The sequence below is a fragment of the Sebastes fasciatus genome, chromosome 5, assembly GCF_043250625.1.
Source record: "Sebastes fasciatus isolate fSebFas1 chromosome 5, fSebFas1.pri, whole genome shotgun sequence".
NCBI classification, from domain to species: domain Eukaryota; kingdom Metazoa; phylum Chordata; class Actinopteri; order Perciformes; family Sebastidae; genus Sebastes; species Sebastes fasciatus.
The window spans coordinates 6,954,683-7,161,471 of NC_133799.1; the positions used below are offsets into that span (position 1 = coordinate 6,954,683).

The 206,789-nt window shown below is 39.4% G+C and overlaps 9 protein-coding genes and 2 long non-coding RNA genes across 21 annotated transcripts; 3 read left to right on the forward strand and 8 right to left on the reverse strand.

Annotated features, from left to right (window-relative positions):
• Nucleotides 1–2,290: 2,290 nt before the first annotated feature.
• LOC141768583 (uncharacterized) lies at nucleotides 2,291–3,607 on the reverse strand. Its single transcript, XR_012594100.1, has 3 exons — nucleotides 3,505–3,607; nucleotides 3,228–3,256; nucleotides 2,291–2,505 (listed from the first exon to the last, which is right to left on the reverse strand). It is a non-coding gene; the product is annotated as an uncharacterized LOC141768583 (long non-coding RNA).
• Nucleotides 3,608–4,076: 469 nt separating this feature from the next.
• Nucleotides 4,077–23,502, reverse strand: LOC141767463 (uncharacterized). 2 transcript variants are annotated; one of them, XM_074634780.1, is made up of 12 exons: nucleotides 23,419–23,502; nucleotides 20,568–20,585; nucleotides 20,170–20,424; nucleotides 19,839–20,072; nucleotides 19,630–19,743; nucleotides 18,931–19,065; nucleotides 18,646–18,804; nucleotides 18,047–18,116; nucleotides 5,669–5,745; nucleotides 4,655–4,866; nucleotides 4,489–4,552; nucleotides 4,077–4,220 (listed from the first exon to the last, which is right to left on the reverse strand). In XM_074634780.1, the coding sequence occupies exons 1-12, from the start codon at nucleotides 23,480–23,482 to the stop codon at nucleotides 4,108–4,110; spliced, it is 1,515 nt and encodes a 504-aa protein (XP_074490881.1). In that variant the 5' UTR covers nucleotides 23,483–23,502; the 3' UTR covers nucleotides 4,077–4,107. The 2 variants fall into 2 exon arrangements, with proteins under 2 accessions (XP_074490881.1, XP_074490882.1); XM_074634781.1 differs by having other exon boundaries at nucleotides 18,934–19,065; nucleotides 23,419–23,501.
• LOC141767466 (uncharacterized) lies at nucleotides 16,353–17,279 on the reverse strand. The gene is made up of 3 exons (XR_012593854.1): nucleotides 17,062–17,279; nucleotides 16,631–16,953; nucleotides 16,353–16,382 (listed from the first exon to the last, which is right to left on the reverse strand). It is a non-coding gene; the product is annotated as an uncharacterized LOC141767466 (long non-coding RNA).
• A 4,753-nt stretch (nucleotides 23,503–28,255) lies between the features above and the next one.
• LOC141767464 (receptor-type tyrosine-protein phosphatase C-like) lies at nucleotides 28,256–32,039 on the reverse strand. Its single transcript, XM_074634782.1, has 8 exons — nucleotides 31,832–32,039; nucleotides 31,498–31,734; nucleotides 31,285–31,401; nucleotides 30,329–30,463; nucleotides 30,051–30,203; nucleotides 29,368–29,517; nucleotides 28,463–28,671; nucleotides 28,256–28,354 (listed from the first exon to the last, which is right to left on the reverse strand). The coding sequence occupies exons 1-8, from the start codon at nucleotides 32,022–32,024 to the stop codon at nucleotides 28,280–28,282; spliced, it is 1,269 nt and encodes a 422-aa protein (XP_074490883.1). The 5' UTR covers nucleotides 32,025–32,039; the 3' UTR covers nucleotides 28,256–28,279.
• A 30,844-nt stretch (nucleotides 32,040–62,883) lies between these two features.
• On the forward strand, nucleotides 62,884–90,929 carry ptprc (protein tyrosine phosphatase receptor type C). Of its 8 annotated transcripts, XM_074634799.1 has the most exons (31): nucleotides 62,894–63,034; nucleotides 63,120–63,229; nucleotides 67,118–67,135; nucleotides 70,435–70,578; nucleotides 70,784–70,801; nucleotides 70,945–71,193; nucleotides 71,290–71,526; nucleotides 71,619–71,732; nucleotides 72,553–72,687; nucleotides 72,814–72,969; nucleotides 73,499–73,648; nucleotides 75,286–75,497; nucleotides 75,604–75,667; nucleotides 75,936–76,044; nucleotides 76,621–76,658; nucleotides 76,976–77,085; nucleotides 78,166–78,256; nucleotides 78,373–78,449; nucleotides 78,626–78,662; nucleotides 79,374–79,471; nucleotides 79,823–79,948; nucleotides 80,161–80,318; nucleotides 81,124–81,259; nucleotides 82,372–82,521; nucleotides 83,943–84,033; nucleotides 84,154–84,290; nucleotides 84,538–84,663; nucleotides 84,763–84,885; nucleotides 86,142–86,302; nucleotides 87,214–87,349; nucleotides 88,389–90,929. In XM_074634799.1, exons 2-31 carry the CDS (start codon nucleotides 63,166–63,168, stop codon nucleotides 88,698–88,700), a joined length of 3,777 nt encoding a protein of 1,258 aa, XP_074490900.1. In that variant the 5' UTR covers nucleotides 62,894–63,034; nucleotides 63,120–63,165; the 3' UTR covers nucleotides 88,701–90,929. The 8 variants fall into 8 exon arrangements, with proteins under 8 accessions (XP_074490902.1, XP_074490897.1, XP_074490899.1 ...); XM_074634801.1 differs by lacking the exon at nucleotides 70,435–70,578 and having other exon boundaries at nucleotides 62,884–63,229; XM_074634797.1 differs by lacking the exons at nucleotides 67,118–67,135; nucleotides 70,784–70,801 and having other exon boundaries at nucleotides 63,120–63,233; nucleotides 70,420–70,578.
• Nucleotides 90,930–92,761: 1,832 nt separating this feature from the next.
• Nucleotides 92,762–102,540, reverse strand: abhd8b (abhydrolase domain containing 8b). The gene is made up of 5 exons (XM_074634803.1): nucleotides 102,401–102,540; nucleotides 96,490–97,290; nucleotides 95,301–95,471; nucleotides 94,486–94,702; nucleotides 92,762–93,193 (listed from the first exon to the last, which is right to left on the reverse strand). Exons 2-5 carry the CDS (start codon nucleotides 97,278–97,280, stop codon nucleotides 92,909–92,911), a joined length of 1,464 nt encoding a protein of 487 aa, XP_074490904.1. The 5' UTR covers nucleotides 97,281–97,290; nucleotides 102,401–102,540; the 3' UTR covers nucleotides 92,762–92,908.
• A 5,175-nt stretch (nucleotides 102,541–107,715) lies between these two features.
• LOC141767468 (DET1- and DDB1-associated protein 1) lies at nucleotides 107,716–114,731 on the forward strand. Its single transcript, XM_074634787.1, has 5 exons — nucleotides 107,716–108,079; nucleotides 110,393–110,473; nucleotides 111,686–111,737; nucleotides 111,966–112,027; nucleotides 112,223–114,731. Exons 1-5 carry the CDS (start codon nucleotides 108,071–108,073, stop codon nucleotides 112,325–112,327), a joined length of 309 nt encoding a protein of 102 aa, XP_074490888.1. The 5' UTR covers nucleotides 107,716–108,070; the 3' UTR covers nucleotides 112,328–114,731.
• Nucleotides 114,732–115,230: 499 nt separating this feature from the next.
• Nucleotides 115,231–162,703, reverse strand: ano8b (anoctamin 8b). Of its 2 annotated transcripts, none has more exons than XM_074634788.1 (19): nucleotides 162,278–162,703; nucleotides 138,812–138,922; nucleotides 137,590–137,722; nucleotides 133,039–133,177; nucleotides 132,759–132,855; nucleotides 131,168–131,284; nucleotides 130,174–130,301; nucleotides 129,927–130,088; nucleotides 129,673–129,825; nucleotides 129,282–129,408; nucleotides 129,017–129,072; nucleotides 128,842–128,916; nucleotides 124,869–125,116; nucleotides 124,273–124,432; nucleotides 123,147–123,545; nucleotides 121,449–121,640; nucleotides 121,030–121,161; nucleotides 119,852–119,962; nucleotides 115,231–119,418 (listed from the first exon to the last, which is right to left on the reverse strand). In XM_074634788.1, the coding sequence occupies exons 1-19, from the start codon at nucleotides 162,435–162,437 to the stop codon at nucleotides 118,666–118,668; spliced, it is 3,453 nt and encodes a 1,150-aa protein (XP_074490889.1). In that variant the 5' UTR covers nucleotides 162,438–162,703; the 3' UTR covers nucleotides 115,231–118,665. The 2 variants fall into 2 exon arrangements, with proteins under 2 accessions (XP_074490889.1, XP_074490890.1); XM_074634789.1 differs by lacking the exon at nucleotides 162,278–162,703 and adding an exon at nucleotides 146,441–146,993.
• Nucleotides 162,704–167,717: 5,014 nt separating this feature from the next.
• Nucleotides 167,718–184,731, forward strand: gtpbp3 (GTP binding protein 3, mitochondrial). Of its 2 annotated transcripts, XM_074634790.1 has the most exons (11): nucleotides 167,718–168,036; nucleotides 168,999–169,270; nucleotides 171,298–171,384; nucleotides 172,191–172,273; nucleotides 173,056–173,175; nucleotides 176,335–176,407; nucleotides 177,364–177,507; nucleotides 179,472–179,637; nucleotides 181,425–181,555; nucleotides 181,994–182,180; nucleotides 183,840–184,731. In XM_074634790.1, the coding sequence occupies exons 1-11, from the start codon at nucleotides 167,975–167,977 to the stop codon at nucleotides 184,069–184,071; spliced, it is 1,557 nt and encodes a 518-aa protein (XP_074490891.1). In that variant the 5' UTR covers nucleotides 167,718–167,974; the 3' UTR covers nucleotides 184,072–184,731. The 2 variants fall into 2 exon arrangements, with proteins under 2 accessions (XP_074490891.1, XP_074490893.1); XM_074634792.1 differs by lacking the exon at nucleotides 171,298–171,384 and having other exon boundaries at nucleotides 167,826–168,036; nucleotides 183,840–184,215.
• Nucleotides 184,732–188,192: 3,461 nt separating this feature from the next.
• plvapb (plasmalemma vesicle associated protein b) lies at nucleotides 188,193–196,442 on the reverse strand. Its single transcript, XM_074634793.1, has 9 exons — nucleotides 195,985–196,442; nucleotides 195,309–195,485; nucleotides 194,185–194,278; nucleotides 193,235–193,436; nucleotides 192,924–193,143; nucleotides 190,365–190,514; nucleotides 190,016–190,144; nucleotides 189,507–189,575; nucleotides 188,193–188,454 (listed from the first exon to the last, which is right to left on the reverse strand). The coding sequence occupies exons 1-9, from the start codon at nucleotides 196,186–196,188 to the stop codon at nucleotides 188,446–188,448; spliced, it is 1,254 nt and encodes a 417-aa protein (XP_074490894.1). The 5' UTR covers nucleotides 196,189–196,442; the 3' UTR covers nucleotides 188,193–188,445.
• Nucleotides 196,443–198,728: 2,286 nt separating this feature from the next.
• Nucleotides 198,729–205,205, reverse strand: babam1 (BRISC and BRCA1 A complex member 1). Its single transcript, XM_074634794.1, has 9 exons — nucleotides 205,050–205,205; nucleotides 202,267–202,730; nucleotides 202,123–202,181; nucleotides 201,916–202,036; nucleotides 201,735–201,813; nucleotides 201,594–201,618; nucleotides 200,996–201,125; nucleotides 200,758–200,844; nucleotides 198,729–199,782 (listed from the first exon to the last, which is right to left on the reverse strand). The coding sequence occupies exons 2-9, from the start codon at nucleotides 202,714–202,716 to the stop codon at nucleotides 199,582–199,584; spliced, it is 1,152 nt and encodes a 383-aa protein (XP_074490895.1). The 5' UTR covers nucleotides 202,717–202,730; nucleotides 205,050–205,205; the 3' UTR covers nucleotides 198,729–199,581.
• Between the last annotated feature and the right edge of the window lie 1,584 nt (nucleotides 205,206–206,789).

A 206,789-nucleotide genomic window follows, 5' to 3' on the forward strand; every position in this document is an offset into this window, starting at 1 on the left:
CAAGCTGTATAGCCAACGCTGTATGTACTGTATAGCTGTGTCGCTAACGCTAGCCATCATTAGCTACCTACATTGTTGCGGTGAAAGCTCGAAAATGTACATTAAAGGTGCTAAATTTGATATCCGGACCATTAACGTAGCAGCAAACAGCTATTTGCTATGTAAAGATATAGAGGAGTAATGTCTACCTGAGCAGAGAATGAAGTCGCTCTTCCTCTGTGTGTGTTGTAATCTGAGCTTCTCTGGGCTTTTTTGCAGGCCAGCCGTTCAGCTGGAGCATTTTAGTATTTAAAGCACCTTTTAGATGTTGAGTTTTGATGCTATACAGAACTCCCTGAATAAATTGGTAGTATTTAACCGCAAAATACGGATGCTTTTGTATTGGCTTGACATTTACCTTGATGCCCTTTCACAACGCCAAAGCACCATAGTCAGTTATAAAAACGCCCCAGAAAAGATATAACATGTATTGAACCAAATGCATATATCTTGCTTTTATTGTCACCTTGTTAGTTAAGAACGTGCAATATGAGGTGCAAAGTCAAGTTTTTTTTTTAAAGTTTTTTTTTTAAATATCCTCACTAGGAGGTTTATAAGTCACTTTAAGGATAATGACAATGTCTTGGTAGTGAGCGTTTTTGTCTTTATGTAACATGCTGACCGTGCTCTCCTGCGTCTTTTACATCAGCTCAGTTTACTTTTCCACAGGCCCTCTGGTTTTCCAGAAAGTCAAATATTGCAAATAATATTTATTGTTTTGGTAGTTTGGTTGTTTTCTGAACATTTCATGTCAAATTAAAGACCCTCATCACAAACACCTTGTATGCTAACTAAATGCAATAAAGCTTTCAAATTTCTTTTGGACATTAGAGTGAGTGCTTGGAGTTCTTCGCAGGTTTCAATGACTTTCATATCTCATCATAATAAAAAAGTACACGCTGGTAACGTTTATGCAATGCCAAACGTTACCAATGCCGGTCAGTATGATTCAGTTCAATTTTCACACCTGCAGTTCTGGACCAGTTAGGTCATTTGAATGGAAGTATTAAACTTCGTGGTACTTTTCACCAACATCAATGGGAAAAGGGGGATATGTTTCATGTTACCTGAATTTACAGCAAGAGTTGGGACATTTCACTTTGATGGACAACTGGCAAAAAATGCCAGCTTAATGGTAAGTATATTCATATAACTAACATTTTTTTTCTGTAACACAGTGTTGAACAACATTATCCAGACTGACGACAAACGCTGGACGTTTTGTCTGGGTTCCATTAGTTGCATCCTGCAGTGACTTTTTATTGGTCTATAAGTCCATGTGATATTCAGTATTTTCCAGTGATAGGCCATCTGAACATACTGTAAATACCTAGTGAATATGATGTTGTGATATTCCCAGACTTGTTGGAACTTGCGGATGACCTGAATGCCCCATTTAACCACTACGCACAATGGATTATGGGATATTTGTGGCTACATGGGATAGTCATCTCTCATCTGTATGTGAAGGAAAACTCAGACGATATAATTTTAACTATAAACTTGGTTGTCATTTGAATAACTTCCATATTTACTGTTTATTGGTGGAAGTGTTGATTCTGAAAAGATTGATGTTTTACAGTTACAAGCTCTGATACTATGTTCCATTATAATATTTTTATTATGAGGGGTAATAAAAGGTCATACAAATATTTAAGGTAATACCTCAAAAACACACATATGAAAAACAGCAGTTGTAAAAAAACAAAAAAACACCACCTATAACATTCATTGCCTGCAATTCAACAATTCCATCTGACTACATCTGCAGGACTTAACTGTTGCTGTTACTTTCCTTTTCTTTAGGTGGTGTAGTTTGGCATGTGTACGACTGGTCAGAAAAAAATATATAAGTGGACTATATGATCTCAACAGAACAATAAAACACAGGTCATGATAATATAAAAGCCATGCTACACAAGGATATTTTAAAATACTGCCAGTTTAACATTATACTGTTTGGTAAATTGTTCATAGCTTTACAGGCATAGCGCTGAATGCTTGGTTTGCTTTTGACTTGAACATATAGAAAAAGCTATTTGTAAGATAATCAAAGACACATTTAGGGTTGGGATCTAAAACTTTATGTAATATTATTTCATCAGTCTTAAATTATAAATTGTTTTTAACCTTAAATTTTGTCGTGTAATCTCATCTCGTTGAGATTCATATTTAACTGAGAAAAACATTCCACTTCTTAGAAAGAGCACATCTAAAAAAACTAAAAGAATGTACCAGTTAACCAGTTAAAAAAAGACGTTGGAGCTCTGTCACGCAAGGCATTATCAGTTGATCTTATCTTCTCCTAAACAGACCATTGCCAATGTAAGCAGATTAAAGAGCCTGCTATATACAGAACAAAATAAAAAGAGTAATGATGATTTGGTTGGCAGCTCCATCAGGTCTTTCTTCATCATCGGCGTGTGTCTTAATGATGGCCTTCAGATCGAGGTACATTGACATAAACTAGCAGCAAAAATAACAAAAAGTGCAAGTTATTTTTTGGTACTCCTCAAACTACAGTGCATTTTGTCCAAGTTTAAAACTACAAGTTGTTTTGATTAAAGTAGTTATGCAGAAATACCATTTTGCACCGAAAGTGATTACTGTTTGTTACGTATGGTGCCTTCAAATGAAACTTGTGTACTCGTGTTTACAACATGGGAAGTACACGTATGTACACGTACAAGTATGCTTGGCGTTCAAGTGGTTTAGTCGTGAGGACACCGCTGCCAAGCAACGGCAATATTAACGTTACTGTCGGCGTCCAGAAGCCACAGAGGCTAACAATTTAGCAAGCTAGCAAGTAGGTAACATAATGCAGTAAATGCAGAGGCATAATGACAGAGGAAAAGGATGAGGCAGTTGGGAATATCAACATTTTCCTCATTCCAAATTATGAAGAAAAACAATATACGACTAAAATTACAATATATTAACTTATTATGCACTGAAAAATTAATTTCCATGACCGCCGGCATTTCTGACGAGATCAACGAACACGTCACAACTCTTGAACTCTGAGCTTTCAGGAATTTTCCACTGAGGTCCATGAGGTCGTGAATATGGCATGAGGAGGGTGTTCATATGGACTCATCTCGTAAACACGGTGAACACGACCCCATCTGAAGGCACCAATACTCAAAGACTATTGTAGTAAAAAAGAAAGAAAGCTAAAGTCTACTCACTGGCTGTTGGTTCAAGCATCATCACGTCACTGTAGAGATAAAAAAGTGAAGATTGGCTTTATGGAACAACATTTATAGATTAAAACATAATATACTTTTCAATGGGCTATTAAAAAGCTACTGAAGACATACAGTAAACTATGAACATTTGCTATTAACCTGATTGAATTGAGTTCCACTGCAACAACTGTTCCTGTTCTGTAAATTAAACTAAACTACAACAACTGTTCAGAGACAATGTGACAGTCAAACTGGTGAGATGTAAAATTATCTTTACTTTCTGGACTTCCTGCGCCTCAGAACGTAGATCTTGTAGACCGCCACACCCAAGGCCACAGATATGATGATGATGATGAAAGCGACCAGACAACCAATGAGAGCTTTCAGAACAGAAATAACAGCACTCTTCATGTACTGTAACTGATAGATAGATAGATAGATAGATAGATAGATAGATAGATAGATAGATAGATAGATAGATACTAGATAGATAGATGTACTTTATTGATTCCAAAACATGGAAATTATTGTGTTACAGCAGCAGGTTATCCAAGCAATACACAGGAACAGTAAGTACAATGTGCATGTCAACACAAAATAAATATATCCATAGAGTACAAAATATAAAGGATATTGGAATACACTATAAATATACCCGATTACTACAACAATTATAAATTATAAACATAGAATAACCCACTATATACAGTACATCAGCAAGTGTGCAATAACATACTGTATACATTGGCAAAGTGTGCTAGTTACAAGGTTGAGGTAGTAAATGTGCAAAATTCAACATGTGCAAGATTATGTATATGTGTATTTGTGTAAAACAAAACAATCACACAAATGTAACAGTCAAACTGATGCAGCATGATCCTTACTTGGAGTTCCTGCGCTTCAGAATGTAAATCTTGTAGATGACCAGAAGCAGAGCCACCGACGTGAGGATGATGAGGAAGACCAGAAGCCCAATGACAGCTTTGTCATTATCTGGAAAAATGATGGGGAAATTACATCAAAGTGGTGGCAATTTATGTTAAAGATACAATGTATAGAAATGGATGTGTGTAATGTATGTCGGATCAAAATGTGTCAAATTATTTAAAAATGTAAAATGATGGTTATAACAGAAGAATATCAAAGTGGTGGCATTTATGTTTAAGAATGAAAGGGATCGTGTAATGTCAGTCAAAGCAAAGTGTGTCAAATTATTTAAGTGAACAATGTGAAAAAATTTGTGTCACTAATTAAATCATACAGGAAGTGGTCACGCCGTCTTTTTTCTTGGGTTTGCTCTCATGTTCTCCGTTGTAAGCAGTCACCTGGAAACAAAAAAACTCAATCAGGAATTATAGCATTTGAAAAAAATATGAGGAATAAAGTTATAATAATCTAGTGAAACCAAAAACTGGGATTATACAAACCTCCAGATTGTATTCCGTTAAATAGCTCAGATCTTTGAAGTCAAAGTCGCATGTTTTGTTTTTAAGCTCCTTGGTGACACCAGCATTGTGAAGACGTGCAATGAATCTTAGAGTCACCTTAGGTCCATTAAAACTACCTTTATAAACACATTTGACTCTAATCACATTATGGTCTACAACAATCACTGTCAGGTCATGTATATCTTCTGGTGCTGTAAGAGAGAGAAGAAAAACAACATATTTTCCTTTAGATACACACTTTATGATTACTCACAGTTAAAGTGATACTTTAGCTTGCTATAACAGCCGTTTTAACACTGATTAGCATCATTAGTGTGTTGCTGTATTGGTTGTGAAGAGTGATAAAAAGACAAATTCCATTTGTCCCACACAGCTGTAATGTTATTGTTAAATTGTGTGAGGGGTCTGTAGGTTGGACTTCACTGTATAACATTTTATAAATAAAGCTATAAATTAGAAACTGTAGGTGTTAAAGAAGGAATCAAGTGAAGTAAATGGAATAACATTACGTACAAATTTTATTCCATTTCAAAGTTGTTGTCTTTTTCAAATCATTACTTAAAGTCAGGTCAGATCTGACTGAAGCTGGTAGATTTCTAGTAACAGAGATTAACACAGAGATTAACCACTTTACCTCAATTACCTCATTTATATTATGATAATGAAGAGAACATATTGCATTGAGAATTATAATTACTATAATTAGCTTAAATAATAATTCAATAATTACTTATAGTAAATCTTGTGTTGAAATTCAAATACTCATTTAGTAACTATATTAATTATATAAGACCTTTTAGAGTCAGTGCGTCACAAGTTTTTTCACATACTGAAACAGTTTGAACGCTGTATGATCTTGAGACGGTGTTTCAGAAAGACATTTACTGCCACACAGTTGACAGTTGACTTATATGTGATACAAAATACAAAAAAAGTGTTTTTCACATATTGTTGAATAAGTGTTGACTGTAATCTTCTCTAAAAGACACTTACTTCCAGCCTTAGTTCTCTGTTTAACTTCAGTTGGTTGATGAACGTTCATGTCGTTGTATTTGGGCTGGACTTTACAGGTGTAGTCGGTGAACGGTTTCAGTCCAGCAATATCACAAAATTTTCCTTCTGATCCCACTTTCTTAGCTGGAACTGCGACATAGTTTCATTAGTTAAGTTGTGTTTAACTGAATAACAACAAAGACAGAATAAAGGCAATATACAACAGCAGATTGTTTTGTTTCTCAAATTACCCATAAAGTGACAAGAACATGGATATCAGTCAATCAATATCATCCATGTGTCATTGGTAGATCACCCGCTCTGCTCCTGCAAGCTAAAGCTCTACTATACATCTGTGCTATTAGACAAACAGGCTGGGAAATGTAATACGTGCCAATTGAAGCTAATATGTATTTTTTGTATCTTTTCAATGTTATTTTTGTATCATATTTTCATGTCAGTTTTGTGAATCTTCTTCACCAAACTGTGACTTGTTATATCATCTCCGGTTATTTACACCGACCATCATGCTAAAGTGTTAGCATGGAGCACTGATTCAAATGTCAGCAGTATATTTCACTATTTAGGTCAACTGACCAATAAAATGATCTCCAAAGACTTCCAGTAGTGCATTCCTGTAAATGAATAAAATAATAGAGTTAACTAAACACTTGTACTTACCAATGTGACTCTGATGGGAGGAAGAGCCACAATTGCAGTCATAAGAAAACTTCTCAAGATCAAGAAGACCTGGACAGTTCTGACTGATCGTTCTCCAACTCAACTCGATGGACTTATCGGTGGCACTTTGCTTTGTGTAGATTATTGTAATATCTGTTGGACACATCAGACATCTGTAACACTGAACTGATACCTGGAGCCGTTCTTTTTCTTCATACTTATCTCATGATACAAGCTTGTTGCTCTCATTGCACTGAGGTAAAGTGAATATTAACGTACCACAGTCGATCTTGAATTTGACAGCATTTGTGTTTTTTATGGCGACGTTGTCGTCCTTGATCTGACCAGTACAGCTGTAGTCTGTGAAGGGCTCCAGCTCAGTCAGGTTCTTGGGGTTACTGGGTTTACCGTCCTCTGAGGAGACACAAGGATGACGGCATTTATTCAACAACTGGTATTTTTACCTTGGTGCCAATGAGCACTTATCTTTTGGGTTTAGATTAGATTACAGAATATTCTATTCAGAGCAATACCTCGACTTCCTCTTACACCAAATGGATATTCATTTAAAGGTACAGTGTGTAGGATTTGGCGTCATCTAGTTGTGTGGTTGCAGATTGCAACCTACTGAGTACTCCTCCGCTCACCCCTCCCTTTGTAAGAGTGTGGTAACGTGAGCCGCCGAGTGTAAAACGTGGTAACGCCGTTCACCTCGCTCCTCACCATAATAACAATACTTTAGGAGCAACGGAAGTCAGACGGCGGCTGGCGGTACCACGGTTTTGCACTCTGCGGCTCACGTTACCACAGATTCACAAGCGTGTTGGAGAACTACAGTGGCCTTAAGGTAACATCAAAACCTGAAAGTCTCTCTCTAGAGCCAGTGTTTGGTTTGTCCGTTCTGTGCTACTGTAGAAACATGGCGGAGCAACATGGCCGACTCTGTGAAGAGGACCCGCTCCCTATGTAGATATGAAGGACTCATTTTAAGCTAATGAAAACACAACAACTCTTAGTTTCAGGTGATTATACACTAATGAAAACATAATTATGAATATTATATTTCTGCTATAAATCCCCCAAAATGTTACACACTGGTCCTTTAAGTAAAACTGATTTTCATTGTCATTTCTGTTAGTCTTGCTACAGTGTCTCCACCTATTTCCATGTAAATCCATTAATAATGTTGGTGACAGAAAGTCTTTCCACTTACCCTGACAGGTGTAGTCGACGGTGAGATCTGTGCAGTATGGAGGTAATTCTGTGTCTATTTTGTTAACAGGAAGTTTAGTTGGAGCTTTCTGAGTTATTTCACTCGCATTTAAGAAATCTGTGGAAAAAAGAAAACAGCACACTCATTAAACATGATGAAATACGGTCTACACCACATGTAATTCAAAGTACACGAGGACTCTACTGTACCTACCAACAGTGATGCTTTTGGTGTCGTTAAAGGAAGCCGTACAGTTTGAATGGAAGGTTGTAGTTAAATCGGTGCAAATGTCATCGAAACCAGGTTTGATACAGAACGTTTTATTATCAGTTTTGCACGGCTCAGCTGGAACATTATTTGATGCTGATAGTGAAGAGCTGATGTTCCAGTCACTCTGGTAACAAACATATCCAGTCATGCAGCTGACATCTTTAATGTCATCTTTACCTGAAACACACAAGTGGAATGAAATGCACAAATCTGTCTGTCTGTCTCATTTCTTAAATTAAAATGAAATTCAACAGTATGAATTATTTTTACTCACTCATTCCAGATGTCATGGTTTCATTTTCAGGGTTACAGGGTGTTGCTTTGCCAGCATCAATGAATGCCACAGAATGCTCATATTCAGTACAGGGCTTCAGGTGTTCGATTACGTGGCGGCTTTGATTGAAGTTATAGATGGATTTTGCTTGGCCTTCTTCATTAAGGGTAATGGTGTAGTCGCCAGTGGTAAAGTTCATCGTCATGTCAATCTGGAAGCCGAACGTGATGGGTGTGATGGTGTAAGAACCTGCACACAAAATCAACAGAGTTATAATGATGACATGTTTTAATCTCACGGTTTGTTCATGTAGCTGCTGAAAACCAATATAATTCATAGTTTGTTAAGGTGAGTGAAAGTATTGTATCTTGTAAGATAATACTGATACTCACACTGTGGAGGGGCTGGAGAACGCATTCAAATGAAATCAGAAAAGGAAACAACAAAGTATTATGATTATATAACTTTGAAATAACTCTTGCAAGTGAAGCAAGTGTATTAACCCATTTCTAAGCAGTGCTAGTGACTGTTGTCTATACTCGTATGAATAACACAGTCCTCTATAAGAACAAATGGAGAGCTTGTAAAGGAGAAAAATTCCAACCTTCGGTGGTAGGAGTCACTGAGGTGATGGGCGTGGTGATAGGAGGTGGAGTCTGGTTGTCAGTGGTGCTTGTCTGAGAGTCTATTGGCTTGCTGGCTGTAGGTAAAGGTGAGGGTGAGGTGCTTGCAGGAGGAGCAAGGGTGGCTGTAAGATGGAGAGCTGGAGGTCACCTTCAAGTAAAAATACTGTACTGCCAATAGTCTTACCTGATATAATGTACATACCAGCAGTATCTGGGGCTGGAGAAGGCGTTCAAATGAAATCAGAAAAGGAAACAACAAAATATTAAAGGGACTGTTTGTAACTTTTTAAGCGTATAAATGTACCGGGTCGGGACACATGCGCGCTCGCGTGGGCCCGGAGCCTCAGCTCCGCTGCCTGCTCGCCTCCACTCACACAGGGCGCGGGCGTTCTCGCGTACTCGCTCCACCTCTGGACGTGAACGCGCGTAACTACACACTGCAGAAGAGTTAGTTTAGCTCTGAGAATATCTAGTAAATGTACAGTGGACGTTTGAGCAGAAATAAATGCTGCAGCTCCTCCAGATCAACAGAGGTTTCCCGTGTCTTGTAAAGTGACGGGGCTCTGCAGCAAGTTGTCGTCTCTTTACCGACCGGGTGGCGGTGTCTCCCCTGTTCTCTCCGGCTGCGGGTGGAGAGAGCAGGGGAGACAAGCTGCGGAGCCCCGCTGCCTCAGCCTCCGCTGAGGCAGGAAAAGCCAACACAATATCAGCAGTGATTCATGGAGAGACCTTCGTCTGGTCAGCTAACATTACTGCCAAGCAGCTGAAATATAGAGTGATATTGTGGTTTTAGCTGACGTGTGTCGCCTCACTGTTTTGAGCGATGCTCGTTCATGTCTATTTAGAGCGAGCACAAGCATGAGCTCGACGCTGACTTTCGTTGATTTCACGGCCACAGGTGTCGCTGTTAACGAGCATTTTTGAAAGTTACAAATAGTCCCTTTTATATCTGATTATAAAACTTTGAAATAACTCTCCACACCAGCAGGCAGCGGTAGTCTGTATTTGTCATTCAAAAAGGTTGTTGTTGCGGTGTTTTTCCTCTGGACTTTACTCGTTGGCTTTCATTCTGTTGTTGATGCTTGTTTCTCTTCTCGTGCACTGATTAGCTGAACCGCCAATCAAAATGATTTTTCTCATCGACGACACAGACGCCGATTCAACATGCTGAATCAGCCGAAAAACCTCCAACAAGGGCAGATTAGAGCCGACGGTGCGGGACACACCGAAAAAACTAGGCCGACTGACGCTCACCAACGGACAAAAACTGCACCAACAGCTTGGTGTGTCAGGGCCTTAAAGCTCGGGTTGGTAATGTTCTTCAAAAACATTGTTTTGGTTATTTTTATTCAAATTCTCATTACATCCTGACAGCAATCAATAAATCAAATGTTCTGACAAAAAAAAAAAAACCTACCTACATGCACTCTGCCTTGGCGACTTTCTCGCTGGATTCAGGGTCTTATGGAGCTCGTGCTGCTACTTTCATTGGAAAAGGGTTGGCAACACTGGGCTGGGTTTTTCGGTTGGACAATTTTTAAAATCTAGAGTACTCTTGCTAGTTTGTCAAGTTTACCAACTCTAGCTTTAACAAGAAACGAAGAGGTGCTAAAAAACATAGTAGCACTGGACAAGAGCAAATTTCTATTCAGAGAAGGAACGGCGGTATTCAGCCGGATGTGCTCAGCTGGACTCTTCAGCTAGAATAGAGGAAATGGAATCAGGTATATTTTTCAACTTCTTGTAACCCTTTCGTTAGCACTGCTAGTGTTAGTAACTAACTGTTGTCTATACTTGTATGAATAACAGTCTTATGCATCACAGAAATGTCAGTGAAATTAGTTTTGTTACTGTGGAAGAGTTTTTGCAATTAAATCCAGTATATCAGTGTAATATGTAATCTTTGAATACAATCCTCTGTTTTACTGATTTACGCACACTCTGTAGATACTCATTGTACGAAATTACAAATATTTGGAGTACAACTCTGTCTCTCTTGTTAATGGAACCTGTTGTGTTCAGTCATCAACTGGAAATGTACAGCCGCCTACAACACGCCCTGTCTTTGAGTTTCCTGCAGTACTAAACCATGGTTCATTTTATATGTATACAGGAAACTGTGGTTAGTGGTGAAACTCGTCTCAGAGCTAATGATGTGACCACAGAGCAAATTAATCAGAAAAATTATGTTGATTATCATTATTGCTGATTTATCTTCTGTTTGGTGGATTGTGGAAATGTTTTCTTGAATGTGCGGACAATGGTGTCTGAGAAGTTTGAGCAGAATGCTGAAAGATGTAATATTTCAAATTACACAATTGGCAAGAAAATACAATTAATTTTTTTGAGGTTTGAAAAGAAAACATGTTCATGAGTCCATTTCTAAAGCACCTTATAAGCCCAGATGATGCCTGTAGCCTGTTCTTCAGCTGTTAGACTCTACACCGTCTACTGAGCTACAAGTGATGTAGCTGTTGACTACTCCATCCTATATATTAACAAATTATTAATATCGGAAATAGGAAGTTCTTTACATACAAGGTGCTACGTGTAGTATTTTGTGTTTCTCAAGATAAGACATAAATCCCATGAAGATTTCTGTTACAAAGAAGGTGCTGCTATTCTCTAACCTCTTCTTCATTCATGTAAAAGTAAATGTTTGTTTTAAAGAAAACTGTATTATATAATTGCTAATGGGAAATAATAACGGCAAATAATTAATTTAAGGTTACAGGAAAGATGTGTTTTTTATTTTGAAGACAATATCTTCCTCATTGGGCCTCATGCAGCAACATTCTCTTAAATGTCTCATATTTTATCTTAATTTTCTATTAAGGGAAAAAAATAAGAGCAATTTTGTTCTTATATCACTTCCTGCATGAGGCCCAATGTTTCATAGATTTTATTGGCGAGGAGTGGTGTGCTGTTTTGAGACTGTTGGATCTCAACAGAGCAATGTTGAACTGAAAACTATACTAATCTAAAGTAATGTTATTACATTTTCAATATTCAAAAACACAAAGTGTAAAGAGCATGAAAAATGTTTGTCATAAACAATCACCTGCACAAACCATACGCTACAACAACAAAGACATTCATTTGATCGGAACCTTCTTAGCTTTATATTGTTAAAAATATATTTTTTTACATTTTGAAGACGTAAGGATGACAGATACAAAGACATGACTTCACGAAACACCTTTTTGTTTCCACAGTGCCATTACATGTATATAGAAAAAAAGAAACAAATAAAAAGACATTGAAGATGGATACTTACATTTGGCCATAACGATGATCCCGGCCCAGAGAAGCAGGACCTTGAGACCACCGAGACCTGCCATATCCAAGAGTTAGGGTGTGTACTGCCACACACCAGTATAGTCAGCATACAGGGTAATAAAGAAAGAGTTTCACATGACAAAAGGAAGTGGTAAACTTGCCACGTTATCTGATTTTCAAGATACGTACGTTTCGGCACAGTGTTCTGACTAGTTCCCCTCAACCCTCACCATTGGTTTGCCTATGATTATTCTTCAATAATAAAACATTAACAACCTTTTAGGCCTACAAGAATACCAAACGCTTCTATTCATTAACTATCTGTTGACCATTCCTCTGCAGTTTTCATTTTATTTGAAATAATAAATTTGGTCAGGTTGCCATGCCGATGATCTCAGCCCAGAGCAGCACAGAGACCAGCCGTAATAAAGAAGTTGTATTTCCTCTTTCTAGTAATTAGTCATTGTGCTAAAGTAATGTAATTCTCACATCTGATTGAAGTTTGAAAAGGAGCATGGCGGTTGAAAACATCGACACCTGTTCTGTCTGGCTCTATAGTGACATTTTAGACACTTGCTCAGTGCTCTGCTCATTTAAAACTTCAGTGCACTTTTCAAAATATCCAATGCAGGAAAGAGGAGAGCTACAGGTTTGGTGATCTTTCCAAACATTTTGATGCCTCCAGGAAGTGTGCCTCTTGTACTCGGGCGTAATCACAATACACTTTGAGGGGTACAATACTAATATTCAGAAAATATCAAATTATCCCTCCAATATTGATTTCAACTATTTGTATGCTCTTATAATGTGCATGAAATTTGGCACCAATCAACATTAATTTCCAGCTCAATGGTGATAAGCAGGGGTGGTTAAGGTTCTTGTCGGATGTGGGTAATAGTGTGATGATCATCACATGCTATTGGACAATGTGACAATATGACATGACCAACCACCAGCAGTTCATTATCAAAATCTATGTGTAAGTTAAAGTAGTTTTCCAAAACCGAGGGGACTATAAATAATATCATGTCAAATAGCATTACTTGAAAAAAAACACAATCGTGTTTACAGAACTTCAAATGCATTTTGACACTTGAGGTTGTGCCGTAGCCCTGAAATGGCAAGCTGTATAGCCAACGCTGTATGTACTGTATAGCTGTGTCGCTAACGCTAGCCATCATTAGCTACCTACATTGTTGCGGTGAAAGCTCGAAAATGTACATTAAAGGTGCTAAATTTGATATCCGGACCATTAACGTAGCAGCAAACAGCTATTTGCTATGTAAAGATATAGAGGAGTAATGTCTACCTGAGCAGAGAATGAAGTCGCTCTTCCTCTGTGTGTGTTGTAATCTGAGCTTCTCTGGGCTTTTTTGCAGGCCAGCCGTTCAGCTGGAGCATTTTAGTATTTAAAGCACCTTTTAGATGTTGAGTTTTGATGCTATACAGAACTCCCTGAATAAATTGGTAGTATTTAACCGCAAAATACGGATGCTTTTGTATTGGCTTGACATTTACCTTGATGCCCTTTCACAACGCCAAAGCACCATAGTCAGTTATAAAAACGCCCCAGAAAAGATATAACATGTATTGAACCAAATGCATATATCTTGCTTTTATTGTCACCTTGTTAGTTAAGAACGTGCAATATGAGGTGCAAAGTCAAGTTTTTTTTTTAAATTTTTTTTTTTAAATATCCTCACTAGGAGGTTTATAAGTCACTTTAAGGATAATGACAATGTCTTGGTAGTGAGCGTTTTTGTCTTTATGTAACATGCTGACCGTGCTCTCCTGCGTCTTTTACGTCGGCTCAGTTTACTTTTCCACAGGCCCTCTGGTTTTCCAGAAAGTCAAATATTGCAAATAATATTTATTGTTTTGGTAGTTTGGTTGTTTTCTGAACATTTCATGTCAAATTAAAGACCCTCATCACAAACACCTTGTATGCTAACTAAATGCAATAAAGCTTTCAAATTTCTTTTGGACATTAGAGTGAGTGCTTGGAGTTCTTCGCAGGTTTCAATGACTTTCATATCTCATCATAATAAAAAAGTACACGCTGGTAACGTTTATGCAATGCCAAACGTTACCAATGCCGGTCAGTATGATTCAGTTCAATTTTCACACCTGCAGTTCTGGACCAGTTAGGTCATTTGAATGGAAGTATTAAACTTCGTGGTACTTTTCACCAACATCAATGGGAAAAGGGGGATATGTTTCATGTTACCTGAATTTACAGCAAGAGTTGGGACATTTCACTTTGATGGACAACTGGCAAAAAATGCCAGCTTAATGGTAAGTATATTCATATAACTAACATTTTTTTTCTGTAACACAGTGTTGAACAACATTATCCAGACTGACGACAAACGCTGGACGTTTTGTCTGGGTTCCATTAGTTGCATCCTGCAGTGACTTTTTATTGGTCTATAAGTCCATGTGATATTCAGTATTTTCCAGTGATAGGCCATCTGAACATACTGTAAATACCTAGTGAATATGATGTTGTGATATTCCCAGACTTGTTGGAACTTGCGGATGACCTGAATGCCCCATTTAACCACTACGCACAATGGATTATGGGATATTTGTGGCTACATGGGATAGTCATCTCTCATCTGTATGTGAAGGAAAACTCAGACGATATAATTTTAACTATAAACTTGGTTGTCATTTGAATAACTTCCATATTTACTGTTTATTGGTGGAAGTGTTGATTCTGAAAAGATTGATGTTTTACAGTTACAAGCTCTGATACTATGTTCCATTATAATATTTTTATTATGAGGGGTAATAAAAGGTCATACAAATATTTAAGGTAATACCTCAAAAACACACATATGAAAAACAGCAGTTGTAAAAAAACAAAAAAACACCACCTATAACATTCATTGCCTGCAATTCAACAATTCCATCTGACTACATCTGCAGGACTTAACTGTTGCTGTTACTTTCCTTTTCTTTAGGTGGTGTAGTTTGGCATGTGTACGACTGGTCAGAAAAAAATATATAAGTGGACTATATGATCTCAACAGAACAATAAAACACAGGTCATGATAATATAAAAGCCATGCTACACAAGGATATTTTAAAATACTGCCAGTTTAACATTATACTGTTTGGTAAATTGTTCATAGCTTTAAAGGCATAGCGCTGAATGCTTGGTTTGCTTTTGACTTGAACATATAGAAAAAGCTATTTGTAAGATGATCAAAGACACATTTAGGGTTGGGATCTAAAACTTTATGTAATATTATTTCATCAGTCTTAAATTATAAATTGTTTTTAACCTTAAATTTTGTCGTGTAATCTCATCTCGTTGAGATTCATATTTAACTGAGAAAAACATTCCACTTCTTAGAAAGAGCACATCTAAAAAAACTAAAAGAATGTACCAGTTAACCAGTTAAAAAAAGACGTTGGAGCTCTGTCACGCAAGGCATTATCAGTTGATCTTATCTTCTCCTAAACAGACCATTGCCAATGTAAGCAGATTAAAGAGCCTGCTATATACAGAACAAAATAAAGAGTAATGATGATTTGGTTGGCAGCTCCATCAGGTCTTTCTTCATCATCGGCGTGTGTCTTAATGATGGCCTTCAGATTGAGATACATTAGCATAAACTAGCAGCAAAACAAAAATAATAAAAAGAGCAAGTTATTTTTTGGTACTCCTCAAACTACAGTGCATTTTGTCCAAGTTTAAAACTACAAGTTGTTTTGATTAAAGTAGTTATGCAGAAATACTGTTTTGCACCGAAAGTGATTACTGTTTGTTACGTATGGTGCCTTCAGATGAAACTTGTGTACTCGTGTTTACAACATGGGAAGTACACGTATGTACACGTACAAGTATGCTTGATGTTCAAGTGGATAAGTCGTGAGGACACCGCTGCCAAGCAACGGCAATATTAACGTTACTGTCGGCGTCCAGAAGCCACAGAGGCTAACAATTTAGCAAGCTAAAAAGTAAGTAACATAATGCAGTAAATGCAAAGGCATAATGACAGAGGAAAAGGATGAGGCAGTTGGGAATATCAACATTTTCCTCATTCCAAATTATGAAGAAAAACAATATACGACTAAAATTACAATATATTAACTTATTATGCACTGAAAAATGAATTTCCATGACCGCCGGCATTTCTGACAACGTCAACAAACACGTCACAACTCTTGAACTCTGAGCTTTCAGGAATTTTCCACTTACAAGGTCATGAATATGGCATGAGGAGGGTGTTCATATGGACTCATCTCGTAAACACGACCCCATCTGAAGGCACCAATACTCAAAGACTATTGTAGTAAAAAAAAAAAGAAAAGAAAGCTAAAGTCTACTCACTGGTTGTTGTTTCAAGCATCATCACGTCACTGCAGAGATAAAAAAGTGAAGATTGGCTTTATGGAACAACATCTATAGATTATAACATAATATACTTTTCAATGGGCTATTAAAAAGCTACTGAAGACATACAGTAAACTATGAACATTTGCTATTAACCTGATTGAATTGAGTTCCACTGCATCATCTGTTCCTGTTCTGTAAATTAAACTAAACTACAACAACTGTTCAGAGACAATGTGACAGTCAAACTGGTGAGATGTAAAATGATCTTTACTTTCTGGACTTCCTGCGCCTCAGAACGTAGATCTTGTAGACCGCCACACCCAAGGCCACAGATAAGATGATGAAATTGACCAGACAACCAATGAGAGATTTGTCATTGTCTGTAAAATGATGGTTATAACAGAAGAATATCAAAGTGGTGGCATTTATGTTTAAGAATGAATAGAAATGGATCGTGTACTGTCAGTCAAAGCAAAATGTGTCAAATTATTTAAGTGAACAATGAGAAAATTGTACTAATTAAAACATACAGGAAGTGGTCATATGGTCATTTTTCTTGGGATTGCTCTCATGTCTTCCGTTGTAAGCAGTCACCTGGAAACACAAAAAAAACTCTCAATCAGGAATTATAGTATTTGAAAAAAAATATGAGGAATAAAGTTATAATAATCTAGTGAAACCAAAAACTGGGATTATACAAACCTCCACATTGTATTCCGTTAAATAGCTCAGATCTTTGAATTCAAAGTCGCATGTTGTGTTTCTAAGCTCCTTGGGGACACCAGCATTGTGAAGACGTGCAATGAATATCCTCTCAGGTCCATTAAAATTTCTACCTTTATAATCACATTTGACTCTTATCACATTGTGGTCTACAACAATCACTGTCAGGTCATGTATATCTTCTGGTCCTGTAAGAGAGAGAGAAAAAAACAAACATATTTTCCTTTAGATACACACTTTATGATTACTCACAGTTAAAGTAATACTTTAGCTTGCTATAACAGCCGTTTTAACACTGATTAGCATCATTAGTGTGTTGCTGTATTGGTTGTCAGGAGCGATAACAAGACAAAATGTGCAAAGCAAAGAAAAATGATTATTATAAACTCAAAGTTAGAAAAAAAAATATTAAAAAAAATAGTAATTCCATTTGTCCCACACAGCTGTAATGTTATTGTTAAATTGTGTGAGGGGTGTATATTGGTATTGGTACTGTAGGGAATGATAGGCTGCCTCATTATCAGCATTTAACGTCATTTGTTAAAAAAGACAGACAGGATAAAGAGTCTGATAATTACATAATTTATATTATGATAATGAAGAGAACATATTGCATTGATAAATTATAATTACTATAATTAGCTTAAATAATAATTCAATAAATATTTATATTAAATCTTGTGTTGAAATTCAAATACTCATTTAGTAACTATATTTCCTATATAAGACCTTTTAGAGTCGGTGCGTCACAAGTTTTTTCACATACTGAAACAGTTTGAACGCTGTATGATCTTGACTTATATTCAACAATATGTGAAAAACACTTTTTTTGTATTTTTACATCACATAAGTGTTGACTGTAATCTTCTCTCAAATACACTTACTTCCAGCCTTAGTTTTCTGTTTATCTGTAATGGTTGGTTGATGAACGTCACTGTCGTTGTATTTGGGTTGGACTTTACAGGTGTAGTCGGTGAACGGTTTCAGTCCAGCAATCTGACATGTTCCTCCTGATCGCTCTTTGTTAGCTGGAATTGTGACATAGTTTCATTAGTTAAGTTGTGTTTAACTGAATAACAACAAAGACAGAATAAAGGCAATATACAACAGCAGGTTGTTTTGTTTCTCAAGTTACCCATTAAGTGACAAGAACATGGATATCAGTCAATCAATATCATCCGTGTGTCATTGGTAGATCACCAGCTCTGCTCCTGCAAGCTAAAGCTCTACTATACATTCTGTGCTGTTAGACAAACAGGCTGGGAAATGTAATACGTGCCAATTGAAGCTAATATGTATTTTTTGTATCTTTTCAATGTTATTTCTGTATCATATTTCATGTCAGTTTTGTGAATCTTCTTCACCAAACTGTGACTTGTTATATCATCTCCGGTTATTTACACCGACCATCATGCTAAAGTGTTAGCATGGAGCACTGATTAAAATGTCAACAGTATATTTCACTATTTAGGTCAACTGACCAGTCAAATGATCTCCAAAGACTTCCAGTAGTGCATTCCTGTAAATGAATAAAATAATAGTTATCTAAACACTTTTACTTACCAATGGGACTCTGATGGGAGGAAGAGAGACAACTGCAGTCATAAGAAAACTTCTCAAGATCAGGAAGACCTGGACAGTTCTGACTGATCGTTATCCAACTCAACTCGATGGACTTATCGGTATTGGTGGCACTTTGCTTTGTGTAGATTATTGTAATATCTGTTGGACACATCAGACATCTGTAACACTGAACTGATACCTGGAGCCGTTCTTTTTCTTCATACTTATCTCATGATACAAGCTTGTTGCTCTCATTGCACTGAGGTAAAGTGAATATTAACGTACCACAGTCGATCCTGAACTTGACAGCATTTGTGTTTTTTTTGGTGACGTTGTTTTCCTTGATCTGACCAGTACAGCTGTAGTCTGTGAAGGGCTCCAGCTCAGACAGTTTCTTGGTGTTACTGGGTTTACCATCCTCTGAGGAGACACAAGGATGACAGCATTTATTCAACAGCTGGTATTTTTACCTTGGTGCCAATGAGCACTTATCTTTTGGGTTTAGATTAGATTACAGAATATTCTATTCAGAGCTGATTCACAGAGCGCATAAAGCAATACCTCGACTTCCTCTTACACCAAATGGAAATTCATTTAAAGGTACAGTGTGTAGGATTTGGCGGCATCTAGTTGTGTGGTTGCAGATTGCAACCTACTGAGTGCTCCTCCGCTCACCCCTCCCTTTGTAAGAGTGGTAACGTTAACCGCCGAGTGTAAAACGTGGTAACGCCGTTCGCCTCGCTCCTCACCATAATAACACTACTTTAGGAGCAACGGAAGTCAGACGGCGGCTGGCGGTACCACGGTTTTGCACTCTAATTATGAATATTATATTTCTGCTATAAATCCCCCAAAATGTTACACACTGGTCCTTTAAGTAAAACTGATTTTCATTGTCATTTCTGTTAGTCTTGCTACAGTGTCTCCACCTATTTCCATGTAAATCCATTAATAATGTTGGTGACAGAAAGTCTTTCCACTTACCCTGACAGGTGTAGTCGACGGTGAGATCTGTGCAGTTTGGAGGTAATTCTGTGTCTATTTGTGCAGGAAGTTCAGTTGGAGCTATCTGAGTTATTTCACTCGCATTTAAGAAATCTGTGGAAAAAAGAAAACAGCACACTCATAAACATGATGAAATACGGTCTACACCACATGTAATTCAAAGTGCACGAGGACTCAACTGTACCTACCAACAGTGATGCTTTTGGTGACGTCAAAGGAAGCCGTACAGTCGGAACGGAAGGTTGTAGTTAAATCGGTGCAAATGTCATCGAAACCAGGTTTGATACAGAACATTTTATTATCAGTTTTGCACGGCTCAGCTGGAACATTATTTGATGCTGATAGTGAAGAGCTGATGTTCCAGTCACTCTGGTAACAAACATATCCAGGCATGCAGCTGACATCTTTAATGTCATCTTTACCTGAAACACACAAGTGGAATGAAATGCACAAATCTGTCTGTCTGTCTCATTTCTTAAATTAAAATGAAATTCAACAGTATGAATTATTTTTACTCACTCATTCCAGATGTCATGGTTTCATTTTCAGTGCCGTTACAGGGTGTTGCTTTGCCAGCGCCATCAATGAATAACACAGAATGCTCATATTCAGTACAGGGCTTCAGGTGTTCGATTACGTGGCGGCTTTGATTGAAGTTATAGATGGATTTTGCTTGGCCTTCTTCATTAAGGGTTATGGTGTAGTCGCCAGTGGTAGAGTTCATTATCATGTCAATCAGGAAGCCGAACTTGATGGGTGTGACATTGTAAGAACCTGCACACAAAATCAACAGAGTTATAATGATGACATGTTTTAATCTCACGGTTTGTTCATGTAGCTGTTGAAAACCAATATAATTCATAGTTTGTTAAGGTGAGTGAAAGTATTGTATCTTGTAAAATAATACTGATACTCACACTGTGGAGGTGGAGGGGCTGGAGAACGCATTCAAATGAAATCAGAAAAAGAAACAACAAAATATTATGATTATACAACTTCAACAAGTTTCCCGTGTCTTGTAAAGTGACGGGGCTCCTCAGCGAGTTGTCGTCTCTTTACCGACCGGGTGTCGGTGTCTCCCCTGTTCTCTCCTGCTGCGGGCGGAGAAAGCAGGGTAGACAAGCTGCGGAGCCCCGCTGCCTCAGCCTTGGCTGAGGCAGGAAAAGCCAACACAATATCAGCATTGATTCATGGAGAGACCTTCGTCTGGTCAGCTAACATTACTGCCAAGCAGCTGAAATATAGAGTGATATTGTGGTTTTAGCTGACGTGTGTCCCCTCACCGTTTTGAGCGATGCTCGTTCATGTCTATTTAGAGCGAGCAAGCGCGAGCTCGACGCTGACTTTCGTTGATTTCACGGCCACAGGTGTCGCTGTTAACGAGCATTTTTGAAAGTTACAAATAGTCCCTTTTATATCTGATTATAAAACTTTGAAATAACTCTCCACACCAGCAGGCAGCGGTAGTCTGTATTTGTCATTCAAAAAGGTTGTTGTTGCTGTGTTTTTCCTCTTGACTTTACTCGTTGGCTTTCTTTCTGTTGTTGATGTCTGTTTCTCTTCTCTTGCACTGATTAGCTGAACCGCCAATCAGAATGATTTCTCTCACCGACGACACCGACGCCGATTCAACATGCTGAATCAGCCGAAAAACCTCCAACAAGGGCAGATTAGAGCCGACGGTGCGGGACACACCGAAAAAACTAGGCCGACGGACGTTCACCAACGGACGAAAACTGTCCGACGGCCGACCTTCAGCTTGGTGTGTTAAAGCTCGGGTTGGTGATGTTCTTCAAAAACATTTTTTTGGTTATTTTTATTCAAATTCTCATTACATCCTGACAGCAATCAATAAATCAAATGCTCTGACAAAAGAAACCCCTCCAAAAAACCAACCTACCTGTCTACCTACATGCACTCTGCCTTGGCGACTTTCTCGCTGGATTCAGGGTCTTATGGAGCTCGTGCTGCTACTTTCATTGGAAAAGGGTTGGCAACACTGGGCTGGGTTTTTCGGTTGGACAATTTTTAAAATCTAGAGTACTCTTGCTAGTTTGTCAAGTTTACCAACCCTAGCTTTAACAAGAAACGAAGAGGTGCTAAAAACCATAGTAGCACTGGACAAGAGCAAATTTCTATTCAGAGAAGGAACGGCGGTATTCAGCCGGATGTGCTCAGCTGGACTCTTCAGCTAGAATAGAGGAAATGGAATCAGGTATATTTTTCAACTTCTTGTAACCCTTTTGTTAGCACTGCTAGTGTTAGTAACTAACTGTTGTCTATACTTGTATGAATAACAGTCTTATGCATCACAGAAATGTCAGTGAAATTAGTTTTGTTACTGTGGAAGAGTTTTTGCAATTAAATCCAGTATATCAGTGTAATATGTAATCTTTGAATACAATCCTCTGTTTTACTGATTTACGCACACTCTGTAGATACTCATTGTACGAAATTACAAATATTTGGAGTACAACTCTGTCTCTCTTGTTAATGGAACCTGTTGTGTTCAGTCATCAACTGGAAATGTACAGCCACCTACCACACGCCCTGTCTTTGAGTTTCCTGCAGTACTAAACCATGGTTCATTTTATATGTATACAGGAAACTGTGGTTAGTGGTGAAACTCGTCTCAGAGCTAATGATGTGACCACAGAGCAAATTAATCAGAAAAATGATGTTGATTATCATTATTGCTGATTTATCTTCTGTTTGGTGGATTGTGGAAATGTTTTCTTGAATGTGCGGACAATGGTGTCTGAGAAGTTTGAGCAGAATGCTGAAAGATGTAATATTTCAAATTACACAATTGGCAAGAAAATACAATTAATTTTTTTGAGGTTTGAAAAGAAAACATGTTCATGAGTCCATTTCTAAAGCACCTTATAAGTACAGATGATGCCTGTAGCCTGTTCTTCAGCTGTTAGACTCTACACCGTCTACTGAGCTACAAGTGATGTAGCTGTTGACTACTCCATCCTATATATTAACAAATTATTAATATCGGAAATAGGAAGTTCTTTACATACAAGGTGCTACGTGTAGTATTTTGTGTTTCTCAAGATAAGACATAAATCCCATGAAGATTTCTGTTACAAAGAAGGTGCTGCTATTCTCTAACCTCTTCTTCATTCATGTAAAAGTAAATGTTTGTTTTAAAGAAAACTGTATTATATAATTGCTAATGGGAAATAATAACGGCAAATAATTAATTTAAGGTTACAGGAAAGATGTGTTTTTTATTTTGAAGACAATATCTTCCTCATTGGGCCTCATGCAGCAACATTCTCTTAAATGTCTCATATTTTATCTTAATTTTCTATTAAGGGAAAAAAATAAGAGCAATTTTGTTCTTATATCACTTCCTGCATGAGGCCCAATGTTTCATAGATTTTATTGGCGAGGAGTGGTGTGCTGTTTTGAGACTGTTGGATCTCAACAGAGCAATGTTGAACTGAAAACTATACTAATCTAAAGTAATGTTATTACATTTTCAATATTCAAAAACACAAAGTGTAAAGAGCATGAAAAATGTTTGTCATAAACAATCACCTGCACAAACCATACGCTACAACAACAAAGACATTCATTTGATCGGAACCTTCTTAGCTTTATATTGTTAAAAATATATATTTTTACATTTTGAAGACGTAAGGATGACAGATACAAAGACATGACTTCACGAAACACCTTTTTGTTTCCACAGTGCCATTACATGTATATAGAAAAAAAGAAACAAATAAAAAGACATTGAAGATGGATACTTACATTTGGCCATAACGATGATCCCAGCCCAGAGAAGCAGGACCTTGAGACCACCGAGACCTGCCATATCCAAGAGTTAGGGTGTGTACTGCCACACACCAGTATAGTCAGCATACAGGGTAATAAAGAAAGAGTTTCACATGACAAAAGGAAGTGGTAAACTTGCCACGTTATCTGATTTTCAAGATACGTACGTTTCGGCACAGTGTTCTGACTAGTTCCCCTCAACCCTCACCATTGGTTTGCCTATGATTATTCTTCAATAATAAAACATTAACAACCTTTTAGGCCTACAAGAATACCAAAAACTTCTATTCATTAACTATCTGTTGACCATTCCTCTGCAGTTTTCATTTTATTTGAAATAATAAATTTGGTCAGGTTGCCATGCCGATGATCTCAGCCCAGAGCAGCACAGAGACCAGCCGTAATAAAGAAGTTGTATTTCCTCTTTCTAGTAATTAGTCATTGTGCTAAAGTAATGTAATTCTCACATCTGATTGAAGTTTGAAAAGGAGCATGGCGGTTGAAAACATCGACACCTGTTCTGTCTGGCTCTATAGTGACATTTTAGACACTTGCTCAGTGCTCTGCTCATTTAAAACTTCAGTGCACTTTTCAAAATATCCAATGCAGGAAAGAGGAGAGCTACAGGTTTGGTGATCTTTCCAAACATTTTGATGCCTCCAGGAAGTGTGCCTCTTGTACTCGGGCGTAATCACAATACACTTTGAGGGGTACAATACTAATATTCAGAAAATATCAAATTATCCCTCCAATATTGATTTCAACTATTTGTATGCTCTTATAATGTGCATGAAATTTGGCACCAATCAACATTAATTTCCAGCTCAATGGTGATAAGCAGGGGTGGTTAAGGTTCTTGTCGGATGTGGGTAATAGTGTGATGATCATCACATGCTATTGGACAATGTGACAATATGACATGACCAACCACCAGCAGTTCATTATCAAAATCTATGTGTAAGTTAAAGTAGTTTTCCAAAACCGAGGGGACTATAAATAATATCATGTCAAATAGCATTACTTGAAAAAAAACACAATCGTGTTTACAGAACTTCAAATGCATTTTGACACTTGAGGTTGTGCCGTAGCCCTGAAATGGCAAGCTGTATAGCCAACGCTGTATGTACTGTATAGCTGTGTCGCTAACGCTAGCCATCATTAGCTACCTACATTGTTGCGGTGAAAGCTCGAAAATGTACATTAAAGGTGCTAAATTTGATATCCGGACCATTAAAGTAGCAGCAAACAACTATTTGCTATGTAAAGATATAGAGGAGTAATGTCTACCTGAGCAGAGAATGAAGTCGCTCTTCCTCTGTGTGTGTTGTAATCTGAGCTTCTCTGGGCTTTTTTGCAGGCCAGCCGTTCAGCTGGAGCATTTTAGTATTTAAAGCACCTTTTAGATGTTGAGTTTTGATGCTATACAGAACTCCCTGAATAAATTGGTAGTATTTAACCGCAAAATACGGATGCTTTTGTATTGGCTTGACATTTACCTTGATGCCCTTTCACAACGCCAAAGCACCATAGTCAGTTATAAAAACGCCCCAGAAAAGATATAACATGTATTGAACCAAATGCATATATCTTGCTTTTATTGTCACCTTGTTAGTTAAGAACGTGCAATATGAGGTGCAAAGTCAAGTTTTTTTTTTAAATTTTTTTTTTTAAATATCCTCACTAGGAGGTTTATAAGTCACTTTAAGGATAATGACAATGTCTTGGTAGTGAGCGTTTTTGTCTTTATGTAACATGCTGACCGTGCTCTCCTGCGTCTTTTACGTCGGCTCAGTTTACTTTTCCACAGGCCCTCTGGTTTTCCAGAAAGTCAAATATTGCAAATAATATTTATTGTTTTGGTAGTTTGGTTGTTTTCTGAACATTTCATGTCAAATTAAAGACCCTCATCACAAACACCTTGTATGCTAACTAAATGCAATAAAGCTTTCAAATTTCTTTTGGACATTAGAGTGAGTGCTTGGAGTTCTTCGCAGGTTTCAATGACTTTCATATCTCATCATAATAAAAAAGTACACGCTGGTAACGTTTATGCAATGCCAAACGTTACCAATGCCGGTCAGTATGATTCAGTTCAATTTTCACACCTGCAGTTCTGGACCAGTTAGGTCATTTGAATGGAAGTATTAAACTTCGTGGTACTTTTCACCAACATCAATGGGAAAAGGGGGATATGTTTCATGTTACCTGAATTTACAGCAAGAGTTGGGACATTTCACTTTGATGGACAACTGGCAAAAAATGCCAGCTTAATGGTAAGTATATTCATATAACATTTTTTTTCTGTAACACAGTGTTGAACAACATTATCCAGACTGATGACAAACGCTGGACGTTTTGTCTGGGTTCCATTAGTTGCATCCTGCAGTGACTTTTTATTGGTCTATAAGTCCATGTGATATTCAGTATTTTCCAGTGATAGGCCATCTGAACATACTGTAAATACCTAGTGAATATGATGTTGTGATATTCCCAGACTTGTTGGAACTTGCGGATGACCTGAATGCCCCATTTAACCACTACGCACAATGGATTATGGGATATTTGTGGCTACATGGGATAGTCATCTCTCATCTGTATGTGAAGGAAAACTCAGACGATATAATTTTAACTATAAACTTGGTTGTCATTTGAATAACTTCCATATTTACTGTTTATTGGTGGAAGTGTTGATTCTGAAAAGATTGATGTTTTACAGTTACAAGCTCTGATACTATGTTCCATTATAATATTTTTATTATGAGGGGTAATAAAAGGTCATACAAATATTTAAGGTAATACCTCAAAAACACACATATGAAAAACAGCAGTTGTAAAAAAACAAAAAAACACCACCTATAACATTCATTGCCTGCAATTCAACAATTCCATCTGACTACATCTGCAGGACTTAACTGTTGCTGTTACTTTCCTTTTCTTTAGGTGGTGTAGTTTGGCATGTGTACGACTGGTCAGAAAAAAATATATAAGTGGACTATATGATCTCAACAGAACAATAAAACACAGGTCATGATTATATAAAAGCCATGCTACACAAGGATATTTTAAAATACTGCCAGTTTAACATTATACTGTTTGGTAAATTGTTCATAGCTTTAAAGGCATAGCGCTGAATGCTTGGTTTGCTTTTGACTTGAACATATAGAAAAAGCTATTTGTAAGATAATCAAAGACACATTTAGGGTTGGGATCTAAAACTTTATGTAATATTATTTCATCAGTCTTAAATTATAAATTGTTTTTAACCTTAAATTTTGTCGTGTAATCTCATCTCGTTGAGATTAAAATTTAACTGAGAAAAACATTCCACTTCTTAGAAAGAGCACATCTAAAAAAACTAAAAGAATGTACCAGTTAACCAGTTAAAAAAAGGACATTGGAGCTCTGTCACACAAGGCATTATCAGTTGATCTTATCTTCTCCTAAACAGACCATTGCCAATGTAAGCAGATTAAAGAGCCTGCTATATACAGAACAAAATAAAGAGTAATGATGATTTGGTTGGCAGCTCCATCAGGTCTTTCTTCATCATCGGCGTGTGTCTTAATGATGGCCTTCAGATTGAGATACATTGGCATAAACTAGCAGCAAAAATAACAAAAAGTGCAAGTTATTTTTTGGTACTCCTCAAACTACAGTGCATTTTGTCCAAGTTTAAAACTACAAGTTGTTTTGATTAAAGTAGTTATGCAGAAATACTGTTTTGCACCGAAAGTGATTACTGTTTGTTACGTATGGTGCCTTCAGATGAAACTTGTGTACTCGTGTTTACAACATGGGAAGTACACGTATGTACACGTACAAGTATGCTTGATGTTCAAGTGGATAAGTCGTGAGGACACCGCTGCCAAGCAACGGCAATATTAACGTTACTGTCGGCGTCCAGAAGCCACAGAGGCTAACAATTTAGCAAGCTAAAAAGTAAGTAACATAATGCAGTAAATGCAAAGGCATAATGACAGAGGAAAAGGATGAGGCAGTTGGGAATATCAACATTTTCCTCATTCCAAATTATGAAGAAAAACAATATACGACTAAAATTACAATATATTAACTTATTATGCACTGAAAAATGAATTTCCATGACCGCCGGCATTTCTGACAACGTCAACAAACACGTCACAACTCTTGAACTCTGAGCTTTCAGGAATTTTCCACTTACAAGGTCATGAATATGGCATGAGGAGGGTGTTCATATGGACTCATCTCGTAAACACGACCCCATCTGAAGGCACCAATACTCAAAGACTATTGTAGTAAAAAAAAAAAGAAAAGAAAGCTAAAGTCTACTCACTGGTTGTTGTTTCAAGCATCATCATGTCACTGCAGAGATAAAAAAGTGAAGATTGGCTTTATGGAACAACATCTATAGATTATAACATAATATACTTTTCAATGGGCTATTAAAAAGCTACTGAAGACATACAGTAAACTATGAACATTTGCTATTAACCTGATTGAATTGAGTTCCACTGCATCATCTGTTCCTGTTCTGTAAATTAAACTAAACTACAACAACTGTTCAGAGACAATGTGACAGTCAAACTGGTGAGATGTAAAATGATCTTTACTTTCTGGACTTCCTGCGCCTCAGAACGTAGATCTTGTAGACCGCCACACCCAAGGCCACAGATAAGATGATGAAATTGACCAGACAACCAATGAGAGATTTGTCATTGTCTGTAAAATGATGGTTATAACAGAAGAATATCAAAGTGGTGGCATTTATGTTTAAGAATGAATAGAAATGGATCGTGTACTGTCAGTCAAAGCAAAATGTGTCAAATTATTTAAGTGAACAATGAGAAAATTGTACTAATTAAAACATACAGGAAGTGGTCATATGGTCATTTTTCTTGGGATTGCTCTCATGTCTTCCGTTGTAAGCAGTCACCTGGAAACACAAAAAAAACTCTCAATCAGGAATTATAGTATTTGAAAAAAAATATGAGGAATAAAGTTATAATAATCTAGTGAAACCAAAAAGTGGGATTATACAAACCTCCACATTGTATTCCGTTAAATAGCTCAGATCTTTGAATTCAAAGTCGCATGTTGTGTTTCTAAGCTCCTTGGGGACACCAGCATTGTGAAGACGTGCAATGAATATCCTCTCAGGTCCATTAAAATTTCTACCTTTATAATCACATTTGACTCTTATCACATTGTGGTCTACAACAATCACTGTCAGGTCATGTATATCTTCTGGTCCTGTAAGAGAGAGAGAAAAAAACAAACATATTTTCCTTTAGATACACACTTTATGATTACTCACAGTTAAAGTAATACTTTAGCTTGCTATAACAGCCGTTTTAACACTGATTAGCATCATTAGTGTGTTGCTGTATTGGTTGTCAGGAGCGATAACAAGACAAAATGTGCAAAGCAAAGAAAAATGATTATTATAAACTCAAAGTTAGAAAAAAAAATATTAAAAAAAATAGTAATTCCATTTGTCCCACACAGCTGTAATGTTATTGTTAAATTGTGTGAGGGGTGTATATTGGTATTGGTACTGTAGGGAATGATAGGCTGCGTCATTATCAGCATTTAACGTCATTTGTTAAAAAAGACAGACACGATAAAGAGTCTGATAAATTACATAATTTATATTATGATAATGAAGAGAACATATTGCATTAAGAATTATAATTACTATAATTAGCTTAAATAATAATTCAATAAATAATTATAGTAAATCTTGTGTTGAAATTCAAATACTCATTTAGTAACTATATTTTTGATATAAGACCTTTTAGAGTCGGTGCGTCACAAGTTTTTTCACATACTGAAACAGTTTGAACGCTGTATGATCTTGACTTATATTCAACAATATGTGAAAAACACTTTTTTTGTATTTTTATATCACATAAGTGTTGACTGTAATCTTCTCTAAAAGACACGTACTTCCAGTCAAAGTTTTCTGTTTAACTTCAGTTGGTTGATGAACCTTCTTGTTGTCATATTTGGGCTGGACTTTACAGGTGTAGTCGGTGAACGGTTTCAGTCCAGCAATCTTACAAAATGTTCCTCCTGATTCCTCTTTGTTAGCTGGAACTGCGACATAGTTTCATTAGTTAAGTTGTGTTTAACTGAATAACAACAAAGACAGAATAAAGGCAATATACAACAGTAGATTGTTTTGTTTCTCAAATTACCCATAAAGTGACAAGAACATGGATATCAGTCAATCAATATCATCCATGTGTCATTGGTAGATCACCCGCTCTGCTCCTGCAAGCTAAAGCTCTACTATACATTCTGTGCTGTTAGACAAACAGGCTGGGAAATGTAATACGTGCCAATTGAAGCTAATATGTATTTTTTGTATCTTTTCAATGTTATTTCTGTATCATATTTTCATGTCAGTTTTGTGAATCTTCTTCACCAAACTGTGACTTGTTATATCATCTCCGGTTATTTACACCGACCATCATGCTAAAGTGTTAGCATGGAGCACTGATTCAAATGTCAACAGTATATTTCACTATTTAGGTCAACTGACCAGTAAAATGATCTCCAAAGACTTCCAGTAGTGCATTCCTGTAAAATGAATAAAATAATAGAGTTAACTAAACACTTTTACTTACCAATGGGATTCTGATGGGAGGAAGAGCGACAACTGCAGTCATAAGAAAACTTCTCAAATCCAAGAAGACCTGGACAGTTCTGACTGATCATGTCCCATCTCCACTGGATGTAGGTATTGGAGAAAGCTCGACTTGTTTCGATTATTGTAATATCTGTTGGACACATCAGACATCTGTAACACTGAACTGATACCTGGAGCCGTTCTTTTCTCCATACTTATCTCAGGATACAAGCTTGTTGCTCTCATTGCACTGAGGTAAAGTGAATATTAACGTACCACAGTCGATCCTGAACTTGACAGCATTTGTGGTTTTTTTGGTGATGTTGTTTTCCTTGATCTGACCAGTACAGCTGTAGTCTGTGAAGGGCTCCAGCTCAGTCAGGTTCTTGGTGTTACTGGGTTTACCGTCCTCTGAGGAGACACAAGGATGACAACATTTATTCAACAGCTGGTATTTTTACCTTGGTGCCAATGAGCACTTATCTTTTGGGTTTAGATTAGATTACAGAATATTCTATTCAGAGCTGATTCACACAGCGCATAAAGCAATACCTCGACTTCCTCTTACACCAAATGGAAATTCATTTAACGGTACAGTGTGTAGGATTTGGCGGCATCTAGTGGTGTGGTTGCAGATTGCAACCTACTGAGTGCTCCTCCGCTCACCCCTCCCTTTGTAAGAGTGTGGTAACGTGAGCCGCCGAGTGTAAAACGTGGTAACACCGTTCGCCTCGCTCCTCACCATAATAACACTACTTTAGGAGCAACGGAAGTCAGACGGCGGCTGGCGGTACCACGGTTTTGCACTCTGCGGCTCACATTACCACAGATTCACAAGCGTGTTGGAGAACTACAGTGGCCTTAAGGTAACATCAAAACCTGAAAGTCTCTCTCTAGAGCCAGTGTTTGGTTTGTCCGTTCTGTGCTACTGTAGAAACATGGCGGAGCAACATGGCCGACTCTGTGAAGAGGATCCGCTCCCTATGTAGATATGAAGGGATCATTTTAAGCTAATGAAAACACAACAACTCTTAGTTTCAGGTGATTACACACTAATGAAAACATAATTATGAATATTATATTTCTGCTATAAATCCCCCAAAATGTTACACACTGGTCCTTTAAGTAAAACTGATTTTCATTGTCATTTCTGTTAGTCTTGCTACAGTGTCTCCACCTATTTCCATGTAAATCCATTAATAATGTTGGTGACAGAAAGTCTTTCCACTTACCCTGACAGGTGTAGTCGACGGTGAGATCTGTGCAGTTTGGAGGTAATTCTGTTTCTATTTTTTTTACAGGAAGTTCAGTTGGAGCTTTCTGAGTTATTTCACTCGCATTTAAGAAATCTGTGGAAATAAGAAAACAGCACACACATTGAACATGATGAAATACGGTCTACACCACATGTAATTCAAAGTACACGAGGACTCTACTGTACCTACCAACAGTGATGCTTTTGGTGACGTCAAAGGAAGCCGTACAGTTTTCTGAATGGAAGGTTGTAGTTAAATCGGTGCAAATGTCATCGTAATCAGGTTTGATACAGAACGTTTTATTATCAGTTTTGCACGGCTCAGCTGGAACATTATTTGATGCTGATAGTGAAGAGCTGATGTCCCAGTCACTCTGGTAACAAACATATCCAGGCATGCAGCTGCCCTCTTTAATGTCATCTTTACCTGAAACACACAAGTGGAATGAAATGCACAAATCTGTCTGTCTGTCTCATTTCTTAAATTAAAATGAAATTCAACAGTATGAATTATTTTTACTCACTCATTCCAGATGTCATGGTTTCATTTTCAGGGTTACAGGGTGTTGCTTTGCCAGCATCAATGAATGCCACAGAATGCTCATATTCAGTACAGGGCTTCAGGTGTTCGATTACATGGCTTTGACTGAAGATGTAGATGGATTTGCTTTGTCGGTCCTCTTCATTAAGGGTTATGGTGGTAGAGCTCATCATCATGTCAATCCGGAAGCCAAACGTGATGGGTGTGATGGTGTAAGAACCTGCACACAAAATCAACAGAGTTATAATGATGACATGTTTTAATCTCACGGTTTGTTCATGTAGCTGTTGAAAACCAATATAATTAGTAGTTTGTTAAGGTGAGTGAAAGTATTGTATCTTGTAAAATAATACTGATACTCACACTGTGGAGGTGGAGGGGCTGGAGAACGCATTCAAATGAAATCAGAAAAGGAAACAACAAAATATTATGATTATATAACTTTGAAATATCTCTTGCTACCTACATGCACTCTGCCTTGGCGACTTTCTCGCTGGATTCAGGGACTTATGGAGCTCGTGCTGCTACTTTCATTGGAAAAGGGTTGGCAACACTGGGCTGGGTTTTTCGGTTGGACAATTTTTAAAATCTAGAGTACTCTTGCTAGTTTGTCAAGTTTACCAACCCTAGCTTTAACAAGAAATGAAGTGGCGCTAAAAACCATAGTAGCACTGGACAAGAGCAAATTTCTATTCAGAGAAGGAACGGCGGTATTCAGCCGGATGTGCTCAGCTGGACTCTTCAGCTAGAATAGAGGAAATGGAATCAGGTATATTTTTCAACTTCTTGTAACTCTTTTGTTAGCACTGCTAGTGTTAGTAACTAACTGTTGTCTATACTTGTATGAATAACAGTCTTATGCATCACAGAAATGTCAGTGAAATTAGGTTTGATACTGTGGAAGAGTTTTTGCAATTAAGTCAAGTATATCAGTGTAATATGTAATCTTTGAATACAATCCTCTGTTTTACTGATTTACACACACTCTGTAGATACTCATTGTACGAAATTACAAATATTTGGAGTACGACCCTTTCTCTCTTGTTAATGGAACCTGTTGTGTTCAGTCATCAACTGGAAATGTACAGCCACCTACCACACGCCCTGTCTTTGAGTTTCCTGCAGTACTAAACCATGGTTCATTTTATATACAGGAAACTGGTTAGTGGTGAAACTCGTCTCAGAGCTACTGATGTGACCACAGAGCAAATTAATTGTTGATGATTGTTGATTATCATTATTGCTGACTTATCTTCTGGTTGGTGGATTGTGGAAATGTTTTCTTGAATGTGCGGACAATGGTGTCTGAGAAGTTTGAGCAGAATGCTGAAAGATGTCATATTTCAAATTACACAATTGGCAAGAAAATGCGATAAATTTTTTTGAGGTTTGAAAAGAATACATGTTCATGAGTCCATTTCTAAAGCACCTTATAAGTACAGATGATGCCTGTAGCCTGTTCTTCAGCTGTTAGACTCTACACCGTCTACTGAGCTACAAGTGATGTAGCTGTTGACTACTCCATCCTATATATTAACAAATTATTCATATCGGAAATAGGAAATTCTTTACATACAAGGTGCTACATGTATTTTTTTGTGTTTCTCAAGACAAGACATAAATCCCATGAAGCTTTTTGTTACAAAAACGTTGCTGCTATTCTCTAACCTCTTCTTCATTCATGTAAAAGTAAATGTTTGTTTTAAAGAAAACTGCATTATATAATTGCTAATGGGAAATACCGTAAATAATTAATTTAAGGTTACAGGAAAGATGTGTTTTTTAATTGAAGACAATATCTTACTCATTGGGCCTCATGCAGCAACATTCTCTTAAATGTCTCTTATATTTTCTCTTAATTTTCTATTAAGGGAAAAAAGAAGTCACCAAACACCAAAACGTTCCAAACGTTCTTAACCATCCGAATCTGCTCTTTCCCCGGTGTGCTTAATGATGAATCCCACTTGATCATAAATTTGAGACGTGTGGCTGATTTTTTATTATTAGCATAGGTAACGCCCCCTGAACACTATATAAGGGCAGGTGTTGTGCCATGAGCCCAAGAACTGCAGAGATAGCACCAAATAAGGGTTGCAAGAAGAAGAGCTTCAGCGGTAGTGAAATCGAGGTTCTGTTAAATACATTGAAACAATGCCAACATGTGATTTTTCCAGAGCATCAGTACTGGCATTACAGGAAAATCAAAAAGCATCGAAGAGCAGTATGTAAGCCATTCAGAAGCTGAACGCATGCAATATCATCAAGGGTTTACTTTTTATAATCTTAATTCGAATCAATGGACCAATAGTGTTCCTTTAGCCCACAAAAGTAATAATCCAATCATTATAATTACTCAAAAACAATAATAATCTAAATTTGATTAAATGATATCCAGGCTTTTTTTTTATGTTCCTCAAATTTAAAACCTGTGTTTCCTTGCCTTGGACAAACAATTTGTGAACTGTGAAAACAAGATGTTTTCTTGTCTCTTACCTAAGAGAAGAGCAAAAATAAGAAAACGTGAATCCCAGAAATCAATGGGAACTAACAAATAAGTCGTGGATAATCGTGGATACAAACAAAAATAAGAGAAATGTTGTTCTTATATCACTTCCTGCATGAGGCCCAATGTTTCATAGATTTTATTGGCGAGGAGTGGTGTGCTGTTTTGAGACTATTGGATCTCAACAGAGCAATGTTGAACTGAAAACTATACTAATCTAAAGTAATGTTATTACATTTTCAATATTCAAAAACACAAAGTGTAAAGAGCATGAAAAAATGTTTGTCATATAAACAATCACCTGCACAAACCATACGCTACAACAACAAAGACATTCATTTGATCGGAACCTTCTTAGCTTTATATTGTTAAAAATATATATTTTTACATTTTGAAGACGTAAGGATGACAGATACAAAGACATGACTTCACGAAACACCTTTTTGTTTCCACAGTGCCATTATATGTATATAGAAAAAAAGAAACAAATTAAATAAAAAGACATTGAAGATGGATACTCACATTTGGCCATAACGATGATCGCAGCCCAGAGCAGCAGGACCTTGAGACCACCGAGACCTGCCATATCCAGGAGTTAGGGTGTGTACTGCCACACACCAGTATAGTCAGCATACAGGGTAATAAAGAAAGAGTTTCACATGACAAAAAGGAAGTGGTCAACTTACCACGTTGTCTGACTTTCAAGATACGTACGTTTCGCACAGTGTTCTGACTAGTTCCCCTCAACCCTCACCATTGGTTCGCCTATGATTATTCTTCAATAATAAAACATTAACAACCTTTTAGGCCTACAAGAATACCAAACGCTTCTATTCATTAACTATCTGTTGACCATTCGTCTGCAGTTTTCATTTTATTTGAAATAATAAATTTAGTCAGGTTGCCATGCCGATGATCTCAGCCCAGAGCAGCACAGAGACCAGCCTTAATAAAGAAGTTGTATTTCCTCTTTCTAGTAATTAGACATTGTGCTAAAGTAATGTAATTCTCACATCTGATTGAAGTTTGAAAAGGAGCATGGCAGTTGAAAACATCGACACCTGTTCTGTCTGGCTCTATAGTGACATTTTAGACACTTGCTCAGTGCTCTGCTCATTTAAAACTTCAGTGCACTTTTCAAAATATCCGATGCAGGAAAGAGGAGAGCTACAGGTTTGGTGATCTTTCCAAACATTTTGATGCCTCCAGGAAGTGTGCCTCTTGTACTCGGGCGTAATCACAATACACTTTGAGGGGTACAATACTAATATTCAGAAAATATCAAATTATCCCTCCAATATTGATTTCAACTATTTTTATGCTCTTATAATGTGCATGAAATTTGGCACCAATCAACATTAATTTCCAGCTCAATGGTGATAAGCAGGGGTGGTTAAGGTTCTTATCAGATGTGGGTAGTGGTGTGATGATCATCACATGCCATTAGACAATGTGACAATATGACGTGACCAACCACCAGCAGTTCATTATCAAAATCTATGTGTAAGTTAAAGCAGTTTTCCAAAACCGAGGGGACTATAAATAATATGTCAAGTAGCATTACTTGGAAACACAATCTTGTTTACAGAACTTCAAATTCATTTTGACACTTGAGGTTGTGCCGTAGCCCTGAAATGGGAAGCTGTATAGCCAACGCTGTATGTACTGTACATCTGTGTCTACCTGAGCAGAGAATGAAGTCACTCTTCCTCTGTGTGTTGTAATGTAAACTTCTCTGGGCTTTGTTGCAGGCCAGCCGTGCATGCTTTTAGCGCATGTGAGCGTGCCCCAATGGCTAGCTCACGGCTGCAGCTCTGCGCTGCTGTCATACGGCGGTTACAGCTGATAACACTGTCCCGACAGATGGTGACGTTGTGGAAGCGTAGCACCCACCCTCCGGTTCCCCCTCAAATAAACACTGTTATCTCTGTCAGCACTGTTGTCGTTGTTTGCAGTGTTAGCGCTGTTAGCACCATTAGCTGTGAGCCGCCTGGCTCGCCGTCGCCATGTTGAGAGCCGTTGAGAGGCAATAGAAATGCTCCCAATACTGTATTTAGCACCTTTAAACATCTATTATTTTAAGATTATTATTATAACAGCTTAACCTTTCATGGAAAATTACTAAAACCATCGAGAGTTTGTGTTTCAAAATGCTTGAAAATGGTCAGTTTAGCTATTAAGTTTATGAACATTTCACTCCGGAGGGTCGGGTTGCAGAAGCCGTACATTGAAATTGGTCCCTCCCAATGTTAAATAGGTCATTACAGCCCCTCTTGTGTATGTAAAGTTTCTTTCTAAGAGCTCTGGTATTGAATAGCTGCACAATTTCACAAGGACTTCAAATTTGAGACATGAATGTTTTACTGTTCTCTCTCTGTTTCGCTGACTCCTTCCTGCTCCAACAGTATTATCGCCTGGCCAGATGCTGTCTTTTCTCTCCCCAACTTCTTTCTCCCTTTTTCCCCCCATTATTCTAAAGAAAGAAAACATTCTGCCATTTGCTCCAGGAGTGAATGTCTTCATTAATTTCTGCTGTGTTGTTAGTGTGTTTGAGGTCATTAGCTGAGTGTTTATGGTCTCCTTCCTTCTTTCCTCCCTTGGGTCACCTCCCCTCCCTCCCTCCTCACCCTCAACCCATTCTGTAGGTCCCCTCCACTCCACCCACCCAAGCTAACCCATCCCTCTGGGTCCTCCAAATCCCTCTTGGCCAAGGAGCAGTGGGGGTGGGCACCAACTCTTTCCCTGTAATGAACTCCACAGGGACTGCTGTTCAGTTTCATCACAGCAAAAATTGCTCCCATGGAGCCCCGAACACAGTCAAAACAAACAAAAGTAAATATCTGGAATTAATACACGAGTTGTTTGGCGCTTCCCAGCATCTATAGCCCCACCCTCCTTTCCTTCAGAGTATAGAGAGATATTTATATATTGCTAGAAACTGGCTCTGCATTTTGGGTGTAATGATAAAAAAACATTTTAAAAAAAAAGTTAGGGAGCATGCAGTTTATTCCTGCTGTTTGCCATACATCCCAAATCCATGCATCCCTAAGTCCATCTTGTGGTGAAACGTCTTCACTGCAGTTTGCTTTTACTGGTGAGTCCTTTTAAAATATATACATAATATGCTCTGTAGCAGACTGGAGCTTTGTTAAATGTGTGCTCAAATCATTTGGCCAATAGTGCTCAAGCTTGAAGCTATTTAATGGAGCTGGAAATTAACAATATATATAGATGAAAATAGCATATTTCATGTGCTTCACACACAGATAAACATTCCCAAGTCCCGACCTTTTGCTTTTTCACATTTGTCCAGCCTTACTGAATGTTTATATGATTAAATATGTTAATGCAAAAAAAAAAAAACATGGGAAATTGCATTTTCAAGGCTTTGTACAGATCATTTAGTTAACCAACTGATACTAATATAGTCCACATGTGAAACCAAACTGTGCTGCAGAAAGAGTCTTTCAGCCTCTCTCTGAGAATTTGCAAGAGCTCACACTTTAATGAGAACAAGAGAGTAAAAAAATGAGGAAGGCACTCATTCTTTAAATAGAATCTTGATTTAAGGTACTTTATACGCTTGGTGTATGTGTGTTTATGTGTATATTAAGGAACGAGCACTGAAGAAATAGCAGAATAATCTCTCAGCTCATCATTTGTCCCAGGTGATCTCGAAGTGTTTTGAGGCAGAAAAATAGGGCCGTTCCAGAGGACATTGACTTGGATTTTCTTTTTTTTCTTTTTTACGTTTGTTTGTTTTGTTTTTAGAAGCCTGGAATATCAATATTTTTTTGCACATTTGAAATAGCTTGTGGCGCAGGCTTGGCAATGGCAGCCTGAGCTTCAAACATATTAGTTTGCTGGGAGAGAAGAATCACCAGGGACGGTCTCCAAACACAAGCGGGAACAGCAGCACAGTCCTGTTCATCATTTGAAAGCTGCTATTGTTTGAACTTGAGTAACTTTAAACAGGTTAAACTCATATTTAGAATGAAACGGTTGTCTTGTAGGCCCGCTCGGTTTTCAGGTTAGAATATTTGTCAGCAGCCGCTCTCCGGGGAAAATGCTGTGAGGTTTCAGGTAAAGAAAGACGGTCCCTGCAGTCATTTATCAGTTGGAAGCTGCACCCAGCAGGCCGCAACTGGCGTCACTCATCAACACTGTTCCTCCTGACACACTAACATATGTGGAAGCAGGCACACACACACAGTAAACACCACACATAATAAGCATGTGTACACTGGCGTAATGAGTGACTCTTGCTCTGCATGTCCTTAATCTGCAACCACCAGGCCAGCACAGAGGGGGCACAGTAAAGTACAAGCAGCCTGCAGTGAGCTGAGCCAAAATAAAAAGCCAAGTGGCTCACTAAACCCGTCAGGGGCTCTTTAAAAGGCACGCACTGCTTCTCCCTCGTCCGTCCAGCAGCCCTACGGGAGGTTTATAAAACGCCGCCCTGCAAAACCAAACTCGGGACGCATCGGTCCAGCCTTCCGGAACAGGCGTTTTCACAAACTGTAAACTATTGGAAACAAATGCCGTCTTAAATGTGTTCAAAAGAAACCTGATCGTCTGGGACACTTTACAGGTGACACACACACGCACGCACGCACGCACGCACGCACGCACGCACGCACGCACGCACGCACGCACGCACACACACACACACACACACACACACACACACACACACACACACACACACACACACACACACTGCTGGTCTTTGCTTCCTATGTGAGACTTTAGTCACCCCACCTCCTCTCCTCTGTGTTGACCAGACGACTGCCTGTAAATAGAGAAAGATCTCAGGCCCAGTGTGTGTGTCTGTCTCTCAATTTGTACATATGGACAGAAGGAATATAGTGGTCACAAACACTACCAGTGGGTTAATATAATTTAACATCCAATACAATTGTTTACTTCCTAATGTACCAGTATGATAATTAGGGATACACAGGTATATATCGGGCCCAAAAAAAATGTATCTGCTGACAATGGGAAATTTATATTATTATGTACTATTCTAATAATGAAATTATTTCCGATAATGTATCTGCTGATAATATGAAGCCAAATTGACTTAACAAGTGCTATCTACAGTACGTGGTGGTATGCACCTGTGAAGTTCTTCAAGTGCAGCATGCCGACTAGAACGCCAAACAAGTTTTTTGATGTACTTTACTAGAATAAATAGATGAACATTTGTAGAGTCATAACTGTTCTTTGTTTTTGTCGTGTTAACAATAGTGATGTCAGTTAGATTTGGTTAGGTCCGAGTTATGGAATATTAAATCGTCCGTCTTTGCTCACTGCATCTTAGCATTTCTTACCCTCAGGTGTGCTGCATAAATAACAGGTTACAGTATGAACTTAACAAAAATGTGAAATCATCAGTTATCTTGTCGGTATCGGCCGTGAGAAGCAGGTAGTTATCGGTATCGACTGAAAAAAATCCATATCGTGCATCCCTGATGATAACATGTAAACATATATGCTTATAACAACATAAATATAATAAAAGTTTAATATCACTAAATTGCTTTTGTTTTTCTATTGAATTGATAACAGCACTCAGCTCCCACTGAATCCAATAAAACACATTTGCAACTTTAAATCAATGAATGCATTAACGCTGTGCTTGAGGAGTTAATTTGCATAATGCAAATGCGATCATCTAAACATTTAAGGACAAGTGCAAATCAAATATTTAGATCCTGCTGCTGACAACATGCTGAATTAAAACCAGGTTTTATTTTTAGCTGTTTCAGTCAAACTTTATCGTCTTGTGTTCTTGGACAAAACTCCCTGAGATTTTTTTTGTTGGTGATAAACATCAGGCGGGTTTTATGTCCTCTTAAGTCTCCTATATTTCAACCGTATGCCAGACTTCCGAAAGGATTTCCCTCACTGTCACAAGCACATGTGCTGGGCTCTAGTAAAATAAGCACTCTGGCCATAAACTTGCCAATGAGCTGTCCCCAAATAACCACATCTGTCAGCTCAACTTAAACAGGCCCTAAAAGAGTCACTTTTAAAGATGAAGGGACCTCGGCGGCTGCACACAGACTCGGTCGCAGACAATTCTTATCTCTTGCATGAAATTAAGAAAAGTAGATCAGAAACGAGACGCTGATTCTTCTGAAAGTAAAAGAAAGCTCATTATTAAGGATTCTTTTTCAAAATAAAACAAGTTAAATCATGATTTAAGGTGCTTTCTAAATCGATCCGTCATGTTTTAATTGTTAAACCATACACTCATGCAACATTATGTAATGCTGCACTTTCTCTCTAATTACCGTGGTATTAGAACTGACTCGGTTTTTATTACCAGCCAAGTTAAATTTAAACCATCGCACACTTGCACACAACTTGAGCTCATGGGCAGTTCTGCATCTCACCTCATAACAGTAAAGCCCGGGACAATAAACTGATTGCTGGTCTCAAATGTAGGCCGAGCAGTTTGCGTCTCAAGAGTGATTTAAACACTGCTGGCGTGAGATGAGCTGGGACCCTGTACGCACAGTGTGTATGTGTGTTGTGAAAAGGAAGTGTTGTTGTACCTGGCCATGCTGCGGTCCCTCATTCCCACGGTCCGACCACCCCTCCACCTCCTGTACCCGATCCCCTGCCTCCTGAGCACACTGACTGGACCTCCTCTGAAATTATGGAAACAAAATGTCCTCCTAAAACTGAGGTTTAAAGGTTGCTGATGAGGGAGGAGAGGGTGGATGAAAGAGCACACAGGGAGTGGGGGTTGCTGTCAGCATATCCTAGATAAGTTTTGGATGTCAACTTTAAGAAGGAGCTTAAAAATGAGACTGAAGACGAGACATTGTCTGGTAAAATAACAGTAGTTGGTGTATTACTAGCTGCACCTGAAAGACAGACGAGGAGCCAGACACACTTTTTCATGGTTCAAATAAAATGAAAAAAACAAGAGGATAAAATAAAAACTTGGATCATCGTGAAATGCCGTCTGTTCTGGATATAATCAATAGCTAAAGAAGAATCCAGTTCAGGGTTGTCTCTCATATTTCAATCCCTGCTCTTCTGTGATCAATAAAAGTGAGCTGAAATCAAAGCGAGCCCTCTTTACTATTGTCTATTCAACGTTAGCAGACAAAGACTGAGGAGCCTTTGATCGCCCTGTCTGCAGGGCCCACAGCTAAACACAGACCCCATCCTCCCACTCCCACCCACCACCTCCAGGTGAGCAGCATGTGTGTGTGTCTGTGTGTGTGTGTGTGGAGGCTAACCAACATGATTTTAGCACACATACACGAGCACACACACAAAATAAAAGCACTTTTTATAGGACTCACAGAGAGGGAAGCTATGAGGTTGTGTTGTCAGTTGGCAGGTCATCACACGAGCAGCTGGCCACTGTGTTATACGGCGTTATTCTGCAGGTTGTTCTCATACACCGTTCATAGCTATACGAAAAGTTAATGCGCTGTAATTCATATACAGTATATCCCTCAAAATCATTTTGTATCTAATCCATGTAATGGTGAACCAAGAAGTATTAAGAGCCACAAACTCCATGTGGGGAGGAGGTCGAGGTGGATGGGTGGGTCAAAAAACACCGGACTTTCACCCAGGAGACCGGTGTCCGTGTCTCATGTGAAACCAGAAGTCAACGTTAATTTATTTGTCATGTAACTTACGTACTTAAGTTATGGCACTTCCAAAGTTATTTTAACCCAAACCGCAATCTTTTCCTAAACCTAACTAAATAGTTCTGTTGCCTAAACATGTTCTGCACTGCCGGGGTACTGATTGCTCGTGTTGCTGGACATTCATAGGAGACCACACGAAAAACAACTTTTCGTAAGATACCATACAAACCGTTGTATGAGGATATGTTGGGAGTCCATAAACCTAAAAAAGTCTATCTTTTCCTAAACCTAACTAAATAGTTTTATTGCCTAAACCTAACTAAGTAGTTTTGCTGCCTGAACCTAACTAAGTCAATCATTTCCTAAAACCTAACTAAGTAGATCTTTTCATAAACTTAACCAAGTCGATCTTATCCTAAACCTAACAAGTTGATCTTTTCCTAAACCTAACACAGTGGTTTTGTTGCTTAAACATAACCAGTTCCCTGTATAGACGGAAGTTTACGGAAACTGACACGTGTTACTGGACATTCGTAGGAAAACACAGGTAACTTTTATAAGATATAATGAGAATACGATACGTTGTGTGTCACACTTTGTTAGTGTGTGTTCTAGTGTGTTACTGCTGTACTGTATGCAGTGGACAGTTGTGTCCTCTTCTGTCGTCTTCCTCTAGTTTTGTCCTCTTTGGATTTATCTTGTTTTGTTAGATTCTATCCTCTGTTTTACCTCTTTGTTCCTGTCCTGTCCTCTTCTGTTTTATTCTCTTTTGTCCTTTTTTTTTTGGGTTGTCCTTTTCCATCATCGTCTGTTTTGTCAACTTCTTCCTGTCGTGTCCTCTTCCATCTCTTTCTGTCCCATTTTGTTCTCCTCAGTTCATCCATTTCTGTCTTCCTGCCCGTCTTGCTCTGGTTTCCTCCTTGTTCCTGTTATGTTATTTTCTGTCTTTTCTCTCTGCTCTGTCTCAACTACATGTGTGTCCTCTTTGATCTTTTATTGTCTTCTATCTTTCTGTCTTCTGTTGGATTTATCTTATTTCTTTGCCCCTTTGTCCATGGCCCCTTCTGATTGTCGTTTCTGTTCTAAGTTTGTTCTTTCCTCTTTTGATTTAACCTCCCCGTCTTCCTCAGGTTTGTCTTCTTCCTCTCATATTCCACTCTATTTGTTCTCCTCCGTCCCATCCTCCTCTGATTTCTCTTCTGATCATTTCTGTCCTGTTTTTGTTTGGATATATCTCTATTTGACTATTTGTCTTTTGGTTTGTCCTTTCTTCTTATGTTTTGTCCACTCTTGACATCTTCTCTCCTGTCTTTTTGTCACCTTGTTCCTGTCACGTTCTCCAGTTTTTTACCTCTTTTGTCGCTGACTGATTTGTCTTCCTCTGTCCTGTCATGTCCCCTTGAGTTTTGTCCTCTTATATCATGCCCGATTTGTCTTCTGTTGTCCTGTCCAGTCCACTTATGTTTTCTTTTCTTTTGTTCTGTTCTTTTTTATTTGTCTTCTTTCACTCTGTCATGTCCTCTTCTGATTTGTTTTCTTTTGTCCTCTAAAAATGTGTTCTTTTATTCTCTTGCATCCGGTTTTATGGCCTTCTGTCCTGTTCTTTTCTGTTTGTCTCCTTGTTCTCATCCCGTCCTCTTCTGTTTTGTTCTCTCCTGTCCTCTGCTGTTTGTCCTCCTGTTTGGTTTTTCCATCCTATCCCATCCTCTGCCACTCAGGAAATTGTGATGGATATTTTTCAAGATTAAACGACTCATCTCAGAAAGTAATCATTGCAGCCGTCGTCCTTTCCTCCTGTTCTGTCTCTTTACTTGGGTCGTGTCCTTTTCTGTTTTGTTCTTGTATGTCCTCTAAAACTTTACCGTTTCCTCCTCTGTTTTGTCTCCTTGTTTCTGTCATTCACCCATCTGTTGTTCTCTCTTTTGTCCCTTTCTCTTCTGATATGTCTCCTTCAGTCTTGTCCTCTTCCATCTTTTTCTGTCTTGTCCTCATCTCCTCTCCGCCGCTCTACTGTGTTGTGTGTTGTCTGACAGCTCAGAGGAGACACCAAAGCAGCAGGACCCTTCGACTAAATGACAGACAGCCCCGCTGGGGCCTCCTGTGTCAGAGGAGGGGAGCGGAGGATCTGCTCGGGTTGAACACAAACACACAAACACAATCTTATGATGACGGCCCACATGAGTACTGTTCATACTTATGAAATGTATTTCCCTACAGTTTGTATATAACCCACGTTATCGCGAGCCAGGATGAGCTGCCTCTAAGGAAGTCAGGTGACGTAGTATAAAGAGCGACAAAGTCTGCGTAGGGGGGAGGTCGAGGTGGATGGATGTTAAATAAACACAGGACTTTCACCCAGGAGATTATTGTTCATGTCTCTTGTGAGACCAAAAGTCAATGCTGAATTATTTTAACTTACTTTTGTTACATAACTTACGTATTTAACTTATATTTAACGTCTCACATGTAAGTTACTTAACGAGCACTCATTTTAACCCAATCCACGATTTTTTCCTAAACCTAACTAATTAGTTTTGTTACCTAAAATTAACCAAGTAGTTCAAACTTACTTATTTTAATCCAAAGTTACGTAACAAACATATTTATTTTAACCCAAACCACGATCTTTTCCTAAACCTAACTACGTAGTTTTGTTGCTGCACTGAAGGGGCTTGTGCAGACGCACTGATTGCTTGTGTTGCTGGACATTTGTAGGACATGACATTTTTTTTTTTCGTAAGATATATACGAACCGTTGAATGAGGACAGGTTGGGAGTCAATGTACATGTGTGTTTTTGTCAGTGGTGGAAGTAATACAAGAGTGTAAAAATACTCCATTACAAGTAAAAGTCCTGAATTCAAAATCCTAATTAAGTAAAAGCACAAAAAGTTTTATTAGTTAAATAAAGTATCAAAGGTAAAAGTAGGCCTACTTACTTTGCATAACAAAGCCCCCTGTGATGGATATACTATTATAACATTATTAGATTGTTAATACCAATGCATCAGTGTGCAAGCAGCCTTTTACCGTTGTAGTTGCTTTGATGTGGTTACAGTGGTAACCTTGGGGCCAGGCCCCTCCAAAGGGTCACAAGATAAATCGGGGGAAAATGAATTTTTGCTAAACAAAATTGTATTAATATTTCTGACTTTTCTCTAATTTTCTTTTTTGTGAAAAATTAGATAATTATATCTCCTTGGGTCTCGAACAATCAACACCCTTTTCTCCGCTCCGTCAACGTGCCCAGAGAAGGTAACTCTCACCAGTCTTTTCTCACCAGCCTGCCTGCTTGTTTGCTACTTGTTCTCTAACTTGCTCACCTGCCACATCATTCCTGTGTGTGTTTGTTTGTCCTGTATGCTTGTTAAATGTGCTGTCACTGAGGACTCAAATTAAAATTGTGTACATTTTCTCTCACAACCCGGTTTAGAAAAAGGTGTAATCAAATGACGTTTTATCAAAGAACGTCGCAGAAACAGAAATGTTTAGAAAGTCACGTCCACAAATGCGAGAAGGGGATTGTTTTTATTCGTTATTTATGAAGCCTGCCGCCAGGTCTAATAAACACTGAGGTGTTATTCACATGCCTCAAAATTAATAGACGTCGTGAACTTTATAACATTCCTCTGTCGCGCTGTTGTGTAAGTCAGAGTAGATGTTCGCCGCAGAATAAGAATCATATGCATTTATGCAAGTGAACAAACATGAGGCTGAAAGTGTGTTTGGTGAATTTGTTTAAAGGCCAATATTAGCATATAGCGACAGGCAGGCCTGAGTCCTGACTTCCATTCAAAATCCCCGGTCCACGCCGGTGCCAGTCAATCAGCCCGCACCTCTGAAATTGAACGGAGGCGGACATGATGAAGTGACGCCTGGGTGAAAGGTCGCAACCTTTCAGCCAGTAGCTCTTGCTGTGGCGTGGTAGCGGAGGGGCCTCGGTGAGCAAAAAAAGGGAAATAAGAAGATAAGAAAAGTTAAGAACTCGTAGGCAGAGCAAGTTTTCCTCTCTCTGTACGCCTAACCTTTAAGCCGAGTGCCCCCCCGTGACTCCTGGATTCCTGATTAGTTTACAGTATACTCCCAAATCAGCATAATAAAGCGTGTGATGAGGCTGATGAGATCTAACAGTCTGCTCTTGTGTACCCCGCCGCAGCACCAGCTCCCTCTCTGCATGTGTGTGTTGTCTGACCCCGAGGCACCGAGTCACTTGATGCGTCTTGCATCTCTCGCTAACAAACATTCACACGCACACACACACACACACCCACACAACCCTCCCCCCCCCCCACTGGTAGAAATCCTAGTTGTGCTGCCGGATCTCAGTGGAGGCCGGGAATCCACATCCCCTTTAGGCTAGTCCTGGGGTGCAGTTACTCCACACACACACATGCACACACAGAAACAAACACGAGCCCATAAATACATGCATGTGCACACACACACACACACACACGCTATATCTTAATGAGAGAAGGAGATGGTACTATGAAGGCGACAGCAGAATGAAACCTACTCACCAAGGACTGACCTGTGGTTCAGGGGCGGCAGCAGCTCGGCGGGGAGCTCCTCTCCCAGCGCTGATCAGAGGGCTGCACCGCCGAGGCTGCTCGCGCTGACGGCGCTGGAAAAACCAACTGATTAAACGCCACTGTCGCCTCAGCTCAGCTGCTATATGGAAAGAAAGCTTCCTCTCTTTTATAGTTTTTTTTCCCGCTCACTGTTTGTTTGTCAGTCTCCTTTGTTTTCTTTGTCCTCTGCCGAGACAGCGGTGCCGGTGGATTGGAGCTGTGAGCGTGAGGGATTTGTGCGTAATTAGCTGAAACGCTCACCCAAAGCAAGCACAAAAGTTAAATTTTCAACTTTTTGAACTATGCTCTCTTTTTTAACGGTGTTTCACTGACACTCTGCTTCACTTCCAAGATCAAAACCTTGCTTCATGGTAGAAATATATTTTATTTGAGTCTTTGGAGTACACGGACAGCAAAACAGCGCTGCCAACTTGCGATTCCCATTAACAAGTTGTGCAAAACTTAAAATTGTGCAAAGTGTCTGCATGAAAAAAAGTCCTGACTGTGAGAATATATGAACATATTGATGCAATGTGAACAGAGTGACAAACGGAGTAATTGGATCCACTGACCACTGTTTTAAAATTGTGTAATCTGTCCATTATGTAGCTGCTGCTGCTATAGAAGCTCTTTTGCCTGTTGGTTTGACAGAGAAGCTCAGCGACGCCACTGAAACAAAATGTTCAAATGTGCTGTGTTTGTGAAGAGTTTGGGCCACATGAAGGCTTTAGGGATATTGTTTCGCTTAGTTAGGTTTGCAAAGCAATACTTTCTATAAAAAAAAAAAAATGCTCATATTACTTGAATTTATTGGAACTTTCAGCAACTGAACAATAAAATGAGTTATTAGATATGAGTGAGAGATGAGCGTTGGTCCACGGGAGACGCAGAAGACGATAAAGCTTCGGGTCAGAGGTTGAGGGCGGCCTGGACCACACCTCTCCATCAGTAGCCAACTCACAGTTCTCTGGACCACAGAATAGGGATTCTCTGTCTGTGTTTGACCACATAAGGTGTGGCTGTGACATTGTTGAATGTGGAGACATTCTGGCACAAGTGAAGGGTTAGAAGACTCTGCCCATTATCTGTGCCCTCTGGCCTAGTTGGGCGAGTCATCCAAGGATGGGCAGCGACTCTGCCAGCCCGGGGCCAGACTTCGCTGACTGCCAGCCCCCTCGTGCTACATGCACAGTGGCTTCGCGAGCCTTGTTGGTTGGACTCAACAAAGCTGAGTGACAGAATGCAAAATAGATAGAAACATAATATTAAATCTTTATTATCAATTCATTTGGAAAAAAGTTTAAAAAGTATGAAATACTGGGATATGACTTGCTGAGGCCAGTGTTCAGTTGTCTGCCCTCCACCCTCTACTGTACCTCTCACCCTTGACTGCCACAGTTTGGCCAGGGGCTCCTCTGGCCAGAGTTGACAGATCATGGAAGGGCTGGAAGAAAGACAGGACAGGGGCAAACAAAGGAGGAAGCTCACTGCCATGCCCTTGAATGACAGAGAGCTGCTCCAACAGACACACACCTTGCATATCCAGCCAAGTCAACTTTTCATGTATCTTCCCCAGTTTTGTCTGCCTTTTTTTATAATTTGAAAGTTAGCCCCTCTCGTTTCAAAGTCACCGTCCACCCTTTGCCCCCGCTGTGACAGCCGGGAGAGAAGTGAATATCTCTAGGCAAGAGAGAAAGAGAGCATTATCTCATCTGGGCCCACCAGCAGCAGAAGGAAGGAAATGAAGAATAAGGGAGGAAAAGGAGGGAAGGTGAAAAAAAAAAAAAAGACCGGGCAGGGGCAGCTTTGGCAGAGTCGGGAAGCAATGGCTGGCAGCACAAAGAATGGTTCTCCTTCTGTTTTTCAGCTCCATTAATATCTGAGCTCCAGCCTGCATATATCCTCATTCATTATTCATGAACCGACCAGGAAAGAACGCAAGCGGGGAGGAAGGTGGGAAAGCAAAGGCCAGAGATAGTTCCAATCAGTCCTGGTGTAAATGACACTGAGTGGCAGAGCCTGGGGTTTTATGGCTCGCTGTTCAAATGAGACGCCGCGCCGCGGTAAAAGGTCCACACCGGCCCGCTGTTAATGACCAGCAGGACGTATTAGAGGCTGCACCACTCGTAAAGCTAGCTGCCACACTGCGCTGCAAATTTGCCCAAACTAACTTATCATGGTTGTACACGGCAGCGCTGTGTGAACGCTACCACATACTCTACTAACCTGAACATGACCTGAGCTAAAGAGCCACTGGGATACATGTTGAAGGCTTGCAAAAAGGGCCTTTAATTTATGTTGCAGTTTTCACTTATCAGATCATTCAAGCTATTTGGAAATGTGTTTGCATGCATTTTTTTTAACCAAATCAGCCCAATAGACCCATTGCACTTCATACCACACTGCTGCAGTCAAAGAATGAGTCTGGTATCATTACATTTTGTTCTGATGGTGAACAAATCTCATGAAAAGACCAAAACCAACAATGATTGAAGTATTGTAGCCTGATATTCCTCTGTACCATAGATCACCATTGTTGTCCAAAGGCGATTAAAAAACACATCAATGAGCCACACTGTTTCACTGGATGACATATTCCCAGGCAGCAACCTCTGGGGTCTGAAAAGTGAATCCAATGCTGAAGTGCTTTAAACTTGCATTCTTTGTAACAGCCAGCAGGGGGCGACTCCTCTGGTTGCAAAAAGAAGTCTGATTGTATAGAAGTCTATGAGAAAATGAGCCTACTTCTCACTTGATTTATTACCTCAGTAAACATTGTAAACATGAGTTTATGGTCTCAATCGCTAGTTTCAAGTCTTCTTCAACACAGCATGATGTTCATTTAGTAAATTATGGTCGCATTTAGAGTCAAATAGACCATAAAGCAGGGTATGCCTTAGGGCGTGGCTAGCTTGTGATTGACAGGTCCCTACCACGGCGTTGTCCGGCTGGGAGTTGTCCGTCTTTTCATCTTAGAAATTTAACCCTTTCACAGTTTGTTTTCAGGTCATGAAAGTTAATAATGACCTTTTTATTCACCTAAAAATGTCTTTGAGTTGGAATGGAATGGAATGAATTTGGTTGTACTTAGCTCCACCCTCTCGTGTTGCGTCTGATTGCAAAAATGCCGAATTTGAGGCTTCAAAGCGGCAGTCGACAAACAATGGGTGACGTCACAGTGACCACGTCCACTTCTTATATACAGGCTATGCATTTTACCTCATTACGGTGAACATGGGTACTGTAGTTTATTTTGAGTTGATTCCACATTCAACACCCTGCTGCTGGAAATACTTAGTAGAGTACCAAATGTGTATTTATCCGCTGCAGCTGTTTTAGGACATTATTTAGCCTTAAAAAAGGCCCCATTTCTAACGATTTATTTTATTTTTTCAGTAGGAACCAGTATATTGTGCTATAGATAGGTGAATAAATACGTTGTTGATTTTTGGTCTTTTTATTGGCAATAAGAAAAATATTGCATATCGCAGGCTTATCCTTTAATGTTCATGTTGGTCTGTAAGTCCCTAAACTACATTATTAACACAACCTATCAATTGTACAATACGTATTGTTTTATTCTTTGGGAAGTGAAACACTCATCATCAGCCGTGTGCCAGTATTCTGTGTTAAACCGTATTTTATGTCGTTAATATTGATACGATTCCTTTTTGCCTTTGTGTCCTTAAACACTGTTGAATTTGATGCTTAGTCAGATCAGTGAAACCGCTGTCCCTCAGGCACTGATGTCACTTTAAAATGCCACACGCCTACCACGATCATTGTTCAGAGATTAGTGAACAAAAATGAAAACAATGAATATGTTACAGTAAAAGTGAATTTTTAAGCAGAATGTATAGTAAGCATTTTGCAAAAGACTCAAAAATATTTTATCATCTCATGGGGCATCTGGTGAGTATGCCTTTACTGTCTGTGTGTGTGTGTCTATGTGTGTGTGTGTTTTCCTGAAGTCTCAGAAATGGTAATGCCCTTAACCCCAATGCAGGGAAGACTTAACAGTTGGTATTGACTTTGTGAACATTTACCATTGAGGATTCAGACTATTCAATTCTATTTCAACTGAGGGCTGCAGACGGAGAGGGAGGAAGTCCCTAGGCTCCATGTTGCTCACACACAAACACACACACACACACAGACCCGCATACAGCCGCGCACACACTCAGCCTGCGTGTTGAATGTGTTATTCTCCAGTGATATCGACTCAATCGGATTTTAACCCCTCTCTGCTGGAGCCGTACAGAGACAAACGCTCTCAACATAACAAAGGCTGTGTGTGTGTGTGTATGTGTGTGTGTGTGTTCTGCCTGTATGTGTGTACTTTTTGGATTGCTGTTTCAGATGTGTAGCCCTTTGAATAGCCGCCACACGGGAGTACAGATGTGCCACTTCCGTCAACGTAAATCAAAATAAAACTATAATCTTCATTTTTACACCTTGAAATCCACGTTTTCCTTAAAAAGGAATGGTTCAACATTTTGGGAAATACGCTTATTCGCTTGCTGGCGAAGTGTTTCATGAGATAATTGATTGATACCACTCTCATATCTGTCCGTTAAATACTGTATAAGGCCGATTAGCTTAGATTAATTTAACTTAGCTTAGCACAAGACTAGAAACGGTGGAAACGACCAGCTTGACCAAGGCCAGCTGTTTCCCCCTGTTGTGTCTATCTAAATCTCCACCAGGAAGCAAATAAGCATGTTTTCTAAAATGCATTCTTAAAGGACCAGTGTGTAACAATTAGGGGGATCTATTGGCAGAATTGGAATATTATATTAATAAATATGTTTTCTTTAGTGTATAATCACCTGATAATGAGAATCGTTGTGTTTTCGTTATCTTAGAATGAAACGTTTATATCTACATAGGGAGCGGATCCTCTTCATGGAGTCCGCCATGTTGCACTGCCATATTTCTACAATAGCCCAGAACGGACAAACATTTTCCTGCTTGGGCCGGAGTCGATAACACTACTCGCTCCCGTCGCCACCGCTCTCTCTCGCTTCACCACTCACTTCCCACATACACACTATTTGGCTCTGCTCCAAATGACCTACGCTACTCTTACAACAACTGGCTCTAGAGAGGGCCATTCGCGTTTTCGCGTCGACCACCGTAGTTCTGCTTCACGCTTGGCACACGGGAGAGGCTTCAGTTGCAATCTGCGACCTCACCACTAGATATCACCAGATCCTACTCACTGTTTCTTTAATGTTTGAATTAAAACAAGTATTTCCCGTTAGAAGGATTTTTATTGCTGTGTAACGTTTCGAGCACCAGGCTATCGGACACTCAATGTGCATGCCTTTCTTATAATTTCTCCTTTATTGTTCGACCTATTTTACTGTGCAATTATAGTTTTGTTTTTTTACATTTGCAATGCTTCCTTGCCAATCTTTGTTCATTTTTTGCTCCTCTCACTTTCCTCAGAGTAGCTGCCGTTGTTTTCTGTCCTCAACCATTTTTCAGTCTCTGGCCTGTCCCTAAACCCTCATGCTCTCTGAGGATTGATTCCACGCAGCCACACATCCTTCCAGGACACCCCCCTTCAACCACCCACCCACCCACATCATTTATACATGTGAACATTAGGACTTGTCACAGCCTCTCAGTCAGGCCCTTTATCAGTCCAGGCCATAGATTCTCATTAAACGGGTGAATCCCCAGTCCCTGACACTTTGGCCATCACACGTCCACCCTGCCGTCTCTCCACCACTGACCATTTGTCCGATCCAACTGGACAGATAGTAGTGGAGCGACTGTGTGCTATTGTTTGCCTCTCAGAGTGCGAGGGTGGCATTTCTTCACTGCTATCATATCATACTGGCAAAGCACGCACTTTTAAGCATACACAAAAAAATACCTCACATTCCTCAATTAGTCACAAAATCCCATCCAGAGCCAAAATAAGTATATTGCATGTGCATCAGTGTATCTCTGCTTACTATAACTTGACTGGACGATTGTCTAATCAGTTTAACCAGTGGTCAAACACGGTCAGGAGATAGCCAGCGCTGTGTGGTCACTAGATAAGAGGCGCTACTCCTCGAAGGATGGGCTAGCTGCCTCGTTAGCGCTGGGTCAGTGAACTGCCGTCCAGATTTCTAAATGGCCACTCAAACCCCAGAACTGGATTTGTGTGAGTGTGTGTGTGAGATCGGTGTTACTGCTGTCTCTCTGGACTTTCTCACTGAAGGCTCGCTGTTTACCGCAGTTAACCACATCCCCTCAGCGTGTCTTCGCAGGGGGGGGGACATGTTTAATAGGGATGTTTGTATACCTGTGCTGCTGCTGACTTGAGATTAGAGTCGAGCTGCTGAGTCTTTTCCCCCTTCTGCTGGCGATGCACACACACGCTCCTGAGGGGCTTTGTTGTAATATTGAAGCAGGTAAATATCAGCGGCATACAGTATTTAGTAGGCCTGAATAGAGGAGTCCTCGCACTCTTCCAGCCCCTTGACCCGGTGTCTTTCTTTGTGCACACATACACACACACACACACACACACACACATACACTTATCTCCAGCCCCTGACCCCCACAACCGAGAGGCAATGAGGTCTGTACTGAGCTGCTGCTGGATTTGACTGGCAGTTCATGTGTCCACAGAGAGACAGAGCCAGTGTGTGTGTGTGTGTGTGTGTGTGTGTGTGCGTGTGTGTGTGTGTGTGTGTGTGTGTGTGTGTGTGTGTGTGTGTGTGTGTGTGTGTGTGTGTGTGTGTGTGTGTGTGTGTGTGTGTGTGTGTGTGTCTGTGTGCGCGCGCTATACAGGCCCAGTCTGGCAGCAGAAAGCAGGATCTCCTGGGAGGGCCGGATGTTGGGTCAGGAAGAGAGGAAAACAAGAGCGGAGGAAGAGAAGAGGGGTTGGAGAGAGAGATATACAGTACATGGAAGACATGATTCTGTCTGTGTGTGTGTATGCGTGTGTGCGTGTGTGCGTGCGTGTGTGTGTGTGTGTGTGTGTGTGTGTGTGTGTGTGTGTGTGTGTGTGAAATGTAAAAAATGGATGCATCCTCCACCTCGTGCTGCATCAGGTATTTGTTTGGCATATGGGATCTCTCTCTCACAGCCACATATAGTGTATGTATGTATGTATGTATGTGAGGTGAATCCGCGGTAGATTTTGATTTATACATTCGTCTTCCTTGGGTGTGTATATACATATATATATATATATATATATATATGTATATACTTGATATTATACATCAACATTTAATGGTAGCAGGAGGGCGGGATCCGCCACATTTTTCCACCTCAGTTTGAATGCACCAGATCTGTCACTACACGGGGGGTAGAGAGAATGTCATGGAGGAGGTATGTCTTTCTTCATCGTATCCATCCACATAGTATTTTAATTGGGTTTTCTCTCCTCCGCAGAAAAAAAAAGAGAGGGAACAGAGGTGAGAGGTGGAATGAATCACGAAGGGGTGGAGGGGGGGGGAGAAAACGTGCTGCTCTGGGTTTCCATCCTCACCTCCCCAGCTATGCCGTCTCATCATTGTGGCCCTCACAATGACTACACACCAACACACACATCTACGCACATGTACTTCAGCTCGCCCTCGGTGTTGTGTTGTAACGTGTTTGTATTGAGCCTTATTGAACAATGGTGCAGCTGACATTCCTTCTGTGTTGGATAAGGCTGTCTCATAGAAACATGATAATCCGGCTAAACCCAAAGCGTCTCCCAGTGACTGTCAAACACTCTCTGAGCAATGGACAAAGTGATTGAGCCAAGGAAATGGGACAGAGAATGTCTGCAGATAGAGAGCATGTGTGGGAGATGTGTGTGTGTGTGTGTGTGTGTGTGTGTGTGTGTGTGTGTATAAATATGGGCGTGAGCGCGCATGTGTGCGTGCGTTGTATGTTGATGGTTGATGTACAGGCCTGGAGGGCAAACGCTCTAGGCTGCTCTCGTTAAGAACCTGTCAGTCATCGGCAGAGAGGAACCAAAAGCAGTCCAAATCGCAACACTGAGCGTGTGTGTGTGTGTGTGTGTGTGTGTGTGTGTGTGTGTGTGTGAGTGTGTGTATACACGTGTTTGTGTGTGTATTAAATGCATTCAGCCACTTGGCTATTCCCAAAAACAAGTGAGGAGAGAAATATGTGTGAAAAGGGAAACGACTGTGGTGCAACATGAAGCCACACTGCCCTCCAGTGGTTTTCAGTTGCTTCACCATCACAGACGTTGTTGTGACACTCTGGAGGAAAGAGGCTGACTTTGTTGGTCAAGTAACACAACATGAGGCCTTTCTTGTTCACTGTGGATAGTTGAAAATGAGAAGAAATGTAAAATATTTTTTCAAAACTGAGAGATATGGCTTCAAGTAAATGGTACACCCAGTAGAGAGGATGCATAAATGAAGCTCAATAGTGTTGCAGTGTGCAATGACGCTGTGCACTAACGAGTGCAGACAGGAAGGAGAAAGAGGAAGTGTAAAAGAGGTTGTTCTGACTCTAATCTTTAACACTCTTCACTGCCCTTCTGATACATACTGTACGTCATGTATTTTTGTCTCCATTTAGTTTAACTAGCAGAGATCAAAGGCTTGTGTGTGGATGTTGGTGTGTGTTATAGTGGATGGCTTCGATTAATATGTGTTATTGACTTATGGTGAGACCTGACAATACAGGTCACTTATTATATTTTCATTGTTTAAAGGTGCTAAATTCAAAATTCAGAGCATGAATATAGCATCAAACAGCTATTTGCTATGTAAGATATAGTGGAGTAATGTCTACCTGTGCAGAGAATGAAGTCGCTCTCCCTCTGTGTGTGTTATCATCCAAGCTTCTCTTTGCTTTGGTTACGTAGCTGGGCCGGCCGGCTGCATGTGCGTGCATGTAAGTGCACGAGTCCCAGTGTGTGTAGCCCCCCGCTGCCGCTCTGCATTGCTCTCATATGGCGGTTACAGCTGTTAACGGCGTCCCGACCCACGGCGTCGCCACAGAAGCGTAGCACCCACCCTCCGGTTCCCCCCCAGGATAACACTGTTAGCTCTGTCAGCACTGTCGCCGTTGTTTGCACTGTTCATGCTCAGCCGTCGGCATGTTGAGAGCCGTGTGGAGGCAATCCCTCAGCCATAGCTATGCTCTGAACTTGTAATATAACACCTTTAAGCATGAACAGTGTTTTAAAGACCGCACTGTCTTGTCATTTCAAATGGTGTTTGTTACTGCGTACTTTTTGAATCGGTAAGAAGAGCCGGATATTCAGTGCTAGATGTCATTCAGAGCCTACCAGATTTATATTTATTTATCAAATTATTTATATTTCCTTTTTTATATATTTATGTGGCTGAATGTGTGACAAACATTTGACCCAACTTTAATATCATGTACAATCCTCACCCCAACTTCATCACTTTTAAACAGAATAATGAGGATTTTGTGTCATGGCAGAAGTAAAAAAGGTGTTTACCTGCTAAAGACCTGAAATTGAAACTAGGTTGATCACAAAATGTATAAAAGTGAAAGACTATTATTAGTCATAAACTACTTTTTAAGGTGTTTAAAGCTTCTGTTTCAGAGAACAACAGGCACATGTTGAAAAGGACGAACTGCAGAATGACAATATCTGAAACCTGTAACCCACATACAACGTGTAGGTGCACCGTGCAAAGAGTGGAGGGAAAATTGCATGCATCTGGTGTGTGGCACATGCATTGCTTTGCAATCCATTTTTATCACACCTCCCTGTGGTCACAGCTGTGACTGCACAGAGGAACTAACAGCACACTCTTCAATAGATAGTCTGTGACCTCCCTCCTCCGCTGTCCTCACTGGAGCTTTAGACATTTACAATGATTAGGAGAGGAGAGGAAGAGACAGGAGAGGAAGCTAGATAAAACTTTTGAGCAACTACCCAAGATTGTAGAAATTGAAGAGAAAAAAAAAAATTGGGGAAGCTGTGACACAGTTTCTCATTCAAACCACACCCCCTTCCTCAACCCCTATATAAACACCCAGAGCTTAAAATAGAGAGATACTTTTACTGTTAACACCAACTATTATGTTAATTCTCATTACGCAGCAGCAGGAAATCAATGACAACTACCTGCCCTTTACATGTGACATTTACATTAGCTGATGACATTTCCGTGATACTTTTAGACTTATACTTTTCAGTTCTTCTCACACTTTTAATAGTATCGGGAATGCACCTCATCTAAGGTAAAATCAGTAATTCCCCAAACAAAGGATGTAATGTGGGAGGAAGACAGTCTAGTTTCCTTTTACCTCACAGGGTTCTCTCTGATGGATGTGAAACAGGGAGCTGCTAAAAAAGAGCTCATCTAAGACTAGGCCGGGTAAATAAAAGGCCAAATAGAAAAATTAAATTATGAATACAATAATAATATAAAAGTTTGTTTCTTCTAAAATATAAGCTGTGATTCCCTTCATGTATCATGGTGTACATCGAAAACATTGCTATGTTTTTATACATTTTCACCTACCCACAGATTAAACCAAAATATATTGTATTATAGTTTTAGGACTGTTATGGAAATAATGTACAATGACAGGTTGATCTCACACACCGTTCGTAGCACTGTATTCGTATATATCCCACAAAGTCAATTCATATTTAATCCATGTAATTGTGAACCAGGAAGTTTAAAGAGCAACGAACGCCATGTTGGGAAGAGGTTAGGGTGGATGGGTGAAAAAACACTGGACTTTTGCCCAGGTGACTGGTGTTCATACCCCATGTGAAACCAGAAGTCAGTGTTGATTCATTTGTTACGTAAATTTCTTGCTTAAGTTACACCACTTCCGTATTACTTTAAAACCAAACCACAATCTTTCCCTAAACCTAACCAAGTTGTCTCTTGTGAAGTCAGACGTTTAGGAACAATGAAGTAAAGCTTCTCGTCAAACTTTCAGCAAGTGTATTTCCCAAAATGTTTAACTATTCCCTTAAATGATTTATGACAACTACAAGACAGGATGTTGTCTCTAAAACAAACTCATATAAGTAGCATTGATATACCCTATAAACGTATCTACCCTGTGTGTCTCTTTCACTCTTTAAACTACGTCACCACAGTCATGAGCATTTACTGTTGCCACGGATGGGTTTCTAATGTAGTTTATGGAAAGCCTTGGGTGCCTTGTGCGGCAGCATCAAACGCCAACGGCCGTGACAAAGTGTCCGTGTTTGACGCCCTGGGAATAAGAATGGGCTGTAATTTTCAATGAGGAAGAAGGAGAAGAAATTTAAGAATTTGAACTTTTCTGTGGAAAAACAATATCAGGCTCAAATTGTGATCCAGAGAAGTGTATTTTTATACGTCTTAAAATATGACTGGACGGGAACATGAATCCAAGTAGAGACAACTGGTCACCGATGTGTTTTCAAACCCAGGTCGGGAGGAGGTTGGCCACGTTACATAACCACAACCTTTCTGCGATCATGGAAAATTATGGTCATAAAAATGTCAAAAGTGACTAATAGTATGAGACAGAATGTAAACCCAAGCCATAAGCGTTGAAGTTAAATGCTTAGACGCCCATGCACAAGAGCAAACTTTACATCCGTATATGAACATCATTGCTAATGTGGGAAAGTAAATGTTGGGCAGAAACCTTTTTTTTAAGTGTGATGGTATTGATAAAATGTATTAACATGACGCAAAGAGTTCCTGATTAAGCAGATACCGCCGTCATGTTGAGTCTGAAGCTTATATAGCATTAGAGGGACCACAGCGTCCTCTAATACCGCCAAGAACATGCGTGAGTTTCGGTCAGGTTTTCGGCACCTAATAGATTGTGTCATTCTGTCTCTCGTGGCTTTTCTTTTGTATCTATGCTGAAAGATATACAAGTACTGTAATATACTCATATTCAACTATTTCCAAAGCAAAATGATCCTGAGTTAAGCTCAAACCAAACAGTATGACAGTGTTGCAGAGAGACACAGTGGTTAGCTGACTCTGTCCAGTGACTGAGTCATTTGTCAGGCCATGTGACTTCTGTTTTCAATTTGTGGTTGGTTTGTGAAAAGACAGCGAGAGGCTAAAATGGGCAAAAGTGTGTCATGATACTGTGTGATTCAGACCAAAGCAAATGTCTTTCATTCACTGTGTCAATTTGTGGTTGATATGGGGATGATAAGAGCAAATACCAATTATGCCTTAAAGTCTTAAAGCTAAAACCTTATATTAAGAGGTAAAACCAAACAAAAACAGATCTTTTGGTCAGTGTGTCATGGGGAGATGACCGATTTCTGTGTAAGTTTCTGTTCCTGACACTGAATCCAGAACCCCAGCTGTTCATTTCTAGCATTTTTGTTAACTTTTGCTTTCTTTGATGGGGCAAACGTCTTGTAGATTTACATATGTCATGTGTTGCATATTTGTTATGGAATGATCAGTTACATTAAAAAAGGGGGGTTACTGTATGCTGCCCTTCCTGTGACTGATGCTGACGTAGACCTTACCTAGACCTCATTATCAGACTGTATGATCCTATGACTTGGACGTAGGAAACTTCCAATCATGGTACTCCACATGAGAATAATGACTGATGAAAAACTGTGGCAGGGCGTTTACAGTTATCACTTTATAATCATGAGAGATGTGTGATGGATAAACAGTTTCCTGGGGGAAACCCTGGTGGTTGATAGTTTGAATTTTTATCTCAATGATATGCAAACAGATAAGTACTGTGGCAAGCAGCAGTGGCAGATGGTATGGATCCTTTATGGGATAACAAAGTGACTGCACAAGTCATGCACAAATAATAATAATATAATGTGAAATATAGTGATATAGTATAACGTAATGTATAGTATAGTACAGCAATATAGCACAGAGTGTAAAATCCAATAAAGTACAGAATGAGCTTAGTATTGTATGATATAATACTTAATTAATCATAATTATTATTATTATGATAATAATAAAAGTATAATATATAATAAAATATAAGAAATAATAAGGCTGGGCAATATGACGATATATATCATCAAAAGGATATAAAAATGTCTATCGTGTATATTTTTCTATATCGTTTCTATCGTGATATAGGCCAGGCCTATACGTCAGCATGCTAACATGCTCACAATGAAAATACTAACATGCTGATGTTTAGCCGGTGTAATGTTTACCATGTTCACCATCTTAGTTTAGCATGTTAGCATGCGCTAATTAGCACTAAACAAAGTACAGCAGAGCCTGATAAGAAAGTCGTCTGGACCAAAGTGGTGGACCAAAGTGGTGGACCAACCGGCTAACACTGACATCCCTAGAGCCACGGAGCTAGCTTGGGGTGCCCTGTGGGACTACCAGGGATTTAAGGCGCCACCCATGAACCGCAACATCCTCTGTTCAAATCCAACTGGACCAATATCTTGTTGTTGCTTTGCTGTCTCCTCTCTAATTAAGGCATGAAATATCCAGTGGGCTACCTCCGGGTCTGAGAAGTGAAGCCAATGCTGAAGTGCCTTAAACTTGCATTCTTTCTAACAGCCAGCAGGGGGCGACTTCTCTGGTTGCAAAAAGAAGTCTGATTGTATAGAAGTCTATGAGAAAATGAGCCTACTTCTCACTTGATTTATTACCTCAGTAAACATTGTAAACATGAGTTTATGGTCTCAATCGCTAGTTTCAAGTCTTCTTCGATACAGCATGATGTTCATTTAGTAAATTATGGTCCCATTTAGAGTCAAATAGACCATAAAGCAGGGTATGCCTTAGGGCGTGGCTACCTTGTGATTGACAGGTCGCTACCACGGCGTTGTCCGGTCTGGGAGTTGTCTCGTTTTTGTCTTACAACTTCACAGTGTGTTTTCAGTTCATGAAAGTTGATTGTAACATTTTGGTCGCCTAAAGACGTCTCATTCAGCATTCGGTTGTACTTAGCTCCACCCTATGGTGTCACTTCTGTTTGCAACAAACCAAGATGGCCAGGGCCAAAATGCCGAACTTGAGGCTTCAGAACTGCACTCCACAAACCAATGGGTGATGTCACAGTGACTATGTTGACTTCTTATATACTGTACAGTTTATGGAAATATCCCAAATATAAAAAAAGACTACAGTTATAAAGTGTCTCCTTATTGGCTTAGAGGCTGCAAAAGTCATCACACCCATAAAGTACCAGACATGGAAATGGTTCATTCCCCTGGGGAGCATGAATTTGCTATGCAAATTTGATATTTGTGGAAGAGAAAAGATCTGGGGGCCATGACTGTTCTTATTGATAAAACCCTGTTTGTCAATAATGGACCCGGCCACTGATTGGTCAACAGCCGGTCCTGGCAGCCAATTGGCTTCTCATTTCCTCTTTCTACAGTCGTGACTCTCATGTAGATCATTATCTTTTTGACACAAACATTTACTTTTTGCTTATGAAGCAAGGTCATGTTTTGAACATAAGGTTTCTATAGACATAACTGAATGCTTTAAAATGATCTACAAAACACTGTATTAAAATACATAAAACATTATATAGACTTATATGATCAAATTCAAAATGTGTTTACTTGTTGGCGCTCTGCTTGAATACATAGTAATTTGTACAGACTAATTACATTGTTCTTAAGGAAGTTGTCATGTTAACAGCATTTAACAGCCTCATATATATTTAAAACTGAGCTGACTGGCTTTGAAACGCTTTTTTGGTTGCGTCATACTGTACCATAATGAAGCACTTGCATGCATGTATTCTTTTCACGAGAGCACATGCAGTCAGATAGAGGCAGAAGCCAAAGGTGCAATCATGCTTTAATTCATCCTCTGTTTCTGACTGTACTATTCAGTAAACAGTAACTCTGTTTGGTAGATTTCTGTGCATTAAGGAAAATGTGCTCGCTGCTCCACTGTTGGTTGAATGTCTATGTGGTTCTTGAGGTTAAGACGCTGGCATTTATAATCACGTACGTCGATATAAGTTTTTGCTGTGAGGAAGCATATGAGTAGTGCTGATCTAATCTATACTTATTACAATGATGTCATATCTGGCAACTTGACAGCATTAAAAGATAGTTACGTGGTTGCGTGACTTGTCTGCATTTACAAAAACACAGAAATGAATACAGAGCTCATGCTGCTTGCTTAAGAGCCACTTCCTGATTACAAGAATCTATACTCTCTTAAGTGGAAATAACCAAATACCATGTGTTTCCCTGGTCTAGGAGGAAATCCATATTTAGATATTCATACTAACAATGTGAGGTATTTGTCGGAAACACATGACGTTCCTATTGAGTTTCAGATTCAAACTTATTTCCACAAAAATATACTATTACTTAGAAATAAAGCAACTGTTGTGTAAACACTTTAATCCTGATCTTTTCTTGTCTTTACTTTGTAGACTATATATATACCATAGAGATTCATATCATCTTCGCCGCGCTGTATAGACTTATCATACATGTAAGGCTCAAGTAAAAGCCTCAACCAGCTCAGTATCTAACTGTCTCAACTCAAACATGTCTCTGCTTAGTTGCATGTATTATTTTAATACAACTGTATGAAATAGCTGACTGTGTTTCATCCAGATTCACATCATCAGCTCACCACCCAGTGTGTGTGTGTGTGTGTGTGTGTGTGTGTGAGAGTCTTGCTCCCCGGAGAGTTTCTCTACTCCTCTCCTTCCTCTTTTATCCCCTATTTTCTTGTGTATGTAAACACAAGTAAAGCATTTTTTGGGCTCCAAGGCAGCGATGATCAAACGCCACGCGCGATCAATGACTTTGAAGAGATCTAACATCCCTTATAAATGTATTTCACACAGAAGGAACAGCAGAAATGAAGAAATTCACTTCTGGAGCCAATGGCCACATGTTTTCTCTCTTTAGATTGAGAGAGAAGAAAAACCCCAGCAAAGTTTAAGAAAGGAAAATCGGCGTTTTTTTTTTTCTTGCACGTTGCAGTTGCTAGCTGCTTGTGAGTTTGTGATTACATGGCCGAGCGACTGTAGGCCTGTAAGAGCAGGGAGGAGTCAGCGAGAAAGAAGGGGAGCTCTGAGAAGTTTCACTAGTGTATGTCTCGTGTCTCAGATGTAAAATGTTCTCAGCTCTGATTTAATTCTAACAGAAGCCAACAAGATAGAGGAGAGTAACCTGGGAGCCTCAGTGTGTGTTAACATCTCCATTTTCTTTCATTTCTCTGTCTGTTGATATGGAGTTAAACTGTGAATTTGCATTAAAAGTCTAATATGTCACAAACACAATCTTTGAATAAAAGAAAAGCTTCACCCTGAAGTTAAACTTCACTCTTTTTTTTCTTTCACAAGTCAGAGGGTTTTCACACTTGAGCAGAAGCAAGTGAAGATTAGATGAGAGAGTTGACTTCCTGTTCTTGGTGGCGTAGCTGAAATGAAATGAAGCTTCCTGTCACTAAACGTTAAGGTAAAGTCAGCCTCTTACTCCCACTTGCTCGACTTGAAACCAGAGGCGAGGTTATAGGGTTTGGGGAACAAGTCCAGGAAGCTGCGTCCACTGTTAAAACACAGAACGTATGTAGTTTAAAGTAATTTATTTCTCTGTTAGAATTGAGTTAAAAATTGGAAATCCAGCTATCTGCCTGTTGGTCCCCACCAGGACTATACTGTATGGTGTGTGGCCGTACACACCCTAACTCCTGGATATGGCAGGTCTCTGTGGTCTCAAGATCCTGCTGCTCTGGGCTGGGATCATCGGTTTGGCCAGCTGTAAGTATCTTCATCTTCTTTATGAAGGAAAAGATGTTTTATGAAGTTGTGTCTGTCATCTGAAATCTGTAAATGATGCAAAACATGAGTGATAGCCAACTGTAGGTGATGAGGTCTCTTATTCTAAACTCCTAACTTGGCTGTTTTTTGAAATTGTAGCATATGGTTGATTGTGTTTATGAGAGAAGGTGAAACAACTTTCCGTGCCTCAGATAGAGACATGAATCTGTCAGCGCAAGCGCTTGACAATTTGCTTTTTTGAAAACATCACCGCACAAAATCAAATCATTTAAAGTAAGAAACGGAGGGCAGAAATGACAAGCTACAGTATCTCATGTCTTTGAGTTGCGCCTCCCGTTTGTGCTACTTCACGTTTCTTAAACTTTCCAAACCCGAGAACACAAGACATTACTGCGCACGCTTTGTGATGTGAGGAGCTGAACAGTGACAGGTTTGTGAGCCCCTTTGGCAAAAGAATAAACAGTTGTGTTCAATCAAAGACGGCTGTTAATAAGAAGACTCTCTTTAAAACGGGTTCTTTCATTCGGTACAAAGCTGTGGGAATTTTTGCAATCATGTTTCTGTTCTGCTTTGACACAGTGTGTGTGTGTGTGTGTGTGTGTGTGTGTGTGTGTGTGTGTGTGTGTGTGCGTGTGTGTGTGTGTGTGTGTGTGTGTGTGTGTGTGTGTGTGTGTGCGTGAATATATGCGTGAATGTGCGTGTGCCCGTGTGCATGCGTGTCAGAGATGAGAAGATTTTCAGGGTGTGTCCCTGCAAGCTCTTCACTTCAACCCTAGTGGCTCTGGGTGTTGTATGTGATATACATCTGAGTGTGTGTGTGTGTGTGCGCGCCCGTGTGTGTGTGCGCGTGTGTGTGTGTGTGTGTGTGTGTGTTAAGTCAGACCCACCTTACTGCCTCTTGCATCACTCACAGTTCTGCTACTGTTCAACACATCAAATGATTTCTGCTATTTTCAGCTTAGCCGTCTGTACACATTGAGCTGAATCAACCCTTAGCTGTATTTATTTCATTGCATTGTGTTTAATGTCAGTCAGGGTCAGTGTGGGTTTCTAACATATTTCTCAGCTATAGTGTGCGAGGTGAGTCATCATGGCACACCGCATCAACAGACGCTTCTTATTTATATACGTCTTCCCTTTTTCATTGATCGAGCATCGCTTTTCATAATTAAAACAATGTTTTATAATGGCAATGAGGTTATGTTTTAAATCATTTAGTAATCTAACCAGTGGTGGATATGAACTGAGTACATGTACAGTTACTTAGGGATGGGCGATATGGCAAAAATCTAACACGATATAGGTCATTTCATATCTCAATAACGATAAATATCACGACATAGTATGTTTTCTGGTAATGCAATAAATAAATAGTCTATATGAAATAAACACATGGTAAAGCCTATTTTTGTATACACCTGTGTGAGTTAAATACTTGCAAAAGAAAGTACTGAGTATGTTCTCCTTTTAAGAACTTGAGTGCAAAATGAACATTTTTAAGCGAAATTATAGAGAAAAAATAAATAAATGTATGCTTAGCCTATATCACGATAGAAAGTATATATAAAAATAGACACTTTTATATCGCTTTGACGATATACCGTATATCATCATATTGCCCAGCCCTACAGTTACTCAAGTACTGTACTTAATTTTCTATAGTTACTTTGCAGATCATGATTTTAAAAACTTAGAATGATCACATAAAATACAATGCATACTTATGCAGTAAATTTAACCACCCCACAGTATAAAAGAATAGCTAGAATACAGTTTAATACACTGCATAACAAAATATCTCTAACAGAGGTCCTTTTGCCTGAAAGGCAGGTACTTTTACACTTTAAAGGTAAATGTTACAGATAATACTTCTACTTAAGCACAGTTTTAAAAGCAAGAGTAGGCTATTTATACAGAGTGGTATTGTTACACCGAATGTATTCAGGTTGGGCCTTCAACGATAGCCTAAAAGAAGTTATAGTGTATTCTTAGCTGAATGACGCGCAGTACTTTAGTTTACTTAAGTGAAAGTAGACAGTGTGAAAATATTACAAGTCACTCAAAATCCTACTCATGTAAAAGTATAGAAGTATTATCAGCTAAATGTATTTAATGTATCAAAATCATATCATCCTGTTTCATCTTTCGGGAAGATATTTATTAGTGAATACTTATTGAAGACATGCTATATGTATATGCATCACAGGTTATGGTGTTTTTCCATCATTTTAAACAGCAGAAAATGTGAGAAGAGCTTTCACCCAACACACAAACTGATCAGAGATAAACACAATTCAAAACTCCTCCTTTGACCTCCTTTGCTACTTTTTCCTCATTGTTTAAACGCACCAAATAAATGTATTTAAACCAGCTGGATGAGAGCAACAGTGTCCCATCAAGATGCAACATTATCGAGCTTTCTTCAGCTGCAACATTTCAGAGTTGTGTGATCAAAATGTACGCCACTTCCGTGTTCCACTCTGAGTTTCCTTCATTTCCTGGCAGAGCAAAGCAGCAAGCAGGCTGAGACAGAGCACAAGTAAATGACTTGAGAACTCATGAAATAAAAAGAGGAAGTGCGTGAGTGTAAAATGAAGAAGTGAGGTCAGAAATGTTAAACATGAAGCACGATTAAAGCTGTTTCTGGGAGGACGAGGAGGGGGAGCGTGCTGTCAAATGCAAAAATATGAGAAGAAAGTAGAGAAAGATAAAAAAAAAATGATGGTGATCACTGATACATAAGAGACAGATACTGTATCGGTTTCTTTACTAAATGTCAGGTGTTTGAGCTCTGATGGTCACTAAACTGTGTTGAGTTTCTTCTCTTTGGTCTCCCCTCCTCCTCTCGGACAAAAAGCTTGTGACCTTGAAGACACTGAAAAAGAAAGTACCCAAAAGACCAAGGAGGTTTCACTTAAAACTATAGTTTTAAAAACAACTTAGAAACTTAAGCTGTGGCTGAAACAAACTTATGATAAAATGCGTGTTTGGATAACGTTTTCTCACCAGCTATTTGAAATATTCAGAGAGCACAACTGCAGCTCTCATAGCTTCCACTGAAACAGTTCATATCAGTCACCACAAAGCATAAAGAAATGTCACAGCAGAGAGCGTGCACCGCTGCTCGATGCAGCGAAACGAGAGCACAAACCACATCCTGACACTCATTGTTCGACCGTCCCCCGTCACCTCATCACTCATTGCTCATTGCTATTATTGTAAAGAAATGGACCAAACAGCTCAGATGTGTTTACAGTAAACTCATTCTTAAAAATCAGGGATGTAGTAAGCAAACAGCCAAACTACATTTACAAACCTTTTTTATTTTGTTATAACTTAAAACTAATGTAATATCGAATACTGAGTTTTAAAAAGATGTACATTGTATTTGTTCATACTGAGTGCATACAGCATAAAGCATAGATATTATTTTAAACAATATTAGGTGACGCTGTCCTTTCTAATAACTATAAGAGAGAAAGTCCAGCTAATGATCTGTCCAAACTGAAACTAATTGTGTAAGTATGGGGAGGTTCTAGGTTTCAGTGCAAAGCAGGAAACAGTGGTTTGCCTTCTGAAATAGTGCGTCTCTTCGCCGCATTGTTTTAGCAACCAGGTTGAACAGCCTCGTGCAGAACTACAGATGAAAATGGCCGCTTTCCTCTTTTACACCTGATAAAGTTTTTCGGCCCTGCAGGAAGGGTTTTATCTGTCAGATAAAGTGGACACTTTAATAAGACTTAGCATAAAGAACACTTTTTAAAAATCACTGTTGATGTTTTTTCTTTTCATGCATATTCTCCGCACTACACTGTTCTCTTTTATAACAAAAAAGCTGCAATGATTTCCCTTTTTTTCTCTTTGCAGGTCAAATAACCCCATCAGGTGAGTGTCAATACATAAATATGTAACATTCAATGATTAAAATGAATGAAATCTTTAATTCTATTTATCCGGCTGTGCTGTACCTTCACCTCAGCCTCCCTCTACCTCACACTGTCTCATCTCTTCATGGCCGCAGCAGCACCAAAGCCGGTTGACATTGGCCTCCATTTTAGTGACCTGTCTCACCCTAGCTTTTAATTACAGACACCAATAAACATTTTGAAAGTAAACATGTGGAAACCAAATGCGGGACCACAGTAATCTTTACCTACACACAGTTATTGTATGTAGAAAACATGTAAACCGTGTTCTACTTTGTGCTCTTCTCTGAACGTTTTGCTTTACCAAAGCAGTAGGAAACGCTAATGTTCATACAGTACGCAACTAATCTGTAAATATTTCCTTTCTTTTAAGCTGAGCTAAAGCAAACTAACAATACCTGACTGCATCCGGTGTGGTTGTGTTTACGCATATTATATTCATAAAGTTATACACAGAAATCGTCTCTTGCTTGCTCACCTGATGAAATGTATTCACGTTTTTGTTTCCTTGTCATCTAAGTTAAGAACAAGCAGGATTTCTAAATTGATGTTACTTTCCAGGTTGTTTGTCACGCTCTACTATATCTGAGATCTGTTGTGATGACATTTTAGATTCATTTATTCTCATTTTGGAAAACCTTTAGCTCAAGTCTGGAGAATTTACAGCACAAGAGTCATAATTAGAGAAGAGCAGCAGTTCTGTGTCGAGTGTTGTTGTTTGGATTTAGATGAGTGCTTGGCGTGTGTACGGACGCAACTTTTTTCCATGATAGGACGGAACAAGTCATTGATTATCCAGCCAGTGAAACATGACTCCTAATATTTCCTAATAGTGGTATACTCCATCTTTAATCATGAGTGTTAGGAAAAAAATCTGAAAACTTGTCTCCATCTTATCCACTAATCCTGGCTTTATAGAAATAAACTGTAAGAGTTCATCCTACAGTTTCTGTGAGAAAGCTATGGAAACATGTCATCAAAGTTGAGATGAAACTTGTCTTTCAAATCAGACTGAGTCCTCATTAACTCTGGTTTTATAATAGTTAGTTTATTGACTCTGTGAAGAAGCAAAGTTAGGTAGTGGGCCTGCATGACATGAGGAAAATCTGCGATGTGCGATAACATTGTTGAATATTGCGATGACGATATAACTTGCGATAAATAAACAAATATTGAAATGTGCATATTAGCTATACTTATATATTAAATATAACTAGGCCAAATGTTGTTTCTAGAGCAGCAACAGTAATGTTTACAACAGCAAAGTCACTATATAAACTCATTAATATCTCACTGGAAACACTTCTAAAATGTTAATAAAATAAATAATTTACTAAAATAAATGAAAATCCTGAGTGAAGCATAGAAAGACTGAAGAAAACAGACATCAGTCAGTATCAGTCATTCTTCCTGTCCTCTGTCCTCCCTCTGCTGCAGGTAATGTTAGGGCTGGTGTAGAGAGGGGGGCTGCTTTGTCTCAGTCAGCAGATCAGTTTACAAGTAGGACACATGGTGAACTAACCTAAACAGTTAGACTACATTTGAGTTTATGTGTGTGGAGAGCTCCGACACAGAGCAGGGAGCGGCTGCAGCGTGATAAGAAATACTACAGTCTTCAGCCCCGGAGCCCGTTTAATAACGGGTTTTGGTAACCATCCCTAAATATAATGATTTTTTGGTAACACTTCATTTTACAGGTCCGCACATTTCATGGTAATTAGGTGATAATTAGCACGTAACCTATTTTAAATTTCTTTGGAATTACTGACAAATTACCTCAATATTTACCTAAAAATGTGTAGAAAATTACTTTATTAAAAACATTATTTAATAATTATATTTCACTATTTCCCAATAGCTGGTAATTTATTTAACACATTTCCAGGAAAAGAATACAAAGTTAATTGATAAGCTTTATTTCCATGTCTGCTGATAAATAGATAATAATTAGCAAATAACTTCTTAGAAATGTCTTTTAAAACTCCCTGAATCATTACATCAGCTACCAGGTTACATTTGTGTAGACAATAAGTCACACAATAAGGAGATTTGTGTCTGATCAGAAGTGTCTTCTATTAGTTTTGGTTTTCCACCTCTGATGAAGAGCAGCCGCTTCTCAAGCCTAAGGGCCCTATTTTAACAATTATTTGCCATTTTAGTATATAATTATTAAATAATGTTTAGAATAAAGTCATTTTTGATAAATGTGAGGTAAATATTGGGGTAATTTGGCAGTAATTCCAAAGAAATTTAAAATAGGTTACTTGCTAATTATCACCTAAATTACCATGACATTTGTGGACCTGTAAAATGAAGTGTTACTGATTTTTCTTATTCATCGTGTTTCAGACAGCCTTTTGCAATGTGTTTATTGAGTATGTTCATATCGCGATGACGATGAAAATATAATTTATCTGTCAGCCCTAGTTACAGTAGCTATTGATGTAACATAAGGCCATCACTGTACGTCTGTTGACGCATCCTGTTGAGGTTGGCAACCCTTAGGAAACCTTGCTAGTGTTTTTTCAAAGGAAGACAGCATTAAGTCCAAAAACAGGAAGTATATGAGCTCACAGCTACAGGTAACGCCATTTCCTCTATTCTAGCTGAAGAGTCCAACTGAGCACATCCGGCTGAATCCGCAGTTCCTCCTCTGAATATATATTTGCTCTATCCATGTGCTACTATGGTTTTATCACCTCTTCTTCTCTTGTAAAAAAACAAATGTGTAGTAAATGAGGGGAAGATTGACAAGTAGCAACACCGTCTTTGTAACAAGAGGAAACAGGATCATCATTATTGGAGGGAAAATGTTACATGTAGCACCTTTAGATGAAGTAGGAATGAGCATTGTGATACTGTGTTTGGCCTGATTTTTTGTTTTCTTGGAACGCAGATGTTTCAACCCCCTTACCTCCACGCACCACCACAAATTCCACTTTACCTTCAGCAACCAGCTTATCTGTCACCACCTCACCTCCACTCACCATGACAGCAGCTCCTGTCATGTCTTCAGCCACCCCAACGACTGCCTACAAACCTGCACTCACCTCGCCAGCACTCACCTCAAACTCCCCAAATACAACTCTCTATACAGCTAACATGTCTGGTAATGTATTCCGCCTCAGTTTAATGTTTGATTGGAAACATTAGCGTTGCATTCAGCGTGATATTGCTGGTATGTACATTATATCAGGTAAGACTATTGGCAGTACAGTATTTCTACTTGAAGGTGACCTCCAGCTCTCCATCTTACAGCCACCACTGCTCCTCCTGCAAGCACCTCACCCTCACCTTTACCTACACCCAGCAAGCCAATAGACTCTCAGACAAACACCACTGACAACCAGACTCCACCTACAATCACCACGCCCATCACCTCAGTGACTCCTACCACCGAAGGTTGGGATTTTCTCCTTTACAAGCTCTCCATTTGTTCTTATAGAGGACTGTGTTATTCATACGAGTATAGACAACAGTTACTAACACTAGCACTGCTAAGAAATGGGTTAATACACTTGCTTCACTTGCAAGAGTTATTTAAAAGTTACATAATCATAATATTTTGTTGTTTCCTTTTCTGATTTCATTTGAATGCGTTCTCCAGCCCCTCCACCTCCACAGTGTGAGTATCAGTATTATTTTACAAGATACAATACTTTCACTCACCTTAACAAACTATAAATTATATTGGTTTTCAACAGCTACATGAACAAACCGTGAGATTAAAAGATGTCATCATTATAACTCTGTTGATTTTGTGTGCAGGTTCTTACACCGTCACACCCATCACGTTCGGTTTCCGGATTGACATGATGATGAGCTCTACCACTGGCAACTACACCATAACCCTTAATGAAGAAGGCCAACAAAACAAATCCATCCACTTCTCCAGTCAAAGCCATGAAATCGAACACCTGAAGCCCTGTACTGAATATGAGCATTCTGTGGCATTCATTGATGCTGGCAAAGCAACACCCTGTAACCCTGAAAATGAAACCATGACATCTGGAATGAGTGAGTAAAAATAATTCATACTGTTGAATTTCATTTAATTTAAGAAATGAGACAGACTGACAGATTTGTGCATTTCATTCCACTTGTGTGTTTCAGGTAAAGATGACATTAAAGAGGGCAGCTGCATGCCTGGATATGTTTGTTACCAGAGTGACTGGAACATCAGCTCTTCTCTATCAGCATCAAATAATGTTCCAGCTGAGCCGTGCAAAACTGATAATAAAACGTTTTGTATCAAACCTGGTTTCGATGACATTTGCACCGATTTAACTACAACCTTCCGTTCCGACTGTACGGCTTCCTTTAACGTCACCAAAAGCATCACTGTTGCAGGTACAGTTGAGTCCTCGTGTACTTTGAATTACATGTGGTGTAGACCGTATTTCATCATGTTTAATGTGTGTGCTGTTTTCTTTTTTCCACAGAGTTCTTAAATGTGAGTGAAATAACTCAGAAAGCTCCAACTAAACTTCCTGTAAAAATAGACACAGAATTACCTCCAAACTGCACAAATCTCACCGTCGACTACACCTGTCAGGGTAAGTGGAAAGACTTTCTGTCACCAACATTATTAATGGATTTACATGGAAATAGGTGGAGACACTGTAGCAAGACTAACAGAAATGACAATGAAAATCAGTTTTACTTAAAGGACCAGTGTGTAACATTTTGGGGGATTTATAGCAGAAATATAATATTCATAATTATGTTTTCATTAGTGTGTAATCACCTGAAACTAAGAGTTGTTGTGTTTTCATTAGCTTAGAATGAGCCCTTCATATCTACATAGGGAGCGGGTCCTCTTCACAGAGTTGGCCATGTTGCTCTGCCATGTTTCTACAGTAGCCCAGAACGGACAAACCAACACTGGTTCTAGAGAGAGACTTTCAGGTTTTGATGTTACCTTAAGGCCACTGTAGTTCTCCAACACGCTTGTGAATCTGTGGTAACGTGAGCCGCAGAGTCCAAAACCGTGGTACCGCCAGCCGCCGTCTGACTTCCGTTGCTCCTAAAGTAGTGTTATTATGGTGAGGAGCGAGGCGAACGGCGTTACCACGTTTTACACTCGGCGGCTCACGTTACCACACTCTTACAAAGGGAGGGGTGAGTGGAGGAGCACTCAGTAGGTTGCAATCTGCAACCACACAACTAGATGACGCCAAATCCTACACACTGTACCTTTAAATGAATTTCCATTTGGTGTAAGAGGAAGTCGAGGTATTGCTTTATGCGCTCTGTGAATCAGCTCTGAATAGAATATTCTGTAATCTAATCTAAACCCAAAAGATAAGTGCTCATTGGCACCAAGGTAAAAATACCAGCTGTTGAATAAATGTCGTCATCCTTGTGTCTCCTCAGAGGACGGTAAACCCAGTAACACCAAGAACCTGACTGAGCTGGAGCCCTTCACAGACTACAGCTGTACTGGTCAGATCAAGGAAAACAACGTCACCAAAAAAAACACAAATGCTGTCAAGTTCAAGATCGACTGTGGTACGTTAATATTCACTTTACCTCAGTGAAATAAGAGCAACAAGCTTGTATCATGAGATAAGTATGAAGAAAAAGAACGGCTCCAGGTATCAGTTCAGTGTTACAGATGTCTGATGTGTCCAACAGATATTACAATAATCTACACAAAGCAAAGTGCCACCGATAAGTCCATCAAGTTGAGTTGGATAACGATCAGTCAGAACTGTCCAGGTCTTCATGATCTTCAGAAGTTTTCTTATGACTGCAGTTGTGACCCTCCTCCCTCCCATCAGAGTCCCATTGGTAAGTAAAAGTGTTTAGATAACTATTATTTTATTCATTTACAGGAATGCACTACTGGAAGTCTTTGGAGATCATTTTACTGGTCAGTTGACCTAAATAGTGAAATATACTGTTGACATTTGAATCAGTGCTCCATGCTAACACTTTAGCATGATGGTCGGTGTAAATAACCGGAGATGATATAACAAGTCACAGTTTGGTGAAGAAGATTCACAAAACTGACATGAAATATGATACAGATATAATATTGAAAAGATACAAAAAATACATATTAGCTTCAATTGGCACGTATTACATTTCCCAGCCTGTTTGTCTAACAGCACAGAATGTATAGTAGAGCTTTAGCTTGCAGGAGCAGAGCTGGTGATCTACCAATGACACATGGATGATATTGATTGACTGATATCCATGTTCTTGTCACTTTATGGGTAACTTCAGAAACAAAACAATCTGCTGTTGTATATTACCTTTATTCTGTCTTTGTTGTTATTCAGTTAAACACAACCTAACTAATGAAACTATGTCGCAGTTCCAGCTAAGAAAGTGGGATCAGAAGGAAAATTTTGTGATATTGTTGGACTGAAACCGTTCACCTACTACACCTGTAAAGTCCAGCCCAAATATGACAACAAGAACGTTCATCAACCAACTGAAGTTAAAGAGAAAACTTTGGCTGGAAGTAAGTGTCTTTTAGAGAAGATTACAGTCAACACTTATGTGATATAAAAATACAAAAAAAGTGTTTTTCACATATTGTTGAATATAAGTCAAGATCATACAGCGTTCAAACTGTTTCAGTATGTGAAAAAACTTGTGACGCACTGACTCTAAAAGGTCTTATATAAGAAATATAGTTACTAAATGAGTATTTGAATTTCAACACAAGATTTAATATAAATATTTATTGAATTATTATTTAAGCTAATTATAGTAATTACAATTTATCAATGCAATATGTTCTCTTCATTATCATAATATAAATTATGTAATTATCAGACTCTTTATCGTGTCTGTCTTTTTTAACAAATGACGTTAAATGCTGATAATGAGGCAGCCTATCATTCCCTACAGTACCAATACCAATATACAGTATGTAGGCCTACAGTATAAGAACATCACACTTGAACCCTTTACAGTATAATGAAAATTACGATGTAGCTCCAGTCATTAGAGAGGTAAAGTCGTTAATCTCTGTGTTAATCTCTGTTACTAGAAATCTACCATCTTCAGTCAGATCTGACCTGTTCATTTATCACAGCTGGTGAATAGAATCTGGAGTTTTGTACCGCAGTAATATAGACTAGATTTATCGACAGATATATTTTAATCAATTAGTACAATGATGGTTGTACCATTTTCAAAATTCATACATGTTATTCCTATGGACTAAGATGGTTCACAAAATATTGGTAAACATGAACAACTCTCTCCCAAATCCAAGAACTATTGTGCTAAAACTCAAACTTGTGATATCATCAAGTATAAAGTGTGGAGCTGCTCCATAGACAACGAATGGGAGAGGTGTTATAGATGACCCTGATAGGAGTGTTTCTGAACTGAGAATACTACAATAGAATAAGTTTGCATCCTAAATTCAATACCAACATGGGTAACACTTTTTACAGCTAAATTAATAATACATTTCATGATAATTAGGTGATGATTAGCAAGTAACCTTTTTGAAATTTCTTTGGAATTACTGTCAAATTACCCCAATACCTACCTCAAAATTTATTGAAAATTACTTTATTATAAACATTATTCAAAACAGCAACACACTAATGATGCACCTGAATTGACTGTTATCAGGCCATTAAATGTGCGTTATTGGTTGCTATAAGCACCATAGATGTGGGTCAGTAGGGGCCTGCAACACGTACTGCGTCATAAAAGTGAAAGTGATACTTAAAAGCAACACGTTCTAACACATTGTAAAACTGCATGAACGTTAAGTTTTATTGTTTTGGAGTTTGAGTTTCAGGCTGTCTATACTACAGCGCCTCACTTCAGTTTTGGCTCCTGTCATAATTACTACGGTCCCTAGAGGTCGCTGTCGTGTTCTTTTGTTCCTTCTTTTGGTGATCGACCATGTGAATAGATGATAAAACCTACTAGTTGGTGTAGCAGGGCCCTACTGACCCACATCTATAGTGCTTATAACACTGATAACACACATTTAATGGCCCGATAACAGTCTAATCAGCTGAATAATGCTAATCTGCTGTTATAGCAAGCTAAAGTATCACTTTAACTGTGAGTAATCATAAAGTGTGTATCTAAAGGAAAATGTGTTTTTTTTTTCTCTCTCTCTTACAGCACCAGATGATATACATGACCTGACAGTGATTGTTGTAGACCATAATGTGATTAGAGTCAAATGTGTTTATAAAGGTAGTTTTAATGGACCTAAGGTGACTCTAAGATTCATTGCACGTCTTCGCAATGCTGGTGTCACCAAGGAGCTTAAAAACACAACATGCGACTTTAACTTCGAAGATCTGAGCTATTTAACGGAATACAATGTGGAGGTTTGTATAATCCCAGTTTTTGGTTTCACTAGATTATTATAACTTTATTCCTCATATTTTTTTCAAATGCTATAATTCCTGATTGAGGGATTTTTTGTGTTTCCAGGTGACTGCTTACAACGGAGAATTTGAGAGCAAACCCAAGAAAAAAGACGGCGTGACCACTTCCTGTATGATTTAATTAGTGACACAAATTTTTTCACATTGTTCACTTAAATAATTTGACACACTTTGCTTTGACTGACATTACACGATCCCTTTCATTCTTAAACATAAATGCCACCACTTTGATATTCTTCTGTTATAACCATCATTTTACATTTTTAAATAATTTGACACATTTTGATCCGACATACATTACACACATCCATTTCTATACATTGTATCTTTAACATAAATTGCCACCACTTTGATGTAATTTCCCCATCATTTTTCCAGATAATGACAAAGCTGTCATTGGGCTTCTGGTCTTCCTCATCATCCTCACGTCGGTGGCTCTGCTTCTGGTCATCTACAAGATTTACATTCTGAAGCGCAGGAACTCCAAGTAAGGATCATGCTGCATCAGTTTGACTGTTACATTTGTGTGATTGTTTTGTTTTACACAAATACACATATACATAATCTTGCACATGTTGAATTTTGCACATTTACTACCTCAACCTTGTAACTAGCACACTTTGCCAATGTATACAGTATGTTATTGCACACTTGCTGATGTACTGTATATAGTGGGTTATTCTATGTTTATAATTTATAATTGTTGTAGTAATCGGGTATATTTATAGTGTATTCCAATATCCTTTATATTTTGTACTCTATGGATATATTTATTTTGTGTTGACATGCACATTGTACTTACTGTTCCTGTGTATTGCTTGGATAACCTGCTGCTGTAACACAATAATTTCCATGTTTTGGAATCAATAAAGTACATCTATCTATCTATCTATCTATCTATCTATCTATCTATCTATCTATCTATCTATCTATCAGTTACAGTACATGAAGAGTGCTGTTATTTCTGTTATAACCTCTTTGTGTAGGCCTTCTTTTTCCACTCTATATTCTGTATAATTTTAATTCTTTAAAGCAAATCTTCACTATTTTTTTTTTTTTGCAGTGGCCAGGGTGAAAGCATGTCGCTTATTCAGACACCAAGTGAGTAGACTTTTACATTTCCTATTTCCTGGATTTTGTCTTGAACCAGATGATACATAATAAATATCACTCAACCTGCATTAGCTACTGTTTTCAAATGATTCATGATGTTTGTAACAATCAGAATATACAGATGTATTCCTGTATTCCTTGTTGGATAATGTAGAAGCATGTTTCAAAGGAAATCATTAAAATTACACTGAAATATATTCAAATATTTACTATACTGTAATTTAGTAATGACTAGTAATAAATTACTATCATTACAGCATTACTTTGTTTCTGTTTCTTATCTGCTGTCTGGTTTGGTGTTGTAGATGATGAGGAGAACCTGCTGCCTGTTGAGCCGATTGCAGCAGAGTTCCTGCTGGAAGCCTACAAGAGGAAGCTCGCTGATGAGGGACGACTTTTCCTGGCTGAGTTTCAGGTACATTTTATATCTGTGAAGACAACGGAGTAGAAGCACTACTGGGTCTTTGTGGTGATCACATACAGGTGCTCTTTGGATCCTTCAAGTGTACTGTGCTTATCTTGTGAAGGGCTCATTGCATGGGTGGAATATGGTCTCAAAAAAGTATAAAATGCAAGTCTCCTTCAAAAATAATCCAAGGCACACTGTAGAGTTTGTGCAAAATTAAAATGACAAAACCAAGGAGGGTTGAAAGAGGAGGGCTACTTTCCAAATCGCATACTTTTTCTTTTTACTTTTAGTACGTACTGCAGCTGCCCTCACTAAGTATGTACTGTTGCATGCAGTATTTATACAAATTGGGACATACTACTTCTTCACAACATTGGGCCTTGAATTTTGACCCTCTTGCTAATATATCCGCTGCACAGAGGATTGTGGGTTAGAATAGACAGAAAAGCATGCTGGCTTGCATACTGCAAAGTCATCATCGTGTCATAATCGCGTCATATCATTGGGGTACAACACATACAGTACACGGTAAAATCTGGCCTGCACTCGCCGAAACATCTCCTCTTTTCACCCTCCTTGGCCAAAACAAGAAAGTGATACATCATCAATGATGTATCACTTCCTTGTTTTGGACTAATATGCTTGCACATTGATAGAGAACCACCCGCCCACTCTACTGATTAGGTCTGCAAGCTACTAGTGACAATGACCCTGATGAAGGCCCAAGGCAGTCGCAACACGTTGGTAATTTTAAAATATTGCCATGTAAAATAGAGGCATTTTAATTTTGCACATACATTTTTTGAGACCATATTCCACTCATGCAATGAGCCGTTCACAAGATTGAATAAACATTTTATATATGTGTTCTTTTTGGGGTGTTGCGTCTTGGATGGTTAACAATGGGGCGGCAGAGAGGCAGATGGCATATAACAAAAGTCCAAAGCTGGACTTGAACCAAGGAGGTTGGATGTGCATGTTAAGGGGCATTGGCCAATTATAGATTAGAAAGAGTGTGAATGGTACTCTAGAATTGCTGCTTGGTCTTTGACTTTGGTAAATGACATAATTTGTTTCTGCTTTCAGAGCATCCCCAGAATCTTCTCGAGGTACTCCGTGAAAGAGGCCAAAAAGCCCTGCAACGTCCCCAAGAATCGCTACGTGGACATCCTGCCATGTGAGTCTGTCCAACAACACGTGAAGCTCTTTAGATAAAAGAGATGAAAGCACTTAACACATGTATAATGTGTATTTTTAATCATTGTTTGTTTTTGTTTTTCTGTCTCGAACCAGATGATCATAACCGTGTCCAGCTGACCACCGGAAATGGAGAGGCAGGATGTGACTACATCAATGCCAGCTTCATTGATGTATGAAAAAGATACTTTTACTACTACTGCTGCAGTTATAAATTATCAAACATCAAACTACACACAAATTGAAACATAATAGCAATAATAGACATGTTAAAGGGCCACATTTTGGCATCATGATCTTTTTCTGACAATACGCACCTTATTGAATGTGATTTGTTTTCCTCCTGCAGGGGTACAAGGAATCCAAAAAGTACATTGCAGCTCAAGGTAAAGTTTTCATGTTATTCACATCTTCACACTCAGTCAGTGCACTTGAGTTATGTTTCTGGTTGAAACTAAATGTACATCATAGACTGTATATAAGAAGTGGACGTATTCACCGTGATGTCAGCCGTTGGCTTGTGGCCGATTTGAAGCCTCGAGTTCTGCATCTTGGCCATTACCATCTTGTTTTTTTTGCAACCAGAAGTGACACAAGATGGTGGAACTAAGTACAACCGAATGCTAAATAAGACATATTTGGGGGAATAAAATGTTACAGTTCACTTTCATGAACTGAAACACAATGTGAAAGCGTTAAATTTCTAAGACAAAAACACGGACAACTCCCAGACCGCACAATGCTGTTGTAACGACCTGTCAATCACAAGGTAGCCACGCCCTAAAGCATCCCCTGCTTTATGGTCTATTTGACTCTAAATGGGACCATAATTTACTAAATGAACATCATGCTGTATTGAAGAAGACTTGAAACTAGCGATTGAGACCATAAACTCATGTTTACAATGTTTACTGAGGTAATAAATCAAGTGAGAAGTAGGCTCATTTTCTCATAGACTTCTATACAATCAGACTTCTTTTTGCAACTGAAGGAGTCGCCCCCTGCTGGCTGTTAGAAAGAATGCAAGTTTAAGGTACGTCACTGGTGTACATGCCTGTGTGTACAGTATATATACGTATGTTCTGTGTGTGTTGCAGGGCCAAAGGACGAGACTGTGAGTGACTTCTGGAGGATGGTCTGGGAGCAGCAGTCCTCTATCATCGTCATGGTAACACGCTGTGAAGAGGGCAACAGGGTGAGAACAGGAGTTTACATTTTTTGTTGACTTTGGTTATAATGTCACATTGGTACTTGTTAAGTATTGTCCTGCAAAAACAGCTAATTGTTGCATAACTGACTGACTTGAGTCCGTCTGTCACTTAAACCAACACGTTCTCATCCCAACTCGTCACACACAGTATTTGGAACAGTAATTCCAACGAAACTTCAAATAGGTTACTTGCTAATTATCACCTAGTTACCATGAAATTTGCGGACCTGTAAAATGAAGTGTTACCGTGCTCAGTCAGCAGTGTTACTGATGTGTTACTGATATGCAAAACTGGGTTGTCACTCACTGTGTCTCCTCTCTCATGTTGTGTTGCAGGTCAAGTGTGCGCAGTACTGGCCGTCTCAAGACCGGGAGACGGAGATCTATGAGGAGTTTATAGTGAAGCTGAACTCAGAGGACCGCTGTCCAGATTACACCATCCGCCACCTCAGCCTTACTAATGTGAGTCTCCATCAGACGTTTAACCGTGGAAATGTATGTTGTTACTTTTAACTCGTGTGTGTGTGTGTCTGTGTTTAAGTGAAGGCCAGTATATCTGGCCATCTTTATCACAATAGATAAACTTGATTAAATATGAATAAATCTGTGTTATTATATGTCTTTGTGCATGTTTTCCATAACCATCTGTTTGTGTACGGTGTGTGTGTGTGCAGAGGAAGGAGAAGAACTCAGAGAGGGAGGTGACCCACATCCAGTTCATGAGTTGGCCGGACCACGGTGTCCCTGGGGAGCCACATCTCCTCCTGAAGCTGAGGCGGCGCGTCAACGCCTTCAAGAATTTCTTCAGCGGCCCCATCGTCGTTCATTGCAGGTAAGTTCAAGCTCCCGTTCTGCCGCAGGTCACCTCACACTCACACTCACTTCTGTTTGTTCCAAACATCAAAATAAACAACATTTTAATTGGCTAACAGCAGAACAAAATTGTACATTTGCTACATTGGATATGCTTTCTTCTTCTTTTAGTATTTGGAAGACACAGAGTACACCATTGTTTCTATTCTTCTCTACACTGGGCATGCCAAACCTGAAAATACATCCAGTGCTTATGTCCCCAGTATTTAGTGCATTACTGACATACCTGCATTCATTTTGCATTTTGTATAGTGTTTTGTTCATTTTATATATATATCACAGTCATATACCTTCTTCTTATCATCATCTTATTGATTTATTATTCATTCTGTACATCTGTTTACCTTTGTATATACAGTAGGCCTATATATATATTTATGAACATGGGCTACTGTTTGTATCTGGTTAGGTGCTAAACTGCATTTAGTTGTACTTTCTTACTTAACAGTACAGTTTGTGTTCATATCCATGTAATGCCAAACTGGACTCCTAATTGGGGAAAGTCTGACTGGATTCCTTTCTTTCTACTAATGACCAAAGTCCTTTGACAAGTGTCTTTTCAGGCACCCATCTGAACTTGCTTCATTGCTTCTAGGACTTCTGAACTGAGGAAAAAACAGATTAAAAGTTGTCATCGGGTTTCAGGCGGACTCATTTCCTGTCTCTATTTGCTTCTAAACTAAAGCTTGACTTCACCTTTGCTCGCCACTGATAGACATATACACCGACATGTCATTAACACAATGTTATCATCTCATGTGTAGCGCGGGAGTCGGCAGGACGGGCACCTACATCGGCATCGACGCCATGATGGAGTGTCTGGAGGCGGAGGGCAGAGTGGACATCTACGGTTACGTCGTCAGACTCCGCAGACAGAGATGTCTAATGGTGCAAGTAGAGGTAAAATATCAGTTTAGATCATATTTAAGACACCGTGTGTGTCTCATTAGAGTCAAGTTAATTGGCTGAGTCTGTTGACACAGACAAGGAATCTGACTCCAGTTCTCACAGTGCAAAGACCAAACGTACAGGAAGTGAAGTGAACACACAGCTAAACAAAGATAATGAAGCGAGACAAGGATACACAAGCATAGATACAGCTATTATGTACAGCAAATAGGTAGACAAACAAACATACACAATATATAAAGAGGTTAAATTGTTACTCTACACTGTGTTTACAAGATTGTGGTCTGGTTGCAGTGCAAAGGGCATTTGAGGAAGTAAATAATGATGTATACAGGGGTGGCTTCATATGAAAATATGTAAATGGTCAAACAGGAATAAAAGATTGGAGGTAGAATATGATATACACACAAGTAAGTGGAATAACAAAAAGTAAACTTTAAAGGCTTTTTTAATACCAATTATTTGATTTCAGTTTAAAATTCAATTTATAATTCATCAATTTAATACAGAATACGGAAACTCAATTATTAATTGTCAAACTTAAATATATTTTTCTTATTTTTTAATTAATTAATTTACAACACCTTTTATTTATTTTGTATATAACAATACACTGTTGAAAATCTATAGTGATTTTGGTGGCACACTTCAGGTGCAGCCATTACACAATACATTTTGAACGTGTTACACCGTGATATAGTATGAATATACAGTACATAACACACGTGGCTGGTTTAGAGTGTGACGGTGTCTCTCTAGCACCCACCAGAGGGCAGAAGCCAAAATAATAATTTGTGCACAGTATGTGTATGAGCATGTGCACTGTATATTTTACTGCATAACATATTTAGGAGGGTAACTCTTTTCATGGAGAGCACTAAAGTTGACAAAGTACAAAAGCAGCATTTTGTTTGTTAAATCTAAATGAATCACAGAGAAGGAGGCAGAGATAACGAGTTGTGGATGAGTTCGATTGGGACTTGCAACCTTGTAGAAATCTGAGCCGTGGATTGTGTAGCTCAAAATACGTTTGTCTTTTGCATATTTCTTCTGTCACCAATCTGCATATCCTTTGTTTATTAAGTGCATTTGTCCTGACACAGGCCCAGTACATCCTGATCCACCAGGCGCTGCTGGAGCACAATCAGTTCGGAGAGACTGAGATCACCGTGTCTGAGCTCCACAGCACACTGAGCGCACTCCAACAGGAGACCTCAGGCAATGAGCCCACCTTGATGGAGGAGGAGTTTGACGTACGGCACTTCACAAAAACATCAGTGTTTCTGATCCCTCTAAGAGGAGACACCCCAGCTGAATAACAAATAACTAATAGATATCGCCAGGAAAGTTCCCCAGTTGATCACTTACATCAAAGCAATTATTTTTTGTATTACAAGTTTTTGAAAATGCATGTTTAAATATGCAAATTAGGCACTATCTTATCAAATATATGCTAATTTGCATACATTTCCAGAACAGAAATCTGAACATTGGATAAAGCCAGGTTTTGTTGACATATTAGAGACAAATGTTTTTATAGAGGGAATTTTGTATAGCTCTTTTTATCACATAAATCAGGCTATGAATGATATATGTACAAACCCCTCTGTAAAAACCTTCAGAATGTAGATAGTAATGACTCTGGGATGTTTGGTGTATGTAAGTGCTGCTGAAGTGGAGATTTTCTTGCTCAGAATTTGAGAAAAATAATTTTGAGAAAACAGCCTCTAAAGATATTATTTGTAAAATTCCCTATATTTTGAAGACACTACATGTTAATAAGGTAAAGAATTGAACTAATAGATATCACCATGAAATTTCCCCAGTTGATTACTTACATTAAGACAATTATTTTTTGTACTACAAGTTTTCCGAAAATGTATGTTTAAATATGCAAATGATGCATTATATTATTTAATATGTGCTAATTTTCATACATTTCCAGAACATAAATCCGAACATTTGATAAAGATATTAATGTCAAAGGTTTTATAGAGGAACATTTTAGATATATCTTTTTATCACTCCATAAATCCCAAAATATTGTCAACAACCATATAAAAATATATATATATTTTTGCCATGTTTTTAGGAATAAAATGTTCTATAAATCAGGCTATAAATGATATATGAGCAAACCCCTCTGTAAAAACCTTTAGAATATAGATAGGAATGAAATGAAAGAGTCTGAGAAAAAAACTAATTTTGATATGTAATATGCATTTTGCAAGACACTACAGGTGAATAGGGTAAAACATTTTAAACAATACATACCACCATGAAACTTCCCCAGTTGATTACTAACATTAAGACAATTATTTTGGTATTGCATGTTTTCTGGAATTGTATGTTTAAATATGCAAAGGAGAGCATAAAAAGATTACTTTTGATGAATTTAGAAGAAATCAGATTCAAATAGACAAAATAGTAAAATAAACACCTAAATGTGTATTTTGGATGTTTTCTTTCCACTACTACTACAAAATAGCATAACATATCAAAATTTACCTGTGCATGAAAAACAATGTTTTTGCCTGGGGTGTCTCGCCTTAAAATGTAAAAATGTAGTCCTACCTTTTCTCTTTTTTCCTGCCCACCTCTTATTAATGAATATGGAATAAATGACGCACCTTAATATATCACTATGATGAAAAGTCTTTGTCTTTAATTTCAGAGACTCCCCGTCTTTAAAAACTGGAGGACATTCAACACAGGGATGACAGAAGAGAACAAGAAGAAGAATCGCTCTGCGACTGTCATCCCATGTGAGTATCAGCTCAACACAATTGCATTTTACACTGTAGAATAACAGCTATAGTACTGAATATAGTGTATGTTTATGGTGTTCATCATATACCAAAATAAATATGTTAATTTTCACTCAGATGACTACAACCGAGTGCTGCTGAAGATAGATGAAGGACGCAGTCGTGATAGTGACCCCGATGAGGAAGACGAGGAAGAGTCATCAGATGAGGAGGATGAGGAGTCCACTAAATACATCAATGCCTCCCACATAGATGTACGTTATTTTACCTCCGACATTAACCTGGATGCCAGGACAAAAAATACCTGTGTTTTGTTTAATGCAGCATGACAAACTGTGTGTTCCTGTTAGGAACTCATTCAGAGTTAATGAGATAACACCTGCTACTGTCTTTCATGCAGCCGCTTGAATTTTAAAACAAGTCTAATTAAATTTTACCACATCCTATTTGTTTGGATCGTGTACAACAATAGATGTGTGATGTGTTTTCTTGCCCACACAGGGGTACTGGGGCCCACGCGCCTTCATCGCAGCTCAGACTCCGCTGCCAGACACCGTGGCTGACTTCTGGTCCATGGTTTACCAGAAGAAAGCATCGACTATTGTCATGCTCTCAGACTGCAGTGAGGTAAAGTATCATGCACATGTAATGTATGTACTTTACATATGCTCTTGGTACATAATATGGTAAATACGCTTGTTTTCTTGTGTGTCTTCTTGTTCACAGAAGTCTGACTGTGTCTACTGGGATAAAGAGAAGAAAACATTTGGGGACTTTGAGGTGGAGGTGGCTAGCACGGACACCTCTCCGACTTTCATCAGCCGCAACATGCTGTTACGTCACGTCAAGGTAACAAACAGCAGCAACCTACTAACAAAGTCTGCTCTATACCCATGTTTAGCAGCATCAGCCTGTGATGTGACCAGTCATTTCCAGTCCAAGCCATTGTTTTGCAAGTCACAACTAAGTCTCAAGTCTTTGCACTCAAGTCCCAAGTGCAAAATTTTGAGTTACGAGACATAATGCACTCTTCACCAAGTGTAATGCCATTTGAGTCTGCGTCAATAATTTTCGAACCGTACGTTTTGCATACTGCAATTCATTTTTTGTTGATAACCGCATAGTTTTTGTACTCAAACGAAATTATCTCTGGTATTATTTTTTCTAACTAGCGCTCAGTAACTTGATTGGATGCTGTCGGATTGGTTCAAACATAGTGGATCTGGGGAATTAAACCTGCAGTACGCAGAATGTGAAAAATTCCATAACAACCTTTCAGCATATTGTAATTCAAGTGTTCTGAGATAGACTAGACTCCTGCACCTCCTCATGGCTCTGTTTTCAGGCTTTAAAAAATCTAGCCCGTGACGGGAGACTTTGGCCAATCACAGGTCAGGTCACAGGTGTTACTGTAATGCCTATTTCTCGCCGTATTTTCAGAAACGTCTTGTAGTGTACTGTTTAGCTGTAAAATGAGAAAGTTTGCTCCAGCTGCTGGGCGGTGCTTGGTATTTCCTCATATTTAGTAACAGAATATTGATTCATATTTGATCAGCGCTGCCTAGTTTGACCATTTGATCAGAGTTCGCGGGTGATTGACAGCTGCTCAGAGACGGCAGGCTCCAGATCAGCTCTTACTGCTTGTTTTCCTCCGGCCCCTGAAATCTTGCAGATGCCAATAGGAGCACCGCTGGACACAGAGGCACATGACTTTTTCCAGATTACCTGTCTCATGCACTACTGTCAGGATATAGTGACCGTTTTATAAAAATAACTTTTTTTAATCATATTTGCTCCATTTCTACCCACTGCTGCTTTAAATGTCGACTTGCTGGGAATGAATAGCGTAAACGTGAGGTGATTCAGGATATGAAGAGAAATTAATTGATTTGTGGCACACTTTTTAAATAACATACCTTTTAATCTTTGGGCTTGGGGGAAGGTATAAAATATTTTCATGTCAAAACGCTCAAGTCCACTTGAGCTCAGTCGAATTTAAAGTCATCAAATTTGTGACTCAAGTCCAAGTCATGTGACTCATGTCCCCACCTCTGGTCATTTCTACGTCACAAGCTGTTTTAACTCCACGCCACTCCTGTCCACAGAGGAAAGAGAGTCGGCCGGTGAAACAGTTCCAGTTCCTGAAGTGGGCGAACGGCGAGCCGCCAGAGAAACCTCAAGAACTCACGGACATGATCAAGGACATCAAGAACCGCAGTGGCAGCAGCAAGTCACAGAGGAGCATGACCGTCGTGGTCCACTGCAAGTAAGACAACCTCACAGAAAGTGTCCTCTGGAATCTTAAAGGGGCAATTCGTATAGGACCACAACATATCCAGTTTTTCACAAGGAGCTTTTCAAAGCTCAATTTCAGGCCTTTAATCTCTTTTGGAAGACAAATCCTCCCCCAGCGACTTGAGTTTCTGAACAGATCCAAGTTGCGATTCCTACGAGGTCGGCCTAAAGAGCTTGATAAAGGTCACAGATCATCTGACACCACTTTAAGCTTTACAGTTACATATCTTTTTTGAAATAGTGATTTTAATTTTAGCCCCGAAATGTCAGAACATATTGGGGGACACCAGGCATGATACACTTGAACAAATAACCAATCATTTACTTAATAAATTAAGGTTAGATATCTTACTAAAAATATGCAGTTTAATCAGAGTTGTAGTGTCACCTCATTACAAGGAAGACGTGTATATGATTATCTTCTCTATGAATGGACTAGAGACACATAGGTATGAACATAATTGCATAAATGGCCCCATATTTCTCAAACTTTTAATAATTACACTTAAGGATGCTCTAAAGAAGCAATTTAGGAGTAAAAAAAAATGCCTTGGCTGAATAAGATGCTTTTATTAAGCTACTTACAGCGACTTAGAGCAACATGTATGAACAGAGCAGGAATAGCAATCAACATATCAATCAGGGATATGTTTTTCTGCAAATACATAACAAAAAAATTCAAGTTCATTTTATATGTGTGAAATCATTAACATATCTAGTAGCAATTAACAACAGTAATCTAATATATTTATAAATATAGAAATAGGGATGATGCTTCATGACCTGGAAAAGGTGAAGTTAAAGAAATTAATGGGGGGAAATGATACAAAATAATGGAGAAAATGTGATCTCAACCTCTTTGTGTGCGCTCCCTCTCCCCAGTGATGGCTCAACCCGTACGGGGGTTTTCTGTGCTCTGTGGAACCTGCTGGACAGCGCTGAGACCGAGAAGCTGGTGGATGTTTTCCAGGTGGTCAAAACCCTACGCAAGGAGAGACAAGGCATGCTCTCCAACCTGGTAAGAAAGAGGAACCCAGTATCTGTATAAATTGTCAATTTTTGGTCTTTTCATAGCATTTCTTAAAGATAATAACATTTTTGAATATCAGCAGATGTATCATTTAAAGTGAGAATAGGCAGAAAGTTGTTGGCATCATTTGGCAAAAATTCCATAAAAACTTTCAGCATAATGTAATTCAAGTGTTCTGAGAGAAAACTAGACTTCTGCACCTCCTCATTGCTCTGTTATCAGGCTTTAGAAAATCTAGTCCGTGACGGGAGACTTTGGCCAATCACAGGTCATTTCAGAGAGAGAAAGCGTTCCTATTGGCTGTTCATTCAACAGAGGCAGCTGTCAATCACTCGAGAACTCCGATCAAACGGTCAAACTAGGCAGCGCTGATCAAATATGAATCAATATTCTGTTACTGTAACGCCTGTTTCTCTCCTCAAATGTTTTCAGAAACATCTTGTAGTGTATTGTTGAGCTGTAAAATGAGAAAGTTTGCTCTCGCTGGTGTTTGGTGCTTCGTATTTCCTCAACTGATCTCAACATGGTTGCCGGGGCACACACTTTCTCATTTTACAGCTAAACAGTACACTACAAGATGTTTCTGAAAACATTTGAGGTGAGAAATAGTCATTACAGTAACAGAATATTGATTCATATTTGATCAGCGCTGCTTAGTTTGACCGTTTGATCGGAGTTCACTAGTGACTGACAGCTGCTCAGAGACGGCAAGGCTCCAGCTCAGCTCTGAATGGTTGTTTTCCTCCGGTCTGTGAAATCTTGCAGATGCCATTAGGAGCACCGGAGGACACAGAGGCACATGATTTTTTCAGATTACCTGTCTCATGTCAGGATATAGTGACCGTTTTATAAAAAAAACTTTTTTAATCATATTTGCTCCATTTCTACCCACTGCTGTTTTAAACCTGTTTTCTGGTGCTCTTATTTGTGTTGTTTAGAAAAGTGTGCGATAGTGTGAGGTCACAATGCCTACAGCACAGCCCCATATCTTTATGTTTCCACTCCAATCTGTGTGCGTCTCTTACAGGAGCAGTACCGGTTCTTGTACGACGCCCTGGAGGGGGTCTTCCCCGTCCAGAACGGGGAGGTGAAACCAGTACAGGCCTCTGAAGCCTCTGAAGCAGACACCGTCCAGGTCGTCAATGAGACCAAAGCAGCAGAGAAGCCAGCAGCAGAGGAGAAGGCTGAGCAGCCAGCCACCACTACCAGCAACAACCAGCAGGAGGCAGCAGCAGAGAGCGCTCCTCTTGTGGCTGATGGAGGGAAGGAAGAGAAGAAAGAGGATCCTGAATCTGAAACAGCACCACTGGAGGACATCACTGTCACTCTGGAGGTCTGAGAGGTGGATGGGCATGTCTTTTACTTCTAGGAATCAGCGCTTCAGCTCAATGCTTTCTTTTAGTTACTATATGAATGTATAAACATTGTAAAGCTATAACAGTGTTGTTTTGGTTGATATTTTGTTAAAGAATTTGATCAATTATTTTAATGTCAATTTCCAAAAAATGTGATTTATACTAAGTTATGAATATTTTAGCAAGTGTTAGGATGCAAATAATAAGTTCTGTGAGCAAAGTTTACTGGAAATGCTGTCTTCAAACTAGGGGCCTTGGCGAGAGACATCTAAGAACAAAATTTTGTTTTATAAATTGTTGTTTTCTCCCTAAATAAACAGATGCTATTGTCAACAGTTATACATATAAATATATCTGGCATATTTTAATAATTTAGTGGTTAAACTCAAAATGTGTTATGTGACACTGTGTCATTAAAAGAGACTAAAAGACACTTATTTATGCTGAGTATTTGCTTATTAATTGTCATTTTGTTTTCAGCATAGATTAACTTTATTAGGCTGGATTTACAAAGTCCATAACATCTTTTACAGGCCCCCTTAAAAAACTTACTATAAGCAAGGAGTTCTTACATGCGGACTTTCTGCCTAAGATAGAACAGTTTTGATGATTTCACACGAGAAATGTCAGCGCTCTTCACACTGTACTGTATTTACCAATCATGATTAAGCAATATTTGAATAAAAAACTCTTATGAGTTGTGGGATTGTTAGCCAAGTTCAACAGACGATGTGACAGGGAGGGAAACAGTGCCATAAAGTTAGAAAGGCTTCTGACTGTAGGTTGCCAGTTTGATTCCCTTTGAACACCCAGAACATTAGTAAATAACACAAACACCCACCACTGGAGTGCCTTTGAGCAACTGCTTCATGGACTGTGGTTCGACTGGTAACCAGATCAGCTGTTTCTGAAAAAGTTCAGCAAACCCACCCCTGGCTATACAAAGGTTAAAACAGAAACGGAACAAATGTAACTGAAAATGTAAATAAGGAAAGTTGAAATATTGGAAAATAAAAGACAAAACTGTTGAAAACTCACGATAATTTACTTTGATAACATTTTAAATCAGCTGTTTGTGTAATCTTTGTCAAAGGCAAACAGTTACAAAATTTAAGACACACAAGATACAACATGAACAGTTTCCTCGAAGTCAGGACAATCATATAAACAAACCATCCATACAGTATATGCCACATGAGCCTTTGTGAGAATACAAATCTGTCACATTTCTCCAATCAGAGCTTCAGTTGATTCAGTCAATCCCCTGCTACAATTTCTTTAAAATCTCTAAATACCCATCACAAATAGAAATACGACGTATAAAAAGAATCATCTATGTATAAAAACCTTCAAATACTGTTGAATCGGAGAGAAAAGCTGTGCTTCATTCACACTTTATACAAATCAAACTATTGATTCTGTGTTCGTGAACGTTATAAATACTTCAACTACTGCAGCACTGAGAACATGTCGACTAATGTTAAGACACACATCACTGTCGTGGTCAAAAAACAGTCACGGAGGGTTTAATGGCTTCCTAATGCCGGCTGTCTGCCATGTGGAGTCACAGCACAGATGTTTAATAGATACAGTGTTATGATGCATTGATGCAGTCAATGCACTGTGCATACCCCAGACTCAACAATACATAGAGATGCATCAAAATACAGTTTTTGAACTAATATAATGCTAATATATTAAGAGCTTAACTTTACTTCTCCAGGTAAAAAAAAAAAAATTGCAGATCAGCATCGTTTTGGTAAGAAATAAATGCCTAATATTTATTTATAACAGCTCCATACACAATGGAAATAGGGGAACCATTAAAAAAAGTGCTTTCTAACCGTGTTGTAGTACTCAAGATCGGTCTTGGTCTCGAGACCGGTCACAAGACCACTTTTTGAAGGTCTCGGTCTCGTCCCCTAATCGACTGCATTTTTACTCAGTCTTGTCTCCGTCTCAGACAAAAAGGACTCTGGATTTTATTGCAAGACCGGTCAAGACCGCAACTTCAGGGATATTACTAAATTGCCTGTGCATTGTCTGATTTATTTGTTAACATCATGACTGTGATTGCTCATAGAAAACAAAGGATTGCCACACATAAAATTCACCTAAATGCCTTTTGATTATTTTCTCAGGACATTTCTCATGTACATACACATATATACTGTATATACTGTATGGCAATAAAAGAGGTGAATGAAGGGGAATCTTCATCTGTTTTCTGTGAGTGTTTTTATGGGAATGTGGATCTTTCAGATCAATTTGAGGAGTGCCTCTATGGTTTGCATGTTTCACATTTTATCTTAAGTGTGTCGTTAGGGCTGCACAATTAATCCAAATTTTGAAATCGCAATATGACCAACTGCATTTTTCAAATCGCAGGATGAGGAGGAAATAATATTGTGGTGCTGCAGAGATGTCCTGTCCTACACATCATATTCTACAGAAGTAAACGTGTTTGTTTGGTGCAGATCCCCACAAAAATTACACCATAATCATTTTAATGCTTTTCAATGAAAATGAGAATAATGATGTAAAAATGATAATACCCTCTAATATTGCAAATCATATTGCAATTGCAATATCAGTCATTATAAACGCAATTACATATTTTTTCTGAATCGTGCAGCCCCATGTGTCATGCAATGTGAGACTCGCACTGCTCTGGTCTTGGTCTTGTCTTGGTCTCGATACTCTCTGGTCTTGGTCATGACTTGGTCTCGATACTCTCTGGTCTTGGTCATGACTTGGTCTTGGTTTAGGGGCTCTTGACTACAACACTGCTTTCTAAGAAGTTGATAATACAGTAAGTCATAACTGCATAGTTGAATATTTTGAAATAGCATTAAACACATTGTATTGTGCTACAGTTTGGGGTGAATTTCTGTTAAACCCTGCTGTTGCACTTCCCTGATGCATCTCATTACAAACCTTCCTATTATTGATTTAACATCTTATTATAATATGAACACGTGATTTGTGCAAAATCTTTGGCCCATTCTGTCCATATAAAGTTATGATTCATTGCCGAGCCTCAACTATTTGCTACATTAAACAGGACACACTCGACTGAACACACATTTCCCTGAATTCTAGGAAGCAGCAAATTGACTTTAACTTCTGTCTTTATGAGAACTTGATCATTCTTCACTTGTTCAGCTTCACAAGTCACAACTCAATCACTCACAAAACACAACCAGACGCAGCTACTTAACTCTCACAACTATGGTGAGTAGTAGGCGAGGCTACTTCTCATCTTATGAACTTCTATGTGCAAACATAATGTTCTGGTTCACCTCTTAGAGGTGCCGAAGAACAAAAACAATTGTCACAATACTAAATGTACATTTTTAATCAAGAAATGCGTTCCCATTTGTTTTCTGTGCCATTTTGTGTATAGCAATAATGTGCCCATTGAAAACTCTCACCTCTACAAGGAGTGAGGTTTGAAATCTAGCATTATGTGCAATGGAAATATTGAGCTACACACACACAAACACACAAACACACACACACACACACACACACGTGTCATGATTTGATATTAAACTTCAAGTATAGACTACAAATACATCAGGCTAATCTACCATCCAGCTTGTTTCCATACGGTTTAGGCTTTGCTGCTGCTTTACGTAGGGCAGCGTAACAGGTAGTCAACCAGAAGCATGTTTCATACATTCGTTTTGCTTTTATTCTCCACATTTTAGGAGTAGCAGAAGTCAGAACAGGCCATCAAGTGTCAGTGTGGCAGATGCTACTTTTTCCTTTGTCCGCAAAGGTTCAATTTCATCGCTTTTGCAGCTTGACAACTGTTCATTTCCACCCTCGTCCTCATGGCTGTATGTTTACGTCTCTTGCTCCGCTCACCCTGACATCATCATCCTCCGCTTCAAGGCACATCTTCCCTGCTGTGTGTTGAGGACAGGGGACTGTCAGCTGAAGAATGGACCTCCAGCATCCATTATTGGTGCTCTTTTTTTCCTCTGTCCTTCAGCTCAGTAGCTGACATAACTGGATTCAAACTTTCCTGCATTGGGTCACATCTTCACAACCTTTAGCTGAGCCACTTCAGATAAACTGGCTCTTTTGGCTCAGCATCAAAACCAGCTCAGATTATCAGGACCCACGAAGTGCACATGGCCAGCCATGATATCGTGTAACAACCACTGGAAGCTTTAATCTTCAGTCATTTCTTGGCCTTGCTGTCTGGCTTCTCCTCCGTGCCGCAGTTTGATGAGGACTGCCTTGCGGTCGCAGGTCGGACCTGGGAGGGGTCAGATGTAGACTTGGTGTTGTCAGATTGGGTTTTGGCAGTTTCTGGACGTGCTTTGGACTCTTTCTTTGGCGGTGGAGGCGTGATCGGCTCCCACAGGATGAACTCATGCAGGAGTGTGTTGACAGCGTCGGGACACTCCATCATGACCATGTGACTGCCGTCCTCCAGGACCTTCAGGAAGGCCATTAGGAGGATCTGATAGAAAGTTAAAACATAAGAAGAGGTCAGATTTTAGAATCATCAACAACACACTGCGACTTTGTGTTTTGTGCCAAGGCGTTGGATCACGGCTGCCTTTTCAGCTATTCAAATAGTATTACAAAATGAAACAAAAGGGCAATTCAGTCTAATTATCAGAATGCCAAGGTACTAATGTAGACGGAGGAATTCAGTTTGAGAGGAACCCCTATAATCTTGGTGGGGGGCGGACAACCATGTTACATTGTTGAGCTCACTGATGGGAATAATTTTGTCTTCTAATGTAGTTTTCTGTCTTTTTTCAGAGAGTGATTCTACACAACAGTCACTGAAGTTCAGGTTATTGTAGGTAGCTGCAATGTTTAAACCATAGACTGTATATAAAGATGGACGACATGACAGCTCTCCAAAAGTGAAGCCAAAACATCTCGATTCGCTGGCTGCAGTATACAGTAGGTCATAAAGCCCGCCCCTCCATGTTAGTGGATGGGACAGACTAAAAAGTTTAAAGTACAGTCAAATACATTTTTCCCAAAGATGGTTTCTGTCATTTTAGGTTGTTCAAGTGTTCATTTTTCTGATAAGTTTGGTTTTAATTAGTCATTTGATTCTATAAAAAGGGGGTGAGACGCCATGATTGACAGCTGCTCTGAGTGAAGTAGTAGGGGAATTGTACAAGAGAGGAGATGTAACTTTCACTTTCCATAACCGTCACAAGTCTGTGTAATAGAACATGTGTCAATTTGATGAAAAATAGAGATATTATGGTTAGTTATTGTGTCTTTCTAGCCAAATAGCTACCGAGGTGCTAACGTAGCAGCTAGGTGGCTCAAAGTAAGAAGCTGCAGCCGTGCTCGGCTCGTGATTGGCTTGGGGTTGTGAGCGGGATCTTGATACCGCAGCTCCAGCCCCCCCGATCATTATTTATATTTTTGCTTCACTTTTGTACAGTGGGAGGAAGTGGAAATGCGTTATCCATCTTTATTAATTAATCAAGTAATCAATTAATTTCTTAAACTTAACAGCAGTTAGCAAACATTTGCCTATTTCCACATCCAGCGGACACAGAAGAATCCAATCGCTCTCCTTTTAGCTCAGTTTTGTTTATATATGGAAATATCTGTCTCTTTAGCACTAAATGCTCCACTATGTTCACCAGCTAAGTTGCTAATTATGTCCTTCTGCTGATTGGTGCTGAGCAGGTAGTGTACAGTGGGTTTAGTCTTTGGTTTGGTCTGTTTCCCTGCAGTTTGAATCCTGCACTTTGGGGGTTAAAGAGGCCCACTCACCTCCGCCATGCGCTGGTCCTCTTCAATGGGGACAAATTTGTCATGCATGCCATGAACCAGCAGGATGGGCACTGTGAGTTCAGCATGGTAGACTTCATCCCCCTCGGGCCAGTACTGCCCACTCATCATGGCGCGCAGCACAAAGGACGACACGTTGAAGGCATTGTTGTCTTTCAGCAGCTGCTTCTCCTTGGCACCCTGCCGAGCAAAGCCGGCCCTGTAGGGGGCAGAGCAGAGCAGATTTACCTCAATTACAAATGGCTTAGAAAACAACAACAACAACAGGATTCTGATGACATTATACTGTGGATGAAATGGACACAACACAGTGCCACACGATGGTAAAATTATCATAAATATCGCAATTGACCGTAGCCAGAAACATAAATGTTTGGGTATCTCAGTTGGAACAGTTACAGTTACAACTGCTGGGTAAGTTTGGGAGGTTAAAGGTCAGATCTTTGGTCTGACACACAATGCTGTTACCTTCAGACTTCTCCTCATTAGATGAGCTTTCACATATTTTTCTTTGACATGAGTAAAATGGAGAATAGGGATGCCACTGCATGTTAATGATGCTCATTGTTTTTGTTCATTTTTGTCCTCCAAATGTGATTATTTATTTTCACTACTTCTAAATAAATGTTAATCCATGAGAGACGCCTACTGAAGCTTTAAGTTACATTTTATTCGATTTCATGACACCCCATAACACTCAGTTATAAAAGATTCTGCAAAAAATAGCGTTATATGTTTATGCATGGTGATCATTACGGCTTGTGAAATTGTTTCTGTTGTGTTGCTGTCTGTCGTACTTGAGAAAGCTCCAGGCGAGCAGCGGGGAGAGGCAGTGAAGCACACAGGTGGGCAGGTTGAAGATGGAGCAGAGGCTGGGCTCGAGAGCTGTGGGACCACCTCCGTTGATCATCACCATCTTGTGGATCTGCTCCGGATACTCGTGGGCCAGGAAGGTACAGAACGACACACTAGGAGAGCACAACAGACGGCTGCTTACAGGACAGGCTAGAGGAAGCACGGTAACCATTATGTTTGTCGTGGTAGTTTCCTTTTACAGTAGTTTGAATGTACACATCTGGAAAGTGTGTTTGGAGTGACAGTTCTGGCATTTTAACATGGAAGTATTTGGAGAATATAAAGCATACACTATCAAAGAACTGTAAGCTCTGTTACACAGCAATATCTATCTAAAGTTTGCTAATATAAGCTAACGTTAGGTAATAAGGCACCAAGTAGAGCTGTAATGGCAAAACCCCTGAATGTATTCAATTGAGCAATGGTGCATCTTATTGATAATGAATTCAAATTTTCATTTGTAAGAGGGAGATTGTGTTATTTCTCCTTTTAAATGTTAACATAGTCTCACTTTAAAGGTGCAGTGTGTAAGATCTGGCAGCATCTAGCAGTGAGGTAGCAGATCGCAACCAACTGAAACTGAAACTGCGTGCCAAACGTGTAGGAGAACTAGAGTAGCCGATGCAAAAACGTGAAAAGATGAATGGCTCAATCTAGAGCCAGTGTTTGGTTTGTCCGTTCTGGGCTACGTGGTGGCCCGCTCCGAAGTGATTATTCACTAAAGAAAGCATACTTATTATAACTTATTATATTCCATTTCTGCAAATAGAACCCTCTAATTATTACACACTGGTCCTTTAAGACGTACAGTGTATATATACAATCATTTAAAACCGAAAAAGCAGCAAATGCTGAAGCACTTATCAAACTATAAACTAACTTAAACTCAAATTATTTCAATGTTCAGTTCTGATATTGTAATTGATGCAAATGCACAATATGTAAATGAGAAACATGCTCACAATACATGTCTGGGTTTCTCCTACTTCTTAATATTATGGGCACAACACAGATACATAAGTACCTTTCGCTTACTCACTTTAGTGATATTAAACTATTTTCCTGAAGTCTTCTAAATCCTCTCTTTCAATTCAACCGTGTGTTACATGAATGTTGTGATCTTAAACTTACCCATAAGAATGTCCTATGAGAATATTCCTCTTGCGTGCGTATCTCTTGAAGATGATTCTCATGTCCTCAGCCAGGGCGTAGAAAGTGTACGCAGCAGCTATCTGTGGTGCTGAGCTGGCTCCGTGACCCGCCAGGTCCGGGGTGATCACCTCATAGCCCAGCTTGGAAAAGAAGTCTAACTGGCTTCCCCAGATGTCCAGCGAGCCTCCCACTCCGTGGATGAAGAACAGAGCCACGTCTGCATGTGTCCCTTTACAGGCCGATATCTTCCTCTCACAGTCGATCACCACGGTGCGCTTTGGCTTCCGCCTGCGCTTCCTGGGTTGCTGTGACTGGTCGGTCTGTCCAGCAGCAGGCGCCTCTCCTCCTGCTCCTGTTTCAGCCGTCCCATCTTTCCCAGCTGTGAGAGAATCAGACCTGGCCTCGGGGATGCTGACGAGCGCTGAGGAGTTATCTGTCAGCTCAACCTCTACAGTGCTGTTTGGTTCCGGCTCTCCATTCTGGCAGTTTTTCAGCTCTGCACTCGCCCTGTCACCCAAGTTCTCAATAAACAGCTGTCCATTACGATAAACTGTGATCTTTCGTTTGCAGCTGACAATCCCACCTGGCCCAGTGGGTTCCTCCACCACCGGCCGGTCAGGGATGATGTGTCGAACCCGCAGGACGCGGCCTGGTTTCACCTCCACAAACTCATAGCCGTCCGCCGATTCTGAGCTTTCTACGGGAACCACGACGTTGGCCGACTTTGAGGTCAGGCAGCAGAGAAGACCCTCCATAAAGCTGGTCAGCATGGCTGCCAGTCTGTAGGGAATACATCCATATAAAACACACAGAAATCAGCACACACATGCAAACAGGAAGGTCACAGAAAACCAAAGGCACATCTATTATAAAATCAACCAAGTTTACAAGCAAGTACACCATTTAACGTAAAGCTATATAAACTATAAGTCAGTAAAAACTGGAAGAATATCTTTAAATGAAGCCTAACAATCTACATATTAATCAACTCTATGTCTGTTCATTATTAAGTTTGAATCAGTTTTGAATACATCATTCAGTGGTGAAGTGTATTTTCAGTCTATTGGAGCCCCACGAACAAATAAGCGCTGTTATTATTGGCTTATCACAAACATAAAAATATCGAAATGTACTTTTTCTTAAATTGTGAGGTTGAAATGCATTATATCAAAAGAAATCAACTTTTATGTATTTTAAAAGTTGAAGCATATTTAGATTAAAGAAGAGAGAAAACAGTAAACATGGTTAAAAAAATAGACAAAGGTGGAGTTAAAAACATCAGCAATATATATCATAATTTGTGTGTGTTGATTAACATGCAAAAAATGAGCAGATGATGGAATCTGGCAAAAAGTTCATATTGTACATATCTTTTGTTTTAATTCTTTGATAACACACGTGATGAGATTTTTAACCTGGATCTCTACCTGAGCTCTAGAATTTGCACATGTATGTGTGCTATATACTTGTTTTAAAAAGTATATTGTTACTATAATGTACTCTACTTACTCCCGAAATCAGTAGAAGCATCCGCCCCAAAATCGCTCTTTTACTCTGTTGCGGTGTTGTGTCATGACATTTTTAAGAAAGGTTTTCTTATTTATCTTCAGAAATCTTTAATCTCCTCCCTTTCCAAGATGTAACGTGAGCCGCCGAGTGCAAAACCATGGTAACGGAAAAAAAGTAGCTGCAACAGAAGTCAGACGGCGCCTGGTGGTACCACGGTTTTGCACTCTGCAGCTCACGTTACTGCAGTTTCACAAGCGTGTTGGAGAACTATGGTGGCCTTCAGGTAAATTAAAAACGTGAAAGGCTCTCTCTAGAACCAATGTTTGGTTTGTCCGTTCTGGGCTATTGTAGAAACCGTGAAGAGGACCCGCTCCCTATGTAGATATGAAGGGCTCATTCTAAGCTAACAAGAACACAACGATTCTTAGTTGCAGGTGATTATACACTAACGAAAACATAGTTGTGAATATTATATTCATTTCTACTAATAGATCCCCCGAAATGCTACACACTGGACCTTTAAATCTCTGTACACTAAATGAGCATCTGGGAACCTTAAATGCACCATTAAAAGAGGTAAACAAGTTCTTGTGCCTTTACAATCTGCCGTCTAATTACAACTCACACCCTTGAGACTTTCTGTCAGACGTAACTGAGCAGCGTCTTCCCTCAGCGCAGACTTTGGGGGGTATTAATAGACGGGACCGGTAATAGCTCCCTGTGTTAAAGCTGTCCACCATGTGACCACTCTGCACCGACACACATACTGCTATACTGACAAAACCACTAAACTACCAACAGTAATTAATGGTACCTTTTTATTGAAGTATGGCCCAGTACGTATGCTTATTAAATAATATTAAAGAATAAAGAAGAGTTAGATTACTTTGGTGTAAACCAAGCTCATATGGAGAACACACACATTCAATTGATCTAAGTCATGGCAGACCTCACATGTTATGATAATGTGGAGGAATGGTAAACTCAAATTAAAAGGTAATGATTTAATATTTACTCCATATTGCAACCACATAGCTAGAATAACAAATTGGCTCCAAACAGCTTACTTTGAAAAAACGTGAGCCACCAGAGAAGTAAATATCCAAATGAGACTCTGTATAATGCATGTCTCATACACACACTACAGGTACAGCATACAGTATGTGTTGGGTTGTCAATTGATTATCAACCATGGCAACAGCCCAGCAGCCGAGCAGGGTCTGCAAGTCTCTCTGCTGGTGGCATTATCCTGCCGTCCTGTTGCTCCCCTCCCTGCTAGAGGGGATTATACTCTCTCTAAATCCACACAACACAATCTGTCCGTCTCCTCACTCCATGAAAACAGTGACAACAGTTTTACCTTCCATGTGATTTGTTGCATCTTTTTCTGCACTTGCAACCCATCAGCTGTACTGCTTTCATCTGGGGATTATGGACACAATGAAATACAGCATTCCTGCGTCGCTGGCTATTCTTATGCCCCTTTGTGCTTACACTTGCACGTCCTTTATCCACACAGCAGTGCCGTGTGCGAAGCGACCGAGCAGGCCGTTTTGATATCACTAAGGGAACATTCACCTTTAATATTATTCTCACATCAAAAGGCCTCCATTATCCAGACACGAGGTGTGACCTGTGATATATGCAATTCATTTTTCTGTTTCTTAGTATCCATTTACATTAAACCTTGACACTAGAACAGACGTATCTTTAACTACCCTTACAGACATAAAAACGCCATTATATCCACCATGCCCCCCTTTTAAATATCCAGATCCCACTCTCAGATATTAGAATCAACTTTAAAATAGATAATTGCTTTATGATAGAAACTAAATACAGAGGTGGTGTTGTGCGGTAAAATTCTGTCCTCTTATTCATCACAGTCTCCCCTTGTCACTCTAATTTAGTTTATACATATTATTCAATGGATAAAGCATTGGTGGTGTTAGTTTTTTCATAAGGAAAAACTAGCTCTATCATAAGAAGTGCTTGCAGGAAAGCATCAGTGACTGGCAAATAACTGATCAAAAGGCTCTTAAACTTGGTAATAAAATCTGTCCAAGCTGTCTCTTAAGTGAGACTGTGAAAACAGCCTGCATCGTGCGTGTTGATTCAATTCTCACTTGCATTGCATATCATCATTCATTCAGTTTGGTGGAATGCACAGTCTTTAAACATATCTGTGATGGCAGTGATTAGGCCTCACCATTACAAACCAGCACTGGGGACTGCCTAGACACGAGGACACGACTTCTGTGCTCTTTTTAAGCAAAGTTACACAAAACCACACTTGGCAATACCTGCAGTACTACCACAGTAGTGGAGCAGTCAGGTGTGAACTGCCTTATTAAAGGACAAAACATGACAGTAATGAGAGAAAGGCAAAGGCTACAATTTCACATTTACACCCCAGTTATCAAGCTGGTCCAAGGCTTGGACTGACCACCTCACATTCACAATACAGCTTCCTCGATTGAACAGAATGTTATGTTTTGTAGAGAAAACCCTGTTCTCCATAGTGCTGTGTCTCATTATTATGTGATGATTGATGTTTTCCATTTGGACATCACACTGTGTGTGATGGAGCACTGCAGCAGTGAGTTTGATTCCTCTTGTGGTTACAACTATACGTGGCTTCTGTTGACTGTGGCTGCAGGAGGCTGTTATATAACGATTCCCGCAGGTCAGACACAATCACAGTGGGGACCGATGCCCAGAAAAGAGCAGAGACTGTCATTAGGATTAAAAACAACTAGGTTCACTGTTGATAGACTGCTGGCTTGTCACCGAACATTGAATCCTGAGCCTTATAGGCATTGCATTTGCTTGCTTTTGTATGCCACAACTTACTTTTGGCATCATTGGGCAAAAATTCCATAATAATCTTTCAGCATATTGTAATTCAAGTGTTCTGAGAGAAAACTAGACTTCTGCACCTCCTAATGGCTCTGTTTTCACGTTTTTAAAAAATCTAGCCCGAGACGGGAGACATTGGTCAATTCAGAGAGAGAGCGTTCCTTTTGGCTGTTCATTCAACGGAGGCAGCTGTCAATCACTCGCAAACTCCGATCAAACGGTCAAACTAGGCAGCACTGATCAAATATGAATCAATATTCTGTTACTGTAATGCCTATTTCTCACCTCAAATGTTTTCAGAAACATCTTGTAGTGTACTATTTAGCTGTGAAATGAGAATGTTTGCTCCAGCTGGTGGGCGGTGCTTGGTATTTCCTCAACTGATCTCAACACGGCTGCCGGATCACAAACTTTCTCATTTTACAGCTAAACAGTACACTACAAGCAAAGAGAAATAGGCATTACAGTAACAGAATATTGATTCATATTTGATCAGCGCCGCCTAGTTTGACTGTTTGATCGGAGTTTGCAAGTGATTGAGAGCTGCTCAGAGACAGCAGGACTCCAGCTCGGCTCTGATTGGTTGTTCTGTGAAATCTTGCAGATGCCATTAGGAGCACCGGAGGACACCGGAGGACACCACAGGAGCACCGGAGGACACAGAGGCACATGATTTTTTTCAGATTACCTATCTCATGCACTAGTGTCAGGATATAGTGACCATTTTATAAACGAATAACTTTTTTTTAAATCATATTTGCTAAAATTCTTCCTACTGCTGCTTTAATCAATACATAGTGCTCTTTATCTTTGAAATATATCTTTCTTATGGACTTCTGCAGGATAGTTTCAGCACGAAAGAACTGCATTAGCCTACTGTATAGTACTATGTATTGCACACCTTAAAACAAATACAGTATACCATCACTGTCTGCTTGTTGTTTTATATGAAGACAAATGCTCTAAACACAACTGGTGAGAAACTCAATTTATTCAAAAACAAACATATTTTGAATCCTTTGTGCATTTTGTGCCAAAGTCAGTTGTTCAGATTTGACAGGTATAGTGACCATTCAGCAAAAAAAGTCATCATAAATAATACCAAATTGAGCAAAAAGAAAAAACAACTGTTCACACAGGAAACAACATGATCATTGCATACTACAACTTGCTTGTGTTGGTGGAATAAAACCTGTGTTGACCTGGTGTTCAGGTGAAGCTAATGGTCCCCATCTATTCACTAGTAACAATAAAGCAAGTTTAAAAGGCCACTGATGCTGCAAATGAGGCAAGTGCCAGAATGTGTTTTTTCCCTTTGAGTCTACTCTATTGATAAATGAAATTTCATATTTTACAACACTCAATATAACCTGTTTGTCTCAGTTAACTGCAGAGCAACTTGACATGCATGCGACCTATTTCTTGTCTGTTGCCAATAATCTATAAAGTATATCCTACTATGACAAAAACAACACAGACAAGTCAAAAGAGAAAAAGCTGTCATGAAAGAAAAAATGCTTACCTTTATATTTCCAACAACTCCTCGTGAGATATGATCAGATCGATGTGTGTTTTCTTATCGGGGGTTGTAGGAGAGCTATAATCTGTTGCAGTCAATCCAATAATCTAATTTATCTGGATTCTGTTTGTCCTGTAGTCTCCACATGGCGGCCAGCATTAGCCTACTGACAGCATATACAGCATCTATCTGTGTGTTTAAAGAGCTAGATCCCAAATATCTTCCAGCTCTCCACTTCTATGTAGTGATATTGATGAGCTCCGCCGGTCCGATGGGTGTTTTTAATCCATCAATGGACTGAACCAGTGTAACCTCCTCCTTCAGGTTGAGGATGCAGAGCTGCCCCCTGCTGCTGGTGACGAGAGACAACCAGTCTAGAGGATATATTCTTGAAGAAAGAAAACTTCTCTATTCAGCATAAAGAAGTAGCCTAAATAAAAGCGTTATTACCAGTGGTGTAAAGAATATAGCCTAATTGATTTTTAAATTAATTGATTTAAAAAAAAAAAAAAAAAATACATTAAAGGGGACCTATTATGCTTCTGTGCTTTTTCCCTTTATTTAATTTTTTTAATTTTTTTTAATTATATTTTTGCTTTAAAGGGACTGTTTGTTACTTTTTACACTTTTGTACACGTGTGGCCGGAGTCTCCACTCCTCTGCCTGCTTGCCTTCACTCACACACCGCGCGTGTTCTCGCTGTCTAGCTCCACCTCTAGACGTGCATGCGCGCTCACTACACACTGCAGAAGAGTTAGTTTAGCTCTGAGAATATCTAGTGAATGTACAGTGGACGTTTGTGCAGAAATAACAGCTGTGGACATGTACCATTACTCTCCCACACAGGAACACTGCTCCTGAACTGCCTGAAACGCCTTGATTGAAGTCCTGCCTTTTCTTCCCTCACGTGATGATGTCACCAAGTAACACACTTTGCCTAGTGCCTAGTTTGGCACACCCTCAAACAAAGCTAGTTCAAGCGGAGCTGGAGCGGAGTCAGAAGAGTTCAGTTCTGTTGACCAATCACGGCAGACTGGGCTTTTTTGGGAGGGTGCAGGAGCCCAAACAGAGCATTTCAGACCAACCCGTTCTCACTCCCAACTCATCAAATACCACCGTTTTGTAAATGCCCCCCGGCATCAGAAACTGATGCACAGAGGCACCCTATAGCAAGAGTATGTGACGAACCGACCTTTCAGCTAACTCCAATGTAAACCCACCCGCGGCGTTATTCAACGGTCGGAGCAAGTGACGCAGTATTAATAGCATGAGAGTCCGTTCAGGGCGGGTGGGAGTGTTGGTCGATGGGTCAAATAAACACAATACTTTCAACCAGGAGACCGATGTTCGTGTCCCGTGTGAAGCTAAATGTAACGTTGACTTATTTTGTCACGTCAGTCACGTGACTCGTCATTATCATCAGTCCCGTGAGTCACATGAGTCGCTAGTCATGTAATAAGCATATATTGACACGCCGTCCCTGAGACGTCCAGAAGTAACACAAGAGGGGTGCCCAATGCGTCAGTCTCCGATGCCGAGGGGCACTGACCAAGCGGCAGTATTTGACGAGTTGGGAGTGAGAATGTGTTGTTCAGACCGAGGGTGAAAAGAGACATTGCAGCACAGCCGGTATGAGAAAAGTAAAGTCTTTTTTGAATATTAAAGCATGTTTAAAACATGTTCTAGTTGAAACCCCAAGTATGCACCTGAAAATAAGCATAATAGGTTCTCTTTACAAATGTAAAAGCAACTTTTGCCTTATATAAAAGATCATCTTCCTCTGTGTTCACTAATGCCTCGGCTAGAGGTGTTTGAATGACGGCAGAATCTTATCAGATGGTCGTCCACACATTGCATGTTTGCAAACCTCTGGCCATCACAACTGTTACTTGACATGTAAGGGATAATGTACAGCAAGCCGGTCATTGTTGTGAAAGAATCCCCGAATCACAACAATGACTCTCTAGCTGTACATTATCCCGCTTATTACACGGCTACTTACTTAAGAAATCAATATTTTGACACAAAAATGGTCCGCCAGATTCTGTAATCAGTACTGCGCCCATAGCAACGGTCTGCTATACATAGCAACGGTCTGGTATAAAGAAATTACAGACCGCAGAACGCCGTGATTGACCAATCGGAATCGAGTATTCAACAGAGCCGTGTAATAAAGCGGATTAATCAATGCACTATTCTACTAATTATTTTATTGGCTTCACAATGCAGTGAGTAGATGTGTAGGCCTAATACCATAATGAGCTGAGATGGGGCCACAACCAGCCTGAGGAGATCAAGTCAGCTACATTAAGTCACTGTCTCCCTTTAAATTTGGTTGGTTTGTTAAGTCTGGTTAAATTTGGTTAAATCTGGTATACCAAATATTGTAGTGTTGTTTTTTCATTACTTTAATGCTTGAAAAAGTTACTTCACCTGTTAATTAACTAAGTTTGAAGCATTTTGCAAGATTGGTTTTGAAAGGGTTATGACAAGGTTAAAGACAGAAAGGTTTCCTCAACTAGTAATTTGTCACTATTTTGCATTTTAATATTTTAAATGTTGTCATATTTGTTTTACTCAAATCTCCTCGAGTTACCATTGAAAAAATATTCCACGATAGTAAAGAATATTCCCTCCATCTCATCAGCATCCCATTCTCCAGCATCACAAGAAGCTGGTGCTGTGGCAGTTGCCATGGCTGTTGTTGCTAGGTAACTAAGGAGTCCAGCAGGCAGGTGCCAGTGAGGTGTGAGGAGGACCACAGAAATCAAGACCCAGTAAACCCACTGAGATAATTATAATGTATAGGTCTCCCTCCAGCTGTAGCAAATTAATGTTAATTCAAAGTTTATCTTTTTATACTGTGATGGTCATAAAACATATAATAGTAGAATCACTTCAAAACAAAAAGGCATTGAGAGGCATTGTTGCAATTTCAAGCTTTTGGTTTAACTTTAACATAGTTTAAAAGATGCAGCAATGCTTCCGTCCTTTTTATTAGAGGGAATCTACTCATAAATATAAAACATAATATATATAAATTGTTTATAACTATGAATCTACTCTTCTTTTATTTTTTTTTAATACCCAGGTATATTCTCTTTTCAACTATCTCACACTACAACACAATACTATTATCAATATCAATGAATCCTGTTTTAAATATCAGTGGATCTCCTGGAATATCAAGCTTTTGACTCTTTTTGACACTTCAATCAATCATATCACCTTCAACACTCATTCACATAAAACGTCTCTTAACCCTCTGACCGCGATCCTGACCGACTTTACTGTCTTTCAGAGGCTGTATTAGTTCAGTTTTAGAGCTATAGTGAAGGGACATATATCATACAAAACTATGCATATGCAGTTTAGGGCAAAAGACTGCAGTTTTATGCATGCAGTATAAATGTGTTATTTTCTCCTATTCTTAAATGGTGTATTTGAACATTTCTGCATACTGCTAAAGAAATGCAATTCTTGCAGAAAAGGTGTCTTAATGTGGTGTTTTTGAGGGATTATTGATCATTTTTATCAATTCTCGAGTGGTAAAAAATGGTTAAATTTAGCACCAAATCGGTGTAACTAATGGTATCAACCCCAAAACTGATGCAACATCTTATGAGACATAATACAGCATGGGAATGGCCATCACATACTTCTATCATTAAGCCCTTATACAATCTCACAATTTATTTTGAATAATTAATGAATTACTTGATTCATGTTTATTTCTGATTATAACTAGAACAACTTGACACACAGTGCTGAACTGCATCTCAAATTAATCTCCAGGTTCCCAGCTTTCAGATGACGTACATCACTTCTATGTGGCATCTACTGTTGACCTCCTATCTCCCCTAAAGACTCCCTGTACCCCCCTAAAAAAAGACAAACACTGGTCTATTCTGGGTATCGGCGGGTTAAGATAAGATTAGATAAGATATTCCTTTATTAGTCCCGCAGTGGGGAAATTTGCAGTGTACAGCAGAAAAGGGGATAGTGCAAAAAACAAGATGCATCAGCTAACACAGTAAAAAAAGAGCTAAACAAATTGTAACAAAATATGAACCATTTAAATAGAAGGAAGTATAAAAACAGGAGCAGTATATACAGTATTGACAATAAACAGACTATTAACAAAATTGCACAAGTGGAAAATGATATTGCACTGTGAGAATGCATGAATGAAATTCCACCTGAAAATATCAGGTTATTGTTATGTTTTTGGTGTGTCTGTGGTCTACTGGGAACAGTGCAGGTTGTGGAGTCTGACAGCTGCAGGAAGGAAGGACCTGCGATGGCGCTCCTTCACACACTAATTTAATAAAATTTAAAAATTACTTTATTAATGGGGCAAACTCAAAACTAAACACTTTATTAGATCAGTAGCTGGTGATGTTTTTTTTATAATGAAGCCCATCATGTGGGAGAGTATGATTTGATCTTGATATGATCCACAGACAGACTCAGGAAATCCTTTGTCCCCCGAGCCATCAAACTGTACAACACCTCTCTAAGGACACTGGGGACAAAGGAGGACGGTCTGCAGGACAGATAATAATGCACACAGTGCACTTTCATAGATTAAGCTACTGGAGTTACCCTGCACTATATTCATTTTTAACAGTCTCTTCTGCACTTTTTAATAGTCATGTATCACAGCTGTTACCCTGCACTATATTCAGTTTGAACAGTTTTCTTCATCTCCTTGTATTTTTAATATCTGGTATATTTTTGTGTACTTTATACTTTGCACTACTAACCTTTTTACTGACTTTTTACCAACATGTTTTTGCACTATGGAACTGTGATGCTGGAAACTTGAATTTCCCTCGGGATCAATAAAGTTACTATCCATCCATCCACCTATCCACCTACCTACCTATCCATCTATCCATCCATCCATCCATCCATCTATCTATCTATCTATCTATCTATCTATCTATCTATCTATCTATCTATCTATCTATCCATCTATCCATCTATCTATCTATCCATCTATCTATCTATCTATCTATCTATCCATCTATCTATCTATCCATCTATCTATCTATCTATCTATCCATCTATCTATCTATCTATCTATCTATCTATCTATCTATCTATATATCTATCTATCTATCTAATGGGGATCCTTTTTAAATAAATAAATAAACTAAACTCTTTATTAGGTCAGTAGCTGGTGATGTTTTTTATAATGAAGCCATCATGTGGGAGATTTCCCAGTCAATGTTTATGATGATCTAATGATATGTAGTGTTTACTGATTGGCTGTCAGGGTCAAGCTCCGACCACGTGATGAACCCGGCTCGACCAATGGGAGCATCGCTCATCTCAAGCCATCATGCTAGCAGAACAAGTCCTGTGCAACTAGCTTCTGCTAACTCATGCAAATGACACACTGGGGTCGTTTTTCTGTGTGTAGTCTCGTTTCTTTCATGCACACCGGGATCTAGAATGGAAACAACAACGTGTGTGTGAAGGTCGTTTGTTTTCTTCGCCCAGAGGAGCTGATAAAGGACGTCTTGTCTCGGTTTAACTTAGCCTGTAAGCTACAGTAGCATAGCCACACTGCTCTGCTCTGCTCTGCACATCACGACCAGCAACACACTACACACCAAGCAGACACCACAAGTCGGCGTTTCGACGTTGGGAATCCATACCATCATCATGGAGAAGGTATGTAGTCCTCATATGTAACGTTATCTTAATCCTGCAGCCTGCAGAGGACATGTGGTAAAGCAGACTAGCTGACTGTAAGGTAACAGATATAGCTGCTAGCACCACACCTGCTTCTCCTCCTCTCTCCTGTTGGCATTCATTCACAGAGGCCATCGTTTGGTGCTCTGACTTTGCTCATGTGAAACCACTTAACTGTACACTTGTATCTGGTGTCATCACCTCCTGATTTGGGAGGTTACTGGAGACAGTTTCAGGGTGAGAGTAGCAGCAGCAGGCCTGATAGCAGTGCATGGGGATGCTAGAAGATGAGGGAACGCCCAGCACTGACTCAGGTTAACCTGTTTATCTACAGGGACTCCTCATCTGTAACATCTGTAACATCTGTATGAGAAAAGTCTTGATGCATGCCATCTGATGCATTGGACTGCATGTTATGAAATGCCACAGGTGAATGAGCCTGTTTGCTAAAAGACAAGGCAAGGCAGCTTTATTTTTATATATGTGAAACCACTTAACTGTACACTTGTATCTGGTATCATCAACCTCCTGATTGGGATGTTTCAGGGTGAGAGTAGCAGGCATGATAGCAGTGCATGGGGATGCTAAAAGATGAGGGAACGCCCAGCACTGACTCAGTTTATCCTGTTTATCTACAGGGACTCCTCATCTGTAACATCTGTATGAGAAAAGTCTTGATGCATGCCATCTGATGCATTGGACAGCATGTTATGAAATGCCACAGGTGAATAAGCCTGTTTGCTAAAAGACAAGGCAAGGCAGCTTTAATTGTAGAGCACATTTCAGCAACAGGGCAATTCAAAGTGCTTTACATAAACATTCAGGAACATTGCGACAAAGTGCAAAAGAACATTAAGACATAATTAAAACAGTTATAAAAACAAGCTAAAAATAAAAGCTAGGATAGAAGCTAAAATAGAAATATAACACTCCACACCTGCTTCCCTCTCCTGTTAGTTGGCATTCATTCACAGACGCCAAGCCGGCATGGTTTTGTGCTCTGACTTTGCTAATGTGAAACCACTTAACTGTACACTTGTATCTGGTGTCATCACCTCCTTATTGCGAGGTTATCGGAGACAGTTTCAGGGTGAGAGTAGCAGGCATGTTAGCAGTGCATGGGGATGCTAAGAGATGAGGGAACGCCCAGCACTGACTCAGTTTATCCTGATTATCTATAAGTCATTTGCAGGGAGACTCTTCATCTGTAACATCTGTATGAGAAAAGTCTTGATGCATGCCATCTGATGCATTGGACTGCATGTTATGAAATGCCACAGGTGAATAAGCCTGTTTGCAAAAGTCTTTCGGGTAAATAAGATAAGATAAGATAAGATAAGATAAGATAAGATAAGATAAGATAAGATAAGATGAGATGAACCTTTATTATTCAAATTCAGGTGTTGACTTTTGTGATGAAATTGCCACAGGTGAATAAGCCTGTGACTACTCCAAGTCCTTTATCCCTTCTGCTGTTAAGCTGCTGAACACACACCATACCCTTTTTAAATGACTGTAGGAACTTTAAGATATGTTGTTCTTATATATTGTTTATTTTTTTGGGGCTGTTATTGCTATAATCCTATGTATGTATATGGTTCTTATTGTAACTTGTCCCTCCAACTGCCCCATGCCTTTAAAATGTTTCCTTTGACTTAACTAATTATTGGTTGTCTGTTGTATGGATGTATGGACTGTAAATGCTACAAATGAATTGACCTCTTGGGGATAAACAAAGTTGTCTGAACTGAATTGAACTGTTTGCTAAAAGTAGACTCTTTGTGGAGCGCAGAAAGACAGACAGATGGGCTTGCAGTCTTTAGGGTAAATAAGATAAGATAAGATAAGATGAACCTTTATTAATCCCTGGGGGGAAATTCAGGTGTCAAAGCAGCAAAGTGCAGATACAGAGGTACAGGTGTACAAAAAGATTATAAAACAATACAAAGAAATGAAGAATATACATAGTGAATGGACATAGTGAATGGACATAGCGTGTACCGTCCGTCAGTAAAAAAATGTTGTGTACAATAAATAGATGTAATATGTGCAGTCTAATAAATGGTATATGGGATGTAGTGTAAAGTAAGTTTAAAGTTTAAAGTGCACCAGTGGTTAGGAGAGGTGGTTGCAGGTAGTGCAGATAGATGCAGACAGTCCAAATAGTGCAGTTTTCATGTGGGGGTCAGCCTTGGTTGTGGAGGAGCCTGATGGCTACCAGCAAGAAGGACTGACTGAAATGCAAAATGAAAGAAAAGACATTGACTAAAGCACCTCACCCTCTTCCCACAGGCTGATTTCTTGAAAGGACTTCCCGTCTACAATAAGAGCAACTTCAGCAGGTTTCATGCAGACTCCGTTTGTAAAGCATCTGTAAGTAGCCTATGATAATATTTATGTCCTGGTACTGTTATTATTAATCCTAAGGAATATTTGCTATGGATAAAATGCTTAAAAAATAGCATGCTTCAAGTGCTTCGAAACTTTGAACGTTGCAATGTTAATCAACCTCCAAATAAATATTTGAATGCTTCTTTTTATTTATATATATATATAAGTATGTAACAATATATATGTATATATGTATAAATCCCAAATTAGCACATAAAATAAGGAATAATCCCACAACATTATTCATATTCAACATTAAAGGGACTGTTTGTAAGAATCAGAAATGCTTGTTAACAGCAACACCTGTGGCTGTTAAGTCAACGAAAGTCAGCGTCGGGACCGCGCTTGCTCGCTATAAATAGACATGAACGAGCATCGCTCAAAACAGTGAGGTGACACACGTCAGCTAAAACCACAATATCACTCTATATTTCAGCTGCTTGGCAGTAATGTTAGCTGACCAGACGAAGGTCTCTCCATGAATCAATGCTGATCCTAGTGTTGGCTTTTCCTGCTTCAGCCTCCCGACCGCGGCCAGAGGAAACAGGGAAGACACCGGCACCCGGTCGGAGACGATAATGTTTCCCGCTGCGGATCACTTCACAAGACACGGGAAACCTCTGTTGGTCTGGAGGAGCTGCAGCATTTATTTCTGCACAAACGTTCACTGTACATTCACTAGATATTCTCAAAGCTACGAAGTCTTCTGCAGCGTGTTGTGTGCGCGCATAAACGTGAGGTGGAGCGAGTTGAGTGAAGGCAAGCAGGCAGAGGAGCAGAGTACAGCAGAGACTCCGGCCCTGGAGACCAAAGCTACGGTCTCCCCCGCGTCCTCCGACCGCGCCCAACACTGTTTTGCAAGACGGGCTTCACTAGGTATAACTTTGCGGTTTTGGTGCTTCCGTGTAGTTTGTGTTGGAGTCTTGTCTGAACAGCGTAGCCATAACAGACGGATATCGCTGTTTGTTATGTGTAGAGGTGCGTGTGTTTACATTAGTGCGACAGCGGCACTGTCCCATAGCTTCGAATATTTCTCACCGAAGCTTCGCAGCCCAAAAAATGGTATTCGGTACAGCCCTAGTAAAATATATAAATATATTTGCTCATACACAAGAGAGATCACTTAGAAACTATCAAATGCATGAGGAGAACGTACAGCTGTAATTTGTAACCTCTTCCTGTCCTGTTTTACAGAATCGGAGGCCATCTGTGTACCTTCCAACACGAGAATACCCCTCTGAACAGAGTAAGTACCAAACTCACAGCTAAGTCAAAACTGTGGGGAAAAAGTCTTAAACTTAAAACCATGAATTAACAGCAAGCTGTCTGTCAATGACGATAAACTGAACTTATTGTACAGTAGTCGATCACTGATACGTTTTCACTACATGCAACGTTTTGGGGGGACTGTGCTCTAAATAATCAGCTTTTAACATAGTGTTTCCGTAATATGCTGACTGTGTTTTCTCTACAGTTATTGTAACAGAGAAAACCAACATCCTCCTGCGTTACCTCCATCAGCAGTGGGACAAAAAGGTGAGCATGTGGTGCATTTCTTTGGACATAATTTCATTAGTCTGGCTTCACTTATTGACAGTAAGTATCTGTCTTTGTTAGGTCTCAGTTAATCATGAGCCTCGTGAAACAATGATTAATCTTAAATTAATTAATCTGAATTATTATTTAAAAAAAAAAGAAACTGTGATTAATGTAATTCTTTGTGTCTCACAGAATGCAGCAAAGAAAAGGGAACAGGAGCAAGGTGAGGGTGATAGTCCGGCACCCCCGAGGAAGATCGCCAGGACAGATAGCCAAGAGATGAACGAGGACTCATAAGTGTGTGTGTGTATGTGTGTGTGTGTGAGAGAGAGAGAGAGAGAGAGAGTGTGTGTGTGTGTTTGAGTATACAGAGTATAGCCAGTATAAACTAACAAAAACAAAGGATCATCCCACCTGAATAAATATGTCTGGTCATTCTGCTTTACTATGGCAGGATGCCTTTCCTGGCATGAAATTAAGAGTCACTCATAGAGAATTAGGGGAATTCCTTTCAACAAAGCAGCCATTTATGGTGTAAATATTGTCGGCGTGAAAATTATGTAACCAGAAAAGTCACTGGCAGAACAGAGCTGCCGTCAGGAAGGGAACTCTATACTGTACTGGTATTTGTTTTTTTACATTTATGCTGGCTATTCCCTGTGTAGTAGTAAATGTGTATATGTTTGTATGAGCTGTGAGTGTGTGTTGTACTGTATGTATGAATAGTTGAAAAAAAATGTCCGAGTAGATTTAAGATCAGAGAGGGACTTGACAGATAAAGTCAGACACTACCCTTAAAAACAGTCTCATAGCTGGTACATGACTTGTGTAGCCATCTGTCACCTGGAGAGTCTGTCCTGACTTGTGCAAAGACAACTTTTTGTTACTGTTTTAATTTTATTATATTACTATTATTGTTTATGTATGGCAAAGAGCTTCCTGCCAGCCACAGTGCCCGCCCTCTCGGTTTCACTGCCCACTCTGCAACCACACGGGGGCATTGCGACATTTCTCCACACTGTTTGAATCAACAGAACCAAGACTGCACTGTGAAGAACAGCACAAAGTAGAAGCAACTCTTCCAGAATCCCCCGTAGATGTGTGTTTATGGTGAATATGCATATCTCACTTCTATTCTGGGACTTGCGCTCAGTAAGATAAATGTCGTGTCGGTGTTTCTGAGAAATATTTTTACATCTAGCACCACTTTCTGGCTAATCGAGGCTAGCGAGAATGTGGTTTTCTGCGGGTTTTAGCTGCTCTTTCATCAAAGGATGTAAAAGAAAAAGAAGGAAAAGGTTGAGCTTAAAGCTAGGGTTGGTAATGTTGAGAAACTAGCAAAGAGTACATTAGATTTTATCCAACCGAAAAACCCAGCCCAGTGTCGCCAATTATTTTCCAATGAAAGTAGCAGCACTAGCTCCAAAAGTCCCTAAATCTAGAGAAAAAGACGCCAAGTCGGCATCACTGTCGGCTCGTCCCTTCAGGCCTCCCTCCAAAGCCACTCCCCCAAAATTATCATAATGAACGTAAACTACAACATAGCAATTGTTAGTATTCACAGCTGTCCAGCTAGCAGCTTGTGGAAGACTCTGGTGACACGCATTGAGTGCACGGGCAGAGTGCGCACAAGTAGGCAGACAGGTAGACGGGTTTAGATTTATGACAGCCACAGATACCAGATTTTTTTTTTTTTGGTCAGAGCATTTGATTTATTGATTGCTGTTGGGATGTCAAGATAATTTCAACAAATATAACAAAAATGATTTTAAAGAATATTACCAACCCTAGCTTTAAATACGGAGTTGTAAATTGTAACGTTGTATTTTCAGTTGCACAACAAGGTAACAGCACAGATAGTGAAGAAAAGTATGTAAAGTAATGTCTGGAAAAGGGGAAAAAAAGAATACATTATGATGTGTGTAAATAATTGCCAGTACCAGAATTAGTTTATCCAACGGAGTATCTTTGTGTCTGCCTTTTTGTAAAATAATACATGCCCATGAATACAATAGAAAAAGACCCTTGTGAAAGTAAGGAGAAGAGCCCCAGTGCCCAGTGGATGTTACCTTGCCTTGCATGTTGATGTTTTCACGACTGGGTATTATACGTCTGGACCAGTAATAAAACTTTAGGGGTGTTGGGGCTGTGGTGTTATGGAAGGTATTAGCCTAGAGGCCTTACAACCTGTCATCATGGTTTGGACCCTTTAGCTCCCCCAGCTCAGGGCGCTGTCTTTGTGACAGCCCTGGATGGTTTTTGTCTGAGAGCTGGCTTAGATGAACACAGGGGGGTTTAAAGGGGTGTTATATTTTTCAACCATAGAATGCACAATAAGCATGCACAGCAAAGTGCAGTCGCCATCCTGCCTTGTTCCTGAGCTTCAGTTTGTATTGGTGTCATATACTGTACAACACTGAATAAAGCTTCTTTTTTTATTATTGTCACTGCCCAGCAGAGTCACATCCAAGCCTCCTGTCCTTCCTGTCCTTTTCTTTCAGTCAATGCTGCAATGTGGGTTGACAGCGTGGTCAGTCATCTTCCTATCTACAGTGTCTGTTTCTGAAGCGTAAAAAAACACGTTATGCTTCTGCTCAGATAGACTGTTCTACAACACCCTAAGCATTTGCCCCATCTCATGTGTGTTAGATCAGATCTGTTCTTTTTAGCTTTGCTGAAATAAAACTGGATTGAAACTGGGTTTTATTTGTCATGTGGTACTTCTAATAGATGATTTTACATTTTGATTTAAAGCAGCAGTGGGTAGAAATGGAGCAAATATTTATTTTTATAAAACGGTCACTATATCCTGACAGAAAATAATGTAAAAAAAAACATGTACCTCTGTGTCCTCCGGTGCTCCTAATGGCGTCTGCAAGATTTCACAGACCGGAGGAAAACAACCAATCAGAGCTGAGCTGGAGCCTGTCGTCTCTGAGCAGCTGTCAATCACTCGCAAACTCCAATCAAACGGTCAAACTAGGCAGCACTGTACACTACAAGATGTTTCTGAAAACATTTGAAGCGAGAAATAGGCATTAACGTAACAGAATATTGATTCATATTTGATCAGCGCTGCCTAGTTTGACCGTTTGATCGGAGTTAGCGAGTGATTGACAGCTGCCTCCGTTGACTGAACAGCCAATGGGAACTCTCTCACCTGTGCAGTCATCAATTTTTGCAGGGAACAACACACAAGATGCATTTGAAATAGTTTTATTAACTATTTTTCAGGTCTTACAAAAATATGACAAAATAAATTAAAAGAAATAAATAATCCCATTTCCCAGTATTTCTCTTTAAAAGAACTTTTTTTTGTACAGTGGTACATTGGAAGAGCATATGATGTTCAGTAAGTGAGGCTTCCATGAAGATGTCTTATCTTAAACTCTTTGAGGTTCGGGTCAGGTTTTAATGTAGCTGTGGTGAGAACATCACCTGTTCACATCCACTCTTACAATCCAGAAGAACACAGAACATCAACATTAGACTGACTAGATAAGCCCAAATCCTTTAAAGAACCGCTGTTGCTTTGATTGTGAATGACAGGCGGCTGATGAGTCTCAGCTGTCTGAGCTGCTGTCCTTAACGCGAGGGACGCCTGTGCTGTCTCTGGTATGGGATGCCTCTATGATACCCAAAATCTGTTAATTTACTTCAACCAATAACTATTTAAAGACCTCCATATTAACAATATGCAAAACTTGTTGCTGCTGCTAAGAGTGCAAGGATGAAAGAAGTGATTCGTTGGTTAATGCTATTCATTTCTACCATAAGAAGCTGTAAGTTTTCCCTGGATAAGGAGGAACTACATGACCTAAACTTGCAAGCTTTGAAACTGGCTGCTCATTTTCTACACAAACTTCCAAATTATAATATATGGCCTCTATTGCGTCATGGTGTCACTCATCCCTGAAATCCAAAATGCTGCAATGAAGGAATAAAGGTTTTGATGAGACTACGCTCAGCTACGCTTATCATCTTGTTCTCTATCATGTTTCACAAAGACATTGAAGATATTACATTTCTCTCAGCCTTGCACCTCTCATTTTACATTTATAATGCACAATGACGTCCAAATATAAAAAAGAACAGACAGTAAAATGATACTGTGACCACACAAATCGACATCCTGTCTATTTCCTTATTGCATTTAATGTCAGTAAGATCTTTTTGCCTGTCTGCGGAAGTACATTTTTGTGTTTTCTTTAGAAAGGTGGACTATACTTAATGTGAAGTTGTTACAGACACATGAAAGCAGCAACAAAATATAAAAAAACCCAGTTTGAAGCTTAATGTCACCATCATCATTCCTAGACTAGACAGATTCTGTAGTGGTAGATGGATGAGATTTAGGGCTGTCCCGAATACCATATTTTTTTTGGCTTCGAAGCTTCGGTGAGAAATTTTTGCTTCGTGGTGCAGCGTGGCGCAGCAGGCTGACATGATCTTCCATCTGTCTGTCTGTCTCCATCTTCCTTGTTTCAGTGCTGCTGCCGCACGACTGTACACACACGCACCTCTACACACAACAAACAGCGATATCCGTCTGAGAATAACTAATAATAATTCATGTTGAATATGAATAATGTTGTGGGATTATTCCTCATTTCACGGGCTATTTTGGGATTTATACATTATTTTTACATACTTCTATATAAAAAGTGTAATAGAATTAAAAACAAAGCATTCGAATAGTGATTTGGCAACGGTCGAAGTTTCGAAGCATCCGGGTCAGCCCTGATGAGATTACTGTTATTTCAATTGTGAGTCATGGGAGATTCCTCACATTAAATATGAGACCGGGAGGGAGCTGAGAGAGCCGGTTGAAGGGACACAAAGAAAAGATGCATAGAGTCTGGCTGGGGATAATGCAGTAGGACGTGTGCTGCTATAAGTTTTATAGTAATACATGTAAGTCTCCTACAACTCAGTGTTATTGCCAAAATCCTTGCCAGAGGTGATGGTGTGGAAATGCATAGTTAATGTCTCTGTCTTATCACCTACAGTGTGACGGCCTCTGAAACGTTAATGTCACCAGAACATATATTCTCTCCCCGCTGTTATATACTGATGACTAGACACTGGTGTTATGGGTCCATAGTGAATCAGAACAAGCCATTCAACAACATATTTTGCTATGCAAGAATACTCTGGCGCCACCTCCTGGAGACCCTACAGAAATGAAATACCTGTTAATGGTAGATGGTAGACGATGGGCTTGCTTACTAATGTATGCCACAAACAGAACATACAGTGAACATACATCTCGGGTTAACAGTATAATCCGAAAAATACCGCTTTGGTTAAAAAAGGAAATTTACATCATCAGCACTGCGATAAAGCAATGCAGCAAATGGTGCGTATAAAAAAGATATGGAGCTCAACATAAATAAGAGCAACTATTGTAAAAAAAAATTAATGGAATATTTAGCATATTTGCTGAGAGCAGGGGGGCAGGTGAGTAGAGAGCATGTACTGCGTGAAAGGAGGGAATCAAACACAACCCAGGGTTTGCATAATGTTATGAGGCAGGCTGGTGTCGGTCCTCTCTCCTGCAGAGCCAGACAGGTTTCTATGCAGGGCGTTAAGGGTTTAGTGCAAATGTTAGGTCTTTAACTCTACCCTCGTTTGCCAAGTCTGGTTTGAGTGTGTGGAACGGAGCACCATCTGTGTTTAACAAGGCGCTCTACGGGCTTGGACGGAGAACAGCACACAACAGTATCCCATGCTCCATTTTCTCAAAATCACCTTCATTTACTTCTGCTTTAAATTATTTTTTTATTTTTTTGCTTTTTCTTGCTCTCTTGGGGAAAATACCAGTACTGTACACGACAGCTCGACTTACTAAGCTCTACCTCTTTTTTCGAACAAATCTGCTCCTGTCTGTCACAGGATGGGGAGATAGCTCAGACATCCCCTCTGCTTTGAAAATAAAGCTGGTGATACATCAGGGATGCTTATTAAGGGAGGTGTGATGACCGATAAGAATAATTCAAACTGATTGATATTGCTTTTCCATTTTTTTTTTCCGCTTCAATATAAAAGTGAAGGGCCCAAGAATTCCTCACAGTTACAAAAATGAGACTATATCTAATGATCACTTGTGTTGTGACGGCTAAAAACGCTCTCAGAAGTTATTTGATGTACAATCTGTGATCCTTTCATACCTCTTTTTTTTAATCTTGTTCCTCCACAACAGGCTGTTATGTCCTAGTAGTGGGAGGCCAACCAGATGCTTACAATTTATGACTAGAAGAAATCAAGGAACACAGCTCTCTGCTTTAAAGGCTTAAAAATATTAGAAACGCAGCTCATGCATTTCTTTATGTATTGCAGACAAGGAAGGATTTGTGTGTGTGTGTGTGTGTGTGTGTGTGTGTGTGTGTGTGTGTGTGTGTGTGTGTATTCGGTCATGATAAGAGGGCTTACGTCTTTCTTATAGAGCCTGTTTTTTTTTGTCTCTCAGCAAAAACAGCAAACCAAAACAGCAGTCCTCTCATCAGTTTCATCTCTTTGCTTCAAGTACTTCTTCTACACGTAGCCTGTGATAGCACAGAAGGGAGGTCAGGCCTCTGCTCACAGTAAACACATCACGTCTTCAGTTGACATGTAGTTTGTTCTCTGTGCAGCTACTAGACTTTAGAGCCGGCCGTGTCCAGGTCCGTTGCATGTCCGTTCTCTGACCCTTCCCCTCCAGGCGAGGGGATCTCGTCTGGAACACCGTTCAAGTCAGACCTGGATGGTTGTCTGTCTGACGTCTGTGATGATGATCCTTCTCCCGGTCTGGGCAGCGCCGCCCCGTTCACACACGTCCCCCCCTCGGATTTCCCAAAGTTGAACAGTTTCCCAGGGTTGAAGGCTTTGCTGGGTGACTGAGAACGCTCGTGAGAGCTGCTACCTGATGATGAAGATGACGATGATGCTGTAGCTGTGGTGTTCGCGGCCGTGGTGCCGGCCGCAGAAGCCGCGGCAACCTCCTTCTTATTCTCAGGCGACTTGAGGAATTTGAAGCTCAGGAACCCGGGCAGCTTGGGCTCATTTCCAGTGGGCGACTGAGGGGAGCGGGCGCCACTAGAGGAGAACTTGCTCTGCAGTGGGATGATCTGCTTCAGCTTCATCACGTTGTTGTTGGCCAGCAGAGAGCTGGGCCTCTTGGGTTTGTCCGAACCGCTGCCCCCTCCTCCTCCTCCTCCTCCACCACTCCCGGGGCGTGATTTGCTGCTGTGACTCTTGTCGTGGTGGTGATCCCCGGAGGAGTCGCCCTTGCTGTCGTCCCGCTCCCTTTCCCTGCGGGCCATGTGCTCCGCCTGCCTCTGCCTCTCCTCCTCCTCCCTCTTCCTCCTCTGCAGCTGCTGGTAATGCTGCTGCGCCTGCCGCTCATGCTTCTGCAGAGGAAGGGAAACAATCCCACAATGTATAGAATCAGCACCAACCCAACTAACCATTACAACACTGCAGTGCTTGCTACCCATCGAACAAATAAGAATCCTGCATTAGTGCTGCAGGGGCCACCAAACTCTCCTCTATGTTCTACAAATTGTGTTCCTCAAAAGTATCATCACTAAAATATCACCAGAAGTTTAAAATAGGCAATTTAGCTCCAAAAAGAAAGCTGCAGTGTCGAAAATAAGCAATTTAGCTCAGAAAAGAAAGCTGCAGTGTCGCAGTACAGCTTGTTTGCAGCAGAAAGTTTGGCTCCTCTGCACATAATGAGGTAGTCTTTTGAGGGCCTGTTCAAACCGCCTGAAGAATTATTGAACTTCATCAATCTCTTGCAACTTCTCCACGACAAATAACATTTTCTGTTGCATCATTTACCTTAAAGGCCTCCCTGCGCTGATAATCCAGTTTAGCGATCTCCTCTCGGACCCATGTAGGGATGTCAGGGATGGCCACATGGATGACGTACTTCAGGAGGATGGCAAAGTGCTGCAGATACACAGGGAGGTAGAAAGAAACACAAATAATTCATTGAAAGTGCAATCCCAATCAGATATAGGGCACAATGCCTCTTTAAGGGTATGTTAGTTGAACTAATTCTTGCACAACATCATCTAGGCCGTGAAATCCTCCTCCTGATAGGCCTGACTTCTTTATCAGGCCACAACAGAGCTGCAGGCTGTTTTACCTTTGCACAGAGTGCAGCACTAACAGAACCACTATCTAAAAATGTTATAAGTAAGAGGAGAAACATGGAGAGCTTCAGGTAATCTGTTCATGCTTTTCATAAAGAAGATTTCATTTCAAGTTATTATTCATCAGTGTGAACAGCGTTTATGTTGTGCTTCTGTCAGTTACTTGGATAGAATAAGTGATAGTTGTTGCAAGACACCTTTTTGTTAGTATAGAAGCTAGAACAAGGACACAATGCAATATGTGATATATATGATGTACATCACATACGCTGCGTTCCAAATCGCATATTTTTCTTTTTACTTTTAGTACATACTGCAGCTGCCCTTACAAAGTACGTACTGTAGCATGCACTATGCATACGGTTGGGTCATTCTACTTCCTCATAACATTGTACATTGAACTTTCTTGCTCATATAGCCGCTGTGCAGAGGATTGTGGGTGAGAATAGCCAGAAAAGCATGCTGGCTTGCATACTGCAAAATGTGGGCGAATGTAGTAGGACATCCTGGTATTTTTGGCATACTGCATTTGACATACTATGTATTGTACTACTCTGGCATACCACATAGTGTGGTAGTATAGGTATTAGAATGCACAGATAGTATTTCCCAACCACTGCATCCTCCTCTTTTTCTTTATGTCATTATCAGCGAGAAATCTGTACAACTCTCCACAGTCTCTGCAGGTAAACAAATACAGACAGTGCTTAACTTGTTTGTAGCCTAAATACCTGGCACATTTTCTGATTACCATACATTTTCTGCTGCTGGGCCACAAAATGCTGGCGCCCTGAGAAAAAAGTTTGAAAAAGTACTGCTCTAAGCACTTCAGACCGACTCGCAGGACGGAGCTGGCGGTACCTCGAGGATGACGATGGAGATGATGGCCATCTCGGGGCTGAGCCACGGGAAGAGACGCTGCAGCTGACCACACTGACCAATCAGGTAACAATTCACTATGATGGCAATCAGGCCCATGGCTTCCATTGCAGTCTGTGAGGGAGTTTAAAAAAAGAAAGCTTAACTTTTCTGTTTCTTAACACTGACTTTGTGCCATACAGTACATAAGAATCATTTCAATTAGCTCAGTTCAGTTCTGTTCAGTTATTCCAGGTAATTATTGGTGATTGATCAATTTAATGTGATTGCTACACAGTTGCATTCACATGATCTGGTCTTCAACTTTCAAAATTTTGTGTCAAGACAGTGTCTGCTCCAAATGACAGCATTACTATAATTCTTTTAATTGTCTTTGTCTTTGGGTGACAGTTATTTCTGACCTGCCACTGGCCGATGCTCTCCACTCTGAGTCCAAAGGGCCTCTGCAGACCGGTGCAGAGCTTAAAGGCATCGCTGCGGATCTCAATGATGTTGTTGATGAGAGCGCACATGGCAGCCAGAGGGAAGGCCGAGGAGAAGAGCACCACGTAGCCAAACTGGACAAACATCTCCTGGTAGTCCTGGAAGGTGTCCTGAGAAAAAAACAAAACACAGCTCTACCAAGTAAGTACAATCTGAATGCAGAGGACAAGAGAGCCTTTCGGTAGACTAAATCAATGTGCAGATGTTGTTAGCTTTGTTTAGCTGTCATACAGTCATATGTGACCTTTTAGAAAACCCAATGTTATTCCCATCCCAGTCAGGACGCGTGTTTCATGTAACTGTGGAGGCTGAAGGATTCTGTTGGATTCATGTTGCAGCGCTTGTTTATGAAACCTGAGATAAGTATGAGGAGAATGACAGTGAAGTGTTTTACCCAGCTGGCAACATATGGCTAAGATGTTTACCTGCTATAATAAAACATTTTATTGTTATTTTCTTTCTATTCTAGGTTATGTTATGTGGCAGATTCTATGGAGGAAATCTTAGTTGAAGTTAGTCAACCTGGGTGTTATTCTCATTGTAATGATACATCTCTACTCATCCATTGTAGAGATTTGAGAATCAATATTCCTGCAACAACTGCATCAATCTGGACAAGGGGTATGAGTCACCTACAGCTTTCCAAATCACAGAAATCATCTCAAATACGTTTTTGAATCCAACCATAATTATTCCCCATCTAGTTACTGTGAGCTTCACAGAAAAGTGGATCCACTTCCTAATTATTTTTTTTTACAGCGGTACAAGGTTGTGGCTCACTTTCAATTTAGCTTGTGTGCATGCTAGAGAGGTAGTAGCACATGACGATGATTTGCAAGTTTTTGAATTGTAAAAATAAAATGACATGGTACACAATAGGGCTGCAGCTAATGATTATTTTAATTATCGATTAATCTGTTGATTTTGCTAGATTACTCAATTAATGGAAGGGTTAGCAAAGATTTTAGAAACATTTCTTGTTATTTTAGTTGAAATTCTCATAACATCCCGACAGCAATCAATAAATCAAAAGCTCCGACAAAAAAAATCCAGATTGTAATGTTATGTGATGTCTTTAAATGTCTTGTTTCGTCAGTCCTTAACCCGAATGAGTCCAAAAGATATTCAGTTTAACACAATATAAAACAGAGAAAAAACGGAAATCTCCATATTTGAGAGGCTGAAAACAGCATTTTCTACCATTTTTGCATGAAAAATGAATTAAATGATTAATCAATTATCAAAATAGCTACCGATTATTTTTCTGTCGACTGACTAATCGATTAGTCGATTAATCGTTGCAGCTCTAGTAGACATCGTGCAGTTTTCTTTGCCTGCCACACTATACAATAAAGGGATGCTCCAGTTAGTAAGCTCAAAGATGTGTGAGAGGATTCTGGTTAAATTTAAGTTTTTTGGAAAGCTGTAGGAACCTCCTATCAACCTCATTCCTTCCAAGTCTCTACAACAGAAGTGATGAGTAAACTGTTATCATGACCATTAGTCATAATATAAGAATAACTGGATTGACAAATTCTGCAGTTTGCTTTTAAATAATTCAAATGACTCATATTGCCATCGTTTAGAGAATAAGTTCGGTATGAAGTCCCTCTTACAGCATAAGTCTGCATGCAGCTCTCCATCTCGGCCTGAGTGAGCGTGTTGTTCTCTCTCTCTTCCGGGGGGTCAATCCAAGATACTCTCTTTATCTTCGGCTCGGGTCTCTCTATGCTCCTGCCTCTTCTTATTCTGTGTCGCAGCGATGTGCTGCTCTCAGACCCAGAAGGCAGCGGGGCAGCGCTGGCAGCAGCGGCAGCAGCAGCATTAATCCCCTCAGCCACACCTGTCGCTCCCCCACCTAACTCCTTTATGTCATGGATGCCATTATCATCGTCGTCGTCACACATCTCAAACACAGAGGCAGGGTCCATTCCTTTTTCCACCATAGTGGGGCTCCCGTCCTCCAGAAAACTGATGTCGATGGGGGGCCCAGTGCAGACCGGTCTTCTGTCAACCTTAACAACAACAACAACAACACAGATTACTGTAGTAACCTCAAACAACAGTATCACTACAAAATAAAAAATGTTCTTACTATACTTTAATAAAGTGCCACAGCATTAACATATTAACACTTCATAAATGTATATTATCCAGCCCGTTCTCATTCCCAGGGCGTCAAATACCATCGCTTTGTCACGGTGGTCGGCGTTAGATACTGAAGCACAAGGCATCCTTTAGCGTTGGTATGAGACACACCAGGCTTTCCATTAACTACAATGTAAACCCATCCGCGTCAATATTAAACGCTCAGGGAAAGTGCGTCATGAGTGTGGTGACGTAGTTTAAAAAGCGAAAAGCCACACACACACACACTGGGCAGGAGGAGCCCAGGAGGGGTGCTGGATGGGCCCAACAAACACAGGGCTTTCATCCAGGAGACCGCTGTTTGTGTCCTGTGCGTCATGTTACAATCAGCTGTTTGTTTGTGTCCCCTGCACGTTCACAACGTTCAGTGTCATTTTCACTGTACATATTTAGTAGATTTAAGCCCAACCGTGATGTTTTTTCCTAAACCTAATTATAGTTGTTTTATTGCCTGAACCTAAGCAAGTGTTTTTGTTTACTTCACAATATTAAACACGTGTTTACTGCGACCGAAAAGAGTGACACCGAGGGGTCTGACAAAGCGTCTGTATGTGATGAGTTGGGATGAGCGTTGTATTATCACACAGCTTATACCTTCTCTATGAAGCTGACTTTCCTCAGCTTCAAACCGCAGTCGATCAGACTTTCCTCCTCCGTCTCTCCTTCACTGAACCTCCCGCTGTCAGCCTCGTCCCTCTCACCTCCCTCCTCCTCATCAGGCACCCCGCATCCCCCGTTCAAACACTTCTTTTCCCTGAGAGAAGTTGAAGGGACAGATAGACATCAGACAAAATATGTGTGTGTGTGTGTGTGTGTGTGTGTGTGTGTGTGTGTGTGTGTGTGTGTGTTAACCGCTCACAGCGGTGTTCTGTCTATTTCCTCAGTGTCCGACTGGCATGAATCACAACTGCTCGCAGCGCGTAGACAATGTCAAGTGCAGATAAGGTGGCTGTTTGTTGTGAATAATACTTTGAGTGTCGGAGTGAATGACAACTGAAAACGCTTAAATGTCATTGTTCATCACACTGATCTTATGAGAAAGTGTCAGTTTCTCTTACTGCATACTTCAAATTGAGTGGGTGATTCGTTTCATCTCTTTTTGACATTTCACATCCCAGTGTTAAAACCCTAAATGTGCATTTTATTGAAGTGTGTGTTTAATGAATGAGAGTTTAAATAATGAGTCTGACCTTCTATCTGTGTACCCCAACCCTGGCCTGGTGCCCCTCAGTCCAGGTCCTGGCATGGCCTGGTCGTTGGGAGAGGCCTGGGCTTTTCCCGCTGCCAGCCGGCCGTATTTCAGCAGCACCGAGAGCAGCAGGTCCCACACGGCTCGCAGTGTGAGCTCGCCTAGCTTGTGGCGCTCATACAGGTAAGGCTGCAGCACCTCCTTCACATTTTGAAGGAACTGGCGTATGATGAGCAGAGTGGCCAGCATCTGACAAGGACAGAGAGAAACATTCAGTAAAAAATTAGCTGCCACGCTGAGTGAACATCCTGTGAATATGCTGTCCAACTAATCAGAGCATTTAAAGGAAACTCTTAGGATGCAGGCTGAGAGGATAAACCCTCATGGAGAAAATGCAACAAGTCAATCAAAACAAAATTATTTATGCAGACTTTATCCACAAACAAATCACATAAGGCAGAAAACTGCTGCTTTACGGTTCCCTATAAATTGAAAAGCATCCTCCGTCACTGATTGGGGTCCAGAGGTGCAATATGTTTGAAAGATCCAACAGGGAGCAGTGCAGTGGCAGTTTTCTGGACAATGTGATTCACTGTGGATGTGCCCTTTAAGACCATTGAAACAACATGTCATTGGCATGTGATGCGTTGAGGCCAATGACTGATGAACAAATCCAAATCACACACAGCAGGAAGTACAAAATTTGTACTTATTTATTAATAAGCTCAACTAGAAGGATAATTCAGGTTTATAACAATTTAAGTAGCTCCATTATTATTTATACCATGGTCTGGGTCAGGGGTCGGCAACCTTTACTATCAAAAGCCATTTTAGGTTAAAAAAAAAAAAAGGTCTGGAGCCGCAAAACATTTGAGCATTGTGATGAAGGTAACACAGCTTATAGTCTAAGTATACGGTATATAAGTCTAATGCAGTGAGGGCCAAAGAGCAAATGTACTATGGAGTATTCGGGCCACATTGAGATTTCCAGAATAAAGTCATAATTATACGAGAAAAAAAGTCATAACTTTATGAGAAAAAAAGTCGTAATATTACAAGAATAAAGTCATAACTTGTTTTTTGTTTACATTTTCATTTTTTTTTATCATTGTTGTAGGTCTATGGTAGTATTAGGGCCACATTGAGGAAAAAAAATAAATCTGAGATTTCGAGAAAAAAGTCATAATATTACGAAAATAAAATAATATGTTTACAAGAAAAAAGTCGCAATATTACGAGAATAAAGTCATAACTTTACGAGAAAAAAGGTCGTAATATCACGTAAAATTACTACTTTATAATATTATTACTTTTTTCCCGTAAACTTCTGACTTTATTCTCATAATATTAAAACTTTTTTCTTGTAAACATATGACTTTATTTTCGTAATATTCCGACTTTTTTCTCGAAATCTCAGATTTATTTTTTTTCCTCAATGTGGCCCTAATACTCCGTCGTACCATAGACCTACAACAATGATAAAAAAAAAAATGAAAATGTAAACAAAAAACAGTTATTCATTTCCACAAATCTTTTAATAAATCCACAGGGAGCCACTGGAGAGGAGCTAAAGAGCAGCATGTGGCTCCGGAGCCGCAGGTTGCTAAGAGACCCCTGGTCTGGGTGAATACTCGATTCTGATTGGCTGCAAGGTCTCCATTAATTCCTGATAATGGACACCTCATCGGGCATTATCCCTTACGTGTAATAAAAATGAGTTGAGCGACATCACAAAAGAGAAGTCTGATAGGGCGAGTAAGGTAAGCAGTCAGACCTTCATACAGGTTTTAAACAAACCCTCTGAATGGCAAAACTTCCTTTATTTGAACAAAGGGTATAATTATTATAACCCCAAATATTATATCCACCATTTGAGTGGGCTGATTTCAGTTGGTTGACCTGTGTGATTGTCTGACTGCTCATGCCTCTTGACACATCAAGCTTTATTGTAGCAATATTGCTTTCCAGATCTCATGAAGTAAATATTGTCAAAACGGATAGAAATGTTGGCCAGTACTCGGAAAAATGAACCCAGGTTGTAATAAACCAGAATTATCCACAAAACCCAGCATTGAGTATGTCTTCAGATCTTTAATACACACCCAGAGGATACGCATACTAAGAATTGCAGCATCACAAAGCTTACTATCCGTTATTGGCTTTTAATCTAAAAAGCAATTGTTTCCAAGTCAAATACTGCTGACGCACAATATCCTAGCTACAGCAGAGATGCAAACACAAAACCACAATGACTTCCTGGCAAGATCATGGACAGGATGTTACTTTCAGTCAATGATGGGAGTCCTTGGAAATGGAGAAAAAGGAGATACTGTTCTCCCACTGCTACCTGGAGCAGTCGGCACAGATACGTCAGAGTTAGACGCTGGCAGAAACATGCTGACAACACCAGATGGTTTTCATTTCAGACGCTTAAAGGACTACACCAGTGTTTTAGCCATGTTTTAGCCATGTTTTTCTTACTTTTGGGACAGCTATTGGTTTCTATTCATTTAACTACAGTATGAAAATTAACTAAGAAAAATCCTGTCTGCTTATAGTTCTCATTGTTATTTCACTCTTGTGTTTTAAAGGTAAAATGTGTAGGATCTGGCGATATCTAGGTTGCAGATTGCAACCAGCAGAAAATTCTCCCACGTGCCAAGCGAGTAGGAGAACGACGGTGGCAGACGTGAAAACGCGAATGGACCCATTTAGAGCCAGTGTTTGGTTTGTCCGTTCTGGGCTACTGTAGAAACATGGCAGCCGGCTCCGTGAAGAGAGGACCCGCTTCGTATGTAGATATAATTGGCTCATTCTAAGGTAACAAAAACACAACGATTCTTAGTTTCAGGTGATTATATACTAATGAATACATAGTTTTCACATCTCTGCTAATAGATCCCCTGAAATGCCACATACTGTTTCTTTAATGCAGTTGAAAGTGGAATGATTGTTTAGCAAAAAAGTAAATATACTGTGACAAATATTTGCAGAAGCTGGGCTGAACTGGTTGTGAATCAGACAAGGATGTCAGGTGATGTTGAAAGAATATGACAAGCTCAATGAGGTGGCACTCTGGCTGAGAGTGTAACAGAAACTGACAGACAGTGACAATCGAGGTGCGAGTGGTGAGAGTTGTATCGGAAAAATAATTCACACAAACGGCACGGAAGGAAAAGGCCAATAAAAAAAATCCACATCAATTCCACATCCCCACGTCAAAAGACAAAAATGGCAAAACCACTCAACTTTTGTAACTATGAATGATGCTCATATAAGCAGGTGAGGTTGCACAGAAAAAAAACAATCATTGAAACAATCAGACATTATCTTCTGACGGCTACATTTTAAATTCTCTACCGCGTTAAACTGCTCATCCATCATGTCTGTCTGGTGAAAGCCATGTGTCTCCAAAATATGGAGTTTTTAAGAAGCAGGAAAAACAGGATTATATTTGACGTGATGACATTTTGAAATTATGAATTGGGTTCTTGAAGTTGCAAGATTTTCACCAGACAAATGCAATCAAAACACACGCTATAATTTCATACAAAGCCGGTTGGTAGTTCAAGTTCATGTCGTGATCGGCACGGAGCATGCAAGGTTAAGACCCAGGTGGTCAGAAGTGGACCTCTCGCCCAGACAGTGGATGTACAGGGAGCATACTTTGGACCTGAGTAAAGCCCTGAAGAACCAGGGCACAGAGACCACAAGCATCTGGATCTTGAGGTAGAGGGAAGGCAGCAGATTGACCCGGACCTGCCGCTGCAGACTCCTTAACAGAGACAACACCAGCAGCATCTTCCATAGACGGACAAATGGATGAGATGTGCGGATGGATGGTTATGGAAATGAATGCATGTAAGCAGAGAGAGCAAAGCATTTAAGGATGGGAGAACGACAGATGTTGTGAGGCAAAATGAATTACTGGAGCTAATGAGTGACAGGAACATTAGAGCTGGGATGTTTCTTACCTCTTTCAGGCGCTCCATGTCTTTGAGGTAGAATCCAATGTAAAAAAGGCTGAGATAAGAATTTACAAACTGAAACTGTAAGAGGAAGAAACGCCAGGTGTCATTAAGGAGAAAGTTGTGTGAAGTTTCTCAATCACATAGTGTTTAGATATGAATGTAATGCAAAGCAACTCACAAGAACCATTTTGATGATGAGATTTTTCTCATAGGCACTCTGGAGTCTATAGTTTTCTGTGGAAAAACAATATAATTCATCCCTTACTGCTCATAAACGTAATATACAGTCAAATAATTGAAACTAATTACTAATTCGAGTTTACAAGAGATTACTAAAAATCCACAAGGAGTGTTAAAGAATCTCAAATGAAATCAATTTTATTAAGATTATTATCTTGTTATTATGATGTATATACATATAATTCTGTAAGTTTGACTCTCACCCATGTCGTTGAGCCAGCAGGCGATTTTCCTGTACACCTCGTCACATGCAGTCACAGTGATAGCTAGCATGATTTTGGGGATGAAGCGAGCTAGCCGAGGCATTTCCTTGATCCCCATCACAAACTCCTGCAGAGACACAATCACAGATTTTTTACACGTCACCTCCGAGAAAAAAAACATCAAGTCGCTTTTATTCGTATCAAGTTCTACCCATAGCCTGTAGAACTTAGACGTCTAACGGGCTTGCTGCGTCATTACATCCACCCATAAAAGAAAACTGCTGTAAACAAGGACAGATGCAGAGCAAGGAGATTTTTTACCACTAAAACTAGTATTGCTACATTTATACAAGCAGGACACGTAAAAGACAGATGCTGACAGCTGACTGACCTGCAGCTCAAAGCAGATGAGCATGACCAGGAAGACAAAGCAGAGACAGAGGATACAGATGGGCAGGCTGACCAGCCACCTGAATACACGCCTCCGCCACGGAGGATAGTAGAACTCCTCACATCCTGTTACGGGACTGCAGCGCTTGACTCCCTGCCGAGAGAGAGAGAGAGAAAGAGAGTGTATGAAAGGGCATGAAAGAGAAGAGAAGAGGATATGGAGATGGAAGGAGTCAGAGTTTTAGTTTCTCTCACCCGGAACTGAGGCCGTGGCTCCTCCAGGGATTCAGCCGGCGTATCCAGTGTTCCCCACTTGAACGCCAGCTCGGCCCCCCTCCTCTTCCACCGCTCCAGAAACAGAGTGGCCCACACCACGTTGAACAGGGCAAACACCACACAGCAGATGTCACGACTCGTCTGAAAACAACACAAACACGCAGACTTAGACTACGATGTTGTTAATTTTTCAGTTGCTTTAGGCTACGACGGCTTCTCTCCTCACCTGATCTGACTCAGTGAGCATCCACAGCACAAAGCCGATCACAGCAGGATATAACATAGAAGTGGTGTAAAATCCCAGCCAGGCAAAATACATGGCGATCTTCACCCCAAAGTAGTCACAGATATCATCTGTAAACACCAGTGAAAAATTACAAATTAGAAGGATAATATGACACAGTTATTGTGACAGTTAAAACAGTGATTCTCAAAGTGGGGTCCGTGGCACTCCGTCAGGGGGTCCACAAAATAATCTGCTATAAATTATTAAATTGTGCTGTATCATTAAAAAGTACATATGTGCCAAAAAAAAAGCATACTGTGTCCATTACTACCACCCACGTTAGCTTTGGGCCAATAGAAACTGATATGATTGTGACTCATCACGTCAATCTGTCATGAATCAGGCACTTCACTCAGGGTGCAATGAACCTTTCCTGCTGCTTAGCTTAGCTTATTCAAGTGACACTAAGCCCAAACTAGATAAATTGTGAAAATATGATGAGTTATATCGAGCGACAGCGACGGGAGACCAGAATGCGTCATGTGTCTTCATTCGCCAGCATTCGAAGCCATGAAGCCGGCCATGCTGAAGCGACTTCTGATTACAAAGCACCAGGAATATAAGGGCAAAACAAAGTGGCGTTAACATGATTCAAATTGAAATGTGTTTCTGTTTATCACTAACAAACAAGGCTAATGTATTTAGGCTGAAAAGTTTTAGAATACAAATAGTTAAAAATGTTAGTAAGCATTTTGCTTGGTCGGTGTTACGATTATGAGGGGTCCTTGGTACATTTTTCCCCTTTAAGGGTTCCCTGGCCCCAAAATGTTTGAGAACCCCTGAGTTAAAGCTGGGACAGAACAAGGAACCACGAGCAAAGCAAGTGATTCACACTACTGTCCGTCAAACCTACTTTCTTCTGTCTTGGTGGCTGTACTAGAGTGTTATGTATATATTAGTTTGTCTCTGCGTATGAGTGTCTTGTTCTACTGACCTAAAGGCTGTTTCTCACAAACAGCCTGAACCCAGGACTTCATCAGCTGACTGAGGATCCTCTGCTCATGGAGAGGAAACACCTGCTGGATCACACCTCGCGCACTCAGCTCCGGGACTGCAGAGAAGAAAGTAAGTTAAAATGACTTACAGTGTGTTACTTTTTGTTAGCGTTTGTAATGTAATGTGTCTGTCCAGAACATGGTGGCTTATGATGGTAATTGTCATATTTGTGGTGGTTTATGGTTTCAACCATTAGACAGGTGGCTGTTACATTTCTTGACTCCAGCTGTATTTTGCTATGGTGATTCAGGGTTAGTAGCCTGTGTTGAATAATGTAGTAACACTGCAGACAGCTGTGACATGACTCTCACACCGCACAGCTTAATTTAATATGAGTAAATCGGCTGAGATCGACTGACGTATAACTTGGTTAGACTCTATTTAAGAGGCACTTGATTATTTACATATTATCTTGTGTGTATTATTAACATGATATCAATAATTGCTATTCTAAATATCAGTTCACACCTGGCCCCTGCAGTCTACTTGTCATAGTGTTCTTGGGCAAGATACTGAACCCTAAATTGCTCCTGATGTGGAAGTACCATCTGTGTGTAAATGTAAGTGTGAATGTTTATTGCAGCTGATGAGCAGGTGGCACCTTGTATGGCAGCATCTGCTACCAGTGTATGAATGTGTGTGTGATTGCTGGCTTGTATTGTAAAGCTCTGAGTGGTTGTTAACGCATTAAAGCAACTTTTTTAGGTTTTTAGGTTGTAGCAGGCTCAGTTTTAAAACTATTGAAGATTCTGGCATCATATTAAACTAAAAATCCCAAGGAATCTATTGGTACAAACCATGTCATACTACCTTGTCGCGAAGGAGGTTAAATAACGCTCCAAACTTGCGCTAAATTTTAGCAAGGAAAAGCTGGCATGGCTGTTTTCAAAGGGGTCCCTTGACCTCTGACCTCAAGATATGTGAATGAAAATGGGTTCTATGGGTACCCACGAGTCTCCCCTTTACAGACATGCCCACTTTATGATAATCACATGCAGTTTGGGGCAAGTCATAGTCAAGTCAGCACACTGACACATTGACAGCTGTTGTTGTCTGTTGGGCTGCAGTTTGCCATGTTATGATTTGAGCAGATTTTTTTATGCTAAATGCAGTACCTGTGAGGGTTTCTGGACAATATTTGTCATTGTTTTGTGTTGTTAATTGATTTCCAATAATAAATATATACATACATTTGCATAAAGCAAGCATATTTGCCCACTCCTATGTTGATAAGAGTATTAAATACTTGACAAATCTCCCTTTAACATACATTTTGAACAGATAAAAAATTTGTGATTAATTTGGAATTAATCGCAATTAACTATGGACAATCATGCGATTAATTGCAATTAAATATCTTAATCGATTGACAGCCCTAATATAAAACAGTAAACCATCAAATCTATCACAACTGGTTTAGTTTAAACCCTAATCAACTGAGGGATTATTTCCAAAAGCCTGCCAAAGAACCACCTTCTTTTTAATAAAGACAAATATCACATAATGTACTGATAAAGGGTGCAACTTACTAATTGGCTGGCCCTCCAGGAAGTTGATATTATGAAGCACCTCCCCATGTTTGGCACGTAGATTATCCAGCCAGTATTTAATGATGCTCTGCCTCTCCTGCAGAGAACAAGAGTAAATTTAGGTGATACATTTACAGCATATTCACTTGTGTGTGTGTGTGTGTGTGTGTGTGTGTGTGTGTGTGTGTGTGTGTGTGTGTGTGTGTGTGTGTGTGTATGTGCGTGTGTGTGTGTGTGTGTGTGTGTGTGTTTTTGTGTGTGTGCACATGTTAACGCTGACCTGTGAAGTAAAGAAACACAGCTCGCTCTCGATGTTCTCGTAGATGTAGTCCTCCTCACAGGAGAAGTTTCGTGTTCCTCCGCCAAACTCGGTTTTCACCCCTTTCCTCAGTCCCATCTCCTCAGCACCTCGCAACAAACTGCAGGACAACACAGAGAGACTGAGTGTTACAGAGCATCATACAGTATACATCTCTTACCCCAGTTGAACGTTGGTGAAAAATGGTCAGTGTTTAAAAACCTTTTCCTTTGACTCTGAGGGACTTGTACCTAAAACCTGACCTTTCCAGATTAATGTTGATATTAATCAACAACTATTTTGATAATTGATTTAGTCATTTATCAAGCAAAAATGACAACCATTCTCTAATTCATTGTGAGGATTTACTGCTTTTCTGTGTTATACCTTTGAATATTTGATCTTTTTCCCCTTTGGACTGTTGGTTGGAAAACACAACCAATTTGAAGATTTCACTTTGTGCTCTGGGAAATTGGGATTTACATTTTTCCACATGTTTGGACATTTTATAGAATAAATATTAATGAACTTTTCACAAGTAAAAAAACAATCATTAAACAATTATTAATAATGAAAACAGTTGCAGTCTTATGATGGATAGCTGAATACATTTCTATTAAACTCAATTTTAGCTCTGTAGAAAATATCTTACTGGAAATGACCAGCGTGTATTTGGCCAGTTGTTTAATGGGATTAAAAAAAACACCAGCAAACAACAACATTAGCAGAGATGGATTGTCCTTCGTAGTGTTAAAGTCATCTGAACTCTCTCTCTCTAATGCTTTAACCTCATCACTCTCTCGCATCATCTCATTTCCCATCAACCCTTTCTCCATGTCTCTTCTCCTCCTCCTTTCTCCAGCCACTCTGTCTACTCTCCCCTCCTCTCTTCATCCTTTTATCGCCCACAGTCCTCTCCTTTGTTTCCTTCTCCCCCTCCTCCTCCTCCTTTATCCCATCATCCCCTTCTCCTCTCCTTCTGCCCTTCCCGGCGGCTTTGTGCTGAAATCGCAGCGATAATGCAGCACCACGCCCTCTGTGTCCCTCCAGGCAGGCAGCTCACCTCTCTCTGTCACATGAACATGTATATATATATATATAGTTTACACACACACATGCAGGAGCACAGCCTAGGTGGGCCTGTAACATCCATCCATCATGCAGCTCCGGGCAGTGCAGTGAAGTACGATCAGCACCATGATGGATTACAGCAGAAATTCTGAGGTGTAAGCTCCTGTAGCACCGCTGAATACTGCTTAGTGCGCAGCACCATCACAATAAAGGTCCTTGTCTGAGAAAAAACAAAACAGGCTGTATCTATTTAAACCAACTGTTTAGTAATCTAAGCCAATAACTGCAAGGCCTTTCAAAGGTGTGCAGCTCCTGCTGCTGCTGCCAGGAATCTTGATGAGATTCCCCCTTTCTTATTTAATCGAAAACGTTATCGCCTTTTACACTCTCTCTCCCCAAATACAAGGAGTCTTAATTTGGAGACGCAGTCAAAGGGAAGGTGTGGACAAAGCTTGCCTTGTAAAAGAGCAGAATACTGCTGAGGGAGAGCACTGCACGTAAGGTTTATGCTAATTTAGCAAATATCTCTATCAGACGTAATGTAGAAAGTCAGCAGAACAGGACGGCATGCTGTAAATTGCCCAGTCAGAGCTGAGATATGAGTAATGTATGGTACGTCAGCTATGGAAAGACGAGGAGGAGGAGGAGGATTTACTGTATGCCACCACTTGACTTGAGTACGTTAATTGCTACCATTGTGCTTTCTGCTATAGTTGTTTTCAAAGCAATGAATGGAGACTTTCTGAAAATAACAGCATTGAATCTGTGAGCCCAGCTGTTTTGATCTCATACCCACATTTCCTACACTGGTCTCTCTTTCAAAACAAACATAGGAGAAAGAGCAATGCCATTTCAGTTGATAGGATAATATAACAACAAGCCAACAGTTGACAGCAAACACACCTGGAGCCCTCAGCTGGTATTCTCACATCGCAGGGATTTAAAGGGAAATTCTCACCGCTTTAGTATGCAAAGGGAATGACTAGTCAAGGTGGGTTTGAGAGGATGGAGTACTTTCTGGGTTATCTCTTTTTATCACATGAGATGTAGGTCAACCTATCTAACAGCAGGTGTGTGTGTGTGTAGAGAGAGAGAGGAGAGTGTGCTTCTTGTCACACAGCAATCATTTTACCTGAGCATTTCATCTAAAACCCACTGGCACACTTTCAGAGAGCACTCTCTACCACATTACCCTCCTTGTTGTTTTCTCTTTGTCTTTCTGCTTGACTCCTCTTTCTCTTCCTCGCTTGTTCTCTCTTTGCATCTGTTCCTTTGCATCTATCTTCTCTTATTTTGTTCCTTCTGGCCATCTGTCTACTCCTGCTCCATTCACTGGTAAAAGGCTTGGTTGAGACTTTTCAAGAGGCCCGTTGGTAAATGCACAGTCAGCAGAGAGGACTCTACATTTGTCAAGAGGTGAAACGCAGTATGGAACAGCGTGTGACACCCTGATCCCCTGGATTGTATTTCTCAGTATTTATACACCAAAGTCAACGCTGAGATTAAAATGACCCTGGGCTCATCACCAAGTTCCCATGGGGATATTTTCAAAACAAGAGACTATATCTGGGCAGTGTAATCAGAGCAAATACAATCCATACTATTTAGCCTGAGACTAACCTTCTGCAAACCTTTAAATAACCTGCAGCCAGAGGCAGAGCAGTGGTGCTGATACAGTAAACCAGGCTTCACTAATGATTCACTCTGTATGAGCTACCGTGCCTTCTATAGCTGCAGCTAAATACAATACCACAATAAACAAAGGTACAATTGTACCCCAGCACAGAACAGCTAGGATATGTTTGTCTTAAACAAACAACTCCAGTAGTAGCATTTAAAAATAACTAATCCTCAAACTACTAGAGGAAGCACTGATATATACTCTATTATTCATTTGGCATCTTCTTTATCTGTTGAGTAGGGGTGTAAGAAAATATCCATACACATGAGTATCACGATATTATGTTTTGCAATACTATATCAATTCTCCAATACGCTGTATAGATTTTTAATTAACCTCTTAAAAATCCGACCCGGCCACTATTCTGTCTTTCAGACGTTGTAGCGAGCTCAATTTTAAAGCTAGAGTGAAGCTACGGGCATCATACCTGAGGAATCTATTGGTACCAACCATGTCATACTTGTCATACTTATAAAGTTACGCAAAATTTTGGCAAGGAAAAACTGACATGGCCATTTTCAAAGGGTCCCTTGATCTCTGACCTCAATATATGTGATTGAAAATGGATTCAATATGGGTTCCCACAAGACTTTTTTTTGGTGTATTTGAATATTTTTGCATATTGTGGTCCCTAAAAAGACTTAGAACTGCATAAATTGGGTATTACTGGAAAGCTGGGACTCTTGTGGATCCAATGAGTCCATCTGTATTCATGTGTGATGATATCCCCTTAGTACCCATTTCACATAGTGACTTTTTGTACTCAGATTTTATACATGTGTCTTTATACTATGACAGTTTTCCTAAAATTAGATTTGGCTTGGGAACCGGAGGGTCGCCGGGTTCGAGTCCTCACATGAACCAAGTACTTAGTATGAACTGGTAGATGGAGAGATGCCAGATTGCCTCTTGGGCACTGCCGAGGTGCCCTTGAGCAAACCGCTCGGGGCGCCTGTCAGGGGCAGCCCCCTTGTTCTGACATCTCTCCATTAATGCATGTATATAGGTCCTGTTTGTGCATGCGTGTATTTAGGGCTGTGTATAAAAAATAACAAAGTGAAAAAAATTTAATTTCCCCTCAGGGTATCAATAAAGTGCTTTCTTCTTCTCCTCTTCTTCTTCTCTTCTTCTTCATCTAATGGTGAAATTCTACATCATCATATCTTCAGAAAACTCTCAAAATTATAGTCCTATATAATCTCAAACTATTGTACCTAATTTTTTCCTTCTTTTCTTTTTCATGCTATTTTTTTTACTGTTATATCACATAGTTATTCTAATTTAAATCCAATAAATAACAGTATGTACATGTCTTAGTCCCTTGGATGTTAAATAGGAGTCAAACCATTTAACGATTAATCAGGCGACAGAAAATGAACTGGCAAAACTATTTTGAACCAATAATTGTTCTTTTGAGTCATTTATCAAGTAAAAATTACAGACATTTACTTGTTCTAACTTCCCCAATGTGAGGATTGTCTGCTTTTGTCTGTTTTATGTCATTGTTAATTGAATATCTTTGGGTTTTGGACCGTTGATCAGACAAAACAAGACACCTGAAGATGTCACTATGATGAACATTTTCATTATTTTCTGACATTTTATAGACAAAACAAACAGTTGATTACTATTTTATAGAATTACAGATTAATAAATAATGAAAATAACCATTAGTTGCAGCCATACTGAGCACATAAGATTAGAAATTTATGACTAAATATACCCTTGCAAAAATGTGTTGCTAACAATAGACAACCTTTGCAGAGAGGCAGAGTCCTTACTTTTCATATGTGGCGGTGACGAAGAATGCGTAGACTCGTGTGTGCTTGTGATGTCGTATTTGGATGATGAGCTCTGGGATTCCCAGCCGGATGTGGTTCAGTAGCCATAGCAACGTGTGGTCATCTGTAGTGTCTGTGGCAGGAAATAAAAAATAAAAATAAATTTTCAAACATACCCACGCATCGTTGTACACGGTAGCTGCCGGGAGTACTCCCACAGTCTTGTACTATTTATTCCTGAGCAGCAACTGGAGGTTAAGAGTCGTACCAACAAACACTTGAGAATGACTCTTCTTCTCTGCTTTCTCAGCTGCTTCAGAGATTAAAACTGGTCATAAAACTGCTCCTCTGACCTTCAGGCTATGGCTAAGAAAGTTAAATGAGGTAGTACGATCAATATAATAGTCATGATTCTCATCTTTATTATCAACAGTACGTGACTGTATTGATCTTGCAGATAATAGTTATCTGCTGCTCAGCGGTAGGATGGGATCTCTGTGTTCTTAGAGATACATAATAATCTCTTTAAATGGGAGAAATTGTTTTCTTCCTTGCCTGAGGGTACATTTACAGCTGTATATTTATCAGATTGGATCACATTTTACATTTTGTGAAGCTGTGGTGAAGGTTGGAGCATTTAAATAAAAAGGTTGTTTGCAAATTTGTGTTAAATTGCATAATGCAAATGTGTCTGCGTGTGTGTGTGCTCTTGTACTTCCATATTTGTGAGGACCAATATTTAGACCTAAAGAGCGAAGACACTGGGAAGTTAGGATATTACGGCCAGTCTTCACTTATTCAAAGGGATGTTTAAGGGTTAAGACTTGGTGTTACAGTTTAGTAGAGCTCAAACAGTTAGACTGAAAATCATTTGACAGCTATTTTCTTTTTAGCGTTATAGTTTTTCAAGCAAAAATGCAAAAACATTATGTGGTTCCAGCTTCTCAAATGGAGGATTTGCTGCTTTTCTTTGTCACATATGACAGTATACTGAATATCTTTAGGTTTTAAACAATTAATTGGACAAAACGAGCAATTTGAATATATTACATTGGGCTCTGGGAGATAATGAAAATATCCATTAGTTGCACCTAGGTTTAGTTGAGAGAAAGGGTTGACCTATACATGTTGTTGTGATGGTGAAGGTTAGGGTTTCACTATGTCAACGACGGTCCTCACAAGGATAGAAATACAAACGTGTGTGAGCGTGTGACTGCTTGACCTGCAAATGTCATGAGGACATCACAGTTCTCCGTGGGCACCGTTTTCATCCAAGACTTATGAGACATGATGTGTCTCCCAGCCTGCAGCAGCCGCTTTCCAAACAACTTATCTGAGAGATAGAGAGAGAGAGACAGACAGACAGACAGACGGACAGAGGGGGGGAGAGAGAGAGAGAGAGAGAGAGAGTCACCTTTTCAAAGTCAAATCGTGTAAGAAGCAATGACATTTCTAACATTTTCCACCAAACTCCCCCACCAAAACTCTTACCCCTGCTGCCCCGACACACACACACACACACACACACACACACACACACACAGAAAGACACACACAGAATCGTCCTTCTCGACGGGATGGGATTTAAATGTCATGCCCCTTTGCCTCATAACAGCTAATCCTGCCCTGCCGAGACCAGAGGCCACACATTGTCCACGCTCTCTAAATTGTTTCACTCATACGCACAGATGCTCAATCAACTCAACACATGTAAGTGCAGCTCCTTCTCAGTGTTGTCATGTGTCCTGAGTCTCAGGGACACCCACATAATATAAGCCTTGAATAATAAAAGAACACGATACGTAGGAATTTTGACTGAATTCAGCTGCTGTGTAGAATTACCTTGTCTCTATTCCTGAAGTCAACAGCACACCAAAAATAGCTCTTCTGTAGCCACACAGTAATGTCACATTATAACACAGTCGCCCTTAATGCAGCAGTCTGAAGGACCATAATGCATAATATAAATTTATTCTAAGGTGGATAGAGTTATCAACTGCAATTTTTTCTGCAGGCTCGAATGAACTTTATCTTTGACACCTCATTTATCTGTCACTGACCCGCTAGATTCTCATATTCCCATTGATATGTTCTTCAGAGGGGCAGCAGTGCCAAGTGATTCTGTAACCAGTTTAACCCCAGATCCTGCTCAGCTGTCAGAGGACAGTCTGTGAAAACCATTTCCCAGGTCCTGAATAATAATGACAGCAGCTTGGAGAGAACGCCTGTCCCACAACAGCCCTGTGATCACTGAGGCATGGAGCGTCAGAGGTGCCAGAGAGAGTGGGGCTCTTCCAAGAGATAATAGAGAGGGACGTTTAGTATTATTCATCCAAGAATTTGTTTATTCGTATGTATTTGAAAGCAGTAAAAATAGCAAACAAGACCAAAATATAAAAGCTACGTACCGTCTTACTTACACATGAAGTTAATGCCTATAAGTGGTTTACGTATTGCTGACATGGCTACATAGTGAATGCACACATGAACACTCACAAAGGTCAAGGTCATGGCAGGCTGTAAATTTAACCATGATATCACCACTACTAGCATGACGCTGTAAATCACACAGGATCTGTGGATCCATTAAACACCTGTCACATAAAAACATCATTGTGCTGCTGCTCAGTATGTCCCTCTACTTCCTGGAACAACATCCAGGATGTTGCTCATAAAGCGGTGCACCAACATGCAGTCTGCTGGCATAGACCTTATTTTTAAAGCTGCACTAATCAATATGTTTTACATAATGGAACAACTTGCTAAATTAGATTGAAAGGGGTCATCACAGCCATCATAGAATTATCACCCAACTCTGCAGTAACCTTCATCCTAGGGCTGGGTGATATGGAGAAAATCAAATATCATGATATTTTTCACTAAATACCTCGATGTCGATATAGCAATGATATTGTAGGGTTGACTATTGGTGTATTACAATATTACGTTATCCAAAATCTAACACAATATCTAGTCTCATATCACAATATCGATATAGTATAGCCCTACTCCATCCTTACGGAGCCTTTTAACCTATTTTGGATCAATGTTTTGGTTTTCTGGCTCCTAATCTCCACTCTCAACCTAATTTCCATCCACAGTAGGCAGCTGTTATCAGCTAAAAAGCTGTAATAAACCCACTGTATGCTTCCTGTCCAGCAGACAGATAAAGTTCGCAACTAGCTGGTGAACACAGTGGAGCATTTAGCAGCTTAAAGGGATAGTTCCGGTGTTTTGAAGTGGGGTTGTATGAGGTACTTATCCGTAGTTGGTGCATTACCTACAGTAGATGACGATCAGTACGCTCCCAGTTTGGAGAAACAGACAGGAGTATCGACACAGGAGCAAAGCAATATAGTGCTGGGGACGGGGCTGACAGCAAAATGTATTTTAGCCAGCTAAAAGCAAAAGTCTCACCTAAAAAAAATCAATATCAGTTTAAGTGTACACTGATAAGTACCTCATACAACCCCACTTCAAAACACCACTATCCCTTTAACAGTCAGATATTTTCCTGAGGAGTTTGTGGAGACCAAACCAGAGCTACAGTAAAAAGAGATTGAATGTCTGCACAACTCCAAATGAATGTGGTGCTCTGTGTCTGCTGGAGGGGGAAATAAACAACTGTTTGCTAACACATTCACCAAAACAATTTTATTAAGTGATAATATGTTAATATTGTGTTCTGCTGCCCAAAAAAGTTTTCCTCAAAATCCATTTTTATAGATTTGTCTGATAGTTTTTTTGTTGCTCAGATATTGCGTTCCTCCAGACTTAATGAGGATGATTTAAATATAATGAATATTTAATCGCAATTAAACACAAATGAATCGTCAATTGTCAAGTATTTAATACAAATATGCTTGCGTTATGCAAATGTATGTATATATTTATAATTGGAAATCAATTAACAACACAAAACAATGACAAATATTATCCAGAAACCCTCACAGGTACTGCATTTAGCATAAAAGATATGCTCAAATCATAACATAGAAAACTCAAGCCCAACAACAGCTGTCAGTGTGTCAGTGTGCTGACTTGACTATGACTTGCCCCAAACTGCATGTGATTATCATAAAGTGGACATGTCAACGCTTTATTATCACATTAACTTTGACAGCCCTAATGAATATAGAATATTTTAGCTTTAACTCAGTTTTTATCTATTAGCCTTGTATTGTGGCTGAGTGATATTTCCATTTTATTATGTAACTTATAATTGTATCCTTCTGTATTTATGTCTTTTTAATATTCTCTTTTATAATCATATTTTAACAGTCCTATATCCTCATCTTGTCAATCTGTTCCCCATGTCTGCTCTGAAAGCACCATGGTTCTCACCTAAAAGGTTATACATACATAAAATAAAGTAAAAAAGAAATTAGAGCCATAAAGACACAGAGAGGATGCCAAAACAATAAAAGCTTTAGCCAGTAAATCTAAGGACTCGTCTACTTTTTCCTCAACATTCAAGCTGACATATTTGAACAGAAGATGATATTTCCTGTCAAGATAAATCCAAACATGTTTGAATTACAAACTTGTGTCTGCAAACAGACCTTGACTTAGAGGTAGCATTACTATTTAAAGGATCCCTCTTCAGTACTTACAACAGTGACAACTTAATCTGGCTCCACACCGCTCTTCCCCTCTGAAGAACATTTTCAAACATCGCAACGGGCCGACCAGGAAACAGAGCGAGGTATTCTTGACTTTTTAATCTCGAGTGGTACTCCTAGATACTGAAATCTGACTGGCCGCTCCTCTGTGCTTTAGAGGAAATGCTGCAGGCTGTGCTGCGACATGACAGCAATTCTAATCGAGTCCTGTATTCATCGCTGAGGGCAACACACACACACGCACAGCCAGCAGATTGGTTTCTCCACTTCAACAATGCTTCAATTTGTAAGCCCAAATACTGAGCATGTGTTGAGATGGTTTGCATTCATTTGTGTTTGTGACTTGGTTGAACACGGACAGTGATTCATACATGGCCATCAAGGCTTCACTGCACGGACTATAGGCCAGTCTGATAGGTTTGTGTCTGCATGCGTAAAAGTGTGTCTTTGCACTACGCAAACAAACCACCTCTCAGCTGCCATGGAAAAGGTTGTTGTCATTTTCAGTGAAGTATGTCCCTCCAAGCAGCACACCTGAGACCACGGCCAGCTGTGCAGAGTACTGGGCTGTTTATCAGCAGTCAACAGGGGTCGTCAGGGTCAGCATTAACTAAAACATCAGCAATCAATACGGTCAGATTTAACAAGTTTTCTTCTGTTATTCTATTAAAGATCTATATTTGAAAAATGTCTCTATTCAAATCTACAATAATTGCTTTTTTTGGGCCGTTCGGCAGAAGCAGAAACAAATAACACTGACATATTATCACATTTTAATATGATATGGCAATTGTGTTCGCGAACAGTTGCTCATTTACACATCCAGCAGATATGGAGCAAAACGGCAGTCCACAAACCAACTGGGACTATGTCCACTTCTTATATACAGTCTATGGGAGCAATATTAGTATTCATTTGGAGTCGTGTTTCTGGCCACCTGATTAATATAAGTCTGAAATTCACACTTTTAGCTCTGTTTTTGTTCTTCACCAGCTCCTCAGGGAAATATACTTTGCAGTTGGTTCTGAGCAGGGAGTTTACAGACTATTTTGTTTGCTGCAGCTGAAAATTATGCTGAAGAAAGTGGTAAGACTGAACCAAAATGTGATCCATTTTCAATATTAAAATATTATTCAACGATCAGGGACCTCAGCGTCATGATTTTGAGTCACAGCCCATTATTTACAATCCTATTTTTTAAAACTCATTTGCTTCTCATTATCCCCCCCCTCTCTGATTGATTTAACAAGGATAATCAATTAGCATTGATGGCTTTTACCCAGTTGTACCTCATCAGTGTTTTTCATGAACAGACTGAGTGTCACAGATATTGTGTGCGTACAGTGTGTGACGAATTTTCCACTGAAAAACAGACTGTTTTTTAAATGGTTAGAGTTAAAGTTGAGTATGAAGTTTAAAATCCTTAAAAATTGCCCCCAGTTTTATGAATATTTTCATTACAGCCCAATTGGGTAATCTGGAAATAATATACTAGCAATTATATGGAAAAGGGATCCCACATGTTGTTTATGTTGGCAAAAAAGGATAATTTCTGAGTTTGAAAGCCCTTTTTGGCCCTGTAATAGAAACCCAGGCATCGTTGAGCAGGTTGGCCCGGGACTAGCAGTGATACAGATGAAGCCTGTATTACTCACGGCCTTCACAGTGTTTCAGGGCTAACGCTTATCAGACAGCAGCCAGGCAGGCGTAACAAGCAGGGTGTCTTTCTGTGATCTGAGTTGCTCTCTGAAGCATTTCTGTGGGGTGTTTATTTGTGTGTGTGGGTGCGTGCAGGTATTTGTCTATGTGCATTTGTGTGAGCCTGAGATATAAGGAGACAGATTAATAGTGTGTAAGTCAGTTATGAAACTCAGGCAAAGCACTAAAATGAAGGTCACAGACACACGCGAGGAAAGACTTGATGATGCATTCACTGTCTTCGCTGCCTTCGTGAGTTTGTTTGATAACTCTCTGGTCTTCATGCTTGGCTGGAGGTCAACGTTGAAGATGTTACTCAGTCAAGCAGGGGTAAAGTTTTGGGGTCAATCTTTAAGCAGCTGGAACAAACGCACGGGTCGAAAGAATACATATTATGGTTGGGAATGCTAATCGAGTCACCGTGTAAGTGTATTTAGTTAGAGTAGATAATCTTGATATTACTGAAAACACACTCAGACCCATTTTGATTCCTGAGCCATTGAGTGGCAAAGTTTATTTATGAAATAATTTCAGTAAACATATTTTGTCCCCTTATGTTAACTTAAATCAAATGGTGAACTGTATGTGACGTTGACTGTGGGAATATGAAGGCATCTATGTCCGAAGCATCAGGTGTTTGAGCAATAACTCGAATATCAAAATAAATAAATAAATGCTTTTCCATCAACAGATCATTCCACGTGATATTAATTGATGTTGCTATTTCATAAAAGAACAAAGTAGATGATGCATTTATTTATAAAAACTATCATATAAATACATTAAAAATAACCACTTCATAATAATAATGCAGTGATGCTTTGAGAGAGGGCAACAGAAATATAGAAGACTTTAATGATCATTCTTAGCAAGTTCATGTGAAATAAAGAAAAACACAACTGCAGTTTGTACTACAAACTTACAGGACCTAAAACATGATATAGGATATCTGCAGACCAAGCATTTACCGTATAACAGTATAAAATAGAATATGATCTAATTTAAAGTTTATAAATTCACATTTTGTTGTGGCAACACAGGGAGCCTATGCAATGTGGTGCTTAATATTAAGAAAATGTCTCAGTTAACCGGCAATATTCTTGTTTTTTCCGGCAAACGCTTTGGTGATTAGCAGTAATTGATTTAGTGTTTTGCATAGGGGCCACTCATTGACACCTACTGCAGCTTCATACTGTATTTGATCTGCCTTATTCCAAACAAGCTGCTGTTGTTGCTTCAGTAGATGTAAAACTATTTCAACAGAATAGAGGCTTTTTTTCCAGGAACAACACGTGGTATTAGCAGTAATAGAATAATAACATTAAGATATTAAACTGTATTATATGCATCTAGTTCTTTATGAAATGTTATACATGGAGGTACCACTGTTATCACACTGTATTTAGATAGGCATAAAGTTCCCTCCTTTGTTTAACCCAGTATGCAATCATGAGACAGCAACATGTTTGCTGAGTCACCTCCACCTACAGGTGTAATCAGGTTATTATCACTTTACCTGATGAACGTCTATTGTACACACACAGTAGGAAAGTGGAACAAAAAAGCAGTATGTGGGTAGAGAACAGCAAATGTGGAATTGATTTATACTTCAACTTGGGTTCACATCACGTAAAAATACTAAAGTACTTTTCCTTTGCTGCCTGTCGTGGACCAGCTGTTAACAGCAGCACCTTAATGCATGCATACAGCTGGCATCATTTAGGAGACAAAATGTTCCCCCTTTCTTACTTTCTGAGGCCTGCGGTGCAAATTTATCACACTGATGTGATACTGAGGATTTTTTACTTTCAAATGCACCTCTAGAAAAAGACGCCTTTTCCAACTGGCAACAGTGCATGTGTTTCCTAGGAGGCTGGAGACTAGAGCAGGATTTATATCTTCTCAGCAGAGTCATTTCGACTCTTATTTAGCCAGTCTAATAGAGAGGAAGATAGACAGACGCAAACACACAGACGTAATGTAATAAAAGGCAGACACACTGGCAGAACTCCGCAGAGACAAGGAGGGAATATAGCAAATGAAATAAGACAGGAAGAAAACATTTCCATTGTCACATCTACTGAGTGTGTGAATGAAACAAATGACCCTATTAGAACGATTACATCAGCAAGTGGGACAGGGAGCCTAATCAGGTTCAGACACCCGAATATTCCCTTAATTAGAATCATTTCCATCCCCGACTCTGTATGTCGCCATCCTGTACAGACGAGTCCACGCCCAGTCACCCTGGACCAACACAATTGACAGACAGCGCCCATTCAAACCTGTTTCCAACTCCCAAAACACACACAGAGACGCCAATACAGACGGTGAAACACACACAGACGTGCAAACAGACACAAAAACATTGCATCACTGCATATGCACATATAGAGAGGTGCAACGACGATACAGAGTCATCGAATCATGCAGCTGAAATGTCTGAAATAAATACCAAATCAGACCGTTCAAGCTGTTCTGCAACTGCAGCCTACATGTCTTGAGAGAAAAAAAAGCAAGCCATAACCCACCTCTCCTCTTATCTGTCCCTTTCTCCTTCTCACACTTCTCCCTCCCTCCTGCTTTCTCCAACTTCCAACACTGACTCGCTCTTTTGCTTGTCGCAATGGCCACCTCACTGCACCCTCCCAATGCAAGGTGGTACACAGTCTGCATACATTTTGGCACCAAGTCGACAAACACTCTCAATTCCACATTGCATCTCTCCTTCTCACTGGCAGCTGCTCACACAGATGTGTTTTAGATGATATTAAAGCCCCCTTTTCCCGACGCAGCAGAGCACTCCACATGTCTCTTTTCGCTTTCTTTCACCTCAGTCTGCTTCCCTCTTCCACACCATGGACCTCTCAGTCTCGCTCTCTCCTCTCTGTATCTTTTTGTTGCTACCATCCCTGCCTTCTTTCTCTCATCCAAATCCTCTCTCTTAGCCCCCCTGGGCAGAATCTCTCAGTCCATCCTTCTCTCCATGCTTTCTTTTTTTTATCTCTCTCTCAGCTCTCCTGCCTTTCCTCTCACTCTGTCTCTAGAGGTATTTGTCATCATCGTGTACATGGAGCTCCTATATGGATGATGCCTTCAAACTAGGCAGAGGGAAAGAAAATGGGCAATGCTGGATAGTGATCCAAATAAACCTGAGTTAACAAAGTGCAGATGGAAGCACTAAAACAAGTGTTGTCATTAGCTGCATTACCAAGAAGCATCTCTCATCACTCAGTAAATACTGACATTGAAAGGACTGAAGGTACATAAAGACGATCATGCTGCAAGTTTCCTCTCAAAGACAAATGACAGCCAGTTAGGCTCGATATCAGCTGTGTTGTGCATTTTGAAAAAGCATTGAATCAAAATTGGTTCCCTGTTTCATCAGCCTACAATCAGGTCTGCTGCTGATTAACAAACCTCTTTCTCAAGCCATTAATAAATACTGCTGACATAGTCTTAGCATCTCATTTATCCCAGTTACAGCAAACACGGGATAGCTTCAGTGTACTGTAGTGTTTTAAAGGAAACTAAACTGTATTTTAAATTTAGAACAGTAAAAAAAAAGAAGAGAAACAAGACTTAGGGCACTTTAACAAGCCATACTCCGTTTGGCTACTCTGAATCAGAATGAAATGGATACTTTTGGTTTGTTTTCTATTTAGTCTGGTTCAGTTTCACAGCGCACAAATTAAATTAGACCAAATAAAAAAAACTAATTTGCTGAAGGGCGTGTATGAAGGAGCGAGTTTATCTTTTTCGGCTTGAGAGCTGCCACTTCTATGCAGGGAATCATTGACTTTGAAATATTGCTGTCAAAGTTTTTTCACTTTGACTCGGCACTGATCAACTCTGCACACGAATCCCTTCTCCGCTTTATCTTTAATGACTTCTTAAACGTCACTATTTTTATGGACTTTATTTAGCATATTCTGTATGTTCTCTTTGGCCCGGATGTCAAGCAAACATTTGACTTCTGCAGTAGTCCAGGTCAGTCCTATCCCACTCATGTTAACCTGTCGTTTACCTGTGTCCATCTCAACAAAAGCCCACACGGGCAGCCTGCGTTATGGTTTGCTTAGAAACAGTCCTAGACCACCTCTCGCAAGCGGTTTGTCCACTGTCAAGTGTTTTGGTCCGCACCAGAGTACAATTACTGCGTTCACAACTGCTCAAACGAACCACACCGGAGTTTGATTAAAACGGACTAAATGTTGGCTTGTGAAAGCGCCCTAAGAGGTCTGTGAGGTTGTATTTACGGATAGCGGTGCTTTGAGCAATGCTAACATGGTGATGTTTAGCAGGTATAATGTCTACTATGTTTATCTTAGTTTAGCATGTTAGCATCCTAACATTTACTAATTAGCACAAATGCTGTATTAATGCAATATTTGCACAACAGGAAAAACAGGAAAAACCATTACTCCAACTTGCAGGAGTCAATCTATTATTCCAATAAGGTTACCCCCTCTGCTAGCCTTGTAGTCATACCAAATGAATATCATGAATTAGCTTTGATATTTGTTACATATTTGAAGTGTTTTGTGAAACCAAATACAAAACAGACAGTATTTATCTTTTTAAATTAGCTGAATGCTTCTATTAGATTGTAATTAGATATAACTACTATGGTGTCTTTGCAGCCATGTTTCCAGTGGTTTGTCAACGCTTCTGTAGTTCTAGTCACCAACTAGGAGATATTGTAACTGTTAGACATTCTGTATATCTCCGACTCAGAAAGACAAGTCGGAGGCATAAATAAGAGCTGAGGCTGATGGGAAAGTCAATATTTTTGCAGGTATAAGAGAAAAGTTTAATATGATGATGGTCAGGGGATCACCAATTCATCCTGAGGGGAACACAAATGTCTGTACCAAATAATAGTCGTTGAGACATTTCATAAAAAATCAAAAATGATCCTCATGGTGGCAAAAGGGAAAAAGTCAGGGGATCACCAAAGTCAGTAGGCGTCATCCTCTGGGGACCATGAATGGCGATCCATTCATTGGTGAGATTATTTCAGTCTGGACCAAAGTGGTGGACCCAGAGCCACGCTGCTAGAGTGGCAAAAACCATCATTAGAGAGATCTGTTCTGAGATAAAACAACCTGTATATGATGTAATTGAGATTAGGACTGTCTTTCTTCAGGAGGGAGATAGGAGGTGTTTGTTCCACTTTTGTGACAAATGGGAGGAAGATATCGGAGCTGGTGGATGTCAGAGTTCTGGTTTCCTCATTAACAGGGGCAGGGAGGATAATAGGGACTCGTCCTGGGCCTCAAAATAACAATGATTACATGTGATACTGGAGCCGCCCGTGGCTGCTGGCCAAGCGAAGGACAAGGCAAGACCATGTAGGAAGAAAAACGCCACAGTGCTCACACAGCAGAATAGTGGAAGTATCACTTTTCCCCCATCCCATCTTCTTTCTCTTTTTTTGTCTCTGCTCCTCACTTAATCTGCCTCCTTCATTTCCCACTGTCTCTCTCGGCTGATAGGATCATTCTGGGTTAGCTGGTTAATTTGGGTGAGCTACCTCAGCACAAAAGAGGGATTGAGCTGTCATATCTGTTATAAAGCTACGGTTAAATGAGGAAAATGGTGCAGTCTACTATTCAGACAGGTAACAATCATGAACGGAAGCCAGTGTTGAATCCCTTTCATCCCCGGTCGATGCAGACTACTCCTTCACACAACCACAGACTGGTTATCTAACTGGCTGAATTGAGCATTGTCAAGGGGGGGAATTACGAATTACAGTATGAATAAGCGAGGGGTGATGATGAATATAGTGGAGTGAATAGCAGCCTTTGTGGAGCAAACAGACCTCCTTGTTGAGTAGTGGACAACTGCCAAAGTGGAGAGGAAGGGTTTTCTGATTAACACACAGCAAAGGGACACGGATTACACACCGCAACAATGCAAACACATGTTAGTGGTCATTTCTGTGTTGTGTGAAGCAGGTTAAGGATCAGTGCAGCACCATGGCATTTTTGGAAGATTCCAGGTTGGATATTTGGATACAGTATGGCCAAATACATTGAATAAAACATAAAATGAAGATGGAATTGATAATATAGTTTAGCATACAGACTGGAAACAGCTAGCCTGGCTATTTTGTGTGTGTGTGTGTGTGTGTGTGTGTGTGTGTGTGTGTGTGTGTGTGTGTGGTGTTGTTGTTGTTTTTTAATAGATTTAATAAACAACACATAACGGTAGAGCTGCAACAATTCATCTATTAGTTGTTACCTATTAAATTAATCGGCAACTATCTTGATAATCCGTAATCGGTTTGAGTATTTTTTTAAGACAAAAAGTCAAAATTCTCAGATTCCAGCTTCTTAAATGTGAATATTTTCTGGTTTCTTTACTCCTCTATGACAGTAAACTGAATATCTTTGAGTTGTGGACAAAACAAGACATTTGAGGACGTCATCTTGGGCTTTGAGAAACACTGATTGACATTTTTCACCATTTTCTGACATTTTATAAACCAAACAACTAATCGATTAATCAAAAAAATAATCTACGGTTTAGTCGACATAATTGATAACGCTCTCATGTCTGTGGTCAAAATGAAGCTGCAGGCGGTTAGGTTAGCTTAGCATAAAGACTGGGAACAGGGGTAACAGCTAGCATGGCTCTGTCGGAAGGTAACAAAGCCGTTTACAACACCTCTAAAGCTAATTTATTAACCCGTCAAATAAGGCTGCAACTAACGATTATTTTCATTGTCAACTGTTTATTAAATCTGTTAAAAAACAACAACAACCACACACACACACACACACACACACACACACACACACACACACACACACACACACACAAAAGAGCCAGGCTGGCTGTTCCCTCTGTTTCCAGTCTGTATGCTAAACTATATTATCAATTCCATCTTCATTTTAGAGAGCGGTATCAATCGATCTCATCTAACTTTTGGCAACAAAACAAAGACACAACATATTTCCCAAAATATGTTACTATTTATTTAACTTAAAAGTTTTGGGAGGGGGGCCGGCTGCACGGCAATGCATAATTAATCACTAAGACACAAACATTTTTCCTATTCAGAGCACACCGAGGGTCATATGGAGGACCTAACAACTCAGGCGTTCAGAGAAAACAGACTCATGCATTTTTAAGGCGCTTTAACACAACGCATTAGTGTCTAATGTAGACCTGTTACTGTACATCTGACTGACTGTGCCAGACTCAAACCTAGCAACCTTTTTTCTGGGAAAGTTGTAGTCACAATTATTTTGTGAAGGTTAATTGAATTATGGGAAGAAATGTAGAAATGAGATTGCTTTCATCAAAATTGAGGGTATTCAGTTTGTGTCTCAGGAGGTCATTCATAATTATAATCATTAGATACTCAGTGACTCTAGTGTAGTGAGACGTTCCAATAAGCGCCAGGCAAACTGGGTATTTCTATTCACGTCAGAGACTATGCTGGGCGCTATGGCAATAGAAGAAGAGAGGATAATAAAAGAGTTAATTTAGAGAAAAGATACTGTAGGAGTGAGTCAGTCAATCAATCTGATGGCTGTGGATTAACTGCTCTGTATGATGGTACGATATTCTATTCCTGGACAGGAAAGATGGGAGGGACGCTCAGAGTCCGATCAATACCCAGAGGAACCAGTGATTACTGTACATTACTACACCATTCCTCCCATTTCCCTTCCCACTCAATGACAAGCAGAGGGAGACATGTTTAATGACTTAGAACGCTTTGATTTCTCATGCCTTTCAAAAAGGAGCATGAGGAAGATCTGTGCAGCATTTCATTCTGACTTCTTTAGCTCTGGAGCTCCTACAGGGGAATGTAACACGAGTAGTACTGTAGAAGGAGCTGCATACTGTAGGAAGTGTAACATGGTGGTTTTATTAAAATGTATAATGACTGGTTCGTCTGAAACTAGTGCAGGATTGAGCAAATTCTACTGGAGCAACTGATTTTGCAGTTTTTCAAAGTCCCTGCATCATTAAAGGAATGCTGTGAAGCATTTTGGGAGATCCATTGTCAGAAATCGAATATAATGTAAATAAATATTTTTTCTTGTGTGTAGTGTATAATCTAGGGCTGTCAATCGATATATATAAATATTTAATCACGATTAATCTCATGATTGTTCATAGTTTAATTAATCGCAGATTTTTTATCTGTTCAAAATGTACCTTGAAGGGAGACTTGCAAAGTATTTAATACTCTTCTCAATATGGGAGTGGGCAAATATGCTTGCTTTATGCAAATGTATGTATATATTTATTATTGGAAATTAACAATAACAAATATTGTCCAAAAACCCTCCTAGGTACTGCATTTAGCATAAAAAATATGCTCAAATCATAACATGGCAAACTCAAACCCAACAAACAACAACAGCTGTCAGTGTGCTGATTTGACCGCCCACCAGCCGGAGCACAGCCAATACGAACGCTCTCTCTCTGAAATGACCTGTGATTGGCCAAAGTCTTCCGTCACAAACTACATTTTCTAAAGCCTGAAAACAGAGCCGTGAGGAGGAGCAGAAGTCTAGTTTTCTCTCAGAACACTTGAATTACAACATGCTGAAAGGATACTATGACATTTTTGCCCAATGATGCCAAAAATATTCTGCCTACTGCCGGTTTAACGTGTTATCGCGTTAACTTTGACAGCCCTAGTATAATCACATGAAAAATAGGAATTGTTGTGTTTTTGTTACCTTAGAATGTTCACATCAGCCACCGTAGTTCTCCTACACGCTTGGCACACGGGAGAAGTTTCAGTTGGCTGCAATCTGCAACCTCACAGCTATATGCCGCCAAATCCTACACACTGCACCTTTAAGTTGTGATGCCTCCTCAGTTTAAAAAGAGGAAAATTAATTTCTCTTCTATGTGAATGGAGACGGTTATACTCAAAGACCTTCACACAAACAACAGGCTGTTGACTCGTAGGCTTCAATAAACACTGATCAGGAGGAAAGAGGACAAATTGGAGATATTTCACTCTCAAAATCCAAATATGGATGTTACAGCAGTGGCAAATTAATGCTGTTTATTTTCCTTGACAGCCAATTTCTTCAGGCGTCATCAGAAATACCGCACAATCGCAGCCTTCTCGTGGCACTTTTTTCAAGGGAAATGACAGGAGTAAAAGCTGCAGCAAGCAGAACACGGTGCACCAGAATCATGATTCTCTGACCATATGATGGTGTGTAGCCAATAAAACAGGCATGTCGCTGCAGATGGCACATAATGTGCATGTTCTTTTCTACGAGATGGTGTGAACAGTAAACAAAAAGACACGATGAAAAGAAGAAATAGAGGAATGAAGGCAGAGGAAGTATATGAGAAGGAAGCTCAATGAAAGCCTGTACTTTACTGTTGAAGTCTTTCATCAGTCAACATTGACAATGTGCAAACATATGAGCTGGAACAGCATGTCCCCCCTTGGTTGTGAAAAGACTTTAACCACATTCAAATTCTTATTAAAGGCAGGGGCCAGAATTGGACTGGACCTTTCAGACGAGGAACAAAAGATGCAAAACAAAACTAAACAAAAGGAGAGGAGTGAAAACTACCTCAGTAATAATCACACTCTCCAACCTCTTAGACCTTCAGTGGACCAGTCAGTACAAACTAATTTTGAGCAGTGAAGCTTTGTTTGAACCAACAGAACTTTATTTATTAAATTCTAGTGGCAATCCCAAAGCTCCCAAAGATGTCAGGCTGAATTATGGGAAACGGTGTATCAAATGATGCACAAGACATCACGAATATTTCCTCTTGATGGAAAGGAGCAGTTATAAAAACATGGATTTTTGGGTTTAAATACTACATTCAAGTGGCTTCAATGAAGAGCTGGAACAAGCTGATACAGGATCTTTATGTGATACTGTTAGATAATTCATTATTTTTCCAACCTGAAAGCTGCCTCAGGGTAATGTAAAAGAAAAACTGGAATTTAAAGGCTAATCAGGTCTAACAGGCTCCTTTAATCACAATCAGAAGCAGCTTTATTGGCCAGGTATGAGCACACATACCAGGAATTTGACTATTTTGCTCTCATTAAGCAACATCACTTAATAACGTAATAAAAAATGTTTAATTTGTACTTTAAAGTGGCTATAATCAATATTTTCATGATAACAATCAAATGACAATGTGAAAACTATTTGAAAAAGTGAAAGGGTAGTGATGAACCTACAGAAACATATCACCTGAATCTGCAGCTCTGCTTGGCTTCACATCGAGTTTCAGCAAATTTTTTAAGCTGTCGGACGTAACTTTATGGTTTTGGTTCACTCTTACTCCTCTCATAGTGGTGTTTTCGGCCGCAGGTGAAATAGCTCTAAAAACTCACCATACTCTACCTGCTCAGCAGCAAAACCAGGTGGTGAGAATAGAGACCAAAAACAGAGTTAAAAAAGAGTGAATATTGGACTTACATTTGTAAGGTGGCCAGAAGGATATACATTTTATATCCAGTAGGTTTTATTTGATATTGTTACCTGATGTAATAGCTCAAACTATACGATGCTTGGTCCTTGGCTCTGGGGCCATTTTTTGAAGGTTAATGGCACTGGCATTACAGGAAGTCCAAGGGCTTATAAAAACAATGCGGTGCACTGGTGGCAGATGTTGCTTCTGGCAAGCATAAAAATGAACATTGTATGAGAAGTGATTCTCTTATCTTCTCCATCAACAAAGGAAAACTGATTAAAAGGGAAGGACAGAAAAGGGAAAATATTGAGGTGAAATCTCAGGGGAGAACCATCTGCCAAGCTCTTATCTGTCATCTACAGCTGTGGGCTCTATGCTAATATACAAGCAAAAAGTGTTGTTCCCCCATTACAGAGCAGCGAAGAACTTACTCTCTCTGAACACTTCAGTCGGAGATAAACGGTAGAGGCTGATGAGCACTGATTCTGTTCCTCATATGCGCTAAACAAGCTCCCTTCCTGCCCTACACCATTACCAAACAAGATAAACATACAGAGCCATGCAGGGAAAAAGGTGAATATTAGCACCTCTCTACAGAACAAAAATATAGCGGCTAAATAAAACAACCAACAGGAGGGAGTTAAGAGGGAAACAAGAACGACTGTTTTACGATTCCCTTGCTTCTCATTGACTGGCTCTGTGCTAACACTGACATGGGTAATATGTCTAGTTTCTAGCTGCAGGGGGAAGAGCTCTTCTCCCCCATGTGTTATACGTTACACTTTCATAGCCCTTTAGCATTCTCTAGAGGCTGCAGAGTGGCTAATGTGGAGCAATTCCCCACCACTGAGGCTAAAAACAGCATTCTTCACCATGGTCATTGTATTTCTCCTGGCTTTGCCTAGCAACTACCAAAAAAAAATAATCAAATCCAGGCCTAGTCAGTATAGAGGATAAAGGACAGGGTGACCGATTGCACTACTTCCTTCAGGAATGCAATATCAGTTACACACAGGAGGAGGATGGTTATTGACTCTGCTTTGATCCCAGAGAACGGAGCCTAAACTCACCGATAAGGTCTCTGCGCCATGTCACTGCTTCCACACAAGGTAGCAGAAAGGCAACACCAGCAGCACTCTTTCTTCTCTCTCTCTCTCTGTGCTTGGAGTGCATTAAGCTCCGGAGCGTGCATTATCATTTCCTGCTTACAGTTTGATAATCTTCACGGCTATAAATGGAAAAGTGTAAATTTCCAGAGAGCATGGATGGGGATTTAGAAGTTGGTTGGCTAGAAGTAAAGATGCATTACGGGTGATATGATTAAGTCATTAAAAACTTGAGAATCTAGGGCAAGTGAATCACCACTGGCAAGACAGATGGTTTATACCAACTTCCTAAAACATATCCGCATCTAATGGCCCTGGATGTAGGTATCTACACAGCAGTTACCCACAGGGGGATGCTGTAACCTGATGGTGTCTGATTTTGCATGTGGTGCGTGTATGGGATTATCTCTACATTTGGAAAACCAAGCCAACAAGAGTCAGGTAACAAAAAGGCACATTGAGTTGTTGGTCGAAGGGTGCAGCCACACTGTTCTGTCACGGATGTAAATTCAACAGAGCGTGCTGCTCTCGGTTTGTTTAAGAATTTATTAGATGCAAGAAACACTCTACTGTTTAAACACATGATGGCAACTCTGAAACAGATCAATCATCTCCAAAATTGTACTTTTTCTGTTCCCCAACATGGGCACAAATCTTGCAAATAATAAGAATTATCGACCTTGTGCAACAAACAGACCCTCCTCAGTGAAAAAAATAAATACCAACCAAGGTCACCTGGCTTTTCAAGAAGGCCTTTCTGCGGAAAAAAAAAAAATGTTCTCCTGATTTTGATTCCGATGCCTCGACTCAGGTACCCACAGAGATACTCTACTGTCACACAGCGTGAAACTCATTGTACTCATTTATATGTAAGGTAACATGAAGGCAGGGATCCTTGTGACACTAAAAACAGAGTCACTGCCCACCACGACTGAATGACTGTAACTGATAGTGGAAACACTGAATTCTGACATTGATGAAGAAACTGTATTTAATGTGGATCAGTCAGATCATGGCTGATTCATGATGTGCTTAAAGCTGGGGTTGGTAATGTTGAGAAACTAGCAAGAGTACGCTAGATTTTTAAAAATTATCCAACCGAAAAACCCAGCCCAGTGTTTCCACATCTTTCCAATGAAAGCAGCTAGCAGCACCAGCTCCAAAAGTCCCTAAATCTAGAGAGAAAGTCACCAAGTCTGCAACACTGACAGACAGTCACTTCAGGCCTCCCTCCAAATCCACTCCCCCAAAATTATCATTATGAACGTAAACGACAAACGTGGCAATTGTTAGTACTCACAGCTGTCAAGCTAGCAGCTTGTGGAAGACTCCGGTGACACGCAATGAGTGCACGGGCCGAGTGCACACAGGTAGACAGGCAGGTAAACAGGCAGGTAAACAGGGAGGTAGACAGGTTTATAGTTGCCTGATGGTCCGCTTAATTCTCTCGTAAAATGTGTTCCCCCATCAACAGCTGGTTCACCAAAGTAATCTGTCAGTTGTGTGTTTGACCGATCAGGTAAGGCTAATAAAGCTCCAACATTACTAGCAGCAAGGTCACCCCACGTAGAGGCGATTTTCCTCACTCGCTAATGCAGCTAATGTGCAGCTCAGAGATTATTCTAAAGGGGGAAAGGAGAAAGAGAACAGGAAATATATCTCTCTGGAGCATGCAATGAGTAAGAGTGAGATGGGCAAAGAGATGCAGAGAGAGGCATTAAGTTCGGAGTCATTAGGCACAACACACTGCTGTCATTATATCATACTGCATTACATCCATCAGCTCCTTCACTAATGAAGCTGTGGGAGGGCACAAAACCAATGGCTCAGCCTGTCTGCTGCTGGGCAAAAAAGAGCTCTTCTTTTGGGAAGTTCAGTGAGATGCTCTTTCCTCTCAACACTGCTGTATTTAAAGCAACCTGTGTGACACTGAACCTGACTAAATCTGTCTGAAGCGAAGCTGAGGTATTCTACTCGCTTAAGAGGCAGCGAGAGCGAGAGAGCAGAGCCCCGGCCAAGAGTCTATAGATGAGTGCAGATCCCTGCTTAATACATCTTTCTCATGCATTTTGCAGACTGTAAAGTGCACATATTAATGCCAAGCATCAAGGATGGAGTTAAACAAGTTTAGATGAAAATGGACCCTTCATATCTCACCACTGCTTCAGAAAAGACCTTCACCATCAGGTCAGAACAAGGGTGAAAAAAGGGTTTCGAACTAGATTAACTTTATTCGCTAAACCTGCACACTTTTATATATTTGAAAACTATTTTATATAGTGTAGCAGTTGTAGCCTAGCTAAGAAATCAAATTAGTTCATGATGCAGACGGTCCTGTAATAATGAGACAAAAATGTGAATTTCCATATATTTTGAAATGGGCAATTAAGAGCTAGTGTCACAGCTGTTGTGAAGGATCCTCATGCATCTGGCTACAGTACATTAATTACCAAAGTATTTTGGACACTGTCCTGATGAGAGAAACTACTCGGTTGTCATCTCCCAATTATCTCATTATGCCCCAAGTTTCAGCAGCCCACAACAAAAGACTTAGTACGAATTAAAACCTAAAGATAAATTACAGAATAAAAGTAAAAATGTCATTTAAAGTACAATTAGACTGTTGTCAGGCTATTAAATAGGCGTTATCAGTCGCTGTAACCCTCATAGATTCACGTCATAGATCACCGAATGAAGGTATAAAAGAATATAACAACGACCTCTAGCAACCTTAGTAATTATGACAGGAGCAGAAGCGGAAGTCAGGCGCTGTAGTATAGACAGTGTGAAACGCCATATGAGTTGGAGGTCGGGGACGATGGGACACAAAATACAGGAGGCCGGATTTCACATCCTGTGTGAAACCAATATTGTTTAGTTGTCTTTGTGTTCGTAGTTACTTTAACCCAAAAAACTGTGTTTTTCCCTAAACTTCACAGTTTTTTTGCCTAAACCTAAAGAAGTTGTAGTTTTGTTGCCTAAACCTGAAGAAGCCTTTTAGTTTGTGTTAGTAGTATGCTTAGTAGGCCCCTGGTGCTCATTTAATGGCCTGATAACAGTCGAATCGGTTGGTAAAATCGAGGGGTTAAAATCGCACAGCTCTTCAATGATGTATTCAGAGATTCAAAATATCCGGCTGCAACCCATCATTATCACGTCTTTTTCCAAAGTGAGAATGAATCTCACCATACATCCTAACAAATGTCCTACATCCTAAACCACTGTGCTGGCTGATTGGGCAACCACAAATTACATGACCTGATTTCCATAACACAGAATCTTATCAACACTGGCCTCAGAGGGAACGCAAACTAATTGGTGCGACTTTTACGTTGCGTTTTCTACTGATGGGCGCTTAATTAATCTTTGAAATGCCGGCTTGTGAGTGTCGGGGCTACAAAGGAAGATGGCTGAGAGGATCAAAGTCATTCCAGTCTACTGTGGAGGGATTAGGAAAATGTGGCGGAGGCATGGAGAAAATCGAGCATCCCAAGCCTCCAGTGGGGAAAATCCTCACAGGCTGCAACCAAAATCTCAACTGGAGAAATCACCCTGACTTGCCGCTGCGCGAGCTGACTGACACTGACACGTGTGAGGGCGGTTATGTGATATCATGGTAATCCCACTGAAGTCTCCAAACCCAATCCTTCTGCCTCATGACCCATGTTAGGGAATATACAAGCAAGAGGGGTTAGTAGGTTTCGCTCCTCATTAAATTTCTGATACAACCTGTGATGTAGTTCTTTTAATGTCTGGGATGCGTGTGGTCATCAGTATGAGTTTTGACATTTTACCTTTCCTAAGGCTGTCGTTTATGCGTTCACTGTCAGACATAATATTCTCTAAAAAAGAACAAAAACAGGCAGGAGGCGCTACTTGGATTTGACAGCAATTTAACACAAAGCAGGTGGTCCTGATGCTGCATGGGAAGGAAAATATTGTCCACAATAAAAGGAAATGGATTCCCCACAAACACTATAGTGGCTACAAGATTTGTTTTCTTCTTCTTTTTTATGTTCATTTTCTTGTTTTATACAAGTTATGTTTTTTGATGGGGGTTGAGAACTCTTTCAAGAAAACCTATTGGTATCCATTACTGTTATCTGTGACACAGTGTTCATTGAATGATTACAGGTGTAATGAGGGAGCAGCATGTGGCTGTGACAATTCTCATGAGTGACTGAAGCGTTAACGTTCATATATTATTCACTTGATTGTGTGTGAGATTGTTCGACCCTGCAGTCAAAGTGCATTAGTCTTGTTTGTATTAATGTATAATAGAGGCTTTTTAACTGTTTTAAGCTACTTTAACAAAGCAGCCGTGTCTTGATTTTTCAGGGGAATTCATTCCCTCTCTTGTGGACATAATATTCCCCAACTTTAGTGATGGGCTAAAACACAGTCTCTCAAACCTGCTCATGTCAAAGAAACTCAAGAAGAATCATGCATGTAAGGTAGAGTACCATTTGAAATTCTGAAGGCTGCCCCCTCTTAGTCGATTAATCGGTCGTTTTGGTCTTAGCTGACTAAAATTTCTTTAGTCTATTAGTTGTTTTTTTCATGCTGAATGACTTATTTTCTAGAAACTTATGAGCACATCTCTGGTAAACACAAGACATAAAATATAGCTTTGTGTGATTCTTTGTGGAGAAACTCAGTTTTACAGATCTGTCGATTAAATCAACTAATCGATTAGTCGACAAAATCGTATGAGTGTTAGTCAGCTAAGAATTTAGAGCCCTAGAAATTCTACAATGATAATAACAATACCTTATAGATACCCTACTTTAAGAAATATAAACATGTTTTTCTTCCTTTAACAAAATAGGACAAAGTTTTCATGTGTTTTCAAATGTCTAAACACGTGCAGACCGTTGCTTAAACACAATTGGCAAACTTCTGATTTCAAATCAGGAACTATCTGATCAAAGAATAAGGACACAAGATTATGAATCTGACCAGGCATTCGATGCCAGCTTTCAGTACATGACAGTAGTTTTGGATACTTGATGCTACATATACATTACAGCTTTGATACTCAGCCCTACACATTTTAGACCACTGACCCCCATTTATTAAGGGTTTGTTACCAGTAAACTCAGTAGATGTTTGCTATCTGCCTCACTACCCTTACATGTTTAGACTCCCAGTCCTCCTCTTTACCCCCAGTACTGCTTCTAGCTAATGAGGTAACTGTAAAAATTGAACAAATCTTCACTTTGCTGACCCTCGTGTAACCCATTCAGGCACCTCCAGGCTGCCCTTCCAGTCAGCAGCTCAGGTTACCTCGACCAAGTGTGGAAAGGAGCGCTCATCGGCTGACAGCCCGCTGCTCCACTGCATCACTCTGCAGCAGTGCTCGCAGCCAGGGAGCACTGAGGCAGCCTCTGCAGCCCGCACACAGGAAAACAAGCCTGGCTCGGCAGCTCGGCTAATATTGCCTTCTGTTCCTAAAAATAGCCTCAATTACAATTCTCGCAACTATGATTTGGCTTATTCTGATCCACTACCAGTGTCATGGGAGTGTAAACAGAAAGCATGTTTATATAGCATGTTTGTTATACTTAAAGCTAGATAATGGCCTACTATAATTTTAGGACTCTCTAAAGAATAATAAAGGGACAGCATTAGGGTACAAAACCACACCACACCTACAACGGTACCAAATTATGGCAATATTATTGTGAGAAGGGCAGCCTTTATGGCTTAACCCTCATTAAAACGACAAAACATGCACCTGCCCCATCCAATAGCATGACAACTGACTCTGAGGGAACAATGTGGAAATAGACAGTCTGTAGTGGTCTAGTCAGGCTACACTAGTTTAGAAATCCCTGGATGACATCATGAAGTTAATAAACATTTGGTTACCTGGCAGATCTCATAATACAGAACTGAATGGAAACCCCATAAATAAAAACATCTAGCAGCCAATCATAGCCTACAAACAGCCTATAAGGATGCAGAGGAGAAAAAGTATAGCAGCAATAACTACAAGTAGCCTAGGCTACCCATATACTGGTGAAATAGGCTGAGAGAGAATAAGGTCAAAACCAGACAACCAGGATGTGCCCAAATGTAGCCATTTTCCTAAAGAGAGGATATAATATCATTATTATTTTCTACACTAGTTTAGAAATCCCTGGATGACATCATGAAGTTCATAAACATTTGGTTACCTGGCAGATCTCATAATACAGAACTGAATGGAAACCCCATAAATAAAAAACATCCAGCAGCCAATCATAGAAATACAAACAGCCTATAAGGATGCAGAGGAGAACAACTATAGTAGTAGCCTATAGGCTACCCATATACTGGTGAAATAGGCTTGTCATGACTACACTAGTTTAGAAATCCCTGGATGACATCATGAAGTTAATAAACATTTGGTTACCTGGCAGATTTCATATACAGAACTGAATGGAAACCCTATAAATAACAACATCTACTCCAGCCTATAAGGATGCAGAGGATAGAAAAGTATAGCAGCAATTACTACAAGTAGCCTAGGCTACCCATATACTGGTGAAATAGGCTGAGAGAGAATAAGGTCAAAAGCAGACAACCAGGATGTGCGCAAATGTAGCCATTTTCCTAAAGAGAGGATATAATATCAAAGGCTAATTTAAAAAAAGCATCTGCTATAGAAGCATGCCATTATTTACAGGCCTGCAGTCTAATCTAAGTGGTACTTTTGGGACGCCCCTCATGGAGACAAAAGAAACGGTGCCTCGAGGTGTATGATGGTGCATCAACATCACGTCCACCTGTCCTCTCTCTTCCTCCTCTAAACCGCATCGTCCTAAAGCGAAAGACTGGACTCACCCAGCACCCCGGAGGAGCTTTGTGCCGGGGCAGCAGCACCCGGCTCCGGCCTCTCCGCGTCTCCCTGCTGCGCTCGGTGTCGGTGCCGGGAGCTCTCGGAGCCTTCGCCGCCGCCAGTGGACGCACCAGAGGCGGCTGCAGCAGCGCCCGTGTCCGGCATGGCTCTCTCTCTCTCTATCAGCGAGGAGCGACGGAAGAGGAAGATATTCTCCGGGAAATTGTACAATGGTGTCGCATCTCAGGAGGAGGAGGGCAGAGCATGGGTGTATAGCGCTGAGGGGGATCCGAGTGAAGGGTTAAATGAGTGTGAAAGTGAAGTGAAGGTTGTCGGTGTCGGTGCGGCGGAGGATCATCATCATCATCGTGGTGGTGGTGTTGCTCTGGAGCAGGATGATGCGAGGCTGGATGGAGATGGAGAGCGACTAGAGAGGAGGGACAAAGAGAGGGAGGGCGGGGGGAGGGGGGCTGGATGGATGACACACACCAAACAAACACACCTTACAGCATAGTATAGTAGCTGCATGATTATATTGTCCCAGATTGTTATTGTAAAAGGAATTCCTTAATGAGAAATTCAAATACAAAGTCAGGTTAAATGTTGCCTATAGCTATTATTACATACTCACTTCATGCACAGCCCACTTTAAGACTTTAAGACTGGATGACACACACCAAACAAACACACCTTACAACACTTCACTGTAGTAGCTTCATGATTATATTGTCCCAGGTTGTAATTGTAAAAGGAATTCCTTCATGACAAATTCAAATATTTAAAGTCAGGTTAAATGTTGCCTTGTCTTTTTTTTTGAGAAACCCACTACAGTAATCTCTGAGTAGCCAGTAGTAATATCTTCTTTTTCCTTTTTTTAAATTTTATTTTATCTATTTATTCATTATTATCATTATTATTTTTATAATTTTTTTTCTTCTATTTTTATATATATCTATGTGTGTATGTATGTATGTATGTGTATGTGTATGTGTACTGTATGTATGTGTATATATGTGTATGTGTGTGTGTATGTATGTGTAGGTGTATGTGTATATATGTGTATATGTGTATGTGTGTGTGTATGTATGTATGTGTGTATGTGTATATGTGTGTATGTATATATGTGTATATATGTATATGTGTATGTATGTGTGTATGTGTATATGTGTGTATATATGTGTATGTGTGCGTGTATGTATGTGTATGTGTGTGCATGTATATATGTGTATAGATGTGTGTGTGTATGTAGGTATGAATATATTTTAAATCTGTATTTTTTATTTTTTTTTTCTCTTATTATTATTATTTCATGACTTATTTGTGGATACTCTCCCTGTGTTGTATTCTCTACAATTTGAATTTTATGTATCCATGGTTGAGAATCAGTTAGGTCCCTTGTGGCCAGCTGTGGCTGACTGTCTGTGTGTATGTTGTTGTCAGGTATGATTGATGGATTGATGGATTGATGTGTTGTGTCACGGGTGAATGTTGTTCAGAAAAACAAAAATTAACTTTCCATGTATAGTGACTGTTCTATTGATTATTGACAATTAATAAAAAGACCTTTGAAGAAGCCAACAATATCAGGGACCAATTGTTTATTTGTATTATAATAAATACATTCATTTATGAAAGAAAAAAAATCTTAATTTTTGTCTTAAAAAAAAAAATGTTGCCTAGCTATTATTACATACTCACTTCATGCACAGCCACTTTAAGACTTTAAAATCTTACAGAAATATTTTAAGAACATAAGAGTGATTGTATTCATATTATGCATGTCTGTGCAGTCTCGCTGTCCTCCAGGAGAAATTTATATTTATGGCCCTGCAGTGACCTCTGTCAGCAGCCAGAAATAGAGTCCGCTTGGCTTCATTAAGGCAAAACCCAGACAAAGGCCTATTCATAACGTTACTTATATGATCACCACAATGCTGTTAAACCTGCAGTATGGGCAGAACATTTTTGGCATCATTTGGCAATAATTCCATAATAACCTTTCAGCATATTGCAATTCAAGTGTTCTGAAAGAAAACTAAACTTGTGCACCTCCTCATGGCTCTGTTTTCAGGCTTTAAAAAATCTGACGGGAGACTTTGACCAATCACAGGTCATTTCAGAGAGAGAGCGTTCCTATTAGCTGTGCTCTGGCTGGTGGGCTATGCTTGGTATTTCCTCAAATGATTTCAACGTGGCTGCTGGGTCACAAACTTTCTCATTTTACAGCTAAACAGTACACTACAAGATGATTCTGAAAACATTTGAGGAGAGAAATAGGCATTACAGTAACAGAATATTAATTCATATTTGATCAGCACTGCCTAGTTTGACCGTTTGGTCGGAGTTCGCCATAGACGACGAGCTGCTCAGCTCGGCTTTGATTGGTTGTTTTCCTCCGGTCTGTGAAATCTTGCAGTTGCCATTAGGAGCACCGGAGGACACATGATTTTTCTCAGATTACCTGTCTCATGCACTACTGTCAGGATATAGTGACTGTTTTATAAAAATATATATTTTTTTCATGATAAATGCTCCATTTTCTTCCCACTACAGCTTTAAGGCAAAACCCAGACAAAGGCCTATTGATAACATTACTTATGTGATCACCAAAATGCTGTTCATTGTTGTGTTCTTTTAGAGATTCACCTTTAATTTATACACAATAATCCTCTCAGCAACAGCAGGTCTCTCAGGCAGGTGGTCTCTGCAGTCCAGCAGGTAGACTATCGCTCCTCTGTGAGTGTGAATGCACTACCCTGTCCTGGAAGATTTAATAGACTATGACTTATTTATAAATGGCAAAAAATATCTTCATAGATTAAATTTTTAGTGACACTCAGGTAGGGACGAGTATGTCTCTTCGCTTCAATCCACTGTGTATGCAGCTGTTTAATAGTCATTTCATCGCTATACCATCCACATCAACAAACTATTAGTTTAAAGTAAATTGTGTTGTCATGTTTGCTAACAGTTGTCTCATGTAAAATAGGCAAACAATAGTCGACCTATGCCAAAGCAAGCCTACACCCAAATAAACCTTCAAAACAAACACTAATGGCGCAGACTCAGTCAGTTAGGTTCTGTCATAAAAGGCCATAGTGTGCAGTTTTATAACCAGCGGAGGAGTTGTTAAACTGTGTATGAGGATATGTGTGTGTGTGTGTGTGTGTGTTATAGGGGGGTGGAGATAATTTGTTCCTAACAAAGCAAATTTCATCTTCTTTAATAAGATCAATGGTCTGATTAACAGTCTTTTTGCTCAGAAGAGACAAAGATGTTTGTGTATTGATGGTGCTCAACAGCTGTGAGGTGGCAGCTGTCATGCTTTGTGCACACGCAGAGCAGCCTATAAATTATGGAGATCTCAGGTTAAAGATTGCTCGTGGGGCCTCAAGCCATGTCTCTTCAGCATGTATGTACACAATCCATCTCTGTGGCCAACCCTCCTGGATACCGTTTTCACTGTACATGCAGGCAGCCCTCCCCCTTGTACGACTCACAGCTCTGAAGTACCTCGTCTTCGAGCATAAATTCTGCTTACTCACCACCCTCTGGGCTGACAGCTGCAAGGAGCTGCAGTGGGACACACACACATAAATGTTATGTAGCCTTTACTCTGTGTTTACTCTCCCACCAACAATATAACACACAAAAACTGATTCTATCCAACACAGCAAAACGATTCAGGTTCAGGTTCAGGTGACTTTATTTGTACCTGTAGGTAAATTACCACAATGAGTGGTAATTTAACTGAAAATTATGATTATGATGACCGAGAATATGAGTTAACACACATTAGTTTATTAGATACATGAAGCCAAAGGTAATGCAACCTATTACAACAGCCCTGTGATAAATGCTACCTTCATGAAGGTTACAAGGTTCAGTTTTTGTTGAAACTGACCTTTATGAACTGACCTATGAATGTTTACTGGAGATGAGTTCAATAACAAAACCAAATCAAACTAGAAAAATAACCATTTTATTGAAATAAACGCGTTATTGTATTAAGTAAGCAAATTTTTTGTCATGTTTGTGATTTTTCTGACCTAAAATACTCATTCTTTAATCCAAATGGATTTGTCCCTTATTTGTCAGTTTCAGAAAGCACCACTACTACACTGTCAGCTCTGTTTCACCACAGAGTCACTTTCCATGATTGTCACAGGGTTTTTCCCACCTATCTATTTGTTTAATGATTCGATAATAAAATGAACAGATCTCATATGTTGAGGAACAAACATTTTCATAATATTGTATTTTACAACCAGCTTTATCTGCATCTTCCCATGGAATAACCACTAGACAAATGAGATACTGAGATATAAATATGCATTAACATATATCATGTAAGATACAGGCATACATCTTTCAGCAGTTATGTACATGATGCATTATTGTGCCAATCGTTCAATAAATAATAATAAAATAATAGTAATGATAGAAACTGAAATGCATATTTACAATAATGATACAACTATTACTGCAATAACATAAACCAAAATTAAATAAACAAAAGTTAATTCAAATGTTCAGAGGACTCACCAAACCACTCTTCATAATGCAGTATCGTATGTACACATTTTTGTTTGTTTGTAGTAGGCCTAAATAATTAAATGTACATTTTATCAAATAGCCATTTATTTTAGGGGAAATTGCTCTATGTATGTATGATATTAACAAAAAAATCATATATACCTCAATTAATGATTAAAATTGAAAATGATTAATCTATCATCAAAATATTTGTTCTGTCTCTTACTAACCGATCAATCAACTAATCGTTTCAGCTCTACCAGATAGATAGATAGATAGATAGATAGATAGATAGATAGATAGATAGATAGATACACAGTCGAAGCCTAAGAGACAACCACAACAACACATAATAGATGTAACTCACACTCTGCCTTTTATTTACTCCTACTTCATGTTTTTTTTTTTTTTTTTTTTTACATTTATCCTTTGATATTGCAATATATTATTATTTATTTTTTATTTGTTTGTTTGTTTTATTGACACAACAAACATTAATTATTTCTTTATTGTTTTCTTCCATTTACATGCATGTTCTTTTTAAATATCTACATATTGTAATTTGCTTAATGAATTGTAAATATGTATATATATGTTTTTGTTTTTATTTTGTTCTTTTTAAAAAAAATTATTATTGATTTGACGCTTTGGCAATATTGTCATGATCAATAAAGCTAATTGAATTGAATTGAATTGAATTGAATTGAATAGATAGATAGATAGATAGAGACTAGGTCAGTCAGCAATGTACAGTGTAGAGCAACGGTAGCTACACGGACCGAATTTAATGGCGCACAGTAGGCGGGACTTACCGATGATTGACAGGTGCCCGAACCAATGAGATTTTAAAATTGTCGCTGTTGAGAAAAGCGCCGACCAATCAGAATCCAGAGAGGCAGCAACAGACTCATCGTGGTAAATGCAAACGATAGAAGAAGTTCACATATGCAGCTTGTTAAGTAATATAGCTAGTTAAACATAGAAAACAGTAACTTACAGTTGATGAATTATCTTCATTTGTCAGCTAACGTTACTTCACAGCTTACTGCGACATTAGCTTACATTAGAATAAGGTAAACGTGATGATTTAGTCAATAGTAGAGCATGTTTTAATCAATGTCAGTCTCTAAAATCAGCCACCTGAAGACAGGTGTTAGTGTCTTATAATGATGCTGCCATGCATTTATCATGGGATAAGGAGAGCTGCTGTCCACACACTTAGGACAAGGTTTGTTAACAACGTTTTTTGTATTTTGGCAACTAATTCATCCTGTAAAATGTCTTTTCCTTAAATCTTGCTATTTAAATTGCTTAAAAACTCACTCACATGCATCCCCCCATTATTAACATAGAAACAGTTTTAAAGCTAGTCATATGTCAAAGACAATTTTTGAAACAGTAATGCAAACAGCACTTTACTGTGGACATAAATGCAATTCTCTCTGCTGCTAAACGCGACTGCAAATTGTGTGTATGACTGCAAATTGGGTGAAATTGTGTCTGAAACGTTTACTTATTTTATTATATTATTTTTAGGTATTGTTAATTTTAATACTTATTTATTCTATCCTTTTTAATGCACTGACGGGAGCTGGGAGAAACAATATTTTGTTTCCTTCTGTGTATGCAAATACTCAGTGAAATGACAATATAGTGAATCTTGAAATCTTGAAAAAAATATTTTATGTATGTTACAGTACTTGCTGTGGAGCCCCCAAAAGACAAAACAAGCAATTAGTCAAAAATGGAGCTGAATACTTCAATAAATACTGAAAAGATATACAAAGCTTTATACTTTCAATCAAGCATTGCATATTTCCTTTTACCATTTTTTTAAATACACCAAAACCTAATTTATGTTACCTCCTTAACTTTTCATATTTGTTTGGCCTTGGCACACATTTAATCATTTATCTCTTCTCTGTTTTCCCCATGCAAGTATAAAGTTTTTCTTTTTACATTCCATTTTGATTTATTTAATTTAACAGTGTTATTTACTGACATTTTCAGTTAAATTTTTTTAACTTTTATTACCTTTTTTCAGTTTTGGGACTCTGAAATATACAGGTTTGTTTCTGTATAATAGAATATATAGCATGTGTAGACAAAAAACAGCATATTGGACTTCATTAGTTAGTCCACTATAGTCAGAAGTTACATGTGTCTGTCTTATCATTTACTTATCTCCAGCAGAGGGACTCCACCTTGCAGATTCTGGTCCACCGGTGATGGAGTCCCAGTTGCACTGGCTGATGCTGAGACCATCTTTGCATTATCATCAGGCCATGGCAGGTGTGGAGTGGCTGTGATACGAGCCAGTGGTCCAGGATCAGCTACAGCTCTGAGGTGTATGGCAGGGCTCACACGCAGCCTGCCCCCTCCACGCACCGCCCTGTTACGCAGCATCGCAGACCCCCAAACCAAAGAAGTGCTGGACCGCGGACTTGTTTTCTGGTTTCCAGGTCTGTTCCCTTTGACCACACACAAACACATTTCATTTCTTTTTCACATGTCTGTGATTTGCAATGTGGTTGTGGTATTTTTTTACACACCGCCTGCTTGCCTTCTCCTACCAACGGTTTTTATCAACAAATGACAACGTAATAGTAATCTACAATACAGAGGGCAAAAATACTTTTTGCCTCATATTATAATTTGTCTTGCATCAGATATTTATGTGTTAAGGGAAAACATGAATGTTAAAAAAAAGTGTCTGCAAGTTTCTTATTGTAACAGTAATATATAGCATGCTTGATTACTAGCAGATGGGCTAAAACATGCAAAAACTGCCGTGAGAGGGAGAATGAATTCTCCCCAGAAGTGCCGTATGGTACTTTAAGAGCAAAATACAAACCTAACAGCACTGCATGGGCGTCTGGTCCAGTAAAATCTCTGAGGTATTCTGTCTGTCTTTGTCATAAATTTTGTATCTTTTGGTGTAAAGTTGGTCGCTAAATATTAATGTGAGGTCCCATCTCTCATGTTTAAATTATTTTAAAGGTATACTATGCAGGATTTTCCTAAAGAACAATAGATTCACTCAAAAATAATCCCTCTCAGTCCTCACTAGAAATGTGTGGTGGTGTCTGTATCTGCAGAGACCCAGCCCTCTGCCTATATTTTCACTTTTCTATTCATTTTACTGTTGTAATGGCAATTTTCACCTTTCCAATGTCCTTTTTTTTCGAGTTGCCGTTATACACAGGTAGGTAGGAATAATTTTAGTTTAGTTGTTTATTGAAGTAGTTTGAACAGAGATGAATGTACCTTTTTTTTTTATTATGTAAGTTGTTGCTCTGTTCCTCTGATCTGTTCTGATGTGAACTGTATGCACTCCCTCTACCTGTGCCGTCCCTGTCCTGTCACCTATGCCCCTACATATACAACCCAGTGCATCTAATGACTGCCACCAAGTGTCCAAAATAATACTGCAAGGTAAATCTAATAAAAAATAATGACATGCCAACAATAAACATAAATGGCTCCTACAGCTGTGTTCGGGATGTTTCTGGGCATCAGCCTTTGGGCACTGGGTGTGTAACCCCCCACACATGTGCATGCACATGCACACATCCAAGAGGAGGTTACAAAAATGGTGTATACAGCGCCGAAAAAACACAAATATAGTGAGGCGAAACTGCAAGCGGACAAAGCTCGTTCCAAAACGAGAGTGTATCTGGGGTTGGCTTTTACTTTTGGCTGCAGTATGTGATGCTGCAGGCTAGGCATGAGACAAAATGAATTACAATTCATGGTATTATCTTATAATCATCAAAATATGCTTATAACTCTAAAAATGGCACTAAAACATACTGGAATCACTTTATCTTACACTTTAAGAAACAGCTATTTGTATTGTATCACAGATGGGGCACACATCTTTTATAGTGAAAAACAAACAAACAATCTTGAATATGTTCATAAATTATAAGGTCCCCCTGCATAAATAAAGGATAAATCCATTTAAATAAATAGCAACAATGTGTGAGTTTGTTCTTTCTTACATGATAATAAAAACTAGACAGCTTTTTCAAGTCACTCGTGAAGATAGTCACAATTATCCCGATAATGGAAATTCACACGATCAACTTATTGTGAGTGTTTTTATCACAATCCGCAATAAAATCCTATATCGTCCCATCCCTACTGCAGGTGGTACACTGGGCTGTGTTCTGAAATTCACGATGAGGTGACGTGCGCTTTTGGTGTCATTGAGCCGGGGCGAGGAGCAACTTTGAATGTTGTGTTTACAAACAGTAACTTAAGCGACAATTCCTGCATAGAATACCTTTACATTTTTTTCTTTCATTAACCTACATACTAGAGCTGATCTGTTTTATCTCATCACAGTATTGATTCTTGCGAATATCTGAAGTTCTATCATTCATTGTTCTAAGTTTAATGAAGGTATTGCTAAACAGTTTGGTCCTTGTGCATAATTAAATGACTAAAGGATATTGAGCTGTTGTTGTTGTGTGTTTGTCTTTAGCTCCACACAGTTTCACAGGAGAGGACAGTGTGGAGTTCCACATCCATGGCGGTCCTGCTGTCATTACTTCCGTCTTACAGGCTCTAGGTAACATACAGATATCCTTATAAGTATGATAGAATATGATACTTCATATATTGCAGTATGCACACAATGTCATGTGATGCAGCTTCACTTTGCAGGGTGTTTATGGTATGTGTGTCACCACAGCCTTGACTACCAAAGCTGTAAGCCTGCATACAAATTCTAAACAGGAGTAACTGGTTAAGTCATGTGACTGTCCATCACTGTGACTTAAAAGGGAAAACTGACGCATGCATTTCTATTTCTAAGATACTTATAATATGCGCCTTGGCAAGCGTGGCAATCCCTCTGTGACTGACAAGTAATATTTTACTGCAGTTCTTCCACTGGCTTCCTAGGGGGCAGTATTGTATAAATTAGAAATGATAATGAAAGCTTGTCACCAGGTAAAGCAAGACTGTCACCAATCAGGAATAGTTAGATAGGAAAACATTACAGTGTTGTACATGATTAATTTTAAACTAAATGAAACATAAGGACAGTGTTGGTTAGACGTTAACCAGCCAGTAGAATTTTTAAAACCAAATATTTTCCTCCAGTTAACAGATCATGACCTCAATTTGCCGAATGATTTGTGCTCGCTGTTGTTTCCTCCTGATGAGATTTAAAATATGTTGGTGAAAACAATGAAAACTTAACCTCTTTAACCTGCACATTTGTGCCTGTTTTCATTCCAAGTGAACCCTGAGTGACACATTGACCCTTCTTTTGATCCTCCTGTGTTTGTGTGTGTTGTGTGCATGATGCATGCCCACCACCGCGTGCCTCTATTCGTTTCTTCATGTTTGTATGCTGTGTGTGTTTCTCAGGAAGCGTGCCTGGCATGAGGCCTGCTGAAGCTGGAGAGTTCACTCGGAGGGCCTTCCAAGCAGGGAAACTGGGTTTAACAGAGGTAGGTCAAGAAGAGAATGTAAAAACACACTGAGACAGATCTGTGCGGATTTGTTTACCAAGAGCCTTTCGGAGCAATTCTACGGGGTAAATGTGCAAATAAAAAGGGTCGGAAACGAATAGGGATTTCAAGTTCATGAAATGTCAACAGTGAAAATTCTCATTTACATATTTTGCTCTTTGAATACTTCTTTCATTTGGCTGTTAAACATTTATACATGGATAAAACAACTGGGCTTCTCTCCATGGTGATTTTCTTCAAGAAGCAGCCAAGTATGCAACCTTAAATATTGATAGTCTGTTCTGGATATTCTGTTTACAGTATATAACGGTATATTATGATTGAGTAAATTTCAGCAGCATACCGTAAACTGAGTATTTATTAATAGGCAATGCAAATGTGTTTTTACAATACAGTTTAATTTCTCCTGGAAATGATCAAAATTCCTCTTAAAGCCCCATCAAGGGAAAAAAAAAATTTTCCTTTGGTGAAAAATATCTTATCCTACTAATCAATGTGATAAAGAGATAAGATGTCCTTGAGAATAATTTTTCTTGGACTTCAAAGCTGAAGCACCACAACATAAATGCTGTCTTATATATAGCAGGGAACTGTAGCAGTAAACTGTACATCTTGCAGCCAGCATCATATGCTTATAAAACCATATCATCTGTTCTGTAGATAACACATCATTTAGTTAGTGATTCATACAGTTGTATTAGTGCAAGAAATAGATAAATACAAAATGTGCGTCAATCATAACTTTATAATGCTCCTTGCAGGTGGAGGGGCTCGGGGATCTGATCCATGCTGAGACAGAGGCTCAGAGGAGACAAGCTCTCAGGCAGATGTCAGGAGAGCTGGGACGCCTTTATCAGGACTGGACCCACAGACTGAAACGGGTAGGTCAATGGGTGGTACAGATACTGGTGGTGTAGACACAGTGGTTTCCAACAACGAACATAGGCAAGAGATGAGAAGAAGATATTTCCATCAGGGATGGAGCCCTTGCCTTAAAGGTGTATCCATAGACTGTATATAAGACCTGGACATAGTTACTGTGACGTCACTCATTGTTTTGTGGACTACAGTTTTGAAGCCTCAAGTTCGGCATCTTGGCCGTCACGCTCTTGTTTTTTTACAACGAGAAGTGACACGAGACGGTGGAGCTTAGTACAATCAAACACTGAATAAGACCTTTTAGGCAACCAAAATGTTACAATTAACTTTCATGAACAGTTAAAATACCCTAAAGCATACCCTGCTTTATGTTCTATTTGACTCTAAATGGGATCATAATTTACTAAATGAACATCATGCTGTATTGAAGAAGACTTGAAACTAGCGATTGAGACCATAAACTCATGTTTGCAATGTTTACTGAAGTAATAAATCAAGTGAGAAGTAGGGTCATTTTCTCATAGACTTCTATGCAATCAGACTTCTTTTTACAACCAGAGGAGTCCGTCTTGATCACTTGTCTTGTGTTTTAGATTCATCTTAGTCTCCGATGCTACAAGGTGTGAAGTTGACTTTTTTTTTCCTGCCTACTATACAAAAATATTATTTATTTATTTTTTTATGTTTAGAGTACTTTTTCCTCCGCACTATAAAGAATGAACTGATTTATTATGTTGTGTTGAAACCTGTGTGTGAAATGATCCTACAGTATCAGTTTGGCTGTTGGAAGAGAGTATACAGTATATCTGCTTCTCAGACGCTGCGCTTGCTTTTTTTCTTGACCTGAAATCAGACTTGATTTGCTGTGCTCTTCAACGTGACTTGATCTCAACCACCTTTGGACCTCGTAGTGACTCAAACCCATCCAGATCTAGTTTTTTAAAGTGACAGGTAAACAGGGGGCCTTTTAGAAATACTGTTGTTCCACCTAATTCTGAGTTAGCTTGACAGCAAGAACAAGCCGACCTCCTGGAGTTGCCCCTGGAGAGACTTTGTCCATGTTCATGTCTGACATTTCTCTGAAAACAGTGTTTTGGAAAGAACCTGTCTGTACTGTGCTGTAGGTCAGGCCTCAGTAGTTTCACACCCAAACAATACTTTTTTCTTTTTTCTTTTTTTATCACCACAGCTGTTTTTATCACCACACCGTTGATGGATTAACTTAAGGGAATCTGAGACTTCCTGTTTTCATGTTGCTGTAGCACCTGTAGCACATTACTGAGAATCAAAATACTATCTGTATGGTACATGTGTATATTTATCTTGCATTGTAAACAGGATTGGAAAAAAACAGAACAATGCAAATTGATTGAATAGATTGGCTTTAATTTCATTTCATGAGGGAAAACCCATCGTGGAGTTAAAGCTTTAGTAGGCAGAACGTTTTTGGCATCATTGGGCAAAAATTCCATAATAACCTTTCAGCATATTGTAATCAAGTGTTCTGAGAGATAACTGGACTTCTGCACCTCCTCATGGCTCTGTTTTAGACTCCGCTACTGTGAGCTGTATTGGAGAATATAGACCAGAAATCTTTCAACGCTTTAGCACCGGATGTGACCAGCCTGGTCCAGGAGATCTCCCTTGAGAAACTCTGTTAAACTGCTTGTCGGCAGCTTTCTCAGGATGGTTCCTAGAAGCAGTCCGAATGTGCCTTTTATTTTGGACTCCGACTTCTGAGAATCCTGTTAATCAGACGTATACCATCTGTATGATGCAAGGGGTCAAACCCTCATTTGACTCCCAAACAATGCAGTTGTTTTTTAACTGTTGGCTTCCCACTTTTGTGAATGGATTAAAGAGTGGGAATCTGACGCTTCCTGTTTTTGTGCAGCTATACTACTATTGTGTTTATGTTTCGCATGTCAATCAAGATACTGATCGTTGTTGTGGTGGAAACACTATAGCTTTCCCTCCTATGTATTCTACGTAGTTTCAAATGAATTTCAAAATTGTGGAAATGACGTAAAGTAGCAACATGACTTGAATTTACTGCACCTGATTTAAGATTAGTTCTGTAAAAAGACTAGAGGAAGCCATTTGAATTTTAAATGTTAGTGTTTATGTGTGTACGCTGCACAAATGTATGGGTGAACACTAAAGCTGCAATGATTAGTCCACTATTCAATTAGTTGATTGAAAAATAGTCGCCAACTATTTTGATAATCGATTAAATGTTAAAGTAATTTTTCATGAAAGAATTGTAGAAAATTCAGTTTTCAGCCTCGAATATGCAGATTTCCTGCTTTTCTGTTTTATATCATGTTACTGAATATCTTTGGGTTTTGGACTGACAAAACAAGACATTCAAAGACCTCACCTTGGACTTTGAGAAACTGGGATGGACATTTTTCACTACTGATTAATTGATCAAATTAGAAAATAGTCTGCAGATTAATCGATAATGAAAATAACCGTTAGTTGCAGCCCTAGTGAAGACTGTTAAAAAATCTTTGCATTTTGGACAGTTGTCACCTTGGGCTCTGAGAAATTATGATTTGCATTTTCACTATTTTCTTACATTTTAAAGAGTGAATAATTAAAACAATTAAGCAAAAAAATAATCAACAGATTAACCAAGAATGAAAATGATAATTAGTTATAGCGCTAAATAAAAGTAGCTATACTGCAACACCACATAAGTGAAATATGCCATTGGAAAAATAAAAATTGTCACTGATAGTGTTTTAAAACATGTGAAGATCTTTTTAATATCTTCTGACAAAATGGGTTAGGGTGCAGTCAGTAATATTTACCTTTTTTTACTTGTTTGTTTTGGCATGTTAGAATCATTTGGACTCTTAATTTTTTCCTTTGGATACGTATAGAATACTCTACACAGATATCACAGGTGGCACAGTAATATGTCCATGTTAGCAGCTGCAGCACCAGCAAGAAACTGTAGATTGGTTGCCTGTTTACTTTCACACACATTTTCTGGGCTGGCTGCCCACCTTTCAATACTTCAACATGCAAATAAACATTACAGTATAAATGGAAAATAATCAGCTTAATGTTGATTTTGATGTTTTCAGTGGGTCCAAGGTGTTAATTTCAGACACTGATCTCTCTCTCTCCTCTCTGCTCTGTGTGTCACACAGTGTCTGGCTCATGTAGAGGCCTTCATCGACTTCAGTGAGGATGAGCTCATTGAGGATGGGGTCTTAAACCAAGGTATGTGTACACTTTGTCCTCCCCTTTACTTGAGAAAAATAACCGAGCAGTCATCCCTTGGGCTTTCAGAGGGGTCTGTTTCTCTCTGAAGAGAGAGGGGTCTGACTGGCTTTCCTGTTTGGATCTTCAACTGGCCATCGTGTTTGTTTGCTGCACTGTAGGGAGAAGCCATAGACATCAAACTGCTTAAAAGACAATTTCCTTTTCGGAAGTGTGGAGAGAAGGCCAGGGGGACAGTAGAGGCATTCGTCTTGCCTTCAAAGCCAACCTGACAAGCCAACCTTACAGGAATAGTGCTGTCAGCAGCAACGTACAGTCCAACCGTGCTCACCATGTGTCACTGTGTGTGTGTCTGTGTGTGTGTGTGTGTGTGTGTGTGTGTGTGTGTGTGTGTGTGTGTGTGTGCGCGCGAGGGATGTCCCCCCCTGAGTCTGTCGCCTGCTGTCTGGCACTGGCAGAGCTCTTCAGAAGCCTCAGATGTGAAGTTTCGACACAATAAAGCCTGGGAACGATTGTTTGTTTTGGCGTCACGGAATGTGGGCTCACGCCTCAGAGTGACAAATAATAATAGACTAATTTCCAAAAATAGAAAACCTGGCATAAATACTTTCCGTTGCCACCTGAAGACATGCAGCAAATGACATGTTTTATATCTGACGTTTTCTCATGTTTTATATCATGTTATCCCACGTTGGATAAATTAATGAGCCCGTCAAGATTCTCAAGTTTAAATGTTTAAAGAAAAAGAAGGTATTGCATTGTGTTGTCAAGTGCATTTTTCCGCCTTAGTGACATGCGGAAAGAGACCATGACCCATTTTTAGTCCAGACGAACGGTGTCACCGGACAGGCCTTCACAAAATGCCCTTCACAAAGCCATGGAAGCGAAGTTAAATACGAAACCGTCGTCATGTCCTGTTCCCTTCTCTGTCTTTATCTCCCTCTCAACCCCCACAGTGGACAGATCGGTGTGTGATCTGCAAGCCGAGATGGAGCGCCACCTACAGGACGAGAGGAGGGGCGAGCGGCTACGCAGCGGAGTCCAGGTGGTCATCGCAGGAGCCACCAATGCTGGGAAAAGTAGCCTCCTTAACACACTGTGTAAGAGAACCAAGAAAACCAGCACAAACACTCACACATCACAAAGGGATTAACACAAAATATGACTAACTATCTTCTAAATACAGACCTTACTGTTGAATCATACCGCTGTCAGTTATGGTTTGGGAGAGAAGGCAAAATCTGTCATGCTATAAGAAGCATGGACTCGCAAAATTTTGTGAAATGTGTTTTATTCATTAAAATGCAAATACTATGCTCCATGCACAGCAAGTGAGAGAGACGGGATTTTGTGCAGTCTGACTTTGAAATAAAGTAGTATTTCAAACGGGGTTGACGTTATATAAAGTGACCTTCAACTCCCAACAACCAGGGTTCAGTTTTTCAGTTTATTAGTTGTTATTTTCATCAGAAGTCATTCTTCCTTTTTCCAGAATCTAGCAAAAGGTTTGATGAACGCAGCAAAAGTTGTTGATAAAACAGTCTCTCTGTAAGGTCCATTAGTATCTGTCTTGGAGCTTTCGATCAGAATGCACATCTTCCAGCAGAGTGAGTTTACCTAGTTGTCATGGATGATCAAATTTCCATTTTTCTTGGCACTTCTGTGTTGTATTTATGGAAACTCCTGCTACTAAACTACCCATGGTTCTTGTGGTTGGATTGTTTTTTCAACTGCTGTTTTATTTTCCTGTTACTGTTAGAGGAACTTAGAGAAACGTTTTCATGTGAAAGACAGGAAGGTCAAAGAAATCTATCCAATTTATTATAATAATCTCTTCATAGTGCAGGGATGTAATCTCCTAATCACCACAACACACCATCTGTGAACAGTAGATCCTGCTCTTGGCACACATGAATTACAATATTTAGACTTTTTTTGATACAGATTTCATTGCTTCCGATTTAGATTCTGGCCGTGCATCAGAGTCACAGTCTGCTTTAAATTGCAACTGATTGTGTAACAATGTTAATGAGAAATATGTTTATAAATATAGAAGTAAACACTCAATATCTTCCACATGAAACAAATTGTAAACTGTAAATCAGTAACTCTAAATCAGTTCTTCAGTTGTTTATCCACGTTTGGTGTCAACCTAATGAACTCAGTGTTTATGGTCTAAGGTTATGTTTGTTTAGGCTATTGTATCCTTAAATCATTTAGAATCACTTTATATAAACTATCCAGAGAGGGGGCTTGGCACGGTCTCCTCACAGCTTCCTATCAGAATAATAGACGTATTTATCAAACTTCAGATAAAATCCTGTTGTCATTTCCTCTTCTGATTAGTCTCCCCTGTGGCCTGGGCTCACACCCAGTCAGCATAGACAAGTATTGATGAGCTGGTAACGTTATTTGATGTGAGATACGGTCAGCTAAAATCTTGGGTAAAGAAAGGATGACAAAATATCTTCTGTTGTGTTTGCACAATGCACAACTTCAGTAGGTATCAGGTTTTCCAAAAGAGGCTGATTGATGTGTTAAAAGGTTTATATTAAAGGCCAATATTTGATTAACCAAAAAACAAACCAACGTAATGTAGGAAAAACAAGTTTAAAGCAATTTACAAATAATGAAAGCATAGTTCATCGTGGGTGGCAGACTTACAGCTATACTGTTTGGTATTTAAATCTTAAAGCTAGGGTTGGTAATGTTCTTGAAAAACAGTTTTTGTTATATTTGTTGAAATTACATACCGACGGCAATCAATAAATCAAATGCTCTGATTTAAAAACATTTTTTTTTTTTAAAAATCCGGTATCTGGACGAGTTTATTACAGTCCTGCAATAGCCACAATCATTTCATTCTGCTCAAACTACGTGATTGGATGGCCTACCTGCCAGGCAGAGACCCAGACAGAGTAAGGAAGACAGAAAGTTTTGAGAGTCAGCCTAATACGCTGTTAGTTTTGGTCTTTTCATGGGAATAAAGCTGTCTATCTTGTTTACAATAAGAAAAATATACAATATTGCCAACCTTATCCTTTAACCTTTTTATATCCACCAGGTCAAAGACCTGCAGCTATTGTGTCTCCCATTGCTGGCACCACCAGGGACGTAGTAGAGACGGCACTGGACATCGGTGGATTCCCTGTCCTCTTAAGTGACACAGCCGGCCTCAGAGAGAGCGCTGACCTGGTGGAGAGAGAGGGGGTCCGCCGTGCTCGGGAAAGGTAGGGGGAGGAAGCCCTTTTATTTTTAATATTTTATTTAGAACGTTTGAGCTACAGGATAGTAACACATGTAGAGTACATCATGTGTAGTAGTACATGTAGAGTGCTGCTTCAGCAACTGATCATGTGTGTATAATATAACACAAAACAAATTAACCCCACGACTGGAAAATGTCCTTGAAAACAAAGAAAGGAAGAAATAAGTCATTCCTTTTCCCCTTTACATCGTGCTGTATTTTTGTAATGTCTATTTAACCTCCAGAGTTTATATTATTGCTGAGCCACAGTTATAAATACGTGGGACAAACACTCTCAGGAGGTTGCGTAATGAAGAGCCTCCTTTCCTTGTTGTAGAATATTTACCATTAAGAGGTTCTTCATGTGTGGTGTAGAGAATGGACATATATGGCAATTCACTGACAGCTGCTTCCACTGTTTACACCAGGGAAGAATAGCAGTACTTGTAGCACTCGTCATCACTGCTTTATTATACAAACAGGCAAACTGACGATCAGACAAATAAGCTCCCTGGCACATACACCCAATATTAAACCAGCTTTTACTTACAGACACAGACATGTTATATGACATGGTTTGATATTAGAGCGCAGGAGGAAAAGGGTTGGTCTAACAACACACCTCAACATTGATTATTAATTAATTTATATGTGAAAGTAGAGTTTCCACCAAGTAAAAAAAGCAGTGCTTTATATACATTATAGTGTTTAACCAATACAGTGTGTTGCTCGCACACCTGATTTAAAAACTTTGATCCACAGAACAATTTTGGAAACAAATATTTGGTATAAATTATGACAATTTTCATGCCAAAAAAGACAAATGTCAATTGGTTCCCCTGGTACTTGTGTTCTTGGCAGGGGATAAAGCATCTGGCACATCAATTAGTTATTACTCATTATTAGTTGAATCACTAATTATGACCAATATCAATTTGATTTGTTAGACATTTGTGAGAATACTGTTTTCATTAAACAACAAGTATTGAATTAAAGAAATGTATTTGCAAAACCGTGGATGTGTAAATTGCTTGGTGACGCATACTGCTGGAAAATCTGATGAAAAACATCAATGAAAATCCAGATGAAGTTGTGACGACAACAATACTATTTTCAGAGCAAACGTTCTGTAATTCCTTTACTGTTTGTTTAAGTTATTTGGGCGACCTGGTGGCTCTATAGGAAGGGTGGGCAGTTTGTGTTCTACGGGGAACATTTTGCGCAGCGAGCAGGTCAGAGGCTCGTGACCTGGGTCACTACAGGAAGGACGTGGTAAGTACAAGCATCCGCCGATGCTGCTAACCACACAGTGGGACCAAGGTGCAGGAGTGTTCAAGATGAATTAATTAAAAAAATCCCCGCCATTATTCACAGTATTTGTGTGGCATACCATATTGTTTTCTGAAACAAAACAACAAAGAAGAATGCCTCTGATCTGTCAGCGGTGTGCAACCTGGAGCTGCTGCAGTTGCTGGAGACCGCTGAGTTTTAATGGTATAGTGCAGAAAACTGTTCCTTAACTATAGTGCAGCCTTTTAGACAAGAAAAGGACGGCCGGTGTGTCATAACATAACAGTAATAAGAATTCATGATATGTATAGTCGAATATCATGATATCTGTTATCAGTACACCAATCTCCTGTCTCTAGATTAGTGCCATTTGATATACAGTGTGAAGTTAAGAGTTAAAAAAAAATACAAACTTCATGACAAAATGTTGTTTTGATCATATGAATAGTTCTGAAGCTGAGGCTGCTTTCTTTTTTCCAGAGTGGAACAGGCAGATCTGACCCTGGTGGTTGTGGACTGTGCTCGTCTCCCCTCTGATACACAGCAAGCTGTAGCCTTCCTTCAAGGGCACCTCAGGAGTGTCTTGCCCAACGAGGAGCAGCCTGAGATGGGTATGATATCATGGCCTCATCTGCTCCTGCTTCACCTGAATCATCAGTGACATTTGCAACCATATTTTCAAGGCACTTCAAGCACAATAAAGTAAAAATGCATGGTACAGTTACAGTCTCTTGTAAAGTTGCAAAGTGGCAAAACTTTCCCCTTCAACAACCTCAGTTTGCTCTTTGGCTCAAGAATGCAATTTATTGTGACATCAGATGCTCACTCACAGCTTTATCATGCATATTACATGATGCCAGGCAGTAATTCAAAGACTACTGACTTGGATTACTCCAGGTAGAAATTAAGCAGTATTCCAGAGTGCGGGCTGGAAAGAGAGTTTTAAGTCATCAAGAGTAATCAAATAGAAATCTCTGTGCCTGAGAGAGTAATATTGTAATTGAGTAATTGGTGATCAACATTTTTTCTTCCTTCCTTTCTTACCACAGTATTTCCTACAGAAAGGTTTCTTGTGGTGCTGAATAAAGGTGACCTGTTGCATGAGGAGCAGAGGCTGAAGCTGGACGGGGAGCTGAGACGGGTCTCTGGACTCCCTCCTGTTTGTCTGATCTCTTGCCACACAAATGAAGGACTGCAGGACTTCCTCTCAGTGCTGCACAGCAGTGTCAAGACTCTGTGAGTTCCCACAATTTAGAATGTTTTCTTGTGCAAGAGTAGAAACTGTATGTCTCATCATATAGTATGTCATAAAAGTCACGAAAATTTCATGAAAGAAGTCGTATGTCGTATAAAAGACATAGTGTAATAAGTCATAAAAATATCAATGTCTTAGTACGAAATGGCAAAAAAGTCATATTGTAGTATATTATGTCGTAAAAATTACATTAAAAGTTATAGTATGCTATACTATAATTTTTTTTGTAATTTAATATCATAAAAAAGTCAGAGTATGCAATAATAAAGTCTAGTTAATAAAGTATGTTGGAAAATGTTATGACGAAAAGTCATAGTAAAGTATGTCAAAAATGTCATGAAAAAAAAGTCATAGTATAGGATATCAAAAAATGTCAAATAAAAAAAGCTGTAGTATAGTTTGTTGAATATTGTCACGAAAAAAAGCTGTAGTATAGTATGTCGAAAAATTTCATTTAAAAAAGTCATAGTATAGTATGTCGAAAAATTTCATGAAAAAAAGTCATAGTACACTGTCGAAAAAAATCCTGAAAAAAAGTGTCGAACAATTTCATGAAAAAATTTCATAATATAGTGTGTCGAAAAAGTCATAGTATAGTATGTCGATAAATTTCATGAAAAAAAGTCATAGTATACAAGGTCGAAAAAAATCATGAAAAAAAGTGTCGAAAAATTTCATGAAAAAACGTCAAGGTATAATATGTTGAAAAAAATGTATTAAAAAAAGTAATAGTTGACTATGTCGAAAAAAATCATGAAAAAAAGTGTCGAACAATTTCATGAAAAAATGTCATAATATAGTGTGTCGAAAAAGTCATAGTATAGTATGTCGAAAAATTTCATGAAAAAAAGTCACAGTGTATACAATGTCGAAAAAAATCCTGAAAAAAAGTGTCGAAAAACTTCATGAAAAAACGTCAAGGTATAATATGTTGAAAAATTTCATGAAAAAGTCATAGTATAGTATGTCGTAAAATTTTATTAAAAAAAGTAATAGTTGACTATGTCGAAAAACATCATGAAAAAGTGTCGAAAAAAATTCATAAAAAAGTAAATGGAGAGTATGTCGAAAAATTTCATGGAAAAAGTCATAGTATACATTGTCGGGAAAAAAAGGCAGAGTATAGTATGTCGAGAAAAAAAAGTAATTCTATAGTATGTCAAAAAAAAACATAGTATAGTTATTAGAAAAAAAGTCATAGTATACTATGTCGGGAAAAAAGTCATAGGATAGTTTGTCGAAAAAAAAGTTAAAAAGTAATTTTATTGTATGTAAAAAATAAGTAATGGTATAGCATGTCGAAAAAGTCATTGTAGGGCATGTCGAAAAAAAAGTAATTCTATGGTATGTCGGGAAAAAATGTCATAATATAATATATCGCAAAAAAAGTCATAGCATAATATGTTGAAAAAAATATCATAGTATATTATATCGAAAAAAGTCATTGTATAGTATGTCGAAGAAAAAGTGATTTATAGTATGTCGAAAAAAAATTTGTAGTGTATAGTATGTTGAAAATGTCATAAAAAAAAGTCACAGTATAGTATGTTGAAAAAAAAAGTCATAGTATAGTATGTTACCTTTGTAAAGTCCAAAATAATGAGTTTGTGGTTCATTTAGTTCTTTAACTTCCTCTCTAGGTGTGGCGACCCTCTGTCTGGTGCCCCGACCCTGACCCAAGCCCGCCACAGAGCCCACCTGCAGCAGTGTTTTGCGGCCCTGGCTCAATACCAACGGTATCGTGACATCGACCTCGCTCTGGCAGCCGAGGGTGTCCGGTTGGCTCTCACGAGTCTGGGCCGGATCACTGGACGTGTCGGGGCAGAGGAGATCCTGGATATCATCTTCAAAGACTTCTGCATTGGAAAATAGTCAGATGAGTATCAGCAAAAACATGAAATGCATGTAATATTAGTCTGCTCAGAGAGCAAGGCTGCATTCTTGTTTGGTCCCAGACTATCAGTAAAGAAAACGAGATGAAAAGGGCACTGCCCCGGCATTAGGCCAGGTTTCGAGGCACAGCAACAGTAAAACGAATAAAATTCATGTCCTGGCTGCAGGGTCACTCTACTCCCAAGACACAGAAATCTTTGTTTTCTGATGATGCTTTTCAACAGACTGAAATAGTTTTAACTTGATGACAGGTGCCTCGGAGGCCCCGTGTGCAGCACGGTGCCTCGGAGGCCCCGTGTGCAGCACAAGTGTTTGGCAAGTCTTGAGTCGTAATTTAGAAATAGCTTCTGAAAGCCTTTGATAGGTGAACATTGGGCTCTTGGGTCGCAACATAACAGCTCATTTAAAATAAATTCAGCTGCACATCTCTGCAAGGTCAAAGACTCAAAGTTTGAATGTTTACTTGTTCTGCAGGACAGTGATTTCAAGATTTGTTTTCATTTTATTACTTTAAATGTGCTGTTGCATATTATGTACGCAATTATGTGTCTTCAATGAATGTATGCATTAAATACAGGCCGATTTATTTTTATTTTTTTCTGTGATTTCACTTTGCTAGGTGTAATACATATTTTAAATTAATTCAGACTTTGATTATCACAAATCGTCCTTTTTTCGTCACATGAGCTTGGCACGGGTTACCATGGTTACACATATCCAACCGTCAAGGGGGCTCTCAGGAAGTGACGACGTGAATTACTGCTCCGGGCGTCCAAAAAGATACATACTGCTGTTTATTCACACAACAGTATGTTGAACGATAGTACACACATTGAGTATGTAGTGCATAGCATGCAATTTCAGACAAAGATGTAATAATTAAACTTTCATGGTGTCACATATCATGTTTATTTTTGTTTATAGCTTATTTTGTAAATTGTACATTTTTATTCTTATTTTATTTAACGTTTTATCTATTTCTTTGTTATTATACTGTCTGACTTGCACCAACAAAACCAAAGAAAATTCCTAGTGTATACCTCTTACACCTGGCAATAAACACCTTTCTGATTCTAATTCTGATATGACATTATGCGCTTCACGTGTTCATAACACCCTCATCACATGACATAAGTATTACGGTACCTGTTCTTGCAAAGATTGAATTGGTGAGGTCTATTTTCAACACAGTAGCTGCCGTCACATTGAGTACAAGTACGCATGGGCTCTGATTTATGCCAATGTAAACTACATTATAAGTCCATCTCCGGCCATGAAGCTCATAACATACATACAGTACAGTAGGTAGAGAAAGTCAAGAGTGACCCAGCTCCCCTGTCTGCTCTGTGGGAAAGGAACGTTTTTGGAGGCGATGCTCTTTGTACCCTTTGTTCCCTTGTCAATCTGGCCTCGATCAAATATTTATGTTTCCTTGTTGAACTCCTCACCCTTCTTCCCCAGTTGGTTTCTTCTCTCCCAGTCTCTGACGACAGTTGCCCTGCTGTACACCAGCATAACTGCCCGTCTCACTGCCTTTTTGTCTCTGCTATCTGACCTTTCCTCTTTCCGCACTGCTCTGTCAGCCCTTTTTTGTCCTCTTTCATGTTCACCCTGATTAATTACCACGCGGGTGGGGAGTTTAAGCTAAAAGCGGGACTTGCTGTCACACAAATTAGTGGTAGTAAATTTTGCAGCCTGGTTCGTCTGTGAAGTCGTTCATAAACCACAACTGTGAAAATGCGTTCGGTGGAGCTAAAGAAAAGGCCAGAGGATCATCAAAGTCAGTAGGTTTCATCCTCTAGAGAAAATGGATTTCATGGCAATCCAATAGTTGTTGGGATATTTCAGTCTGGACCAAAGTGGTGAAAAGACAGACCACAGACAAAAGTAAAAATTGCAGTGAAATGAGAGATGTGAATATATACGACCAGACCTAATTTATTAAATATGTTTTAAGATTTAATCAAATCCATTAAATATTAATAGTTTATCATAGTTATTTTTTGAGGGGTCCCCTCTTACGTGAATTAATTAATACAAAACTTTAAAGATATGAGACACGCATTGTTCCGCTCTTTTTTTTACATTTAGAACGTGACTCAACAAACGTTCGTGTCATGATTAGGTTCACAGCTGACTAATGACTAATGAGCGGTACTTTTAGCTTTCTGTCTGTCAGTTTCCTGTAGTTATGATTAATGGCTGTCCTGAGATGCGAGGTTGACGTAGCCAGGTCCAGTACAGTCCACCCTGTACCCATTTGACTAAAAGTCAGGGTGTGTGTGTGTGTGTGTTCAGGTCTATACATGGGATAGAAAACACTTCACGTTAAACAAAGGATTTCCTGAGGGCAGGAGGCAGACTGACTCACCTGTAACACTCACATCCATCAGTGCATTCAGCCTGGAAGTTTATCCTCAGGGGGTTTCTTCTGCAACATACAAGGAAACTCAGATATTTGTTATGTTTCAATGCTCATGTAATATTCCCATGTTCAATGCAAGCTTACCATAAAGACCAAACTCGTAGTTCTCAGGAATTACAAGATGCAATACGAGTAAGAAAATACAGTAAAGTTATTAAAGTTAAAGTGAAATATAACTCTTGCACACTAATTGTTATATGACTTTTTTTTGGGACATTTTTCCAACATTTTTTTCAGTCTTTTTTTCCAGCATTTTTCAGACTTCTTTCAGACTTTTTTTTATTTGTTTTTACCTTTTTCAGACATTGTTCAGACTTTTTTCAGACATTTTTCCAACTTTTTTTTAGACATTTTTTTCCAACAGTTTTCAGACATTTTTTTTGTTGTTTTTACCTTTTTCAGACATTGTTTAGACTTTTTTCCAAAAAAAATTTCCAGACATTTCAGACTTTTTTTTACGGTCATTTTCTCAGACTTTTGTTTTCCAAAATTTTTCAAACTTTTTTTTTTTTACATTGTTTTCCAGACAAGTCTTTGTGAAAACTTTTTTTTAAACGCCACAAATTTATGAACAGTTCCCTTCTGTTTTTTGTTATGATTCATCAAGGCATATCAAACATATAAAAACCTCTGAATTTCACAGTGTAGTAAATTAAACATTCAAATGAGTTGATAGAGAACATTGTGTGTAAAAAGTCATATGTATATACACATATACAATAATCATAAAACAGTTCAAAGGACACATGGCCGGTTTCCAGCTACAGTACTATATGTGCTCATGAAAGGAAAAGGAAGTAGTAAAGCTTGAGAACAGTTCATATAACAGCTACTGTACTGACCTCGTAAAATGCACCATAAAAAAGGCAATTAATAGACTTATAGTTTCAACTTTTAGTCATGATAACTAGTGCTCCATTTTCCAATGCAACATTTTTTCCCTTCTGATTTCTGACAGTTTGTAGGACTGCCAAAATCTCTGCAGATGTGATGATGTGTTTATGACGTGGTCGGTGTATGAATTGTCATACGGGCTTCGGTAGAAATTCAAACACTTGTGAATCACTAGGAAACAATGAATGTCGCTATATTTAGTATTCTGTTTATAGCAGACAAGGGCGAAGCTGATGGCCAAAGTCCTGTCCGAGTCTTTGTTGAATTTTTAATGACAGAGATGAACGAGGACAATACAGTTCAGGAGTGAGTCAGTTTTTGGTTTATTTAATTTTAATTACTACAGAATTCACAGTGAGTGACACACAATAGAAAATATTTACACCAGTGTCATGGAAATTTGTACATTTACCTTGGAAGATACCAAGGCTTTTCACAGCAGATGTTTAAACTCAAACACAAGTAAAACACAAATGACTGTTCTACTCCACGTAGAGCTAAACAAAGCATGCACAGACCAACAGTAAATATGTCATTAATAGAGTGCTGCAGGGATGACGTATTTTTGTAGGCTAACCCAGATGTTAGAATCGCACGGGTTTCCTTGGAAAAAAGCCAATAGGATTCTTCCATTGGGTTTTGGATTATTGCACAAAATAAGCTCTGCGGCAAAACACACGTTTATGATACTTAAGCCTTTTGTTTCGTAAAATAATCTTCACAAATTAACACCACTTTTATGATTTTTGAAGTGTGAATGCATTCGGCGGAAGTAAAAAGCTAATGTTATAGACATCTAACTAAGAACCCATTCAAAAAATCCTTTAACTTCCAGACGAGGGAACCGGAAGTGCTAAAATGCTAACTCATGTCTGGGTTCTAGGACTCATTCCTGCAGCACTCTATATGGACTCAAATGTATTTACAGGTTGTGTTGAATCAGGAATAAATACATGACCATTGAGAATTCTTTAAAGGCAAAATGTTGATCACTGCGGCGCCCCCCTTGTGCCTTCAGTTTTTACCAGTTCATTTCATCTCACCTGCAAAACAAAACATTGATAATCATAATTAAATATCAATAACAGCAACGAGGTGATCAGTGTCTTAAAATCTGAATACTGGAATTAATGCTGAAGCCGTTTATAGAATGAAATACTTTAAGAAGAGACAAATATGACATTGGAGGAGGAACATAGATGCACACAAGCATTGAGGAAGTGAGCTAAAGCTCTGGGTGCTGATTAGATATGTATTGCGATTTGATATTACGATTTATTGCAATTTTTGTTAACTTTTAACACTAGACCATAACTTACTAATGTTTTCCTGCAATCCAAAAATCTAAGAATAAAGACATTTCCCTCACTAATTAGTGTTATTTTCTTTTTAATTTATAAGGGACATGTAATGTTTTATACTTCTGGTGAATATAATCCAATCAATCTTATTTCCATACATGTATTTTGTATACAGTTCCCTTTGTTAACACCTTATTTTGAAAACCGGACGCAGTCACCCGTATATACTTCCTCTAACTTCGCCTAGTCCGTCGCTAGCTCCGTTCTCTTTATACATCCATGGTCAGCTCGATCGCGGCCGTTTGAATGTGATGGCTGGCTTGACTGCATGTCACGGCAATAGGATAACGTTTCCTGTCCATGACAGAGGTAGCATGCAGCTTTAGCCATGATGTCTAGCTGTGATTTTCCTGCACTGTGTGAAACCCAAAGTGTTTCCATACTTCACTGTATGTGTAGTGTTTACCACTTTGGATTTAAAATGTGGGGGTGCCGGTCGTATCTCCGCTGTTTTCTACTTTCTCATTTCAGCTCGCTGCGGTTTGTTTTGGTTGACAGATACGGAACGGATATGACGTCACGTTACTCTGACTACTACAATAAAAGCAATAACTTCCTTCTACCTCCGTATAGACTCAAATGAAACAATAATATCGATTCTGGCATTAATAAAATAATTTCAAATTCGTAAAACAAACAATTGCGACACATAGGAGAATTGATTTTTCGTCCCACCCCTTCTTAATATAAACAGTGTAATCCAGTAATCTGATTTATTCCAGTATGAAGTTTACCGTTGGAGTTTTGCTGATGACAGGTGCTCCGATAGAGGCCTGTTGGCTGGCAGCTTTAGGAACATTGGCCTGGAAAACAAATAAGATTATGTCCGTATTATTTAACATGACACACAGAGACCACATCTGTGCAGCTTTCTCTTACTGTGCACGCACATTAATAACTGTGGGGTTTGAAATGGGGCGTTTTGTGAACTTATGACTCCTTAAAAAATGTTTTTCCGTTATCTTGCCTGTCCATCCTTCCTGCTGCCCTCAATCCCTCTTTTCTGCTGAGTCTACACGCACCACCTTACCTCTGCACTGCTGTTCATATCAGTGGAGTAAATCTTATTTAAATAAATACACTCAGAAAGCCAAATACAAGCAGCTTAGATTGATGCTTTACATGAGTACAAAAATGATTATCTGTCCTGAACGAATGACGATTTGAAATCATTTGTGGGCGCTGCCTTCCCTAATTTCCTTTCATATGTCTGTACAGAGCTCAAGGCTGGTATTTATTTTACCTTGAAATTGGGCTGAGCATTGATCATTCGCTGGAGGGTCAGAAGCTCTCGGTCTCTCAGGGCCAAACTGTCTTCCTTCAGCTTCTTCTGGTCTCTCAACCGGTTCTGCTCAATCAGTAATTTCTCCACCTTAACAAAACATGCATGTGTTATTTTGAATGGAAAACAATGTTTAAAACAATGTTCCTTTTACACTCTCATGCTACTGTAAGTTCTTGTTTAAACAGATAAAACAGGAGTAGATTATCATACAATGGCAGTCTGAGTTTTATAAACATACTGAGGAAATCAGCTTGTTCCATGGATCCCCTCGGTTCCCATCTCCCTCCTACACACAAAGTTATTCTACCTGGTCATCATGGGTCTTCTGCTTGAGCTGTAGCTGCATGGCGGCCTCGGCGACCGTCTCACCACGAACGCGTTCACACTGCTGCCGGTCAGAAGTCAAATGTGAGTTTTGCACTTCCAGACGACTGGACTTGGCTTGGATCTCGGCCACCTGGAAGAAAAACAGCATTTTATTTATTTATTTATTTAGTAAATGTGATAGCCTCATCTGATGCAGTGTTTTTCTTTAAACTGTAATGGGAGAGTCACTGCTATACAATGGGCTGTGGTTGAAGAATGCATCATGCTCGACTGTACCAAATTTGTTTCCAGATGGTGCCTTTACATAATTGTACATGTTTTTGTTTACCATGAGTCTATTTCTATCCATCAATGTGTTTCTTGATGTACATTTTCCTCAACGTCACAGTGGAGAACATGAATGAAATCTACACTGAATGTCTCCCCGAGGGACACAGCACATAGGTTAATGTTGCTCTAGACCAGCCTTTGAGGGGCATGTGACGCTAATGAGTGCTAATTGTGTTTCACCCATAGAAATACAATGAGTAGAATGGATATTGAACTGTTTGCCTTGGCCAACACTGTGCATTGACCATAGAAATAGAATAAGTTTGCCCGCTGTAACAGTCACAGTTCTTGGCAACGGTACACATAACATGCCGCTGCTCTGACCATCCTGCTATGTTGATTTGAATGGGAATGTCCATTCTAGTCTCATTCTACTTCTATGGGCATAATACTATGAATTTTTCATGGCATACATGACATTTATACGACATAATACAATAATTTTTTTTGGCAGACTATACTATGACTTTTTCATGACATGACATTTTTACATATTATACTATGGCTTTTTTGATGACATACTATGATTTTATTATTAATTGTTATGACATACTATACTATGATTTTTATTACATACTATGACTTTTTTTTATGGCACATTAGACTTTTTCTGACTTTTTCTGACATACAGTACTATGACTTTTTATTGCATACAATACTATGACTTTGACATACTATAAGTACTATATTATGACTTTTATGGCATACTATTCTATAATTTTTTCATGACATAGTATACTGTGACTTTTTGACTTTTTTTGATTGACACTGTCGGAGGGGTATTAATTTAACTATATGTTTATTATTGAGGTTGTAGTTTCCAGTGGTGTTAAACTGGACTACATTGTACTGAGAAGTGTTTCTAATGTTTTACCCACCACTTTTGCTAATATTAAAATCAACTATAAATGCCTACATAACCAGACTCATAAGGTGCTCAGTGTTTTTCCCTGTTTTATATCATTATAAACTGAGTATATTTGGGTTTTGGACTGTTGGTCTGACAAGATGATGATAAAAGATGTCACCAAGCACTCTGGGTAAATGTGATTCTCAACAATTAATCAAGAAATCGAGAAAATAATTGGCTTATTAATTGACAATAAAAATAATCTTTAGAGTTGAAACAGTTCTTAATGATAAATTGGTCATACAGTCATGAATTTTCTGTTGCTGTTGTCGTCGAGTTTTATAGTAATTTAATTATATTGTGTTTTGTGCCGTTTTGTATATATTTTTTCTTGAGTTTTGTGTATTTGTATAAAGAAGAATCTAGGGATGGGCTATAAATGCTGTGGTGTGTAACGTTGGTACATGTTATATACTTCTCTATAAAAACAATTATATAATAGAATAAAATTGGTTTAGAATTTTGTGGGAAAATAATAATAAAAATGTCAAAAGTTTACAATTACCACCTGACTTCTGACAAAAGAGACAAAAGTTTAATTAGTTTATGGAGAGGTGATGTTTTTTTACCCCTCAGTGAATGTTGTATCTGAATAAAATATTGCTCTAAAGAGTAAAAAGCTACTTGCTGAGGGTTTGTTTTTGACCGTCCTGCGCTGTGCCCCTGCATCAGCAGAGACAAACGCTTTACCTCTGCTTTGACCCCGAGTTCATCACAGAGGACGTCTGTCTCTTTAGCTGTAGATTTATTATGAATGATGCAGTGGATACACTTCCTCCCTTGAGAAACTGGCTTCCCATTCAATTTGTTCTTTGGAATATTCCATCAGAGTTTAAAGGAAGGTTCGCAAGAAAGGAGTACACATTTAAGGTACTTTATTTGAGTAATTCAATTTTACTCTACTTTATTCTTCTACTCTACTACATTTGAGAGGGAATTATTGTATTTTTACTCCACTACATTTATTTGGCATCTTAAATTACGAGCTACTTTTCAGATTAAGATTTTACATAAAAAATCATAATGTGAATATCTGTATGTTTCTGTGTTGTGCTGGCTGTGAAAACAAATCTCCCTCTGGGCCAATACATCTAAATATCTCTTTCTAATACTTCTGTATTTTTACCTAAGTAGGATTTTAAATGCAGGACTTGTAGAGGATCTGAGTACGTCTTCCACCACTGCATATAAACGTATCTGTCAGTATATATTCTAGTTCCTATTAATATAAGAACTATGTAATTTTGTTGTTTCACATGAAATGAACACACTTAGAATCAAAAACTATGTTGCACACACCTTGTTTCCCACGTTGTCCAAGTACAGCTGGAACTTATTCTCCACGTCTCTGGACAGGTTGGTGCAGCTGTTTCTGATCTTCTCCATCTGCTCCTGCTGGCTGACGCAGGTGAGGTGAAAGGTCAGCTGGTTGGGAAACAGGTTGTTGATCTTGTTCAGGAAATCGCTGGTCACCATTTGTATCCCGTCCAAAGACTGAGCAAAGTCCTCTTTACACTTCCTGGTTTAAAAAATAAAATAAAAACCTTTAACGTGTTTAATCTTCATAGTTTCAGTTACACACAGGGAGCAGACGGAGAAGCAGGCAGTACCTGGTGTAGGTGGTGAGCTGCTCCTTCAGCATGGTGTTCTCCCTGCGCTGGGCGATAGCATCCTGGTGGTGTGTGTCTCGGTCTTTCAGGGCGTTGTCTCTGTCCTGGCTCAGGAACTGAACCATCTGAGTGAAGTTTGCCTCGATGAGGTTTATCATAGCTTTCTGTTGAGCGTTGAGGGTCTGCAAAGTCTTCATTTCACCTGAAGAGTTCAGTGGATCACAGGAAAACTTAAATATACAGTTATACTTCTAGTAACACTGACATGTTCTGTGTTTATTAATATTCTGGTACCATTTTCCAAGTCACCTTTTACTAAGTGTAACTGTTAATGTTTAGAAAATAATTTAGTAACGTGTTATAGATCAGTTATTAGCCATTAATAAGAAGAGTTTTTGGGTTGCCACGATGGGAAAAAAATCTGGTGAGTCACTAATAGTGAGTACACTGGTATAAATGTTAAAGAGATGAGTATGAGGGTAATAAACTATCAACTAAACCATCATTTAAATACCAGCCAGAGAGATTTTTCATAACCCAAAAGTTATTGTTGTAACTGATCTATAAAGCATTAGCAAATTATTTATTAACCATTAATTAAAATGTATAAACCCTGTATTAAGGGTACCTTATTAGAAAGTGGTACCAATATTATTTTTATTTCACTGTATCCAAAAACTATTTGCTTTACTTGCAACCATCTTGTCTTATCTTAACCACATAGACTTCAATTTTACTTTACATATGTACAGTATATTATTATTTTACTCATACATTTATCATTGCGAGAAATTTCTGACGCAGAGGATGTTCAGCAACAGAGTATTTTTTCACAATATTAAAGCACTAGACTAAATTTCCCAAAAAGTATACAGTATAGTATGGTATAGTATAGTATAGTATAGTATAGTATAGTATAGTATTATATAGTATAGTACTGGAGTGCATACCGCTGGTAGTGACCACAGGAGGGGACTGGATGGGAGGAGTGGGACGACGCGTCATCATGCTGAGTGTTACTGCACTCATTCTCTCACAGTTAGCCTAGAAATGGAAAAAATATATACATTTATTTACAGGATGATTAATTATTTGTGGGTTTTATTTTATTAACATGGTGACCAATAGTGGTGGAACGTAAGTCAGTATATTTACTCAATCACTGAATGTAATCACTGTACAAATCTGAGGTACTTTATTTTCACTTTGTACTCTATTACAATTATCTAACTGCTTTAGTTACTAGTTACTAGTTACCTTACAAATGAAGATTTTACATACAAAATTTATGAAGAGTTTATAAAGTGTGATGCTTTGTAACAGATTAGACTAGCCAACAGTTTATACAATTAGAGCTGAAACGATTAGTTGATTAATCGATTAGCCGAATGACAGAAAATCAATCGAGAAACTATTTTTAATTTTTCTCGAAATAATGCCAAACTTTTCACGTCTCCAGCGTCTCTTATCTAAGTGTTTGCTGCTTTTTTCCTTGTAATTATAATAATAAATTATGTTTTTTGTTTGTCTTATAGTTGGAAAAAACAAGCAGTGTGAAGGTAATTCTGATTTCCATTTCAAGTTTTACAAGCCAAACATTCAATCAATAGATTACTGAGAAAATAATTTATATTTTAATTTATAATAAAAACAATTATTACTTGCACCTGAACCAACTCTGACAGTAAAATCCTGCTTTTACATTAATGCATGAGTAATACTAATCTAAAAATATAACACTGTATAAAATAGTATAACCCTCACATTTTGCATTGAGTACTTTTACTTTTGATACTTTAAGTACATTTTCCTGATTATACTTAAATACTTACTTTTATTTTTACAGTGTGGTATTAGTACTTTAACTTAAGTAAAGGATCTGAATACTTCTTCCACCACTAATCACCAATAGGAAAATTAGAACAACTTACTTTACTAACTTACTTTTAACCTTCATTTGTTCTTGTTGTAGAGATTTTTTCAAAAAATTATAAATAAGTGTAAAAAATGACTTAACAGCTGCATGAAGACACCTGCTTCTCTTAGCATAACATCAAGCAAGTCATCTACTTACCAATTTATTTTTCAGTGTATGTTCTGTGTTGTTGGCATCAGTCTTCAGCTTCGCCAGCTCCGTCTCCAGAGCAGCTTTCTCAGCTGTGCGAGCTCCCAGCTGAGTTCCCAGCTCGCCTTTTTCCTTTCTCAGCTGGATGTTGTTCTCACTCAGCCTGTTGAAGCTCCGCTCCAGCTCCTTCAGAACAACAATCAGATCACTCAGCATCATCATCACAGCTCTGAACACATTATATACATACATATATAACATGTGTAAGAAATATAACAGGGGAATTTCATCAAAAGCTGTTGCAGAAATAATCCCATCTGATTCTTAAAGTAAAGTAAAATTCTTATTTTTTGTTTTTTATTGCTATAATCCTATGTATTTATATGGTTTTTATTGTAACTTGTACCTCCAACTGCCCCATGCCTTTAATATGTTTCCTTTGACTTGACTAATTATTGGTTGTCTGTTGTATGTATGGATGTATGGACTGGGAATGCTACAAATGAATTGCCCCCTTGGTGATAAATAAAGTTTTCTGAACTGAACTGTACTGAGAAACTATATCAGACACAAATTATTATTATTACTATACAGCCAAGTATTTTTATATGTTAAAGCATGTTTCAAGGGGGACCTTTAATATCTGACAAAATAAACAATTATTATACAAGAAGATATCACTGACCTCGACCCTCTTCTCCTCTGCAGACTTCTCTGGCTGTCCATAGACGAGGAAGAGCACCAGGCTGACGATGATCAGAGACTGGATCAGAGAGGAAAAGAAGAAGAGGATCCTCATGTAGTAGCCACAGCTCTTCCCTTTGGGCTTGTGCAGGGGCTCCCTGGCCTCCAGGCCAAACTTGGTCCGGGAGTAGCTGGAGCTGTACATGGCTGCTGGAGGTGAAATGGTGGCAGCTGGTTTTGGAAGATCTAAACAGGAATTATTTTCTACAAGGTCTCCGTTCAGATGTGGTCTTCTCTCCAGAGCAGGTGACCTCAAGCCTCAAGGTGAACACTGTGGAGCAGAAGTGGAAGAAAAACCAGCGGTGAGATGTTTGTTTCTCTGCCGTCTACAGCTCTGCCACACTGTCAGAAACATACAGGCAGAAATGGCACGTATGGATGGATGTAAACAATGACCCCTAGGTGTGTAAAGGGGCCATGTTTATAAATGCTGCTGGAGGCACACTTCCAGTCCATCCTGGCCCTCCCCTCTCCTCTCCTCCCTCATCGACCTCTGTCACACTTCCAGCTTCCAGCTGCACCACTGCCCAAATTCTCACTAATTTTCCTGTTGGTTGGGACAAAAGGAGATTAATGTGGCAGGAAGATGAAATATCACATGTTTTAAGACATGTAAAATACTCTTCTTCTATAATCTTAAAATTAAATCTACTCATTTAAAAATCCTGAATCTATGAATATGCAAGTATTTTTTCTTTCAGAAGTTTAACTAATGGACAAAAGGTGTCTTTTACTGTACTTAAAAGTCCATTCTCAGTGTATGTGCATTAGCGGTGGGTGGATCATTCCCCAGAATACCAATATTACTGATACAAAGTCAAAGAATCAGCGCTGCCTAGTTTGACCGTTTGGTCAGAGTTTGCGAGTGATTGACAGCTGCTCAGAGACGGCAGGCTCCAGCTCAGCTCTGATTGGTTGTTTTCCTCCGGTCTTTTAAATCTTGCAGATGCCATTAGGAGCACCGGAGAACACCGAGGCACATGATTTTTTTCAGATTACCTATCACATGCACTACTGTCAGGATATAGTGACCATTTTATAAAAATAACTTTTTTTAATCATATTTGCTCCAATTCTACCTACTGCAGCTTTAACATGCAAGTAGGATTTTAATGTTGAAGTTGATCAAGAAAGAGTTTATTTGAACTACTTTATAACAGGGCTGGGCGATATGTAAAAAATCAACATCACAATGTTTTTGACCAAATACCTCGATATCGATATTGAGACGATATTGTGGGATTGACTATTGGTGCTTTTACAAAATATTTTCAAAATGAGATTTTGGTAAAGGCAAATAATAGAACAGCTACAACAGTCAAGTTCAATAAATTATATCACTTTATTGTAATGCAGCCTTTAACCAGGAAAAGACAACACTTATGCCATATTACGATTTCCAAAATCCAAGACGATATCTAGTCCCACACCACAATATCAATATAATATTTATATACTGCCCAGCCCTTCTTTATACTAGCATACTTTTGGTCAAGGCTGGATTACCAGTCTGCAAAAACTTTTTAAAAAGAGGCAATAGGGGCCCCAAAACAATTTTTTTTGCCCTAGAGCCCCCTTATAGATTGATTCAGGGAATCAGGTATTTTAGCCTAGTTACTATAGGTGTCAGATTATTATAGTTGAGTAAAATGTACAATGTTACCCTGTGAAATGTAGTGGGGTAGAAGTCTAAAGTGAGTAATTTTCCACCACTGTCTGTACGTCACATAAAAGAAACCAGGAAATATCACCCATCAGTGCCACATTTAAATATAGCGACTACAGATTTTCTAGTCATATTCCCCTGGTGGTGGATGAACAATGTAAGCCAAGTGAGGAGTAAAAGCAGAAAATACAAAACAAAACAAAAAGAATTCCACCATATCCTGTCCCGAGCAAGCACGGAAAGGAGTCATGGCAGTGGAGGAGTGAAAGAATGAAAACAATAGGGACCTGTCATTCTTCAGGGATGAGGGAATAACAAATTCTCCCTGAAGCACAGACACACTGGATCCCCCCCGCGCCGTTATCTGCGCTGATGACGTGAGGAACAGCCGGCTCTTCTGGAGAAGTGTGTGAAAGGGGAAAGGTCCTCCGAGCCCGGGGTTTTCCTGCTCCCCATTGTCTGCCTGACAACCTGTCTCACCGGAAAATAAAGTAATTTATGAAGGCGTGTTAGAGTGACAGAAAATGAGTGACTATCAGGAGTCGGGAAAGAGATCAGATCAACTTCTGAACGAAAACAGGAAACCAAACGGTTGAAGACTGAGATAAAAACACCTCTTAAGATAACGGACCAGACACATTAGGGTGAAACAGGAAAATATATCTTTAGCATTGAAGTAATATGCATACCATAGGTGGATAACAGATAAGGTTTTCAACAGAAGCTGAGCTAGACAGAGAGACAGAGAGACAGAGAGACAGAGAGACAGAGAGACAGATAGACAGATAGACAGATAGACAGATAGACAGAGAGACAGAGAGACAGATAGACAGAGAGACAGAGAGACAGATAGACAGATAGACAGATAGACAGATAGACAGAGAGACAGAGACAGAGAGACAGAGAGACAGATACCCTCTACCCTCATGGACCACAGCAGCTTTCTGACAAGGCCTATGAATTCACATCTCTAGAGGGACTTTGCTGCCATCTCCTGACAAAAACGTAGAAAGCAAAAATATTTTTCAACATGCCTTTCTTTTAATATCCACAAACGACTTCAAAAAGCTCATCTGTACAATGTGTTTCAAGTGCAGCTAGACTGGCAGTAAGAGGGTCTTTTTTTCACAATCAATCCATCAATGCCACATCGAGATAGTTGTCAAAAGAGGTGCCGCTTCTACGTTACTGTACATTCCTTCATCGTCGAGTGACAAATGAACTAAAGATTAAAAAACAACCCCTTATAAAATAGAATACATTAAAACAGGCAACAAAAGGTGGAAATAACCAACTAAAAGGAAAGGCAATATAACAGAAGTAGTGAGCTCTGTGATACAGTACGTCATATTACAGTTTGTCTCAAGCTATCAAAAGAGGCTCGCACTGATTTCACCCTTTAAGACTTAAAGACAGATCAGTGGTTTGAAAGATTTGAAAGAAAAATCAAACACTAAGGGATTGCGTTTAACAAAATCTGATGCTTTAACCATCTTCCTTTCTTCATCTTCTCCTTCTACTTGTGTCCTGCTCCTGAACTCGCTGACATCCACTTCATCCCCAGGACACCTCCAGCAGTTTTACGGCTAACGACCGTCATTTTATTACTTCCGCAGCTTAAAACAATCAATGATTCATTTGTTCTTCTATGGAAACACAATGACTGAGTTAACAGTAACCTGCTGAGACACTCGTTTCTTTAGAGCTACGCCTGGTTTTCACAAATATTCTTACAAATTATTGCTCTAAAGCAGTTAATGGAAAAAAACAACCCTCAGTAATAAGGCTTACTTGGAAACCCCCTGCACCTTTCTGATAAACTACAGTGTGTGAATTTCACAGAGCAGCAGGGCTTCATGAGTGTGCCCTATTTCACACCGTTGCCTCAATGTCCTGGGGGTCTTCCCCCTCCAGCAGGCTGTAAGACGCGTGGCTCTGGAAAGGTCTTTGTAAAGGGTGAGCCAGAAGTTTGGCCATGCAGTTATGCAGCTCGATGGCGGGTCCACTCAGGGAAACCTCGAAGCGGTAGCACATGCCCTTTGAGTCCAGGTTGCAGAAAGAGGCGTAGTTATCCTGGAGAAAGAAAACATACCACTACAATTAAATTGAACACAGAGACGCCTCACATAACAAATCACTATCTAACCCCTGCACATAGTTGAAATGCAGCACCAGGGATATATGCAGATTAAATCGTTGTGTGAAATCTGTTCTATTAAATGGGTTTTTACACAACATCCCTCCACACTCTTCAGACATAGTAAGATGGACAGAAGCACTTAAATGAATTCACCACAAATACAGGAAGGGACGGAGCCCCCCTGAGGCTTCACGGTGGGAATTTTTGAACTTCATGATCTACTTTGTGTTCCCCCTGATCCATAAGAAGTGTATTAAACTATGTTTGATTTTCTCTGAGATATACGAGTATCGCGATATTATGTTTTTCGATACTGTATCGATTCTCCAAAACGCTGAATCGATTTTTAATTAATCTTTTAAAAATCCAACGGCCTGCTGGCGGATTCGGCTGCTATTCTGTTTTTCGGAGGTTGTAGCGGGCTCAGTTTTAAAGCTAGATTGAAGGTAGTGGTATCATATGAAATTAGAAAACTTAAAAGAAACCATTGGTACAATCAGACTTCTTTTTGCAACCAGAGGAGTCACCCCCTGTTAGTTATTATAAAGAATAAAAGTTTAAGGCACTTCCACATTGGCTTAATTTCTCAGACCCGGAGGTTGTCGCCTGATCAGGGGGAAGACAAATCGTATATTGTGTGGTAACAGGAAATATTGCAAGGGAATGCAAAAGTATTTCAGAAAAAAAATCCCACTTTGACCTTTCAGGGGCTCCTTAGGAAGGTTTCTCAAACAGCCCAGACACAGGTTAGTCTTGATACAGTACCAGATGTGCAACTGAAGTTTTTCTGTGCTACTGAAATACACTTAATGATACACCACAGCAAACAAACTTGAGACAAACTACAGCACACATCCTGGTACACAATCAAAACGGATCATTGTGTTTTCATCAGCTGATCCACTCACCCTCCAGCTGGTCTCGTCCCCCTGCTCCTCCACCCCGTTGTGCAGGTAGACCACATCAAAGAAAAAATATGGAGACTGCAGCATTTTCTGTGGAAGAACACAAGAACAAGAAACACCTTCACTTCAATGTATAGTTAATGTCAGGAGGGAGGGAAATCTAATTCAGACTACAAAGAAACAAATGTACCAACTCAAGTACAGCCTGGAAGAGGGATAACGCAGCAGTTGTCCTACTTACACTAACAGCCTCTGAAGGGTTGAACTGAAGCTGTCCTGCATGGCGGCTGTAGATGAGCACAGTCCGCACCACATATGGAGGAGGGACGGTCTGAACATTGTCCATCGACGGCAGCTCAATCTTCTGACGACTACGACGACAACAGAAGAAGAGATGACCTTCAGTAAACACTTCTATGTAACGTTTAATGTATTTTAAGAGACTACGGCTGCAACTAAAGAGTATTTTCATTGTCAATTAATCTGTCGATTATTTTCTTGATTAATCAATTAGTTGTTTGGCGAAAAAAGTTGATCAGTGTTTTCCAAAACCTAAGATGACGTCCTCAATGTCTTGTTTTGTCCACAACTCAAAGATATTCTGTTTATTGTCATAGAGGAGTAAAGAAACCAGAAAATATTCATATTTAAAAAGCTGGAATCAGAGAATTTTGACTTTTTTTTCTTTAAAAAAAAATACTCAAACCAATTAATTATCAAAATAGTTGGCGATTAATTTAAAAGTTGATAACAAATCGATTAATCAATTAATCAATTAATCAATTAATCGTTGCAGCTCTATAAGAGGCCAAAAAGGTTTAGAGTCAGACAGTACTTACATTACATTAAGAAGATCTTCAAGGTCTACAGATGACAGTTAAGGTTAAAACTAGAATTTATTTAATGTCCTATATTTAATTTATTTCATAGCTGGAAATTTATTTTCATGGTTTAAGAGTCAGTTTTGAATGAAAGGATACTGAAGGTCTCGCACACATTGGTCTCAAGGTCATACAGACAGCTGCACAGCTCCCTGGGGTCGGAGGTGAAGCCTGACAACTACAGAAATAATGAGAAGAGGAAAAAGAAAAGACAATATTCATAAACATGTTGCACTGATACATTACATAAAGATTCAGATTAAAACAATCATGTACTAACCCACAGAGCGTCATCATTGACTACTACCAAGGCAAACTCATGGCGTTTGTCAATCTTGTGTTTAGTTCTGACAAACATCTCAATCATCTTCTGGGATATGTTCAGGGCGTTCGTTTTAGACCTAAATGGAAAGGCAGTTAAATTAGGCAGTGATGACAAATGAAATACGAACACTAAGGAATAAGGGTTTACTTTGCTGTAACTTACCCGTTAAAAGACTCCAACTTGGACAAAGACATCTCCTCGGAAAGGTCTAAGCAGATGATCTGCAATGAGGAACACCAGATAGAATAAGCCTTAAGGTGAAAGTAAGACTTCATTTTCATGTTAAGAACTGTAATGTAGGCCTACCACTTTCTCTGGACAGTTGACACGAGGAACTCTGAGCTGGTACTCTGCTGGTGGAGGGATGGGGGTTGTCAATGCGGGCTGCTGCAGTGTGGGCTTCGGCCTCTCTTTGGCTGCAACAACAGCGGTGGATATTGGCACCGTGGCACTGGCTGCAGCCGCTGCAGCCGCTGCAGCTGCAGCTGCAACTGCAACAGGAGCTACGGTCTGAGCTGCAGCTGCTGAGACGGTTGTGGTGGTGGAGCTGGGAGGACTGTCGCTGGTTGAAGCCTCGCCCTCGCCCTCAACACGACTTCCCACAGCGGGCTGAGGTATGTTGGGGTTACTGTTTCCTCCGAGGCTGCCCGTGCTGCTGCGACGGTCCTCCGCACCTTCAGGGTTTGAGCGTGTCCGAGGCCGCAGCTCCACCAGATGCTCCTCTCCATCTGCTGGACCCGGCTCTGGCGTCTCCATGGATACAGAGGTTACTAAGGAAGTGGAGATGATGAGTGTGGATGTTAGTTTAGACATGAAGAGAAACTATTATTACATTTGTAGCCAGAATTCCCCTTACATTTACCTGTGGTTGACATCCACTGGTATTAAAATGTCAATACAATACAAATTCACCAAGTGGTCTTTATACCTGACTCTCTAAAAATACCAGCAACAATTGAAAGTACAAGAAAACTGTCTGTAAAATCCCAAAACAATCAAGACAAGAGCTACTCTCGGCCACGAGAAATCTGGGTGTTACCCAGTTCCCAGTAACTTGAGTCTAGAGCAACATGTAAAGAAAGTAGTCCAGTCGTGTTTTTAAGAAATATCTCTAAAATTCAATCAGTTCTCTCTTTCAAAAACACAGAGAAAATGATACATGCCCTGATATCATCTCGTCTCGATTACTGTAATGCCTTGTACACCTGCTTAAACAATCGAGGAGCAGAGCTGCTCCAAATAGTTCAGAACTCTGCAGCTAGACTGCTGATCAAAACCAAACGATTCTCTCACATTACACCAATTCTGGCTTCACTTCATTGGCTCCCAGTCTCTTTTAGAATTGATATTAAAGTGTTTTTAATCACATATAAAGCTCTGAATGACCTGGCACCGGAGTATGTAACTGAGCTTCTCACACGGTACTGTCCAAACAGGCCCCTCAGGTCTGCCAGTCTGGGTCTTTTAACTGTTCCAAAGACCAGATTGAAAACAAAAGGGTATCGAGCTTTTGCAGTACCGGCTCCCCGACTCTGGAACAGTCTTCCAATGAGCATTAGATCAGCAGACTCTGTCACGACTTTTAGATCCAGTCTTAAAACTCACTTTTATAGAATGGCTTTTCCAATCAGCTGAGTCTTTTGTATGCTGATGTGTATGTATGTGCATATGTAATTGTATGAATATGTATATGCTTGTTTCTTTATTTTCCAATTCTATTATATTATTATTATTATTATTATCTTATTATATTTATTGTTTTTTAATTATTTATGTTTCATTGTATTCTGCTGTGATGTGAATTTCCTTGGAAAGCACTTTGTGCTTTGGGCTTGAAAAGTGCTCTACAAATAAAATTCTTATTTATTATTATTATTACTTTAAAAGTTCAACACAGATCTTACAATGGCCACTAGAAAATAGTATTATCCCCACTTTCTATACCAACTTTAAGATCATGCCAGTAACACAATACAGCTGCGATTCTGTCTATGAACCAAAAGTGCAGTGTGTAACTAACCGGGAAAACAAACACTGGGGTGTTTTATCTTAACAGGATGGAGAGAGTACTTAGAAATGCATCAAATAATGCGTCCAGAGAGCCTGACAGTGAGCTCCACAGTGAGTCCCACAGTGAGCTCCACAGTGAGCCCCACAGTGAGCCCCAGTGAGCCCCACAGTGAGCCCCACAGTGAGCTCCACAGTGAGCCCCACAGTGAGCCCCAGTGAGCCCCACAGTGAGCCCCAGTGAGCCCCACAGTGAGCCCCACAGTGAGCTCCACAGTGAGCTCCACAGTGAGCCCCACAGTGAGCTCCACAGTGAGCCCCAGTGAGCCCCACAGTGAGCTCCACGGTGAGCCCCACGGTGAGCCCCACAGTGAGCTCCACAGTGAGCCCCAGTGAGCCCCACGGTGAGCCCCACAGTGAGCTCCACAGTGAGCCCCACAGTGAGCTCCACAGTGAGCCCCACAGTGAGCTCCACAGTGAGCCCCACAGTGAGCCCCACAGTGAGTCCCACAGTGAGCCCCAGTGAGCCCCACAGTGAGCCCCAGTGAGCCCCACAGTGAGCCCCACAGTGAGCTCCACAGTGAGCTCCACAGTGAGCCCCACAGTGAGCCCCAGTGAGCCCCACAGTGAGCTCCACGGTGAGCCCCACGGTGAGCCCCACAGTGAGCCCCAGTGAGCCCCACGGTGAGCCCCACAGTGAGCTCCACAGTGAGCCCCACAGTGAGCCCCACAGTGAGCTCCACAGTGAGCCCCAGTGAGCCCCACGGTGAGCCCCACAGTGAGCTCCACAGTGAGCCCCACAGTGAGCCACAGTGAGTCCCACAGTGAGCTCCACAGTGAGCCCCACAGTGAGCTCCACAGTGAGCCCCAGTGAGCTCCACAGTGAGCCCCACAGTGAGCCTGACAGTGAGCCCCACAGTGAGCTCCACAGTGAGCCCCACAGTGAGCCCCACGGTGAGTCCACGCAGCTCAACAACAACACACGTGATGTTTGATTACAGCTAGCAGTAGAAATCAGAGCAAAGCGGACGAGTAGAGACGTATATTACATGTTTTATGTTAAAATGTTCAGGAAGACTTACGTGATAAGCAACTGCGAAACTTCTAAGATTCAAATAAAGAGAAACTCATTGATAAAAATTGCTAAATATGTCAACAACGAGCTAACAACCTGACGTTTGTTTGGATCGGACAACTTCCTGACCGGAAATGATCAAAACCGGAACTGCCGGAAGTGTCGTTGCATTATGGGTAATGGAGTTTAATGAGGAGGATACATTTTTCTGCTTTTTTTCCTTCCTCTTTTCCTTTGTGGGGATTGTGGTGGTGATTATAGTCTTAACTAAAGGATTAAATATTTTAAAAAATAAAGTTATCCATGAATGCTAATATATTTTGTTTTTTTGTAATTTCCACATCTTTATGCTGTAAATATGTATTGCTTTCTGTCCCTTACAAAAAAGTATACTATTACTACAGGATATGGGATCCATTGATCACTTATATAGAATCTTTTTAACCTGTCTAGGGTATTTACTGAATTATTAATTATTATTATTAATAATAATAATAATAATAATAATAATAATAATGATAAGTTTTCTTTTTTTTTCTCTACATTTATTTAATTTATTTATTTATTTAAGGTTTCTATCTTACCACCATGAACTATACTGCTGTAGTACTTATTATTTTTAATTCTAACTAACTAATTAAATTATTTAAAAAATGATCTTTATGTTATTTTTTCTGTAACTTTACCTCTAGGGGTGGGAAGAAGGCTGGTCCTGTCTCTGTGTGGGAGTGGGAGGCGATGTGTATGTGTGTATTTATGTATGTACATATTAAATGTTAAATGTAAGATATCATTTATTTATTTATTTCTATTATGGCACCGGTGTTATGTTTTGTTATGCTATGTTTGGAAAAAAAGGAATAATAAAAAGAATTTTCCCCCAAAAAAAAAAAAGAAGTATACTTCAAGTTTATTTTATGATGGAAGCTTATAAAGTTCAAGTATAATCCCAAGTATACTTTATGTAATAAGTACACTAATATCAGTGAACTAGTAGTATACTTGTAAGTGTACTACTTCAATACGTCTTGGGACTAAATTGGCCCACTTTAAATGTAAGAGTAGTAAACTTTGAGTACACAACTAGTTTACATCCAAGATGTAATTTTTTACTGCAACTATAATATGAACTATACTATACTATACAGGTATACTGTTAGTTTACTAGTTATATACTTGTAGCCCAAAGTACAAATACTCTCAGTAAACTACTAGTTTAGTAGTTTTTACTGCAAGTATACTTGTACGTTTTCTTTAAGTTAACTTATAGTACTTAAGTTTTTCTGTATACTTTTCAGTATAAGCCAAGTATACTTGGACTTTTTTTATACTTGCCAAGTACACTTAGATTTTTCTGTATACTTGTCAAGTATACTTAAGTATGATTTTGTTAAGTTCATCTCTGATAAGTACATAAAAAGTAATCTGAAAGCATACTGTGGTGGCAGTTTCTGTTAAAACAAGACACAAACCAACGTAACAACTTGTCTTTCAGTGAATTTAATAAAAAGGCATACATTAATAACTAAAACATCTGCAGATGGACTGCAGATGGACTCACGAGCACAGCCACCTGTTGTGGACTGTGGCAAGTGAGCCCCGAATACAAAGAGTAGTCAGTATTTATACATTTAAAGCATAACACGAAGATAAGTGCAAAGAAGAAAAGAAGAGAAGGATAGAAAGTATATCAATGCGTCAGCACACAGCAGACAACAGAGCATCACAAGACATAACAAGTATTTCA

What these genes read in the sequence shown, in the direction of transcription:
- LOC141767463 (XM_074634780.1), bottom strand. Translation starts at nt 23,482, where the DNA reads ATGGCAGGTCTCGGTGGTCTCAAGGTCCTGCTTCTCTGGGCTGGGATC. An exon ending in CACCAAAAGCATCACTGTTG is followed by an intron (nt 19,744 to 19,838) that starts GTAGGTACAGTT and finishes TTTTTTCCACAG; the next exon opens with ATTTCTTAAATGCGAGTGAA. An exon ending in TAACGGAATACAATCTGGAG is followed by an intron (nt 4,553 to 4,654) that starts GTTTGTATAATC and finishes TTTTGTTTCCAG; the next exon opens with GTGACTGCTTACAACGGAGA.
- LOC141767464 (XM_074634782.1), bottom strand. Translation starts at nt 32,024, where the DNA reads ATGATGATGAGCTCTACCACCATAACCCTTAATGAAGAGGACCGACAA. An exon ending in AACCATGACATCTGGAATGA is followed by an intron (nt 31,735 to 31,831) that starts GTGAGTAAAAAT and finishes TGTGTGTTTCAG; the next exon opens with GTAAAGATGACATTAAAGAG. An exon ending in TAACGGAATACAATGTGGAG is followed by an intron (nt 28,355 to 28,462) that starts GTTTGTATAATC and finishes TTGTGTTTCCAG; the next exon opens with GTGACTGCTTACAACGGAAG.
- ptprc (XM_074634795.1), top strand. Translation starts at nt 70,165, where the DNA reads ATGACAGCAGCTCCTGTCATGTCTTCAGCCACCCCAACGACTGCCTAC. An exon ending in AACCATGACATCTGGAATGA is followed by an intron (nt 71,194 to 71,289) that starts GTGAGTAAAAAT and finishes TGTGTGTTTCAG; the next exon opens with GTAAAGATGACATTAAAGAG. An exon ending in CTCTGCGACTGTCATCCCAT is followed by an intron (nt 84,034 to 84,153) that starts GTGAGTATCAGC and finishes ATTTTCACTCAG; the next exon opens with ATGACTACAACCGAGTGCTG.
- abhd8b (XM_074634803.1), bottom strand. Translation starts at nt 97,280, where the DNA reads ATGCTGACCAGCTTTATGGAGGGTCTTCTCTGCTGCCTGACCTCAAAG. An exon ending in CTCATAGGACATTCTTATGG is followed by an intron (nt 95,472 to 96,489) that starts GTAAGTTTAAGA and finishes GTGCTCTCCTAG; the next exon opens with TGTGTCGTTCTGTACCTTCC. An exon ending in AGGACCAGCGCATGGCGGAG is followed by an intron (nt 93,194 to 94,485) that starts GTGAGTGGGCCT and finishes ACTTTCTATCAG; the next exon opens with ATCCTCCTAATGGCCTTCCT.
- LOC141767468 (XM_074634787.1), top strand. An exon ending in ACTCCGTTTGTAAAGCATCT is followed by an intron (nt 110,474 to 111,685) that starts GTAAGTAGCCTA and finishes CCTGTTTTACAG; the next exon opens with AATCGGAGGCCATCTGTGTA. An exon ending in ATCAGCAGTGGGACAAAAAG is followed by an intron (nt 112,028 to 112,222) that starts GTGAGCATGTGG and finishes TGTGTCTCACAG; the next exon opens with AATGCAGCAAAGAAAAGGGA.
- ano8b (XM_074634788.1), bottom strand. Translation starts at nt 162,437, where the DNA reads ATGCCGGACACGGGCGCTGCTGCAGCCGCCTCTGGTGCGTCCACTGGC. An exon ending in TGCTCACTGAGTCAGATCAG is followed by an intron (nt 130,089 to 130,173) that starts GTGAGGAGAGAA and finishes TGTTGTTTTCAG; the next exon opens with ACGAGTCGTGACATCTGCTG. An exon ending in AGCCACGGCCTCAGTTCCGG is followed by an intron (nt 129,826 to 129,926) that starts GTGAGAGAAACT and finishes CTCTCTCGGCAG; the next exon opens with GGAGTCAAGCGCTGCAGTCC.
- gtpbp3 (XM_074634790.1), top strand. Translation starts at nt 167,975, where the DNA reads ATGATGCTGCCATGCATTTATCATGGGATAAGGAGAGCTGCTGTCCAC. An exon ending in GGACCCACAGACTGAAACGG is followed by an intron (nt 173,176 to 176,334) that starts GTAGGTCAATGG and finishes TGTGTCACACAG; the next exon opens with TGTCTGGCTCATGTAGAGGC. An exon ending in CGAGGAGCAGCCTGAGATGG is followed by an intron (nt 181,556 to 181,993) that starts GTATGATATCAT and finishes TTCTTACCACAG; the next exon opens with TATTTCCTACAGAAAGGTTT.
- plvapb (XM_074634793.1), bottom strand. Translation starts at nt 196,188, where the DNA reads ATGTACAGCTCCAGCTACTCCCGGACCAAGTTTGGCCTGGAGGCCAGG. An exon ending in TCCTGTGGTCACTACCAGCG is followed by an intron (nt 193,437 to 194,184) that starts GTATGCACTCCA and finishes TGAACTCTTCAG; the next exon opens with GTGAAATGAAGACTTTGCAG. An exon ending in CAGCTCACCACCTACACCAG is followed by an intron (nt 193,144 to 193,234) that starts GTACTGCCTGCT and finishes TTTTTAAACCAG; the next exon opens with GAAGTGTAAAGAGGACTTTG.
- babam1 (XM_074634794.1), bottom strand. Translation starts at nt 202,716, where the DNA reads ATGGAGACGCCAGAGCCGGGTCCAGCAGATGGAGAGGAGCATCTGGTG. An exon ending in TCAACTGTCCAGAGAAAGTG is followed by an intron (nt 202,182 to 202,266) that starts GTAGGCCTACAT and finishes TCCTCATTGCAG; the next exon opens with ATCATCTGCTTAGACCTTTC. An exon ending in GGGACGAGACCAGCTGGAGG is followed by an intron (nt 199,783 to 200,757) that starts GTGAGTGGATCA and finishes TTCTTTCTCCAG; the next exon opens with GATAACTACGCCTCTTTCTG.